Source organism: Camelus bactrianus, chromosome X, assembly GCF_048773025.1.
Source record: "Camelus bactrianus isolate YW-2024 breed Bactrian camel chromosome X, ASM4877302v1, whole genome shotgun sequence".
Classification (NCBI taxonomy): Eukaryota; Metazoa; Chordata; class Mammalia; order Artiodactyla; family Camelidae; genus Camelus; species Camelus bactrianus.
In genome coordinates this window covers 36,445,880-36,734,237 of record NC_133575.1, presented here as the reverse complement: position 1 = coordinate 36,734,237, position 288,358 = coordinate 36,445,880, and the positions used below count along the sequence as shown (strand labels likewise).

Here is a 288,358-nt window from a genome sequence, read left to right as displayed (position 1 = left end):
GGATATTTTTGCTGATCATGGAATTCAGATTTGACTATTCTTTTCTTTCATCATTTGAAAAATGTATCACTTCCTTCCAGCCTTTATAATTTCAGATGAGAAATTCACTGTCATATGAATCAGTGTTCTTCAACAGGTAAAGCATTTTTTTTCTCTCTAGCTGCTTTCAAGATTTTTTTCTTTATCTTTAGTTTTCAGAAGTTATTTATGATGTGACTTGGTGCGAATATTTTTTAGTTTTCCTGTCTTGGCTTCACTGAGCTTCTTGAATTTGTAAGTTTATGTCTTGTGCCAAATTTGGGACAGTTTCAGCCATTATTTCTTTGAATTCATTTTCAGTTCCATTCTCACTTCTCCTTCAATGACTTCAGTGATATGAATATTAACTTTTTTTAACATTTTTTATTGATTTATAATCATTTTACAATGTTGTGTCAAATTCCAGTGTTCAGCACAATTTTTCAGGTATACATGAACATGTATATATATTCATTGTCACATTTTTTTTCTCTGTGAGCTACCATAAGATCTTGTGTATATTTCCCTGTGCTGTACAGTATAATCTTGTTTATCTGTTCTACAATTTTGAAATCTCGTCTATCCCTTCCCACCCCCCGCCCCCTTGGCAGCCACAAGTTTGTATTCTATGTCTATGAGTCTATTTCTGTATTGTATTTACGCTTTGTTTTTTTTTGTTTTTGTTTTTGTTTTTTAGATTCCACATATGAGCGATCTCATATGGTATTTTTCTTTCTCTTTCTGGCTTACTTCACTTAGAATGACATTCTCCAGGAGCATCCATGTTGCTGCAAATGAATATTAACATTTTTATTGTTATTGTCCAACAGGTCCCTGAGACTGGGGTTTTTCCCCCCTCATCTATTTTCTCTCTTTTGTTCAGATTGGAGAAATTCTATTGTTCTGTCCTCAAGTTCACTAATTCTATCCTCTGTCATCTTCATGCTACTATTGAACCCATCCAGTGAGTTTTTTATTTTGATTATTGTATTTTTCACTTCTCCACTTTCTGTTTTGGTTTTTTTTTTTTTTTGAAACTTCTATTTCTTTGCTGAGACTTTATGTATTTCCCCATCTGTAATTGCTCATTGAAGCATTTTTTTTATGATGGCTGCTCTAAAGTCTGTGTAAGATAATTCCAACATCTGATTCATCTTAGTGGTATATTTGTTAATTGTCTTTCCCCATTCAGGTTGTGATTTTACTAGTTCTGGGTATAATGAGTGTGTTTCCATTGTCTCCTGGATATTTTGGATTTTAGGAGACTCTAGATCCTACTTGAATCTTTTATTTTAGCAGGCAGTTACCCTATTTAGGTTTAGTGCACAGGTCTTAGCCTACTTTTGTGGGCTGTGGTTCCAATGACACTTTAGTTTTTAGAACTAAATATCACTGTGAGAGTGATATTCTGGTATGCTTTGTTTGTGTGCTATTTGAAGCCCCCTTGAGAGCTCAGGTGCTATTCCCCATTGTAGTTCAGTTCTTAGATCTTCAGGCATGTTGATTTAGTCAGTTTTATCTTTGGGTCAGGTGTCTTTTCAGGACTTCCTATGAAGATTTAAAGAAACCCTTTTTCCAGCAACCTCCTCTCTGAGCTCCTTTCTTCACTCTCTAATTGAGAGAATGAGGGGCACCAGTTGCTACTGGCAGATGAGAGTGAAAGTCTGGACCCCTCATTCTGTCTCTACTGACATGGCAGCACTGAATAGGGGAGCACCTCTCTAGATCCTCTCCTTATGCTAGGTGGGAGAGGAGTGGCAGACGTCCAGCTCCCATCCCATGCTGGAAGTGCTAACCCTGGCTACCTGGTGCTGCTGGTGGGCCATAGCAGTGTAGATTCTTTGCTGGGTATCTGTTAATGTCACTAGGCAAGCATAGCACCAACCCTCCCTCTCCTTGCGGCTCCAACTCGCTCTCCCTGGCTGGGGGGTGGGGGTGGGAGTGGAAGGCGGAGGAAAGTCCTTCCCCAGGCCACCTGATGCCATTGGGACTCCCCCTCAGTCTCAGCTTGTGCTATTTCAGGGACGGGAAAGCATTTCCCCTAGCTGCCTGCAGCTACTGAATGGGGGACCTAAGTCTAGTGTCCCTACTCAGAAGTTGCCTGCACCACAGGCTGGGGTCAGGTGGGTGTTGTCAAAAAGGTTTCTCTCCTACTGAACTGGGTTTCTCTCCTTTCCAGGTGCTTTGGCCAGAAAGAACAGGTATTTCTTTGGCTTTGTTGTTTTTTGTTTATTTGTTGTTTTGGTCTGCTCTGCTTGGAGATTCTAGGTTGCGGGCTTCACCAGCACCCAGTCTGGAATATTGAGAAAAGGGGGGAGTCTACCTCCATATTTCCTCAAGTCCTGAGGTCTCTAGCCAGCCCACATTCCTCCTTCCACCACCAGAGTCTCTTTATTATAGATTTTTGTATTATTTCCAGGGATTTTAGTTCTACTTAGCAGGGAGGAGCAAGGAGAAATAAGTCTATGCCATCTTGTCTGGAACCTGAAGTTACGTCATATTTTAAAAGACACTAACAAAGCGGGGAAGGTATAGCTCAAGTGGTAGAGTGTGTCCCGGGTTCAATCACCAGTACCTCCTCTAAGAAAATAAATAAATAAACCTCCCTCTACAAAAAAAGAGAAATTAATGAAACAATTAATGAAGAGATGTCTGTTTCAATTGGAAAACAGAAAGAGTTTGCCATCAGGAGTCATGAGATGACTTTAAAGCCCAAACTATTCCCCCTTCTTCCTTCCTTCCTTCCTTCTGTCCTTCCTTCCTTTGATTTGTAAAATAGAACTGTTAATGCTTGGACTTCAGTGGAGAGATACTTTCAGAAGGCCTAGGGGACTGTGTATCTCTCTTTGTTAAGCCACTCGTTGATGAAACTGGATGCAGGATCTTTAGACTGCCTGTGTTATTGTGCAGACACTATGGTGGTGTAACTTGGCCAGAAATGGGCTCAGGGGACCAAAAGTGAAAAGGCCAAAGAAATATAGAGAAGTGAACTATCACTCTTGGCAAGACCGCCCTTCTTTTTTCTCGCCCATCTCTCTCTTACCCATCACACCAATTTCACATGTGATAAAAATCAATAATAGGCCCCATTTTCCTTAGACAATTAAAATAGGTACTCTCCACACAAGTTCATCTGTCTGTGCACTATAATATATATGTAAATCCATAGACAAATAGTCTGGGAGAATACAGACCAAATTGATCATGGTAGTTACCAGTGGGGAGTAGCGACCAAGTATGATTTTAGATTTATCTCCATTTTTTTCAGGGAAAATAAAATGGTATTGTTTGTGTAATTAGCAATTAGTAATGAAACAAAACCACCCGTGCATCTGCCAAGCCACATGAGAGGGATTGATAAGGAAAATAATTTAAGATATGCTCCCTTTTCCTCAGTCAAAAATTATTTCAAACTCGTGAAATCTGGTGACACCTAACCTTTGTTGAGAACCTTACCACTAGGACTCACTGGAACATTTTCAGATAAAATTTAGAAAACTGCTAATTTTTCAAACAAAAAAAGCAATTGTAAACACACGGGGATTTTATCTGCACTCATGGTTGAAATGATGACATGTAAAATGGTCTTCATATGCACATAAGTAAATACAAAGCAAAATTCAGTGAGAGAGTAGAGTCAATGGTGATATATTCAGGAGCACTGGTAAACTCAGTGATTATTTGCTTGATTATTTACTATGTGTTGATACTCAAAATAATGCTATCAAGTACAGACAGTCTGTAGAAAATATTGGAGAGAACTTTGAATTCACAAGATTTCACTTGTGAAGGCTATATTCATGGAAGAAGACAGAACATCAATTTGTGTGGAGAATCGACTGTGTTCTAAGTGTTTAACTCATATTTTTTCATCATGTTCTCCGAAATCCTCACGATGGTAATCATTATCCCCATCTCACAGGTAAACAAACTGAGGCTCAGAGAGAAAATAACTTCCCCCACATCATTAGTAGACAGTAGGTATGCTTCAAACAGAATGCTTTCTACCCTTGTGTAGGTATCACTGTTTAAAGCATTCACCATTTTTACACCAAGGGAGAGTAGAAATAGTTGACTAATCTAGCCCAGTTTTCATTGAATATTTATGGTATGAGGAAATGATTTACACATGAAGAAGTACACATCTATTCCTTGAAATACTTCCTTCCTTTTTAGGTGTTAACTTCAACTGAATTGGAGAACTGATTTTCTTACCAATAAACTGAAAACAGTTTAGTGGAGTCAGGCAATAGCATACACCCAATGGATGAGCTATAATCAATGAAGCTTCCTTTTACCAGGTGGTTAATGACATTTCCAGACCAAATATGGATTAATGCTGATGCCACAGATTGATAATATTGGCTCTCTCTCTTCCTGGAAGCCCGTCTGGGCTTGTGATTTATTTTCACAAAGAACAAAATGTTCACTGATGGAAATTAAAAACAAAATGAAACACCAACCAACACCATTAGTATTACAGAGCTATGCCATAGTTCCCAGATCTAGATGGGGACTAACCTAGATGGGGAAGGTGTTTTGTAGATATGATTTACGTCTATAATCAATTGGCTTTAAGTAAGGAAGAGTATCCTAGATAATCTGGGTGGGCCTGATTCAATCAGTTGAAGGCCTTCAGAGCAGAACTGGGGCTTCACTGAAGAAATCCCACTCCTGGACGGCAGCATCAGCTTGTGCCTAAGAGCTCCATCCTGACTATCCTGACACCCAACTCTCTACAGAGTCCAGATTTTCAACTTGCCTAGCCAGCCCCTACAATCACCTAAGCCAATTCACTGGGACTGTTTCTCTGGCAGAATCTTGAGTGATTCAATCACCATCTTTACTTTTATATATAAATCCAGAATCTCTATGTACTTAAGACAAAAATGAACTTTCCCTGAACTCTGCCCTCTCTGCTTAGATTGGATTTTTTGAAATCAGAAACTTCAAAAGGAAATGAACTGTCTGATTGTGGAGACTTCTCATCTTGAGAGACCAAGCATTATTTTCTGTATTAGAAGTAAACTGCAAAGGGAGGGTGTAGCTCAGTGGTAAAGTGTGTGCTTAGCATGCATGGGGGCCTGGGTTCAATCCCCAGTACCTTCATTAAAAATAAATAAATAAACCTAAGTACCTCCCCCTAAAAAACCCTAAAAATAAAATAAATTTTTTTTTAAAAAAAACTTAAAAAAAAGATGTAAACTGCACCAGATGTGTGGCTTAGGAAAGAGTGATTCCTATTGGAAACCATCTTCTGAGTTCTCAGAAATCTCTATATCTGGCTTTCTGAAGATATAAGGACCAGCATCTTATGAGATCGAAGCCCCTAAAAACTGCTCCAGGCCTTCTACGCTCTATTCAAGTCCATCCGTAAATCCTGTATGTCTGATGGGATACAAGAACTAGTTGGGTTTTTGTTTGTATAGTTTTCATCACAACAGCAATAATTTTGTTCCTGAAGTTCTTCAGAAATCTCTTGGGAATTTTTGACTTTTCTGGGAGATCTTCCCCAAATGATCTCCCATTCTTTATCCCTCTGAAGAAGCTTTTGGGTTATTTTTGGAAATGTTCTTAAACTTTTCCCCTCCCATCTGTTTATAATGTATTCAAAACTATGCAGATTGTAAGTTTCATGAGAGTTGCTTACCCCACATCCGTCCTTTTCATCTTACTGTTAGAACCTCAATTTTTCATGGAGATGAGGTGCCCAGTAAGAATACTCACCTCCCCGAAATCTCTAGAAGGTTAGAAAGGCCATGGGATCCAGCTCTGGCAAATGAGATGGAAGAAGTCTACTGAGTGTGACTTCTGGGAAAGTTATTATTTTCCTGCTGGAAAGGTACAGACTTAGCTGACCTTTTGCTATTCACCTTCTCCATTCTTTCTACCCTTAATGTGGTCACCATACTTAGAGGTATGAATGCTGTGTTACTGGCATAAAGAAAAAGTGACATGCTTAGGATGGCGGAGCAGGAAGAGCCTAGGACCTTAAAGACATTGTGGAGTTGTTGGGCTGCCCAGCTACCTAACTCAAGACTTTGTTACCAAAGACCCATCACCTCACTTCTTAAGTTCCATACTCATAGGTATTCAGTCAGAGTAGAGTGGAGTCCCTTAAACGTGTTTATATTCGTATTCATCCAACCAGTATTTATTTGCCACAGGCAGTAAATTTGGCTACCTGAGGCCAACAGAGGGCAGCGACGGAAGTCTTGGTGTCTGTCCACAGTGAGTTTTGTGTCATTTGAGAAAAATAAGACACAAGAAACACAGTACTTCAGGGTTTTGTATGATTACAAAGTGCTAACACTGAGATTAGAACTTTTACTTACTTTGTTCCACAGAATACTCCAAATCAGGCATAAATCTCATTTAACAGAGGAGGAAACTAAAGACCTGACAGTTTGTGGAGCTCTACACAGGTAGTACGTAGCAGAATGTAAGTGAAACAGAGGTCTGACCCTTCACAAATCCACACTTGTTCTTTGCAACTCTGACATGACTAGTCCAAATGATCAGGGGTCAGGGGCTTAATGGAGGAGATAGAAAGTGGGTCAGTCCTGAAGGAATGGCAGAATTTGAAGATTTGGGGTAAGCTGGAGAGGAAAAGGGGAGTGTGATCAAGGGATGGCAGGCATGGAGAGGAATGTAAGCCAAGACTGGTTGTCATTGATCACGACTATTTGAAAATCAAGAGATCAAACAGCTGAAGTGGAGAACTGAGTTCTTCAAACAAGTAAGTATCATCTGTTGATTTATCTCAATATCCTGTGATAGATGCTGTGGGCTAGACCAAGGTTAATTTTGTGAAAGTACCTGGCATGTGTCGCTGCTCAGTTTTTGATGTTTTCGTTCTTTAAGAAAGTGGTTCCATTTTAGATACAGTAGTTTGTAGCTGCTAATCCCAAACTCCTAATTTATCCCTTCCCTCCCTTTCCCCTTTGGTAACCAAACGTTTGTTTCCTATGTCTGTGAGTCTCTTTCCGTTTTGTATATAGATTCATTTGTATCATTTTTTTTAGATTCCACATAGAAGTGATATCATATCTTTGTCTGACTTCACTTCAATTAAAAAAAAAAGAAAGTGGTCCCAGACTTGAAAATGAAGGCACGCATCATTTGGATTACTCCAAAAGCTGACAATCTAGCTTGGGAGAGAATGAAATCATTCAAGAGTTCAACAATAGGTGGGGGAAGGTATAGCTCAGTGGTAGAGCACGTGCTTAGCATGCACGAGGTGCTGAGTTCAATCCCCAGAACCTCCACTAAAATAAATGAATTAAATAAAAACCTAATTACCTCTCCCACCTCTCAAAAACAGACTGATTAAAAAATAAATTAAAAATAAATTTAAAAAAGAGTTCCACAAAAGAAAGTGTCACAAGATGACATCATATCAGACTAATGATAACAAAACCAGCCCCAGAGGTTATGCTCTTAACTACTATGCTTTTTGCCTTGCAGTGTATGGGATGCGTGGGAGGAAGCAAGCAGAGATCTTAAGTAGGGGGTCCTCGTGAGGAGGCTGATGTAGCAACCATGGGGTCAATGGCACACGTTAGGTGGAGGATGGGCATGAAGAAGGAGAGGATGGAGAAGAGAAACATTTCAACAACAGGGCTAGTTAAGAGATGCCTAGTGGGGGGTGGGATTGGGGGGTGAGCATTCTAAGACGATCCCCAAATGTCAATGGTATAACTAAGATAAGTGCATGTCATCAATGGATCCGAGAAGGCCAAGACAGGGAGGCCATCTGGGAAGGAGAAATATGATGAGTTCAGTTTAGTACGTGGTGAGACCAGGAGAACTATTAAAATTTAACTACTCAAGTGAACATATTGGGTAGAGTTGAAGATTGAGCAACAGCAGTCAGATGAACGGCTCTGCTTAGTGATGCTGGTGGAGGCTGGGAGAAAAGTTCACGGAGCTAAAGGAAGGGACACAGAGATCAAAGCAGAGGGCTCACGACTGAACTTTGGACCATGATGATAGCTGAGGTGGAAGAAAAAAAGGGCAGAAAAAAAATGAAAAGAGGAGATAACCAAACAGACTAAGTATTAAAGAAGTAGGAAAAATTGTGGGGAGGGTATAGCTCAGTGGTAGAGCACATGCTTAGCATGCACGAGATCCTGGGTTCAATTCCCAGTACCTCTGTTAAAAAAATAAAGAAGGAACAATTGAGTCTAGTGCAGTGCCTAGCCCAAAAAGCAGTACTCAGTGAATTCGTGGATAGTGGATAACTGTGTCTCAGATCTTGACAAGGAGATTTAGAGGCATTCTTCTGAAATATAAGTGGCATTGACACTCTCAGTATAAAGGGGGAGTGATGCACAGCAATAGAAGATGTGCCACTGACTTGATAGTTCCTCTTTGGGGGGGGGCAGAGGTAATCAAGTTTATATTTGTTTATTTTAATGGAGGTACTGGGGATTGAACCCAGGACCTCGTGCATGCTAAGCATGTGCTCTACCACTGAACTATACCCTCCCCACACATGTTCTATTGATGATGATGGCCCAGCTCATCCCTTCTTCTTGAGAAGATGTCAAGAAATAAAGAGGGAGGATAACATCTGAGAGGGACTAAGTGATTAACTTTCCCCACAAGCCCAAAGCAAGTAGTAGACTACTGTTTTATTTGAACTCAGCCTGAGCATCAACAAATCACCACTTTGGCTTTCAGGCAACGTGTTTCCTCATTGAATAAAACAAACTTGAATATGAAAACACATCAGAAGACAATTTAAGACAGAAACTGCTGTGCTTTCCTTTTTTTTTTTTTTCAAATGGAGGTAGGTACTGGGGATAGAACCCAGGATTTGTGCATGCTAAGCTTGCTCTCTACCACTGAGTTATACCCTCCCCCTCCCCCGCTGCGCTCTTATCTCTGTTTCCAAATGCATACCACTGATGTTCTTAAAGCTCCCCAGGAGCCTCAGTGAGCAGAGACCAGGGTTACTATTTCAACACAAAGCAGGGGAGAAAAAAAAGTAAATATTGTAGAATGTTTTTATTCCAAAGTCAATCAAGGAGAGTGCATGAAGAGAAGAATTACAGAAAAGACTAAAATCTGATAGAGTAGAATGAAGCACTGGATGATGTCATTCAGACAAAAATATTTATTACAGATAGATCACATTACTAAGCTACTCTCTAGAATACAGAGATCTAAGCCTTGATTTGAGGAACTAACAGTCTAGGACAAAGCTTCTCCAACTTCAAGGTGCGTATGAATCTCCTGAACATTTTGTTAAAAGGTAGAAGCCTGCAGACAAAAAATGTTGCCTGCCATTTCAGTCGACAAAGAATGCTGCCCACCATCAAGCCATCAGTCACTGCAGCCGCTCCCCCAACCCCCACGGTGCACCCTGAGGGGAACTAAAGATGGAGAAAAACAGGATACTGGCCCTAGAGAGTTAAGATGCATATCTCAGGGATAATTTCAATGAGCCCAGACTCTTGCGTCTTCCCATATATAGAAAAGCACTAAAATCATTAACTTGAGATGTCTGAGTTTTTTCGTGATTAGCAGTAACCTTTTGATGTTTGCCTGTATATATATATATTTTTTTTTTTTTCCAGCAAAACCTCTTATATATCCTGACTCCACCCTTACCTCTTTGGAGCAGTTCCGTAGAGCTATCTGAGAGGCTGTCTCCCGTGCGATAGTCCTCAATAAGGTCCCCAAAGAAAACATAACTCGTTACTTTTAGGCTGTAAGTTTTTCTTCAGTTGACAGGCTTATTCAACAGATCTGGAGTGGGGCCTGAGAGTCTAACGAGTTCTAGATGGTGCTGATACTCATGGTCCACAAGCCACACTTTGAGTAGCAAGGGAGGCACGGATAAAGAGATGAAGTAGGGGGGAGGGTATATATAGCTCAGTGGTAGAGCGCATGCTTAGCATGCACGAGGTCCTGGGTTCAATCCCCAGTATCTGCATTTAAATAAATAAATAAACAACATCTAGTTACCCCCCAATTAAAAAAATTTTTTGAATGGAGTAAAGAGTCACAGGAAATCTAGACAGAGTGACTGTGTGAGCACCAAAGAGGGACTGTGCCTTTCTGAGAGTTAGAAAAGGCTTCATATAGAAGGAGCCTCATGAGCTCAGCCTTGTTCTCTGGGTGATCACAGGGGGAAAGTCAGAAGGCTCACACTGTAGTGTGGTGATTATGGTTTGAGTTGGACAGGCCATCTAAATTTTCTGACCCTCAATTTTCTCATCTGTAAAATGAGGAATTGAAAATATTCAGATGCTTCACAGCCCTAAAACTAGATGACTCTAATGAGATACATTTTAAAATCACTTAATATATGCTCTGTTTAGAAGTTAGGGTGAAACAGTATGAAAGGTTCTATGAAGGAGCCTAACAAACAGACCTCCATTTGACAAATGAAAGTACATTAATCAATAAGAAAACAGCACTTAAGTCTTAACAGCCTCTTATAGGTGTTTGCTCCTATTCAGTTGCCTCTTTGTAGGTGGGTGTATGTCTTTGCAACTGAACTACTTTAAAAGAACACCATACTCACTTTGCTTGGCATGATAATACTTAACATCCATAAAGCCCCTTTCATTTTCAAGGCACTTTACAAACATCCATTAATTACTGGCCAAGTTACTTTTCATTAGTCCAATTATGAGTGGACAGATTAAACTGAACTGGGGAAGGCAGGCCCCAGAGGGAGGATCAGAGCTGAGAGGAGGATGCTGGGCTCTCAGCTACCTGTGCGCCTGCTCCCTCAACATCTATTTGTAGGTGAGAACCTGCCCAGACCAGGAAAGCACCAAAACACTTTAGAAAAGGAAAAAATCCTGCTGTTTCTGGACATCTTGCTGGAATTTGCCACTAAAAGCCAAAATGGCAAAAATGTCAAAGGAGAGAGATGAAGTAGAATACAGGTTTATTGCCTCCCCAGTTGAGTAGGACTGATTGCCATGCTCCTCAAACACGCTACCCAAAAAAGCAAACCAAGTCAATAGTGAATGACTCCATTTTTTGCAAAAAAGTTTTCATTATTAAAATTCAAATGCAATTTGGCTTTTTTAGTGTTACACGTTTAAAGGATGAAATATTTTCTAAGATGGAGTTTGAAGGAATAATCATACCCTAATTATGATATCTTCTCTTCCTATGAAAAGCAGTTAAGTATGTCCCTTTTAAATGAGAAAAACAAATTTTAACACTCAGCACAGCAAGAATTATCCAATAAGTAGGAAGTAATTTTTGCTACTGTCTTTCTTGTGCAGTTCTGTTTTTTCCCCAAATGCTTTAAATGTACATGTAGAAGCTTTATACATAGAAATAATGATAATATATGTTATTTTAAAAACCAACCAATCTGCAGTTTCTCTGATTTATGGGCTAGGAGAGGGAGAGGTTGGGTACAAAGGCTGGTAAATTTGGTAGTAATTTAAAAATAAGGTCCATTTGTATAAACCTGAAAGAAAGTATATTCCAAACAATTCACTATTTTCTTAAATATGGGAGAAAACATGCCTAATCTTAGTAAGAATTCAATCATAATAAAATGTATCTTTTAACAAAGAGAGTATTATAACGGAAACTCCTTAGATTAGAATAGATTTTCTACTTCCTTTGCATTTCTCCAGTGTTTGTACACACATACATACACACACAAGGCATACAGTTCATTTCTCATTAACATGAGCCAGAGATCAGACTACTGTATTTTACTTTCATCATTAAAAAATTTGTGTCACGATCAAATTTTGGTACATGTATGAGTAAATATATGTTATAGAAGTGCGCTTCAAAAATTAGCGTTGAGCTATTTTCATTTTAACAATATTTATTACAAATCACGTTTTATAAACACTAGATAAATTACATACAAAAGCTAGACATAAATATATAGAAGCAAAAACAGCAGTACTATTAACACAAGAGAAATAAGCTAATATAATGTCTAATAAACGTGTAACTTAATCAAATTGCTAAATTTTCATTGCTAATACTTTTTCATGAATTCAAAGGCTATTCAGAAATGAAATGCAGAATACAATCAAGGTTTAGAATGACAGAAACACGGTAGCGCTACTTATTCGAAAAAAAAATCCTTACAAACATTCAGAAGCCAAAGAACTGTCCTAAAAGACAAATTAAACTTGGGTAAAAGCTCTTAACCTAACTGAAGAGTATAAAATTTTAGGCTTTGGTTAATAGATACTAAACTTAGTGGACATTTTAAAATTAGCATCTCCCTTATATGTAATATTCCTGAGTTTTTGCTAAAATACCATAGATAAAATAAAGAACTCAATTTACAATATTGCATAATTTTGTACTATATTTCTGAAAAACAAAAAGTATTGAGATTTTTTTAAACTGTGAACAATGGGATTTAATGTAATTATGATCAGAAAGAATGTTTAATTTAGCTTAACTATGAGAAAAATTAATGCCCTCTCACCACTACTTGACAAAGCTCATTTGTAAATTATGATCAAAATTATATTAAATCTGTCACCAATTTTTACTTGCATCTCATGAAATCATTTTTGATTTAAAGGAGAGGTTGATTATGTAGTCTAGAATGCTCTTGTAAAAGGCTGAAATGATACAATGCTAATACAAGGTGAGGCACAGGTTAGGTGGGCAATATTACTTACTAATTTAAAGTGAAAAGTCTTTGAATGTATTATTTCTGAACATCAACACACAATTCAATGTAGTTATAAATTGATCTGAAAATATCCAAAAACAGTTGAGACATGAAAATACATTTTTAGTAACAGTCCTAAGAGGAATTTTCACAAGTGACTATTTTCAGCCTTAGTTTTATCAAAATAGAATTAAATTTAAGGTTCCTTTTAAAAATAGACCTATGAAAGCTAATTTCCTATTAGCTGCTGTGTGTGGTGTATGGAGATAACAGATTCAGTCCCTTCTCACAAGATCAACCTATCAACATCTTCTGACCTGATTACTTTACATTACAACCCACCCCTTAAAACAGAATTTCCCCTGGACACTCTATCAGTGCACCTAAGGATTGGGTCCAAGCATGTGGAGTTTTAAGCAAGTAGCTCTCCCCTGCCTCCTGGTAAATTATTACAGTCAGGTTGATTTGGAAAATCATGCTTTAAAGCAACCAAAATAATTTGATTATACTTGAACGTTGCTTGATATGAGTGGCATATCTAATGAAAATCAAATTTATCTAGCTTTTTAATAATCTGCATAGCTTATCATCATGCTTAAGTATTTCCTACCTAAATGTTGCAAGGTTTTGTTCTAATTTTAATAGCTCATTAAGAGCCAATATAACAATGATCACCTTTGTGGGTAGGCTTCTACAGTTTTAGTGTTTCATATACCTTTTCTTACCAGGAAGCAGAAGTCGTCTATAGCAGCTGTATTCAAAAACTAAACAATGTGGAATTTATTCAAATGATTATACTACTCACAAAGTAGTCTTTAAACAGCTATACCAACATCAGTTAGTAGAGTTACTTGCAAAACTGGTTAGCAAATACCTATTCATTAAAAAAAATTCAATTTACAAAGTATTACACCAAGTCTGTATACAAAATCTCATTTGCTATATTATGTGACTAGGAGGCTAATATTCAACTGGATATGTATACACGAAAAAAAAAATGCCCATAGGTTCATTCTAGTTGATCAACCAGTAATGAATCGTTCTAAATTAAAAAAGAAAAGAAGCAATGGAATGTATTCTTGAACAAATATGGTGTACTGAGGAAAGGGTAAATTAGAGATCTGAAAGAACGTTTAATTAGGATTAAAATCATGAACTGTTAGCCACTTCTATTTTCTAATAACAGTATCACATGCAGAGAAACATAACTACAAGCTCACTGAACTGGGTTAAACAGTTTTGAAGCTGATTAAAAGTACTTAATTGAAAATGAACTCTTTTTGAACCACGAGTAAATGATGCTGTATTCAGCAATTGATTTTTAAAATGACTTTAACAATTTAAGCATCAGTGAAAAACCATTGCTAACACACAAATTGAAAAGGGCTTAATACCAAGTCCTTGGTTCCATACTGAACTTCATATTCCCATCTGTATATCGGCAAAGTTGTAGAAGCTGTCTACATCCCCAGGCGCCGTCTCCTTGCTTTCTGATACAAACATCTATGTTAAATACAAAAGAAACAAAAAAAGTAAATACTAGTAACCCCCAAATTCCAAAGCCCACATTCTCCACAGAAGTCACAAGCCTGCTATTTAAAAGAAATTCAAGTACATCATTTCTAACATTTAATCTGTAGATTTTCTGTAGAGTTCATGCAATAATAGTTTCAATAGCTATGATGTAAATTGAGCTCTTTTAAAAGCACTTATGATTTAATTAAGGTCTTTGCTTTCATAATCCTTCAGTTGTATTTTTATTACACTTGGAATTTCAGTTTTTAAAATACACAACAGTTAATATTATGAAAGCTACTGAATAAAGAGGTTTATTTAAAGAACTCTTAAGTTTCTTGTATTTTCTAAGAATCTCAATAGGCCGAGAAGCAAAACTGGAGATTAGCTATTTTAAAAGCTCCTAAAGATATATTACTAATTTTAAACGAACTGTTTTCCAAACATCAACAAAGCAGTACTCAATAGAACCCTTCAAAAATAACTTTTACAGATGTCAGCCGGAAATTAGAAGAGACCTGGGTTCTACTTAGCTTTATCATAAACTAGCTATATGGGGCTGACAATTTAATAAGCCTCTCTGGGCTCAGTTTCCACATCTGTAAAATGACAAAGTTGAATTAGATCATCTTTAGCTCATTCAGATCTAAAAACTCCAAATCATATAACCATTTTCTCTCTGTTTCCTTTTCTATCCAACCTGATTATATATGCCCTCTCCCTTAGTACTGTTGTGATAACAGAATGAGACAAAAGACAAAGTACTTTGAATTATGCAAATTCAAGGGACCATAAGCCCGATCAGACTACAAAACCAAACATTTTCTCTCAGATATTTATCAAAAACCCACAATTATATATACTCATTTAATCCTCTTATATATTTGGTTTTTAAGCTATATTAATTTATTTGAGTCTGAAATTCTTAGATACAGCAATCTCATCAACCATATCTAGAAAATAACCTACATGTAGTGATTTCTAGATATAGGGTCAAGGTCAAGTTTTGATGAAGTATTACTGAAGCAAATAAAAATCAACACTGAGCAATAGGATCATCCATCTAAAGTATACAATCTTAGAAATACAACATTTTCAACATATCACTATCTTTTAAAAAGGAAGGACTTGAAGAGACATTTGGTGAGACTTTTTACTTGAGAAACTTACATATTATTGAAGGTTTTTAATAAGTAGATTATCATTTTGTAAATTCTTAAGCTATTAAAATTTTAGTTTGGCAAAGAAAAACCAAAACTTAGTTCTCAATTGTTTACTATAAGTTTTAAAAATCATGATCTGCTGAAAGTACCATTTAATTGTAAGGAAAAGGAAAAGAAATGAAAGGTTTTTTTTTAATTGAAGTATAGTCAGTTTACAATGTTGTGTTAATTTCTGATGTACAGCATAGTAATTCAGTTATACATATACATATATATATTTGTTTTCATATTCTTATTCACTGTAAGTTACTATAAGATATTGAATATAGTTCCCTGTGCTATACAGTAGAAACTTGTTGTTTATCTATTTTATATATAGTAGGTAGTGCTTCCTACTGGATCTTAATATCAACTGACACAATTCTCAAAATTGTTATTTTTCACACTATTTTTATAACAAATACAATAATCTGGACAATATTTTTAAAGCCACCTGAAAAGAGACAGCCAAAAATCTATTGCAACCTTGTGTTCTAACAAAAATAGACCACACTGTATTGTACTGACTTAACATCTCCCTCCTCCTTCATGTAACTAAGCTATGGGTGTCTTTTCAGGATATTGACCCCTTTTGTGTTTCATGATTGCTAAAGAATAAACTATTACACTGCACAAACCATTAAAATTTATTGGACAATGTACTGGATACTGTTCAAGGTGACTTACATGTATTAATCCACTGAAACCTAATAACTGAATGTTGTGGGTCCCATTACTATCCTCATTTTACAGATGAGGAAATCTGAATCCCAGAAAGTTCAAGGGTGACATTTTGTTGAACTGGACCCCTACTTCTGACCAACCAGCACTGGGTTTACAGTTGGCCCATGAACACCATAGGTTTGAACTGTGTAGGTCCACTTATACAGGGTTCTTTCTTTTCAATAACTGTTACAGTACTACACCATCCATGGTTGGTTGAATTTGCAGATGCAGAACCACAGATACGGAGGACCAATTATGGGATTTGAGCACTCGTGGATTTTGGTATCCACGGCAGGTCCTGGGACTAATCCCCCACGGACACTAAGGAACAACTGTATTTCCAAGTTCCTTTTTTTGCCATAAAGGATATGATCAATGCCTTTCCCATTCACCTTGATCCTCCCTGGACAGAACCCTGCCCCTCATCCCACCATTCAGCTTCCAAAGAAACACGATGGGAAGAAATCAGAGGAGAGTCAGGGGTCCCAGGGAGATTTACTGTCTCACTGCCTGAATTGGTTTTTTTTGTTGTTGTTTTTACAATATTCATGTTAAAATTTCAAAAATTATTTAAAAAAACCTTATTCATATACAGCTATATATAAGATACTAGATAAAACAACCTAATGAGGGTGGTCATAAGTAAGAATTAGCCATTAATGCATAGAAAGAGTTCATATTCTTTTTCACTATAGGCTTTTATAAGATATTGAATATAGTTCCCTGTGCTATACAGTAGGACCTTGTTGTTTATTTATTTTAGGAAGTAGAAGGTTTGATTGAAATATAAATAGTCAATAAAGTCTTGTACCTTGGTCCCATTGAATGTCTCGTTGACAATAAGTTGACATCCTTCTACAGCACCATCTCCATTGAACTCCAAGGCAATTACAGGACCTATAAGCAAACCCATGAAGAGTCTTATCATGAATACAAATCTATTCTAAAATTAATCTTTTTATTCTTCCCTGAAAAATCTCCAGCCTCTTCTTTGGGAGGAAAGAGTAAAGAAAGAAGGAAGTAGACAGACGGGACACTCCCTTCAGCTACTTCTTCCTACTCTAATCATAAAAGAAATTAATACAGAGTCTCATCACATGACAAGTAGCTTCAGTTCTATTATAGGGCTAGTGTCACAAAAATTTTTAAGTGTTGTAAATAGTCTGACTTTTCTGATTTTCATCCTTCAACAAAACCCATAAAAAGTCCACCCATTTAGCAGTACAAAGAATAGTTGACAAAATGACAAATAAGATCAAAAGCTATTCAAGTCATTTTGCCAGGCAGCCAGTCTTGTTTCCAATTCTTCTACTTACCAGCCAAGTTCAGGGCCACCAGTAATGATACTAAGCCAAGTAAGAATTCAGGTCAGGTACCAAAGGTAATGACCATCTGAAAGTATTTTTCTTGAGTGTGCTATATTCTAGAACCAATGACCAAGTTTTTATTTTTTAATTCTCTGGAGAGAGCATTTGTGCCTCCTTTCCCATACTTAATTTGAATACTTTTATTTATTTGTTTGTTTTTTCAACGTGTGTGTGTGTATATATATATTTTTTATTGAAGTATAGTCAGTTTACAATGTTGTGTCAATTTCTGGTGTACATCACAATGCTTCAGTCATACATGAACATACATATATTTGTTTTCATATTCTTTTTCACCATTAGTTACTACAAGATATCATTAATTTGATTACTTTTAAAACCACCTGTACTTTAAATTCTGGTGTAAAGATTTAGTTTGGCCTGGATTTAATTGTGGCATTGGCACTACTGGTTTCAAATTGTTGGCAAACACGGTCATAAATCAGCCAAACAAAATAAGCCTTTCAATCCAATTAAAAGGTATTCCACTATCACTTTATCCCTAATAGATTTGCTTTTTATCTCCTTCAGTAATGGAGAAGTCCTAACATCCAGGAAATTACAAATTTCTTGAAAAAAGACATGAATTCATTAAACAACATAGAATACAAGGGAATAATGAAATATTAAGGAATGAAACATGAAGGTGAATGTAGTCATGTGCCACAGAACAAGGCACAAGGAGAGAAAAGGTCTTGTGATTTAATACAGACAACAAATACAGAAAAGGCAAGATACATCAGTCAACTGTACAACCAGATACAGAGAACAAATTAAAGTATGAGTTTTTCAGCATTACCATATATATAGAGCAAAACAGCTGTTGAGTAAAGAAAAGAAGGTAGCTGAGGAATATTTTCTCAGGAAAATGGATGATTCTATGTCTGGGGCAATGAATGCATACAATCAGCCTCGAACATCTTGTTGAGCCAAAAAGCAATGAAGCTATTAAAGGCCAATAGGGTTGTATCATAAGGACCCAGGAGCTAGCCTGAAGAGGCTCCTAAGGGCCAACGATGAGACATGGGGAGATCAGAGGGAATGATGACTGCAATTTATTAAAACATACTAAATATATAGTCTTGAGCTCACAACGATATTTAGAAAAGACAGAAACAAAATGTACTGGACACCACTGTAGGTTGCTAGGGCACCAATTTATTACTCTAAAAATCGATACTTAATTATTTTTCCTTTATTCTGCTTTTCTAGTATGAAGCAAATTTCAAGTTAACCAAACAGTTCGGTGTACAAGGCGAAGTTCTGTTAACATCCATTAATAAATGCAGAGGAAGTGACACAATTAGAAAATGATCATTTTTGAAATTCCTAATTATTTTACTGGATTAGGCAACAATCAGCAATGGCTTTCGCATCCCACAAGGAAGATAGACAGGAAACTATAATAAGACTGTCACTACCTGAGCCTAACAATCTTAGGATCACTAAAAGTGCAACGATCAAACATTATGTACCCTCTAGTTACAGGAAATAATACCACCTATGAAATATTCTGACGAAAAAACCCCCCAAACCAAAAAACAACAAAACTGAACCTGAGTGTAAACAAGGCTTAGATTTAACTTCTAATCTACAAGAACTATAGAGGAAGAAATTCAACAAACCCATGCATACTATGGGACAACTGACAAGGTTTCTTTTACAAAACAAAGGCATGACACAAATACGGGAGGGGTAACACCTGTTTCTGGTTAAAAGCGATGTAAGATACAAAACAGCCACATCCAGTGAGTGAGTGGGCCAATTTTAGACCTGGATCAAATTAACCGTAAAAATACATAAAGGATGTTTTTAGATTAATTAAGGAAATTTGAATATGAACTAGGTAGTAGATGACATTAAGGAACTGTTAATCATGTTATACATGATAATATATTGTGGTTACTTAAGAAAACATTTGTGTAGCTGTCAAATTGTTAAGGTATAAATCTTATAGTATATAAAATATATCTTAATAAAACTTATTAAAAAAGGAAAAAGGAAAACATTTGTTTTTAATTTCATTTTGTTTAAGGCATATTGAAATGTTTAGGGATGAAATGATGGGACATATCAAAATTTGATTAAAATACTTCAGCAAAAAAAGGGAGTATAGATTCTTTTTTTAAGTATGGCAAAAAGCTGATAAAACTGGGGGATGGGTACACATGGGGGTCACTGTACTCTACTTTTGAGTCGAAACAGTACATTTGGAAATTTGCAAAAAAAGAGTTTACAAAGCATTTTAAACCAAATAAATATTGAACTAAAAGGGAAAAGTTAATAATGTAGGGTTTCCAGGTTTGCAGAGAACAGAAAGTTTGAAGTAAGGTAGAAGAGAATATGCTTTTATTCAGGATCTCTAAAGGAAATACAGTAGATATATTTTTAAAGTCAGAATTTGTTACTGAAAGTTCCTATAGTCTACAAAGACAATATAATCTGGAATTCAGAAATACAATTTTGGTAGAATCACCCAAGTATGTAACTTGGTTGATATCCTTGGAATAGATGAGGAACTTCCAATAAGTGACTTAATTTGCCAACAAAGAAACATCAACAAAAAAGGTGGACAAGTGCACTGGTTTTGATTAACAGGTGTGGATTATTCTAAATTAACAAAAACTACAACATTGACAATGCACTTCTTAAGCAGTTCTGTTTGATTCTCTAATGATGATGACTACAATTACTGTAAAATTTCCAAACTGAACTATGAGGTCAACGAGGATCACTGCTCATGTTTTTAGTGTTTTAATGTGAACTTCTTATCAAATAGTTTGCAGGAGCTTTAAATCTTAATATTTGAACTGTCATGAAAAATTGTGAGACTTTGAGGTAAATAAAGAAAGATTTCTGGATGTCCTATCTAACAAACTCTTCTGTGTTATTTAATATGACCTTGGAACAAGCCACTATCACACCTCAATTAGATTACAGCAACAGCTTCCCAGCTGGTCTCTGCTTCTTCCTTAGAGTAACCAGAATGATAAAAGCTGTATTTTAAAAGGCCCATGGGCCCATGGCATTCTTCTGCTCCAAAACCTCCAGTAAAGTATATTATTTTTATTTTTAATTCTTCTAAAAATAACTGACAGTTTAAAGTAATAATATGAACAATGCATTAGGTGTTTGTAGCATATGTAATAGTAAAATATATAACAATGACACAAGGGTGGGAAGAAAGATTTGAGGATATAATGTTATTATGTCCTTATATACTACAGGTGACATGGTATAATATTATTATAAGGCGGACTCAAGTTATTTAAATGTGTTTACTGTAAAACCAAAGGTGACCATGCTATAAGATTTACGAAAAGTGGTATAAATAAGTCAATAGAGGAGATAAAATGGAGTCATAATACCCAATTAAACAGAAAAAGAGGTAACAAGAAACAAAGAACAAATGGAACGGAAAGCAGCTAGCAAGATGGTAGATGCTGATCCAACTACAGCAACACCTTTCAATTTGAATGGTGTAAACACACCAGTAAAAAGACAGAGAGTGTCAGATTGGATTGAAAAGCAAGAACCAACTATATGCTGTCTACAAAAAGTTCACTTTAGATACACAGACTTTTGATAAGTTAGAAGAAAAGGGATAAAGATATATGATGAAACACTAATAATCAAACGAAAGCTGAAGTAGCTGTATTTCAAAGCACATTTCAGACAAAGAAGATTATCAGAGACCAAGAGGGGAATTACATAATGATAAAGAATTCTTCAAGAAGACATAATCCTAAATGTGTATGCAATTAATAACAGAGTTTCAAAATTCACAAGGCAAAGCCTGACAGGATCTGAAAAGAGGAATAGACAAATCCACAATTATAGTGGAAGACTCTGATACTCTTCTTTCTTTAATTCATAGAACACTTAGATAGAAAATCAGTTAGGATACAGATGACCTGAATAGCACTATCAACCAAACTGACCTAGTGGACATTTATAGAACATTCCACAAAACAAAAGCAGAATATACATTCTTCTCACATGCACATAGGCTATTCACCATGATAGACTATATTCTGTTCCACAAAACAAACCTTAACTTAGTAAAGAAAACAGAAATCATACAATGTGCATTTTTAAACCATAACAGCATTAATCTAGAAATCAGTAATAGAAACACACCTGGACAATCTCACAAATGTTTGGAAATTAAATATTATACTTCCAAATAATTCATGGATCTGGTGAAAAGTCTCAAGGCAAACTAAAAAATAATCTGAACTACATCAGGGATCAGCATACTTTTTCTGTAAAGGGCCAGATGGGAAATATTTTAGGCTTAGTGAGTCATACCACGTCTGTCGCAACTAATCATTTCTGCTGTTAGACTGCAGTAACAGCAAAACATAATAGATAAAAGAACAAGTGTGGCTGTGCTCCGATAACACTTCATTTACAAAACATAGTGTAGGTCATACTTTGCCAAATCCTGAATTAAATGAAAATACATCATATCAAAATTGGCAGGATGCAGCTAAAGCAGTGCTGAAAGGAAAATTTCTACCACAAGATACATATACAGTCAATCCTCATTATTTGTGGATTCCTTATTTGCCAATTGCCTACTTGATAAAGTTTATTTTATCAAATAGGCAAAATATTTGACCCAAAATCAATCCTTGAAGTTTTTTCGTGGTCACTTATGGATACAAAGTGGTGAAAAATATGATTTGCCTGACATGCATGTTCCCAGGTGAAGCCGAACAAGGTGATGCTCTGCCTTCTTGTTTCAGCATTCTTTCTGCGAACAAGTGCCCTCTTTGTAGTCTATTCAGTGCCACATCTTCCACATTTTTGTGCCTTTTGTTGGTAATATTGCTGTTTAAAATGGCCTCCAAATATCGTGCTCAAGTATAGTCTAATGTTCCTAAGCTTAGGAAAGCTGTGATGTGCCTTACAGACGAAATATCTAGTAGACAAGCTTCATTCAGGCACATGTTATAATGCTGTTGGCTGTGAGTTCAAATGTTAATGAATCAATAACATATACTAAATGAGGTGTCTTTAAACAGAAACGTCTATACAATAAGGTTATGTTTTGATTAGTTGATAAAAATGTTGTGACCAGAGACTTGCAGAAACCTAGCCCTCCATTTCTCCTAGGAGCAGCTGTTCAGTACTCACTGATTCAGGGTTCACAGCAACTTTATAGAACAGAACTACTGTGAAAAATGAGAATCATTCTGTTAGAAAAGAAGAAATATCTAAGATTAGTAACCCAAGCTTAAACCTTAAGGAACTAGAGAAAGAAGAGCAAACCAAACCTAAAGCAAGTGAAAGGAAGGAAAAAATAAATATTGGAGTGGAAACCAATGAAACTGAACAGAGAAAAATCAATAAGACAAAAAGAAGTTTCTTTGAAATTATCAATAAAGTGATAAACCTTTATCAAGGCTGATGGGAGAGGAAGAGGCCTCAAATTACCAACAGAAGGAATATGAGGGACATCACTAATGACCCCGCATACATTAATAAGAATAAGGAAATGCTATAAACTCTACATCTATAAATTTGGTAACCCAGATGAAATGAAACAATTCTCTGAAAGACAAAAACTACCAAAATTCACTTGAGAAGAAAAATATATCCTGAAGAGCTCTCTATATAACAAATAAATAAAATTCATAGCTAAAAATCTTCCCCACAAATCTCCAGGCCAAGATGGTTTCACTAGCAAATTCTACCAGACATTTATTGAAGAAATGATACTAATTCTTTTTCTCTTCAAGATCATAGAAGAGGAAGGGTACTTCTCAACTCATTTTATGAGGCCAGCATTACCCTAATATCAAAGCCAGACAAAGATACAACAAGAAAAGAAGAGTATAGACCAATATGCCTCATGAACAAAGATGTAAAAATCTTCAATTAAATATTAGCAAATCAAATCCAGCAATATATTTAAGGAGTAAAACATCATGATCAAGGGTGGGGAGTGCATCTCAGAAATACAAGGCTGGTTTGACATTCAAAATCAACAAATGTCACTCACCAGATGAAACGACTCATTAATTTAAAAAAACATGATCATCTCAATAAATGCAGCAAAAGCATTCAACAAAATTCAACGTGCATGTGTGATAAAAACTCAACAAACTAGGAATAGATAGGAATTCCCTTAGTCTAATAAAAGGTACATATGAAAAACCACAACTAACATCATTCTTAATGGTGAGACCGAACACTTTCACCTTGAAATAAGTAACAGGACAAGGATGTTCTCTTCTCAATATTGTACATAACATCACAGTGGCAGTCCTAGCCAGCATCATAATGCAAGAAAACGAAATAAAAGGCATGTCAAAGAGACAGAGGAATTAACCTAAAAGAGCTCTCAAAGGCTAAACCTGGAACAATTTGATGGTACTGGATTATAACCTAAAGGATAATTTATGAGTCCCTACTGATAGACAGAAATGACTGAAGAAATAAATGGGAGAGAAGGGACAAATCTTTCTCACAGAATTCCAAATAATGTTTGTAATACTCCCCTCTGTAGGAGGTGGAGCTTAATTCCCCTCCCCTTTAATGTAGACTGGTCTTAGTGACTCAGCTTCCAAAGAATATAAAAAGAACTTCAAAAGAGTTTACAAAGAGGAAAACAGAACTTTACAGGCTTCTAGAAACCTGGCAGATACTACCTGAACCAAGTCACTAAGGTCAACATCATCGGCATTAAGTCATGTTGCTATCGTGTGCCCTCTGATGTGATCTGATGAGAAGGGTACTTTATCTCTTCTCCAAAACCCATAACCTCAGTCTAACCAGAGAAAACACCAAACAAATGTAAACTGAGGGACAGTCTACAAAATAACTTACCAGTACTGTTCAAATATTTACGGTTACAAAAAACAAGGAAAGACTAAGGAGAGATTAAGGAGACAAGATGACTAAATGCAATGTGGGATCTTGGTTTGAATTCTGGAACAGAAAAAGGACATAAGTGAAAAAAACAGGTGAAATTTGAATAAAGTTTATAGTTTAAATGAATAGCATTTTGCCAATGTTAAGTTTCTTAGTTTTGACAAATGTACCATGCTTATGTTAACATAAGAAGCTGCGTGAAGTGTGTATTAAAACTCTCTGTACCACCTTTGCAATTTTTTTTGTAAATCTAAAATTATTCTTATGTAAAGAGTTTATTTTAAAAAAAACAAATAAAAATGTCTAGTAGCTTCTCACCTCATTCAGACTAGAAGCCAAATTCTCTACAGTGGCCTACAAGGCCCTATATTATCTGATTCCTCCTTTACCATTTCTCAGATCTCATCTACTATGTTTGTTGAATAAATCAATGAATGACCCTCTAAAACAAAGGAACCCAAGTCTAACTAATCATCAGAACCATCTGGAAAACTTAAAAAATGCAGATTCCAATGGTATATCTCAGAAATATCTGAATCAGTCTTTCTGGGGTGGGAGTTGGAAATTTAAATCTTTAAAAGTACCCTAGACGGTTCTGATTTGGAAGAGTCTCAAGATCAAAAACACAACGAATTCTCTCATTAAGCTGTCAAACAGCTTCACTAACTCAAAGTAAATAATCAGGACTACTTTAACCAAAGAGGAAAATTTAGAGACTAAAGTACAGACTATTTGAAGTAAAAGTGAATTTTCAAAAAGAATAAGTCCACCCTCAGCTCAGAACACTGGTTTGCAGTTGGGAGCAATTTTGCCCCCCAGGGGGCTTTAACAATGTCTGGAACCATTTTCGGTTGTCATAACTGGGGCAGTGTGCCATTGGCACCTAGTCAGTAGAGGCCAGAGATGCTGCTAAATATTCGATAATGTTCAGTACAGCCCGCCACAACAAAGAATTATCTAAAATGTTAGTGGTGCTGAGTTTGAGAAACCTTCCATAGAAAGACTGATGGTCACTTTAGATAAGGACCCAATCCATCCAACACTTGCCGGAATATCTCCACAGACAGCCTGTTCATCATTCCACATCAATCAGTGCACCACTGGGCAGCTTAAAAAAATTTTCCCAGCTTTTATTTTGAAAAATTCCCAACATTATAGAAAAGTTGAAAGAATAACATAAACGTCCATTTGTTCTTTGTCTACACTCATCAAGTGTTAACATTTGGCCACATTTGCTTGCCACACACTATACACACACACGCACGCACGCACATGTATACAAACACACATACTTTGTTTTTGTTTTCCTGAGCCATTTGAAAATAACAGACATCATGACACTTCAGCAAGCATCTCCTACATAACCACAATACCATTATCAAACTTAAGGATACAACAATAATTCCATAATATCATCTTCAAACTTCCCCAGTTGTCCCCAAAATATCTTTAACAGATTTATAGCTTACAGCTTACCCCACTCTAATCCAAAATGTAATTAAGATTCATTCCTTGCATTTAGTTATGTTTTTCCTAATTAATTAATTTTAAAAAATTAAAGTATAGTCAGTTTCCAATGTTATGTCAATTTCTGGTGTACAGCATATGTTTATTTTAATCCAGAACAGCCCTCCATCATTTTTCTTTGTTTTCCAGGACACTGTATGAAAGAGTTCTCTCCAGTTATCTTGTAGGATGTCTTCTATTTTGGATTTGTCTCACTGTTTCCTCATGGTGTCATTTAACACGTCTCTAAATTTCCTTTCTTTCCTATAAACTAGAAGCTAAGTCTTGGCTCATTTAGATTCAGGTGAAATATTTTTGGCAAGAATACTTCATAGATGATGTTGTGTATTTCTCACTGCATCGCATCAGGAGAAATACATCAGGCTGCCCTGCCATCAGTGACGCTAAGTCTGACCACTGGGTTAATGTGATGATCAGCAAATCTCTGCTGCAAAGGTACACTTCCCATTTGAATTAGAATGTACAAATATCCTACTTCTTATCAACTTTTACCCCGATAGTTTCAGTATCCAGTGATAACCTTTGCCTAAATTATTACATTTGGGGGTTGGAACGTAGTGATTTCCAAAGTCTATCATTCCTTCTACGTTTATTAGCTCATAGTATTCTGTAAAGTGCAGACGAGCTTCCCTTTATTCCCTCTGCCCAACTTTTTTTTATTATCACTATGGATGTGTGAATTTCTGCTGTTGTTAAATCATTTCCCTTCACTATTCTTTCTGATGCTCAAATTGTCCCAAATTTGGCCAGTGGAAACTCCTTGAAATTTCTTCAAGCTGGCTCTTGTGACCGTTTGACATGATCTCATTAGCCTTTGACTACTTCCTCTGGGCATCTCTGGTTTTAAAAGATGTTTATATGATGTTTATTTGCTGAAATTCCTATAATACCTGCCCGATGGTTTTAGTTCTACTTTTTGCAGGAACAGAACATTTAAAAATTTTTATTTATTTATTTATAATTCTTATTTCTTTTTTTTAACCTTTTTTATTGATTTATAATCATTTTACAATGTTGTGTCAAATTCCAGTGTTCAGCACAATTTTTCAGTCATTCATGGACATATACACACTCGTCACATTTTTTTCTCTGTGAGTTATCATAAGATTTTGTGTATATTTCCCTGTGCTATACAGTATAATCTTGTTTATCTTATAATTCTTATTTCTTATTCAAGAGGATCAGAATATTTTACCTCTTCCATGTAGAATGCTGTGTAACTTAAAACATAAATATGGTTGGGCTGGAGCAATTCGTTTTTTGTTTTTTTTTTTTTAGTTTTTTTTTTTTGAGGGGGGAGAGGTAATTAGGTTTATTTATTTTACTTATTTTTAGAGGAGGTACTGGGGATTGAACCCAGAACCTCCTGCATGTTAAGCATGTGCTCTACCACTTGAGCTATACCCTCCCCCGGTTGGAGCAATTCTAAGAAACCATTTCACTAACAGTACATGAGTATATAAATCATTAATTTAGGCCTACTCATGCTCATTTCATCCCTGATCCTCACACTTTAGGATGTTAATTACATTTATTACTTGATTCAATTTCTGAGAGCTGCTGAGAGTTTGAAGATTTGCTTTCAAGGTTTCATCAGAATGTTCCCATATCAAAATGGCAGTATCAAAGGAGCCAGGTCATAATTTCCTATATATAGTCTGGGATAGATTCATACACTGGGTTGGAGTCAGCCCTTGGCACTACTAGAGTAACCGCAAAGGAGTATGAAATACCATATTAATACTTAAGGGCTGAGTCACATCCTGCATTAGTTATTAAAACTATCCTAAAAATCCTCTAATATGTTCATACAGGGTTTTGCAGTTTATTGCAACATGCGTGTAAATGCAGAAATGCCCTCTTTCGAGGGTATATCCGATCAGCAGTACATATTACTATGCATATTTGCTCAGGCCAGTCGAGAAAAGCCTGGTGAGCCTTGAGCAAACAATGTTCCTGCTCTGAGAGATGAACAGTACTCTGTCTTCTAGAATCAGCTCACCTTCAAATACATGGAGACAGACAGTAACACTTCAGGAGGGCACACGGACTCTAGTTCCTCCGTTTACAGACATATTTCCAGTATCTGAGATTTATTAGTAGCATTCGCCCACTGGTGAAAACAATTCTAATTACGTGTGGGAAGTTTAATCAATCATATTAAATATACAGAATAATATATGTTTTACTTATATTTCTTACTTCTTTTCCAGTATGGTCAAAGCACATGAAGGTAGAAAGAATCCTTATCAAGTGCTTTGTAAATCTGGGCAGGGAGAAGGAAATGGTCGCTCACTATAGTACAATAATATGACAATAATAAAATAATAATTAAAAATAATCAAATACATAATAATAAAACGTGATTTTCAAGAACTAAGGTAATAGAATAGGGGAGGAAAAACCCTAATTTCTAGTTAGTTATATGTGGCTTTTTGAATGATGTGAAATTTTGACATTTCTGAATAGTAACAGGAAAAAAACATAAAAAAAAATGAGAAACACAAGACAATGTAAGAGAATAAAACAAACGAGAAAGAGAAGACAATATAAGAGAAATACTAAAGGCAAGAGTAAATTGGGGGCGGAGGGAGGGCATAGCTCAGTGCTTAGCATGCATGAGGTCCTGGGTTCAATCCCCAGTACCTCCTATTTAAAAATTTTTTTAAAATAAATAAATAAACCTAATTATACCCTCGCAAAGCAAACAAACAAAAAACAAGCAAACCAGAAAAAAAAAAAAAAGAAAAAAGGAAAAAAGAGTAAATCAAATCAGCAGGTCAAGAGAATAACCAGAAAAGTATACCAAATCATCCAGAAGGTACCTTTGCTCAGAAGAGGAAGGAAGTCAGGTGCTTTGTCCCGAAAAACCCTTTGCGCATCCTCCGCTTTCATTGACACCTCCTTTGTCTGAACTAGGAAAAAGCCTTTACCAACCATCTGTGGGAAATAAAATTTCATTTAAATTTTAAAATGACCTTGTGAAATTAAAACAATATTTCCCTATTCTAGAATTTTTCTGTATAAAATGCAACACAATGCTCTGATTTTTGTTTTAGTTATGACTCTAATTTAGGGTGTTTGCTGTAACAAATTTTCACAGACACAAGATTCTTTTCTCCAGATGGGTGGTTCTGGTTAAGAATTAGTACTGCATGGCTTCCTGTTAACATTAAGGATCAAATAAATGTGAATTAGCCTTCCAAATTTTAAACATTACTTAAAAAAATTTTTTTTGACTGAAGCTAACAGATGGAAGCTTTAGTTTGGTGATACTGCAAATGTCAGATGAGAGGAGAATGGTTAGGTGAATTATGGTACATTCACATGATAAAATACCATAGTTCATTAAGTAAAACAAATAATAAAAGGGGGCAAGGCTTATGTAATAATGTTAATTTTAAAAAGCATGATTCAAGTTTTATATAGTAGAGCACAATAACGAAAGAGCACATTTATGGAGTATTTACTATGTTCCAGGCAGTTTTATGCATTCTACATATACATAGTATATGTAAATATACTTAAATAAAATATTCTATGTATAGCACGTTTAACCCTCTCATGAGGCAGGTCCTATTATTTCCCTCATTTTACAGATGAGAAACTAAGGCACAGAGTGGTTAAGAAATCTGCCCAAGGTCACACAACTATTACATAATAGAGCTGTGATTTGAACCCAATTAACCTGATTACAGATTTGATAAATTAAAAATTATTCCTAAAAAGGGGGAGGGTATAGCTCAGTGATAGAGTGCATGCCTAGCATGCACAAGGTCCTGGGTTTAACCCCCAATACCTCCATTATAAGCAAACAAAGAAAGAAACAAACCTAATTACTCCCATCAGAAAAAATTATCCCTAAAAAGACTATTCACTCTACAATGAGTACACATTAATTTTTAAAATAATTATGAAAGTAGTTTTTAAAATTGAAGTCAGTCAACCAAGGAAGCCTTTTGAGTTTTTAATTATAAAAGTAACATACATGCTCAATACAGAACATTTGAAAAATAAAAAACAGAGACAAAGGATTATCAACCAAGGTGCTGCAACTCAAAGATGCTACTGCCAAATAGGTACACTTCCTTTTACGCTCCTGGTTTTCTTTCTCCCCTGTTACAGAAATAATACATGTTCTATGTAAAATCCATAGAAGTACAAAGAAGAAAAGAAAACTCTGCTCATAATCCACTTCCTAAGAAGAACCACAACTGTTAACATTTTAGTATATATCACTTTCCAGATTTACCTTCTTAAAAAAATCCGATACTTACGTGATGTTCTACAAATTTTCACTTACTTGATTGTGAACATTTCCCAACTATTCTACTATAAAATCAGTTTCAATGGTTGATAGTATTTCATTCTATGGCTACATTATTCCTTATCATTTCATCAAATTGGATTCCAAGTCGAATCCTTTTTCAGAGCCCTCAATGCTGCCTCAGAAAAAAACATACATAAAAAAGTAGCAGAAAATTATATAAACATCACTGCCAGATGATGACTGCAAAGTTACTTAAAATATCAGCAAAAATCCTACATCTGTTTCTAATTTTCTAGACTGCTCATTACCTCTCATTTTATAGTCAGACATATAAACTGACAAAAGTAAGATTGATTCAAAATACCATTACCTAAAAACAAATACTGAACTATGAAACTAGTATATCTATTTTGATATTTCATTGCAGATAGGTGAAGAAACTCATGAAAATTCTTCTACTTTTAAAGACTTGAAAATAGTGGTAACTACCTAACTAATTACATAATATTTTACTTCCAAATGACACAAGCTGCTCTTACTCTAATTTATTCTGTGCGTATCTGTGATGTAGTTAAGAGCTAGCAAGAAATCTGATTTTTAGGTAAGAAAACTGAGGCTCAGTAACTTCTTTTCACTCCTATGGAAACTACTTTCTGCTTTACTCAGTAGCTTTTCTGGACCTTCCTACCCTCTCAAGTTTTATACTTCCTACCTCAGAAAACCATTATGATATGTTTAATTTCTACAAATGCTATGAAACAAAATTCTGTGATACTCTTAGGGTTTAACAAAACCAGAGCTAGCAAGTACAGTTCCAGTAAAACCTGTCTTAAGACATTTGTGTTATGATACGAGGAAAAGACTCAAGTTTTATTTTTTCCATCTCAGAATTAATTAGCTTCTACACCTATTTTCCTGGGAACTTGAGCTTCATTTAAAAAAAATACGTCATCTCTCTCTTAATATGTAAGTCACTGATCGTTCAGCATGTTGTGATAACCTCTTCACATATAATTGGCATTTTCTTCTTTTTGTTCTCTTGTCTTCATTCCATGATCTCAGGATTATTTACTTATTTTTTTATTTTAGGGGGAAGGTAACTAGGTAGGTCGGTTGGTCTGTCTGTCTGTCTGTCTGTCTGTCTGTCTATCTATCTATTTAAATGGAGGTACTGGGGATTGAGCCCAGGACCTCATGCATGCTAAGCATGCACTTACCACTGAGCTATACCCTTCCCCTGATTTCAGGATTAGATAGGATAACTCTAGCCAAAAAGTCCCAGGGTTTTTTCCAAGGCCTAGACTGCCTTGACTCCACACACTTTTGGTCACACTCCTGCTCCACCAGGCATTTATCAACTTTCCTTTACCACTGAGGCAGCATTGTAGCATCATGCTTAAGGGTTAAGACTATGGCCTACAAAGCCGAACTGCTTGGATTTAAATCATGGCTCTGCTCCTTACCTGTGAGCGACCTTTTCCAAGTTACTCACCTTCTCTGTGGCTCATTTTCCTCATCTGTATAAAGGGGAATAATGGCACCTGTTTCATAGTTTATTCTCAGTTAAGTGGGTTAACTCATTTAAATCTCATACAACGGTGCCTGACACAGACTAAACACTGTATAAGTGTTAGCTGTTAGCTATTATTATTATTGTCATCATTGTTGTTATAGTTATTGTTGGATTTTTATTTGTTTTAAAGTATTTTGTAATCCAGAATGACATCTAAAGAACATCACTCTTCCTGGTCATGTTGCTCTCAAGTGCACACAACACTGCCATTTCACACATCAGATGTTAAAAGTTAAAAGGTTAAGGACATCTGATGACTCATGATGACTCATGACAGTGTTTGTTTTGATGACTTTTTCTTTAAACATGCTATATATTCTTTATGTCCACTCCTCATTATCTACCAAAAAGGAGTTTAACCTGAATAGTTAACTCTTTTGAAAACTGTATGTAGATTTTTTTAAAGTCACCATACAGAAAACGTTTACCTCTCTGATGTTGGATTTACATGTGATTAGACAGCTCAAAGACATAGCTTCTATATCTTACCAGATCCATATCATGTTTTTTCTCAGATTAGCAAAATCAAAAAAGAAAATATCAGAGTCTTATGATTATACTTTGGCTTCTGTTGTTTTGCAAACTAGACCTCAGATATACTTTGCAGATTTCACTCTTTTTTTAAAAAAATATTTTTGAGGGGGAGGCAATTAGGTTTGTTTATTTATTTTTTTAATGGAGGTACTGGGGATTGAACCCAGGACCTCATGCATTCTAAGCACACGCGCTACCACTGGGCCATACCCTCCCCCCACTTTGTAGATTTCAGACACAGGTTTTCTACATTGTAGAATGTATAACCTACAGAGAGGTAGCCATTTTTAGTTGATTTTTTGTTTCTAAAAATCATTCCTTTTTTCTTTTTCTTTTATCTTCTTCGTTGGTGGGGGGAGGTAATGAGGTTGGTTGGTTTGTTTATTTTTAATGGAAGTGCTGGGGATTGAACCCAGGACCTCTTGCGTGCTAAGCTCACACTCCACCACTGAGCTACACCCTGCCGCCCTCTACAAAAAAAAAAAAAAAAATCATTCCTTTTAACAGAACTGTTACAACTTTTAAAAAAAAATCCACTCAGAAAGAGACTTGATGAGTTTTCCATTCACTCCTCCACTTCTGGAAGTTGGATTTTTAATTCAAACAGACTCCTCCTGAAGAGAGCCTGATTAAATGGATCATTAAATCACCAGACTGCTGCCTCCCACTGGATCACCCGCCCAACGCAGACACTGCTGCTTCCGGAGCCCCTTACCTCCACGCCCCCATTTCTTTTTCAAGTGAAAGCTGCTACCCAAAGAACCCTTCTCTACTCCTGAGCGCACTAAGGAGCCCCTGCTCACGAGCCCACAGCCTCTGCTATACCAGCTCCCACCTCATTCTTTCCCATCAACTTCCTCTTTGTGGCCCCGGGGCATAGGGAAGTAAGGAAAGTGGTGCGGAGGTTGCTCTCACAGTCACCATGGGGGGGTCCAAAAGCTGTATTCCTACATGTCTTTCCCACACTCTAACTGACGAAAACGCCAAATAAATTTCCCCACTAAAGCATTATAAAAAGTCACCCTTTACTTTGCAGTATTACTTTTGTCAGCTTCCATAGAAATCATTTATTATCAAGAATGGAAGTTCTCTGAGGGTGGAGAATTTTTATGTATCTCCACTCCCAGCACGTATTATATTTCATTAGCTCTAAGCTGCCATCAATTGCAGGATGCATTTCAGACAAGCAAAACTGTGGAAAACACAGGTACATCCTATAATCAATGAAACATGGTAACAGAGTAACTTGCACATATTGAGTGCTTAATAAATGCTTCCTGAATTGAATTTCATTTTTATTTACTTTTTTTTTTAAGTTTAGTTCACATTTTTATTTTTTATTGTTTTTGTTTTGTTGCGGGGGAGGTAATTAGGTTTATTTATTTATAATGGAGGTACTGGGGATTGAACCCAGGACCTCGTGCATGCTAAGTATGCACTCTACCACTAAGCTATACCCTCCCTTAAATTTCATTTTTAAAAAGCTTCCTTAGGAAAGCACTTGAGGCCTAAGCAACCAGCTTACAGATAAATCTGTAGGGGGCAGAAGACTATCATTTAAGGATTGCCCATATTTCTCATAGCCAAGTTGAAAAGCATGGATGCTTTCCAGAAAGTGGTGTGCTTCTATGTAGGTGTGTGTCTGTTTCTCTTCTCTCTCTCTCCTTACCTCATCAATTAGTTTCCTGGCATTTGCGATAGTATAATCACCAGCAAATAATACCACTAAACATGATTCATCACTGCTCTTCTGTCTCTGACCCCGGGATACTGGAACGATACTTCTATTGGCTTCTGTGGAAACGCGGACAGTTTTGAGCTCTTCGGTAGTAGGTAGAGGAATATGGTCCTGGACGACCGTATCTTCTGAAAGAAGGCTCCAGTTGAGTTCTCCTGACACGGGTGTAAAGTCATGAATGTTACTCCAGGTGTTATTGAAGATACTTAGCCCTGCATCTTTGAACTGGAAAGCTAATTCAGGGTAGTACCACTGAAAACAGGCGAACTTGATATTTGTGGAAGACTCAATAATGGGCTGCGTGGCACAGCACAAAAAGACCTCCAGCTTTCTGCAGTCCCGCACACGGAACTGTTGGCAGGCTAACGCACACTTGCAATCTCTGCAATTCCGGAAAAACACACTGCCTTTCACGGGTCCCAGAAAAATGACACAGTTAGTACAGTCATCGATAGTAACGGTAGCAGAGTGATCAAAAATATAGATGCTACAGTTCTCACAGTCTTGGATGAGAAACTGTTGTCCTGCCACTTTCCCAGGTAAGCGACCTACTGTTTCATCTTTCAGTCCACTGAACATGTAGTCTTTCGGATCAACCTGCAGGAACAAAACACAGACACTGAGCATCATTAACATTATCCAGCAAACATTCATTGTCTATTGGCTGCCAGGCACAATTCTTAAGGCTAAAATAATATGTTCGGACTCTTCCTGACTTGCAACATAGTAAGAAAAATGAACAGGACAAAAAAAATTTTTTTACAAATAAATAAAAGACATGAAGGGAAAAAAGGGAGAGGAAACTTACAGATAAAGACTCAAAGAGATATCAACCAAACGATGTGTGGACCATTGTTCGATACTGTTTCAATATACCAACTTTTTGGAAACAGTTGGGGAAATTCTCATATATCCATACAGCATACTGGATGACATTCAGGGATATTTCAGCTTTGACCCTTTTCTTCTTCTGATGCTTCAGTTTTAAAATGACTTCTGCTTCTTTAAAAACTTTTGAAATTGGAAATACACCCAGATTGAAATATATTTCTCTATCCTTCCATTGAATTGATGCTTGGGTCTTAGTTGCTAAACCCCAACTGATCTGTGCAATCTGCTACAGAAAATGGAAGAAACTAAAGGCACAGGAATCACTATAGGTCAGAATCTACATCTATAGATTTGATTGAGACATTTATTGAGCTACTCCTACAATGTGATTTTTCAAATTTCACCATTTCCATCTTTAGATATTCTAAACTAAAGCTCACGCAATCGTTTTTTCGTAGAAGTATAGTCGATTTGCAACATTGTGTTAATTTCACATACTCTTTTAAACAGTGTGCCTGGACTCTGTCACATTATTGTTTAAATTTTAGCTGACCTCTCAAAATATAGTCACTAAAAGGCCATTTTGACTTTTCCAAGTTATCTTTAAATCTATTTGCACTGTTTGCCTCTTTGTGAATATTAAATTTCATGCAAAACTATTCATGTATCAGAAACAGGCTCCCACAGGTACAATATGTAAAAATTCGATTACTTATGAAGGATAATTTAATCATCTTAATCATTAGCAAATTAGCTTAAAGTGACTTATTCAGTATTGTACAATAAACGTTGTACTTATCTAGTTTTACACAATGTACTAGAAGAAGCATTGGTCTGTACCATGAGGCAATAAAAGAGGCACTTGTATTTTTGTCTCAGTTTTGTCCCCTAAGAGGAACATGAATGAAAAAGGCACTTTTAACTTTCCAGATCTTCAGTCATTCAACCAACATTTGAACATCCAACATGAGCCAGACATCGTTTTAAGCACCAAAAATGAGTATGACCAGCTCTTTCCATAAAAGACGCAAACACTAACCTAAACAGATGATTTAAAGACAACCTGGCTGTGTAATGGGAGATGCTCAGAATAAATATTCTGGAAACACAGAGTAGGGACATCTGGGGCGGGGCCCGTAGGGGTGTAAGACTTCCTGTACAAGCTGAGAAATGAACAAGCTGAAGTTCACCAGATGAAAGCGGTGGGAAGTAAAGGATCCTCCCTTCCCACGCCAGGCAAAAACTGAAAGTGGTCTGGCGCCACCAGTGATCCAGCAACGGAAGCAAATGAAGGTAGAGAGGTGGGCAGGGGCTCTATTATAAAGCTCGAAAGTTATCCATGGGCAATACGGCACTACAGAAGGATTTAAATAAGCAAAATTTACATTTCAGGAAGATGATTTAACAAGGACAAGCGGAGTGTGGATTGAAGAGGCTGTTGCAGACGTCCAGAAAGGGCTGCAACTAGACCAATGCTTAGCAAGGAAGGGGAAGCTGGCATGGATTTTGAGAAACACTGAGGAAGTAGAATCAGCAGATTTGGTAATTCAATGGCTGTAGGAGGTAAGGCAGAAGGATGGGTCAAAAATGATTCCTATAAAAGTGGAAAGAAGAAAATTTCTAAGCTTATCCACACCATCTCAAATTATGCTTTTAGATGATATAACAATGAAAAAAAATCTGTTCTGTATAAAAGTTGTATCTTCACCTTTCTGGTAACCTTTATTATATGCCAGAAATTAAAATTCATATTCAGATATTTATGTTAAAAATGATTCATAGTTCTCTCATCCAGTATTTTTCCATTTTTTGACCATAATCCACATTATTACATTCTCCACCACAGCCCAGTACACGTTCTTATGAATATTTATACATGTACCCATACCAATGAAATCAAAGTTTCGCAGAATAATACTCTTATTTTGTGTTGAACCCGCTAATACTTTGTATTATTCCACCCACAGGTATGAAAAAAACCACTGCTTTGGTTTATGTGATTGGATGTTGGTAGTGCCACTCACCAAAAATAAATAAATAAATAAATAAAATGGAAAACACAGGAGGCAGCACACAGGTTTAATGTGGGAAGAGGTTTCCGAGCAATTCCATTTGAAGGATTTTACGGGTGACGGACATATATTAAGGTACAGCGTTCCAGTTTGGTCTCTACCAAGATTATGCACTAGCGTAGCTGCTGGCTCTCCAGTGCCCAAGAGCAAGCCCAAATGGACCAAGCAAGGAAAACATCAGGAAAAGGGGAAACTATGAGAAACACCTGTGGTGGGCGTGGGAGGAGAAAAGAGAAGAAGGAACCTCTGAGATTTTTGCTCTTGCTTCTCCCCCTCCCAAATCATGAGATAACAATCCTCCCCTTCTACCTGCTGGGACTCAGTAGGAAGATCAGATAATTATACACAAAGCTATGCAGAGGCACTCCTTTTAATGCCCGTCCTGGGTCTCTCCATTTTACATTCTCTTCTGTCCCTACCTGCAGTACAAGGAAGCTGGGGCTGCCTTTCACTTGGAGGAGCCAGTGGAAGGGGCTGGGAATGTGGTCATGGAGGAGGCTAATGGGATCTTGAGCCAGTCCAGGCTTTAAGAGGGAAAAAGGAACATGCAAGTGTGGTTCAAGTCAGTTCTGCTTTCGGCCTTAAGGAGGTTAAAAGCATTCTCTGGTCATCTTCAGCTTGTCTTCCTGGCACCAATCTACCTCCCACGGTGGCTGTGAGAGTACCACCAATAGGTTTTTGTTTGTTTGTTTGTTTGTTTTTTGAAAGGGAGCAAAGGAGTTGGCCTGTCTCTACCAATGCCTCAAAGTCAATGAGCAAGAGGAATCTTCAAGCTTCAGTTTATAGTATCTCTCTCTCTCACTATACCATAAACTCCTTAAAACTGTTGTGTAAAATTTTGTGTGCATTTTCCTGGGGAGTTGATTTGGGCTTTAAGACTCTAGGCAATTTATCTTTGCCTAAGACACAGACAGCAAGTTCAAAAGTTTGCAAGCACATTTATCTGAGAATGAAGTAAGAAACAAACCAATGTTTGGATAAAGATTAAAAAATAAAACAGTTAATTCTTGTTACTTAAAGGAATTTAGTTATTTTTTTTTTGCACAGGAGATGATATATAAAATGTACAGTACTTAACAGAAATTTCAACTCTGTTAATATGTTATCATTAGAACTATATTAGTACTTGTTGCAAATACAGAAAGAAAATCTATTCTTAACTTTAAAATTACTGAGCTGCTCTTTTAGTTGGCCTGGGCTGTATTATGAAGTGAATGTTTTGTGTCCTCTCAAAATTCATACGCTGAAGCCCTAACACTCCAATGTGATGGTATTTGGAGGTGAGGACTTTTGGAAGTGATCAGGTTTATATGAGGTCGTGACGGAGGGGCCCTTATGATGGGATTAGTGCCCTTAGAAGAAGAAGAGATCGCTCTCTCTTGCTCTCTCCCCCCTCCACCTCTCTCCACGCGCAAGCAGGCGCTGAGGAAAGGCCATGTGAGCACACAGCAAGAAGGTGGCTTGACTGTAAGCAGGAAGTGGGTTTCCACCAGCGAGAACCACAGAACTGTTGGCACACTGCAACTCCGTCCAAATCCCCGTGCTAAGAGACTTGATCAAACTCTAGCATGGCTTCTAGCAGCACGAGGCTGTGTCCCTAGAATGATCTCAGGTCCCCATTAAAATGCCTGTCTGAGAAAGCTCAACCTGGCCAGGAAAATGTACTATGTGTTCTAGCCAACACCTGATGCTAGGCCCCTGACCTCCGTTTCTTAGAACATTTACTAAAAAGGGCTTATAATTGTGACTGTATCTCTTACAACTAAGTGTCTCAAGGACCCAAGAGCCATTCACTTGAAATATAATTATTAGGAAGGATAGGGCCTCTGTCTACCAGGCTCTGTGGGAGGATAGGATTCTAACTTCCATAACTGCCAGCTAACAAACACGACTGGCCTAATCTCACTAACAGGGACCAACTTGGTAATTTTTCACTTCTCTGACAATACTGCTCTCCTCCTTCCCTTATTCTCCCTTAAATGGCTCACATCACCTCTGCACAAATAAGAATGGAGCTCAGCTCTTTCTCCTGTCAGTAGTTACTGAACAAAATCTGTTTGCACTGCTTTAATGTCCAGCTGTATTTATCTCTGACACCAGACGGTGGGTCTGCTGGCACCTTGATCTTGGACTTTGCAGCCTCTGGAACTAGGAGAAATACATTTCTGTTGTTTAAGCCACTCAGTCTATGGCATCTTGTTATAGAGGCTTGAGCAGACTAAGGCTGGCTGCCATAACCAAATAACACAGACTGGGTGGCTTAAACAACAGAACTGTATGTCTCCTAGTTCCAGAGGCTGCAAAGTCCAAGATCAAGGTGCCAGCAGGGTTGGTTCCTGGTGAGACCTTTCTTCCTGGCTTGCAGATGGCTGCCTTCTCGCATTATCCTCACATGGTCTTTCCTGGGTGGATGCAGGGCAAGTTTTCTGGTGTCTCTTCTTATAAGGACACTAATCCTATCAGATCAGGGCCCCACTGTTGTGACCTCATTTAATCTTAATTATTTCCATCAAGGCTCCATCTCCAAATACAACCACACTGGGAATTGAGGGCTTCAACATATGAATTTGGGGCAGGGACACAAACATTCAGTCCATAACAGCTACCAATGCTGAGGAGTTAAATGTAATGTACTGCTCTTTTAAGTATTTTCTCTGGACACCTCAGTTCTCATAGTTCATTGGGGGAAATTAATCCAGGAGAAATTAATCCTATAGTTAACGAGTTCTATAGTATAAAATTATCTGGGCTATCAATATGATCTACAAAGGGGAAATTTAGGATTTATGTTGCTTTCTCAACAATTTCTGAAAGCTCTTCAAAACAAAAGGTGATACTAAACAATCTGGAGCTTAGCACCATAACAATTTTGCAAAAGTTACTAGTTCTCAAAGTGCCCCAGATCACAAACATGAAAGGTCAAGTTTTAAACTACTTTTTCACAAGAATCCCTTATGAAGTGAGCTTAGTTTAGGCTGTATTTCTTTCTGTAATCCTTGAAAGGTAGTGGATATACTTTCAAAATCAAAGAAACATTTCAAGAGTTGGAATTCACCTGATAACAGCTACTAAACTAAATTAGGAATTTTTTTCCTAACAGAAAACAAAAGTAAACATCTTATTCTTTTACTGAGTAGTTACGTAAATATTTCATTAAAATTCACCCCCACAGATAAACATCCATAATGATAATCTGAGATGAAATAATGGAATTTATTAATTTTAATGGAAATTTGGTCTGGGTAGAAGTTCAAAATCAGACCGAGGAGCATAAGAAGCACTACATAGGTACCAGGCACCATTCTAAGTGCTTTGTTCATTCAGTCCTCATAAAAACCCCTCTGAGAGTTGTGTACTATAATTATCTCTGTTTTAAAGATGAGAGAATTGAGGCACTCAGAGGTTAAATAACTTGCCCAAGGTCACACAATTAGTATGTGCTTGAGCTGAGTCTCAGACTTAGACAGTTTGGCCCCTAAATATATTCTCTTGGCTGCTCCAAACAGAAACCAATGTTTACTAGGTGAATAAATTAATGAAATAGAACAGAATTCAAAAATAGACTTATGTATATATTGACAAAGGTGCAGAGGCAATTCAATAGAGAAAGGATAGTCTTTTCAACAAATGGTGCTGGAACAATTGAACATCTACATGTTAAAAAAAATTGAAAAAGGAATCTCCATACCTTGTACCATATTTAACAATTAGCTCAAAATGGATCATAGAACCTAAATATAAAACCAAACACTCTAAGTCTTCTAGAAGAAAACAGAGGAGAAAATCATTGTAATCTTGGGTTGGCAAAGATTTCCTAGATGTGAAACCAAAAACACAACCCATAAAAGAGAAAATTGGACTTTTATCAAAATTGTAAACTTTTCTTCTTCAAAAGACACTGTTAAGAGAAGACAAGACATTATTTGGGGGAAAAAATTTGCAAGACACACATGACAAGGGACTGATAGCCAAGATATATAAAAACTCCCAAAACTCAAGAAAATAAATAACCCAGTAAAAAAAAATGGGCATAAGATTTTAATAAACACTTCACCAAAGAAAATATATGGATGGTAAATAAGTACATGGAAAAATGTTCAACATAATTAGTCATTAGGGAAATGCAAATTAAACCACAATGAAATACCACTACACTCCTATTAGAATGGCTAAGATTTTTAAAAAACTGACCATACCAAGTGCTGGTGAGGACGCAGAGAAACTGCATCTCTTATAGACTGCTGGAGGGAATGCAAAATAGCACAGCCACTTTGGAAAAGAGTTTGGCAATTTCTTATAAAGTTTAATACACAATCGGCAATCCTATTCCTAGCTATTCACGCAAGTGAAAGGAAAGCTTATGTTTATTCAAAAACTTGTATGCATATGTTTATGGTAGCTTTATTCACAATTACCAGAATTTATAAGCAACCTAAATGTCCTTCAACTGGTGAATGGATAAACAAATGGGGTACATCCATATAATGGACTACTTACTATTCAGCAATAAAAAGGAACTCCTAATGCGTGCAATCACATGGTTGAATCTTAAATGTATCATGCTAAGTGAAAGAAGCCAGACTCAAAAGGTTACCAACTATGTGATTCCATTTATATGACATTCTCAAAAAGACAAAACTATACGGATAAGAAACTGATCAGAGGCTGGAGGCAGGGTTGACTGCAAAGGAGAATGACGAAATTTGGGGGGATGATGGTATTGTTTCACATCTTGATTGTGGTGATAGTTACATGACTGTATTTGCCTATCAAAATTCATAGAACTGTACACTTAAAAAGGATAAATTTTACTTTAGGGAAATTATACTTCAATGTAAAATAAACAAATGACTTAAAATTTAAACATTGTTAAGTCCGTTTCAGGGCAACATACCTATGTAGCTGCAAGGTAATTTCATGAATGAAAATGGCAGTGGCACCTAATTATAAAAATAGTAAACACCAGTACTTTGATCTTATATACACTGATGATAAGAGAAGGTGAAGTATTATATTTATATTAGCACATCATGTTGCTAAAAATGTAACCACAAAATAGAATTATGAAATTTTAGGCTTGGAAAGGATTTTTCATATCATCTAATCTGTTCTTAATCTAATTTGACATCCTATCAGATTCCCTCTGTTCAATCAGATTTACCTGAATGCTTTTCACCTCCCCTCATGAGATGCTCAAAGAATCAGAGAACTGGAAAGGATCAGAGAACTGGAAAGGATCTTAGGAAATTGAGGACGGGAAAATCTAAATGACCTGACCAGTGAGATGTAGTGCAGGGCAGAATGCAAATGAAGACCCCAGTCCCATACGTGCTTTCCCCTTTTCTCACCTTATGTGAGTAAAGACAGTGGAAGCCTCATACACTGCTGGCAAAAATGTAAAATGGTACAGACACTTTGAAAAACAGTTTGGCAGATTCTCAAAAAGTTAAACATAGAGTTACTATATGACCCAGGAATTCCACTCCTAAGTATATATTCAAGAAAAAAAAATGTATGACTGAAGCATTGTTCTGTACATCAGAAACTGACACAACATTGTAAACTGACTATATGTCAATAAATATATATACAAAACAAAAACAAAAACATGCATTTCTGTACAAAAGCTTGTATGTGAACATTCATAGTAGCATTATTTGTAATGGCCAAAAAGTAGAAATAACCCGAAGGTCCATCAACTGATGAATGGATAAACAAATAAAACAGATAAAAAATAAAATGTACCTATAAATAAAATGAAATAAAATATCTATTCTGTTATGTTATTCGGCAATAAAAAGGAATAAACCACTGATAGATGCTGCAGTATGGATGAATTTCAAAAACATACTAAGTGAAAGAAACAAGTAACAAAAGATGACATATTCTATGATTCCATTGATAAAAGTCCTAAATAGGCAGATCTATAGACATAGAAAGTAAAATTGTGGTTTCTAGGGGCTGGGGGAGTGAGGAGTAGCTATTAATGGGTGGGTTTCTTTTGTGAGGGATGAAAATGTTCTACAAATTAGATCATAGTGATGGTAACATAACCCTGTGAACTTGTTACAACTATTGAATTGTATACTTTAAATGAGTAAGTTGTATGGCATATGAATTCTATGTCAATAAAGCTACGTTTAAATGAATTCTATCTCAATAAAGCTATTTTTAAACGAATAAACAAAGAACTAGTTATTCCCTTTTAAGCAACAACTTTACGTAAAGGATTTAAAACATGTTGACAAGTTCTCTGATGCTTCTCCCATCAAGAGGTCCCCTCCCCTTGGACGTGGGTGGACATCTGTGACTGCCTGAACCAACAAAATAGGGCAGAAGTCATGCTACCTCACTTAAGAGGCTAGTTAGAAAAAGCCATGCAGCTTCTGCCGGTTTCTTAGGACACTCGCCCTTGGAACCCAGCCATCACGCTGTGTGGAAGGAAGCCTGGGCTACAGAAGGAAGCCCCTGGCCCTCAGCCCCAGCTGAGCTTCCAGCCAAAGCCAGCACCAACTTGCCAGCCAGCTCTGTGATTAAGTCATACTGAAAGCAGATCCTCCAGCCCCCCGGTCAAGCTGCTGCAGCTGATGCCACACAGAGCAGAGAGCCAACCCTGCTAAGCCCTACACAAATGGGAGAGCTGGGAGCAAAATAAGTACGTGCCATTATCCTCTGCCCTTAAGTCTTGGGGGTGGTTTGGTAGGCAACAATGGGTAACTTGAATACCTTACATACCTAAAAGGCTAAGAACAGTGTCTAGCCCCCTACACAACATAGACACTTCTTTCTAGTAGGTAGCCATCCAACCTCTGTCTAAATGTCTTGACTAACATGGAAATCAGTTCTTCACAAAGCCACCCCGTCCACTGATGAGTAACTCTGGGCATTACGATCTGCCTTATATTACGACTGGTTCTGTCCTGCCCAACCTCTGGTTCAAGTTCTATCCTCAGAGGTGACCATTACTGTCTAACCCCTCTTACCTAGGGCAGGCCTCTACCTTCTTAAATAGTAGAGAAATCTTTACCACTGTTTCACTGTAGAGCTGAGGAACCTGAATGGATACAAGATGAGCTGTCCATACTCAAAGCCACAATTTTCAACACCTATGCCACCATTTCTGTCATCTAAAAGAATAATGTTATGAATAATTAGAGAATGAAAACTACTTTTCTGTACCACTCATCTTCCTTTTGTTTGTACTTAAATATTTCCTGGTTTAAGTCCAAAAAGCCAGTCCAGCTCTTCCAGGGCAAGGAAAATAATTCTTATAATTTTGCATCTTCCTTGGTGTTTGAGTACATATACATTGAATAACTTGCTAAGGTATGAGAGGCAGAAGAGAGAGAAGGATAAAAGCATTTCTTTCCAAATGATTTAAACACGGATGTTACAATCCACAAATATTTTTCATCATGTCAATGTAGGAATTGTACGGTAAGCTTTTCCTTTTTCAAGGTCAGCAATAGAAAATGAGCTTCTTACACTGTTGATTACAGTATATCGGTTGCCATGACAACACTTAGTCCCCAAACATTCTTTCTAATTGAGACAATTTCTCCTAGCTTCGGTCCCCTAAGACTGACCCAATTACAGAACTCAAAACCCAAAACCCAGAGGGTGCCTCTCAATAAAGATACTCTGATTACACAACCTAAGGAAAAATTTAAACACCACTTTTCCAAGATGCAAGGAAACTTTTCAGGCAATGCACTTTGTTTTTTTACAGCTAAGTCTTAGAAACTGAGTGGTAACTGTCTGATATAAATTTAAAATTGTTTGCTATGCTCCATGATCACATTACAGAGACCTAAATTCCTAATACAAACCATTTTGTTCATATACATGCAACGTATTTCATTTATGTGTTCTGGGCTGTATTTGCATTCTATTCCTTTTAAGTGGTACAATTAAAATCTTGGAGCAAGCAAGACCACGCTGAACTCAGTAAAAGTTGGAGTAATACACTACCCATATTTGCACACTACCCATATTGGTCTCATAATAGGTGAGGTGCTAGAAAAAAAACTTTAACATCACATAAAATTTAGCAGGCTATCATAAATGAGGTGCCCAAGAGTGAATTCCTAGTAATTCCAAAAGAAAAAGAAAACAATTCCAAAAAGCAATGTCGAGAAATGTGGTATCTTCACTGTCTCTAAATGCAAGCTGGTAATCCTCTAATAGCCCCAAAGATTTTCAAACGGGGTTGTTCGCTTATTTAGTAAGAAAAATTTTGATTAGCTGAGTTGATCAAGATTTTGTTATACACAATCCGGAAGCATATTCTATGCAACCCAGCTTATTTTTCATACCCAGTGACATCTCTTACACCTCTACAACTATAGTACTTAGTAGGGCTCCCCCAAAATGTTCCCTGTAAGCTCAAAGCAATGTCTACATTTCAAAGTTTACTATACACTCATTTGGGAGGAAAAGCTTAGATGTTGGTGTCCGCTATTCTTTTTCAATGCATTTACTTAGCCACAGAGCAGAAGAAAAAAAAAAAATCACAGAACACACCCATTTATCTAAAAGGAGAAAGACACGTGAGATTCCAACTAGCCCAAACATTATCTTAATAAAGGTAGCTGTAAGACAATTTATCATGAAGTAAGGAGTCAGAGGGCAACCAAACTACTCTAAATAAAAAAATAAAAGTATGTTAGTTTTAGCCTATGATTTCAAAACCAAAAGTTAAAATAAAAATAAAATTCACAACCTTCTCTATGGCAGACAGTTCAAGCTTAAAGAGCATTGTTAGGAATACTAAGGCCAAGGAAATGAATCTTTTAAAAACTGCCCACCAAATAACTTTAAACGATACGTGCAATCTTCATGTAAGACAGGAAGTACAGTACTTTCCACTCCTACATTATAAAATGCTGCTATCAAGTATGAATAAGAGAGAATTAATAAACAGATCATGCAACCCTGCAAAACACGGGCAGAAAGATGGGGCTGAGACGTCTGTAAAAAGCGTACAATTTCTTAACTTCTGACACTTGGAGATCCAAATTTGCCATGATTAAATTCTGCTGGGGATTGGAAATCACGCAGGCTGGCCTATGAAATCAAAACTTTAATAAGAAATTTACTATAAAGTATTCATGAATAGAGATACGTTGCATTAAGCAAGGAGTTAACTGTTCCTAATACTCATTTAAAATTTTTTCTCATCTTGTTTGGAAGAGAAAAATAACTGATAAATCTATCAAAGTGTTTTACTAAATACAAATGGAGAACTATGTAGAAAGAGGAAGCATTATGAAATTTATGACTAAGTGTATTTTGTGCAAGACTAAGTGGACGTGTTCAAAGCTTTTTCGTTTCTGGCTATATAGAAAACTAAAAATATGGGCATTTTCATTCATTAAAGCAGCAGTAAAATACTGCCTGGCTTATGCTGGTTATTTTCACCTTAGAGTCTTAACACACATCCCAAGACTGATTCGATTTTCATTATTCCTTTCGGGTAACTGGAAGAGGAGGAAAGGCAAAGCTGTATGTCAAACGGTTCACTTCGTCATCGAGAAAATTTAGCAGTGGAATATATCAGGAGGCACCAAAGAGATTTACTGCCTAGGGCAGACAAAAAAGAAAACAGCCACACGAAGAACATAAGCCGCGAAAGAGATGAGAATCAGTCCCATGCGTAACTCGAGGACTGGACAAAACCCCGCTCGACGCTGCGAGGGAAAAAGAGTAGATGTGAGATTTGGGGCATTCTGGGTTCTCCTTCCTTCCCTCGAGTCCGTCCTCAGACAGGAGGTCGGGATGCAGACAGGAAGGAAAGCTCCCAGGGTCCATCTACCTGGACGATCAGCGCTAAGGTCCCCGCCAGCGCTGCAAAGCCCTCCGCGGTGCCCTCTCCAGCGCTCGATTTCGCGGCTCCCCCCGAAGTCATTCACTAGGACTTCAACTACTCGCGGGAGAGCGCGCGCGCGCAAGAGCGGCTGCTGCCGGGTCGGCCCCCTCGGCGCTGCCGAGCGGCTCGGGAGGGCTGAGACCAGCGCCTACGGGACTTTGGTTACCTTCTCGCGCTGGTCCCAGCTGTACTGCTTCGGCCGCTCCTCCTCGCCCTCGGGCTGCGACTCCTTCTCAGCCTTCCGCCTCTTGGAGAAGAAGCAGCCCATGGTCCCGGCCCGCGGGGTCTCACTGGCCGCTGCTCCTCGCCGGCTCGCTGGCTCAGGCACCTCCCGGAGCTGTGGCGTGCACCCCGGGCGCCCGGGCCCCGCAGCTCCCCGGACACTGCCCCGCGGAACCGCCCAGCTGCCCTCAGCGCAGGTTCGCCCGCGAGGCCCAGCACCCCTTCTCTTTTCCCTTTCAGTCGCCCAGACGACCCGCCGCAGCCAATGACCGCTCGGCGCCCGGGGAGCCAATCAAAGCCCCGCGAGCGGCTGTCGACGTATGCACACAACCAATTCACACCCGGCTCCTGCGCCAGCCCCCCAAGGGCGGGCCCGGCCGGCTCGGCTCCGGCGCAAGCCCGGCTGATCGTCACCCCCACCCGCCAACCAACCAGCCCTGCCCCGCCCCTTCTAGGATTGAGTGGGGCTGTGGAGCTGCCGGGAGTGCCGGCCCGGCAAGCCTGTCTTCTTGCTCTTGCTTCTCAGTTTCCAAGTTTTAGGCGCGGGAGGGCTCCCTAGTTGAACGCTAGACTTCAGCTTTGTGATGCAGTTGGTGAGGAAACAGGAATTCCTGCTGACGCAGGAAGAGCTCTGAAACTCTCATTCCTCACTCCTCTTATCGCCTCATCACCCATCCATCACCTGTCCCCTGCTTCCAAGTCGTCTGGCCAGTGTCATGCACTCGGGAAATTTCCCCACCAACCTTCCCGACCCTCCTTGCCCTCTCTTCTGTGCTCTCTTAGTACTTCCACGTATCACTCTAAAATTGAACAAGAACTTAGTAAAATAACTATTTGTGTATCGTCTCCCTATTGGAATTGTGAATTTCTTGAGACCAAACGGCTGGTCTTTTTTTTTTAACCCCTCAGGCCTGGCCCAACTCCACATTAGTTGCTCAATAAAATGTTTGTGGAAAGAATGCTTGCATGCTAGTGAAGGACACATTTACAACCTTTCCCTATTCCTTCGTAAAGAAAGTGACCAGAGTGTGTGTGGGTGGGGTTCTCCTCTTGGAGATTATAGCCCAGGGGAGGACGTAAGCACTGCCATATAAACTATCAGATCTGTTCTAAGCAACTTGTTGGTTAAATTCTCTGGGCACAGTATTTGGGCATTTGATAGGACATCAAATGCAGATGAGTTTAGGTTCAAACTTGGTTATCTTTTTACTTTCTCACACTTACATCTACTGTATATGCTAAATGAGCCTCTGACTTAACTTGAGCATTAAGAATGTTCTCTTTTTCACTTCCTGCCTTCCTGCCTTTTATTGCACAATCAGGAAGAAAAGTACATGTGCTCAAGTATTAGAAATGATTGTAAACGTAAGTTCCAGATCTTAGGCAATAGGGTCTTTACCCGGTGCACACTTTTTCTTCTTCTGAGTGAGATGAAAAGTCTGTGTGAGGATGTTTTGGATAAGACCCTCAGATGTTTTATATTCATAGAAGGTTAAAACTGTGACCACTGTGTAGTGCAGTGGAGGTAACAGAGGGCCACAGAGGTGAAGGGACTAACCACTGTGTGGTCACAATGAGAGTGGGTGAGCAGGGACTAGGAAAACCCAGAACCTGTGTTGTCCAGTGCTCCCTCTGCCTAAATTTGTTCCTCTCTGATTCATCTGAAACAAAGAAGTAAAGAAGTATCTGCTTAGACCTTCTGATGCCTGTGGGAGCTCTGAGCCACAGTGATGCTGTTCCTCTTAATGAACAAACAAAACTAATTTTAGAGAAACAATGCCTAAAATAGTTTTGAAGTATTCATTAATGAGAAACTGAAACCTAAAACAAACTCTATATTCAACAGTGATCTTTTCAGGGACCCTTAAAAGTGACAATAAAGTCCCCTTTCCGTTAAATCCCATCCCACCAGCACCCCTGACCAACATTAAGGAAAATTAAATTATTTAAACTGGGGACTGGAAACCAATGAACAAAGCTATGCTAGAGTTTTCATGCTTTCTCTTTTTCTTATTTTTTCTTCCTTTTCTCCTCCTCTCTCCTCCCCAGTGGATTCTCACCACCACTTTTCTCTGCAAACCAGCTCTCTTTATTTACTCATCAGCATATACATGGCTGAGAACAGTCATCCCACCCTGATTTGTCATGGCCTTTCTGTCCAAGAGCATGCTACCATCTTCTTATATCTTAGTTCAGATTCTCCAGGGAAATAACTAGATAAATTGCTGGCCAATCAAAAATAGAATGGCTACCCATCGGACAAGTGTACACCCCTGGTCTACTTGCTGCAGCCGCAAGGATGAGTTCCATATTACAAACACGAGTGGGGAGCAGGTCCAGAAAAGGGCACAGGTGCGGGCAGTCCTAACTGCACAGAGTCCAGACAGAAATTGGTGGCTCCTTCTGCCTATACTTCTCCTGCTCTTTATATTCCTATGGCTTCTTTTCTATAGAAAGCTGCCCTTCATTTTCAGCTGAATAGACATAGGTTCATCTGTACTAAAAAGTTGGATTGTGGGTTTGCACCTGGCCACGGGCTCCAGAGATGGTCTGGGTCCCCTGTGTGTCTTGACCACAGAAGTGACATAGTTACCTCTCAGAAGACAAATCTTCACAACATGAATAAGCCAATTACCCCAGCAACAATGGCTGGAAATGTCCCTATTCTTGAGTTGACCTGACACATGCTGGCTTACTGTGTAAGCACCTAAGGAAACACTTTATAAGTGAAGGAGAAGGGAGCGGAGAAGTGTTTCCATTACCTATTGTTGCGTAACAAACCACTTGAAACTTAATGGCTTATGACAATGATCATTTATTTTCCTTATGAATCTGCAATTTAGGCAGGGCTCAGTGGGGACAGCTCAACTCTGTTCTATTCTGTGCCCAGAGCCTCATCTGGAGCTGGGATGACTCGCTGGGGGACTAGTCAGGAATCTTTTATTTATTTACTTATGAAAGTATAGTCAGTTACAATGTGTCAATTTCTGGTGTACAGCATAATGTTTCAGTCATACATATACATACATATATTTGTTTTCATATTCTTTTTCATTATAGGTTACTACAAGATATTGAATACAGTTGCTCATGCTGTACAGAAGAAACTTGTTATCTGTTTTACATATACTAGTTAATATTTGCAAATCTCAAACTCCCAATTTATGCCGTCCTACCCCTTTTCCTCCTGGGAACCATAAGATTGTTTATTATGTCTGTGAGTCTGTTTCTGCTTTGTAGATAAGTTCATTAATGTCTTCTTTTTTCTTTTTTTAGATTCCACATATGAGTGATATCATATGGTATTTTTCTTTCTCTTTCTGGCTTACTTCACTTAGAATGATGATCTCTAGGCCCATCCATGTTGCTGCAAATGGCATTATTTTCTTCTTTTTTATGGCTGAGTAGTACTCCATTGTATAAATATACCACAGCTTCTTTATCCAGTCATCCGTCCATGGACATTTAGGTTGTTTCCATGTCTTGGCTATTGTAAATAGTGCTGCTATGAACATTGGGGTGCATGTCTCTTTTCAAATTAGAGTTCCCTCCAGATATATGCCCAGGAGTGGGATTGCTGGATCATACGGTAAGCCTATTTTTAGTTTTTTGAGGAATCTCCATACTGTCCTCCATGATGGCTGCACCAAACTACATTCCCACTAACATAGGAGGCTTCCCTTTTCTCCACACCCTCTCCAGCATTTATCACTTGTGGACTTTTGAATGATGGCCATTCTGATTGGTGTGAGGTTATAGCCAGGAATTGTTTTAAATGAAATCTCAGGACCTCTCCTTGTGATCTCTCCAGCAAGATGGCCTTAAGGTAGTCAGGGCTTTAGGAATAAGTATTCCATGAGACCAAGGCAGAAGCAGCAGCGCTTCTTATAATATAACTTCAGAAATCATACATCACTTCCACTGGAATCTACTAATCACAAAGGGCTGGCCCTGATTCACTAAAGGAAGGGACTAAACAAACAAATGAATACTGGAAGGTGCAGGTCTTTGGGGTGTCATCTCAGAGGCTGGCTACCATAGCGGGAGTTAATTCTGTCAACAGTATTACATATACACTGAAGAAGAGGATTGGAAGGTTTTTAAAAATTGTACAAGCAGATACTTTGTTTTCTTTTAATAGATTTTTGACCCAACATCTCTTGTCATACTTTAACTTTTAGGTAGTCTTCACCAATTTTCTTTTACCATCATATTAATCAGTTCTAATTATTTTCAAAAGCATCAACAATTGTATGTAATCAGGTTATAAAGACTATGTATTTTTCTGACTGTTCTTAGCATCGAGTATCTTGTTCACTGTTGCTGGTAAAATTCTTAATGCAAGCTCAGTAAAAAAATATTTGGAAGTTAGTATAGAAAAGGAATAACAGAGCAAACAGGCTTTTAACTCAGATGGGGTGGGGAGGGTGGAAAAGTCAAGAAAGGTGTCTCAGAAGTGAATGCCTTTAGCAGCATAAAATAAAAATCATTCCTGTAACTGTTACAGCAAAGCAGTTCCAATGGAAACTATTTAAAAAATATTTTCTGGACTGAAAAAAAATTTTTTTTCTAGTGGAATTTCCATTTTCCAAACCTTCATTTCAATACTTTTCAGGAAAGGGATGAACTGTGATCAAACTAAAACCATAGAGATAATCAAAGTGTGCTAGTTCATAAAATTTGTCTTTATCCTGGGGATTTTATTAATAAAAGAGTTACTTCCCATTTCACCCAAGCTGGAGATTATATTTCCTAGTTTCCTCTACGCACATAGACCAAAAATAAGCTCCCCATGATTGTTACTTGTCGACAGTTGTGTAGTATACAATTCCAAAACAGTCAATAAGAAAGATTGGGGTCCTTGTAATGGCCTATAATGAAAAAGAAAATGAAAAGAAATACGTATATATATGAATCACTATGCTGTAGACCAGAAATTAACACAACATTGTAAATTGACCATTAAAATTTTTTTAAAAAGAAAGATTTGGGCAGGAAAACTGAGGGTCTAGGCCAAAATTTTAGTAAAAGAATATTTAATAACGTTTCCTAAATTTTACACTAGGAAATGGCTAATAATCATGTAGATGGCCAACACTTAAGCAGGCCTGAATGTCCCTGGGAACTTTAAGAGTAAGATTTTTTTCCTGCTCGCACTTCTCCTTCTCCCATAGTTCCTGACAAAATCAGGGCTCATTCTTGACAAAATCTTCCCTAAGAGCCACTCTGCTAGGGTTTGTACAATTCCCCTCGCCTCACCTCCCAGCCACGAATACCCAGCTGCACAGTACATTCTAAGACCAGGATGAGAAAGTGAATCAGCGAGGAAAACATCTCTTCAGCACTTCTTTTATTCATTTACTAATTCTTGGGGTGCTAAGAATGGCACCAAATAAACAACAGCTCACTCTGAGAAATCTAGGATGTGTAGAGTTCGCAGTTTATACAATTTGAGTTGGGTCCTTGCTAAGAAAAATAATACAAATTAAGAATACAAAATTACCTGAGGTGTGTACAGGACCCATGCAAATGGAGGACCCTAAAGTTTGCGTTCCATTTGTTATACCATGAGCCATTTGTCAAAAGGTATTGGTGAGGCGGGGGGTGGATCAGTATGGCTCAGTGGTAGAGCACATGCTTAGCATGCAGGAGGTCCTGGGTTCAATACCTAGCAGAACGATATTAGAGCTATTACCTCTTGGGAAGCCAGGATCTAAATTCACACATAATACACATTTTTCATATACTAATTTGCTTTAGAATATATACATACAGCATATTATACAGACAAAGGACTAAGAAGACCATATTTTCCCGGCAATATTGCAGATCTGCCACAATTTATGAAAAACCTCAATGGGAACAGAGAACCCATAGGTATAGGCTGGTGATAGCCAATCAGCTACTGGAGCCAGATATGCAAAGAAGAGAATTCCCCATGCAAATTTACTGACTGGTTCACAATTCACAGAGACAACTACGTAACCAGACGTTTGAACGACTAGAGGTGCAAATTTGGTCAAATTTTTAAAAAAAAATTTCCTATGACTCAATATCGCTATTAGAGAAATGCAGATCAAAACTGCAATGAGAAAAAAAAACCAGAAATACAAAACAGAAATAGACTCATAGACAGAATACAAACTTGTGGTTGCCAAGGTGGAGGAAGGTGGGAAGGGATAGACTGGGAGTTCAAAATTTGTAGGTACTGACAGGCATATGTAGAATAGATAAACAAGATTATATTGTATAGCACAGGGAAATATATACAAGATCTTGTGGTAGCTCACAGCAAAAAAAATGTGACAATGAATATATGTATGTTCATGTATAACTGAAAAATTGTGCTCTACACTGGAATTTGACACAACATTGTAAAATGACTATAACTCAATACATTACAAGAATTAAAAAAAAAAACTCAATAAAAAAAGTTTAAAAAAACTGCAATGAGGTATCACTTCATGCCAGTCAAGAATGGCCGTTGTTAAAAAGTCTGCAAATAATAAATGCTGGGGAGGGAGTGGAGAACAAGGAACCCTCCTACACTGTTGGGAATGTAAATTGGTACAGCTACTATGGAAGAAAGTATGGAGGCTCCTTAAAAAACTAACATGATCCAGCAATCCTACTCCTGGGCATATATCCAGAGAAAACTCTAATTTGAAAAGTTACATGCACCCCAATGTTCATAGCAACACTATTTACAATAGCCAAGACATGGAAACAACCTAAACGTCCATCGACAGATAAAGACGTGAGATATAAATACACACACACACACACACACACACACACACACACACACACACAATGGAATATTACTCAGCCATAAAAAAGAATGAAATAATGCCATTTGCAGCAATGTGGATGGACCTAGAGATTACCATATTAAGTGAAGTAAGTCAGACAAAGACAAATATCATGTGATGTCACTTATATGTGTAATCTGAAAAAAAGATACAAATTTTATTTACAAATCAAAAATAGACTCTCAGATATAGAAAACATACTATAGTTATCAAAGGGGAAAGGGCAGGGGAAGGATAAATTAGGAGCTTGGGATTAACAGATGCACAATGCTATATATAAAATAGATAAACAGCAAAGACCTATTGTATAGCACAGGAAACTATATTCAATTTCCTGTAATAGCATACAATGGAAAAGAACCTGAAAAGAAAAAATATATATGTATGCATAACTGAATTGCTTTGCTGTACACCTGAAACTAACACTGTAAATCAACTACATTTCAATAAGAATAAAATAAAATTAAAAAACTATCCTATGAGAGAGATAAGTTAAGATCTTGAAATTTACATGCTGACCCGGTATTTTTTTCAATTTTAAATTAGCATGACTGCAAATTTTTCTTTTTCTCAAACTGTTTAGAAAACTGATGCTTATACTTCCTGTTGAGACAGTGTAAGTTCTTACCAAACCTGTCATATCATTCCTCCTTGCTAGCAGAAATAAACTCCTGTACCTCTTGTCCAGCTTTTTATTTTAACAATGACAACATTGTTTTTTATAGTTACTTACCCTATTGCCTCCTAGTTGATAACCTTTGCTTGAAACGGGTACTACCAAAGTATAATTTTCAAAAGAGTAAAAACAGAATTCTGATACAAAATTGACAGTAAGCCGGTATCCAATATTGATTTAATTCACTGATAAGGAAGCCAAAAGTTCAACCAGCTGATTCAAAGAGGATATGAAAAGCGGGGCTTTTTATAGTTAACGGAGAAAAAGGAATGCTGGAATAAGATTGCTACCATGGATACAAAACTGGTTAATGTCCTAAGGAGCAGTAAAACCATATGCTTTGAGATCTTTTCTATTGAGCAGAAAAGAAAACCATCACACTGTACGAGTTTTCTATAAATTAACCTCTAACTTTATAGACTTAAAAATATCTGGGTCCTAATCAACAGTAAATTGTATGTCAATCAAGGTACATTCCCTTTCAGAATCAGCTGAACCTTAGTTGGGCCTATTGGACAGTGTTCCAGAACAGCATTAAAAGGCCATGCAATTATCTTGCTTGTTAACACGTTCTGTCTATTTCTTCATACATATATGTGTATATATATATAATTTATTTATTATTGTATTATTTAATTATTTTGTTTTGGCAAGGGGGGAGGTAATTAGGTTTATTTATTCATTTATTTTTAGAGGAGGCACTGGGGATTGAACCCAGGACCTCATGCATGCTAAGCATGCGCTCTACCACTTGAGCTATACCCTCCTCACTGTCTAATTCTTCTTAACACTACTCCAGGGCAATGTAATTGCTGCTATTTTCCGGTAATCTACAGCTGAATCGTAAGGCTTGAACTTTGGCATTCGTGTGCACCTCAAGAATTTCGGTCTGGAATTTGAAGCCTTGATGGTTCTCATCTCTGGGTTTCAGAGTTTTAAAAAAAATGTTACGTCATGATTCGTTCTGATTTCTTGAGCTGAGAGTGTACTGCCAAATTAGCCACACTGAGCAATGCTTCTGGGTCACAGAACAAGCAGGAAAATCTTAGGCTATGTTATGGGTTGAATTGTGTTCCCTCAAAACTCATATGTTGAAGTCCTAACCCCCAGTACCTCAGATTGTGACCTTATTTGGAGACAGGGTCTTGTCGGAGGTTATCGAGTTAAAGTGAGGTCATTAGGGTGCGTGCTAATCCAATATGACCCATGTCCTGATAGGAAGAGGAAATTGGGACACAGACAGGCACAGAGGGAAGACCATGTGAAGAGACACAGGGAGCGGACAGTCATCTACAAGTCAAGGAGAGGCCTGGACAGATCCTTCACTTACAAGGAATTAGCACTACATACACCTCGACCTGAGACTTCCAGACTCTAGAACTGTGAGACGTTTCTGTTGTTTAAGCCCCCCAGTCTGATATTTTATTACAGCAGCCCTAGCAAACTAACACAGGCTGTGTATGGAAGTTTCCTTCCTGAAATCATATGGAAGGATGATTAGTTTCGTTCAGGCTTACGATCAGAAAGCAACATCTCCCCGTGTGAGAGGTTTAGGACACAGTTATTAACAGAGTCAACAGAGTAAGCCAGAAGGAGAAAGAAAAACACCATATGATATCACTTAGATGTGGAATCTGAAAAAAAAATGACACAAAAAAACTTATTCACAAAACAGAAACAGACTCACAGACATAGAAAACAAACTTATGGTTACCATCGGGTGGAAGAGGGTGGGAATGGATAAACTGGGGGTTCAGGATTTGCAGATATTAACTACTATATATAAAATAGATAAACAAGAAGCTTCTACTGTAGAGCACAGGGAACTATATTCAATATCTTGTAATAACCTACAATGAAAAATAACATGAAAAGGAATATAAGAATGTATATGTATGACTGAAACATTATTCCATATACCAGAAACTGACACAACATTGTAAACTGACTATACTTCAATTAAAAAAAAAGCCAGAGTCAACGGGACTTTTTAGACTGGCCTGCTGGCTTTAAAGAATTTCCCAAAGGACAAGAAACATATTTTAACACTGGCTTTTAGTTCTGAAGAAACAGGACAATCAAAAAAACCCTCTCTGAGTAAGGATTGTACTTCAACTTCTGAAGTCGTCTTTCACTCCGTTGATAATGAAAAATGTTTCAGTTAGCACATAAGCCACTCTAGTCTATATGTGCCATCCCCCTTCAAGATAAGTCCTAACGTCCTCAATGCACACTAAGATCCAGGAACATTTCTGAGGATAGCAGCGGCCCTTCTGAAGTCAACGAATACGATGCAGTAATCTTGGAGTGGCTCCACGCACCTGCTTTCTGGGTCATATTATGGTCATATTATCAAAGACACAGAAGGATATGAGGAGCGTATAATGTTAACTAGATTCAGTAGCTGCCCATCCACAACACTTAGGCTCTCTCTGGCAAGAAAATGATTGCTGTAGGTGCAAGTTTTTCATTGATCTTCCTGTACGTGGTGAAGACAGTGGTCTGGTTGAAACTAATGAAGTTTTCTGAAAACCCTGTAAGTTGAAAAAATGTCTAGATGGAATTCTGAGACTCCTTCCCTGAGCACTGTAAAGGAGTGGCTCCACCCCCATTGCCCTGGTAACCAAGCACATCTCCACATAGGCTAAGGAGACAAGGCTTGTCCCACAGCTGGATCTAAGTCTTGATAGAATGCCTCTGAGAGCATGGGAAACTTGTGAGGACTTGCTTTTGAAGCCTTTTCCCCACTCACCTCCATGTCTTCCCTGGGAGATACCAGTTTGGAAGAGTGTCATCCAATAGTTTCTTTTCTTAAGGAAATCTATTTGATATATAATATCGCGTAAATTTATCAAGTCAACATGCTAATTTGATACATTTATATATTGTAATATGATTGCCATTGTAGCGATAATTAGCATTTCTGTCACATTACTTAATAATTTCCTTTTAGTGGCTGGAATAGTTACGTTCTAGTCTCTTAGCAAGTATGATGATTATGGTACAATATTGTTGTGTATATTCACTATACGATGCATTTGATCTCTAGGACTTATTCACTACTCGTTGCAAGTTTGTCCACTTAAACAACATCTCGCCTATCTCCCACCCTCATCCCCGTAACCACCATTTCACTCTCTGTTTTTATGAGTTCAGCTTTTTTAGATTCCACATATAAGTGATACTATACAGTATTTGTCTTCCTCTGACTTAACTCATTTAGCATAATGCCCTCAAGGTCTAACCAAGTTGTGGAAGCAACCTAAGTGCCCATCAACAGATGAATGGATATTCATGGATGTGTGTATATATATGTGTGTGTACACATATATATAACACACATATGTACACACACATATATATACACACACTTATATATAATGGATTTGATATATGTATATACATACACACACAATGGAATATTACTCAACCACGAGGAAGAAGGACATCCTTCCATTTGGGATAACATAGGTTTCTTATCGCTTCCTGGGTCCTGATAGGTAAGAGGCTTCCTGGCTCGCCCCTGTAGGGCCCAGCTGCAGGCAATGAAACCACTTGACTGTAGTCTAGAACTGGCTTCTCAGCAATGGACATCCTATCATTTGTGTTGAAGTCATTTGGCCCCTTTTGTCTTAGTGTTGCCCTGCTCAGGGGTCACAGGGAGCCAGCACCTTTGGCTGCCCTTCCTCCTTTCACTGTTTTTGTGAGTAATAAACGAATCTAAAAAGGGTTTGTTGTTTCATTACCAATAGAATCTGTCAGGTCTGCCTTTGCCTTGAGTTTGACACACATTTCACCTGCTATCCAGCCAGACACAGAGGCTAAGTTGTTCGGGGAAGATGGAGATGTGGGAAAAGCTTACCTGGGGCAAATCAGAGTGTGTCTTTCAACTCCCAGAATCACAGCATCCTCATTTTCTTTCCCAAATTCCCACTCGCATTCCTTTAATATTTTCATATAGGTGGCATTTGATTACAATGAGCAGCAAATAAATGGGCGCAATCATGGAAATGCAATCATCTATTAGATATTGAAAACATTTAAATTTCGTTAGTAATGAAAATATGAAGGTTAAAACAATGTTAAATTTAGCAAAGTGCTGACAAGAGTATGGATTGTGGCAAGGAGGTATCATCTTTCTGGAAAACAAATTGGCAATCTGTAAAAAGGAGCTTTTAATATGCCTACTCCCTTTGATCCAGTAACTTCATTTCTAGGACTCTGACTTGAGGAAATAACCAGAAATGGCGATAGAGATCTATGAACAAATATTTTAAGTGATAATTGAAAATGGAGCACTAAATATTCATTAGCTTGAGATCACTCAGAATATGGACACATTTTATGGAATACTATACAGGCATTTAAAATTATGCTGACAACATTTTTTTAATGTGTGAAATACTTTTATATGATATGGTGTAAAACAGAACACAAATTGCATATTGATGTGGAAAAAATCAATGTAAAATTTATATGGGTTTTGAAAATGTGCAAGGAATTATACTAAAATATTAACTGGTTTTCTGTGGATGGTAGGAATGTAGTGACTATTATTTTATTATTTGTATTTTCCAAATCAAAATGGGCATGTATTATAGGTTTAACTTGCTTCACCAAATTAAGTAAAAAAAAAATCACATCTTTAAAAATTTTTCCAGTTATTCTCTTGAACTTTCCTCTGTCCTTATAAGCAGGCAATTCAATATTTCCCCCCATAAATCTCCCCATTCTAGCTCCCAACCTTTGAAGAATCCTGAGGCTTACTCTGGTCAAAGAGCACCAGTTCTGTGTGCAAAAACCGAGGCAAAATAATAACAATTTTGAAACCAGGTATAGAAATAATAAGAACTTATTATCTATTGAACATTTAATGTGCCAAACACAGTCCCAAGTTATTAAATCATTTAATCCTCCTAAAGACTCTATAAGGAGGGACTTTTATTATCCCCATTTTACAGATGAGGAAAATGAAGCACAGGGAATAACTTGCCCAAAGTTACATAGTAAGTGGCTGAGGTGGGCTTTGAACCCTGGCAGGACGTCTCTGAGGTTGCTCTAAACCATTACTTAGGATGCGTCCAGAAAGAACTGGAAAGTGGGGTCAATTCCCTGCTGCTTGCTTCCAAAGCCCCCCAGAGTAGCTTTTGAAGTCTGGTCCTGCCCAGTCACGTGGTTTTTCATCCTCTCTGCAACGATGCTCAAGTTTGTATGAGTCATCATACAGGCCTCGATGATGTCCTCCCGTGTGCTCAAAAGTTATGGCTCTGTGGTTCCCGTTCACATGTGAGCAACTCTCCCCAGCGGAACACAACACCAGTGAGCCTCAGCCTCACCAACTCCTAGTGCTGGGCCTGGGTTTCATGCCAATTTCTCCTTTCTTCCCAGTGAGCTCCTTCTGGGGCTCACTGTGTCCTTTCCCACAAGCAATTCTTAATCTGAGTCACCCAGATCCAGAGTGATAAGGTCCTCTAACCATCCATCTCAGGGAGCCAAATCTGAACTTTTTTTATCCAGTCTGAGCTTTCTTTTTTTCTGTTTTTATTTTTTTTTATTGAAGTATAGTTGATTTACAATATTGTGTTAGTTTCAGGTGTACAGCAAAGTGATTCCATTATATATATAATGGAATATATATATATATTCTTTTTCAGATTCTTTTCCATTATAGGTTATTACAACACATTGAATATAGTTCCCTGGTCTATACAGTAGGTCCTTGTTGTTTATCTACTTTATACATAGTAGTGTGTATCTGCTAATCCCAAATTCCTAATTTATCCCTCTCCCCACCCCTTTCCCCTTTGGTAACCATAGTTTGTTTTCTATGTATGTGAGTCTATTTCTGATTTGTAAATAAGTTCATTTGTATCTTTTTTTAGATTCCACATATAAATGATATCATATGATATTTGTCTTTCTCTGTCTGACTTCCTTCCATTAATATGATAATTTCTAGATCCATCCATGTTGCTGCAAATAGCATTATTTTATTCTTTTTTATGGCTGAATAGTATTCGTGTGTGTGTGTGTGTGTGTGTGTTTACAAAATATCTTCTTTATCCATTCATCTGTTGATGGACATTTAGGTTGCTTCCAAGTCTTGAGCCAAAGCTGAACTTGATCCACATACCAAGAAGTATTAGGGGGTTCTGACTTTGACAAGCCACAAAAAGATCCTTCATACCCTTTCCTCAGGGTAATGCGTAGCTGCTATGACTTTCCAAATTTTGGCATACTGTTGGGAGGTTGCTGGTCTCATCAAGAAGAGGATAACAGGAGGCTTTTGACATCCTCTTTTATAAAATAAATACTCTTGCAAGGTGTTATGGAATGAATTGTGACCCCCCTCCTCAAAAATCACATATTGAAGTCCTAACCTCTACTACCTCACAATTTGACTGGATTTAGAGACAGGGCCTGTGAATAGGTAATTAAGGTAAAATGAGGTCATCTGAGTGGGCCCTAATCCAATCTGACTGGTGTCTGTATAAGAATAGGAGATCACACAGACATGCTCCTGCAGAGAGGGAAGATCACGTGAGGGCCCAGTGAGAAGGCGGCCATCAGCAAGCCCAGGAGAGAGGCCCCAGAAGGAACCCAACACCTTGACCTTGGACTTCCAGCCTCCAGAACTGTGAGAAAATAGATTTCTATTGTTTAAGCCACCCAGTCTGTGGTAGTCTGTGGTTGTGACAACCCTAGCAAACTAACGTACAAAGGAAAAGAATAGATAATCAGATCGCAGACAGATGGCATTCTCTCCTGAGGGGCATTGTGGGTAGGGGTAGGAAGAAGGCACTGGAGCTGGGCAGCCTATGCCTGTTTTGCCTCAGAAGCTTTCTTTTCTCCAGGTTCCTGCTCTCCTGTCCTGGGTCTCAGAAGCGGGAGAGGCAATGGGAGGCCTGTGTCAGCTACCTCAATCCGAGTTACCCCACAGACACCTTTCACTCACAGTAGTTTTAATGATGTGTGTGTGTGTGTGCGCGCACACACACACACGCGTGTGTCTATACTTACCAAAAGTACCATCTTACCTCTACCTCTGCCTTTCCAGGTTTAGAGAACCCTAAGTTTCTGGAGTATGTAGATCAATAAGTCATTTCTATTTCATACTATTGCATCATTCTCTAGTCGATAAAAAGTGGAGAATTTTGTTTCGCTCAGTTTTTCTAAGCTGAGGTCTGAAAACGAGATTGAACTGTTAAACCTTAGTAGATTTATTTTTAACATTGACGAAAGGCAGACTATGTTATTCAGAGTGGCAAGACCCAGACGGCTTGGGTGGACCAGCCCCAGGATTCATCACTGATTAATAGCCACACCTGTCTCAACTTCTCTTAGGCTTTTGCAAAAGGAGGAAGGTTTGAGGGAAGAGGAACCGAGTCAGCATATCCCTGCCCAGGTTCTGTGAATCAGTCTTCCACGCACTCAGTGTCTCTTCTTGGCGATTGGCATTGTGGTTATGATGGTAGCCAGAGTTCTCTCACGGGGTGGCTAGGAAAATTCTCATAAAATCTAGGAAAGGAGTGTATTTTCTTCCTTTGTAGTTCTGTGGGGGTGTTGCCATTTTAAGAGTCAGTAAAAGGGAAGAACACAAAGTAAACACAATTACCTCTAATCAAAATAATCTCAACCTTAAACAAAATCCTTATCTCAACCTTAAACAAGGTCCTACTGTAGAGCACAGGGAACCATATTCAACAGCTTGTAATAATCTATAATGAAAAAGAATATGTATGTATGTATAACTGAATCACTATGCTGTACACCAGAAACTAACAAAACATTGTAAATCAACGATAATTCAATAAAAAAAATCTAAACTTAATCTTCATCCCATATTTCTCTTTGTTGGTTTGAAGTTTAGAGGTCCAATCTTACTTACACTTCCTTTCCTTACTCCTGGGAAATATCAAGAGGATACCTTTTTTTTTTTCTCTGCTTATGGTTCTTATCAGGGTTGGAAAATAAGCAGAAAAGATGACTGGATTAAATATTATGGTCATAATAATGAAAAAGTTCCTTCATGCATTATTTATGAACATAGAAAGAGCCCCTTGCAAACACAGTAGTGGAGAATTTGCCTTGGGCATCTACTGGGGAGCCAAGTAGGAGGAATCTAAGGTGGTAGGAGGGACAGCAGGAGATTCTGGCCACTCATCTTTGTGTTCTGATCTTATTATTATGAGCTTAAGCTACTCTCTGTATGTCTGACTACCAGTTGGCCTCCTCAATCTATATCTTTTCAGTATCTTGTAGCTTTTTTAATTCATAATTTCTATTCGCTCGTAATTTCTCCTTACACATGGCTCATCGTCGCCACCAATTATTTTGGTCTTTCCCAGTTAAATTCCTCAGACTGGAATATCACCTAGCTAACCTTCTCTTAGCAGGTGAAATCCTAGATTACTGGCCTGTCTATAGATTTGTTGCCCCTGGGTCACATGAGTACCTGACCTTCAGTCTAAACATGTGGCCAGCAGGACATCACAGGACTGAACACTGCATGTCTAAGGGCTGCCCCTTGAATGGGAGCTGTGGGAGGTACCCACAGTACATTTGGTACATGGATATGAAGTCCCATGCCTCCCTGCACTCAGTTAACTGGCTGACTCGCTGTCTCCCTACTGTCACCTATATATTATATATCTATCCTCTTTCCTTGGCTTTAATTAAGTGTCTTAGAAATTGTGGGACCTCTTGAAGAGTTAGGAATGAGTAGTTACTATAACTGGCTTATCTTCTAGGCCAGGAAGTGTTCCTTTTGATTTTGGACGTGACTTTGCTAAGAGGAGGCTTACCTAACAATCATATAACATCCTTAAGCTTTGGCATGGACAGCAGTGTGCCTCCTTCCAGGTCCATGGACCTCTCAGGACTCCACTTCTGCTCTTCTAGGGTATACGGTGTGTTTTCACCACAAGTAAAATTTGTAAACATCACTCTGTGTTGTGAGTTTATAATTAAAGATATATAGTAAAATGCTGGACCAGGTATCAGTAGAGCTTGACTATTATAGCGATAGCGATTCAGGTTTTCTGCACTTGATCTTAGCCAAAAGGCCGAGAAGCAATGATTCAGGTTTTCTGGAGTAAGGAATCTCCTAATTTTACCTCTTAAACAGAATTTATTAACAAAATAATTATTGAGTGCCTACTATGTGTCAGATACTGTTCTGGGCACTGGGGATATAATAGTGAACTAAACAGACAATGTCTTGCTCTCATGAAGCTTACATCCTAGTGGTATAAACAAATATGAATAATGCCAAGTGGTGATAAGTGCTGTGGTAAATCATCTTCAAAGCTAGCCATGGCCATCATCAATTCCTTCCCTCCCTGTATAATGCATGCTGTTCTTCCCACCAAGTGGTGGGGTCTATTTTCTCTCTCCTTCTATCTGGGCTGGCCTTGTTTCTTTCCTTCATCAAGAGTACATTGCAGACTATTTACCATAGCCAAGACATGAAAACAACCTAAATGTCCATCGACAGGTGACTGGATAAAGAAGCTGTGGTATATTTATACAATGGAATACTACTCAGCCATAAAAAGCATAAAATAATGTCATTTGCAGCAACATGGATGGACCTGGAGATCGTCAGTCCAAGTGAAATAAGCCAGAAAGGGGAAGAAAAATGCCATATGAGATCACTCATATGTGGAATCTAAAAAAAATTAAAGATGCAAATGAATTTATTTATAAAACAGAAACATACACACAGACATAGAAAACAAACTCATGGTTACTAGGGGGGAAGGGATACATTGGGAGTTTGGGATTTGCAGGGACTAACTCTTATAAACAAAATAGATATACGACAAGTTTCTTCTGTATAACAGAGGGAATTATATTCAATATCTTGTAGTAACCTATAATAAAAAAATGGAAACGTATATATGTATGACTGAAACATTATGCTGTACACCAGAAATTGACACAACATTGTAAACTGACTATACTTCAATTAAAAAAAAGAGTATGTTGCAGAGATAAACAACAAGGTCCTACTGTATAGCACAGGGAACTATATTCAATATCTTATAATAACCTATAATGAGAAAGAATATATATATAACTGAATCACTGTGCTGTACTCCAGAAACTAACACAACATTGCAAATCAACTATACTTCAATTAAAAAAAATATATATTTATATATGAATATGTTGCAAAAGTGTTGCCATATTAGTTCTGGGTCTAGCTTTTAAAAAGCCTGGCAATTTCCACTTCATTTAAGGGAAAAGCCAGCCACCATGTAAGAAATCCAATCACCCTGAGACCATCTCTTGGTGAAGAATCCCAAGCTAGCCATGTGAAGAGTTCATCGTGGAGGAGAACTAAGGAATCCAGATAACAGCAAGAAGTGAGGCTGTATACATATGAGGCCAGCTCCCAGCCATTAAATCTATCCCAGCTGAGGCTCCAGAATGCCTGAATTTCTATCCCCCCAAATTGTGAGTAAATAAAACAGTTGTCATTTTAAGCCACTAAGCTGTGGGGGTAGTTTATTACTCAATTATAGATACCTGAGACAAATGCTTGGGAGAAAAGTTAATCAGGGCAAAGAGACAGAGAGGCAGGGGTACTGTTTTAGAGAGGATGGGCAGGGAGGAGACATTTTAACAGAAACCTGAGGGCAGTGAGGGACCAGATCACTTGGCTATCTGGAACAAGGGCATCCCAGACAGAGGAAACAGCAAATGCTGGCACTAAAAGGCAGGAAATGTTTGGCAAGTTCTAAGAACAGTACAAAGGCCAGTGTGATAGAGCCAGAGAGCAAGGAGATTGGTAGGAAACCTAGGCAAGAAGAGAGGCAGCACCATATCAGGTAGGGGCATGACTGGAACTCTGAGTTTGACATGATCTGGTTTACATGTAAAAAGGGTTACAGTAGAGTGGAGAACAAAATGTAGGGAAGGCAAGAATGGAATCAGGGGAACCAGTTAGAAGGCTATTCCAACAATCCTGGTAAGAGGTGATATTGGGTTGGATCAAGAAGGTAGCTGTGCAAATGATGAGTTGGAATTTGGTTTTATTTTGAAGGTAGAGCTGATAAGACACATCGATGGGCTGAACTGCAGTAGAGAAAAAGAGAAGAATCAAAGATGATCTAAGCACCTGGCAGAAGAAGGTTGCTATTTACTGAGATGGAGAAGAATGAAGAAGGATCAAGTTTAGACAGAAAAAATCATGAATTTGGTTTTGGAAGCGTTTAGTTTGAGGTGTCCATCAGACATCTAAAGTAACTGAATATGTGAGTCTGGGATTGAGGAGAGTGATCGCAGCTGAAGATATTTGTTTGAGAGCTAGTTATTATGGTAATTAAAGTCAAAGTATTTGATGAGATCAGCTAGGGATGAATGTAGCTAGAGAAGAAAAGATGTATAGAGATGGAGACTTGGGGACTATGAGGAAGAACCAGCAACAAAAACTGATAATGGGCTTTCTGTTCCAGACGAGATGGAGTAAGCACTTTTCACTCTACTCAACCCATTAATTTAAAAAACCAGGACAAAATTGATAAAGCAGATAAGCAATAAGGACCTACTCTATAGCACAGGGAACTGTGTTCAATTTCTTGTAATAACATAACAGAAAAGAATCTGAAAAGAAAACATACATGGATGTATATGTATAACTGAATCGCTTTGCTGTACACCTGAAACTAACATTGTAAATTAACTACACTTTAATAAAAATTTTTTAAAATTGATAAAGCAATAATTAGCAGACTTTGAAAGGTGGAGAAAAGGTGGACTGACTGGGGACCTCAGGACTTAAGGAAAAACCCAGTGGTTTAAAATTTTTTTTAAATCTCCTATATATCATTGCCCGGGTACCAGACAGGCCCACAATCCAGAAATATCAATGAGCACAAACAAAAATGTCCCCCCAAAGCCCACTCTGTCTTACCAAAGGATGAGGGAAAGGGGGGCTCAGCAGGACAGAAACACTTTAATTACACTTGCTTGATTCCAGGTGAACACCACATAAAGCCACACTCCTTTCCTTCCCAACTAGAAAGTGGAAGGAGGATTACTGAGAGAGGGGAGCTAGGAAAATGATTTTTATTACTTTTTTAAAAATTGAGGTGGGAAGGTATAGCTCAGTGGTAAAGTGTGTGCTTAGCATGCACGAGGTCCTGTGTTCAATCCCCAGTACCTCCATTTAAAAATAAATAAACCTAAAAATTTGAGATGTAACTGATGTACAATATTATATAGGTTACAAGTGTACAACATAGTGATTCACAATTTTTAAAGATTATACTCAGATTGACCTCTGAGTAGCACACACATGAGCAGATCAAAACAGTACTACGGAGGCTATGAAACTAAATGAATATTTGAACCACAGCCCACAAAAGCAGGCCAAGATGTGTGTTCTTAACCTAAACAAATTTACTCCTTGCTACAATAGAAGATTTGAATAGGTACTAGAATCTCATAAATAACACTCAAAATGTCTGAGATACAATAAAAATTACTCATCATACCAAGAAACACAAAAATCTCAACTTGAATGAGGAAACACCATCAACAGTTGCCAAGATTGAGATAATACAGATGTTGGAATTGTTTGACAACAAATTTAAAGCAGCTGTCATAACGGTGCTCTAACAAGCAATCAAGAACATTCTTGAAACAAATAAGAAATTAGCAAGTCTCAGAAATAAAAGATACAAAAATGAACCAAATGGAATGATTAGAACTGTAAAATACAATAAGTGAAAAACATTCACTTGATGGGCTCACTAGCAGAACAGGGATGCTAGAGAAAATGAGCCAGTGAAGTTACAGACATATCCAAAGAAATTATCCAATATGAACAAGAGAGAGAAAATAGATTAAAAAATAATGAAGAGAGCCTTAGTGATCTGTAGGCAATAACAAAATTTACTTAAAGACATAAACCTAAAAATTCAAGAAGCTGAGCAAATCCTAACAGGATAAACCCAAAGAAATCCACAATGATGCATCATAATCAAATTACCAAAAACTTAAGACAAAGAAAAAAAATCTTGAAAGGGACCAGAGAGAAATGATGTATTACCTACAGATAATGTTCATAGCAGTTTTATTTATACTTGCCAAAAACTCTAAACAAGCCAAATGTTCTTTAATGGGCAAACAGATAAACACACTGTGGCATATCAATTCAACGGACTACTACTCAGCCAAAAGAAGGAATGTACTCTTAATATGCATAACAACTTGAATTGTTTTTTTCTCATGTTATAATGGCATTATGGTGAGTGAAAAAAAAAAAGCCAAGCTCACAAGATCTCATTTATATAATACTCTTGAAATGACAAGATTTTAGTGATGAGAAATGATTAGTGGCTGCCAGGGGCTAGGGCTAGGGTATGGCTAAAGGGGGCATGTTTCTTTGTGGTGATGAAATAGTCTGTGTCCTTATTGTGATGGTGAATACATGATCGAGACTACACACTCCCCCTCATGATATGCGCATGAAAAACTGGTGAAGTCCAAGTAAGGCCCATAGTTTCATCGTACCAATGTCACTTTCTTGGTTTTGATTATATACTCTGGGTGTGTCAGATGCTATCTTTGGTGAAAGCTGGTTGAAGGGTACACAGGTCCTCTCTATAGTATTTTTACAACTTCTTGTGAATCCTCAATTACTTCAAAATTAAAACAAAGCTAATAAGAAATAACCAGTGAGGTAGGAGAGGCCAGAGGCCAGAGGCAAAAAATTCTTTCATGTAGAAAGAAGAGACCATGGGATTTGGTTACATGGAGGTCACCAGGGACTTAGACAAGAGCAGTTTTGGTACAGAAGTAGGGACAAGAGCCTAGCCTAACTGGAGTGTGTTTGAGAGAGACTGGACAGAGAGGAAGTGGGAAAAATGAGCATAGTGTAGAAAACGTTAAGATTCTTTTTGTAAAAACATGAACAAAACAAACAAACAAAACAAACAAAAACCAAACTCAGTAATTTCTATCTGCTATGAAAAAACCCTATGGTTTTTTTTTTTCTTGTTACATAATAAGTTGTAAGTCACCATTAGATTGTCATAAAAGACCTGATTATTTCATTTTATAAGTAGGCTCTGGTGTTATAAAGGATATGATATTTTCCTGCCTTGTTTGGTAGTTCTGTTTTTAAAAGCACACTTATGTCACTGTGAGGGCCTCTGAGGGATAAATTATATTAGTTGTTAATAACCAGGGTAGCAAGGGACTGGGTATGAAGAGAATATGGAAAAATAATGCAGCAGGTTAATTAATAATGTGACACATCTGACTGTTTTCAGCTCTCAGACTGCAGTAACGATCCTATCTCCTTGACTACCAGCGGTTGTCCATGCTTGTCGTCAAAAACAAAAACGAAGAGCCTTGCAGATGCTTAAAGTGGAAATGGTAAATAGAAAATTGCCTTTCCTCTGCAAAAAAACAAACCCCAAGCCCCACTGAATTCCTTTCCTCCAATCACAAGACAATTTGTTGTAAGCCGATAAATGACACACGTTAAAAACAGAGCCCTTACAAATGACAAAAGTAAGAGACTTCTATGGCCCTTTCAGAAGAAGAATTAACTGAGAGCCCAACTATGGCATTTATGTTGGAAGAAAACAGTCAAAATAAAAAAACTGTAATCAAAGAATCAGGGTCAACACTGATTCTGCCTGATCAGGATCCTGAGACATTTTCATCACATTTTTGTAATAAGTGGAACTAACAAATGCCTGAAGTGCTGCTTTTTCTTTTCTTTTTTTTCCAGCTTTATTGAGATATCTCAATATTAACATATTGATATTGACATGTGATATTGACATACAATATCATGTAAGTTGAAGCAGTACAATGTGTTGATTTAATACAATTACGTATTGCAAAGCAATGACCTCTGTCGACTTAGCTACCACCTGAAGCTTTGTTCTTAAGGAATAAGAGGTCGACAGCAATCCACTGTTAGCAATCCTATTCATTTATGTTGCATCACACACAAATTTGCTTACTTACTGTCTTGCAGATTCATTTATACATTCATGTATTCAACGATTATTTATTGGCACTAGGGATATAAGAATTGACAAAATATGTCTCTGCTGTCCTCACAGAGCTTACAGTCTAGAGGGGAAAACAAATAGACTTCAAGACAATGTAGTTATTATTATTATCATCATCATCACTAACATTGACTGTGTGCTATGTATGTGCTGGATGCTATCCTAAATGCTCCTCATGCATCATCTTGGTGAATTCATCCAACAGTCTTATACCTTGTGAGGTAAGTGCTATTATTGTTCCTATTTCAAAGATGAGAACAATAAAACCAAGAGATTTTCCGTGACTTAACCAAAGTCGTACAGTTTGGACAACCCCAGGCCAATCTTACTCCAAAGTCACAAGCACAGTGAAACAGTGTCTGGAGCCTAGGGGCTTAGATAAACTTTGCTAGACTGGGGAGGGTTAGCAAGAGATGAGGTTAGAGAGATGATCAGGGGTCAGGTCATCCCAGGCCATTCAAGCTCTCTAAGGATTTAGGACTTTATCCTGAAAGTAAGGTAGTAATATTTGTTTTAATTATCTATGACTGTAACAATCCACTCCAAAATTTCGGAGCTTAAAACAAGTACTGTTTCATTGCTCATAGTTCTGTTGGTTAGGAATTTGGTCAACGTTTACCAAAAGCAGCTAGACTCCTCTCTGTGTGATGTCAGCTTGGATGGCTCCACGGAGGCTGAAGGATCCTAGACAGCCTCACTCATAGCTCTGGGACCTTGGTGGAGGCTGTTGGCTGGGCGCCTCAGTTCTCCTCCACATAGTTTCCAAAAGGACCAAGATGGAGGCTGCAAGGCCATTTAAGGCCTCAGCCTGGAACTGGCACAGCATCACTTCCATCACATTCTATTAGTCCAAGCAAGTTACAAAACCAGACAAGATTCAAGGGGAGAAAATCAGTCTCCCCCTCTTGACAGGAGGAGGCAAAAAAAAAATCACATTGCAAAAGGCATCCAGGATGGAAGGGATGGTGGTGGCAATCTTTGGAAGCAATCCACCACAACACTGCAACGTTTTAAGAAGGGTATGGTGTTCAGGAAGGAGGAAGGAGGCTGCTGCTGTGGATACCTGGGTGAGAAGCTGGGTGGCCTGAATTCAAGCATTGTTCTAAACCTGGTTAATGATGAGAATTCCCCAGGGGAGCATCTTAAAAATACAGATTCCCAGAGTCGATCACAGACCTACTGAATCAGAATCCCTAGGAGTGAAGCCTGAAAATATACATTTTAATGCTCTTTCTTTCAACAGGTAAATTATGTTATCTCTTTATTTTTTATTGAAGTATAGTTGGTTTACAATGTTGTGTTAATTTCTGGTATATAGCAGAGTGATTCAGTTATACATATATCTATATACATATATTCCTTTTCCATACTTTTTTAAATTATAGGCTATTATAAGATATTGAATATAGTTCCCTGTGCTGTACATTAGGACCTTGTTGTTTATCTATTTTATGTATAGTAGTTAGTATCTACAAGTCCTGAACTCCCAATTTATCCCTCCCCACCTTCTTTCCCCCTGGTAACCATAAGTTTGATTTCTATGACTGTGAGTCTGTTTCTGTTTTGTAAATAAGTTCATTTGTGTCATTTTTTAAGATTTCACGTATAAATGTTATCAAATGGTATTTTTCTTTCTCTTTGTGGCTTCACTTAGAATGACAATCTCCAGGTCCATCCATGTTGATATAAATGACATTATTTCAGTCTTTTTTATGACTGAGTAGTATTCCATTGTATAAATATACCATAACTTCTTTATCTAGTCACCTGTTGATGGACATTTAGGTTGCTTCCATGTCTTGGCTATTGTAAACAGTGCTGCTGTGAACACTGGGGTGCATATGTCTTTTCAAATGAGAGTTTCCTCTGGACATATACCCAGGAGTGGGATTGCTGGATCATATGGTAAGTCTATTTTTAGCTTTTTAAGGAACCTCCGTACTGTCTTCCACAATGGCTGCACCAAAATACATTCCCAGCAACAGTGTAAGAGGGTTCCTCTTTCTCCTTCTCCACACCCTCTTCAGCATTTACCATTTGTGGACTTTTTTTTTTTTTTTTTTTAAGTTTGTGTGTGTGTGTGTCTGTGTGAAGGCAATTAGGTTTATTTATTTAGTTTAAGGAGGTACTGGGGATTGAATCCAGGACCTCATGCACACTAAGCATGTACTCTACCACTCAGCTATACCCTCCCCCAATTTGTGGACTTTTGAATGATGTCCATTCTGACTGAGGTGATACATCATTATAGTTTTGATTTGCATTTCTCTCATAATTAGTGATATTGAGCATTTTTTCATGCACCTATTGGCCATTTGTATTCAACAGATATTTTATCAAACACCTTCTCTGTATTAGGCACCATTCTGTGCTCTGGGGATAAGATGGTGAATGAAATAGACAAAGGTCCTGTTCTTTCCTGGGGGCAGAGAGTGAGGGGACAGGGACAGACAAAAACCAAATGAGCAATTAAATAAACAAATGAGTGTCTTTTTGGATTTTTGTATCAAAATCATTCTTTTCAAAAGAAACAAAATGAAATGTTGTGAAGTCATAATACATAATTAAAAAAACAGGTGGGGATGGTGGGAATGGACACATTTAAAAGTTATTTATTATAGCGTTGCTTGTAAGAGCAATAGATTTGTTAAAAGCAATTTTAATGGGGTGTAATTTAGGTAGAATAAGCTGCACCCATCTTAAGTATACAAGTCAATGAATTTTGACAGATGTCCCATCCCCCCAGCTCCATCTCCAATCCCCAAGCAACCACTGATCTGCTTGCTGTCACCATAGATTAGCTTGCAATATTTAGAATTTCATGCAAATGGAATCATGCAGTGTATAATAGCGCTAGATCTTTAAACAACTTATATGAACAGCAACAGTGGTACTTTGTGATACATTTATTCAATGAAATACTATGTAGCCATAGGAAGGGGGAATAAATTTGTTATGTACTAATTTAGAATGACTTCCTAAAAATATTGTTAGGTGGAAAAGGCATGGTGCAGAACAGAGCATAAAGTGTGCTACCATTTATATAAAAAGAGAATATAGAAAAATCTATCCATATATTTGCTTGTATTGGCATAGACTATCTGAAAAAAAGCCGGCAACATAGATTGTCTCAAGAGAGGAAAACTGGGTGTCTGGGAGACAGCGGTGGGAAGGAGATTTTTCACTTTAAACCCTTTTGTTCCTTTTGAATTTTGTACCAACAGAGTTTACCACTTATTCAAAGAACAACTAAAATTTGAAATTTAAAAATCATAATAAATGAGTAATTTCCCCCAATCTTGGCAGATGACTTTGTAATGTCAAGTAAAACTCTATAAGCTTCAAATATTCTAATTCAAACTTGATTAAAATATAGTTAAAGCCAGAAGCCACAAGTCTCCATTATCAGCTATAGAGAAAACCTTAAGAAAAAAAAAACTGTAAATAAAGGAGTTGAGGACTGGAACTAAACAAGCTGATCCTGAAATTCATATGGAGAAAAATAGTCAGAAAAATTTGAAAAAAAAAAAAAGAATAATGATAGGGGACCAGAATGATCGGATAACAAAACATATTATAAAACCTTAAGAGTAGAACTAGCATATGAATAGAGAGACATATAGAATAAAAGAGAAAATTCAGAAATGGAAATTGACATGTAATAAAAGTGGTATCTAGAAACAGTAGGAAAAAAGATGAACTCTGGGGTACCAAGTGAGGAGGTGGGATAGTGGGAGTGGGTCATCTCAGGTACAAGCAATAGGGGGTTCACTGTCAGAGAATTTAAAACAATAGCAAGACTCAATCAGCTTGATTTTTATCATCATCAAGCATCACTGATTGTAAACAATGATAAGGTGATAAAGTTCTCTTCTCACTCCTGCAACTGGGTGGACTGCTTCCACCTGCCCCTTCTTTGGAATACTGCAGAGTGGAATCTTTAATATTTTGTTCGGACAACGGGATAGTGTCAAAGACAAAAAAATGACTCAGCTAGAGGATAAAGGCTTTATCCCAGCTGATGCACATCAGAGAGCACAGCAAATTTACATAAGGCGCTGAGCCAAAGCAGCACTGGAGTTGTCATCCAGCAAGGACAAGACAATGAGACAAGACTATGGTCCTGTGCCAGGCTGCAGTTTTCTTTCTGTGTAACTGCTGCGAAGTTTTCAGTTGGAAGGGTCCATATAGGTTCAGTTTTTCAGCTCTTTCTAAGAATGGGTGATGCAAGGTGCAATCTCATTTTGACAGCTGTCAATGTGTGTGTAAGTAACAAAGGCAGAGACTGAGAGAGGCTGGGGAGAGAGAGAGAGGATGTTTTTAATCAAACCAAATAATAAATGTTCTCTACTTGACAACTTTTGAGCCAGTTTGGGTCACAAACCCACCTCTGGAGCAATAACAGTTTCCTGGAGGAAACGCGGGATTGATTGATTTAAGCCTGGGATTTCCCATCCCTGGTGAGGGCAAAGGAATTAGCACAACTGGCTTAGACTTCTCAGGACCCACACTTCAGGTTGAATCACCTTCACCCAAATTACATGGGCTTAGCATAAAGAGGCAGATACTTAAGTAAGATTGGGTTCCTTCAAGAAGCAGGATAGGGGATGGATGCTGGGTAGGTAACCAATGATGTCACCATGAATGCTTATGCCAAAGTGAGGTGCACATGCAGACATTTTATCATGATGAACTTTTACAGCACCTTTACAGTTTGATAACTAAACATAGGGGCCTCAGAAGGCAAAGCAGCACTGTGTTTAAGAGCATGAGCTCTGAAGTTTGACTGCTGGAGTTTGGATCCCAGGAACCTTGTCAACAGGAATGTTAATTTCCTGAACTTCACTTTCCCGATGCTGCTGCTGCTGCTGCTATGATGCTACGCTACAGAGTTCATAGGATTGTTGTGAGGATTAAATAAAACAATGTATGCTAAAGCAGAGGACGTATACAACTTAATAAGTGCTCAAAATCACTGAGTTATTGACCAGGGATTGACACTTTTTTGTGGTATTGAACTTGATCAATAATTGTTCTTATTGTATTAGGATTTGACAGTATTTCTCCAGTTGTCTCATGCTGATTTCAGCTACTAGCATATTTTCCCCTGGTGGCATCAACAGATTCCTGTGTGAAGTGCAAGTTCACCTGACGATGTGTGGGCTGAGCCCCCTGGCCCCTCCACCTGAAAGTATCAACTCCGTTATGGCATTTTCACAATAACATTTACCAAAGACCTTCTCCTTTTTATCTTAAAACAACTTTATTGTGGTATAATTTCAGTACAGTAAACTACACATATTTCAGATGTACAATTTGATGAATTTTTGATAGATGTGTACACCTATGAAACCACCACCACAATCAAGATAGCTAACATTGCCATCACTCCCCAAGAGGTGCAAATTCCAAATACCCAATTTATCCCTTCTCACCCACTTCCCCCCTCGTAACCATAAGTTTGTTTTTTATGTCTGTGAGTCTGTTTCTGTTTTGTAAATAAGTTCTTTTGTGTCTTTTTTTTTTAAGATTCCACATACAAATGATATCATATGGTATTTTTCTTTCTCTTTCTGGCTTACTTCACTTAGAATGATGATCTCCAGGCCCATCCATGTTGCTGCAAATGAAATTATTTTATTCTTTTTTATGGCTGAGTAGTATTCCATTATATATATACCACTACTCCTTTATCCAGTCATCTGTTGATGGACATTTAGGTTGTTTTCATGTCTTGGCTATTTTAAACAATGCTGCTGTGAATACTGGGGTGCATATGTCTTTTCAAATTATATTTTCCTCTGGATATATGCCCAGGAGTGTGATTGCTGGATCATATGGTAAGTTTGTTTTTAGCTTTTTAAGGAACCTCCATACTGTCCTCAAAGACCTTCTTTTCTCACCTTGCAGAGCAACATCTACAGGTTGACTCCCCACTCACAATCCTTCTTTTCAATTCTTATTTTTTATTGAAGTGTAGTCAATTTACAATGTTAGTTTCACGTGTACAGCAAAGCTATTCAATTATACATACACATACATACATATATATTTTTTCAGTTTCTTTTCCATTATGGCTCATTACAAGAAATTGAATATAGCTCCCTGTGCTATACAGTAGGTCCTTGTTGTTTATCTATTTTATGTATAGTACTGTGTATCTGTTAATCCCAAACTCCTAATCTATCCCTGCCCCCACTTTCCTCCCTGATAACAAGTTTGTTTTCTATGTCCTCCCACCCACAATCTTGGTATGGCTCCAGAGTCCCAGGAGAGCGCTAAGGCTTCAGCCAACACAAGTTTTATGTCATTTTAATGTATTTCTTTAGCTCAGCCTAGCTAGAAGGGGAATATCCACACACCCAGGGATGTTTCACTGACCTCTTGCTTGGAACTGAGTTCAATTTCTCACCTTTACTTCTGACCAGAGCAGCACAGACCAACAATGTTGCTCTCCATTCTAGTAAACAACAAATGTTGCCCACAGTCAGCCACAGCAGCTACCCCTCTTTCTCTGCCCGACAGTGCACACTGCGGGGACTTCAGGATGGAAAAAACCTGGATACTGGCCCTAGATAGTTAAGATGCATCTCTACGGAATAATTTTAATGACCCAGACTCTTGCATCTTCTTGTGTGTAGAAAAGCGCTAAATTCATTAACTTGAGATGTCTTTTTTTGTGTGTGGCTAACAATAATCTTTTCATATTAGACTACATTTTTTTTTTCAACACATCTATATATACTGGCTTCTCCTTTACCTCTTTGGAGCAGTTCTGCAGAGCTATCTGAGAGGCTGTCTCCTGGGCTATAGTTCCCAGCAAGGTCCCCGAATAACACATAACTTACAACTCTTAGATTGTGCATTTTTCTTCAGTCGACAGTACAGTGCAGCAGAATACAGTGACCAGTGGAGGAACTGAAGCCCCCTCCTTTAACCTCATCAGTTCCTCCTATTTTTTTTTTTTTGGAATGATGATCAACATTTTCTCAATTTTATACAAATGGCTAGACAAATTCAGCTCTACACTGGAATCCTAGAAGACCTTCCTTCACTACAGATTGCCACTCTAGCTCCCTCCTATCAAAACAAATTCTGAAGCCTTCACTAACTGGAATCTGGCTCCTTCCCTTCCTGCTCCTTAGATTAGACTGTAATCTAATTCTTTTTCCCTCGCCACAAGAAAACCACCATCTTTCCCAAGGCTGAATTCTCGGAACATTACCTGGACTCTACCATCAACTCTTAATACCCACCTCTCACCTCAACCCTTACACCATCCTTAAAAAATATATCCAGTGCCACTGACCACACCTGTCATGACAGGATGTCCTAACACGATAGACACCTATCACGTGCAGGTGCTGGAGACAATAAGTCCAACATGAAGTGGGGAGGTAAAGCAGGAAGCAGGGAGAAGGTGAAATAAACATTTTATAATGTATAAAGGTATCGTCAGCAACACAGTTTTATTTGTTTTTTTCAAACATTTATTTACTTATTTATTTTTACTTTTTTTTTTTTTTGCTAGTGGAGGTACTGGGGATTGAACCCAGGACCTCATGCATGCTAAGCATGCGCTCTACCACTGAGCTATACCCTCTCTCCAGCAACACAGTTTTAATCCCTTACCCCCAACACCTGGGCTTGAGCCTTTATGTGTTTTCAGTTTTGCCCATTCAAAAATTAGTTTCGTCCATAAACAGAAGATCTACCCTCCATTCTTGGCTCACCTTATTTCAAAAAGTCCAAGAGTCTACAAAGTAATTCTTGTTGTATTTCTATAGGTTTCATTCTTATGTCTGTGTTAACAATAAACTACCTTGTTTTATTTTGAAATGTTTTCAGAAGATTTCGGAAACATTTTATGAGTTTCAGAGAAAAGTTGGTATTTGGTATTTGGTATTTTACGTATTTACCCATAATTCAACTTGCTTGAATATAATATAACTGCTTCCAGAGAAATAAGGAGAACTGATATACACTTTGGGAATTTTCTCTGTCCCTTTGCAAAATGAAGTGCCCAAATACAGAAGGGAGATTTTTTTCCTCTATATTTGGACAAGGCTATTGAGACTGTGTGTAACCTGCACCTGGATTTTCTAAAGGGTCTTTCTTTTAAAAACAGGACAGGGTGAATACACTGAAGGGGAAAAAATTAAAGTATTGGGATGTTTTATCCCGTGACGGAGGACGGGATGGGAAGGGCTAACCCCTAGAGCAGGAAATAGGCTCATAGATGCGTTGATGACTACAGCCAGCAGGTGGCAGCAGGAGGCCACATTAGGAGAAGTCAGGCCCTGGAAAGGCCTTAGCTGGACCTTTCGGCCTAGGAACCAGCAGCTTTGGGGAACTGGTAGAGACTATGATGTGTTTCTCAGCAGAAAAAGGAACAGTGACAGAGTCTTCCAGGAGCCCAAGGTTAGAGTCTGGTGTTTAAAAGGAAAGGCTCACACAGTATAGAAATTCTAGGCAACAATACCGTATTATAAACTTCAAAGTTGCTGAGAATGGAGTATCGTTGATTTCCAATATTATGTTAGTTTCAGGTGTATAATATGGTGATTCAAAATTTTTACAGATGATACTCTATTTCAAGTTATTATAAAATATTGGCGATATTTCCTGTGCTGTGCAATATATCCTTATAGCTTATTTATTCTATACATACCAGTTTGTGTCTCTTAATTTCCTACCCCTATCCTGCCCCTCTGCGCTTCCCTCTCCCCACTGGTAACCACTAGTTTGTTCTCTATTATCTGTGAATCTGCTTCTGTTTTGTTACATTCATTTGTTTGCTTTATTTTTCAGATTCCACATAGAAGGGCTAACATACAGTATTTGTCTTTCTCTGCCTGACTTATTTCACTAAGCATAATATCCTCCGGGTTCATCTATGTTGTTGTAAATGTCAAAATTTTATTCTTTTTATGGCTGAGTAGTGTTCCGTTATATACACCACATCTTTATTCATTCATCTGTCGATGGACATTTAGTTTGCTTCCGTATCTTGGCTATTGTAAATAGCCAATGTTACTGTTTAGTAAATGTTGCTATGATCATTGGGGTGCATGTATCTTCTCAAATTAGTGTTTTCGTCTTCTCTGGATATATACCCAGCAGTGGAATTGCTGGATCAAATAAAAATCCATTTTTAGCTTTTTGAGGAACCTCCAATACTGTTTTCCATCATGGCTGTACCAATTTACATTCCCACCAACAGTGTACAAGTGTTCCTTTTAAGAGACTACATCTTAATTGTTTTCACCACAAAAAAGAAATGAAAATTATGTGATATGATAGAGGTGTTTGCTAATGCTACAGGGATAATCATATTGCTATATATAAATGTACCAAATCAACATGTCACCTTTAATTTACACAATGTTATATGCCAGTTATATCTCAATTAAACATTTAAAAAATGAAAGACAGGGAGCAAGGATGCATGCTGAGGGAGGAAGGGAGACACAGCAGTGAGGGCCTAGGAGAAAGAGTGGGAGGAGGGTCAGCCTCTGACACGCAGATGACAGTGCAGAGTAGGAAGCAGGTCAAAAAGGGTGGGCGTTCTTTCATTTTGCGTGAGCTGGTGATGTCACTGACTTTAAAAAGCTGTAAAAATAAGTGGAAGCAGCCTAAATGTCCATCAGTGAATGAATGAATACACAAAATTCAGTATATCCATACAATGGAGTATTATTTAGCCTTAAAAAAGGAAGGATATTCCAACACATGTTACAACACGGCTGAACCTCGAGGACATTATGCTAAGTGAAACAGGCCAGTCACAAAAAGATGAATACTGTATGTATGTTAGATGAGAGATCTAGAGTTGTCAAATTCATAGACAGAAGGTCGAATGGTGGCCACCAGACTGAGGGGAAGTGGGCATGGGGAGTTGTTGTTTGGTTTTGCAAGATGAAAAAGTCCTGGAGGTTGGTTGAACGGTACACTTAAAAATATTAAGATGGTAAATAAGGTCCCATCTCTTCTGATCCTTAAGGAGTCGTAGGCCATTCCAGGCAGGGTGGTAGGACAGGATGTGACATCAAGTTAGTATAAAAAGTAATACTATTTAATGTAAATTAAATATTATGAAATGCCTCACATTTAAGTGGCATTTTGCAATTGACACATCTTCCTAACAACTAGTATGGTGTGGGGTGGGTCTCTGTGTTAAAAGTAAGTGGGTAGGTGACATGAAGTATGAATAGAGAAGCAGGGAGTGAATGGGTTAACAGGGAGGCTGGGGACAAATGCTAGAACTGATGGGCTGAAACAGGTGGAAGAAATAAAAGAGAAAGAGACAAAGCCACCAGCTCATGACTTCTTGATTGCTGTTTTTCCTTGGATGTGATAGGTGGTAACCCCAGGGTCGACTAAAAAAAAAAAAAAAAAAAGCACGACCTAAAAGTTGAGAATGATGTTTTATTTGGCGGACTTACCGAGGACAGAAGCCCAGGAGACAGCCTCTCAGATAGCTCTGAGGAACTGTTCTGAAGAGGTCAGGGAACAGCCAGGATACATAGGAGTTTTTGCAACAAAAACCAGATAGTCAGAACATCAAAAGATAACTGTTAATTAAAGAAAAAACCCCAAACACTTCAAGTTAATGAATTTGGCACTTTTCTGTGTATGGGAAGATGTAAGAGTCTGGGCTCATTGAAATCATTCCTTTGATATGCATCTTAACTCTCCAGGGCCAGTATCCTGTTTTTCTCCATCCTGAGTCCCCTCAGGGTGCACAGTGGGGGTGGCTTGATGGTCACAACATCCTTTATTTACTGATATGGCAAATGACCTTCTTCGTCCACACGAGTCTTATGTTATTCAACCATTTTCTATTCTTTCTAGGCTCCATTTTTTTTCATAAGCTCTGTTCCAAGAAGTGGTACTGTTTCATCATTAAAGTTGCCTGTGTTCAGTTTGGCCCTGGCCCTTCCCGGTTACATGATCTCGGGCAGGTTATTTCTCTCTCTTGACTTTAGTTTTCTCTCTGATAATCACAGTTCCTGCCACCTCCAGGCTTTCAATGCATATTTTCTCTTTTCATTTTTTCAGCCCTGTGACCTCAGGAGCAAATGGTGCCCACCTAGTGAGTGATAGGGAAGACCATCTTTAAGGATTTTCTTCTTTTGGCTTGTCTTGGCACAGTATTCTTGAGAATATCGCCAACATCATCAAGGAGGAAAAGAAATCATTTGCAATACATGGGTTTCATGTTTAGTAAAACTGGATGACTTCAAAGGTTTAGAAGAAAACAGTTGACCTGAGTGTGTGGAATTGGCTATCCCGCAAAGCTTTTCAGAGATTCGGTGCAAACGTTGAGGGATGTTTCTGGCAAATGATCTCCAATTTCCCTAACGTATCTGATTACAGCAGTTGAGGTGACCTTCTGGATAATAAGGTACATATTTTCATTCATTCAGCCCGTAGAATTTCAACCATATTGAGCACCGGGAAAACTTGGGTCTGAAAGTTCAAGAAGCGTTGCTTGTTACATTGGTTACATTCTGATCTGTTGATGATGGTGGTTTTGAATTCCTTCCATTCAATGCGTCCTTACATTCTAATCAAAATCTAAAGTAGAATTCCTCACTTCTTCTGTTTGTTAGCAAGATAAATTATCCTAGCTGCTATGAAGATAAAATAACTTCTTTCATTTGGATTTCTCAAACACTGATATGCACTGCTCATTCGAGGGTGTCTGGAAACATTAACTAAAAGAGATTATCTTCCACACAGAGAAAATTCTTAGCTTTAAAACTATTTAACTAAGATCAGTTGATGTATTTTATGACTAACACAACTGGACCAACCTGTATTTTATGTTTAGTCGATGAGAAAAATAAACAAAAACCTAATGCCAACCAGATTACATTGTAAAATATTCACATAGTATTTAGGATCCGGAACAAAACCTGTGTGGTCAGTGACCGATGTCCCTCCTTGTCTCAGACATCTTCGCTCTTGGACTTTTTTATTAGGATGACCTGAATTCTTTTGTCATATACTTGCCTCTTGAGGCAAAAAGCACATAGTGATCTCCTAAAAATGATGCTTTTAATCCAGAAATTCTCCTTTCTAATTCTCCAAAAGGGAGAATTTCTCTAGGTCATTTCCAGGTTCTTGCAGAGTCAAAAGATACATGAGAGCATATTCTGTAAGCGTGCAGGGACAGATCTGAGAATTCATCACAAGAACCTTTATATCCCATGTGTTCTTGTTACCATTGCTCAGTAACAAATTACCCCCAAAGGTAATGACTTACAATAACCATTTTATTCTGCCCACTAATTCTGTGGGTCAGGAATTCCAACGGAGCACAGTGGAAGTCATTTGTCTCTGTTCCACCATTTTCTGGGGCCCCAGCTGGGCAGGCTAGGCTGGAGTAAATCAAAGTCGGGAGACTAGAGTCCTAGGAAGGCATCTCCATTCACGTACCTGCTGACCGCTGCTGGCTGTTGGCTGGGTCCTCAGCTCGGGATGTTGACAGAACTCTACCTTGTGACCTTTCCAGGTGGCCTCAGGATAGTTGGACCTTTTACATGGTGAGTCAGGGCCTTAATGTTAGTGTCCCAGGGAGCAAGGCAGAAGCTGCATCGCCATTTCTCACCTGGCTTCACAAACGCCCTGCACCACTGTTGCCTCATTCTGTTGATTACAAGTCAATCACAAACCTACCCCAGTTCAAGGAAAGGAGACAGAGGCCATACTTCTCGATGGAAGGAGAATCAAAGAATTTGTGGACATGCGTGATGGTTAATTTTATGTGTCAACTTGCCTGGACCATGGGGTGCTCAGATATTTGCCTAAACATTATTTCTGAGTGTGTCTGTGAGGATGTTTCCATATGAAGTTGGAAGGAGGAAGGGAGAATTCCATCATTCCTGCCTGATTCCTTGAGCTGGGCATCAACCTTCTCCACCCTTTTTGCTCCTGGGTCTTGCGCTTTTGGAGTTGGACTGAATTATACCAACAGCTGCCCTGGGTCTCCAGCTTACAGAGAGTAGACTGTGGGGCTTCTCAGTGTCCAGAATTGTGTGAGCCAATACCGTATAATGAATCTTTTCATGTGTGTGTGTGTGTGTGTGTGTGTGTGTGTGTGTGTGTGTTTGTGTGTGTGTGTACATATAGCTATCCTATTGGTTCTGTTTCTCTAGAGAACACTAATACAACGTTTTTTTTACATTTTTTATTGACGTATAGTCAATTTACAACACTGTGTCAATTTCTGCTGTACAGCATAATGCTTTAGTCATACATGATCACACATATATTCACTTTCATATTCTTTTTCATTATAAGTTGCTACAGGATATTGAATACAGTTCCCTGTGCTCTACAGAAGAAACTTGTTTATCTCTTTTATATATGATAGTTAGTATCTGCAAATCTCGAACTCAGCATGTTTAAAATTGCCACAATGTGTTAAACTTTCTGTGTTTATCTCTGAAGGATTATATCATGATTCTCAAACAACACATCAGATTGGACAAAAATGATGGGGGAAAAAAAAAGAACTGTCATCTCAGAGATGAATGAAAGGAAGATGGTAGAATTGCCATCAGATACTGAGTGCAGGGGCCCCGCATTTAAGGTTGACTTAGGGAAACTTTCAGGATCAGTGACTTAACACCTCTTAAAGGAACCTGGGATCTGTGAATGGCTGTCTCTGGCAGACACTGTCATGTGCCTCCCAGATCTTCTCCCAGGGAAGAACTTGTTGGCCCATTTGCTAGGTGAGCTGTGAGTAGACAGCCTTCAGTGGTCGGCCTTCCCAGAGATTGCTTCGGTTGTAGAGATGCCTTGCTCAAGGCTCGCTTCCAATGATGGATGCAAGAGTACATGGCTTGGCCATTTTGGCCCAGCCTAAGACAACTCTGAGGGGCCATTTTATCTCCATCACACTCCATAGGGTTGGAAGAGGTTGTTGAGTCTATTTTGAAGCTTGACTTCTTTCTCTGCCCAATTCTTCCTTCCATTTTTGTTCCAGGTATTGTTTGCAGGGACACTCTTTGATAATATCTTGCATGCTGAACTTTATCTCAGAGTCTGCTTTTAGGAAACCCAATGTGCAATATTATCTGGACTCCTGAACTTTACCTCCATGTTATTTCCTGTCAACTTTGCCCCAAGTCTGGGAGTCTCATGCATTCCCTGCTTAGTCATGGTATCTCTCTGTGGTAAGCCAAGTTTGACCCAGATTTAATCTCCACTCGGCTTTTATTTCATGGATTGAGTTTGGAGCCCTGCCCCACCATCCAACTCCCAATATGGTTTTGATATATATTTTGGGTGCTCAGCCTGGAACACAGTGCTTACCAACATTAAGTATTTACTGAAGGCAATGTCATTAGTTGAAGGTAGACTGGCATGGGAAGAAGACAACCATAGTGTTTTAGACCACTTTCAGAATCACATATTCATAGCATTGAGGAAAGTCAAAAATTTGGTTCAGATGAAAAGAGAGAACACACAGTTGTTGACTGATCTAAAGAACACAAAAAGATCACAGACATAGAAAACAGACTTGTGGTTACCAGAGGGAGAAGGAAGATCGGAAGGGATAAATGAGGAGTTCGAGATTTGCAGATGCTAACTACTATATATAAAATAAATAACAAATTTCTTCTGTATAGCACAGGGAACTATATTCAATATCTTGTAGTAACCTTTAATGAAAAAGAATGTGAAAAGGGATATATGTATGTATATGTATGACTGGAGCATTATGTTGTACACCAGAAATTGACACAACATTGTAAACTGACTATGCTTCAATAAAAAAAGAATGAAATAAAAAACACAAAAAGAAGTCAGCATAGTAAATACACAGCTAGAAACCAGTAGTATATTTCAATGACACAGGAAGGTGTTTGGTTCCAGATCCCCAAAAGAACCTCACCAGTGGACACACAGTGATAAATAGTAAGTCTGAGAGAAGTAATTTCACATTCAAGCTTCTGGAAGCTCAGCCATATGGTGACAGAGTACAGTTTAGATCAGAATGCTCAGACATGTGTACAGCCCTTATTTCTCACTCTCATCTCAACTAGACCAACCCAGCCTGGGCCAACTGCTTTTCAGAGCTTAGAGCTGTGAGAATGGAATGAAAGTCAGTGGCCCAGACATTCTAGGGGTCTTAGACCAGCTCTAGAGCCAATCCTGAAGGAATGTGTTAGAAGGAGCAATCATAGTGTAAAAATGATGTCCAAGCGTGATGACAGAGGTCACAAATGGATTGAGGCCAGGGTGGGTACCAAAGGTGAGAGTCTATGTATTCAATATCTTATAATAACCTTTAATGAAAAAGAATATGAAAACAAATATAAGTATATATATGCATGACTGAGATATTATGCTGTATACCAGAAATTGACACATTGTAAATGACTATACTTAAAAAAAAAAAAGATAACAGTCTGACACCATTGTTTTAGTAGATTATTTGCATTAATGGCCCCGCCCAGTAGCCATCCCCTTTGACATATAACTTTGAGGCTACTCTCATTGTGGAGACTGAATGTACTTTTGTGCCTCTAGATTCTGAGTTTAGCTGCGTGACTTTCTTTAGCCAGTGGCATGGTGGCAGATGTGAGGCATGCAGTGGCATTAAAAAGCATTTGCATGTATCTGCTTCTGCTTTTGCTCCTCTGCCTTCACCATGAGAACGTCCCTAGGCTAGCCTGCTGGAGGATGAAATACATGTGAGGCAGAGTCAAGTCAGCCCAGTACCAGCAGAGGCTATCTGAGACAAACCGGCAGCTAACCTATCCCCAGACAGTAGAGCGATCCCAGTGAAAAATAGGGGAACCCCACCCCACCCCCCACCACAGACAATCTGAACCAGTCTAAATTGCTGAGCCACATATTTGAGCTAAATACATGATTATTATTTTCAAGCCACTGAGTTTCAGGGAAATTTGTTACGCGGTGATGTTGTGGAGATAGATAAACTTAGCACTCAAGACTGAACACGTTCTGAGGAAGTGTAGGGAAATGAAGATTGGGTAAGCAAAAGCAGAGGTAAGAGTCAGAGTAATATCCATGAGGCAGAAAAGGGGACAGTGCTTCCCTTGGTGGGTGGAGCAGATGGTTGGGCAGAGGCTGCCCTTTGCTCACATTCCATCTCCAAGGCTGTCCTCTCCACTCCTTTTTTTCAATAGCGCCATGTAGCATACACATCCTGTATGTGTTTTGTCAGATTTATACACAAGTGTTTAATATTTTGGAGATATTGTGAATAATACTCTTTTTCTCCCCAGCTTTTAGAGGTATAATTGACATATAAAGTTGTGTAACTTTAAGGTGTGCAATGTGTTGATTTGATACATTTATAAGTTGCAAGATGATTACTACCATAACATGAGCTACCACCTCCATCCTATCACATAATTACCATTTCCTCTTTGTGGTTAGAACATTTAAGAGCTACTTTCTCAGCAACTTTCCAGTATATAGTACAGTTTTATTAGCCATAATCACCATGCTGTACATTAGATCCCCAGAACTTGTTCATCTTATAACTAGAAGTTTCTATCCTTTGACTAGTATCTCCCCATTTCCCCCCACCTCCCACCCACTGGCAACAACCATTCTACTCTCTGTGTCTCTGAGTTTGACTTTTTTAGATTCCAAATAGTATTTGTCTTTCTCTGTCTGATTTATTTCACTTAGCATAATGTCCTCAAGGTCCATCTGTATTGTTGCAAATGGCAGGACTTCCTTCTTTCTTATGGTTGAACAATATTCCACTATGTGTGTGTATGTGTATATCTCACGTCTTCTTTATCCATTCATCTGTTGATGGACACTTAGGTTATTTCCATGTCTTGGCTATTGTAAATAAAGCTGCTATAAACATTGGGGTGCATGTATCTTTTCCAGTTAGTGTTTTTGTTTCTTTCGGATATATACCCAGGACGTAGAATTGCTAGGTCATATGGTAGTTCTATTTTTAGTTTTTTGAGACACCTGCATACTGTTTTCCACAGTGGCTGCACAAATTTACACTTTCACCAACAGTTTACTAGGATTCCCTTTTCTCTACACCCTCACCAAAAGCTGTTATCGCTTGTCTCTTTTGATGATATCCATTCTAATCGGTGTGAGGTGATATCTCATTGTGGTTTTGATTTGCATTTTGTTGATGATTAGTGATGTTGAGCATCTTTTCATGTACCTGTTGGCCAATTGTATATTTTCTTTGGGAAACTCTCTCTTTAGTTCCTCTGCCCATTTTTTAATTGGGTTGTCAGTTTTTTTTTTTTTTTTTTGCTATTAAGTTGTATAAGTTCTTTATGTATTTTGGATATTAACCCCTTGTCAGACATATAATTTGCAAATATTTTCTCTCATTCCATAGGTTACCTTTTCTTTCTTCCTTCTTTTTTTTTTTTTTTTGATTGTTTCTTTTCCTGTGAAGAAGCTTTTTAGTGTGATGTATGTTAATTTTTGCTTTTGTTGCCTGTGTGTTTGCTGTCACATCCAGGAAATCACTGCTGAGAGCAATGTCGAAGAGATTTTCCCCTGTGCCTTCTTCTAGGAATTTTATGATTTCAGGTCTTAAATTTAAGTCTTTAATCCATTTTGAGTTAAGTTTTGTGAGTGGTATAAGGTGGAAGTCCAATTTCATTCTTCTGCATGTGGTTATCCAGTTTTCCCAGCACTGTATCTTGAAGACACTCTCCTTTCCACATTGGGTATTTTTGGCTTTCTTGTCAAATATTAACTGACTATATATTTGTAGGTTTATTACTGGGCCCTTAATTCTGTTCCATTGGTCTGTGTGTCTCTTTTCATAATAGAACTGTGCTGTTTTGTTCACTATAAAACTTTGTAGAATAGTTTGAAATCTGGTGCCTCCAGCTTTGTTCTTTCTCAGGGTTGCTTTGGCTATTTGGGGTCTTTTATGGTTCCATACACATTTTAGGCTTTTTTTTTTCTATTTCTGTGAAAAATGCCATTGGAATTTTGATAGGGATTGCATTGAATCTATAGGTTACTTTGAATAATATGGACATTTTAACAATATTAATTCTTCTGATCCACGACCACAGGGTATTTTGTCATTTGTTGTGTCTTCTTCAATTTCTTTCATCAGGGTCTTGTAGTTTTCAATGTATAGATGGATCTTTTACCTCCTTGGATAGATTTATTCCTAAGTATTTTATTGTTTTTGATGCTCTTGTGAATGGGATAGTCTTCTTTATTTCTTTTTCAGATGCTTTATTGTTTGTATATAGAAACACAGTTGTTTTCTGCATTGTTGCTTTTGTATCCTGCAAGTTGACTGAAATTGTTAATTAGTTCTAGCAGTTTTTTGGTGAAGTCTTTAGGATTTTCTATATGTAAGATGGTGTCATCTGCAAAGAAAGACAATTTTACTCCTCCCTTTCCTATTTGGTTGCCTTTTATTTATTTTTCTTGCCTGATTGCTTTGGCTAGAATTTTCAGTACTGTGTTGAATAGAAATGGTGAGAGTGGGCATCTTTTTCTTATTCCTGATCTTAGAGGAAAAGCTTTCAAAATTTCATCATTGAGTATGATGTCGTCTGTGGGTTTGTCACATGTGACCTTTATGGTGTTGAGATGTGTTCCTTCTACAGGCAATTCTTAAGTATTTTTATCATGAAAGAATGTTGCACTCTGTCAAATGCTTTTTCCGCATCTATTGAGATGATCGTATAATTTTTATCTTTCATTTTATTTATGTGGTGTGTCATATTATTCATTTGTGTATGTTCAACCATCTTTGCATCTCAGGGATAAATCCCTCTTGATCATGTTGAATGATGAATGGTACTGTTTTTAACTTCTATTTGTAACTTTCAATTACTAGTATCTAAAAATAGAATTGATCTTGATGTGTTGGCTTTGTATTCAGTGACCCTGCTACTTTTACCTATTCGTTATAAGTCATTTTGTGGATTCTTTGGGATTTTCTATGCAGACAACTATCTTGTTATCTATAAATAGGAACTGTTTTCTTCTCTTTCTTTCCAATCTGTATCCTTTTCTGTATTTGCCTTGCTTATTGCATTGAGTAGAACTTCTTGTACTATCCCTATTTGTAGATAACATGATGAAAAATTCACCATAACCACATGGGATTTATCCTGGGAATGCAAGGCTGTTTCAATATTCAAAATCAGTCAATGAGTACATCATACTAAAAGGAGAAAAATCACATGATCATGTCAATTTATACAGAAAAGAACTTGACAGAATTCAACATATGTTCATGAAAAAAGAAAAAGCAAACAAACTCTCAGCAAACTGGGAGTACCAGAATCTTCCACAATCTAATAAAAGGCATACACACATGAAACCCTATAGCTAACATCACACTTAATGGAGAAAGTCTAAATGCTTTTTCCTAAGTTCGGGAACAAGGTAAGAATGCCCACTCTCCCCCTCACCACTTAGAATCAATATGTTTAAAATTTTAAGTGGAATGCAGAAACATTGTTACTGCTACCACGGGATTACTTTCAGCCTTGGTTCAGGAGAATAGTAAAAGAAAGAAAGAAAAAGAAAAGAAAAGAAAAGAAAAGAAAAGAAAAGAAAAGAAAAGAAAAGAAAAGAAAAGAAAAGAAAAACGTAACTGAGGATTTCCATACTTTGAGTTTTGGAAGATTCCTTTTCTACTCCTCAAGCCTGAACTAGAGGATTGGAGGGGTCTGTCTGTCAATACTAAATCCCACTTATGGGTTTGGGTGCATTGAGAATTCAGGCCAGAGGATGCCAGAGGGAGAGAAAAGAGAGGTAAACTTACCACTGATTCAGTGGTACTTTGAGTTCTGCTCTTTTTCCTAGTGTGCCTAATCTCATTTACTTTCAGAGTCCTGAGGTAACTTCTCCAGGTGTTATAGCTGCATTCAGTGAGTGAGACAGGTTGAGTGTGTTTACTCCATCTTATCTAGAACTGGAAATCTGGCATTACTTAATGAAACTGAAGCAACATAGTTTTACTCCTAGGTATACTTCCAACAGAAAGACATGTGAATGTGTACTACAATATGTATACAAAAATGTTCATAGCAGCACTAATGCTCGTCAACAGTAAAATGTATAAAAATTACAGCATAGCCATACGATGGAATACTATACAGCAATAAAAATGGACAAACTATTTCTATACATAACAACATGAATGAATCTCACATATCATTGAGCATCAAAGCAATCCACAGAATATTGCATACAATATGATTCCATTTATATGAATATTTTTTAAAAACAGAAAAAAGCACACTATATATATTTTGGGGGGGGTGACTTAACAGATTTTTAATTGACCAAGTTAAAAAAAATACTGGTTATTAATTTGAAAGTTTTTCAATGATGAAGGTCTTACCTAATGATCCATTTGCATGATTAAGGGGATCAATTAGTTTTAAATAATAACCATATAATTTTACCCTTGTTAATTTTGTATATGGGAAACATTATTTGACAATTCTTTTTTAAAATGTCATTTAAAGCATTTTATTGTCTGGTATACTCTTTCATCAGAATATGGTCCTAGGAACTATATTCAAGCTATACAAAATAATCCATAGCAACTGACATTGCTAGAGTGAGAAGAAACTTATCTATTAGTATCTTTTTAGTTGAAAAGATTTGACCTTTAAAATCACATTTTTAAGTAACATTATTAAGTAAATTTAATTTTTCTTCTAAAAAATGTACCTTCATTTTACAATTCCAAGAAAGCACACTATACTTTTAGGGCTGTATTCTTAGATGGTAAAACCATGAAGAAAAGCAAGAGATGATTAGCATAAAAGTCAGGGTAGCCGTACCTCTGTGATGTCCTGTTTCCTGACCTGAGTAGTGGTTACACAGACATTTACCTTTTTAAAAATTTTGATAGACTTTAGTTTTTAGAGCAGTTTTAGGTTCACAGCAAAATGGAGCAGAAATACAGAGAGTTCCCATATACCCTCTAACCGTCCACTATCAAAATCCCTCATTAGATTGTACATTTGTTATAATCAATGAATCGATGACATTGACACTTGATAATCACCCAAAGCCCATAGGTTATACTAGGGTTCACTCTTGGTCTTGTACATTCTATGGGCTTAGGCAAATGAATAATGACATGCACCCACCATTACAGGATCATACAAAATTGTTTTGCTGCCCTAAAAATTCTCTGTACTCAACCTATTCCTCCCTTTTTCCCTGATAATTCTTGGCAACCACTTTTTTTTTTTTTTTTTTTTTTTTTTTTACTGTCTCCATAGTTTTGCCTTTTATAGAATGTCACGTAATTGGAATCACACAGTATGCAGCCTTTTCAGATTGGCTTCTTTCACTTAGCGATAAGCATTTAAGGTTCCTCCCTGTCTTTTCAGACTTGACAGCTCATTTCTTTTTATCACAGAATAATATCCTATTGCCTGGATGTACCACAGCTTATTTATCCACTCACAAACTGAAGGACATCTGGATTGATTCCAAGTTTTTGTAATTATATATAAAGCTTCTAAAAACATCTGTGTGCAAGTTTTTGTGTGATGCAGTTTACTTTTTAACCATTTAGTAAAATGTGCCTATAACTTGTATTTTTTTGTTTGCTCTTTTTTTTAACATTTTTTATTGATTTATAATCATTTTACAATGTTGTGTCAAATTCCAGTGTAGAGCACAATTTTTCAGTTATACGTGAACATATATATTCATTGTCACATTTTTTTCTCTGTGAGCTACCATAAGATCTTGTATATATTTCCCTGTGCTATACAGTATAATCTTGTTTATCTATTCTACAATTTTGAAATCCCAGTCTATCTCTTCCCACCCCCTGCCCCCTTGGCAACCACAAGTTTATATTCTATGTCTGTGAGTCTATTTCTGTTTCGTATTTATGCTTTTTTTTTTTTTTGGATTCCACATATGAGCGATCTCATATGGTATTTTTCTTTCTCTTTCTGGCTTACTTCACTTAGAATGACATTCTCCAGGAGCATCCATGTTGCTGCAAATGGCGTTATGTTGTCGTTTTTATGGCTGAGTAGTATTCCATTGTATAAATATACCACCACTTCTTTATCCAGTCATCTGTTGATGGACATTTAGGCTGTTTCCATGTCTTGGCTATTATAAATAATGCTGCTATGAACATTGGGGTGCAGGTGTCATCTTGAAGTAGGGTTCCTTCTGGATATATGCCCAGGAGAGGGATTCCTGGGTCATATGGTAAGTCTATTCCTAGTCTTTTGAGGAATCTCCATACTGTTTTCCACAGGGGCTGCACCAAACTGCATTCCCACCAGCAGTGTAGGAGGGTTCCCTTTTCTCCACAGCCTCTCCAGCATTTGTCATTTGTGGATTTTTGAGTGATGGCCATTCTGACTGGTGTGAGGTGATACCTCATTGTAGTTTTCATTTGCATTTCTCTGATAATTAGTGATATTGAGCAGTTTTTCACGTGCCTATTAATCATTTGTATGTCTTCCTTGGAGAATTGCTTGTTTAGGTCTTCTGCCCATTTTTTGTATTGGGTTGTTTATTTTTTTCTTATTGAATTGTATGAGTTGCTTATATATTCTGGAGATCAAGCCTTTGTCAGTTTCATTTGCAACTATTTTCTCCCATTCCGTAGGTTGTCTTTTTGTTTTACTTATGGTTTCCTTTGCTGTGCAGAAGCTTGTAAGTTTCATTAGGTCCCATTTGTTTATTCTTGCTTTTATTTCTATTGCTTGAGTAGACTGTTCTAGGAGAAAATTTTTGAGATGTATGTCAGATAACGTTTTGCCTTTATTTTCCTCTAGGAGGTTTATTGTATGTTGTCTTATGTTTAAGTCTTTGATCAATTTTGAGTTTATTTTTGTGTGTGGTGTAAGGGAGTGTTCTAGCTTCATTGTTTTACTTGCTGCTGTCCAGTTTTCCCAACACCATTTGCTGAAGAGACTGTCTTTATTCCATTGTATATTCTTGCCTCCTTTGTTGAAGATTAGTTGACCAAAAGTTTGTGGGTTCATTTCTGGGCTCTCTATTCTGTTCCATTGGTCTATATGTCTGTTTTTGTACCAATACCATGCTGTCTTGATGACTGTAGCTCTGTAGTATTGTCTGAAATCTGGGATATATTTTTTTGTATGTTTCACAGTGAAACATATTTGAAAATGAGAGAGTACATGTAAAGCACAGTGTTTGGCACATGATTAATGCTTAATGATATTGTGTGTTATGATTAAGTGATTTGCATTCATCTCCCTCAAAAAAAGAATTTGAGTACCATTTAAATCAAGGGGTCTGACCAAAGCCAAATGTAGCAAATGTGGGCTTTTTCACGTAATGTTTCTGTTAGCAATATATTTCTGCTTATTCTGAAGGAGACTCGATTATGGCACAAAGGCCTCACTGTGCTTCATCAAGTATTACCTTAAATGTACTTCCCTTTGCATGTGTTCCTAGTCCCCTCTTTTGTCCTAAAGTGTTAACAGTGCAAACATTTTAATGTAATCAGCAAGCTTATTGAGTATTCTCTCAAACACAATTTTTAGATTACTGATAAGAATACTCATTCAGACACTGAAGTCAACTATTTCAGGCCAGGCCTGGACTCACCCTTCTCCCCCAGACCTGTGCCCTACTGGGATTGAGCACATGAGAGTATATATGTGTTGGGGATATGGGGTGACAGCTCAGAAATGAAGGTCTGACTCAGAAAAATACAAATATCATATGATGTCACTTATATGTGGAATCTAATAAAAAAAGATACAAATTTTACTTACAAACCAGAAATAGACTCACAGACATAGAAAACAAACTGTGGTTACCAAGGGGGGAAGCGGCGGGGAGAGATAGATTAGGAGTTCAGGATTAATAGATACACATTACTATATATAAAATAGATAAACAACATGGACCTACTGTATAGCACAGGGAACTACATTCAATAGCTTGTAATGAGCTGTGATGGAAAAAAATCTGAAAAAAATGTGTGTATATGTATAGCTCAATTGCTTTGCTATACCCCTGAAACTAATATTGTAAATTGGCTATACGTCAATAAAAGATAAGAATTTTTTTTTAAAAAAAAGGAGGGTCTATTTGACTTGGGTTTGACTGCTGCTATTGCGTGCAAATATCTCCAGCCTTTCCTAGCATCACTCCACGATGCTCCAGTCCTTCATAGAGTGCTTTGTATGCTTTAATCTCAGTTTGCCCCATTTCCAAGCTGATGCCCAATCTCAAGGCCAAGGATGGAAGACATCTAATGAGGGCTGTGTTTTCACCAAGGTCCTCCCGTGTGGTCCAGTGATGTCTTGTTTACTCAAGTAAATAAGCTTCCTGGGGAAAGAGCTGTTCTGCATAAAGGAAATTTCCATGTAGCTCAACAATCCCCTTTTAGTGCCAAATTGTTTTCTTTCAAATTTAACACTCTTAATAGAACACTTCTTAAAATAGATTGTAGTATGATCTGACTTCTTTCAAAATGTATTAAATATAATTTAACCTTTCTTTTGTGTCCTATGGTTCCATGGCTACCAAGATGTGTAGGACTGTTTGCCCTGTGGCTCACCTCAGTGTGCTTCTCTAGTTCTACCAGCTGGGGTTTTAAAGTAACATTGGCTTTCCCCCTCATATAAAAGCATTTCCTCTTTATTACAGAAAATTTGAAAACAGAAAAAAGTAGAAAGAAAAGTACTCTTTTAGACTTAGAAAACTTTAAGTGTATTTCCTCCTGGTCTCTTCTTTTTTAAAAAAAAAATTTCTTTGAGACGCGTTTCTATTTATTGAACTTAGTTACAATCTCTTACAGCTTCCACAAATGGTTCTGTGTTGGGAGGCAGAGATATTGAATAATGTCCCCCTAATTGAAACGCAGTGGGCAACTCCATAAAGCGCAATGATGAAATTTATTGTGGGTAACTTACATACAGGCAGGACTGGGCGGATGGACGACGACTGTCCAGAGGCAGTCCCAGCTGCATTCCAAACCGATGAAAGGGGTACAGGGGAATTTAAAGGGGCCAAAGCTAAAGATAGAATCTTGCTACCACCTGAGAAGTACCAGCTGCATCATGGGAACTGGGGTTTTTTCCTCCCCCGGGGGGTCTCCTGACTCCTAACCATCTGCGTCAGCAAAAGGCGTTCTTCCAGTTTTCATATCAGATGAAGGCAAAGGTTCCCAGATAGGAAGCTTATCTGGCTTGGACTAAAGCTCGGACATGCAGAAAGGGGAGGCGGGTAGGACTGTGGGCCCAAGATGGAACGGACAAAATGGAGTCAGTGTGGTTCAGTCATATATTCTGTCTCCCCTCTTTATCTCTCTTAGCCTGTTAGTCATCCCTTCTTACTGCCTCTAGAGTCACACTGCCCACCCTTCCTCCTTTCATAATCTGTGACTTCTAATAATATGTGAGCTGGGCCAAGAGTTTACCGTGATTATTATAATTGTAGGTAAAAGTAGCAATGGATAAGCTTCTCAGGAAAGCCTGCAGCTCACATCACCATAGTCAGGTATGCGGGATTTGAAATGGCTACTCCACCCAATCAGCAGATTTCTTGGTTTTCCTGCTCCATTCTACCTGTATCAGGTTTCAAGAAAGTCTACCCTTACCTTAAAGGTGCTGATACTATTCTGCAAGTACCTCTCATCATAGATTGAGTATATAGTGAATTAAATTTTACATACCTTGAGGGTAGGGACTATCTTCTCACAATACCTTGTATTACGCTCTACAAGTTAGGTACTCCAGAAATGCTTTTTGTGAATAACGTTCAATTGAGATATTCCCAGTCTCAGTCCAGGCTCAATTTTACTGATATCCTTTATCTTTCTCAAAATTTAGATTTTTACCAAGTTTTAACCTGAATAAGATTAAGGATGTCTCAAGGAACTAACACAATGTTGTAAATCAACTATACTTCAATTAAAAAAAACCCCAATGTCTCAAGGAGTGATTGTGGGGGCCATCTCTGAGTATCCTTTCACCCAATCTCTGGCTACATCCTATGGCTTTCATATGACAGATTATTCCTCTCTCATCCTAACTCCCTGGGTGTGAATCATGTGACCTGGGCCTAGACCAATCAGCATCACCTTCTCCCAGCCACGGTGATTGGTTCAGAGTTGGGTACTTGACCCAGCTCGACCTAGTTAGTATGAACTTCGGGACTTCTGGGAATGCTGGGATAAACAAAGATGCTTGCTTCTTTTTGCTGGATGTGAAATTGGAAGGATATCCCAGGAGTTCCTGGCTGCCACCTTCCAGTGATGACGTTGCCTTTTATGAATGGGTGAACATACGGACGTGAGCAGAACTGCGCTGAGAGATAGACCACAGGGCTTGAGTTAATCTTCGAGCCTCTGGATTCCTGTGTGTGGCCATGCCTGGAGCCAAACTGACCACTGGTCAGTTAAATTTCTGTTTCAGTTCGGGTTCTCTAAAAGCAGACATTGAGACGCAATTTGGGGAACAAGATGTTTATAAGGGGTCAACACCTGTGAAAAGAGGAGGAGGCAGGCCTGGGCAGAGTGACAGGGAAGCAGGCCTAACAAAGCCTCCAACAAAGGCAGGGATCGCCGCAGCAAGGATTTCCTGGCACAGTTCGAGTCTCAAGGTGGGCTTTTGATCCTCTGCCTTGCTCTGTCATTGGATGTGCGCTCTGAAGGGTGTGACTTGGAGGGAGGTGGCTCTTTGCGCCTGAGGCAGCCCTGGAAGGAGCTGACAACTGGAGGCTGCCACGGCTTTGCCGCGAGTCCTCTAAGGGAGACCTGGGGAGGTGCATCTCTGTGTCAAGCACACTTATATAAGCATCATTATCATTATTGTTGTTATTACTATTATGCTAAACTAGTTTGAACTGAATTTTCTGCCACTTGCAGCCAAGACTTCAAACTCCTTTACTTTTTATTTTTTTAGTTTTTCTTTTGGCAGGGGAGGTGATTAAGTGTATCTATCTATCTATCTATCTATCTATCTATCTATCTATCTATCTATTTAATGAAGATACTGGGGATTGAACCTAGGACCTCGTGCATGCTAAGCATACGCTCTACCACTTGAGCTACAGCCTCCCCCTTAAAGACTTCAAATTAATACAGTGATTATTTCGATAAAGCCCCGCTGTGATTGACTTATTTTTATTTATTTATATTTTTATTTTTTTTCAACAGAGGTGCTGGGGAGTGAACCCAAGACTTTCTGCATGTTAAGCACGTGCTCTACCACTGAGCTATAGCCTCCCCCATCGCACTATGATTTGACAGAGGCAGTTCTTTCAGACCCAAATGGTACTTGGATTTAAGTATCTCGGTTTGAGATGCTGGACAGACATCAGCACTGAAGCTCCATCTGGCAATAGGATTCGGGGACTGATAAAGTTGCTCTTGCTTAAATGGTCCCCATGCATCCTTCTCTTAGCTTCAATGCCCACACTTGGTCTCAGAAAGTAGGAGGCAGGTCACTCTGTCAATAGTCTTGATGACTTGGAACAGAGGCTGTGCCCTCCACAAAAATAAGGGATCTTTTCCTACAGTGAAATAATCACTCATTCAAGGACCTAAATAATCTGATCGTTGGGACCTATGGTATGTTAAAGATGGCCGCAAATTCTTTACCAATCCTCGCATCAAGCGCCGGAATCTGGCTTCCTACACCTTGAATCTAGACTGATCTCGTGATTTACTCTGACCAATGGAACAAGGTGAAAATGATGTTACGGGATTTCTGAGCCCAGGCGTTAAGAGAGAATGATAACTTCTGCTTTCTTCCTCTTGGAGCCCAGCCGCCACGCCATAAGGTGGTCCAGGCTAGAGGGCTGAATGATTAGATGCCAAGTGGAGAGAGATCCTGGAAGTCTGAGAGGCTATCTTAGAGGTTCCATTCCCAGCCCCTCGAGAGGTGAAAGGTCCCAGCTAAACACAACTGCATAAGAGATCCCAAGCAAGACCAGCATAACCACCCAGCTGAATTCCAGCCATCCCACAGAACTGTGAGAAATAATAAACAATAATTATAATAATTATCTTTTTATTTTTAATTGTGGTTAAAAAAAACCCCACAAACATATCATGTACCATCTTAAACTGTATACTCCAGTAGTGTTAAGTATATTCACCTTGTTGTGCAACCAACCTCCAGAACGCTTTCATTTTGAAAACTGAAACTCTACCGATTAAACAACTCCCCTTTTCCCCTTCCTCCCAGCCTCTGTCAACCATCATTCCATTTCTTGTTTCTATGAATTTGACTACTTTGGATACATCAGGTGGGTGGAATCATAACAGCTTTTGTCTTTTTGTAACTAGTTTATTTCATTTAGCAGAATGTCCGCAAAGTTTATCGATATTGAATAAATAATTATCTTAAGCCACTAACTTTTGGAGTGGCTTGTTACACCACAATAGATAAGCTGATACAAGCCTATCTGACAAAGTTTGTTTCTCAAAAGGAATAAATAGTTTTATTTTATTCATTGAAGGGGTTGGGCCTCTAGGAGAATAAAGAAAATCAACTCATCTGCTGATAGTTTGTAGCATATTTCTTCCGTTTGTTTTTGTTTGTTTTGCAGAGGGAGATAACTAGGTTTATTTATTTACTTACTTAATGGAGGTATCGAGGATTGAACCCATGACCTCATGCATGTTAGGCATGGACCCTACCACTGAGCTATACCCTCCCCAGATGTATTTCTTTTTTTTTTTTTTAATTGAATTGCATGATAGCACTTTGATTAGGAATCACTTTTTTCCTTTCAGTTTTATTGAGATATAATTGACATTTAATGTTGTGTAATTTTAAGGGATACAGCATGATGATTTGATACGTGTATATATTGTAAACTGGTTACCACAATATGGTTAGTTAACATCTCCATCATCTCACATAGTTATCACTTTTTCTACTCTCTTAGCAACATTCATATATATATAATAAAAGTATTGTTAACTGTACTCACCATGCTGTACATTAGGTCCCAGAACTTGTTCATTTTCTAACTGGAAGTTTGTACCCTTTGATCAATATCTCCCCATTCCCCCCACCCTCAGTCCCTGGCAACAGCCATCTTACTCTCTGTTTCTTTGAGTTCAGCTTTTTTAGATTCCACATATAAGTGAGATCATACAGTATTTGCCTTTATCTATCTAACTTATTTAGCATAGCATAATTCCCTCAAGTTCAATTCATGTTGTTGCAAATGGCAGGATTTCCTTCTTTCTCATGGCTGAATAATATTCCATTGTGGATCTGTCTATCTATCAATCTATCTATCTATCACATCTTCTTTATTCATTTATCCAGACACTTAGGACAGACACTTAGGTTGTTTCCATATCTTGGCTATTTGTGAATAACGCTGCAATAAACATGGGAGTGCAGATATGTTGACAAGATCCTGATTTCCTTTGGTTACCCAGAATTGAAATTGCTGGATTGTGTGGTAGTTCTATTTTTAATTTTTTGAGGAGCTTCCATATTGTTTTTCATAGCAGCTGCACCAATGTGCATTCCCACCAACAGTACACAAGTTCCCTTTTCTCCAAATCCTCACCAACACTTGTTATTTCCTGTTTTTTTGGTAAAAGCCATTCTAATAGGTGTGAGATGATATCTTGCATTTCCTTGATGATTCGAGACGCTGAGCATCTTTCAGGTACCTGTTGTCCATTGGTATGTCTTCTTTGGGACAATGTCTATTCAAGTTCTCTGCCTATTTTTTTCTTTTTTTTTAATTGAAGTCTAGTCAGTTTACAATGTTGTGTCAATTTCTGGTGTACAGCATAATGCTCAGTCGTTCATATACATACATATATTCATTTTCATATTCTTTTTCATTATCGGTTACTACTCTGCCTATTTTTTAATTGGATTGTTCGTTTCTTTTGTTATTGACTTGTATGCATTCTTTATATATTTTGGATATTAATCCCATATCGGATATGTGATTTGCAAATCTTTTCTCCCATCCCATGAGTTGTCTTTTCACTTTGTTGATTGTTTCTTTTGCTGTGCAGAAGCTTTTTAGTTTGATGTAGTCCCACTTAGTTAGTTTTGCTTTTGTTGCTTGTACTTTTGGTATCTTATCGAATGTAGCATATTTCAAAAACACAGCTTTAACTTGTTCAAACATTTGGCTTGATAGTGTAGTCAAATTCTCAGAGCTTTGATTTTCACCGCTCGGCTCAAACAGGCTATCTGTATAAAGAAACAGAAGCTAATGTTAACATTCATTTCAGATGGCCATGCTTTTATTTACTGACTCATAGGCCTGGGAGGGAGCTTGATAGAGTATTTAGTTAGCCCCTGTCTCCAAGCAGACTTATACTAGACAAATGAATAGCAAGCCTTTTAAAGGAACTAGCAGAATTAAAGAAGCTATGGCATAGTGGTTAAGAGCCCAGACTTGGCTTTAAATGCGGGCTCCACCATGAATTAATTGAACTTTTGTAAAGTGGGCATAATAATAGCGCTTACCTCACTATCTCAGTCTGGTAACAAAAACTAAATGAATGAACGCATACAGAGGACATAGTAAACACTCAGTAAACACTTACTATATTAATGAATCGCTCCAGTGTTTAATCACATCTTCAATATCGAAAGGTTCCCTATACTTTTCAAGGTGTGTTTCTCAACTCATATTAAAGCAAATTAACAAAACAGAGCACCTGAGGAAGAGTATCATTTGTGTTTCACCTCCAGCCATACTGATGATGGTCTGTTTTCATTCAACAAATATGTATCGAGCGTATTTGTTGAGCCAGGCTCTGTGTGGGGTAAAGAAGACGAGATTCTCGGTCTCAGATCTTGCATTTTTGAGTAATGGGTGAGCCAAAACACATAAATAAGCCAAAACCAAGATAGCAATAGATTGGGAAAATTGATGAGAAAGAATTAAACAGGACATTGTAATAGAAAGTAACTGGCGTTTCGATAGTGTCGTCAGGAAAGTTCTCTTTGTGAGGATGATATACGAAGTGAAACTTGGAGGATGAGAAGAAACTAGACAGCAAGGGCAGGCAAATAAATGAGTGGTAAGGCATTTCAAGGAAAGGGAACAGCATGTGCAAAGTCCTAGACGCAAGCCCTGAAACAGGGAAAACATTGCCTCTACTTTATTTCTCTGCTACTTAACATGGTCAAAGTTATCTCTTGCTGGAGTGACAGAAAACTGCTACCCAGAGGCATCCTTTCCACTAACTCTTTTATTTTATTTTATTTTATTTTTTATTGAAGTGTAATTGATTTACAATGTTAGTTTCAGGTGCACAGCAAAGTGATTCAGTTATACATATACATACATATATATATATATATTCTTTTCAGATTCTTTTCTGTTATGTTATTACAAGAAATTGAATATAGTCCCCTTCACTAACTCTTATTTCATTCATGAGCAAATAACCATGTTTCAGGATTACAGCAAACTGTAAAGACTGTGCATGCAACAGCAAGCGTTTAGAACTCTAACAGAGCTTCATCAGGACACGTTTAACGATATGATCTGGTCAAATTGACCATCAGAACCTCCAATCTCTTCACTGCCCAAGTCAGATCCAGAGGACCCATTCAGTCACCAAGTCTGGTCACATCTCTCAAGCCAGTCTCATCCAACCCCATTGTCATTTATTTGGTTTGGTTCTTATCATTTATTTCCTTCCGAATTACAAAAAGTTATCTGCTACCTGGGGTGGTGGTGGATTGCAGAAATGGTCACAAGAATTGCAGCTCCTTCCATCAAGGGATGGACTCTCTTTCTCCAGTCCTTGACTCTGGGCTGGCCTTGACACTTGCTTTGCAGTTGAAGCAACATTGTGTGAATTTCAAGTATGAGGCTCAAGGGACCTTGTATTCTTCCACTCTTGCTCTGGGAACCTCTTCCACCACTACCACGTGGGCAAACCCAGAATAGCCTGCCGGAAGATGAGAGACCGTGTGGAGCAAAGATGAGCCATCCCATCTCAGCTCTCCTGGACCAGCCAGTCCTCAGGTGACCCAGCCCCTGGCAACAAATACATGAGGACAGCCAAGTTCAGCCAAGCTAAGCCCAGATCAGCAGAACTGCCCATCTGAGCCCAGCCCCAAAATGCCAAAGCACAAAATAGTAAGATAAATAAATGTTTTTTTTTAAAGCCATTAAGTTTGAGCTTAAGTTTCTACCGCAGTAAAAAGCTAACTGATACAACTCATTTCCTGGCTTCTGTTTTTTTTTTTTTTTTTTTGTCCCACGACAATCAGTGGTCTTTCAAAAACGTGACCCAATCATCATGCTCCCCCACATTTTCCCATCACCTTCGTGTAAAACCCAAACTTCTCAATTGTGCCTCATCTTTCACCACTCAACCACAGGCTGTACCAATTTCCTGTGATTGCCCAAGCATACAATGTATCCTTTCACCTCCGTGCCTGTGGGATAATAAATGTCTGTTTAAGCCATCCAGTCTGCGGTGTTCTGTTACAGGAGCCCTAGTGAATTAGTACAATGCTATTCCTTCTACCAGGAAGTTCCTTCAAACCTCAGTACACCCACACCTGCTACTTCCTCACCTGGCTAAGTCTGACTTGTCCTTCTCACAGAGCCCACCACCTTGGGGGGAAGCCTTCCCTAATTGCCTTCAGGCTGGTTAAGTGACCCTAATCTGTGACTCCTTCCCCATAGAGAGCACTTATCCTGGTGTATTAAAATTCTTTTGTGTGTGGTAAGAATACTTAACATGAGATCTACCCTCTTAACAAAATTTTAAGTGTACAATATAGTGATTTTTTAACTAGAGGTACTATGTTGTAAAGCAAATCTCTAGAACAAAGTCATCTTGCACTACTGAAACTGTATACCCATTGAACAGCAACTCCCCATTTCTCCCTTCCCCCCAGCCCCTGGCAATCACCATGCTACTCTTTGTTTCTATGTGTTTGACTACTTTAGACACCTCATGTAAGTGTTATCATTCAGTATCTGTCTTTCTGTTACTGGCTTTTTTTTTTCCACTTAGCTTAATGTCCACCAGGTTCATCCATCTTGTCACATATGGCAGGATTTAATTATTTTTTTTTAAGGCTGAATAATATTACGTTGTAAGTTTGCATGGCATTTTCTTTATCCATTAATCTGTCCACGGACATTTAGGTAGTTTCCACATCTTAGCGCTTGTCAATAATACTGCAATCAATGTGGGAGTGCAGATATCTGTTCGAGATCCTAATTTCAATTCTTTTGGATATGTACCCAGAACAGGTATTGCTGGATCATATGGTAGTTCTATTTTTAATTTTTCGAGGAACCTCCTTACTATTTTCCATAGTGGCTGCAAGATTTTACATTCGCACCAGCAGGGCCCAAGTGTTCCAGTTTCTCCACATCCTTGCCGTATTTGTTATCTTTTTGTTGTTGTTCCTAGCCATCCTAACAGGTATGAGATAGCTCATTGTGATTTTGATTTGTTTTCCGTGATGATTTTGAGCATCTTTTCATATACTTGTTAGTTGTTTGTATGTCTTTTTTTTTTTTTTTTTTGGAGAAATGTCTATTTAAGTCCCTTGCCCATTTTTAAATCGGGTTACTTGTTATTTTGCTGTTGAGTTGAAGGAGTTCTTTATACATTTTCGATATTAACTCAGATAGATAGTTTGAAAATGTTTTCTCCCCCCACCCCATAAGTTACCTTTTCAGTTTGTTGATGTTTTCTTTTGCTGTGTGGAAGCTTTTTAATTCGATGTGGTCTCTGCCCACTAGACTGTGAACGCCTAAGGGCAAAGAGTCTGCCTTTCATGTCTTAGTCTCCAGTGCTGAACGGAATGCCTGGCACACAGCATATGTTTAATAAATGCTTGTTGGAATAAAATCCTGTCATTTCCTGCCTCCACATTTTCCCAACTCTTTGTATTTATTTTTCTCATGTTGCCCCCTCACTTGTAATGCTCCTCGCCACATCTTCCCAAGTCCAAATCATACCGTCCTATAAGATTCATCTTAAAAATCATTTTTTGGAGAAAATTTTTTCTGATTGCACCAGCTAGAAGTGATCCTTCCTTTTTTTTTTTTTTGGAATGCCCATTGTTCTTTATATGTAGCTCACTTAATGGATTTTTGGTTGTTACGTTGCCCTGTATCTGAACCCTCCATCTCTCTTGCTCATCCTATACATTTTTGACAGCTCCCACCTTCCACTACAAAATCTGGAAAGCTGTTGCTTGCTTTGCCTGCCTTCCTTACAGCTAGGGGGCTGGCACATGATCTAGGCTGAGCCAGTGAAACACATCTGCCTGGTACTTTGCATTGAAAGAGGGAGAGGTAAGGAATTAACAACAGTGAGGAACCTGTCTGGTGGTGGTGGCGATGGCAGCAGCAACACTCAGTCTCCAGGGCAGCAGTGCCAATGAGATGCCAGGACTCCAGTCTAAGCTCCAGCCTCCAAGAATCACAGGAAGCAGCAGGGTGCTCCTGCTGGCATGGTTTTGGGGCAAAGTTTGCCCTGTTCTTCTGGCCGCCTTGCTTACCTTGGTCTCTGCTCATTTTCCGAGTGTGGTATTCCAGCATTTCCAATGGCTCTATGAAAAGCTTACATCTGTGGCTGGAGCAGAAGAGCTTTGATTTGTAAAGAATGGTGAGGTCTTTGGGGCTTACCTCAGAGGTAAGGGCTCTGACTTCGTGAATTCACTAACTGGGTTGCAGAGCTTTGTACACAGGAGAAATTCATTAAATATTTCATGAGTCAATGAAAAAATAGTGATTATTACATATAGGGAAATCATTGTTTATAGCTTTCTTTTCCATTTGTTAGCTTCTGGCATTTTTCACCAATATCATTTTTCCTTGATATATAGACATTTATCTTCAACATACTTCATATTTAGAGAAAAGACTTAAATTACTGAAGTTGATTCCATTAAGCTATAATAGCCAACTATAAATTATAGTGCATATATGTGATTGACCCCAGATATTTCACTATTTGATGAAATGAAGGGTTGTGAGAAGTACTTTAATAACAGTTCTATCATCTGTGTGGCTGAAAATGGGGAAGGAGGAAGCTTGGACAGAAGACATGCGTATTTGGCTCATGTATGTTATCTTTTTGTGTTATTGTTAATAGCCATCCTAACAGGTGAGGTGAATGTGTTGCCAGAAAATAGGTTCTTGTCTTGTGCGGGAAAGAATTCGAGAGCAAGCCATAGTAAAGTGAAAGTAAATTTATTCAGACAGATACACACTCCATAGAGTGTGGGGTGTCTCAGAAGGCAAGAGAGGTGGCCCAAGGTGCGCAGGTGGTTAGTTTTTATGGGCTGGGTAATACATATGCTAATGAGTGGGAGGATTATTCCAACTGTGCTGGGGAAGGGGCAAGGATTTCTGGGAATTGGGCCCCCACCCACTTTTTGGCCTTTTATGGTCAGCCTGGGAACTGTCATGGTGCTTGGTGGATGTGTCATTTAACATACTAATGTATTGCAATGAGACTATACTGAGGCTCAAGGTCTACTGGCAGTCTAATCTTCCACCATCTTGGGCCTAGTTGGTTCTAACCAGTTTATTCTGTGCCCTCAATTGCTATGTCATTCTTTTAATGGTTGTGCCCTGCCCCCTTCCCTCCTGTCTCAAATGTTCACCCATGCATAGACAAGTAGAAGGCTACACATGAAGAAGTGATGTTGTATGTGAACCTGTGTGCCTACATTTGATTGCAAACATGGCTTTGTTCCACCCAGAGAATATACATTGATTTTCAAGGCACAGATAGTAGAAGAGGAAGTTTATCTCAGTCAATTTAAACAAAACTGAAAGAAGAAAAGATTCAAACAGATATTCACTTGGCTATGAGATTTTCTGTTTTGTTCTCGATTTTATTTATTGACTTTTACAATTTTGTAATAAGAAAAAAACATTTAGATGAGACCCATAAAAATGCAAAGCTACAGCAGTTAATCATGTTAGTCTATGCCTATTATGCAGAAACCCCTTTGAAGCGTCTAAGCTATGAAAATTCTCCTCCAGTTACCTGGCTTCACCTGAAATCCAGTGGGTCTGAAAGCCCATTACATACCATACAAGAATGATTATTAGAAAACGGAATAGAGATCATCTCTGTTTCACTCTGGCTCATTCTTTTCTGTTTTTAACTTGCATCTCTACGTTTCCCTCTTTCCAGGTCTGGCTATTGCTTCAAATCACTGCAGAAACATGTTTTTCCCCTGGCTTTGAGAGATCATGGAATATGATTGGTTTGGGAAAATTCAACACAGTTTTATTCTCATTGTTTGTTTTTGGCAAAAAGAGGGACCAAATAAAATCCTGTAGCTTCAATTTTAGCCAGAAAGAAAATCTAGCCCTTGTAGGGAAGTGCACATGATTTTGCCTTTGGAGGATTATTTAAAAACCACGTCTTCCTTTTCTGAGCTCCTTTCAAAATATACTGTATCCATTAGGGATGATTTAGATCAGCACTGTTAAGTAGAGTTTTCTTGATGATTAAAATGTTCTAAAATCCTGGCTCTTCAATACATTAGCCACTAGTTACATGTAGCTATTGAAGACTTGAAATTTGGCATGTGGTTGAGGGACTGAACTTTCAATTTTATTGACTTTTAATTAATTAAAATTTAAATTGAAATAGTCACTTGTGGCTACTACATCATATAACTAGTAGCCAGCCCAGGACTGATAAGAGCATCTGGTAGTATCATCAAGATGTGTCTTTCTCATATTTCTGTCCTGGTATCCTTAGCATGCAGGCGTCCATCCTTATGCTCCTTGCCTTGTGGCTGCAAATGAATGCTGTACCTCTGACCAGCATATCTGCATTCCAGTAGGAAAAAGGAGGAGGAGGAAGAAGAGAAACTAGAAATCATCTGTACTTTCTACATGACGTAACTGTAATGGAGGTTGGGAAATGGAATTTTTAGTTGTTTTAGCCTCTATAGCAGAAGTAGACGAAGAGAAAAAAAGAGTTTGGGTCAAGCAGTCTATAATGTCTGTCTGAACACCAAAACTTATTAGACCCTCATGGATTACTGAGAAAATAAACACATGCTTAAAGAAAAATAACTGATTTGGTAGCTGCCTGGCAAGGGGGCAGGCAGATAGCTGGTAGCTACCTAAGTAATTCTGGTGTAAAAATAATTATGCTCATTTTCAGTTGATGAAATCCAAGAGACTTAAGTGCAGAAAAGTTAAGTGATCTAAGATAATACGGATACTACCTTAAAGAGTAGAAATTCTCAACCTTGGTTGAGGAGTGGAATTGCCTGGGGAGGTTTTAAAAATCCAAATGCCCAGTCTGTGCTCCTGACCAATTCATTCATTCTCAAGGGGTAGGGGGTGTTTGGAGAGTAGCTAAGCTTGAAGATTGTATTGTGGTTACCTATCACTGCATAACGTGGTACCCCAAGACTTTATGCCTTAAAGCAACAATCATTTTCTTACGGTTTATTGTGGTGATTCTTCTTTTCCACGTGGTGTTGACAGCAATCACTCCATGATGTTCAGTGAGTAGATGAGCTGGTCTGGAGGGTCTAAGATGGATCCACCCATGTGCCTGGTACCTTGATGGAAATCATTCTTCAGAGGCTGGGCTTGACTGGAACTGTTGACAAGAGCATCCACATGTGGTCTGTCTAGCATTGGGGCTTCAAGATATGGACTTCTGATATGGCTGCTCAGGGCTCTAAGACAGACTATTACAGTGAATAAGGTAGAATATGACCTAGCCTTGGAAATCGTACGGTGTCACTTGTGTCATACTCTATTGGTCAAAGCAGTCATCAGCTCACCCAGCATCAGTGGGAGGAACATAGATCCCTCCTATCTGAGTCTGTTCAGGCTGTTATAACAAAATATCACAGATTATGTAGCTTCTAAGTAGAAGAAAATTTTATTTCTTACAGTTCTGAAGACTGGGAAGTCTAAGACCAAAGCACCAGCATAGTCACATTCTGGTAAGGGCCTGCTTCCTGGTTCACAGCTGGCACCTTCTGTAGTGTCCTCACATGGTGGAAGGGGTGAGGGTCCCTGGGGTGTCTTCTATAAGGGCACTAATCCCATTCATGAGGGCTCCACCCTCGACTTCAGTACCTCCCAAAGGCCATATCTCCTAATACCATCATTTTGGGGAATTAGGATTTCAACATTTGAGATTTAGGGGGATGGACACAAACATTCAGACCATAGCACCCCCCCCCAACTCTCAATGAGAGGAAAGTCAAATAATCTGTGGCCATATTTTAAAACCAATGCCGACTGTTACAGAGTAGTGTTTCTCAAACTTAATATGCATTTGAATTATCTGGGATTCCTGTTGAAATGCACATTCTGATTCAGATCTGGGTTAGAGCCCAAGATTCCATAGGGGCATCTAATGTTGCTGGTCCTAGGACCACAGTTTGAGTAGCAAGGATATAAGAGAATTGAAACCTCAGGCTGGTCCACTGTGTCTTTCTGATTGCCCCACACCAAGCACAGTCACTCAGAACCCAACCTTTGCTGTCTTGGTGAGCATGTGTGTAATAAGTAATAAGAGTTGTTAGAAAGGAATCTCTTGCCCCCTTCAATAGAAGTCTCAAAATATCAGATCATGCTCAAGTGGTGGTCAAGGAAACAGCAACCGAGTTTTCAGCAAGAACCTCCAGTTTTCTTAAGCAGAATCTGTCATTTAGCTGAATGCTTTTCCTGGCCAGCCTGGGACCTGGATCGCACAGTGAGACCTGAGTTCTAATTCTTTAGACTTTGCCACCAATTACCTGTACAAACACAGGTAAATAACCTTTATCCCTCAGTTTTCTTATCTGTACAATTAGGTAAATACAGATCATCCCTAAGGTCTCTTCTAGCTCAAACTAGCTCCACAACCCAGTTTCAGAGAGTGGTTACACTTAGTTCACTGAAAATGTAAGTTTGTCTCAAAAAATGTTTACCAAAGATACAAAGTAGCATATTCTGAGGGAATTTGGCCTGGTTTGCCCTCCTGTTCCAGGCGTGCCCTTTGCCTCAACCGTAGATCCACATAATGCAGTCTAAAAATTGCTCCGCTGCTAAGCAGAATACAGAGGAATGAGCAGGAACACAATACTGAGAAGACCCCATGCTGCCCTTCCAGGGGCCGCCTGGGGCTGTGGCTAGAATTACAGAGTACTCATAGAAAGAGGGCATTTATTCATCTCAGAATTATTTTTGAGAGCCTCCAGAGTGGCTGCTACTCCACAAGGAACCTCAGTGTGAATTACAAAAAAAAAAAAATCCTCACCTTCTGGGCCGGTGTAGATCTTCTCACTCAGCTTGGGGAGTCCAGGGGACCTTTGTGCATGTTAGAAAAGCCCTCACTTTCCCAAATGGAAGCAGCCCCCACCAGGGTGAAGGTTTGGTGAGCAAGGAAGGCTGGCTTCGAGTCCTGGCTAATGTGCTGTCCGCTTGGCACGCCCCCTAGAAAACAACTTGCAAAAGCATACACGAAGCCCTTAGGTGACAGCTCTGGGTCAAGTCCTGTGTGCTAGGTGCTGGGGAGATGGGGAGACTGTGGTGAGGAAAGCAGACATGATTTCTGGCCTCAAAGAAGTTAAATTCAAGTGGGACCAACTTGTGTTCCAGACTTGAACGATCTATTCAGCAGCAACTGGGAAATAAGAGTAGTTAGAAATCTGGACACGTAGTTGATATGTGAACTGCCTGCAGTTGATCAAGACAGACTGAAAATCTTTGAAGTCCAGATACAAGAAAGCACTGACTCTGACACTGGTGGAATTGAAGTCCAACAGGACCAAGACAGAAATGCTCCCCTAATCACATCCTAAGGCTTTTTCTTAATGGAGAGAAATTAGAAATGAACATTGGAGCCACGGGGTATATTATGTATTGTCTGTTATTGAAGCAGTCAGACTTCAGTTCATTGTTAGTGAACATTTCAAGCTGAGACATTCTTGACTCATTCTCGCCACTTCCTTTATTTCTTCAGTACCAAGTGGAAAGACTCATTTGCAGGGAGAGTTCTCATGAACGCCTTCAGGAGTCCAGTAGGCTCTGTACGCATGGGCAGCAGTCAGTCTGAGAAAATACAGAGAGGGGGGATTGTGGGAAACTGGAGAGTGCATGCCCCCTAACCGTATTCAAGTGTAACAAACAAATAATAAAAATAATAACAGCGTTAGTAATACAAGAAACAAATGTGATGAGCAAACAAAATGTGCTTATGGAATGAGTTTGGCCAAACTGTGACCTCTGAGGTATATTGGTATAAATGCACAATTAGTGGACTTATCAGACAGACCAACCAGGTAAGTGGCAGCAGAATGTGTTATAGGACAGGATACATGGCCCTGTGGGCAGGTTCATTCTTACCTTGGAGTGGAATACATCACTTATGCTCTGGGCTGTACTATCTTAAATAAATCAGAGAATGAAGAATCGTCTGAAGGAGGTTATGCTGCTGCATCATTTACAATTAAGTTTGCTTGTGAGCACCAACCCCCTCTCCCTATCAAATAATAAGGTAGAACTTTCTCTTCTATTTCTCTCCGGTAAAGGAAATCTGGAAGTAGGCTGTCCATGAATGATATAGTATCTTCTGGCTGTCACTGGGGACTCAGGCCCTCCTCTTTCTGCCCTACCGTACTCAGAACACACGTTCCATCTTCAAGGTCACCTCATGGGCCAAGTTGGCAGGTGGCACTTCAGCCATTAAGTCTGTTTTGCAGGCTGGAAGGCAGAAAAAAAAAAAAAAAGAGAGAGAGAGAGAGATAAGGCAAAGGGTCATATATTGTTAAGGATCTGACCTGGAAGACCCACCCAATGGTTCCATATGCATTTCACTGAACAGAACTTAATCCCATGGCCGTACCTTGCTGCAAGGGAAGCTGAGATATTATAGTTTTCTGTGTTTGCTTTTTAGCTGGGCACGTTTGACTAGGTTTCAGTTACTAAGGAAGCAAAGGATAGAAGAAGGGGATATGGAAGGCTGGCTAGTTATCTCTGCCTCAGTTACAAACAAATGGCTCTTATTGAAACCATTACCACCAAGATGAGTTTGTAGAAGCTGATGAATAAATATTGTACAAAGATTATTTGCATAAAGCTGGCCTTAATTTTTTCAGCAGAAAGCAAGAGAATATCCTTTTTTATTGAGTTAAACTCATATAACATAAAATTAACCACTTTAAAGTGAACAATTCAGTGGCATTTAGTGCATTCACAGTGTTGTGCAAGCAGCACCTCTCTAGTTCCAACACATTCACATCACCCCAAGGGAACTTGAACCAAGTAAGCAGTTGCTTCCATTTTCCCCTTTCCCTCAGCTCCTGGTAACCACCAACCTTCATTCAGTCTCTATGGATTTACCTATTCTGTATATTTCATATGAATGGAATCATACAATATGTGACTTTTTGTGCCTGGCTTCCTTCACTTAGCATAACATCTTCAAAGTTCACACATGTTGTAACACATGTCAGTACTTTGTTTCTTTTTTATGGCTGAACACAGGAGGAAAATCCTCTTAGCAGATACAGTACATGCCTCCCTCCATGCCACATTCTAAACAAAGGATCTAGCAAAAATCAGTTGCCTTTTAATTCTGTATAATATTCCTGAATAGTCTTACTAAAGCAGACATTGAATAAGTCCTGAGACCTTGTTCTAAGTACCCTCTTCATAGCAAATAGATCCTTGATTTTCTATAAAGCAACAGGTTCACAGCTGCACTAAACCAATTGTGACAAACCTGTAGCTTGTTTTCTCAGCCTCTCTTGCAGCTGGAGGTGTCAACTTAAGCTCTGAGCAATGAGACCCAAGCTGAAGTTTGCTGGGCCTCAAGGAGATAGGTCTGGAGAAGCTTTGCTCTTGATCAAAGGCAAGAGGCTGCAGGGACCTTCCCCCATCTTCCTGCTCTGAACCTAGACCTGATGATTGGAGCTGTGTTACTGACCCGAACTTGGGTCCATTCACCCACTGTGCAGGAAAGCCAATTTACTGACACTGGATTGTGGTGAAGGAAAGTATAGCATTTATTGCAGGGTGCCAAGCAAGGAGAATGGCAGCTCATGCTCAAAAGGCCCAAACTCCCCAGTGGCTTTTAGGGAAGGGGTTTTAAAGGCAACATTTAGGGTGAGGTTTGAAGCTTGTGGACTTTCTTCTGATTGTTTGGTGGTGTTTCAAAGTGATGTTTCAGGAATCTTAATCATCAACCTTCTGGATCCAACCAGTCTGGGGTGTACATGTTTGTGCTCAGTGAGAAGTCACCATCCTCCATCTGGGTTGGGGGGCAGTCTTAGTTCCTTTAGAACAACTCAGAGATAAATATCAGATTGTTATCTATATTCCTTGAGGACTCTGTTTTATCACCAAACTATTGTTTAAGCTATCATTACTTTTCTCGCTTAACTACTTTTCCTTTGTTTCTGTGTCCCCTCACTTCCCTAACTAGTATCTGCTTGTGCCTGCTCTTTGGAACTTGGGGAAGACCTAGGAGACTAAAGACATTTTCTACAAGCAAGAATTGGTGGACACAGAGTGGCTTTAGGGTCCTGCTTGGTTTCACCCCCCCTTTTTCTTTGAAGAGTATCCTCAATCCTGAGGGCAACAGGGGCATGACAAGGAAGGGGACAAAGTTTTGGATAGAGAGGTAAATCATAAACTCAGCAGAGGAACCCAGTAATAGAGGGACTCAGTTTCAACGGCAGTATTTGTCTCTCAATCAGAAAACCTTGGCTATGTGAACATGCGGTCCTTACATCCTTGAGGCATTGAACCTGTATGAGCAGCTTCCTACAGAGAGAACCCCTGTTATATGATTAAGATGAACTCCTATTTGCTTCAGCCATTGGGAGACAGGTTTTCCTCCTACTTACAGCAAAAGTATTTCTAATAAACCTGCTGAGTTCCTTTTAATTTTTTTTTACATTTTTATTGAGTTATAGTCATTTTACAATATTGTGTCAGATTCCAGTGTAGAGCACAATTTTTTCAGTTATACATGAACATACATATATTCATTGTCACATCTGTTTTTTCACTGTGAGCTACCACAAGATCTTGTACATATTTCCCTGTGCTATACAATATAATCTTGTTTATCTATTCTGCATATACCTGTCAGTATCTACAAATTTTGAAATCCCAGTCTGTCCCTTCCCACCACCCACCCCCTTGGCAACCACAAGTTTGTGTTCTATGTCTATGAGTCTGTTTCTGTTTTGTATTTATGTTCATTTTATTTTTTTAGATTCCACATATAAGTGATCTCATATGGTATTTTTCTTTCTCTTTCTGGCTTACTTCACTTAGAATGACATTCTCCAGGGACATCCATGTTGCTGCAAAGGGTGTTATGTTGTCCTTTTTATGGCTGAGTAGTATTCCATTGTATAAATATACCACATCTTCTTTATCCAGTCATCTGTTGATGGACATTTAGGTTGCTTGCATGTCTTGGCTATTGTAAATAGTGCTGCTATGAACATAGGGGTGCAGAGTTCCTTTTAATTGATGAGTTTTCCCATACATGTCAGAGGCAAAAGTTTACAGCCACTATGAAGTCTGTGGAGGGGTCTCCTAAGATATATTGTGGCTAACCTCTGAGTAGAGTCTGAAGCAGCACTTTTCTTACATGGCTACTGAATCATAAACATATAGTCTGTGAGGTTTTGTATAGGCATGAAGGCAGTGGTACCTGGATCTTCCCCGTGTCCTTCTGCCCATTTGCATTGAGAAAAGGATCATCTATTTATACCTGTGGCAGTCAACACATCCACGGAAGTTCCCCATGGGCTGTCTGACCTTAGCTGTCATCAACTCATAGAGTGGTGCCCTGCAGCCACCCTTGGATGGAAGCCCAAATTTGGAGGATGCTAAAAGGAGCTTAAAAAGTGCAATACCTACATTTTGCTTAATGTCGTGAGACAGGAGCAGGCAGATAGAAGGGACAAACCTGAACTGTTAACAAAAGGTTTAAGACATATCTCCAGTTCATAATAGGCTCTTTTTAAATTTTAAAACATCTTGATAATAAGGGCATTCTCTCCAGCATTTGCTTAACTATTTTCAGATTACTTTAAGATAATTAAAAAGGAATCTGGAGGTTTCCCAAGGCTTTGCTTAGATGCCTCACATTTAGAGGAATCTCAATGAGTTTAATGAGAAACAGAAAAATATGAGTGCCTAGAAATGACTTCGCTTTTTTTTCTAGAGAATCTGAACTGAGAGTGAATTTGAATTGGGAGGGATTTTTGGCCTTTGGAAATAGAGTAAAGAATGAAGCACTGTGATTTGGGGATGATGAAATTGCTGGGGGGAAAAAAAGCCCAAACCTTTTCTTTTATATTTAAAAGTACTTTTATTTAATTTGGAACATGTTATAAGGGTATTATAACATTAAATTTATGAAAGATATTTAAATCCTTTCAGTTCCCCAAGACTGCACACATTTACTGACACAGATCAAAAGGCTCTTGCCAGTTGATAGTCCATAGAAACAAATCAACAAAAGTAAGAAGGGGACAGAAAATATATTACACAAAAGCAAATGATAACTAAAAAGATATGAATTCTAAATAAAGTAGATGATCCAAAATCCACATGGGGTACCTTGGGAAAATATAGAATTCACAAAATGACTTCCAATTAAATTGCATACATGTATATGGCTAAACATTTTTAAAAAACATAGCCTCTGCTTTATTTATATATGTTTAATCCTTTATTCAGCAAATGTTTTTGAACATCGATGATGTTCAAAAAATTAGATAATTTGATACAATATGGAAAGGGTCCTATTACAAGTAACCACAAGGTGTTATGGGAAAATATAGGAAGTAGACCTTAGCCAAGTTAAGGAGGCTTCTTGGAGTAGGTAGCAGCTGAACTGGGCAGCAGGTGTTGTGTCAAAATGAATAGTAAGGCAAAAAGAGGAGCATATTCAGTAGCCAGAGGAGCACGATTTCTTGATGCTCTTAGGGAAGAGTGAGAGAGTAGGGGCCATGGCTAGAGATGAATCTAGAGAGGTGGGCAGGGGACAAATCACAAATGAATTAGTCAGGATAGGCTAGATTGTACTGTGGTAATGTTACCAAATGCAAGTTCGTGTGCTCAACGCCCAGTGGGGCCCCAAAACCCCAAAACGTTGGAGTTTGGAGCAGAGAAAGTTCTTTTTGCAGGTCCAAGCAAGGAGAAGAGGTGGCTCATGCTTAAAACCCCCTGAAGTCCCTGATAGTTTTCAGGGAGAAGTTTTTATAGTCAAATCTCGGGGTGAGGGCTGCAAGGTGTGTGACTTTCTTCTGATTGGTTGATGGGGAGGTAAGGGGGTGGTGCTCCAGGAATCTTGTGCCCTGCCTGAAGTTGCCATCCTCTACCTTGGCTTTGTGCAGGAAAGAATTCAAGAGTGAGCCTTAGAACAGTGAAAGCAAGTTTATTTAGAGAGATACACATTCCATAGATAGACTGTGGCCTGTCTCAGAAGGGAGAGTGGCCCCGGGGTGTCAGGTGGTTAGTTTTTATGGGCTGGGTAATTTCATATGCTAACAAGTGGAAGGATTATTCCAATTGTTTTGGAGAAGGGGCAGGGATTTCCAGGAATTGGGCCCCCACCTACTTTTTGGCCTTTTATGGTCAGCCTGGGAACTGTCATGACACATGTGGGTGTGTCATTTAGCATGCTAATGTATTTCAATGAGTTTATAATGAGGCTCAAGGTCTACTGGAAGTCAAATCTTCCACCATCTTGGGTCTAGTTGGTTCTAACTAGTATCTGTCCTGTCGTCAATGGCTGTGTCATTCTTTTAATGGTTGTGCCCTTCCTGCTTCCCTCCTGTCTCAATTTCATTGGCCCAGGTGAGTCCTAACGCCACCACAAACTTCACAGAGGTGAAAACTGCAAACCTCTCAGTGTTCAGAAGGAGAAGGGAGTCAGACATATTGGGGACCACGAGCAAAGTCTACCATAGGCCTTATGTACCATGCTTAGGAATTCTGAATTTATCCTCAAATGCAGGCACAATTCCAAGCAGAGGCAAAACAAATACGAGGGACTCAGGATCAGCTGTACCACTGATTGCCCTCTGATTTTATAGTGTGTCTCCAGAGTCAGGATCCAGTCTGGAAAACAGAACCAGTGGCCGTTTCAACAGCAGAGCTGTGATATAGGGAATTGTCCGCATAGGTATGGGAGAATGAGAGAGTAAAGAGGCGATTATGAGGTAACCCAGACAGAATAACTCCAGGCAGCGGCCACTATCCCCGGGATTGGGAGTACAACAGGGAAAAGATGGCGTTAATGGAACCTGGGGGTTCAGAGAAGATACCCTGCGGAATTGATATTTGGGCCTCCTGGGAGGCCTGGTTGCTGCTGCCGAGGCTGGTTGTGGAAGCTCTGAAGGGAGCTGGAGTCTGGAGCAACTGCTGCCTCTGGGGCAGAGCCATCAGGAACAGAAGGAATCAGGAAGGAAGCCCCACGCCCCTCTCGCTGCCGTCCCATGAAGGCTTCCCATTGGCAGAAGCTAAAAAGATAGCCTGCCGTGGTCCCAGCTTCTCTCACAGGCCCCTGAACCAACCCCCCACCCCACACCCCAGTCATCTCTCAAACTCCCTTCTTCCTTATCTCTCCATCCTTGGAGTCTGCCACTTGCTACTCTCTAGGGGTACATCATGTTCCCTAATTGGTGTCCCAGCTTTTTGATCCTTTCTATCACCAATTAACTCCATCAAATTTCCTCTGTTGAACAAAGGTCCTACTGTAGAGCACAAGGAACTATATTCGATAGCTTGTAACAACCTATAATGGAAAAGAACATGAAAAACAATATATATATATATATAAAACTGAATCACTATGCACCACACCAGAAACTAACAAACATCGTAAACTGGCTATACCTTAATTAAAAAAAAATTCCTCTGTTGAAAACCCTCTAAGTCCTTTTTGTTTTTCTTATTAAATCCTCAATAAATTAGTAACTTCCAGCATCTTTGTGAAAACCTATCATAAAGTTAATTTTGGACACGTAATTTCCAGTTCTAGAAAAACAGGCCCTTCACCACGATGCTAAGGTTTATACCCTTAGACTTCATAGTACCCTGTGGGTGTGCCTGGACTTAAGGGTTCAGCTTCCCTTCTCTGCCACATCCTGCCACATTTCAGGGTAACTGAACTTAGAATATATCTCTTGGGGACTTTTTTTTTTTCAAATCTTGGTTTTTTTTTTTTTCCAGTTTTGTTGAGATCTAATTGACATACAGCACTGTATGAGTTTCAGGTGTACAGCATAAAGGTTTGATTTATATTGTGAAGTGTTTGGGGAACTTCTTGAGGTCTTGACCACCTCCTAAAAACTAATATAAAATTGAAGAATGTCCAAAAGTAACAAAAGAGCTTGTTAACACATGATGGGGAGGAATTATTTAAATTAACACACAGAAAAATGTGTTTTTCATGTACACTTGTATTAATTTAACATGTGTACAGATTCACGTAACTTTTCGCAATCAGGATACAGAACAATTCCATCACTGCCCAAACGTCCCTTGTGCTATCCCTTTATAATTACAGCCTCCCTCGCCCAGTAACTCCTGGCAACTACTGATCTGTTCTTCTTAACTATAGTTTTGTCATTTCAAGAATGTCCTAAAAACTAGATGATGGGGTGGAAGTGGTAGCTAACACTATGATGATAATCATTTTATAATTTATAAATGTATCAAATCAACACATTATACACCTCAACTTACACAATGTTATGTGTTGATTATATCTCAATAAAGCTGGGGGAAAAAGACAATGTCATAAAAATAGATTCATCCAGTATGCAGACTTTGAGACTGGTTTCCACTCAGCACAATGCCTTTGAGATTCATTCAGGCTGTTAGGTGTATCAATTGTGCAGTCCCTTTTTTATTGCTGAGTAGTATTCCATTGTATGATGCACTAAAGTTTGTTAATCCATTCACCCACTGAAGGACATTTGGGTTGTTTCCAGTATGGGGAGGTATTATAAATAAAGCTTTGATTAACTTTATATACAGGTTTTTGTATGAACATAAATTTCATTCCTCTTGAATATATGCCTAGGAGTGGGACTGCTTGCTCTTATGGGTAAATACATGTTAATTTTAAAAGGAACTGCCAAACTGTTTTCCAGAGTGGTTGTACCAGTTTGCATTCCCACCAGCAGTGGGCAGAGTTCCAGGTACTCCGTATTCTCGCCTTCTCTTGGTATTGACAGCGTTTTTTATTTAAGCCATTCAAACAGGTGGTAATCATGGTATTCATTTTCATTTTGCTAATCGCTCATGATGTTAAATGTTTTTTCATGTCATTATTTGTTATCTACATGACCTCTTTGGTGAAGTGTCCGTTGAAGTCTTTTACCCATTTTTAAACTGAGTTTATTTTTTAGGCCCAATTAATTCATACCATTTGTTGAAAAGAATGTGCTTTCTCTATTGAATTGCTGCTGTACTTTTGTCAAAAGTCAACTGACCATATTTTGTCTGTAGGCCTATTTCTGGACTCTGTTCTATTTCATTGATCTGTATATCTATTCCTTCACCAACAATACCTTGCATTGATTGCTTTATGCCTTATTACTTAAAACAGTAGCTTTATAAGTCTTAAACTGGGTAGTATGTAGTCTCCAGTTTTAGTCTTCTTTTTAAAATTTATTTTGACTCTTCTAGTTACTTTGACTTTCTTATTAATTTTAGATTTTCCTTGTCTATATTTACGAAAAAATTCTGCATGGATTTTAGCTGGAACTTCATTCAATCTGTACATCAGTTTGAGGGGAATTAACATCTTTGCTAGGTTTAGTCTTCGAATACATGAACATGGTATGTCTCTCCATTTATTGAGGCCTTCTTTGATTTCTTTCATCCGTATTTTGTAGTTTTCAGCATATAGATCCTGAACATGTTTTATTAAATTTATATCGAACTATTTTTTTATTTTCTCTTATTGTGAATGATATATTAAATTTTTTTTCATTTCAACGTACACATCCTGCCTCTTTTTGAGTTTCTTTGAACATTTTTTAGTATTCCATTTATCTATTGCATTTTACTTTTATCTCTTTGTATATTCTAGGGAATATAACATACACACTTAAGTGTTTACAACCTCTACCTAGAATCAGTATTTTAACAATTCAAGTGGAATATAGAAACCATACTAACACATAGGTCCCTTTATGTTATGGTTGTTTGTGTATTACACCTACATACCCTGAAAATCCCATTAGACCATGTTACAATTTTTGTTTTCAATCAAAGAGCCAGTTTTAAAGAACTGGTGAAGAGAAGAACTTCTGTTAGGCATCCTTTTATAGCAGGCCTGCTGGCAATGGATCCTCTCAGTTTTCCTTCTTTGGAGAATGTCTTTATTTCACTGCTATTTTTGCGGGATACATTCTTTTGGGTTGGCCATTCTTAGAGCACTTTAAAAAGGTTGCGCCCTTCCTTATGACCTCCTTGGTTTCTGATGAGAAATCCATAGTCATTTGAATTTTCCTTATTCTAAATGTAATGTGCTATTTTTCTCTTTCTGATATAAATACATTTTGTCTTTCTATTCAGTTTGAATATAATTTGTGTGGGCGTTGATTCTTTTGAGTTTGTCCTGTTTGGAGTTTTCCGAGGTTCTTGAATCTGCAGGTTTATTTCTTTTGCTAACTTTGGAATGTTTTTTGTTATTATGTGTTTACATTCTTTTTTCCGTATCACATCCTGTCTTGGGACTCCAAACACATGAATGTTAGACCTTTTGTTATTACCCTTCAGGTTCTTGTGGCTATGTTAATTTATTTCTCATTTTTTCCTCTCTGTTGTTCAAGTTGGATAATTTCTATTGATCTATCTTCAAATTTTCTGATTTTTCCAGCTTCATTTTGCTACTGAGCCCATTTAGTCACGTTTTAAATTTCAGTTATTGTATTTTTCAGTTATAACATTCCAGTTTGATTCTTCTTTTATCTTTTAATCCTTTGCTGAGATTTTCTGTCTTTATATTCATTTCAAGATTGATTGTTTTAAATTGTTGGAGCATTTTTTATAATAGCTGCTTTAAAGTCTGTTTTAGATAAGTCCAACATCTGTGTCATGGTTCATCTCACGTTGGTGTCTATTTTGATTGCCTTTTCAATAGGCAATCAGTCATTGAGATTTTCATGGTTTTTTGGGTGCTAAATAATTTTGGGCTGCAGTCTGGATGTTTTAAATATTATGTTGTAGGGCCTTGTATCTTATTTTAATCCTACGGAGGAATGTTCATATTTTTGTTTTAGCTTGTAGTCCACATGGTTGGGTTCAGATTATAAGTTCTGACCTGCCTTTTGTGGATCATGGCTCCAAAGTCAATTCAATTTTCAAAACTTTCGCAGTGCTATTTAGAGCTTTCTCACATGTGTTTTAGCCCGTGGCTAGTCTAGGATCTGGGTGGTGATCGGTTTCTTACTTCAGTTACCACAGTCTTTGGTATGCTATTTAGCATCAGATCCACATGCAGGTTGGGGTGAATCCAGGAGCTCATAAAACAATATTATAGGGTTGTTTTCCCAAGCTCCTCCCTCTCCACAGTCTCCCTGGTACTTTGCAGTTCCTTGGAGTTCCCATTTTTGATTCTTTGGAAAGAAATCTGAGTCTTTATTTATTCCTCTCTGCTGTGCACTTCCTGCAACTTTGCCCATGTCTGGGGCCAAGTAGTAGGAAGGCAAGAGAGAGAAAAAAATATATAGAAGGTTACCCCCACTGTCTTGGGACTGAAGCTGCTCCAATCAGAGAGGAAAGATCCCCTTTCCCTCATCATTTGAGGCACTTGAGAGCACTGCTCCCTCCATTGTCACGGTTGACTCAGCTGTCATGGAGGGGTTGCCTATTGGCTAGGGTGCAAGAGAATGGAAAAAAGAAAAAATAATTTACTTTCCCATTTTCTCTGAACATTATGAGATCTATTTCCTGCTCTTCCTTGTGTGCTTTCTGTCCATGTCAATGTCCCCTGCTGGATTTCAGGCTGCCTTGAGTCCAGGCTAGTGGTTACTGGAGGGAAGAAAAAAAATGGTAAAATCACTGCCAGTTGTTTGCCTTCAAATTCTGATGTTTTTTTCTTAACTTATCTGGTACAATGTATTTTTTTAGAGTCCTCAGGTAGCACGCATTCTGTTCAGGTTTTATAGCTGCATTCAGTGGGGTCAGAGAACGGGGTTGAGTGTGATTATTCCGTGTTAACTGGAATCAGAACCCTTGAACCGTATATGTTAGTTTTCATATATAGATATGTTATAGATAATGGAGTGTTTTCTTTGGTGTATATTTATGAATAAGTGGGATTAATCTTTTCATACGCTACCTGAGGAAACCATTTTATACTATAAATACTCTTCTGGTTATTTATTGCTCTGGAAGAAATCACCCTCAAATTTAGTAGCTTAAAAATAACATAAGTCATTGTATTATTATGTCCTAGACTCAAGCAGTGACTGGGCTCAGTTAGGTGGTTCTTCCTTCTGTGGGGGGGAGTCCACTCATATGTTTAACAGTAAAATGGTGGCTGGGAATGAAATAATCTGAAAGATTCAGATTCATTCCGTCATGTGTGTGGCATTTGGTCTGGGAACATTCAAAAAGCTGGGGTTTCTGTGGTATCTGTCTCTACTGCTCTGTGGTCTCTCCATGGTTTCTCCAGCATGGAAACTTAAAGGTAGATAGACTTCTTTTCTGATTTTTCCAGATATGATTAACATATAACACTGTGTAAGTTTAACGAATACAATGTGTTGATTTGATACATTTATATGTTACAATATCATTACCACCATAGCCTTAGCTCATACCTCCATCATGTCACATAATTATCTTTTTTTTTGTGTGTGGTGAGAACCCTTAAGCTCTACTCTCTTAGCAACTTTCAAATGTATAGTACGGTATTATTATCTTTAATCACCATGCTGTATATTAGATCCTCAAAACTTGTTCATTTTATAATTGGAGGTTTGTACTCCTTGACCAATCTCTCTCCATCTTCCCCCGCCCCCTGCCACTGGTAACCACCATTCTGCTCTCTGTTTCTATGAATTTGGCTTTCTTTATTTTAAAATTTTATTTATTTATTTATTTTTCCTTTCTTTTTTTTTATTGAAGTATAGATGATTTACAATGTTGTGTTAGTTTCTGGTGTACAGCATAGTGATTCAGTTTATATATATATATATATATATATATATATTTTTTTTTTCATTATAGGTTATCACAAGCTATTGAATATAGTTCCCTGTGCTATATAGTAGGACCTTGTTGTTTATCTGTTTTGTATATAGTAGTTTGTATTTCCTAATCCCAAACTCCTAATTTATCTCTCCCCTGACCAAATTTGGCTTTTTAAGAGTCCACATATAAGTAAGATCATAAGTATTTGTTTTTCTCTGTCTGACTAATTTCACTTAGCATAATGCTCTCAAGGTCCATCCATGTTGTTGCAAATGGCAGGATTTCCTTCTTTCTCATGGCTGAATACTATTCCATTGAATAATATTCCATTCCACACACACATACATACGTATACCACATGCATGTACATATATACACACACACCCCCACAACTTCTTTATCCATTCGTATGTTGACAGACAACTTAGGTTGTTTTCATATCTTTGCTCTTGTGACTAATGCTACAAAGAACAGGGAAGTGCAGCTATCTCACCGAGATCCTGATTTCAATTCCTTTGGACATATGCCCAAGAATGGGATTGCTGGATCATATGGTAGTCTCATTTTCAGTTTTTTGAGGAACCGCCATACCGTTTTCCATGGCGGGTGCACCAATTTACATTCCCACAGTGCACAAGGTGCGGTGCCAACTGGTGCCTGCCGAGGCCCTGTGACTCCCATTCCTGGACTCTCAGATGTCTGCAATCCCTCAAAAAACCCAAGTCCACTCTTTCCTAACAGTGTCTGCCTTAGCAGAATTAACAGCCCTGGGAAATGACTAGCCTCACCGTAGCTCAGGCAGACTTGTCTCAGCCCATATCTTCTCCTTATTGGAATCATAAATTCCATTACCTTGCTTGTGTCAGCCAATGTCTCTTACTGGAGTCATAAATCCACTATCCTCCAGTATACCAAAGCCCCTTACCTCACTTACAGCCAATCAGAAATCTGTTCTCCTATCCCTTTGTGTTCACAGCGCCTTCCTCTATAAAAGACCCTGCACATTCACAAGTGGTGTAAACGCAAGCTCCTCTTGCCTGAACGGCCTGCTGTTGCCTGTAGCAGCGAACCTATGAAACTTTCCTTTATTCTTAAACTTTTCCTTGACTTTAGTAAACTCTTTTTACCACCGCAGACACCAGTCCTTCCGTGTGTCCCCCAACACAAGGGTTCCCTTTTCTCTACATCCTCACCAGCATTTGTTCTCTCTTGCCTTTTTGATGATAGCCACTCTGACAGCTGTGAGATGATATCTCATTATGGTCTAGATCTCTTACAAGGAAGTTCAGGGCTCCAAAGTGAGTGGAGAGCAAGAGTGTAGAGTGAGCCAGGCAGGAACCAGGTTGCCTTTTATGACCTAGCTTCACAAGTTGCCATATTCTATTCTCTGAGGCAGTCTTAAGGGTCCACCGAAGTTCAAGGGAGAGGGATCATAGATGCCACCTCTTGATGGAGGACTGGCAAGGTTCTGGATGAACATGTGGGATTGGAAACATGGTTTTGGGCAACTTTGGAAAATACAACCTGCCCTAAATCCTAAAAAAATCTGTACTTTTACTTTTAAGGTAGCACCTGAGTTGTCCTCTGTGTGAGCTACAGAGAAAATCTCTTTCCTTGACTTCTGGGAATTCATGACGCTGTAATATTCAATACTATGCTCAATATGGACAATTTTCAGCAAGCATGGCTTTTAGTGAGTCTCCAGAAATTAGATCAAGTTGTCCCATTGCTTTTTGAAACTTTCTCTGTCACTAACCATGTTTTTAGTGTTTGCAATTTCATTGGGAACTTGCATGGAACTTCAAAGTGTATGGATTTTTGTAGTGGCTGGATGACAGCCTGCAGGAACAGGGAAAGATGCTAGCTAAAATCTAGATGAAGAGATTCTCTGGCTGCCAAGAAAGTACTAAGCAGGCTTGGCAGAGTGGTCTGCTAGACGGGAACCAAGAAGGCTACAGTGCTCCAAATATCTTTCTTTCCTAATGCCATCTCTACTCTATTATTACTCCTTTTAGTTAAGCGTTGCTTTCTTCAATGATTCCTCTTAAAATTGCAAACTCCTCTGGGAGAGAAAACACTGACAGTTGGTGCAAATTTCAGAGGAGTTCAATAAACACGTGTGAGCACAGTGCTAGGCACTGGGAATTCAGTGATGAATAATTTGATCTCTTTTCTTCCTTGACCAGAGGAATGAGGTAGATTGAAAATTCTAGTTCCTGAGGATTTGTTCCAAAGAGGCTTTATCATCCAGAGTCCACTTTATAGTTTTTAAAATTTTCCCAGAGCTGGGCCTGGTCTTAAGAATCACCAAAAACTCCTTGGGCTCCCAGAAGATCAACATCAAAGGACCACCAGGGTAATCCCTCCCCCCACCCACCTGCTGCTCATCTGCCTGGAACAGCAGGTGTTCCAATTCCTTTTGGTTCAACCCGCTTCCCACTGAGTTAGTTACACAGTCCAGAATAAGAAAGTCAGTCTACTCGCCAAGTGGTGAAGGAGCTATTTTGACGCTCTTCCCTCATTTGAACCCTTTATCGGTCCCCGCTTTGGATCCGACTAAAGCAGATGGTTTGAATGAAGCCTGGCAGATTCTGGGAAGCCCGGGATGCTGCAAGGCACTCTGAGAGATGTGGGAGCGAGATGTAGGGGGTCACGTGGCTTCGAGGCTCCTCGGCTCCTCCCGGAGCTCCCACTTGACTGGGCCCAGGGCGGCTACACACTGGCCGGAGATCAAACACTTGGCGTGGCCCCAGAGGCAGGACTGGAGACGGCGGCACAGCGCGCGAATCCAAGCGGATGCTCCTGCCAGGCACGGGCGCCCTCTTGCGTCTCGTTTAGGAAGCGCGGCGGCGAGTGCTCAGGAAGCGGCCCCAGGAGCCCAGACGGCCTGGCCAGGTACGCCGGGACGCGGCGAGGAGCGCGAGGAGGCGAGGGGCCGGCGGCCCCGCCCGCGGGCGGGAGGGCGACCGGAGACCGCTGCCGGGTGGCGGGGCGGACGCCCGGCGCGGCGGGGGGCCGGACAGGTGCGCGGGCGGGGGGCGGTGCTTGGGGATCCTGCGCACTGCGCGCGCCCCTCCCCCAGCGCGGCTCCCCGGCGCGGCCCCGGCCCACAGAGCGAGCGGGAGGAGGAGCTGCGGCGGCGGCGGCGGCGGCGGCGGCGGCCACTCGGGCAGGTTGGCAGCGCCGCGAGAAGCCGCCGACGGCGCGGGCTGCTGGTCCCCACGCGCAGGAGGCGCGGGCGGCGCCGAGGCAATGGAGCCTGGTGACGCGGCGCGCCTCGGCCCGGGGCGGGCGGCCCGGGCGCTGCCACCGCGGTTGCTGCTGCTGCTGCTGCTGCCGCTGCTGCTGGGTCGGGGGCTGCGCGCGGCGGCCGCGGCCTCCTCCTCTGGGGCGGCGGCCGAGGACAGCAGCGCCATGGAGGAGCTCGCCACGGAGAAGGAGGCGGAGGAGAGCCACCGGCAGGACAGCGTGAGCTTGCTCACCTTCATCCTGCTGCTCACGCTCACCATCCTCACCATCTGGCTCTTTAAGCACCGCCGGGTGCGCTTCCTGCACGAGACCGGGCTGGCCATGATCTACGGTGAGCACCCCCCCACCCGCGCCCACCTCTCCGACTCCCCTCGGGCGGCCGGGCCGTTGCACTCCCCCCGCCCCTCGCGCCGCCCGGTGCTCCCCCTTCACTCGCCGACGTGTTTCGTTTCTTTTCCGTTTCCCGCTGCGACGGCCTCGGTTCCCAAGGTCAACTGTCTGCATTTTCGGGCTCCCTATTACCATGAAAAAGGATCCCACCCCATTTCGACGTTTCTTCCAGGAGAATCCGGAAAAGGAAGGGCATCGAGGTGGTCCGATTCTGTCCAGCCGGTTCCGTCTCGGCTTCGCCCCCACGCCATGCGCCCCCACCCCGCTCAGCTCTGCGGGGTGTGTGCGCGGTGACAGGGGTTGAGTGACTTCCCGGGGACCGCGCCACCCCCGGAGGCAGGCCACCGGGAGGGTCGGGGCGAGGGCTGAGCGTTCTTCAGCTTGGGTATGGGTTGACGGGGCCTGATGGATGCCACCACGTCCATGGTCTAGCTGGGTGGGCGCCCACTTCTGAGATCGACGTTCCAGGGTCCCTGGTTAATCGAGTCAGAGCATGAAGCCCTGTGAAAAGCGAGCGTGGTCCAGCACCCAGAGTGGTGCACCGCCTTGGCGGGCCTACTCGGGGAGATGGGCACGCCTCCCACCCTTATGTCCAGGTGGGAAGTTGTACCCAGTTACTTGCCTTCTCTAAGCGAAGAGCTTTTGTATTCCTCAGATTGTAATGAGGACGGGAAGATACATTTAAGGGTGTATGAAGAGGAAAAGTAGTGGTTTTGATTCCGGAGTCAACCTTCTTTTGTTGTGAAAGGTGGGCTAATGCCACCATCCTTTTCTGGAGTTCATGGCACACGGTGTATTACATGCGTAGTGGGCAGCACACATCTTCCCTTACTACGTGGATGTCGGTTAGCCAGGATCTGAATCATCCCTGTTCCCCTGCCCCCCCCCAACTCCGCCCCCACCACACCCACCATGACCTATCTCCAAACTGGAACCAAGTATTCTCTTTTTGAATTAATTCAGTGGATTTAAGGCCCGGGTTGGCATCCTCATGTGAAATAAATGAGCCCACTTCATGACTGTTCCCAGTAGGGAACATTTTACTTCATGACTTAAACAGGAGGGATTTCTCCTGTTTCTTTTCTTTTTTTTTTTTTTTTTCCATTCAGGGTTCCCTGATAGAGAATGGAAAGCAGACACCTGAATCTTTAATGTGACAGTTACCCCTGGCCCTGGGCCCTGCTTCTCATGGTTGTTGATTAGTTGTTGACAGCCTGGGCTCGTGGCCACCAAGGTTATGAAATGCTTGCCGGGAGCCCTCTTGTTTTAAAGGGGTAGTGGCCTAAACAGATCTTGAATTGAAACAGGACCAGGTCTAAAACCTAGTTTGGTTATTGCAGATTACAAGTGTGAATATGAACTTTAGCCTCCATACTTGGCCATTCTTGAGCTTTGTGGTTTGTGTCAGTCGGTGACAAATGACTGATGCCAGGGCTGCAGGTAAGCTAGGTTTCCTGAGCAGATAGCAGAGTGGGGAGTTGAAAGATGTTGTCATTTCAGGCGATTGACTCTGAGCCCTAATGCAAATGAACGTTGCCTTTATATCTATGTAGATAGCCACGAAAATATTTTTACTGTATAGCTGTTAGATCCAGTTCATTAAAGTACAATGTGAAATACTTTTAGAGGTAGATTTGACAGGCTCATAAATGCATGCTTAAGCGCATGGAAAATGGGATTTAAAAATATATTTTCTGAGGAGTACTCCGTGTTCTTAGGAGCTCAGTCACCTTTATCTTACAGCTTGAGAACAACAGTGGAATTTTCCTTGGCTGATGTGTGCTTTTAAAACTCATCTCAATCTTTTAGTCATTGGGATTGTGCTACCAGTGTACTGTTTCATTTTGTGTTATGAAAATCTGGTCTAATTGATGATAATGTTCCGAAAAGGCAACATCTGTGCATAGCATTCCCTGTAATTTTGTTCTGTGACTTTGAAATGCATTAAGAAATTTTTTGTCAATATGTGATGTCCTGGGTTCTCCCAAATATTAATATTTTGATGCAGATTGCCTGTAATTGTGAGAAAATATTTCTCTGTCTCTCAGGGATATTTGGTCTTCTGTTTCAAGTCCCCTCCCCCGGTCTGAATTCTAATGTCATTTGATTAGCTAACTATCCATTATATACTTAAGACTATTGGGTTAGGGATTCTGATAAAAAAAAATTCAGTATGAAAATCTTTTAACACTTAAGTGAATGCAGTACAGATTTCAGGACTTCTCTTTCTTGACAGTAAGAAATCAGATTTCATTTCTTGATATCAGTAGAGGAAGTGAGTAACTGTCCTGTTGCCTCTGAGTAATAAAGGACAGAAAGACCTAAGGAAACATTTAAGTCTCTGCTGTGTGCCCAACTCAATTTATGGAGGTAACCAATTTAACTTTTAAATGTCGGTACGTTTTTATGAGTGAAAGAGTTCAACTGCAAATTTCAAAACTCTTTACTTTGAAATAAAAAAAAATCTAATTCCTGCCACTTTAAAAGTATTTAAGTGGTACTTTGAAAGGGAAGGCTTTAATATTTAAAATAAATGGATATATATATATATATATATATAACACAATGTATTAATATATAATAGCATTAAAAGAAATTGTGACAACGTATGTATTTGCTGGTATAGTCATAAAATATCTCCGGAAGGACGTACAATAGACTAGTAACATTGATTTCCTTGTGGAGGGAGGAACGAGGTGGGTGGGACGTAGGGATGGGAAGGAGACATCACTGTATACCCTTCTGTGCTTTTCGTTTTTTGAACTTTGGAAGTGGAATCACCTAAGAGCACATCCCTGCTTCCATTCTGTAGCATTTGTGACGGCATTTTAAGATGCTCCTTAAATCATCCAGTTTGGTACCCACTTCTCCCTAGTTAAATCACATTATCAATTTTCTGTGACCTTTTGCTTGTTAACTGTACCCACGGAACTTCTGGAGCCCTGTGCCTGGAATGGAGACAAAACAGGGAAAGGGGAAGAGATTTCCCCTCCCTTTCCTCTCTCCTTTTATCTCATTATCCCCAAAGAATAGTTGATGAGTGGTGTGCAGAAATGGATCCCAAGGGACTCAAGAACAATAAGAGACGCACTGTGAATGCTTAGCATTTAAATCGAAAGGAATTCCCCCACCTACCCAGGGACCGTAAGAAGCATGCCTTCCTGACCACTGACCCAGGAGTTATTAGGGAAGTTGCCCTTAGACTAGACTCTCCAGGGATGTTGAAAGCAGCCCCCAGACCCTGCGATGGGATCTGCAGGGCAGCTGGTAAGGCACTCGCCTGGCACCAGTCTGACCTGTTTTGTCAGGGCAGGGAGCTCCCAGCTGTCCAGTTCGGTAGGTGATTAAGTGCCATCCTAAAGTTACTGAGCCCTGCGTGTCTGTGCAGCAGAAATAGCAAGTGTTGGAGGCAGAGAAAGTTGGTATTAACAGACTGTGTCCGTTAACTGTGGTTCTCTCTCATGTGTACAGTAGTTCCACTTCCCCCATAATGTTTTTGTGACAACTGATACGGGTCCAAAATATCTGACTTTGCCGCACTAGCCTACCACCTGCTTCTCGCGTCCCCCTCCCCCATGCCTGTCAAATTTTCAAGTACACGTTGGCCAGCCCCTCTAGGTTCTGTGGACCGTGGGCTCACTGTTGCTGTGTTGGAGCTGGATTGCTAAGCACAGGCTGAGAGTCGGTTCATGGGCAAAGTCTGAAAGGGGAAAATAACGACTTTTTGTAGTAGCATGAAATTAACATTTGAGCCTGTGAGCAAACATTTCAGAACCACCCTCTTCCTGGTTAAGCAGGAACCTTTTTTTTTTTTTTCTTTTAAGAGCCCTTCACTTTGGCCTTAGTTTGGGGAAGCTCTGGATAGTCTTGGTTTGGTACCAGATCCCCTGGGTTCAAATGCTGGCCCTGTTGCTTATAACACTGGGAAAGCTCTCTGAGCCTCAGTTTCCTCTTTTCAAAAATGGAGACAGTGTCACTCACCTTACAGAATTTTTGTATTACTGAGATATTGTAAAGGTCAAGTGCAGTGTCTAGTACTTACACACTTGGTAAATAGTAGGTTTCATTCTCACTTTAGGCTTGTGATTCTTTGGGCAGCATTGCTACTTGAGGTTCGTTCAGTAGAGAACTGCTGTCATTTTAAAATGCATTAGGGTACAGTTAGTGGAGGTGATGAGAATTGTAATTTTTTTGTGGGGATATTTGCTAATACCTAGAAAAAATTTACAATGTAGCTGTTTCACTCTTTTATCCAGCAGTCTCCATTCTTGGATTTATCTTCCAGAAATACTTGCACAAGCATGTTACATTATATGGATGGCAATATTAGCTGCAGCAGTAACAAGTTGCAATACTCATTAAGAAGGAACTGGTTAAATTACAGCACATCCCCACTAAGGAATACTAGGCAGCTGGTAAAAAGAGGTGTTTTGAGATGTCCTTTTAAGACAGCTATGCACACATAGTGTTGTGGAAAAGAACAAGGCACAGAGCAGCACATATGGTATTATCTCATTTATTAAAAAATTATGGGATGTGTGTATATACATTTATGTATGACGTGTGCTTCTCTGGAAGGATGTACAAACTTAGCAGTAGTTATCCTTTGATGGGGGACCAGGTGTTGGAAGAGAGGGAGGGGCAGTGTTACTTTTCCCTTTATTCTCTTCTGAGGTTGTTGGGGAACATGGTAGTTGCATGGTTCTGAGTATCACCCCACAGAATACTTACCTATCACAAAGGAAAGAAGGTCCCTTTTCAGTGGAGAGGTCTGGCAGTCACCATCTTATAACCATGTCATCAAATTTTTTTGTATATTTTTTTTTATTGAAGTATAGTCAGTTTACAATGTTGTGTAAATTTCTGGTGTACAGCATAATGCTTCAGTCATCCATGAACGTTCATATATTTGTTTTCATATTCTTTTTCACCATAAGTTACTACAAGATATTGAATATAGTTCCCTGTGCTATATAATAGAAACTTGTTCACATCATCAAATTTATCCTTGGTGCTTATGGAACTATCTGGTATTATGTGCGTCCTGATGTGTTGCAAGAGGAAGCATACAGCTTTACCTATGGAATATTCGTCCTCTAAATGTTTCATCTGAATCGAATTGAGATTTTAGGCACATTTTGCAGTTTATGGGAAATATAGGGGATGGAGAAGTAAGTTATAAAATACCAGGTGAAAACAGACATACCAAAATATGGGTCAATCTATGAGACAACTGTCCTGGTTTCTTCAAAAAGTCAGTGCCAAGGGAGACAAAAAGTCAGTGTAAGTGACTGGATTGTGCCCTCTCAGAATTCATATGTTGAAATCCCAATTCCGGATGTGATGACCTGTGGAGGTGGGGCATTTGGGAGGAAATTAGGTTTAGATGGGGTCATGAGATGGGGTCTCCATGATGGAGTGCCCTCAGTGCCCTCCTAAGAAGAGGAAGAGACTGGAACTCCCTTTCTCTCCTACCATGTGAGGACACAGAAGAAGGCAGCCATCTACAAGCCAGGAAGAGGGTCCTAACCAGACCCTGAATCTGCCAGCACCTTGATCTTGCACTTCCCAGCCTCCAGAACTGTGAGAAATAAATGCTGTTGGGAGGGGGAGGGTATAGCTTAGTGGTAGAGTGTGTATTTAGCGTGCACGAGGTCCTGGGTTAAATCCCCAATACCTTCATTAAAAATAAATAAACTTAAGCACCCCCTCCCCAAAAGAAAGAAATGCTGCTTAAACCACCCAGCTATGATATTTTTGTTTTAGCATTCTGAGCAGACTAAAACAGTGTTTGCAGTTAATGGAGCCCAAAGAGACATAACCAAAGGCAGCACAGGGTACTTGATTGGCCCCTGGCTTATAAAAATGAGCTCTAAAATTGTTTGGGGGACAACTGGCGATATTTGAACGTGAACTTGGTGTTAGATGCTATTAGGAAATTACTCTTATTTTTCTTAGGTGTGATAATGGAGGTTATTCACATAGGAGGATGTGCTTATTTGGAGATATAGGCTGAGGTGTTTAGGAGTAAAGTGTATGAGTCCTAACGTATGCAACGTTCAAACAGTTCAGTTAAAAAAACACCCCCCCCACATGTGTAGAGAAAAAAAATATGGCAAAATACTAGCAATTGTTAAATCTAGGTGGTGGATGAAAGGGTGTGCTTTATATTCTTCGAGCTTTTTGTACATCATGAAATTTTCATTAAAATGGAACATTGGGGAAGATGTTCACCTTCCTGTTAACTTGTGAGCTGGCTAACGTGTTAACCTGCCTGCTTCAAATGTCGTCCAGGTGAGACTGCATACAGCCTGGCCATCCATTACTCTCATTAAACTCTTTCTGATGCTGTGTAGCACTGACATTCATTGACAGGAGATGATGATAGGCTTACATGATTTGAGAATCAGTAACTTCTTTTTCATTTTGAGTTTTGGGTTTGATTTTCAGGTTCCCATATCTTTTGAAGAATGGCCTCTGTTTCACTTAGAAGAGAATATATGTTAGGAGATCTTTTGGTTAAAGCATGCTACCTCTGTTTTGATCAATGTGGATGTTGGCATTAGGGTGATGCTAGCTGTTGTAACAGACCAACCCTACATTTCAGCGGCGTAATGTAAGAAAAGTTCATTTTTTCTACTTGTGTAATGGGCCCATGCCAAGGGTCTTGCAGGTAGCTCTCCATGTGGTGATTAAGGGACCAGGTGCCTTCCATCCTCTGGCTTCCCCATCCCTTGGGGGACCTTGGAATTCTCTCCTTGCAGCCAATGAATGAGGGAAGAGAAAGAGAATCATATGAGGACACTTCACGTGCTACACCTGGAAGTGTTGCCCATTGTTTTGCTGCTTCTGTTGGACAGAATTTGGTCATGAGGCCACATCTTCCTGGAAGGGAGCTAGGGAAATGTAGGCTAGCTGGAATAAGAGGACTAGGTTTGAAAAGCAGCTGGCCAATCTCTGATGAAGTCTTTGATGACTACTTTGTCATACATAATCCAGAAAAGAGACGTAGTAGGATTTGCATGAATTTTTGGGTGCTGTTCTTGGTTATTGATAAACTAAATTTTGTTTTAATTTTAAGTAATCTGATTTGAAAAAAAGGCATTCGTCTTGAGTTTATGAAGTTGTTTCAATAGATCTGTCAACATTATCTGGGAGCTGGTTACAGCTAGCAGGTCTGGCCCCAGACTGACTTACAATGTCTCAGTGAGGCCCAGAAATCTGCGACTTGATACATTATCGGGGTTTTTTTTTTTTCTTTTAAATGCTGCAGTTTGAAACTCACTGCTATAGAATATTTCAGTTTTCACCCTTTAAATACATTCACTGTGTTGCTTGTAATTAAGTAATTGCAGGAAAAAAAATAGCAACTGTATTTTGAGCAGCTGCTGTAGTAGCCAGGCACTGTGGTGAGTATTTTGCAGACTTTAAGCCATCTAACCTTCACATCAAATATACGAAGACGTCATACAAACGTATGAAGAATTACTGGCCCCATCTTGCCAGATGAAGAAATTGAAAGTTAGGTCTACTACCTCATTTGCTTAGGGTTCCCCTGATTGAGGTTGGTAAGTGGGGGTCTATTAAAGGCTGAGAGCAGTAGGTGGGGATGTGTTTGGCCTGGATAGAGCAGAACCTGAATCCTGCCCTGATTACCGGGTCCCAAGAGGTCTCTGAGGGGAATCTATGCCCAGAGTATAAAACAAAGCAAAGTGACTCTTTATCATCAGCTGCAGCTCTGGCTTCAAACTCCAGTGTACCACTGCACGGGGGGAAGCTGGCCAGTTTGGAAAAATCAATTTTCCTGTCCTAGATCAGCCTGGAGCCCATGATTCCAGTGGAGCCAAAATACCTGCTCATTTGTACCCCAAAGGCCACATTCCAGATGTTACTCCACTGATGTGTTTTATGCACTGAATCTTTGTGTCCTCTCAAGCCATCTGTTGAAATCCTCGTCCTGAGGGTGATGATGGTATTGAGGGGGGTGTGTGGCCTTTGGGAAGTAATTAGGTTATGAAGATGAAGCCCTCCTGAATGGGATTCATACCCTTATAAGAGACCCCGGAGAGCTCTCCACCAGGTGAGGATACAATGAGAAGTCAGCAGTGTGCAGCGCAGAAGAGGATTCACACCAGACCCTGACCGTGCTGGTGCCCTGATCTTGGTCTCCCAGCCCCTAGAACTGGGAGAAAAAAAAAAATTTCTCTGGTTCATATGCCACCCAGTCTCTGGTACTTTGTTATAGCAGCCCGAACTGACGAAGACCGTGTGACCGAAGGCTCCCAGAGTTACCAGGGAAAAATCAGCAAGCGATGTTCAGAGTAGATGAGTAAGGTCTTCTCAGGTGGGAGCAGCTGCTTCAAAGTTTTCTCATCTCTAGACATCACTATTACGGAGTGGGGGAGGCCGGTAGCGCCGGGTCTGTCAAGCTCTTAGATCTTTCTGCTCTTACTGTGCTGGTTGTCACAAGCATATCATAGTCTCCCGGAGAGATTTTCCAAAATACATTAGAAAGTAAGGCCAGTGCAGGCAGGAGTGTCTGTCTTTTGTTTGCTGCTGTCTCTCTGCCCCTAGAACAGTGCCTAACACATAGTAGGTGCTATGGAAATATTTGTTTCATGGATTCTACTTTGTCTAACAAAAAATAAGTGCTGTAACACTGCTTAGCATCAAAGGTCCTTCCTTCAAGTTCTTGTGCTTCCCTGAGATTCACACCGAGAGTGACATTTCTGAGAAGGAAACCTTTGTGTGTGAAGACATCTGCTTGAATCACAGCGAACTGTTTAAAGAAGGATGAAGGGATAGGCGAGTATATGTTTGCAGAAGATTATATATTTAGCTGATAAGCCACATGGTGGTGTTATTTTTTCCTTTTTTATTGTGACACAATATATGTAGCATAAAATTTGTCATTTTAATTATTTTAACTGTATAATTCACTAGCATTAATAACATTCATAAAATGGTGTGACCGTCGCCACGGTTTCCCCAAATTTTCATCACCCCATACAGAAACCTTGTACCCATTAAGCAAATATGCCCTGTTCCTCCCTCTCCCTAGCCCCTGATTGCCTCTCATCTACTTTCTGTCTCTACGAATTTGCCTATTCTAGATATTTCATAAGTGTATTCATACAATATTTGATCTGATTGATTTCACTTAGAATAATATTTTCAGGGTTCACCCATGTCGTAGCATGTATATGAACTGCATTCCTTTCTGTGGCCGGATAACATTCCATTGTGTGTGTAACACTACATTTTGTTTATCCGTCTATCAGTTCACAGACCCGTTTTCACCTTTTGGCGATTGGTGGTATAATGCTGATATGGACATTTGCATACAAGTATCTGTTTGAGTCCCTGTTTTCAATTCTTTTGAGGATCTACCTAGAAGTGGAATTGCTGGGTCGTAGGGTAATTCTATGTTTGACTTGTTGAGTACCCACCAAACTGTTCTCCAAAGTGGCTGCAATATTTTACATTCCCCCTATGATGCGCAAGGGTTCCAGTATCTTCACATCCTCTCCAATGCTTGTTAGTTTCTGTTTTTCCAAAAATAATCACTCTAGTAGTTGTGAAGTGGTAGTTTATTACGGGTTTGATTCACACTCCCCTAGAGACTGATGATGTTAAGTATCTTTTCATGGGCTTATTGGCCCTTTGTGCATCTTCTTTGGAGAAATGTTCCTTCAAGCCTCTGCCTGTTTTAAAAATTGGATTATTTTCCATTGTTGAATTGTAGGAGTTCTCTATATATTCTGGATATTATTCTTTCATCAGATATGTGATTTGTCAATATTTTCTCTTATTCCATGGGTTGCCTTTTTGCTGTATGATAGTGTCCTTTGTTGTGCAAAAGATTTTAATTTTGATGAAGTTCAATTTCTCTGTTATTCTCTTTCATTGCTTGTGCTTTTGGTATCACATCCAAGAAGAAATCATTGCCAAATCCAATGCCATGGAGCTTTTCTTCTAAGAGTTTTAGCTTTTTAATTTAGATCCTTGATGCGTTTTGAGTTAATTTTTGTATATGGTGTTGGTTTCTTAATTTCCTTTTTGGGTTGTTCATTACTAGTATATTAGAAGTATGGCTGATTTTTTGGTGTTGATTTTATATCTTGCAGCTTTGTTGAATTTATTTCTTATATTTCACAGTTGTGTGTGCACGTGTGTGTGTTTTCTTTAGGGCTTTATATGTGTAAGATCTTGTCATCTGCCAGTTTTACTTCTTCCTTTGCAGTATGAATGCCTTTTATTTCCCTTTCTCACCTAATTGCTCTGATTAGAACTTACAGTACTATGTTGAAGAGAAGTGGTGAAAGCAGGCATCTTTGTCTTGTTCCTGATCTTCAGGGAAAAGATTTCAGTCTTTTATCATTGACTATGATGTTAAATGTGGGTTTTTCACATATGACCTTTATCATGTTGATGAAGTTCCTTTTTATTTCTAGTTTTTTGGGTCTTTTATACTGAAAAGGTGTTAGATTTGTCAAACATTTTTTCTACATCAATTGGTTTTTGTTTTCATATTCTTTTTCATTATAGGTTACTATAAGATATTGAATATAGTTCCCTGTGGTATACAGTAGAAACTTATTTCTTAATTCATTTTTAAAATATTTTTATTGATGTATATAGTCAGTTTACAATGTTGCGTCAATTTCTGGTGTACAGCATAATGTCTCAGTCATACATATATATGTGCATATTTGTTTTCATATTCTTTTTCACCATAAGTTACTACAAAGTATTGAATATAGTTCCCTGTGCTATATAGAAGAAACTTGTTGTTTATCTATTTAATATGTATTAGTTAGTGTCTGCAAATCTTGAACTCCCGATTTATCTCTTCCCAGCACCTTTCCCCCCTGGTAACCATGTTTGTTTTCTATGTCTGTGAATCTGTTTCTGTTTTGTAAATAAGTTCATTTGTCTTTTTTTTTTTTTTTTTAGATTCCACATGTAAGTGATATGATACGGTATTTTTCTTTCTCTTTCTGGCTTACTTCACTTAGAATGACATTCTCCAGAGACATCCATGTTGCTGCAAATGGCATTATGTTGTCATTTTTATGGCCGAATAGTATTCCATTGTATAAATAAACCACAACTTCTTTATCCAGTCACCTGTCAATGGACATTTAAGTTGTTTCCATGTCTTGGCTATTGTAAATAGTGCTGCTATGAACGTTGGGGTGAGGGTGTCTTTTTGAATTAGGGCTCCTTCTGGATATATGCCCAGGAGTGGGATTGCTGGATCATATGGTAAGTCTATTCCTAGTCTTTTGAGGAATCTCCATACTGTTTTCCACAGTGGCTGCATGAAATTGCATTCCCACCAGCAGTGTTGGAAGGTTCCCTTTTCTCCACAGCCTCTCCAGCATCTGTCATTTGTGGACTTTTGAATGATGGCCATTCTGACTGGTGTGAGGTGATACCTCATTGTAGTTTTGATTTGCGTTTCTCTGATAATTAGTGATACTGAGCATTTTTTCATGTGCCTGTCGGTCATTTGAAAATCATTACTTTTTTAGATCTAATAATTTTATTTTTAAAATGATCACAAGTAACATCAACTTTTGATGTAATTTTATGAATTTTAACACATGTATAGATATGTGTAACCACCACCACAATCAAGATGAACACTAGTTACCCGAAAAACCTCTCTCATGCTGCCACCCCACTCTGACAATCACTGATCTGTTCTCCATCACTATAGGTTTATCTTTTCAAATATCAACATAAATAGAGTCTTTCAACATGCAACGTTTTAGGAGTAGCTCTTTCACTCAGCATAAGGCCTTTGAGATTCATCCATGTGGTTGCATGTGTCTACAGTTAGTTCATTTTTTTGCTGAGCTGGTTCCCATTTTATGTTTAATACCATGGTCTGTTTATTCGTTTGCCAGTAGAAGGACATTTGAGTTTTTTCTAGTTTTTTATTTTGTGATTATGAATAGAACTGCTATCAGCATTAGCATACAGGTTTTTGTGTGAATGTAAGCTTCTATGTTTCTCCACTAAATACTCAGGACTGGGACTGCTGGGTCATAGGGTAAGCATATGTTTAACTTTATAAGGAAACCGCCAAACTGTTTGCTAGATCAGCTGTACATTCCAGCTAGCAATGTGTAAGCATTCCGGTTTCTCCACATTCTCTTCAGTACTTAGTATTCTTAATATTTTTATTTTTAGCCATTCTAGTAGATGTGTAGTGATATCTCATTGTAAAAAGGTTTTAATTTGCATTTTTCCTAATGCTGGACATCTTCTCATGTGCTTATTTGCCATTAATATATCCTTTTTGGTGAAGTGATTGTTGATGTTTTCTGCCCATTTTCTAATTGTATTGTTTGTTTTCTTTGAATTTTGAGATTTCTGTATATTCTGGATGTAAGTCTTTTGTTAGATACGTAATATGAAAATATTCTCTCCCAATTTGTAGCTTGTTTTTTTTTTTCCATTATCTTACAGTGTCTTTTTCAGAGCAAAAGTTTACATTTTTGATGCAATCCAATTTATCAACTTTTCCTTTTTTTTGATTGTGATGTCTTTTGATGTCATGTCTAAAACTTCTTCCCTTTAACCCCGGGTCAAGAAGGGTTTCTCCTATGTTTTCTTCTAAAAGTTTTATGGTTTTGCATTTTACATTTAGATGTGTGATTTATTTTGAGTTTGTTTTTGTATAAGGTATGAGGTTTAGTTTGAGGGTTCATTTTTTTTTTACATATGTATGTTTAATTGTTCCAATGTTTTTGTTGAAAAGGTGATCTTTTCTTCATTGAATTACTTTTGCAACTTTGTCCAAAATCAATTGCCCATACTTGTATGGGTATATTTCTGGACTTCCTCTTGTGTTCCACCAGTCTCTGTATCTAGCTTTTTGCCAATACCACACAGTATTGCTTAATGCAGCTTTGTAGCGGATCTTCAAATTGGGTAGTGTGAGTCCTCCGTCTTTATTCTTTTTCTAAATTGTTTTAGCTGTTCTAGTTCAAATTTTTATTTTTAATGATTTTCTATGTAGTTCTATCAATTATTCATCACAATTTTAGAACATTTTTTAATGGCCCTCTCCCAAAAGAAACCCTGTATCCAATAATTGTTTCCAGTTATTCTTTGCCCTCGTATGCACACACTGATCTCTTCTGAGTACCTGAGGGAGAGACCCCCCTGTGTCTCTCCAGACTTCTCTCTCTATTCAAATCTCCTTTCTGGTCCTCAGTCCTATGAACTTCAGCTGCCTTTGTATCCAGAATTCCAGCTTTGTCAATTTTGGGAGTCACCTAGACTTCATCCTCTGTCTTGTGGCTTGGAAACTCTCTCCAGACAATAAGCTGGAGCAATCAGGGCTCACCTCATTTCCTCCTGTCTCTTTAGGGGTCGCTCTTGTTCACTGCCTGATGTCCAGTGTCTTGAGAACCATTATCTCCTGTACTTAACGTTTGTTTGCTTTTGTTTCAGGCATGAAGATAGTGCCAGTCCCTCCTTCTCTGTCTTGTCTGGAAGTGGAAGCCTTAATTCCATAAAGGAGTTTTGGTCTTTTATTATTATTTTTTGGTCATCATAACCCCCATACACACACACTCTTTTTGTTTTATTTTTCTCAAACTGTGGACTCTTTGCATGTGTTTATGCAGTTATGCATTTTTATATACACACCAACACCCATTTAAAACAAGCCTCCCGTGGGCTACCTTATTCCAGTCTAGGGATCTGTTGGCTACTGGACATTTTTGCTGCTGAGAGAATTGGGGAATGAAACAATTGCATTCATTAACAGAGTAGGCTATGAATGAGCCAGAGTGATTCTCTTCAGTGGTATGAATGAGAGGATTGTCTATTTTCAATGGCAGTGTTGTGCAGAGTGTTTATGATGTGGCACTGGGGAGAGACGCAGACAAGATGGTAATACTGTCGTGTCGACTGAAAGAAAAACACAACGCGAAACTTGTGAGTTAAGTTTTATTTGAGGACCTTAACCTGGAGACAGCCTCTCTGAACGGCTCCTGAAAGGTAAGGGAGGAACCAATAGATAGATATGAACTGGTGGGTGACTGCAGTGGCTAATGGCTTGATCTTTGTAGAACTAGAATGCCAGGCAACATTTTTTTTCCTACAGTAGTGGTTTTTATTCACTGTGGGGAAATCTGATCAAGGGTGGAGCTCTGATGTGTTACACGAAGTCCTCATCTCAGTCCACTCAGGAAAAAAGAGGCAAGTAGTTGAGTGGGAAACTCCTGTGAACCAAGGCTTGGGGAGAGCTGACCAACCATGGGGACAACTAACCAGGGTGCATTGAAGCAACGTAGAAATAAGCGACGGCTGTCAACCCCTCTAGGCTCTCACCAGTGCCACCCATCGGATGAATCGAACTGGTAGCCTCTGGGAAGGGGTCTGGAAATGTAGTTTACAGGAGTTGCCCCTCTTTTCCAGCTCCCTGCACCACGTGGCAGAGCAGCAAAGGGCAGGAAATGGATCCGAGGACACATGAGCCCAGGACTTCCTCAAATTGAATGCCCGTTCTGATGTGCAGTATATCCCATACCTAGATACGGTCTAGAGGGGAGGAGAAAAGCTGTGTGGTCGGGGTCAAAGCAGCCAATAGTCCTGTGAGCAGATGGGGGGAAGGGAAACTAGGTGTTGAGGCACAAGCTGGATTTGCTGTGATAATATGTGCCCAAAGGATGGGGTGACGTAAGTATGATAAATGGTGTTTCACATTTGAAACATTAAGTATATGCGTTAACAAGCCCCACATCAACTATTTTGTAAGCTTATCTACCAATGCCGTTTTACTGAGTTAAATAGTATTTAGGGAGAGGAAGTGGTGGTAGGTATGAGGAGTGAAGGAGGGACCCTTTTAATAGTGTAACTAACGTTATAATTTAAGGGACATATTAATCTTTGTAAGCAAAATGGTACGTATTTCTGTAACAATGTCTTTTTCGCAGGGCCACCTTAACAGTGATATCCGAGCCAGGCAAACTGTGCCTGTGGAGGGTACTAATCTCTCTGAATCCACGTTGTTTAGTTTCTTAGTGATATTGCTTCAATTTCTACAGTTCAGGCAGTGTTTGGAACATTCCTAATTTGAGTTGGGGTTCTGTCGAAGAGGACTTCTCTGGGGGCGGGTAGGTCAGCTTAGCACCTGCTCTGTTCTCAGTCTCCTCCACTGGTGTGGAGGGCCTGGTTGGGCCAATGACACAAGGTCAAAGGTGTGATGCAGGCTTGAGTTTATTCGACCTCAAAAGGCCAAATGGACATCAAGCATTTGTGTGTTACAAGAACATATAAGTTAATGAAAATACGTTCTTTCTTTAATTGAAATTGTAGCAACCTAGGCAAGGGTATCAGTTATTTCAAACTGATCAGAATCCTTGATTAGCTAAGAGTACTATAGCAATATTCAATCTTTCTGTGGTTGTTGGATCAGCAAAATGTTCAGCAAATTGGTACTTAGTACACTGTAACTTGCTTGGCACAGTGTTTCAATGTTTCAAATATCTAGACTGTGGGAAAAGGCTGCATTATAAGATCTAAGTACACGTGAACAACTAGTAAACAGCCTTCTGGTTTTAGCTCAGGGAGGTGGACTGTAGAGTTCGCATCCTTATAACAACAAAAAAACTGAACATATTACAAGTTGATGACTTTTTTCTTGAATCCAACAGAAAACTGGGGTCTCGGGGCACATGACTGACCCCGGATCAGGAGAGATACAGGCGCCACTGCGGGGAGAAGCAGTACGGGAGCTTTGCTCACCGGGGACAGACACTGCTGAATGTCACAGAAGCCAGTATCATGGAACTAGACATTGTTCATGAATTGCTAAAGGATAGGGGCCCTGAGTCTAAAAGGTTCTCCCTCTCCTGCTGATGTTTCCTTCAGGACCTTTACCTTGTGCTCACAGAGAGGCTCAGGGAGACCCTGAGAGTGTCTCTCGTGTGCTGGCTGTGATGGGGACAACAGCCACTGCCCAGATCTGTCCGGACATGTCTCCTCATCTCCCAAAGGAACAGAGGTCTTACTCTGTAGGAAGAAGGGAACAGAAACTGGTGGAAACCTACCGCAGCTGGGAAAGAACAGGAGAAACGAGCTCTCCTCTTAGGGGAGGACAGGAATGCTATGATTCTGGCCCCAAATTTTGTTCGGAAGAGGATCAAGAATGCTTATGAAGGCCACAACCCCAAGACCTAGGGTCACAAAGCCTATCTAGTATTGGCGATTGATCACAACAGAAAAGACTGCCCCCCCACCACCTCCCTACTACTAAGCAGAAGCATCAAGTAAAAAATAGCAGGTAGGACCGATAAAATAGAGTCATAAAAAATACTTACTAAAACCTAGAGAGAGCAGAAAAAGATGAATGGAACAACAACAAAAAAACAGCTACCGAGGTAGCAGATTTTAATCCTACCATATCAGTAGTCACTTTAAATGTGAAAATGTGAATTGTCTAAAAGACAGAGATCGTCAGATTGGATTAAAGAAAAAAAAAAAGGAAGCTACAACTGTATGCTGTTTAGAAGAAACCCACTTTAAATATAAAGATGTAGATAAATTAAAAGTAGAAGGAAGGATAAAGATTCACCATGCAAATGCGAAACAAAAGAAAACTGGAGTAGCTATATTAATTTCAAATGAAATAGATTCATAACAAGGAAGATTAGCGACTTTCTATCTAGCAAAATCTATCTAGCAAAATCATTTCACGTTGGTCACATAATGTGATGTAATTACAGGAATGATTTCCCATCACCTTTGCCGTATTCTTTTGGTTAGAAGTAAGTTAGAAGTCCCACCCACCCAAAATATAGGTAGTCCTCACTTTGCAGTGGTCTGATAAGTATGACTTTCAGTTACCATGGTTTAGTTAAATAACACCAGTGCCCTAACAATAAGAGTTCAAATTTCTTGTACCATGGGATATTAACTGTAATTGCACAAAATTCGTCCTTTCCTGCTAGGTCTTAGCATTACACAAATAATGAATGGACATAAAGATCAGTGAGCAATCATGCCTTTTCTTTCAAAGCCTGTCCGTGATGGTCACCATCCATCTGTTGTTCAGGTCACACACAGACAGCAAAGCGTGGAGTTGGGTTGCCTCCTTGTCTCCCAGGGATAAACCCATGTGACATTTTACAAAAATGGGTAACTTGAGAGAGGGAATCGGCCAACAAAGGTGCAAGTGCAGCAAAGAAATGAAGTGATAGCACTGGAAGAGAAATTGGTATCAAACATAAATGGAATTATAGAAGAATGAGCTGATAGCGGAAACGTTGACGCTGCTACCATTTGAGATACTAGATACACAGCCAGAAGAACTTAACGAAGGGGAACTTGTTGACGGAAACAAGCAAAGTGGTTGTGATGCAAAGGATGAAGATCCAGAGGAAGTGATGCCAGCAAAAAAAAACTTCAGATCGAAGGAGCTGTTGGAGTTATATCAAGACATGGAAAGTGCTAAGGATGTAATGTGGCAGGAGATTCTAACCTAGAAAGGAGTATGACAATTCACTAAGGCATAGAGAAGATGCTCGCTCTGTATCGGAACTTATACAATGAGAAAAAGAAAGCAAGCACTGTTCTAACTATTCTTGATAAGTTTTTTACAAAGATAAAAAAAACTCCTTTAATTCTCAGTATTTCCAGTGTTTTAAATTACAGTGTACTAAATAAATATTACTTTTACTGTCTTCATTTCCCTTTACATTTATAGCCAGGAGTAAGAGTCTTTAATTTTTTTTATTATTAATGAATAAAATCGGTTTACAATGTTGTGTTAATTTCTGGTGTACAGCATAGTGATTAAGTTATATGTGTATTCCTTTTCATATTCTTTTTCATTAGAGGCTATTACAAGGTATTGAATATAGTTCCCTGTGCTCTACAGCAGAACCTTGCTATTTATCTGTTTTACAAATAGTAGCGTGTATCTGCAAATCCTGAACTCCCAATTCATCCCTCCACACCACCCCGCTGGTAACCACAATTTTGTTTTCTGTATCTGTAAATCTGTTCCTGTTTTGTAAATAAGTTCATTTGTCTCATTTTTATACATTCCACATATAAGTGATATCATTAATGTTTTTTCAAACACCTATTTATTGTATTAAATATAAGCCTGAAATGTTAAGTAGATATTACGGATTCCAAGAAAATTATATTTCATATTCCCAAAATGTCCTGCTGGTACTTTGACAACTAAAACAATGCTTTAGAGGGTTTTTTTTTTTATTCATAAAAAAGCAACACTTAAGGGATATAAAATACATAAAATCCCAAACTTAGAAGTTTATTCAAAATTCTTCTGAATCCCTCAGACGGCTGTAAACAAGTTTCTTTTCACATGTTCGTGGCTTAGAGGAATGTGACTTTCACAGTTTATGTGGATTTCTGCCTAGGAAGCTCACGAGCTCTACGTGGTAGTTCTGTTTCCATAATCCAGTCCTAACATTGCCTGTGCTGTCAGTACCCAGCAAGGGTCCATCCTGTCCGTTGCTTTTGATTGGTCTGTTCTGAATGGCCAAGTTGAGGCAATAAGACTTCTCCTGACCTTCCAGTTCAACCACAATTGGCTTCCTTAATCCATCTTTTTTTTTTTTTTTTTTTTTTTACTACTGGTTGAAACAGGCTTTTCAAAATTCCTGCCGCTTTTGGGAAGTCTGCTACAGGCATCACTGCCATCTTGTTGGGGTGGGTCATACTGCTTCTCTCTGTAGGCTGAGTAAGCCCTTCGACTCCGAGAGTGTCCTTCACTACCACCCAGCTAGCCATTCTGCACGCTGCCTTCCACGCTCGCGGGGACATTGTAGGCATACTCTCAGGACCGTCAGTCTGCTGGTCCAGTGCACTTTACTTCTGTTTTTGTGGTGGCAGCTTGGGTGCAAGTCTTTAATGTTTTGACAACATTTTTTGATAACATTTTAGAAAGATCATGGAACAATTAGATTTTTCCCGTTGATTATTAAAATTGCTTTTCTTGCTTTCAGCTTACACATTTTTGTAGCCAGTGCTACCATGCAAGACTGTTTATACTATTTGGTGATTAAGAAGAATGAAGTACTGACTCATGCTAAAGCATGAATGAACCTCAAAAACATTATGCTAAGTGAAAGAAGTCATGCACAAGAGGTCGCCTACCGTGTGAATCCATTTATATGAAGTGTTTAGAAAAGGCAAATGTATAGAAACAGAAAGTAGGTTAGTGGTTGCCTGGAGCTGGGGGTGGGAAAACAGGTATTAACTGTAAGCTGGTACCAGGGATCTTATAGAGGTAATGGTGGTGATGGTTGTATAACTTGGTAAATTTACTAAAAATGGTTGAATTGTACACTTAAATTGGGTGAATTTTATGGGATGTAAATTATAACCCAGTAAAGTTTTTTCTTAAAAATGAAGGTGAAATAATGATATTCCCTGATAAACAAAGACTGAAAGAACTTCTAGCAGGTCTACCTTATGAGAAAACTAAAGGAAGTCTTTTAGGCTAAAAGGAAATGACGCTGCACAATAACGCAGATCCACATAAGGAAATAAAGACTATTGGACTTGGCATAATTTAGTTCTTTGGTGGTGGACAATAGGGCTGTTTCCGGTCTTACTGTAATCAAACAGTACTGCACTGGATAACCCTGAGTATCTTTTACACGTGTGGTTGTTATCTGTGGAATAGGTTCCTAGAAGTAGGATCGTTGGCTTAAAAGGTAAATACATTTTCAATTTTGTTTGATATTGTCAGATTCTTCTCATTAGAAGTTGTAGGAATTTTTCACTCTTAACCGGCAATGAAAGTGGCTGTTTTCCCAGTCTTGCCAAGTGGGTGTTGTCAAACTTTTGGATTTTTTTTCAGTTTGAGAGATAAGAATGGTGTCTCAGTATTGTTTAATTTGCTCTTACAAATAATGATGGATATCTTTTCAAAAGCTTAAGAGCCATTTATATTTTTTCCTGTGAATTGCCTTTTTATATTCTTTGCTTATTTTTTTCCTGCGGACTTGTCTTTCTCTTTGTTTCTAGTAGTTTTTTATACATTAGGGAGATCAGCCCCTTTTACTCAGGGATGCATTGTTATTGCAGTTGTATTAAAAATGTTAGTAGTCATATTTTCTTTTTAAACTTTTAAAAAATCCTGTTTCTTTTTTTTAATTGAAGTATAGTCATTTTACAATGTTGTGTCAATTTCTGGCGTACAGCATAATGTAAACTATTTTTTGTTAATTTCTTTTTGTTGTTTTTTTGGGGGGGGGAGATAATTAGATTTATTTATTTATCTTTTAATGGAGGTGCTGGGGATTGAACCCAGGATCTCATGCATGCTAGGCCTGCCCTCTGCCACTGAGCTACACCCTCCCCCACCATTGTCATATTTTAAAAGTTTGACATTACAGAGAGTAATTTCTCATCACTATCAGCTGCTAGATTGCATGGGAGTTCGTTAGGTCATATGCATGTGATACCAACGAGATAACTAGAAATTAAATACAACTCTACAAGTTTGTTTTATAATGTTAATGTACCAAAGATTAGAATTATGTTATAATCTAGTATCTATTATTCTGTCTTGTATTGTTACTTAAAGTTTTAGATATTTGTTCACTTAACCAGGCACATTGTTTTTCCTTAAGTTACTTAGCAATTGCACTGTTCATTCATTAATTCATTCAAATATTCACTGCTTACCTAATTTATTTCTTAACATCTGCCTTTTTAAAAGCCAGGTCTATTGAGTTATGATTTACATACAATAAAATTCATTCCTCTTACATATACAGTTCAGTGAATTTTCCCACATGTGTACACTTGTGTGACCACCACCAAAATCAATCTATCATCTTTTTCCACCCAAAGTCCTACGCACCTTCGCAGACCACGCCCTCCACCTACCCGAGCCCTCAGCAACTACTGATCTGTTTTCTGTCCCTATAGTTTTGTCTTTTCTAGAACTTCAAGTGAATGAAATCATATATTAGGTAATCTTTTGCATCTGGTTTCTTTTACTTAGCATGAGATTCCTGCAATTCATCCATGTCGTTGCGGGCATCCGTAATCTGTTCCTGTGTTATTATTGAGCACTGTTCTATTGTATGGCTGCATCACGATTTGCTTGCACATTCACCATTCGTTGAACATTTGGGTTGTTTTCAGTTTGGGGTATTATAAATAAAGCTGCTATGAACATTTGCCTACACGTCTTTGTGTGGGCATGTGTTTTCATTTCTGTTGGATAAATACCCAAGAGTGAGATTTCTGGTTGTATGGTAAGTGTATGTTTAACTTTAGAAAAACCTGGCAACCTTTTCCAAAGGGACTGAACATTTTGCATTCTCAGCAGCAGTGTGGAAGATTGCTCCACATCCTTACCAATTTTTGTCATTTAGGAATTTTAAAACTTATCCATCCTAGTGTGAAGTGGTATCTTGTTATCGTAATTTGCATCTCCCTAATGACTAATGATGTGGGACATCTTTTCTCATGCTTATTTGCATCCATTTACCTTGTTTGGTGCTATGTTCATATTTTTGGCCCATTTTTAATCTTTTTTTTTCTCTTCTTATGCTCTCCTTATTGAGTTAAGCTTTTATATTTTCTGGATAAAAACTCTGTCAGATAAGTGGTTTGCAATATTTTCTCCCTGTCTGTGGCTTGTCTTTTCATTTCCTTAGCAGTGTCCTTTGGAGAGCAGAAGTTTTGGATTGTGATAAAACCCAACTTATCAATTTTTCCCTTTATGGTTTGTACTTTGTATGTCCATCTTAATACATCCTTCATAAGTTAACTGTTTTGTATATAAAATCAGCAGCTCTCACAGTTGTTGATCAGCATTTATTCTTACAGTAATAAAGATGAACATCTCACTTAACAGACTGATAGAATTTCTCCATGTTAAACACATAAGGCCATCTGCACTCCAAGTTACAAATAGACTGAATAATAAATACAAATAGCATGCCTTATTTCTATTACTCATGTTGATATGCTGGTCACCATGTGATGACAGTCTATGCTATCACATGGCCGTTGGTCAGTAACAGTTAAGGAATACCAAAAATGACGTTGTGGGAGATGTCCAGTTACTTCTGAAGACCGAAGCTGATTTTTGCTTAAGTCAAACTTTGGGACAGCCCTCATTTATACGGATTAGTTCCTTGTGTTTGTTTTGCTGTGTCATTAGTTACAAATTAATTACAGATTTCAGTCTTTCCACAAAGGGACTCAAGTAAGCCTAGTCATGATTTTCACAGAATTAAGTCATTCGTTGAATACCCAAGCATCTGTGGCTACTTATCGTACAGGAACGCAGACCCTGCTCACCAGGACTGCTGTGGGAATGCTGTGTGGGAGGGGTTATTAAGAAATTAGCTTTATGATCCCTTTGGAACTGCTTCGTCCTCCTCTGGGAATCGAGAAAGTTGTTTGGATTAGGCTTGTGGTCTTTAACATTTCATATGTGTCCTCACTGCTGTCCAGGCACCGAGACTTTCAAAATTCTGTAGCATTCCTTCAGTATAGCAGAATAATTGTGACCCTGCTTTATGAGTTGCTTAAACACAGTTACTGTTTTGCTGAGTTTTTCGTGTTTAAGAGAGTCTGCTGGGGAAATAAAGAGGAAATAAAGAAGTTGGCACTGAGTGGAACACAACTAACTGCCTCTGGTGCACGGGAAGCCAGGTCAAGCTGTGTGGCCGAGGTTAGGACTGGTGCAGATCACTGGAGGACGTCATACAGGGAGAGAACACGGCATTGAGGGAACAGATCGTGGGCCTCCATTGCCCACCTAGAGGTCTGAGGCTCCGTTCTGTTAAGAGACGGGTTGGCATTTGTGAGTGAAGGCTTGGGTTGATTTAGACCTGCCTGAAGAATGAGCTTGGTTTCGCATACTCTGCATCTTTGAAAACAGTAGAGTTAAGATAATTGGGGGATACTGTGTTCGCCTTGGTTGTTCTGTGGAGCTGCCCCTGGCTTGGGGAGTGGTCACTTGGCGTGTGGCCTTTGGCCTGCAGAGGATGATGTAAAAGACCGATGGGAAAAGGGGCTGTGGCTTCTCAACGAGACTCACAGGCATCTAGGCTCCCACCGTGGCTGTCATTACACCAGCAGTGTGGGTGAGAGGATGGACGGAAGAACCTTGTACTTGGGTGCCTTCTGGGTCTTCCATGGAGGTGAAGCTGCTGTCCCTGATGTATTTCCTGACCCGTATCCTTCTCTAAAGTGAAGTAAATGTGTTAACTGAAAACCTTTTTGGGGCTGGGGAGTCTGATTGCCAGCCTGAACCCATCACTGTGGCTGCACCGCCGCCTGGGGGTGAAAGGTTAGCGGTACGAGCTGGGGAGATGCCTTTCAAGCAGTTGTGCTGGGGACGAGGAGGGCCTGAATCAGGGTTATAGCAACAAGAAGATGAGAGTCGTGAATATCAGTACTCATGGTGGGTGCCGAGACTCCTGTCAGCAGTTCTGGCGAGTGGTCTGGGGTGGAAGGGAACGCAGAACTCCCAGCTGCAGCTCTGATGGGAGGTCTGAATGGGGTCAGGGGCTCTAACTAGTTGTGTCAACAATTTAATTTCTTTTATTTCAATATTTAAAATTTTAATAAATAGTGCTTTAGATGTGCCAAGTACTGTTCTTGGCACTTTATAAACATTAACTCATTGAATCCCTCATAACAACACAATATGACTTACCATTTACCAATAGGAAAACCGAGGGACAAGGAAGTAAAGTAACTCACCTGAGACCATCCAGCTTAGTAAATGGCGAAGCTGAGCTTTGAACCCAGGCAGTCTGGCTCCAGAATCACTGCTCTGAACTCTTTCTAGCTTCTCTTCTGCATCTGTCCTCATAGGAGATGAATGGAATTTGTATTTTTAAAAAGTATCATCGCTGATGACTCAGTTGGAACCCTCGTGCAGATTACAGCTGCGCACGGGTTTATGTCGCTGGGCGGTTTCCGGGGAGCAGGGATTCCTCACCTGGGGCCTGGGTGAGGACAGCGCCTACCCTTGTACCCCTGCCCTGCTACCAGGAAAGGCCTGTGCTACAGTGGAGGGGCCTCACTTCACATATGTTGACCCTCTTTGCTATTGAGACAGCCCCTTCCTCAAAATTCCTCTTGGCATCCTTTGCAGGGCCCACAGCTGTGATGCCCCTGCGGGCTCCTGCTTCGCCGCTTCACATGGGAGAAGAGGGTGTGTGCTTTGAGAGGAAACCCGGGCAAGGTCTGAGGAACGGGTGTGCACTTGGAGCTCGCTCAGGGGTTCACACATTGCTCCGTTGAGGGTTTTTTTTTTTTTTCTGCCTTTTCTTGCAAGAAATCTCATTGTTAAATACATGCGCTGCCCTACTCAGGCCCTTTCGTCATAGCAAAGAAAGCAAATCATTCTCTTCCCAAGATGAACCTTATACTACGTGAATTTTTATTTCACCTCTCACATCAAGTCCACTAATTACATGTGCTAGTGATTTATGTATTTTATTCATCTGTCTTTTGCTAGGTGGGTAGATTGACTGTGGCTTTTTCAGCATGATTTTTAGTCTTTGCTACAAAGCAGTGATTTGGTTTCTAGGTCGACAGCCTGATGTTTCATCACAGCACTCCCACTTCCTCTCGCTGCTGGCTGAGCAGGGGCTGCTGAAACATATTGTCGACTGGAAAAAAAAAAAAAACCACACAACCTAAACTTTTTTAGTTACTTTCTATTCGGGGTCTTACTGATAGCTCTGAGGGACTGTTGCACAGAGGTAAGGGAAGAGCCAGGATATATAGGAGTTTTGCTGAAAAAAAAAACCCAAATAAACATGTAGCCGAGCATCAAAAAATTACTGCTAATCACACACACACACACACATCTCAAAGTAGTGATTTTCGTGCTTTTCTGTGTATGGGAAGATGCAAGAGTCTGGGCTCACTGATAACATCAAATTATTCCTTTGCTGTGCATCGTAACCATCTGGGCCAGTATTTTGCTTTTCCTCCCCCCTAAGTCCCCTCAGGGCTCACTTTCAGAGATGGCTGCGGTGGCTGATGGCTTGATGGCCGGCCGCATTTGGAGACTGGAATGGCAGGCAACACTCTTGGTTTACTGAAATGGCAGGTGACTTTTTTTTTTTTGTCCACAATATTGATCAAGTTGCTGGTATTTTCATTGTCATATTTTGTATGGAATGAAGCATGACACGTCCCACTCTCTGACTGAATCTGTGAGTGACATTTGTTCCTGTGTGGTGGCCTAAAATGACAGGTTACTGCTCACTATGGAAAAATCTTCTGGAGGTTACCCCTACACCTCTGCTTTGAGCACCCAGCAGAACTTGGGTATGGCATCCGGTAAATTGCAGTCCCATTGTTACAATGTCCTGCATGCACAAATGGGGAATAACTTTGTCAGAAAGTTTTGGAGCGCTCACATCACCTATGTAATGCCATTTTTAGAGGTTTTCTTGGTATACTTGCCTCTGAAAAGACTGTGAACAGCATCCATCTCTTATTTGACTATTTTCTTTAATATCCACTTCTTTTTATGTAATGCTTACATTAAATTCCTAATGGGGTTGATAAAACTCTTTTGTTGCCTCGCTGAATTTTAGTTTTTACAGATAATCTTAGAATAATTCAGGTAACTAAAGATTTGGGGGAGGAAACAGTCCTTACTTGTACGTGAAAAACTATTACTCCCTATAATGTTCCATTTTTTGCTGCAAATAACTCTGATTAGCTAGATCAACAAGCATCGCAGAGACAAAGTATTTTTTTTAAAGTCACAGATCATTGCATTTATATTTACAAAAGCCATAAACAAACAGGCATTTCTCCCTTATTAGGAGGACTTACTCAGATGTTTAAACATTAAGGCAGTGATGATTCTAAAACATAATTAAACTCTAAGTTAAGGCTTTACGCTTGTTTTGAAACCATTTTCATAGGCTACTCTTGTGGTACCCAGTCACCCACCCCTCCACGAAAAACCAGAGGCAAATTTTCCAGAGCAGAGGATCATCAAAATAGACTTTTGGGTTATCAACCCTTAGACTAGCGTAGGAAATCCATGTTTATTTTGTGGTTTCCACAGTTAATAGTCCACACCGTAAAGTTATATGTTGATTGAAAATGTAGGAAGCAAAATGGAAAAAAAAAATGCCCCTTGCTGGTGAATGTCACCAACTACCTTCACTAATTGCCCTCACCACAGTACATACTCATCACTTCTTGTTGTTTACCTTTTTATTGGCTATGCCTCCCTACCCACACTAGATGGCAAGGTCCATAAAGGCAAGGCTCTTGGTTGCCTTGTTCATGGTGGCCTGGTACTGGCTGCCTGAGAGTCTCCATGGTCTTCGGTGGGTTGGATGGTGATGAGTGGAGGGGAGGGTCTTTTCTCAATCCTGGCCCTTCACTTTGGAAGCCAAGCTGCACTGTGACACTTATAATAATTTAAACCTGTGAAGCATCTGAAGCTGACTGTACAGGAAATTGAATTTTGAAGCAACCTTATTTATTTCTTGGAAGCTTAATGGATGAATATAAAGAAAGAGAACAATTTGCTTCCAGCTTTGGAAGCCAGAGAAACCAGAGGCTGAAGGATGTGCTTTTTTCCCCCTCAGTCCCCTGTTCTCTTGCAGCTCTGATTTCTATCCAGGGTAACATGACCGAGGTGAACTGTTTTCATCTTTGAAAATTCCACTCTTCTGCTGGCTGCTTAGAGTGGTAAAATGGAAACACATCTTGTGTGTTCTCTGTCATTCTGGAGAATTATTAATAAAGTCTCTTTCTGGCAGTGCTCATTAAGTGATTTAATTTTAGAAGTGAAAAGAGCGTTATCTGTTGGAGCATTGGAATCTAAGCAGGCTATTATATTAAACCCTCTTAAGGCTAAAAATTATTTCCTAGAATTTTTTTAAGATCAACTCAAAGTTAAATCAAATTATATCTTTAAATAGGATCAGTAAGATAATCAACACAGTTAGAAAATATATTTTAAAACCATTATTAATATCATTGTATGTATTTGGACCAGAGCTGATCATCTTGTGGGAATGCGATTTGAAGTCCTTTGTTCAATCTATTGTTCTTAAGTTTGGGTTTCCTTGTACCAGGAGACCTCACCTTTAATATCCACTCATTTGATGCTTTATCATTTTTTTGAGAGATTATACTCCGGGAATTCAAGACATAGTCTTGGCAGTCTGAATGTAGGGGTTTTGCTTTATGCATCATCTCAGAGATCCCCGGGGTTTATTTGGATGATGGGCCACGTTCGCTGAGATTCCCTTCTTTTCTTTTTTTCTTGTCTTCTCCCACCCCCTTTTTTACCTTTTTCTTTTCTCTTCCAATACTGAGAGGGAAGTCTTGGAGGACAATATTGCCAGGATGATAGCAAATTTTAAGCATGGCTGTGGCATGACTAGCCTTATTTGTGATTCAGAGAAATTAGTCAGGTGGTGATTGGAGAATGGATGATTAGGGAACCAGATGAGAAGCGGAGAGGAAAGTTATGAAATTATTGTGGAAAGTTTCGGCAGGAGACTTGAACCAAAGTCCTGTTAGTAAGTTGAACTACTAACTCATTACGGTGAGCAGAAAAAGGGAGTGTGCAAGAAGCCGCGTCGGCAGGACTGGGAAAGGACAGGATGCGGAGGTGACGGGGTGCCCCTCTGTGGTACCAAGCTTTTGTGCTTGAATCAGAGTTGCTTTCTGAGGAAAATCTTGCGCTTTTAAAACCTCTCTTTCGCGGGCAGGAAGATACAAATCAAGATTTTCTTTAAGTAACAAATATCTTTATAAGAGACACACTTGGAAATATAGAGCTTTTAAATAACCAGCTATTGAGGCCTAGAGTAATGACCTTAGTCATCTTGGTCATTCATCCTGCTTATGTCAGAAGCCTGCTGAAAATTTTGGGATTTGAGAAAGGAATGTTCTTAAGGAATGTACTACTTACTAATTCTTCAAAACATAATTTAAGCCCCAAACATCAGGAAATAAAGGATTGGACCAAAGATTATCTTGCCCTCCAGTATTCTACCCCCAGAATCGCCCTTGTAGAATCAAACTAACATTATATCTTTACTCTTCTCTGAGGGCTACTTACATGTGGAATGCCTTTGCATTTTGGAGAAAAATGTTATTAAAGCTATTTTATCTTAGTGGCCTTCTTCCTTTCAATTTCCACAAAAGCCCTGAGACAGATTCTTCATAGTGCACAGGATCAACAGAGTAACTTCTTGATTTATCAGCTCTTAGACCAGTATAGGAAGCTCCCGTTTATTCTCATGTTTTCCACTTTTCTCTTGTCAGCAAAAAGCATGAAATTTTAAGCTTATTTCCTATGGTTTTCCTCAGACAACTTTTTTTGTTTTTCAATTCTGGCTTGTTTTCTGTCCTTTTATTGTATTTATTAATGTTTTAACTTGATTTGTGTTTTTACTTTAAATCATTTTAATCAATTAGATGTTTAAAGTATGTTTCTAAGGAGGATGAAGATTTTGGATGACTCTACATCAGTATTTATTAGGATATTTAAGAAGAGGACTGCTTACAGGATGCCCATCATTAAAAAGTCCATAAACAATAAATGTTGGAGAGGGTGTGGAGAAGAGGGAACCCTCCCACACCTTTGGTGGGAGTGTAATTTGATGCAGTCATTGTGGAAAACAGTATGGAGATTCCTTAAAAAACTAAAAATCGAGTTCCTGTATGATCCAGCAATCCCACTCCTGGGCGTATATCCAGAGGAAACTAATTTGAAAAGATACATGCACCCCAGTGTTCATAGCAGCACTATTTACAATAGCCAAGACATGGAAACAACCGAAATGTCCGTCGACAGATGACTGGATAAAGAAGCTGTGGTATATGTATACAATGGAATATTACTCAGCCATAAAAAGAATAAAATAATGCCATTTGCAGCAATGTGGATGGACCTGGAAATTGCCATACTAAGTGAAGTAAGCCGGAGAGAGAAAAAAAGTACCATTTGATACCATTTATATGTGAAATCTTAAAAAAAAAAGAAGAACTTATTTACAAAGCAGAAACAGACTCACAGACATAGAAAACAAAATTATGATTACTGGTGGGGAAGAGGGGAGTGGAGGGACAAATTGGGAGTTCGGGATTTGCAGATACTAACTACTATACATAAACTAGATAAACATCAAGGACCTACTGTATAGCACAGGGAACTATGTTTAATATCTTGTAATAGCCTATAATGAAAAAGAATATGAAAAGGAATATATATACATGTATAACGGAATCACTGTGCTGTACACCAGAAATTAACACAGCATTGTAAACCGACTATACGTCAATAAAACATATATTTATATGAAAAAGAAGAGGACTGCTTAGACTTACTTGAACAATATTTTTTTTTCTTAATAGCTTTAAAGTAACACTTTATTACTCAAACATAATAAAAGTTAACAAGAGAAATCTTAGGGCAATTTTTGTGGTACTAAGTGGGACTTCTAGTCACTTGACCCCTTGTATAATTAATATCTGAAATATATATGTCCATTTTATAGGACTTGGAGCACCATTTGAGTATTTTCCAGGAACACAGACTGCAGTTGCAAATTGATTTTTATCACGTAGCTCCTGACTGCAGCGCTCAAGAATGTGATACCCCTTCCCAATTATTTCATTACTTCTTTGGGAAAATGCAGTTAGATTATTCTAGTGACTGCATTTTGGCATAACTCAAGTGACCAAATGTCCAGGATGGAGAACCAGGGCTAGTTTTTTTTTTAAGTTATCATTTGTTTATTTTATAATTACATAAAGAGTTAAATATTATATCCATGTATCTTTAATGTTTATTTTTTATGCTTTAAGCTCTTTCTTTTTATCTTCTGGTTTTATTGAGATATAATTGACATACAACACTGTATAAGTTTAAAGTATACATGATGACTTATATACATCATGAAATGATTGGTGAACATTCATCATCTCATGTAGATACAAAATTAAAGAAATAGAAAAAAATTTTTTCCTTGTGATGAGAAGAGAACTCTTAGAATTTACTCTCTTAATAACTTTCATATGTAACATACAGCAGTGTTAATTATATTAATAATGATTGTACATTACATCCCTAGTATTTATTTATCTTACAACTGGAAGTAAATTTTGATCACTTTCATCCAATTCTTCCTCCTCCCCACAGCCCCCGCCCACCTCTGGTAACCACAGATCTGATCTCATTTTCTATGAGCTTGTTTGTTTTTGAAGTATATTTGACCTATAACACTGTTAGTTCTTGTTAACACTATGTAGTGATTTGAGATATATATATATATGTGTGTGTGTGTATATATATATATAGTTTAATGGTAAATATATAAGTAATTTTTATTGAAATATAGTTAATTTACAATATTGTGTTAGTTTCAGGTGTACAGCAAAGTGATTCAGTTTTGCATACATATATAAACATATACATTCTTTTTCAGATTCTTTTCCATTATAGGTTATTACAAGATATTGAATATAGTTTCCTGTGCTACACAGTAGGTCCCTGTTGTTTATCTATTTTGTATATAGTAATGTGTGTATTTGTTAATCCCAAACTTCTAATTTATCCCTTCCCCCTCTTCCCACTTTGGTAGGCATAACCACATCTTCTTTATCCAGTCATCTGTCAATGGACATTTTGGTTGCTTCCATGTCTTGGCTACTGTAAATACAGGTGCTGTGAATATTGGGGTGCATGTATATTTTCATTAGAGTTCCCATCTTTTCCGGATATATGTCCAAGAGTGGGATTGCTGGATTATATGGTAAGTCTGTTTTTAGTTTTTTAAGGAAGCTCCATACTGTTTTCCATAGTGGCTGCACCAATTTACATTCCCACTAATAGTGTAGGAGGGTTCGCTTTGCTCCACACCCTCTCCAGCATTTATTATTTGTAGACTCTTTGATGATGGCCATTCTGACTGGTGTGGGGTGATACCTCATTGTAGTTTTGACTTGCGCTTCTTTAGTAATTCGCAATGTTAAGCATTTTTTCATGTGCCTGTTGGCCATCTGTATGTCTTTGGAGAAATATCTACTTAAGTCTTCTGCCCATTTTTTGATTGTGGTGTTTGTTTGTTTGTTTGTTTTGATGCTGAGCTCTATGAACTGTTTTGTACATTTTGGAAGTTAATCCCTTGTCAGTCGCATTGTTTGCAAATATTTTCTCCCATTCCATAGGCTGTCTTTTTGTTTTCTTTATGGTTTCCTTTGCTGTGCAAAAGCTTTTAAGTTTAATTGGATCCCATTTGTTTATTTTTGCTTTTATTTCCATTACTCTAGGAAATAGATCCAAAAAAATATTGCTGCGATTTATGTTGAAAAGTGTTCTGCCTATGTTTTCCTCAAGGGGTTTTAGAGTATCTGGTCTTACATTTAGGTCTTTAAACCATTTTGAGTTTGTTTGTGTATGGTGTTAGAGAATGTTCTAATTTCATTTCTTTACAGATAGCTGTCCAGTTTTCCCAGCACCATTTATTGAAAAGACTGTCTTTTCTCCATTGTATATTCTTACCTCCTTTGTCATAAATTAATTGACCGTAAGTGAGTGGGTTTATTCCTGGCCTTTCTATCCTGTTCCATTGATCTATGTGTCTGTTTTTGTGCCAGTACTATACTGTTTTGATTACTCTAGCTTTTTAGTATAGTCTAAAGTCAGGAAGTGTGATTACTCCAGCTCCGTTCTTCTTTCTCAAGATTGATTGGGCTATTCGGGGTCTTCTGTGTTTCCATACAAATTATAAAAACTTTCTGTTCTAGTTCTGTGAAAAATGCCATTGGTAGTTTGATGGGGATTGTATTGAATCCATATATTGCCTTGGGTAGTACGATCATTTTAACAATATTGATTCTTCCAATCCAAGAACACAGTGTATGTTTCCATCTGTTTGTGTTCACTTCAGTTTCTTTCATCAGTGTCTTACAGTTTTCGGACAAGAGGTCATTTGTCTCCTTGGGTAAGTTTATTCCTAGGTATTTTACTCTTTTTGATGTGATAGTAAATAGGATTGTTTCTTTAATTTCTCTTTCTGATAGTTTGTTGTTAGTGTATAGAAATGCAGCAGATTTCTGTATTAATTTTGTATCCTGCAACTTGAATTCACTGATGAGCTCTAGTAGTTTTCTGGTAGCCTCTTTAGGGTTTTTCTATATATAGTATCATGTCATCTACAAACAGAGTTTTCTTTCTTCCTTTCCAATCTGGATTCTTTTTATTTCTTTTTCTTCTCTGATTGTTATGGCTAAGGGTTCCAAAACTGTATTGAATAAAAGTGCAAGAGTGGGCATCCTTGTCTTGTTCCTGATCTTAGAGGGAATGCTTTCAGCTTTTAATGTATTTTTATACATTTCAAAATGATCACCATAATAAGTCTAGTTGCCATCTGTCACCATACAAAGATATTATATAATTATTGATGGATAAAGAAGATGTCGTGTGTGTTTGTACACACACACACAGTGGAATACTACTCAGCCGTAAAAGAATGGTGTCTTGCCATTTGCAACAACGTGGATGAACCTAGAGGGTATTATGCTAAGTAAAATAAGTCAAAGAAAGACATACTGAGTGATTTCACTTAAATTTGGAATCTAAAAAACAAAACAAATGAACAAACAGAACATAACATAACAGAGCCATAGGTACAGAGAGCAAATAGGTGACTGCCAGAAGGGAGGGGGGTGAGGGGAAGAGAGAAATAGGTGAGGGAGAAAGAGGTACCAATTTCCAGTTGCAAAATAGATGAACCACAGATATGAAATGTACAGTATGGGGAATCCAGGCCTAGGGTTTTGTTGTTGTTGTTCTGGGCAGCCCTTATCTTTCTGGTCAGACTTCTGGCTTTATCTGGAAGCCAACTGACTTCAGGACAGGGTGGTTCTCCCTTCCCCAAACAGCAAAGAACTGGCATAAGAAACAGAAAACAAAAAGAAAAAGAAATTAAGAAAAACTGAAGTATGATCAAAACAGCTTCCAATAGGGTCGGAAAGTCATTTGGGAATGACTGATACCAGAGTCCTCCCTTCCTGTTTGGGTATAAATCAGTTAGACCTTCAGTTTGCTGTTGCTGGGTATTTTGAATGAGAAGAATTAGTGCCTTCACTGTAGGGTTAGATCCCTTACAGTTCTGTAGTTCAAGTGTTTTTCAGGGCGAGTCAGTGGAGGGTTTGAGAGCATATTTGGGCAAGGGAATTACTTCCCCTCCTCTGTGCATCCTTAGCACTCGCCTCTCCTGCAGCACTCCTGCTCTGTGCTGGAGCTTCTTGTCTTAGCAGATTCCTGCCTTAGTCATCTCAGGGTTCTCAGAATCTAGTGGCTGAATCTTGCAGTCAACAGGGAGTCCTTTTTGGCTGATTTCCATTTGTTATGAGCTTAGGGACTCTAAAAATGACCAGATGTTGCCGGACAGCAGAGCCCTCCAAGGCCCTGCAAATGTTCACTTCACCAGTTACCAACTTGAAGATGTATTGTGCATCCAGTTCTATGGGTATGAGCACTAGCTTAGGAGTCAGAAGTCTTGAGTCTGAGTCATTGCTTCACTCTTCAGTACTTGAGCAGACCACTTCCTATCTCTAGATTCCAGCATCTTGATGTACAGAAGGAAGCTAATCTGTGCAGCTGCCAACCTTAGAGGGCTTTTGCCAGGAATAATATTAAGTAATGTATGTGTAAAGACTTCTCAAGACTGAAAAATACACTTCATGTGACATTTGTCATTCTTTGTTAACCAAGGATGATGGCACCTTCACAAAAATTTGATTAGATCTGGAACTTAACCTTATATCACTGGACTCGTATTTTAATTTTAGGATCACTGAATCACAATGTAGTTACTAACAGTATTGTTCCCATTTCCAGGAGTTAACTGCACTTGAGCCATCATAGAGAATAAGCTGCTCAAATTGGTGGTGGTTGTTGTTGTTGTTGTTGTTGTTGTTGTTGTTGTTGTTGTTGTTGTTGTTGTTATATCCTCACATGGTGGCAGGGGCTAGGGGTCTCTCTGGAACCTCTTTTAGAAAGTGCTAATCCAATTCATGAGGGTTCCATCCTTATGACCTAAGCACCTTCCAAAGTCTTTATCCTGTTTACCACCACCTTTGGGGGGTGGGTAGGATTTCAACATATAAATCGCAGGGGCGGGAGGAGAGGGACACAAACATTCAGACCATAGAAATCAGTGTTGTAAAATCTAATTTAGCAATGTTTTTGCAACATTCTTTCTTTCTTTGACTGTATGTACCGATCTTTCCTTGCCTCCTTGAAATCAGTGTTCTACCATTCTGCTTGTTCCCTGATTAAGCAGTTTAATATTTTTAACATTGGCGTGCTATTTATTTTAATGGGAATCTTGCTTTTTACTCTGAAATTCATACTTGGACAAAAATGAGAATCTAGAAATGTTGTATACTGCAGTTAATCCCCACCCACTCCCCAAATAGATTTAGTCCATGATGTAGCTGGTATAATATACAATTAAACATTAGGACATTAGGCTGTTGTAATCACAGCAATTTAAATATCATATTAAGGAATTTCGTATTAAGTGACATTTTGATGACAGGTAGGTTTGATTAGAGACTGAAAAGAAAGCAGAGATAGCAAGGGGCATTCATAGTGAACTATTTGATAGGACATTTTACATGAGCTCAGTACTTTTAGGTATTTGACCCCATTGGTTCTTTATTGTCCACACTTACCTCAGAGCCTCTGGTGTTTGTTTCCTTGATATGAGTGCGTTCTGAGCTTGCTTCTTATTTTTTTCCGTCACAGGCAGTGTCCTTGGTGACAAATAGTAACTCTACATTATCAGGCAGATACTCTGATGAACACATCTGCTTTCCAAGTGAGGAAACCAAGGTATGATAAGTAATTTACCCACAGCCATCACATTTGTAATTGAGAAGCAGAGATTTGAACTTAGGTGGGTTGAGGCCAGAATTCACCTACTTAACCTTACTCAAGCAAATAGAGCTCACTTAACCTTGGCTACCAAGTAGGGGGAAACTGAGGTCCAGGAGGTTTCAAGCAATTTGCCCAAGGTTAACTAGCTAATTAGTAGTGATTGGACAGTTAAGTGTTTATTGAATAAGCCTACTGTATGCCATGGAACTATGCTGTTCCATGTTGGAGATGTGAAAGAAATCTGATCTATACACCTAGACCTTAAGGAGTTTATAGTCTAGTTAGGGATATGGAGTAATTTAAGAACTGGGCTGATCTGTGCTACAAATAAATATTTATTACTTAAAAATGATGAGTATGGTAGTTGTTTAGAGAAATGAAACATCTTCTTCATTTGGGTAAGCTTTAGAAAGTCGAGGTTAAACCTGGGAATATCATCCAAGTGAAAAGAAATTTTGTGAAGGTACGAAGGTGGAGTAATTGCATCTAGCACAATGTCTAATATATAGTAGATATTCAATCAATATTAATTTGCTTGACGAGTGGATCACGTTCAACATGTTTATCTTCCAGTTTGCCAATTCTCTTCCACTGTGTCTAGTCTGCTATTGAACTTGAAAACGAAATACACAATTCTAAGATCATGTTTTTCTAGAGTGTCTATTGGTTCTTTCTAAAATTGTAACCTTCCACTCCACACAACTCTCCTTAACCCTCTCTCTGCAATATTTTTTGCCATAGCACTTAACCACGTTCTTTACTTACATAATTTATTTATTTTGTTTCTTGTGTTTCTCCCCCTGCTAGGATGTAAAGTTCCATGAAAGCAGGGATTTCTATTCGTTTTGTTCACTGATCTATACCCCCAAAGACTAGAACAGTCCATGGGACATAGTAGAAACTCAAAAAAATATTTGTTGAATGAATGTGTGGTGTGTAAATGTGAAGGCAATGATGAAACCCATCAGGTCAGACTGAGGGAAGGAGGTCTTTGTAGAGCATGGTAGGAAATGAGATGCATGGGGCACATTCATTATGGCCAGATTATGGAGAGTAGCTTGTGTTGAGGGGAGGTTTCGTGGTTCAATAAAATAGACAATACATTATTTATAAAGCTGAGCAAAAATTTGCCTGTAATTCGCTTGTCATCTGGGAGGCATCAGGAAATAGAAAGGACTCTGGCTTTGGAATTGAAATATATGTTTGAATCCTAGCTTTATAGTTTTTGTGACTAGACAAGCTGTGTGACCTTAGGTGAATTATTTACTCTTGAAGATCTAGTTTTCTTAACTGTGAAGTCATGTTAATAATCCCTACCTCATAAAGTTATGGTGAAAATTAAGAGGTAATGTTGTAAGTAAAACCCTTAGTACAAAGTGGGTATTCATTAGGTATTTCTTATCTTGCACTGATTGTTATCTCTTAACATATGAAAGCATACTTTTTCTATTTGAGGCAAATTATTAAGAGTAATGAGAAGAAGCAAACAACATTGGGGTAGTGTATTGTAACTGTGGTATAGAAATATGAGCAAAAATGAAAAGGAAGATACTATATTTGGGTGTTTTTACAATCATGGAAAAAAAAAAAAACCAGACAGAAATAACCAGTATCTTTTCACTTCTCCAAAACGGTTTGAAATCTTGAGCAAATTGCAGGAGACAGGAAAATCCCCTAATTATACCAGAGTCACTAACAGTATGATCTCCAAAAGTACCAAACCATAGGGAAGCCACCCAGTTCTGGGGGGAGAACTGGAGTGGCCAGGTCCTCGTGGATGTCCCCTTCCAGGCAGGAATCTCATGTTGAACCTGGGTTACTACCATGACCCTGTGGAGAAAATTTTTAATATTAAGTCTTCTGTTTGTTAAGGGTCAACCAAAGAAACATTCTCCTGGAGAAGCCTTGTGCATTTTCTGCATAACTGGTTGTTAAAAGACATTATCCTTTCTTGCTATTTGAGCCTTGGATAGGGGCTCTTGTGACAGATTTGTTTTAGAATTTGGATTAAGCAAACATTTACTTCACTTAACTGGGTTATTTCCTTTTATCAGATGATGCAAATCAAAGGGAACATAAGTTTCCTTTTTGTTTCAGTTCTCAAGAAACCCAGAAACCATACGATGCTTGACCACAGTAACAGAAAGATGATATATTTCATTCCTTCTTCTATATACAGTGTAGTTAATAGTATCAGTTTCTATTTTATTTGTCTTGCTGCAGGATGCCTTAAAGGCTTTATGGAACAACCAGACTGTACTTGAAACTGATCCCCATATAGTTTAGCATTTAACTAATTTAACATCCAAACACTTTCTAATTTGTGTGTTTAAAAGACTCAGGTGTCTAGCCTGGTTTAATAAATGTCATGTATTCATTCATACACCACATTTAGAATTTAGATCCTAAATGCTAAAGCAGATCTGTCACATGAGCCTTTATAAGGTGCACAGCATACAACTGAACAGCAATGAACATACACGAACTTGTGTGTTTCGAACATGGGTAACTCTCAGAAATGTAATATTGGATGAAAGAAGGGAGAAGCAACAGAATCCATCCAGAAAATGCTACTTGTCCCCCAGGATCTGCCTTCTGTTTCTTCGTAGTGATGGGGAGAAATGGCTTCCCAGAAATAAGACTTTCTTTTCTAGCCTCTCCTGCAGCCAGGTGTGACCACATGACCAAGTCCTGGCCTGTGGGGTGTGAGTGAAAGTAGTGTGTGCAGTTCAAAGGCTGTCCCCGAAAAAAGAAAAGGGAGAGCCTTCCCTTGTCCTGTTCTCGTTTCTCTCTCTCTGATGGTGAGGGCTGCACCCCGTGGAAGATAGAACATAAGACAGGGGAGCCACCATTTCACCCCAGGAATATTTATGCTCTGGCTCTTAGGTGAGAGAAAAATAAACTCCTGCCTCAAGAGAGCCACTATTATTGTCATCTTTGTTCCAGCAGCTGAAAGTGTTTCCCAATTCTATAGGAGACTATATAAAAGAAGCAAAAGAATATTATGTATTTATGGATATTTCATAAACCTCAGACTGGATATAAACTAAGATGAGTGATGGTTGTCTTGGCATCAGAAGGGAGAGAATGGGACTCGGTCGGGGGAGGGGAGACGGCAGCTGCTTTCTGTGTACACTGAGCCGTAAGGGTTCTCTCTCTGTGTGCACTGCTCAGTCAGCCACGTTGGAGCAGGACAGTTAATTCAGTAATGAAGGATGAAGCGTCTGTGTGTTTGAGATTTCTGTGATTGCTTTATGCCAGGCTGTTTTCCAGTGGCTTGTAACAGCGACTTTGACCCCTGTGTGCAGCGACTGGATCAGCAGAAAATAATGGTATTATCCCATCCCCGTGAACACAGACACGGAGCACACAGCCATCACTGTCATTAGAGGGGGCGACCGGCGAAATAGAACTGGGAAAACAGGCGCTTTTGCAGTTTGATGCCAAGTAGCATGTACCCTGGCCCAGACTCTAGACAGTGATGTTGCCTGCTCAAAAGCTGAAATTGTCAGCAACCTGAGTGACTGTGTCTCTCAGGGCCAGGCTCGCGTTAGTTGGGCTCAGAGAAGCCTGCACCTAAATCAGAGTGCCAGTTTATTTATTTACGATAAGGGACTTGACTGTTCAGCAGAGCGGAATGTACGTTCGGGCAAAGCAAGCATTTTTTCTGTGTAGACAAGCAGCAGAGGACCCTGGGCTGTTGGCAGAAGGTTGCTGGGGACAGAATAAGAACAGAGGCAATTGGTCACGATATGCTTACAGATAGACTGGAAAAGCGTGCCGAGCCCACCTCCTTGGTAGGGATCGCCTTGTCCCATCCCCCTGCTGGTCCAGGGCAGGCACCGTGTCCTTTCCGTCTGCCAGTGGTTGCCTGGATGCTCTCACCATCTGACTTTGGGAGGTTTGCTTTTCTTCCTCGTTTTTTTTTTCCACAGTGTTTTTCCAAACTGGCTACCACACGATGGACTGGATTTCCCCCAAATGAATCTCAGGTGCATCCCAGGTGTGGCCCCTTGTGGTCTGGGGATTCCCAGGCTCTTCGGGGCATAAGAACAGCTCATCTCCTGCTTTCCTCCCACAGTCTGCCGGTCACGTCCAACATTTGGCAACTTTGCTGGCTAACCCTGAGGAAAGCTTTCATTCTCTTACCTTTAAATCCACGGGGCCCCTCACTTCTGCTCCCCTATTCCAGGTACATTTCGCAATGCATTTAGTCATATTTTTGAATAAGGTTCTTCCTGTCCTACAGGCCAGTCCTCTGTCTGTCTCACTGTCCCTGCTTTCAGTCTGTTTGCCTAAGTGTGGAGGTACGCAAGGGCCAGGCCTTGTTCTGATAACTTTCTTTCACTCTCTGATCTGTGGCTTCAGATAGCATTCTTGCATAGCTGCCTTGCAGGTCCTTGTATTCAGTCCTGTGTGTAATTCCTACAATATAGTCCTGAAACTCACCCCTTTTAATTTTTTTAATTTTTAATTTTTTCAGGGGAGGTCCTGGGGATTGAACCCAGGACCTCCTGCATGCTAAGCATGCACTCTACCACTTTGAGCTATACCCTCACCCTGAAACTCACCCCTTAAAATTTTTTTTGATAAGATAATATATATCATGGTACAAAATTCAAAAGTTCCAAGAGAAAACAACTGAAAAATAGTACCCGCCCACCCTTGTCACTGGACAGAAAGTTATCCCATTCTCTTCCTTGGAGGTAAAGCGCTCTTATCATATGGGCCATTTCCCCCTGAACGCGCCAGGCTCTGAAATCAGTGTATGTGATGACAGTGTCGACACCTCCGTTTTTAATACCAGCTTTCCACTGGACGGTCTCACTTGTAAATGCTGTCCACATCTTTCCAACCACCTAAGCTCAAAGCCTTGGTGTTTTCTTTTACTTCTCTCATCCTTTTGCCTCCTTCATATCTTCCTAATCGCCGTGGTCCATCGACTTTACTCTTCACGCTGTATTTTGCAGTAGACCTTTCCTTTCTGTTACACTCGACTGCCATCAGCACCCCACTACACAGTGAGGTGGCCTCCCTTCCACGCGATATTCAACCTCCTTGTGATTCTTCTGAGCACCATGAGCTGGAGTCTCTGTCCACTGAGCTCTCTCTCTTTTTTTTTTTTTTTCTTTTCTACAATTTGCCTGAATTGGATTGTGGACCCTCAGAGGGCAGGAATCATCGTGAACTACTCCTGGTGTCTCCCCTTTAGTGCTTTACACGGTCTTACACACGGCGTGGGCTCTCGGTTACATTTGTCAAATGCTGAGATGAACACTGTCTTTTGTTTAAGTAGTTAAGAAGTGGGCACTTGGGTTTTAAAGACATGGGAAAAAATCATTGACAGAGTATATAATGGCAAGAAGGTGAGCAGATAACCTGCCGTATTCATGATGTTTTATCGCCCCTGCTTTTCATTCCAGCTTTCTCTTCCCTTGCTCTGTACTATCGCATCGCTGTTACCCAGGGCCTCCCGTACCACCACGTGCCTTCTTCCTGCCTTTATTTCTACTTTAGTACTTACGGTGTACAATTCACCATATTTTCTTATTTTGAAAACATTCTTTCCCCTGGTAGAATGTAAGCCTGATGAGGGCAGGACTCTCGTGACTCTTGTTGACTGCAGTACTCCCAGGGCCCGGCCTGCAGTAAGCTGCTCAATAAATATTTGTCAAGTGTATAACCTGGAGGGGTACCAGTTGTGTGTGTTGTCATTCAGTTGATCCCCGTCATCAATCCTAGATTTCACTCTGTTCTGTTCAGTGTTACTTCGTATCAGTGCTTTGAGGCCAGGGAGACATTTTTCATCTCTCTGCAGGCAAAAGCTATAGTTTGGGGCTGAGTGACTGAGAGGCACGTGGAAAGAAGAAATAGACAATGTAGTTGATGGTCCTGGAAAAAGATATCTTGGGCTCTGCTCTCCATTGGCTGGCATATTCTCCAAACACTCCACACTTGCATTTCGCTAACCTGTTTTGAGTACTTTTAATAAAGGTGGCTCATATGCCTGTTTGTTACTCTTACCATAGAGTATGTCCTTTTTCGTGGCTTAATTTCTCCCGTTTATGGTGAATATCTGGATTCCTTTGCTTGGGGGCTGTCACTCTGATATTGAGGAGGACAGTTGATTGGGTTTGAGTTTGAGCCTTAAAGAGATTATTTAGTCCTACAGAGAAAAATTCTGTTTTGTGGCCACATTTTGCCCATCCAGTCAGCCAGCTGCTGTTAATATGTGAGCCTTGTGTCCCATCTCTTGTGGGGGCAGTCATGGGGCCTTGGCACGAATACAGAACTGGGGGGATGCTGGCCAAATAGTGATACTGGCTTTCCAGTAAAGACTGCCTCGCCACCCCGCCTCAGGAGGTCCCTTACTGTGACCGTGGGTGTCAGATGTGAATTGGCTGTGCCACTCACTAGTCAGACGATTAGCTCTAAAATGGGCTTCGTGTCCTTTGAGAGACTTAGATTCACCAAGATAGTACCAGCAAAACCTTCAGGACTTTATAAACACAAAGACATCAACAGAGTGTGCTTTGCTCAGGAGTGGAGGCTTTTGTCCCAGAGATGGTGAGGAGCTATTGGAAGACTCGAAGCTCGGCAGAGATGTTGATTTTAGAATTGCTCTCCTTGCAGTGGTTTTGAGGTGAACTGCCGAGGAGCATGAGATGGGTGCAGGGAGGCTGGGAGGTTGTCAAAAAACCAGTTAATGTGAGAAGAATTGTTGCAACCTGTGCAGAACGAGATGACTGCTTTGTGAATGAAGGAGACGAGGATGACTTGCAGGTGTCTGGTCTCGCAGGGACAGGGAATGGGACGACAAGCAATGTTTATAGGGAGGAGTGAGACCTGCTGAGTTATAGATGTTAAGGAGATGTCAGCAGAAATTTGGATGTAAGGTTCTCGAGCACGGGGGAAAAGATTCTCTTGGAACAGTCATTACTAGAATCACTGCTGTAAAGCTTCATGGTGGATGAATGACTTAAAATTTTTTATTGTGGAAATTTTCAAAAATGTTGACACATAAATGTCGACAAGAAATCACAGTATGACAAAAATTATGATATTATGATTTATAATGAGAAATATATATTTGGTCTCTTTATTTCTGGTACTAAGCTCCTGAAAGGCTTGGAATTTCCCAAGTAATAAGAGCTAGAAACGGCATCTTGATATTCATAACAAACCCCTTTCAACCACACCTGAGTACATGTTAATGAGGTGACTTTTGGAAAGCACCTTCGGATGGGGGCTGGTTGCCAAGGAAACCAACTATGTGATTAGAGCGTTGGGGCTTTCAGTCTCACCCCACACCCTCTACCCGACCTCTGGGGAGGGGGAGAGGGGCTGGAGACTGAGTTCAATCACCAATGGCCAATGATTTAGTCAATCACATTTATGTGATGAAGCCTCCACAAAAACCCAAAAGGATGGGTTGGTGAACACGTGGAGATGCTGAGAGGGTGTTGTGCTCAGGGCATGGAAGCTCTGCAGCCTTTCGCACATACCTTGCCCTAAGTATCCCTTCCATGAGGCTATTTCTGAGTTATATCCTTTTATAATAAACCAGTAATTTTGTAAGTAAAATGTTTCTCTGAGTTCTGTGAGCCATTCTAGCAAATTAATCAAACCCAAAGAGGATGTTGTGGGGACTCCTGATCTATAGCCATTTGGTTAGAAGCGCGAGTGACAACCTGGACTTGTGATTCGCATCTGAAGGGTGGGGGGCAGTCTCATGGGATGGAACCCTCAACCTGTGGGACCTGATACTGTCTCTAGGTAGATAGTGTCAGAATTGAGTTGAGTTGTAGGACACCAAGCTGGAACTGGAGAATTGCTTGGTGGTGTGTAAAACACACACATGCACAGAAGTGTAATAAAACCAAACCCCATGTACCCATTACCCAGCATTGTTAATTACCACTCATGGTCAATCGCATTTTATCTCTACCCCCCCCACACAGCTACCCCTCCCCACGTCATTGACATAAAATTCCAAATTTCAATTGTAAACATTTCAGTATCCATCTCCAAAAGATAAGGAATCTTTTAAAAATATAGCTACAATTCATGATCACCCCTCAAAAATGACAGTAATTTCATAATATTTGCCAAGAATCCAGTGAATTCACATTTCCCCAGTTGATTCTTTTTTTTCAGTTTGATTTAAGATGCACAAAATGTCCCTACAATGCATTTGGTTCATATGTCTCTATAGCTCATACATCTGTTTTAATCTGTAGTTTTGGGGGAGTGACTTTTCAGAGCATTCTGGGTCCTGTTTGTGTGAACCCAAATTATAACCCGTGTCTGAACAAAAGAAAGAGGTAGAGGAATATGGACTAAAGTAAGGATCTTCTTAATTGAAGGAATGATGTTGATTTTTTTCCCCTGGGAGGGATGATGTTTTTTTAGGAAAGCCTGATGAAGTTCTTGTCCTTGTAGCCTCTCTCTCTGGCAGTTAATTCACTGGGCTGCTGCTACGGGATCTTCCCAAAGTCAGGCCTGATCCTGCCCCTTCTTAGCCCAGAAGTCTCTGTGGCCCTTGTTTCCTGTGGGATAACGTCTGCCCTTGTGAGCTCAGCTTGAGGAAAGGGCTCTCCTGACTCCTTGACACTCAGCCTCCACCCTCCCCTCCTCCCCAGCCTTGCTGCTCCATCACTGTTCACCTTCCCGCCCCATGCTCAGGCCTTTCTCTGCAGTACGGCTCACACCCCCTCTTCTTTCCTCAGTAAGAAGTCTGACTCATCTTGAAAGGCCCAACTGAGAAGTCACCTTTTCTGGGACGTTGTCCTCAACTACTTTTTCATCTGAAAGAATTATTCATTCCGTTCCTCACGATGCCACCTTTTTGTCATGCCTCTGTTTTGTGGTGCTTGTTACAGTTTGACTTCATTGTTAATTAAGTGTTCCATGGGGCAGTCAGGGGTGTGTATGGGGGGGTGCTGGGGAGCTATTGCGGGCAGCTGCTGTGTCCTGGCCAGCTCACCGTCTCCTCAGCGCTCAGCTCCTGAGCCGCCCCCTCAACCCCCACCATTGGATTTTTGTTTTGTTTTGTTTTGCGGGGGTGGGGGGGGAGGTTTATTTATTTATTTATTTATTTAATGGAGGTACCAGGGATTGAACCCAGGATTTCGTGCATGCTAAGCACACACTCTACCACTGAGCTATACCCTCCCCCTCAGAGCCCTCCCCTCTTGGAATGCAGAGTGTATCTGTTTGGTACCAACTCTTAGAAGGATGAACAACAGATTTTCCATTAGAGCTTCTCCGCTTTGTATTTTGTTTGAAAATAATTTTATCACGTAGGGTGTTAAAGATGATAGCGTTTTGAGCTGGACTGAACTGAAACCAGTGAGTAATTACATTTCATTCCGCCCTCATGAACAGAAAGGATTTTGTTGGCTATATGGTGTGAAGTGTTTCTTGTTGTGTCCTTAATGTTGACTCTGGTGGTTGACTTTGGACACTGCCCAGACACCAATTTCATGACTCAAGAAACTGCAACAAAAATAACAAACCTCTAATCTTTCCAGATACTGTTTTGTTGCCTGCCAAAACCCAGGCATAAATTGCAGAGGAAAAAGGCGTTCTCTTCATAATTTAGGGAACTGATTCTTCCATAGGTATATAATCGGTTCATATTATTTGTACTCAAATTATAGTTTTTGATTTTCATTATTTCATTCTTTCAGCTAACATTTATTGAGTGGTAACCATGTTCCACACTTTGTGAGGGGGCCACAATTTATTTAGCCAGGACTCCTGGAAGGAGACCTTCAAGCCTTTTATAATAATGTGTTCCTCTCCATTCCAGGAAGTAGATGGAATACGTGAGCTGCAGCTACAGGGTGCAGAGCTGAGGGTTATAAACACGATTTTCAACTTTTAGTCCAGATTCTGTTCACAAACAAAAAGTCAGGCGTATTTGGTAAGGAACCAAATAGAATTTTAAGAAATTAAAAATAGCAATTGAAACTATAATCCCAGTTGATAAGGTAGAGAACTGAAGGTGGAATTGGCACAGAGAGGCAGAAGGAAAAGATATCCACATGCTGAATAGACACAGCAGTGAGGCCACGTGAACCAGAGCCACGTGTCAATACGATGATGCTTTCAAGCATATTGTGGGGTGGAAAAAGCAAGTTACAGAATAATTCATACCATACATAATTTAAACACATGCAAAATTAAACAACATATATCTGCAATTTAAGCTCTAAGGGCATAATAAACACCAAATTGAGGCTAGCGGTTTCCAGGGAGTGGGGTGGAAGTGGTCGGCTTGATTGGGAAGGGTACAAAGGAGTCCTAGCTCTTTTGGTCATGCATTGTTGATTAAGCTGAGTGATAGCCATGCAAGTGACTGGTAGACCATTCTTGTCCTAACAAATTCTTGTGAAATATAGTAAATATATGAAATGGTATATATAACTTATATACAGATAAAAATAGAAGAAATACCTGTATTTACTGTCCAGCATGAGAAACAGAAAATTACCAGGACCTTTGAACCCCCTTGTATATTCCTTCCCAATTATATTATTCTTTATCCCTTATATATCCTATACCTATACTTTTAGGTATCTGATTTAATTCATAATAAAAAATTTTAAAAGGATGTCCTATAGTCTTCTTTCAGTTATCTTACTAGTATATGTAATAATCAATTTGAACTTAAATCTTTTTTTTTAATTTTATTTATTAAAGTATAGTCAGTTATAATGTGTCAGTTTCTGGTGTACAGCATAACGTCCCAGTCATGCATATGCATACATATATTCATTTTCATATTCTTTTTCATTAAGGGTTATTACAAGATATTGAATATAATTCTCTGTGCTAGACAGGAGAAATTTTTTTTATCTATTTTTAATCTATTTTTATATATACTGGTTAACATTTACAAATCTCAAACTCCCAAATTTATCCCTTCCCATCCCCTTTCCCCTGGTAACCATAAGATTGTTTACTATCTCTATGAGTCTGTTTCTGTTTTGTAGATGAGTTCGTTAGTGGCCTCTTTTCTCTTTTTCTTTTTTCTTTTTTTTTAGATTCCACATATGCGTGATATATGGTATTTTTCTTTCTCTTTCTGGCTTACTTCACTTAGAATGACAGTCTCCAGATCCAGCCATGTTGCTGCAAATGGCATTATTTTATTCTTTTTTATTACTGAGTAGTATTCCATTGTATAAATACACCACAGCTTCTTTATCCAGTCATCTGTTGATGGAAATTTAGGTTGCTTCCATGTCTTGGCTATTGTAAATAGTGCTGCTGTGAACATTGGGGTGCATGTATCTTTTCAAATTAGAGTTCCCTCTGGATATATGCCCAGGAGTGGGATTGCTGGATCATATGGTAAGTCTATTTTTAGTTTTTAGAGGAATCGCCATACTGTTTTCTATAATGGCTGCACCAAACTACATTCCCACCAACAGTGTAGGAGGGTTCCCTTTTCTCCACACCGTCTTCAGCATTTATTGTTTGTGAACTTTTGAATGATGTCCATTCTGACTGGTGTGAGGTGATACCTCATTGTAGTTTTGATTTGCATTTCTCTGATAATTAGTGATACTGAGCATTTTTTCATGTGCCTATTGGCTATTCATATGTCTTCATTGGAGAATTGCTTGTTTAGGTCTTCTGCCCATTTTTGGGTTGGGTTGTTTGTTTTTGTTATTAAGTTGTATGAGCTGTTTATATATTCTGGAAATTAAACATTTGTCACTCACATCATTAGCAAATGTTTTCTCCCATTCTGTAGGTTGTCATTTTGTTTTACTAATGATTTCTTTTGCTGTGCAAAAGCTTGTAAGTTTAATTAGGTCCCATTTGTTTATTTTTGTTTTTATTTCTATTGCCTGGGTAGACTGCCCTAGGAGAACATTGCTAAGATATATGTATGAACTTAAATCTTTGCCCCCCTTTTTTGCATAGTTGTATTGATCAGCTAAATAAAAAAGTATATTTTGTGTGCCATGAGTAAATTTCTAAACACAATATATTTTCAACATCTTCCCAAGGATATGATGTTTTAAAAGCATTAATGAAAATTAAACTTGGGTCTCACCCTATCAGGTTTGATTGGGGAGAACAGACGTATGGTAATTGCTTGGTTAGTGCCATAGGATAATACTTTCTCAGAAGTGGGACTTCATGCCAGGAAGTCAATATGGTGGAAGTCTCCTTTGGAACATTAAGAAAACTCATTGTGATGGTGGTATGGGAAAAGGAAAAACAAAAATGCAAGAAGCATCTCTGGAGTAGGGTTTAGGAACCTTGTGTTGCAGCAGTGGGATCTTAACTTCTCATCTGTAAAAGACATGTTTCCTAGTTGGGAGGTGGGATGTGAATTGGCTGTAGAGATATTGCTGATGGTCCAGAGAAGCCACCTGCAGTTCCTCAAAAAGATGGTGTATTAGTCAGGTTGGGCTGCCATCACCAAATACCACAGGCTGGGTGGCTTAAACACAGAAATGGATTTTTTCACAGTCCTGGACGCTGGAAGTCTGAGATCAGGCGCCAGCAGGGTTGAGTTCTGGTGAGGCCTTTCTTCCTAGCTTGTGGATAAGCCACCTTTTCACTGTGTGCTCACATGGCCTTTCCTCTGTGCATGTGCACACAGAGAGAAATCTCTCTTCATTTTCCTATAAGGCCACTAATTCTGTTGGACTAAGACCTCACCCTTATGGCCTCATCTGACCCTACTTACCTCCTAAAAGCCTGATCTCCAAATAAAAGTCACTTTGAGGGGTTAGGGCTTCAACATACGGAGTTTGAGAAGACACAGTCAGTCCATTGCAGATCCTTTATTTTGGTTGATAGTCTTTGAATTCAGGTGAATTCTTATATAGATTTTTTTAATTAAAAAAATACCATCATAAATTAAAATTGGTGATTACGTACAAGCTCTGCTTTGTTCATTTTACCGTGTGTTCTCAAAACCCTCCCTTTTCACTTGTGTGTTATCTATATATTTGCATTTATTTCAGTTTAAGACTCAAGCATCCCTTAGTTGGGGTAACTAGAGCAGCAAATCCAGTTGTTGTGTGTTCCAGTTTCATCGCTCTCTAAGATAACTCTGATTAGTGCATTTGTTTCTTTTCAATGCTGCTTAAATTCAGGGCATCTAGGAAGTAGATTTTGTAATATGCCTCATAAAGCCATTGGAAGTTTTTTAACCTATGAAAATACTTGAATTTTATTCTTTAATTTGAGCCAAATTATAAAGGCTGATTAAAGGTGGGTATCCTTGGGTTTAATGGCAGGTAAGAGTTTGAAGAGAAGTAGTTGCTTCCTTAGGGGTCAGAACTAAGACTCTTTTCCTGTAACTCAAATGGAATAATTCCTTATTAGCAGATGGCTACTGGCTAATGTCTCCATAGTCTAGAGTCATTTATTGAGTGGCTGTGGTGGGTCAGATGCAGGGATGGGTGGCGAGTCCTCACTGAGCATTGCCTTCAGGAAAATTAGCCCTGGGGGTGAGGGACGGGCACTTAAATGGCAGTCACAGTGCAGTGCAGTCACTGTTCTGAGAACACAGTCATTATCAGAGACTGTTCTGGAAATGCGTGATGAGCTGGTCCACCACATATGGTTGTGTATGCGGTGCCCTGAACAGTTCCAGGGAGCCTCTTTCCTGTTGAAGTCTGTGAGAACGGCCCTGATTGTGGAGAATCCAACCCAGTCCTGAGATATCAGGAAGTGCTACCCTGCCTGGAAGAAGTGGTATCTACATTGTGACTTGAAGGATGAGTAGGAGTTGAGTCGGTGAAGGCCGTTAGGGAGCAGAGAGTGGGAAGACAGTTCCAGGCAGAGGCTCAGAGGAAAGATTGATTAATTTATTTCAAAGTGTAGCTGATGTTTAGCTGAAAGTCTTGTCCTGGACCCTTGAAGAGTGGCAAACACGTCAGGAGAGTGTGTGATAATCTGTTGTAGTAACATTTGTAGTCTAGTCTTTTGGCAGTTGACTTGAATTTGATTAATGTGTTTTAATTAAAGGAGAAATACACAAAACAGCAATTAAAATGTGTCAAGTGATGACTCAGCCACAGGTGCACTGTCCTTGATTTTGGGAAATGTCATAGTATGAGGCAGAAGCAAATAAATATTCATATACCTGATCTAAAATAGAAAACTGATGGTAGGATTTGAAAGGTCCTTAGACCTAATCCAAGAATCCGCTGGCCTCCCATCAGCTTCTCAAACATATCTATAAATTTTATTTTAAAAGCATTTTAAGGAAAAAATGTTTAAGAATTTCAGTGGTCATCCCATGTTGTTTGGGGTTTCAGGGGTTGAATTAGTGATGCTCTCTCTGCTATCAAAATTTGGAAACCATTGGGAGCTAAAGGAGCTAGGTGGATGGAGTTTAGAGAACATGGTTTAGGTGTGTGGGAACAATGATTTCCTGAGGCTGTAGTCCTGGATTAGATGGAAATAATCTCTCCAGGCCCTGGAGATGTTGAGCCAGCAGAGGCCCTGACTAGAATGAGGCAAGTGAAATCAACTTACACTTGGGTACCATATTGGTCTCCTCTAGTTAGAAGTTCAGTCATTGAGCCCAAGTCTGCCTCCTTGGTTCCTAGTTTTCAATGAAAGACTCTCCCACTCTTCCATTATATATTAGAATGGGCATCTTCATTTTGTAAAGACTGTCAGAAGGCATGTGGTATCTGGTCATCCATAGAGAAATGCTGTGCAGCACAGCAGTGATGGGAAGATGTTCCTGGTGTCTCGGCCAAGAACTTCATGGGACAATATAGTGACTTTCCCGTGTCTAGTTTTCCAAGTAGATATTTAAGACCTAAAGTCATTTTCTTCCTTTTATTCTTAACGATGACATTCCATATTTGGGGAAACACTTAGAATTGATGGTGTGTTTAAATCATATAAATTTGTTCCATGTTGGGTTTGATTAAATCTTTGGAATTTCAGCTGTTGAAGAAGAGGGGTGTTGGATTGGAGGTTGAACTCTTGGCTGATGGGCCCTGATTTTCACTATTTTAGTGTCTCATATACTGATGGAAACAAGACAGAACTTTTGTCTTGAAGAGCTACAGACTCAGTTTCTTTCTTTAATTAAAGTCAGTCTTTATCAGAGCAGCATCACTCCCAGGCCAGCTGATAGGTGATTCACACATTTTCTGTTGTATTGTCAAGAGTTATCAGAATCAGAGCAACTAGAACTCTTATACATTGCTTGGGGGTGGGGGGATTGTTGCAAAAATGGTTCTAGTAACTGGGAAATGCTTGGCCGGTTCTTATAAAATTGAACATAAACTTGCCCAATGACTGAGCAGTCCCATTCTGGGTATTTGCCCTAGAGAAATGAAAACATGTTCGCATAAAACCCTCCTCATGGATGTTCATAACGGCCTTATTTGTGAGAGCCAAAAGCTGAAAACAAGCCAAATGTCCCTCAACAAGTGAATGGATAAACAAACTAGTATATTCATGCAATAGGATGCTACTCAACAGTGAAAAGGAATGAAGTGTTAACTCCCACACTACTTGGGTGAATCTCAAAGGTGCTAGGCTGAGAGAAGCCAGTCTCAAAAGGTCCCATACTATATGGTCACACACAAAACTCTTGTTATGGGAAACAAATCAGTGACTGCTGGCGTTACAGATAGGGTGAAGCTGTAACTCTCAAGGGATATAGTACAAGGGAGTTTTCTTGGGAGTGACAGAACTGTGTGATATCCTGATGGGGGTGGTGCTTACATGAATCTATGCTGTCGTGTATACAGAAGTAGAAATATAACGTTGTACACCTGAAACTTACATGTTATAAACCAATGTTACCTCAATAAAAAATCAAATGTAAAAATTCATGGAACTGTACACCCAAGGGAAAAAGTCCATTTTACTTAAAAAGATAAAAAAAAAAATTTAAGAAGACAGCATCAAGAAAGTTTAAAAAAAAAGACAGAGAAGTAAAAACAAGCCACAGACTGGGAGAAAATATTTTCAAATCATATATTAATAAAGAACTTGTATCAGAATACATCAAGATCTTTTACAGTTCACTAAGACAGTCAGGTTTAAACATGGCAAAGGATTTGAATCAATGGACATTTCACCAAAGAAGATATACAAGTGGCCCGTAAGCACATTAAAATATACTTGACCTCATTAGGCATTAGGGAAATGCAAATTAAAACCACAGTGAGATATCACTAAACAGTCTCTAAAGTAGATAAAATCAAAAGACAAAAACAAGTGTTGCGGAGCATATAAACAAGCTGTAACTCTCATACTTTGCTGACGGGGATAAAAACCGAATAAAATGGTATACAGTTTCCTAAAACGGTTGGAAAACAGTTTGGCAGTTTCTTAAAATAGTAAACATGGATTTACCATGTGATACAGCAGCTCCACTCCTAGGTCTCTACCCTACAGAAATGAAAACATATGTCCACACAGACTTGGATGCAAATGCTCACAGCAGCATTATTTATAATAGCAAAAAAGTGGAACCAACGCAAATGCTCAACTGGTGAATAGATAAACAAAATACGGTATATCCATACAGTGGAATACTGTTCAGCAGTAAAAAGTGATGAAGTACTGATAGCTTCTTGGCACATGGGTGAACCTTGAAAACATAATGGCATGAAAGACTACATATTGTATGATTCCATTTGTATGAAATGTCTTGAAAAGGCAAATCTGTAGAGACAGAAAAATAGATCAGTAGTTGCCTGGGGCTGGGAGTGGGAAACAGAGAGTGACTGCAAAAGGAAATGTTCCAAACTTAGATTGTGGTAGTTGCACAACTCTATGAATATACTCAAAATCATGGAATTGTACACTTAAAATTTGGGGCAAATTTTATGGTATGTCAATTACACCTCAATAAAATTGGTTTTTAAAAGTGAGTATTTCAGTCCGTGTTCAAGTGACAATCATATTTTCAATGAATTCTCCTTGAAACTATACTGGTGAGTGGCACAGCTGCATAATATGTAATAGAACAAGTAGACAAGGATATTGGAAAGGCTGTAACACCTTCTCAAAACCGGAGTCCCTTACATGACCCCCAAACCTGAAAAGTCATTGCCCCTGCTCTCTCTTTGTTCACTCAATTAGAAATAGTTATCACTATCCTCAGACACTCTGTGTGGCTGGATGTGGAATGGGACGCTTTCTTTTCTCTGAATTTCAGACGAAGCTTTCGAACTCAGAACAACTCCTACAGTGCTGTAAATATCCTCAGAGTAGTGCCCCAACTGAGCTCCCAGTAGCTCCCATAAAGGAAGGTGAAGTCCCATTAGAGAACAGTACATCAAGGCTCCTGCTCCCCAACTCCTTAACAAAGGCTTATAAATAGAGACATTGAACTATTGCAGCAGGTGGATGGCTGTCTAGAATTACAGCTGAGTGTCGATTTGTTCAACAGTCCTCCCAACAATCTCATGGAAACTGGCACCAGACTCATGGGGGCTAGTTTCTTTAATGGCCTTATAGAATTTTTGAGCCACGCTTTGTCCATCATTAAATTCCTTCCTGATACCACCAATTTTGGGATGGGCACATGCATAAACTGTATATAGGAGGTTTGGTGGGGGAGAGTCATGTCTTTTTTAAACATTAGAAATGTTTGCAGTTGTATACCATCAGCACAATATGCAAACACAGGAGTTTTTTTTTTTCATACAAGTTGAAAGTCTTGAAATTTTTTTCCTGAAAAAGTTTTGAATTTTTGCACCTTTGGAGTTCCTCATGTTGCTTTAAGCCACATCAGATACCAAAGGAATTTCCTTCATGTTTGCTTTCTGTAAAAGTTGAGAATTAAAGTTTTCCTGGCATTAGTCATATACCTATGAAATCAGTGAGTCTGTTTTCACCAGCTGACGTCTTCCGTGCTGTGTTTCTGGCCCACGTGCATTGTCGGTTATTGCTCTTTGTCGTCTGGAACGCTGTGCTGTTGATCCAGTAAAACCATTAATGCCTCTGTCGCTCTCCATCATTTTTTTTTTGTGAGTACTGAACTTTCTGAGCTTTGAAAAAAAAATCTGATGTCACATTCTAATTCCTTGGGGGTTATGACATTTTTATAGTTGCAGATTTTATCCTGTCCAAGGATGGCTTCCATATCTAAAAGATGAAAATATGCCATTCGTGTTTTTTCCAAGTCTTTATTATATTTTCACTAAAATACCCCTTCTACAGTCCTAATTTCTTATTCTTCCTTGAAGTGGAAGACGCCACATGTGCACTTCGTATAGCAATGACTCTGTTCTTTGTGCCATGGACTATGATGGTTATAAACATAAATCTAAATGTTTGAGAAGCTACTCAAACTCTACCTTGAATTAGCAGCATATCTTGTTACTTGGTACATTTTATTTTATTGAGTTATAGTTAGTTTACAATGTTGTGTCAAATTCCAGTGTAGAGCACAATTTTTCAGTTATACATGAACATATATGTATTCATTGTCACATTCTTTTTCGCTATGAGCTACCACAAGACCTTGTATGTATTTCCCTGTGTTATACAGTATAATCTTGTTTATCTATTCTATATATGCCTGTCAGTATCTACAGGTTTTGAAATCCCGGTCTGTCCCTTCCCACCCCCCGCTCCCTTGGCAACCGCAAGTTTGTATTCTATGTCTATGAGTCTGTTTCTGTTTAGTATTTATGTTTTTTTTTAATTCCACATATGAGTGATCTCATATGGTATTTTTCTTTCTCTTTCTGGCTTACTTCACTTCGAATGACATTCTCCAGGAGCATCCATGTTGCTGCAAATGGCGTTATGTTGTCGGTTTTTATGGCTGAGTAGTACATTTTTGATCAAAAGTTTCGGGACGGTTTTAACCTTTGTCTTTGCTGTGGTGCTTTTTGTTGTCATATTTTAACACAAGGGGGCAGCACCATCACCTTCGCTGTCTCCATAACATCTTTAATGTGGGCACGTTGGACCCAGGTAGGGAGGGAAAGATTTTTTAAGTTTATAAAAACAATATTCATCATCTAATAACTCTTCTAGGAATGATGGTGATGATTACTGAGAGAAAGTGTGAGGGCATTTCCTGTAGTTGAGGAATTTGTCTGCAAACATAAACCTCCTGCAAGGAACAAATCTGTTTCCCTTCTGCTCTCTGCTAGACACTTCTGTGGCCACATGTGGGAGTTTTCTCACACCAAGCAATTCTCCAGCTCTCTAGGAGATACCGCTGGGTATCACACAATTTAGCTCAATTGTGACACTATCTACCTGGAAACAGCGTCAGATCCCACGGGCCTCACAAGACCCCTGCCCCTCTCATTTCAATGGTCAGTCACAAGTCCAGGTTGTCACCCGAACTTCTGACCAACTGGCTATAAATCAGAGGCTCCCATGTTCCTCTCCTTGGGTTGGATCACTTGCTAGAAGACCTCAAAGAACTCAGGAAATCCATTTACTTACTATATTACTGGTTGATTATAAAAGGATATAACTCAGGAACAGCCAGATGGAAGAGATGCATAAGACAAGTTGTGTGGGAGCTTCCATGCCCCCTTCGGGTAAGGTAGGCTCCCCGGCCCTCCATGTGTTCGACAACCCAGAAGCTCTCTGAACCTGTGTACTTTGGGGATTTTTAGAGAGGTATCGTTACATAGGTGCAATTAATTAAATCATTAGCCACTCGTGATTAACTCAACCCCCAGCTCCTCTTCCCTGCCCGGAGGTCAGGAGGTGGGGTGGAATTAAAGTTCCAACTCTCTTAATCACAGGGTTGGTTCCCCTGGCAACCAGCCCCCATTCTGAGGCTAATCGAGGAGCCCCAGCCATCAGTCATCTCATTAGCGTACAAAAGGACACATCACTTCTGAGATTCCGAGGGTTTTAGAAGCTGTGTACCGGGAAACTGTGATGAAGACCAAATACTTATTTTTTTTTATTATAAATCACAATCTCACACCGCCTCTTTTGTTAGACTAGCAGTCATTGTGAGGACTCTGCTGTATTATTAGTTAGCTCTGCTAATAATGTGGCTAGTTCAGTAAAGAAACAGTGAGTTCTGTGAAACAGATATTGATTTGGGAGAAGGATAGCTTTCTGTAAATGACTTATTTTGGTTTCCTGATGAAGACATTGTCGACTGAAGAAAAAAGGCATAACCTAAAAGCTGTAAGTTATGTTTTATTCGGGGACCTTACTGAGGACTGTCCAGCCCAGGAGATGGTCTCTCAGCTCTGAGAAATTGTTCCAAAGAGGTAAGAGAGGACCCTGGATTTATAGGAGTTTTTGCTGGGGAAAAAAACCCAGTCATGTAGTCAAACATCAGAAGATTACTGCTAATCACAGAAACCAGACCTCTCAAGTTAAGGAATTTGGTGCTTTTCTACGTTTGTGAAGATAGGAGAGTCCGGGCTATTTGAAATTATTCCTTTGATGTACGACTCTCTAGATGCAGACTCTGTTTTTCTCCATCTGAATTTTCCCAATAGCGCACCTTGGGGATGTGTGCGGCTACTTTGGCAGCTGATGGCCTGCAATGTTCCGTTTACTGGAAAGGCAGGCAACATTTTCTTTGGTCCATAGCGCCTCCTCTTGGTCACAAATTAGACCAAGGCTTGGGAGGCATTCCATGACCAATTTGTCCCTCGGTGCTAGGAAGGCTCATTCATGGATCAGACAAGGATTGTGTTGACAGGCCACTCAGTGTGCTAATTTTAGGTTAAGCCCTGTTGATAACCTAAAATTCTCTGGATCTTACTATTGTATCTTCCTGATCTATTATGATTCAGGAAATGTTTTCCCTTGTTGCTTTTACCCATATCTAGTGTTGAATTATTACAGTTATTTTATGTGGAGTTAAATGTATGATGGATTGCCTCAAGATGTTTAGCCATTATTAATTTTGTCAGAAGCCTGGTGACCCATTGGGTAAAAATTGGATTACAATTAGGTAAAACAGATGTATATATATTTAACTGGGGTAAATAGAGCGGGCTTGTTTGGGTCCCTTTAATGTTGGGTACCAATTGGGGGTCCCTTTGGCCCATCCAGCCTTAGGTAGTGTTGTGTCAAAACCTTTTGCTTTAATCTCATTAACGTCTGTTTTTATTTGTCCCATTTCTTAACAACCATCTTAAGATTTTGACCCTTTTGGGATGAGTCCCTTTAAAATTTCTACCTTGCTGGAAAGAAATCTAGACTTTCTCTCAGCTTCTTCTTATTTTTGTTAATCAACCTAATTAACAATTAATCTAGTGATCATTAGCATCTGTAAGACCCATTGAAGGGAAGTTGAGACCACAAATAAGGCTTCCGAAACCATGTTTTTTTGTTTGTTTTAAACTAAGGGAGTTCTTAGTAATACAGGAGAAATAAATGTGGAGCGTGAGGAGGGCCATGTCCCAGATCTCGACTGAGTCCCTGGGAGGAGCCCCGCCAAGTGTGGGTCCTTGGCTTCACACAGGAACAAATTCAAGAGCGAGCCACAGTTGAGTAAAGGTAGATTTATTTAGAGAGATACATACTGCATAGCGTGTAGGCTGTTTCAGAAGGAGAGAGAAAGGCCACGAGGTGTGGGGGTTGAGTGCTCAGGTTAAAGTAAAAGGAGGTACATATTCCATAGACAGAGTGCGGGCCATCCCTGAAGAGGAGGGAGCAAGAGAGGCGGCCACGAGGCGTGGTGTTGCCAGTTTTTATGGGCTCGGTAGCTTCATATCTTAACGAGTGGAAGGACCAGTCTAACTACCCTGGGGAAGGGACCAGGGTTCCCAGGAATTGGGCCACTGCCCACTCTTTGACCTTTTATGGTCAGCCTCGAAGCTGTCATGGTCCCTGTGGGAGTGTCACTTACCATGTTAATATTACAATGAGCGTATAATGAAGCTCAAGGTCTACTAGAAGTCAAAGCTCCCACCATCTTGAGCCTCAAGGCCTACTGGGGGTTGAATCTTCCACCATTTTGGTGTTAATTGCTGTGTCATTCTTCGAATGGCTGTGCCCTGCCCCCTTCTTTTCTGTTTCATTAGGTTGGCATATACATATATATAATATATATGTATTTTATTCACCTCCTAATTTGATTTTTTCATAAGTACCAATAAAACAGCTGTTAATAATGAGAGCTCTCTGAAAATGTACCAATTTGGAAGTTTCTCCAATTTAAAGGACCCATTGTCTGGCCATTGATGAGCTGTATCTCATTAGTGACTCAAAGAATGAGATGCAGGAGGCATCCCCACAGGAGAGTGCAAAGGATGCTGCCTTCACAAGATGTGGAACATTTACTCCCCAAAATAGTCTGAGAAAATAAAGAGCCTTCGTTGTACAGGCAGATGCAACAAAGGTGAAGATGACAGAGGTCCTTTAGGGGCTGGGACCACTTATGACAAACTTCCCTGAGAGTTGGCACAGCCAAGCCAGACTGCTCGGAATCCCAGTCTATTCGACTGGCTGCCAAATGTACACCACATATATAGCTTCCAGATGGCAGAGACCAAGCTCTCAAGTTGCAATGATTAAGAACCTCATTTTTAATTTGCAGTGAAATTTTACAACTTTATTTTTTCACAAAACTCAACATAGTTTAAAGTATGTTAGCACAAGTCTTTGATAATAATAATAATAATAATGCAATATAGACAAAGTTTGGCTTAAAGAACTGTATTTAGAAAAATAATATATAAAAGCTAGAAGGATTTTATATATTATTTGTTCTTCAACAATGTCTTGTTAGTTCTCATATGTCTTGGTGATATTGTAGAACGTTATACATAGACTACCGCAAACATTGTTCTTTTACTCATATAACTTTCTCCATTAATGGCAAAATGGGAGGGGCGAGCATTTTACCATTCTGTCTTTCAGTACTGCTAACAAAGAACCGAACAAAGAAGTCTGAAATTTTCCCCCTAAGAGAGAATTGTAGAGTCTGGTGGTTATTTATGTGTTTTTTGTTTTTTGGTTTTTTTTTTTTACATTTCACTCACTTTTACTTGGGCACGTGTGACTCACGTCCAGGACCAGGGGAGCGACCCTCCCTCCTCACTCATGGAATTGAAAGCTTACACATCGTTTTGCTGTTTTTTTTTTCCTAAAGGGAAAACACTACTAAGAATGGAATGAAATGTTAAGACTTGCAGCTGATGATGCTAGCTGTATCAATGCCACAGTCCCCCAGCAGCCAGCTCTACAGTCCTTGAATCATGACTGTGAAAATTTGCACTGTGGTATTTAGCTCCCTAGGGGATATAATTATTTTTCTCCATGATACCCAGTACTTGAAATGACCTAAGCAAAGGCATTTCTTTTTTCTTTTTCTTTTTTCCCTTCCCCTGGTGTGCGGCAAAACAAGTTGCATCTGTAGCAACTAGAAATCCCCATGGCCTTGCCATCGCTGGTGGATGGTGGCAGGACTGGCCCGAGGGAAGCTGCTGGTGCAAATCGAAGAGCTCAGCAGTTCTGCCGTGTGCTGTGCTGGGCAGAAAAAAACTTGGCCTCTTGTTGCTAGAGAGCAAGTTCGTGCTTCACTCAGGAAAGAATTCAAGAGCGAGGCATAGTAAAGTAAAAGCAAGTTTATTTAGAGAGATACACATTCCATAGACAGAGTGTGGGCCGTCTCAGAAGACAAGAGAGAGAGCCACCATGAGGGTGTGTGGAATTGTTAGTTTTTATGGGCTTGGTAATTTCATGTGCTTAAGAGTAGGATGATTATTCCAACTATGTTGGGGAAGGGGCGGGGATTCCCAGGAATTGGGCCCCGCCCACTTTGGGACCTTTTATGGTCAGCCTTGGAGCTGTCATGACACCTGTGGGTGCCCCATGGGGTTCAAGGTCTACTGGAAGTCAAATCTTCCGCCATCTTGGTTCTAATCAGTTTGTCCTGTCCTCAGTTGCTGTCATTCCGTCAGTGGTTGTGCCCTTCCCCGTTCCCTCCTGTCTCACTCTGATCACTCCATCCTCCTCCGCCAAAAGCCTGAGAAATGAGACATGATCAGTGGTTAAAATTACTTAGAGTCCCATCCTAACTGTGAAAGGTACGGTCCTACCTCGTCCTCCTGGGGGCTGCAGGACTCACCCTGGAATAGATAGAAGCTTAACCCCTCTGAAGGACTGTGTAGTTGTTCCTGAAATGCACACTCTCTGCCTGGTCTCTAAGATTCCTTCTGAGTTTCTTAGTCTGTGCCATTACTTCCACGCTCTCTCTGTCCTCCCACAGGCCTGACGTTTTCTTCCACTCTGTTTCAGGGCTCATCGTTGGGGTGATCCTGAGGTACGGCACCCCTGCCACCAGTGGTCATGACAAGTCACTCAGCTGCACTCAGGAAGATAGGGCCTTCAGCACCTTATTAGTGAATGTCAGCGGGAAGTTCTTCGAATACACCCTGAAAGGAGAGATCAGCCCCGGCAAGATCAACAGCGTGGAGCAGAATGACATGCTGAGGAAGGTGAGCTCGGACCGTGTGCCAGCTGCTGTCCTGACATGGTCTTGGATTTTTCCGATTCTGTCTCGACCTTGTGGAGGGAAATCCTTTCAAACTCTTGGAATGTCGGTAACATGCCTGGCTCCCAGTTTGGCCAGGAAGCTTGTGGACTGTGATGGGGAGAAGAAAGAACCAGATTTGAACTTGAGCCTTTTAACTTTGTCAGACTGATGTGGACCACTGGTGATGCAATGGGTTTGTCCGTCCCCACTCAGCTCCTCTCTCCACCTCCCATCTCTTTGACTATGTCTCTTATCCTTGTCCTGGTTCAAGGGTGAGATTATGTCTTTCTCAAAATAAGATTAGTTTCTTATTTTTCTTTTAGCTTGTGTATTCAGTGTCCACAAGTGTTCTTAGTTCTTCATGGGTCTACAAACATTGATTGGGTTTCCCACTCTCATTGGTGATTGATGCCAAATGCTTACTGAATCTTCCAAGGAAAAATGTCTTGTTGTCTTAGAATTTGAGTCCAACTGTTGTTTGCCATTTGATGCTGGGGATAGCTAAAATACTCCACGAATCAAGGGGTTCTATATCTCTTCATTTGGGTGATTTCCAGGATAAGCATGAGATCTGTATTTATCCACATATATTCTATTACCTTATAGACCTGGGCGTATCAGCAGGAAGACTTCTGTGTAAGGGATCCAAGTTGTGGGAGCCCCTTGTAATATCTGAAGGCTTGCAGTCAAAGAGTGTAGACTGTGCTCCAGAATTAAATTGTTGCTGTTCTCGGGATCTACCACAATCTTTAAAGAAAATTATTCTCAACCTGGAGCATTAAACACGCCCATCTCTCAGTCCCTAACGGCAGTCCTAGCAAGCTCTTTGCGCTCAACCCTTCATAAGAACGCATGGGATTTCTGTAAACATTTGTGAAATTAAATGTGACTGAGAAAGGTACCCAGTATAAATACCACACTGAGGGCTGTTTCGAAATGGCCACTGGCATCCTTCATACTCAGTAGGATCGGGGGAAAAAGGAAAGGCGTCAGCCCATTTTCATCTTTTCGTTCATAATAGAAGATGAAGTTGACTTTTACCCTCTTATCTTTAGAAAAAGTGTTAATTCAATTCCTTTCTTTTTCAACTTCTGCCACACAAAGCAAAGGTGGGAGGACAAATGAGGCTGAGATGATTGTTGTTAATTGAGGGGAGAAGAGACATGTTGAGGCGGCTTGGTTGATGCAGAGAGTCTTGAAGTGGGTGTCAGAGAACTGTGCTGATTCAAACAAGACTTCCAGCAGGTCCCTCTCTCCTGGGCCCTAGTGTCCTCATACTGGAGAGGTGTGTGTCCAAGGCCCCTTCTCATTGGGCCGTTCTCTGTTTTTCAGACTACTTTTATCTTCAGCAAGAAGAAAGAATAAAACATAATTTGAATTAAAACATACTTTTAATTAGGGCGGTCAACATTTCCAGTTTCTAAAGAGAAAATGCTAACTTTACTTTTAATCATTCAAACGGAGATTTAAAGTAATTAATTGAAATCAGAGCCAGTTAATCTCCCAATGTGAACAAATTCTTTAAAAAGGTTAGGAGGCTTAGAGAATGCTTAATTCTTTTCTGGATGTGATAAGATTTTGCTGTCTAATAGTTTCAGAGTGATTTCCCTAATTGCCTACAGGTAATTCTAGTCCCCTCAGAATTGATGAATTTACGTTGGCATCAGTGGAGACTTTGATCTAGGCCACATCACACATCACAGAAGACTGGTCACTCAGAAGAGGCTTAAATTCGTTACAATGATGGCTATAAATCATTCTGTGGGGAGGACCCAGAACATTAATAAAGGATCATGACTGCATCTTTTATTGCAGTTGAACCTTTATAAAGGTTTAATAAGAGAGTTTGATTTCTTGTGTAAGAACATTGACCAGAAGCTTTCTGTGAGTTCTCAAAGTTGCACTGAATACATATTAAACAACATGCCAAAAAAAAAAACCACCCAAACAAAACAAAACAAAACATAAAAACAACATGGCAAGAGCAGAAGGCAGAAGTGCTTTGTGGAGAAGGACATGCTCATGCTTGTGGCTTCTCTCCTGTGATGAGTCTGTGACTTTTCCCATTTATGTCACTTGTTTTAAATATTCAAACTTTAGTCTGTGGCTTAAAATATTAAGCAAATATTATGGCATCGGTTGGTATTAAACTAAAAATTGGCTTTTTTTTTCTTTTTAAACCTTTAGGTAACATTTGATCCAGAGGTCTTTTTCAACATTCTCCTGCCTCCAATTATCTTCCATGCTGGATACAGTTTAAAGAAGGTAAGAGATTTTTGCCAGTATTTCTTGAAGCTTGGGAATCTCTGTGTTAATTTACCTGCATAATTTCCTAGTTTTTTTTCCTTCTCCCACATGGCTTATTACTGTGTTAGGCACCCACTCAGAGACTACAGTTGACTCACCATCAGTGACTCATTTCTGTTTGAAAAATCTGAATCTCTCATGCGTTGCTGGTGGGGATGTGAAATGGTACAGCCACTCTGGAAAATATTTTCGCAGTTTCTTATAAAACTAACTTTGAAATTAACCATATGACCCAGCAGTTTTATTCCTGAGGATTTAGCCCCAAGAAGTGAAAAACTTCTGTTTACACAAAAACCTGTACATGATTGTTTATAGCAACTTTATCTGTAATAGCCCCAATCTGGAAGCCAGCAAAATGTCCTACAATAGGCGAGTGGTTTAACAGACATCCGTACCATGAGATACTACTCAGCAATAAGATGGAACAGACTGCTGATACACAGAACAGCCTGGATGGAGCTCAAAGGCATTATGCTGAGTGGAAAAAAAATCCAATCTCAAAAGACCACATACTATGTGATTTCATTTATATAGCATTCTAGAAATGACAAAATTATAGGGATGGAGAACAAATTAGTGGTTTGCCAGAGGTTAAGGAGGGTGGGGATGAGAGGGGGGTGGGTGTGCCTATAAAGCGGGTAGCATGAGGGAAATCTTCGTGGCAGTGGAACAGTTCTGTATCTTGATTGCAGTGGTGGTTACAAGAATCTACACATGTGATCAGATGACATAGAAGTCTGCACACACATGGTTGCCTGTGACAGTTTCCTGGTTTTGATATTGTACTACAGTTATGCAAGATATAACCAGTGGAGAAAAACGTGTCAAGGTACACGGGACCTCTCTGTATTATTTTTTTTTATAACTTCTGTGAATCTATAAATACTCCAAAATAGAAAGTTTAAAACAATCCATCCTTATTATTGAGAGAGGGTCATTGTGCTCAGTAGCATGGTTGGACCTAAGCCTCTCATTATTCAAAATATCAAATACCTTTACAGATAGCATGAGTGGTTCCCTTCCTCCCCTATTGTGGGAACGTTCTGTGAAAATTTAGCTTCCACAAAGGCCTCTTTCAGGTAATAGCTGAGGAACTTGTTTTAGCTGTCTTTCTGAGTGGGGACTAAAAGAAACCTTTTCAGTGAGCCTAGAGAAGAGAGATCTTGGTTGCCAATAAAACTCAACAACACTCTTAGGAAACAGAGAATGTCTTCCAAGTTGGTAAACCTCTGAATAGATCGATGAAGCAAAAAAAAAAAAAAAAAAGGAAAGAAACAAATTACTTTATCATGGATGAAAGAGGGGACATCACTATAGACCCTTCATACATTAAAAGGACAATAAGAGAATAATATGAACAACTTTGTGCCAGTAAACTTGACGACCCAGGTGAAATGGGCAAATTTCTTGAAAAGTACAAATTACCAAAAGTGACTGGAGAAGAGATGGAAAACCTGAACAGCTCTCTGTTAATGAAATAAATTGAGTTGATAGTTAAAAACCTTTATACAAGCCCAGAAAACTTCACTGGTGAATTCTATTTAGCATTTAAGGAAGAAATACCAGTCCTACACAAAATCTTTCAGAACATAGAGGAGGGAACAGTCCCAACTCATTTTATGAGAGGGTGCCTGTCCATGAGTCTGGTTCTTCTGTCAAAACAACGGCCATTTTCAGGTTTTTAAGCTATTTCCAACCAACGTAAATATAGTTACTTATGAAGGATCTGGTATGTATTAGGAGCTTTGTGCATATCCTTTATTTCTGTTTTTACATACATTATTTCTAATCATCACAGAAACTCTGTAGGAATGTGAGGGTGGTGGGTAGCTCATACCCCTTCTTCTCAGGTTTCCAACTCATTTATAAATAGACACAAGGAGCTAACTGGCAATTGAATGATCAATTTATGACCCAGAGTCCCTGGTAACATATGATGGAGGATGTAGTTTAGCCCTTGGTAATGTGGCTACTTACTACTTACATCATGAGTTGAAGATGGATACCCTTTAGCCACCAGGTGGGTCACCATCACAGGTAGGGGGGCGGAAATGGAGAGATCCTAGAAATTGCTGGGACTGCCTCTTTTGCTCATAACCTGGAGGCTATAGGAGCAAGAGCAACCCCCCACTTTTCACAGGAGGATCAAGGCTACAAGTCAAGGTCAAGTCAGTCTCCCCCTTCAGAGATCAAATGGCCCCTCCTTACCGCATCACCTTCGAGGGAGGGAGGGAACTGAAGTCCCCCTATCCCACAGTGGATGCTTGAGGTGCAGGAGGCTGTGTTGCTGCACACCAGCCCAACACACATTTGTGCACTCACAGACGTGTACAGAATGCCCTGCGTTTCACTGCTAATGAAGCCGAACTCACAATGATGAAGTGACACGTGTGAGGTTACGTAGGGGGTACAGGGCTGAGCCAAGATTATGACTTGTCTGTCTGACTGGAGGGCTTAGGGTTGGTCCTCTGTGTTATATTCCCTCCAGACTTAGGTTTTCTGTACAAAAAAAAAAGTATCCTTTTTCTGACTAATTTATGGGGTTGCCAAAGTAATCCGAATCCATATGTCAGCAATTGACATGTAACAAATAGGAGATGATTTTATGGGTATAAATAATATTATTCTTTTTCTAAATGAAGAATTTGGGAACTGCTCTTCAGATCAAATGGGTGAGGAAAAATTTGGTATTTTAACTAACTAATCTTAATGTATAATCAAGGTCGGGGTTGCTTTAAAATGAAACCAAATCGTTGGTCCTGAAAGCCACTGTGATGGCTGAAAAACACCTTACTGTTTGCATAGCCTTCCCTTTGTCAGATTCACTTTCTCCGAAGAAAAACAAATAACAGGCTTTGCCAGTTACGAATTTAAGTTGTTTTTGAAATGCTAGTCCTTAAGGTTATTATTGGCTATTAGTTTAGTCTCTTTTGTTTTTAATATGGCACCAAAATAGTTGGTTCTTCTGTGGTTGCCATCTCTGATTAAATCTGTTTCCAGCTGAACGTGTAATAAATGTTTCACCATTTACCTGCTGGGATGTAAACAGATATACTCACACTCTTTGACCTATGTACATGCAGTTGTCATTCAGACATGGACCTTCTTTGTCGTCTTCTTTTCTTAAGAATTTCTTAAAAAAATTTTTTTCCTTCCAGTTTTATTGAGATATAATTGACATACAGCACTGTATACATTTGGGGGGGGGATATGGGAGAGGTAATTAGGTTTTATTTAATTAATTAATAATTAATGGAGGTACTAGGAATTGAACCCAGGACCTTGTGCATGGTAGGCAGGCACTCTGCCACTCAGCTATACCCTCCCCCACTGGACCTTCTTTTTCTAACTTGAAAAAAGTACCATTGGAATTAGCTTTGATTTTTGTGCGACAACTAACAGTTCGCTTCCAGGGCATTGGCAGGGAACGAATTCACCTATAGAAGCCTTCATGTTTTGTGAATTTCCCCAAGCAAACATGCACGCGCGCACACACACACACACACACACACCCATGGGAGATGATGGGTTTCCCAAGGAGTAGGAATGTAAGGCTTAGAATGGCACAACTAAGAATCGGGCTGCTCGGTGGATTTTCACTGAAAGCAAACCTTCTCATCCTGCTATGATTTAGGCTTGTATTCTTGAAGGCTTTTTGCCAGGCTGTGTCATCTCCTTTTGCCTCTTTTTGCCATTCTGTAAGAGAAGGGAAAAGTAAGTGAGAGGCTGAACCAGTCATGGCCATGTGACCCACACATGACTGTGAACTGTTATGACCAAATAGGAAAAGGACAAAAGATGGAGGATTCCACTAGACACCTCCTGTCCTTCTTCCCTAAAGGGATGTGGTGGGAATCAAGAAGGGTATCTTGTGCAGTGAGAATGCAGTGCCCTGGGGTCAGAAGACCTGCTTTCCAGTTCCTGTGCTGCAGCTTGCCAGACATGTGATTTCGGGCAGCTCACATCACACTTTTGAGCCTTAGATGTCTCTCATATAAAAGGGTCCAAAGAACACCTTCATGATGAGGTTGTTGGTGAGAATTGGATGGGCTAATATATATGTGAAAGTACTTTGTAAGCTATGAAGTATATAGTTAAGTATTAGGTGTAATAAATACACGTGTAAGCGGCATGTTCTACCTTTTCAAGGTACAGGAGAACTCCAGTTCATATCAGCAGATAGGAATGGGGATGGGTAATTTATGTGCATGTGTGTGTGTGATTTGAGAATAGATCATGAATGCATTTTTGTGGTGGATTTACGTTTCTAATTATTTTGCTTTGGCTAATATATCATGAATATTAATTTACTTAATATATTCAAACCAACCACAGGAATGGTTACCCAGAAGAAAGTTGAGTGGCCAGGGCAAGCGCATCCAGGGTTCCAGTTTCGCTCCTGGCTACTTGGCATGGGTTTCATTGGTCTCATGTCTTGCCCTTGATCCGCTCCTAGCCTGCCCTGGTTTAAGCACTTGATGGAGCTTTTCAAGGCAAGGAGGCGCACAGTTGTTGATTTTTTTGAAATCGATTTTTTTCAAAACATCGGAAGATAAATGCATTAGCATTAAAAAAAAAAGACCGGGGACAACGGTTTTAGGAGGCAAACATAATATGTTCGTAATATGTCCAAGCAGTTTCTTTATTTGTGATGGTCGGTGTGGAAATCTCTTGAAGGATTCGCTTCTGAGCAGGTGGTTTAGGGGCACTAGGGATTTCTTGCCACCTTCTTCACAGTCTCAGAGAGGAGCAGGCATTGGGGAAGGCTGAAGCCAAGGCCTTAGGTCCTCCGTCTGGAATGCAGGCCGGGGGCCACCCACAGCCCTTTGTCCAGTCAGACTTCGTGGTGGCTGCTTGATGCAGGCTGAGTTCTTCCTGGGTCCTGTCTTTCTCTGATGTTGCTCAGCTCACAGGCTGGGGCCCGCCTGCCTTGTGCAATTTTTAGGTAGCACTAGCTCCTCTTTAATTAGGGCGTTTGGGGGATTTTGTTTGTTTTTGTTGAAATAGTCCTGATTGTCCAATGAGAACAGCTTTAGGCCTTGAGAGGTAAGAATCATGGTTCGGGTTCCCAGAACAGAGATTTTCCCCATCAGAATATCCACAGGCCCAATGATTTATGAGAAGTGAATCCTTGTGTGTGTGTGTGTGTTGTTTTTTATGGTAACCGATGAATGAATGTGCAGAAGCATTGGGATGATTGCAGCTTTGCCACCTTTTCCTGAATAATTGCTAGGTCTTCTGTTGGTATAAGTATATAAACATGTATATGTATTTATATGTTGTGTATATACGTGTGTGTGTGCACACACTTATAAATTTGCCCGTCTTAAATGGAGCTGCCCGTTTCTCATTTCTCCACATCTCTCTCTATTGTCCCTCTTTCCTACACTCCAAAGATTAAATCAGATGAGTATCAGGAGACGCCTCAGATGTCGTGAGCAGATAGTTAGGACACTCTGTTTTCTGATGCTGAATTAAGCAGAAGGCTCCTTAGATAGCACTTTCCTACTTTATTAGTTGCAAACTTGTATCTGTAATGTTCTTCTAAGGTACCACCAAAACTGGAAGTGACTATTTGAGTCACTAGGGTAAAATGGTTTGGATTAAATCTGTGAGAATGATTTGTCTACTTATACATACATTTGTGCATGCATGCAACACACACACACACACACTCTCACACTCACACTCTTAATGTAATTCAGTATAATCAGCCAGAGTAGGTTTTTTTCTGGAATTTGCTAAGCCCTTGCTTGCTTGTCAGTGATCGGTAACACAAACAATATGTTAAAACCATGATGTTCTAAGGCTAAATAGCATTATTCTGGTAACTTCAGTTATTAACTTGATACAATGGAAGCATAAGTGAAGTTCGACCTTTTTAGAGCCTTGTAGTGTTTCTAATGTTCCCTGTCAAAATTCACAGTGTGATTCCTGCTTCTTTGTTTTATTTAGAGACACTTTTTCAGAAATCTTGGGTCTATTCTGGCTTATGCCTTCTTGGGGACTGCCGTTTCCTGCTTCATTATTGGGTAAGTGGCTCTTTGCCATAGAACCAAATCACTACACTTTCCAAAGAGATGAGGTCCACGTGGGTCCACAGAGTCCAGTATTTTCCCCCAGCTTTATTGAAATAGAATTGACACATAGCATCATGTAAGTTTAAGGTTTACAGTGTGTTGATTTGACACATTTATAAATTGCAAAATGATTACTGCCATAGTGTTAGCTACCACCTTCATCCTGTCACATGGTTACCATTTCTGTTTTGTGGTGAGACCATGTTAGGAACATTCAAGTATATGATACAGTTATCATTAGCTATAATCACTACATTGTACATTAGATCCCCACACTTATTAATCTTATATGGAAGGTTGGTACCCTTTGAGCAGCATCTTCCCATTTTCCCCACCCCCTACCCCTGGCAACTACCAGGGTCCAGTATTTTGATGTTTATGAGGATTATAATTAAGATCCAGAGCTACATTGTCCAGTGTGGTAGCTATTAGCCACATGTGGCTATTTAAATTTAAATTAACATGTGGCTATTTAAACTTAAATTAAGATTAATTGACATGAAATAAAATGACACGTAGTTCTCAGATCTTGGTTTCCAGTATCATTCTTTGATGAAAAGAACCAGGGCCCCTTGTAGAAACGGCTGGTTCTAGGGCTAGGGCGACAAATATGCTGGATAACAATGGAGCATCTTGTAGTGCCAGGAAGTAAGGAAGTGCTCAGAAAACAAACAAACGGATGTGAAGCATGTCAAAAGGACACAGAGCCAACCCGAAAGCTCCCCTAATGGCCAGAGACAACAAAAATAATGACACTGTTTTAGATTATCACCCAAAGTATAAAACAAGTATCTCTGAGTCTATAATGATATAAGTAAATGATTGGATGAAGGAATAAATGGCGGAGAAGTGACAAATCTGTGCAGAAGAATCCCAAATAATTTATGCAGATCCATTCCCCTTCAAGTAGATGACACTTAGCCTTCCCCCCTTTTGATTGTGGGCGGTGCATAGTGACTTCCTTCCAAAGAGGACAGCATGGAAAGGAAGAAGAGTCACTTCACTGTGGAGAAACCTGACAAATACTGCCTCAGCCAGGTGAGCAGGATTAACACCAGAAATGTGGTAGATCACGTTGATCCTCCGTACCCTCAACATTTGTGATGCGAACGGCACTTTACCTCCGTGTCTTCCTCCCAGAAACCTCAGTCTAATCATGAGGGAAAAAAAAAAATCAGACAAGTCCCACATTCTTCAAAATACCCAAGCAGTCCTGCTCACAACTGCCAAGGTCATCAAAAACAAGCAGAGTCGGAGAATCTGTCACAGCCAAGAGGAGATGAATAAATGTAACGCAGGATCCTGGGTGGATCCTGGAACAGAAAAGGGATGTGAGGTAGGAACTGAGGGAATCAGAATGAAATATGGACTTTAGTTAGTTAAAAAAAAATTAGCCAGAAAGATGGAGATGAAAGCAGGAGGCTTTGATGCCATCAAAAAGAGGAGGGGCTTGGACTCTGTCCTTTAAGAGAGACGAGCCATGGAAGAGGGACCAGTTGGACAACTGGTACTGGCGGCGGTGGGAGGCAAGATGGGGAGAACGCTGCCAGGGAGAAGTCTGTTGCCCAGGTCTAAGCTTATGATGAAAGGAAATGGAGAGGAAGGTCTAGTTTCAATGAATATTTAAAAGGTAGATGAGAGAAGCCTTTGATAAGCAACAAAGAGCAAATCAAATCTGTATCACAGAGTTAGTGCTTTGAAATAGAACTGTTTAAGTGTACTCAGCACACAGTAGGTCGCCATTAAGTCATAGCTGTTTATTCTCAAAAGGATTTAATTCTGCAAATCGTTCCTGAACTCCTAGGTTAGTCAGTCCACTGTTCTAGACGCCCAGGGGATAAAGATGAGCAGTCGCATGGTCTTGACCACCATCAAGAATCTTATTCTTGGGGGTTGGCCGTAGGGTCCAGTGAGTCTATTCTGCAGCTGTTTATTTAACATTTTGGTGAAATTTATTCTTCAGGATTTTATTCTCTTTGGTGCTGTTGTAAATGGGATTCTTTTCTTAATTTCTCTTCATTCTGTGGTTATTTTTATTCCCCTAATCCCTACAGCTGCTGCCAACACACACACCCACACCCACCCACCCACACACCCTTAATAACACGTACTAGGCCTTTTAACACTTCTCACTCTTCCCAGTTTGTCAGCTGTCTTGTGGAAATATGCTCTGGCCAAGATGAAATATTTAACTTAGCGGTCCTTCTTGGGCCGTATCACATTCTGTACGGCGTAAGGACTGCTGCTGGCCTGCCTGGCTCATGCAAAGAGTGAGAAGCCAGATGGGCCAGTGGGTAATGCTGATATTTTAATGGGATGTTCAGAGAGTTTTGCCTCCTTTCCCTTCTTTGAAATCATTCTTGGCAGAGAAGGTTGACCAGTTGGATCTTTGTGGCCAATCCTTTTTTTTTTTTTTTTTTTTTTTCCTCTCCAGCTTCATCTTGTCCCTTCATTTCCATGACTTGAAATGTACTGTCTTTGAATCCTGGGAATTTTGTAACAATTCATTATACATTATGCAGGGTTCTTTGTCTTCTCCCCTATTACCCAGTTGCTTAAAATGCCCTAATTTTGTTGCTAATTGACGCCTATACTTTATATTTGTAAGTAAGCACAATTTTAAAAGATGGAATGTTCCAGTGTTTCAGCAAGATGACGTTAACTGCAAACCCTTGCTTGGTGCCAGAATCGTACTTGCACATGCTCCTGGTGAGCATCCAACCACCGCGGCTGCCCGATGTTTTCACAGACCCCTCTTGGAGATGGTATTCTAGTATTCCGCTGCTTGCGTATTTGCAAGCAAGTTTCTTTTTTTTCCCTTCTGGCATAATTTATCTTTCCTTCTTACAGAAATCTCATGTACGGTGTGGTGAAGCTCATGAAGATCGTGGGGCAGCTCTCGGATAAATTTTACTACACGGATTGTCTCTTTTTCGGAGCAATTATCTCTGCCACTGACCCAGGTATTTGCAAATTTGGCCTTCACGTTATGATATTCCACTATTTAAATCTTAAAAAGTTCAGAGCAATCATTAACTTGCGTTACATTAGGGAGACTGCAGTATCAACATGGAACGGTGGAGACAGAGACCAGGAAGCGGTCTAACAGATTTAGATGGCTTTTCTAAGAAGGGCCTGCATTTCCCTTTTTTTATTATTATTATTATTATTATTATTATTATTATTATTATTATTATTATTATTATTATTATTATTATTATTATTATTATTGTAAAAAACACATAACATAAAAGTTACCATCTTAATCATTCTTAGATGTATAGTTCAGCAATACTAAGTATATTCACATTGTCGTGCAATCAATCTCCAGAATTTTTTCATCTTCCAAAATTGAAAATCTATGCCCATTAAACAGCATCTCATGTTCCCCTCCCCTCAGTCCCGGTCAACCACCATGCTATTTTCTATCTCTATGAGTTTGACTACTGTAGCTATCACGTAGAAGTGGAATCATACAGTGTTTTTCTTTTTGTGTGTGGCTTATTTCATTATTTCGTTATAATGTCCTCAAGATTCATCCATCTTGGAACATGTGTCAGAATTTCCTTCCTTTTAAATCTGAATAACATTCCATCGTATGAATATCCCGCATTTTATTTATCTATCCATTTGCCAACGAGCACTTGAGTTGCTTCCACCTGTATTACCCTTCTGTCTTGCATTTCAGAATGTCTAATTTGCTCATACTTTTTCCACTTAGACTGTCTTTTTTCTCAGTGTTGCACTTTTGCCTTCTTTCAGGAAACATATCATTTGGTTTAAATAATACCTTTGCTAAGTAGAAATATGCACCAGCGCCTGCAGTGGATGTAATTTAATTTGTAAAGTCCTTTTGTGTCATGTTCCTGCATACTGTGATGTGGTTCCTATTTGTAAATCTCTTACCTTGTATTTTTCAAGTGTTAGTTGAACCAATTCTTAAAAGTGGAATTATTATGTAACCTTCCTCCCCTGCAGCTCCAAAACAAACAAACCAAAAAGCTCTCCTCTCCAAGTTGGAACCTGTAATTAAATCAGTTCACATAAAAGAGTTACAGCTCTTCTTTTCTGTAATGCCAGCTATTGCAAGTGCATTGTAGGGAAAGGATTTATGGAGAAAGGGCTGATTCCCTGTCTTCGTGGTGCAGATGGAAAGGTCTTTTCAATGTCTCTGATGTCCTCTAAAATTCTGGGCAGTGATGATCTCTAACATAATAAGATTCCCAGCTCCCTCACTTCACAGTGCCTCTTGGGGGTCCTGTGGAGCAGTGCTACCCGGTAGACCTTCTGTGATGTTAGGTATGTCTCATAATCTGCCCAGGACTTCATGGTAGCCAGTAGGCACATGTGGCTCTTGAGCACTTGAAATGTGGGGTAGTGCAACTGAAGAACTGAATTTTAAATTTCATTTTGTGTTAAATAGTTTAAATTTCAATAGCTACTTGTGACTAGTGACCACCACATTGGATGGCACAGCTCTAGACAGTTGATGGCTCTGAAAAACGTCAATATTTCAAAAACCATTGCCCTCTCTTACCCTTGTATTTTCTTTCTTTCTTTCTTTCTTTTTTAATTCTCCCTTTTCTTTTTATTACCCTTTGACCAATATCTTCCTGTTTCATCCTCCCCCTAACCCCTGGCAACCACCATTTCACTCTCTGCTTCCGTGATTTGGACTATTTTATTTTTATTTTTGAATTTTGGGAGGAGGGGTAATTAGGTTTGTTTTTTTGTTTGTTTATGATGGAGGTACTGGGGATTGAACCCAGGACTTTGTGCATACTAAGCATGCACTCTACCACTGAGCTACACCCTCCCCCCATCCTCGTATTTTCTTTTTCTTTTTTTTTTAAACATGGATATACTATTTTATTCACATTCAAATCTCACCATCGAACACTGAGCTCAAGTATATGCTGGCCCTATGTTCAGATTTTTGAAATAAAGTTAAATGGACAGACAGCTTTAAAGGCTCAATGTATTAAATGCTGCACAATGTATTCCACGGTTAGGATAAATCCAGTTGGTGGGCTATACCTGTGTACATTTAGTAGCACAAGTATAGGGACAAGCCCTGCAATTTGAGGAAAAACCTGTTCAGAACAGAGGCCCTTGGTTGCTGAGAGAATCTCCCCTTCCCTTCAGACTGGAGACAAACCAAGGAGTCTGTCAGCATACAAACCCCACTGAATTCAGAAAAGTAGCAACAGGATCAATATTAAAGAATTAGCTCTTGCCAGTTGAAGCGCGCAGGGCTAGCTGGAGGCAGGAAGCGCTGCAGCTCAAGGCCAGGATCTGCAGATGAGAACAGCAGTCTGGAGTCAGGGTGGTTCGTACTTTCTTCAAAAGTCCCCAGTTTTCCAAACAAGTTCCTAAGATGCTTTCCCCAAACAGGGCCTCCATATTTTCTTACATGCACTCTCAGTAAGTTGCTATTGAAGACTTAGCTGGTTGGAGCACCCTGGTTTGTGAAAAGAATGTGGGCTGTGGAGTTGCAGGTGGAAGTTTGAGTTCTAGCCCCACCAGTCACTGACTAGGGGTCCGGGACACAACGTATCTCCTGTGTGGCCGTTTCCTCATTTATAAAGTAGGAAGAACGGTACCTATTTCTTAGGGCTTTTGTGAAGATTACATCAGGTAACGCACGTAAAGCCCTGAGTGTAGCATCTGCTAATTATGTCGGTCCCTCTCCACATCTGATTCAGGCAGAGATTTCTCTGTTTTCCCTGTGTGTTTTTTTTTTTAAATAAAGAAGAAGTCATCACTTAACCTAGGTATGTTTGTAAAGAGCACTTGGAAAAATAGCTTTATTATTGTAATATTATGATGTCTGTGATACCTCCAAATGTGTGTGTGTTGAGAAATGATTCTTCGTAAGTCTAAGAGAGGTGGTTAGTCTCTCTGAAAATACGTTACTAACAGTTCTCCTCTGTAACTTTATTTCTGACTTGTCACTAGTACCATCCATAAGCCAAGGGAGGTTCATGCAACATAACGATCACTGATACTGTTCTCTGAGCTATTAGTGTTGCTTCATTTAATTGGCTAGAAAAGCTTATTTTTCCAGATTATCTTTGCAACTGTTCACTTCACTGTAATGTGTCTGTGCCGCGGTAGAAGATAATGGAAGGCATTACCGTGACACCCCCTTTTTTATTTGGCCTGTGCAGATCGGCACAGTAAGGGTTTTACAGAAAAGAAAGTTCTAGAAAATGGAAACTTTACACTCCTTAAACATCAGAACATGAACTGCTTTTTCATGGAAATCTTTCTGAAATGTAGACTTGTTTTTGTAAATTAGACGTGTTTTTAACCAGCTTTTCCTAAAAAAAAAAAAAAAATCCGTTGTTTGGAAACTTGGGCCATAAAAGAAAAAACTTAAGTGCAGGGTTAGAGGGGACCAGAAGGCTGCATTGAGTTCTTGTGCCGGGTGCATCAGACACCAACTCTGGTATCAGGACATGCGGTGATACTGATGGATATGGAAGAGTAAGAGTCCTTGTCCCTGGTGACACTGTACTTGGCTCCACTCTTTGGTCTTCCCGTCGAAGGGGACACCATGTGCGTGGGGTGGTGCAGGCTGCTCTGTGACCAGGCACCCTCTTCATTTCGTGGCTATGTGTCATGGGTGCCACGTGCCATCTTTGTGGACTGCTACTTAAGTGGATCCCCAATTCGGGAGACAAGATATGTTTCCGCCCGCAGTACATTTCTGAGCAGCTACCCGGGAAAAGGAGTGGGATTCCTGCCTAAGAACCATCATGCAGCGATTCCTCTGGTTGTAATCCTGTCACTTTTACACCCCTCGAATCCCGCAGGCTAGTCACACCTTTCAAAATCTGTGATCTGTGTTACAGGGAATTCTCCTGTCGCACCACCCAGGCAGTCAGTCTTTTGCTTAGCCTTTGAGACTGAGTTCAGACCCGCCACCTGCCTAGTGATTCTTCCTTGACTGTTCCAGTTACTTGGCCCCACAGCTGTTGAGTCAGATCTGTCTCGTACATAAACATTAGTCACCGCTTAGTACCAAGTGTTCGCAAGTGCTAAGTACTCTTCTGCGCACAGATGAAGTGCTCAGGAAAAGTTAGCTGAATGAACAAATTCAGGTTCTTGATTTTGCCTGCTTCCTCTTTCGGCTGTTCTTTTAATTTTTCCCACTGCTTTTTTGACACCTGTACTGGCAGTCTTCAGTCAGTTAATTGTAATTTCCCAGTCTATGTTCAGTTGGAAACAGCTGTTGTGACCCTGATCTCTCTGATTGCAGGGGTCCAGCTGGGGGGTGGGCAGTCTGTTTACTCCCCGCCTTCAGAAGCCACTCACCCAGTCTGTCATCCCCTGTCCATCCGCTCCCCGCCCCCCTGCCCCCATCATCTTCTGCTCATCAGCACTCATCTTGCTCAGGAAGGGCATGGCAGACTGCTTGTGTGCAAGACTTCAAAGATTCTTTTCCTTCCACTTTCCCATTGGATTTGTACACAGGGGCATGCCAGTAGGAGACTGGAAGGAGGGTAGCTGGGCAGGGTCTCTGTGGGCTGACTGTGTCCCTTGATCACAGGTCGCAGCTCCTGTTGGACGACCCTCACCACACAGCACCTGGTTCTGGTGATCACTCCTTCCCTGGACCCTTTGGGCCGAGGGACAGTATGAAAGCTCCCTGTTTTCAGCCTCAAGTACTGCCTTCTCCCCTGTAGCTTTCCCATCCTCTGTGCACACTTCTGTAAATAATCCATTTATAAATGCTTCTCATGTTGCTCAGTTTGAGGGTGCTTTTTGTTTCCTGCCAGCACCCTTGCTGATAAAGTCCTGGGACCAGGTCTCCTGGGCTGCCAGCCCTGTTCTCTGTTCATTGAGGCTAGCCTCCACCAGTCTTGAGTCCCTGAGTGACGAATGTGAACAGAGGCCTCTGGTGCCAACCCCAGGGGACACAGTCTATGAGTAATAGATAAAACTCCTCTTAGGTTCAACCACTGAGATTTGGGGAAGTGTGATACTGCAGCAGAAAGCAGCCCGTTATACAGGGCCTGACTTCTCATCTCTAACTTGGGGGTGTGGCCATACTGCTCACCTAAGGCCTTTTATGAGGACTGAACGAGATTGTAAAATGTTTAGCATAGCGCCTGCTTTGTGGTAAGACCTTAAGAGTTGTTATCGTCATTGTTCATTTTTCTTCAACATTGGGTTCAAAACAAAACAGTTCTTATGTTGTATAATGATAAACTAGGGTAAAGGTTTCGTGTTAGTTGGGGTTCTTCAAAGAAACAGAACAAATGGGAGACATAGATATCTGTGTGTATATACATGGTGAGATGGGGAGGGAAAGAGAGATTGATTGATTGATTGATTGATTGATTATAAGGAGTTGGCTCATACAATTATGGAAGGTAAGAAATCCCAAGATCTGCAGTCCGAAGGCTTGAGAACCAGTAGAGCCAATGCTGTAGTTCCGAAGGCAGGCAGGCAGGCAGAGAAAGTGAATGAATTCTTCCTTACTCCACCTTTTTGTTCTAGTGAAACCTTCAACAGACTAGATGAGGCCCTTCACCGGGGAGGGGCAGCTGCTTTAGTCAGTTTCCTGATTCTAATGTGAATTTCATCCAGAACCCCACAGACACATCCACAATAATGATCGATCCAATATCTGGGCACCCCATGGCCCAGTCAGTTTGACAAGTAAAATCAACCATCATGGGTTTTATGTAAGGAGCTGCACATATCGTTCATGTAATAAATAACAGAAAATAAGAACTTTTTTTTAGCCTAATCCCCAAAGATTGTTCCTGTCATGTAACTTGATAAACGGTTTTTAAGGGTGGAAGAAAGAGATTGACCTTGTGCTTGTTACAAAGATGACCTGTTTGTCCTTTAGAAAGTACATCTGCTGGGGATGCCCCCTGTTGATGCCTGCTTAGCATCTGAGTGCTTGGAGGAGTGACTTTATTGCCTAGATTCATAATGATCTGGGGCAACCTCATGATACAGTTGCCATTTTCCAACACCATATTATTCTTTGTTTATTCTCAATAAATGAGTTAAACTTTTTGAAAAGGAAGGCGTGATGGGGGGTAGTTTTGGAATCCCCCTTAATCCCTAACATAAATAGAGAAAGCAGGATGGCAAAAGAGAAAACAGAGACTCAGCTAGCTGACAGAGGATCCCCCTGAATGCCCAGGCATCACCTGGTGGGCTCAGTCAACTAGCAGCAGTGAGACTTGGGGGTACAAGCAGCAGCTGTGCTGGAGGAAGCACAGGGAGGAGGGGCTGCTGATCATTTAGATGGTTGGGGAGCCCAGGCACTTCCCACCAGTGTTCACACTCAGAAGGAGGGGTCCCCACTGGGAGTAAAGAATTTTATGGGCATATCAGGCAACAACAGTTCATACTGGGAGGGGGTTTGACAGGCTCCAATTTGTGGCTGAGGGCAAGGAAATTGGAGGAGATGTGAGGCTGCTGGAGTGACCTGGGCCTTCAGGACTCTCAGGAAATCCCTTGCGGAAGATCTCTCTGCAAGGACAGAGCCATTCCCTAAAAATGACCTGCTAGGACCACAGACCTTGATCGGCGGGGCATTAAAAGAGAAAGAAAGCTCGAATACTGCTGGTGGTGGAGACCAGAGGGAGTAGACCTCAGAGAGGACTGGAGAGGTGGCTACACCCAGAGGCCGTATTTGTAATACTTTAATGGGAAACCAGAAGAGGGAGCTCTAGAGCCATGAAACCAGGCAAGCTCTTGTGGGTCTACCCCCTTATCCACTTCACTTCATGTGAACAGCAGAAGTGCACTGAGGTTGAACTTCACGTAAATATAAGAAAAAAATGGGGATAACGCCTCTGAATAATAAAGTTACAGATAATGGAGTCATAGTGGAAGAAGAGGGTCCCAAAGCAGAAGAAACTTCATTAAACTACAGTAGAAGCTAAAGGAAGTTAAGTCAGTGATAGAGGTTATGAAAGAACTGTCTACATCAGGATTGGAAAATTCAGAAATGAAAGGACTAAATAATAGGGTGCTATGAAAAGAGAGCTGACAGAAAGGCATGGAAAGGGTAAACCATGGAGTAAAAGAGGTATAAAGCATTAGAAAAAAATTTTAAATGGATAAAAGCAAAATGATAGTGTCAAGGAGTATACATTGGGTGATCAAACTATAAGGAAATGCAAGGAAATGATTGCTATAACATCAGGTTACTGGTTCCTTTTGAGTGAAGGAGGGGGCTTGACATTGGGATGGAATACATGGTGGGGGGTGGCTTCTGCGGGGAGCTGGCCAAGTTCCATTTCTTGAACTGGATGATGGTTACAAGAGTGGCTGACTTATAGTAACTTACTAAGCTAAGTATTTGTTTGGTTTTGTTTTCTAATTGTATCTGTTAGTAATGCCTTTGGCTGCAAATAACAGAAAAATCTGGCTAATACTAGCTTAAACAGATAGCTGTGTATCTTGGCTGACTGCCCCGAGCTGGTGCCGTCACTCCCACTGCGTACACTGAGGCATCCAGGCACTTGGTCTTTCTCGTGCCCTTCCCCTGGGTTTCAGACACACCTTAGTTGCCCCACAGAGAGGGCAACTAAGGGCACCGCGTCCAGTCTCTGCCCTCTTCCAGGCAGGAAGACATGGCACCTGCTGCACAGGAAGCTGGGGAAGTGAGTTTAGTTTTTCAAGTCCTTTTGGCAGAAACTACCAAAGCAGAAGGTAGTTGGGTGTGAGCGTTGAGAGAGAGCCCTGGCTGCATGTATGCAGCTAGAGCATGGTTCTTAACTGGGGGTGATTTTTCTTCCCCAGCAGACATTTGGCAATGTCTGGAGACATCTGTGGTTGTCAGAACCTGGCAGGGGAGAGTGTGCAGTGCTCCTGGTATCATGTGGGATGCTTCCAGGATGCTATTGATCTTACAGTGCGCAGGACAGCCCCCACGGCGAAGAGTTATCTGGCCCCCAAATGTCAGTAGAACCCAAGTAGAGAAACTCCAAAACCCTTTCAGGGGGTCCAGAGAGTCAAGACTGATTGAATCACTATAGTAATACACTATTGGTCTTTTTCACCTTCATTCTTTCGCAAGTGTACAGTGGAGTGGCGTTTTCCAGGGGCTACATGACATGCGATATTGACTCTCTGTTGAGCGAATGCAGAAACAGATCTGAGAACCATCTGTCTTCTATTACTTCAGATGGTAAAGAGATTTGAGAAAATGTAAAACAATGGTTCTCTTCTCACTAATTTTTTTTGTTTGTTTTGGAAAATATAATTATTTCTCATTAAAAATACGTTAACATATAATGGGTTTAGTAGTAGTTTTAAATGAAGAAATCTTTACATTTTTGTTTTATTCCATACAGTAAATATTGATAGCTGTAGCCCATAAAACCAAAGCTTTATGGAGGGCATTGAAATTTTTTACAGGTGTAAAGGAGTTGAGACCCAAAGTATGACCACTGGTCTGGAGAATAGCTGATTTTTTAAATGTCTATGAAATATGAAAACTGTGAGAAGTGTAATTATGTATAGTCTGTCATAAGTGAAGGGCTTCCGTTATTTCACAAACCTTTATTGAAACCTTCTCTCTGCCCCAACTCTATGCTGGGATCTGGGGGCACAGTGATCAATAAAATAGAGTTTCTGTCTTCAAGGAGATGTCAAGTCACATTAATTGTGATTACTTTTTAAGTTCTGTAATAGGGGTATTTTCAAAGTGTGATGGGATTACAGTGGAAAGCACAGTGTTAACAGAATTGAACATCATGTTACACCTTGTTCAGATGAGAAAGATGGCCGTTTTCATTTCTGCCATAGACGGACAGCCCATTTTTGACTCCCTGAGTGTCTCCCAAACCCCTCGTCCCGCCAAAGATAAGAAGTGCTTCTATAAATTTGTCATCAGTGGCTTGAAGTCAGAAACTGCAACTAATTTCTATGCTTTTGGCCCCTGTTGTAGTGACCGTACTGGCGATATTCAATGAACTGCATGCAGACGTGGACCTTTACGCTCTTCTGTTTGGAGAAAGCGTCCTAAATGATGCTGTTGCCATTGTGCTGTCCTCGTAAGTGACAATCTCTCTGCCTGGGGAAAGAGCCTGTGGCCTCCTGGATGCTCTGGGCGAAAATCAGAGACCCATCTTAAAAGCGTTGAATTTTGAATGGGGTGTTTTTCTGAATGAGGTTGATTGACTTTGTTGGAAAGTTACGTTGCTTTGTCTAGTCGGCCGCGATCTGAAAGCTGAAACCAGCATAACATGGTGACTGCAGATCCAGTGAAATGAATATACCTTGGAGAGCGCTCGGCAGAGTGTAGATACCTATGTTTGTTGGTGTATTTAGGTACCGTGGTGTAAAACTGGCCCAGCATCTTTTAACTCTCTCTTTTTAAACTCCAGGTCTATTGTTGCCTACCAGCCAGCTGGGCTGAACACTCACGCCTTTGATGCTGCTGCCTTTTTTAAGTCAGTTGGCATTTTCCTGGGTATATTTAGTGGTTCTTTCACCATGGGAGCTGTGACTGGTGTTGTGACTGCTCTAATATCCTTTTTGAGGCTTCCACCCCTGCCCGAGTATGCTGATGTGGCATTACACTTGTGGAAAGAAAGTTCTCAATTCTTCCTTTCAGAAGTGAATCTTATGTTAATTGTTCCACTGGGGGTGGGGAGCTCCTGAAATGTCACCCTCTGGTGGGACATGACCGTCGATGACCTAGCTAAGAGACTGAGAAAATGTTTGAGAGTGTAACTCTCAGCTATGTCCTCACCTTTGGATTTTCTCTCCTTCCTTCTATGAACCAGTTGGAGATGGGAGCTCAGGGGGAGCATCTGTTTTAAGGGGTAAGGGAGGGCAAAGAGAGTGGAAGAGCCAGGAGGAGGCTGGGAATCCGGGACCACCTCTCAGCGGGCTGGGAGGAAGCAGGCTGTGAAGTACTTTAACCCCAGCCTTGCTACAGCTGTCCGCTGTTCTGGGCCATCCGGGGCTACCATGGCCGTAACTAGCCGCGGACCATCTGTAGGAGTTACAGCAAGGTGGCCTTCTTTAAGTGAAGGACTGTACAATATTTAGTTAAAAACCAACCAACCAACCAACATAAAAGCAAAGTGTGGAGTGAGCAGGCAACCCTTCCACAGGTGTGCTGAGTGCTTCATCTGATCTTTTTGCAGTGGCCTTTAGATCACCGCTGTCCAAAACAGATGTAGTTCGAGACCCAGATAGGAGCCACAGCATTTCAGCCTGCAATCAATATACAAATTATTAACAAAGCTTATTATACAAATTATTAATGAGATGCTGTGCATTCAGTTTTGGTCCTAAATCTTTGAAACGTGGTGTGTCTTTTGCTCTCATAGCACGTCTCAGTTCAGACTAGCCACATTAGCAGTGTTCGGTAGCCACGTGTGGCTAGCTGCTACCATGCCGAACTACACAGATTTAGACTGCTTTCTTCATAAAGGCCCTTGTGATGCCCTGGGGAGTCATATTGCTGAGTGAAACCGCTCATGAGGTGATTCCATGCTGGCCCACCGTGGAATGGCAGTGTTAGGATGGGTCCCAAAGGTGACACCGGCACCTTGTAGTTGCCCTTTGGTTGCGCATTTCTTCCTTCCCTCCTTTCTTTCTCATGCATTCATTAGGCACCTGCTGTGGACTCAGGCCTTAGTAGCGTGCAGGGGTCAGAGTCTTACCGCCTGGACTTCCCGGGCCTGCCCGAGGCGCTCCCAGTGCTGCCAGAGTTAACCTGCCAATCACACCTTCGGCCTCGACTGTGCCTCTCAGGCCTGTGGGCGCCGCAGGGAGCACAGAAAGCCCACTCCCAATTGCTTTAGGAAGCTGAATTTTCAAAACCAGCTGTGTTGAGGCAAAATTCACACACCGTACAATTCACCCATTTGCAGTATACAATTCAATGGTTTTTGGTATATTACATTATTATTTTTTTTAATTGTGGTAAAATATCTATAACGTAAAATTTGCCATTTTAACCATTCTAAGTGCACAATTCAGTGGCACTGGGTACATTCACAGTGTTGTGTAACCATCCGCACTGTCTAGTTCCAGGGCCTTTTTCATCATCCCCAACAGAAGCTATGTTCTCCTGCCTCACGCCTCCTCCCCATCCTTGGTAACCTCTGTTCTACCAGAAAGCTTCATTTTCTTTGCTTTAAAAACCCAGCAGCGGCCTTTGGGGCCGCAGAGGAAGAGGCGAGGGGAAAGCCCGAGGGCGGGGGTCCCGGGCTCACAGAGCGGGGTTCTCCGCTCGAGCCTGATGCTTGTTGCTGGAGCCAGTTCCTTGACGGGGCGGACGTGACCAAATTCACCAAGCTGCACTGCTTCCCCCTGCTGGAGACCGCGCTCTTCTTCCTGATGTCCTGGAGCACGTTCCTCTTGGCAGAAGCCTGTGGGTTTACAGGTGCGTTTCCCCACACTGTGTGGGAGCTGCGAGGTGGGAAGGGGGAGCTCTGGAGGGCAGGGAAGAATTCTTAAACAGCAGCTGCCCTGAGTTGATCAACCGCTCACAGAGGGTCCACAGCGAGGACTGCTGAGCAAGGCTGGTGTCCTGTCTTATGAATTACTGAGTTTCCCAAAGCTCCATCTTTTCCGAGGCTAAACTTGATTGTTTGAAACTCAGTTATATCTGTGAGTTCTCATCCTAACTATAAGTAGATGTTCCGCTGCGGAAGTCACTGAATACATTAATACCTTGTTTGCATCCTTCCCTGGATTGCTGCATTGTTTTACAAACAGTAGCAATAGCAAGCAAAACGTGTATCCTTTTAAAGGTAATTTGGCATCTACTCAGATGAGTGTGAGCACGATTTTTTCCTTCTTTTGTCTCCGGTCTGTTTAATCATTGCTTTTCAAGACCATGTTTTTAATGGTCCCAGCTTCATAGATGGTTAGTGTGAGGGATCATGTGGCTTTAGTTCTTCATATTCTCTCATTTTAAAAAAAATAGCTGATTTTTTTCCATTAGAAAACTCAAGTACAATTACTGTCCATAATCCAGGTGATTAGGAAGTCCTTTGATCATCTTTTCAGAATACTGCAGCATATTTTTGTATGCAGCATTAGAAAATGTCCCACCTCGTTTACAACTTGATAATTATCTGTAGATATATAGGAAAAGTCCCAAGTGTATTAACTGTCTTGCAGAGCAAAATAGTCACCATTAAGAGCAGAAATCTAGACGACCAGGGCTTGGATGAGTGGACTAGCACTCTGGATCCATTTTGTCTGAAGCCCTGGACCAAGCCCAAACATAAAGCATTGGTCTGAAATTAAATTCAATCATTCAGTGGACAGAGGAATATGACAAAAGTGTGTGACGGGCATACACTGCACAACTCTGGGAGAATGAACACCAAATGCCACATAGAGACGGTCAGTTCAGTTGGAATTTAAAAGAGGGGAGAGAATTGCCCTTAAAACTGGAGCAAGGCGGGAAATCTGGGGCCTTGGCTTTGAAGGAGGGCAGGGTTGGGAGGAAGGAAAGGTTAACATGAGAAGTGGAGGCAGAGGGAACTTTCAGTGATAGGAAAGTTTCAAAAATATTCGGGAAGTTGGCTCTGCTGGGCTTGCCTACCTGAACTTTGTGTTTCGGGGGAGATTTTTCCTGCAGCTTTTTCTCTCCCATGGATTTTTGTTTTTAAACTCTTCCTGCCAGGCGTGGTAGCTGTGCTTTTCTGTGGAATCACACAGGCTCATTACACCTACAACAATCTGTCGGTGGAATCAAGAAGTCGAACAAAGCAGGTGAGCGAGCGCCCTGGCCCCTCACAAGGGACCTGCAGATACAAGGGAGGGACCTGCGGGGTTGACAGCTTCCTCTTCCCTTTCTGTACAGCTCTTTGAGGTGCTACACTTCCTGGCAGAGAACTTCATCTTCTCCTACATGGGCCTGGCGCTGTTTACCTTCCAGAAGCACGTTTTCAGCCCTGTTTTCATCATTGGAGCTTTTGTATCCTTTTCTGGTCCCACTACTTTCTGCACGGGAAGACGACCGCGGCTGGGGAAGCTACAACAGTAATTCCTGGTCTGGCGGGGAGGTGACTGAGCCAGCGCTGGTTCCTGGGGGTTTTATGCCGAGAAAAAAGAAAGGCTTCAGTGGTCAGTGTATAAAGCTGAACGTCTTTGATTTCAAGGACGGGTGTTGATTCTCAGGCTGCCCTTTCCGCATTTTGTGTGTCAGGCGGCCTTTCTGTTACACCGGTGGTTGGCAGGTGGTAGTTTGTTTTGGAAAGCCCCCTTCCTGGCAGATCTGAAAATCGGCGACCCGTGACAGTCCCCAGAAGTGTTTTGTTTCTCACTGTCAGTCCAGGAGGCTCCCCATCTGGCAGAACTGAGTCGTGTCCCTCAGGGAAGGAAGGGAAGATACAACGGAAAAATACATGGTTCCTTGATTTAGTCCCATCATGAGCACAGTTTTGGAAAGAGAGGCCCAGAGAACTCTTCTGAGCCGTGGAACTCAGTTCCGCTCAGCCTGGGTGTCCAAATCCTGAGCAGGAGTCCACTCTGGCTGGCTGGTCCCTCGTGCCTTCTCTTCTTTCGTTTATTGTGTAGGGGTAACTGACACCCACTGAACAGCTAGAGAGGGTAGCAGGCCCCACCAGAATCCTGCCAATTTGAGTGCTCTCTGCTTCACCTGGGTCTCATTTTTTTAGATTTACACACGCTACAGACTGAGAGCTCAAGATCTGGGAGATCAGTGTTTTTATTCTTAGGGGAGACCTGGCGTGTCATTTGATTGGCATCCTGAGCACGGCATCCTCTGAGAGGTAGTGAGCGCGCAGCCCTCGGGTACAGCTGCGGGCCTCGTTCAGGGCTGAGCCGGGGCCTCTGTGAGTCCTGAAGGCTGCTTCCAACTTGAGGACTTTTGCATGGCTCCTGGGATAGGAGGTTATAAGCATGACCTGTTTCCTGCTATTAAGAGCAAAACAAAACAACAGACAAAAAAAAAGAGAGAGAGAGAGACAGAGATTAAAGAAGAAAAGTAGGATTTTATCCTGGAGAAGGCAAGAGGAGAGCCCCTCCCTCGCTTCTGTCTGGAACAGCTGCAGCTCCGGCAGCTGGTGCTTTGCTGAAACGGAAGCTCCCTGTTCCTCTGGCTCCCACGCTGGTTTCCTCTGTGAGCAGGGCAGTGTGCATCTCTCTGCGGGGCTCTGTTCTAAACTCAGCAAGTGACGAATGACCCGTTTCCCTGAATTCTTTGCTTTCCACAGCAAGAGTTCCTCTTCCACACTCCTCCTCTTCCATCTTCTCCAAAACACACGTTAGCCTCTTAGGTAGAGAAATCTCCCCAGGTTGGTTCTTGCGAGGAATATGAATGTGTCTTTGTGGAATGAAGACTGTAACTTTCCTCGCCTCTTTGTGGGATCTTCCTGGTCATTCAAACCCCCTGGTGTTTACTTCCAGCCGAAGCTTACGAGCTTACCCAGCAAACTCTCTCTTTTTAGTTTGACTCGGGTTAGTGATTTTTTTTCTTCTTGTGATATTTTTTTTTCCTTCCAATAGAGCCCAACATGCTCTTTGCTCACCTTAACTCCCCACCCCAGCCATGGTACCTTAGCTTATCTCTGGACTCATTTTTAGCCAGATTGGAGACCTGGTCCATATCAGTTTGATCCAATGAAGAAGTTACAACAATGTGTTTAATAGGCTAGACATGATCTCTGTGAGCCAGGATGCTGGGCAAGGTGGCCAGTTGAATCCCTCTTGCTGTTGAGACTTGTGTGGAGGGAAATGAGACAGCCTGCCTTCCCTGAGCAACTCTCCCGATCCTAACAGGGCGCCGTTCCTCAAAGTCTCTGCTAGGAGGTTGTGTGAAAGTGCCATTCTGGAAACCCGTTGGGCCCTTAACCTCCACCCGGTGGCCAGGTTGCCATCTTCCTGGGCAGAGCTGCACATATCTACCCGCTCTCCTTCTTCCTCAACTTGGGCAGAAGGCATAAGATTGGCTGGAATTTTCAACACATGATGATGTTTTCAGGTAAAAAAAAAAAAATTAATGTAAATAAAATGAATTTTTTTTCAGCAGCCAGTGTAAGTACGATTAAAATATAATCGATGAGGTTCACAGAAAGACAGAAATTCAAATTTCTGGTTATTTGGTATCCCCTGCAGTGCAGAGGAGACAGATAGACATGTTAAGTGAAGTCAATGTTGATTTTGCAAACCATACTTCAAAATGTGAACATTTTCCCCAAAATAGTTGCATCTTTGTTTTTTTCTCTACCACCCAAGGGACCTGGAGGTATATAAGTATTTAAAGTGCTTGATTGTTTTCTAGTAGATGTTCATAACGTTTAATCTTCCAGAAGGGCCTCAGATCTAAAATTAGAAGGAAGATAGGTCATTAATGAGAAAGAGCAGAGGCCAAGTGCTTAAACACCTCCCAGCTTCAATAGCCTCTCCTAAAATAATGAAATGGGAATAATTAATTGAGGCCCCCTCCTAGCTGTAGCTTTCTCTGGAGTACAAGAAATAAATTATACTCACATTAGCAAGATGAACCCCAAAGCAGAAGATAACAGCTGTGATAGTTCTGCTTGATTTACACCGTCTCCCAGATGCTCCCTCTTCACCACATTGCTGAGAAGTGTGGAGAAGCCACCGAGGGGATAAGGGACAATAAAGAAATATGTGGAGGTAAAGAAAGGAGAGAGCACTTGGTGTGAATAGATGGTGCAGTGAGGGTGGTAGCCGTCAGACTTTATAGATGAGACCGAAGTAAGAGCATCTCTGCAGAGCAGGGGGAGGAGATGGTGGGGCGAAAGGCCACTGTGACCCTTAAAGGTGCCTCTGCCCTGTGAGGGGGAGGGGGCGGGGCTGTACAAGAGACAGTGAGTAGCAGCCCTTTGCTGCCACAAAGTAGTTCTTGGAGGCCTCAGAGAGTCATAGTGAAATCACACCAACAGTCACTGCTCAGCAAAGCCGTTGCTTTGGCTGGTACTCGCGTCTGCTCTGAAGCCCACTGCCTGCCCAAATGATTTCCTTTCGCTCTGACACACGATTGTGGAGTGTCTCCTTTATAGAAGCCACACTTCTAGGTTGTGGAGGATACAGAAACCAGCCTCCTTCAAGGAACTCACAGTCCGCTGCTGGGAGGCAGGTGTACAAAGAGGGTGGTGAGTTGCACAAAAGAGTTGAGGCATAAGCGTGGAGGAGATGAGAACCCCGGGCCGTCTTGGCCGAGGGGGAAGCCTTCGAACTGGGCTTGCATGCAGTGGCGTTTCAGGATGCAGCAGGTTGCAAGGGCAGGACAACGTGCAGAGCAAGGGTTAGGTTGGAAAGGGAAATCGCCTGTGGACGGGTGCGAACCTTCAGGTTGCACCTGAATCACCTGTTGGGCAGATTGCTGGGCCCCACCTCCGGAGTGTGATTCTGAGGGTCCAGGGTGGACCCTGAGAATTGGCATCTCTAGGGTGTTCTTGGCAGCAGCCGCTGCTGCTGGTCATGGTGGTTTGAGGACCGCACGTTGAGATCTAGACCACGGAGACGCTCCAATACCAGGCCAAAGAGTTTGGGCTTTTACTGAAGAGCAGCTGGGAAACATTAGAGGTTTCTGAGGAGGGCAGTGACAGATGAGATCTCTCCTGCATATTAGGGAAATGCCAAAGAAAAAGAGAACGTTGAATTGGAGAGAACTCAGCCACCTAGATAAACTTAGTGTGTTCATTACCTTCTGTACTAAAAGACCAAGAAGTAGGCAGTGCTGTTAAGAGACACTTCCCATCAAAATTATTGTCTGCTGGGAGAAATCCGGCTATCGAAAGGAACTCATTCTTCAAGGCTATGAAAGAAATACCTGAAGTTTCATTTTCATGTTGCTTACAGTGTTTAATGTTTACCTAATAAAAATGCAGCACACATTGTCTCTCTCCGACCCTCAAGTTTTCTTCTTTGAGACAACGTCCATTTAAAGGCTTAACTATTAAGTGATGACACAGCTGTCTGTAGGGTAACCTAGATGTGAATCAGCACTTCACTCAGACAAATTAATAGAGAACATTAACTTTGCTGTTTTTTAATGTAACTGTTGTTGAGCCACTCTTCTTTAGTGAATTGTAGTGAAGTTCTGAGATTAGTGGAACTGTGAAATTGTTGGGAAAGGTGGGAAAATATACAGATACTGGGTATAATTTTCCATTCTCCTAATATACACACTCAGTCTTATCCAGGGTGAATAGGAATTGACACTAGATAGCTTTTAAAGACCATGGATTCAGCCTTTACTATTTTCTTCTTTTTTTATTGAAGTACTGTCAGTTACAGTGTGTCAATTACAGTGTGTCACTTTCTGGTGTACAGCACAATGTCCCAGTCATGCATATACATACATATATTCATTTTCATTTTTTTTAAATTAAAGGTTGTTAAAAGATATTGAACATAGTTCCCTGTGCTATACAGAAGAAACTTCTGAAATTTATTTTTATATATAGTGGCTAACAATTGTAAGGGATACATTTGGGAGTTTGAGATTTACATATGTCAGCCTTTACTATTGAACAAATTATGAGCATGGTACTGAGAAAGAACAAAAGAGCTTACAAAGAGAAACTCGAAAACATAAAAATGGGGGTGCTTAATCTTAACACCCATTAACATAGGTCAGGGGTCAGCAAATACAGCTCCTGGGCCAAATTTGGTTGCCTGTTTTCATCCACCCCATGGGCTAAGAATGGCTTTTACAGATGAATATTTTACAATCTAGTTGGTGACAGGGGACACTAACTTTGGAGCCCAGTTAACTGAAATATCCCACCACCAGACTTCCATTCTCTTCACTAGTAGACCTGAATTGCAACAAATTGAACTCATTACTGATTATTATAACTATTTGTTACACTTCTATATAGTATTATAATAGGTGCTAATCAATTAAATTATAGTACTTATACTCTTGCTTTTGGTCAATCAAATTTTGTGGAAATTTGATTTCTCTCTTTGACGCAAGTACCAACATAATATCCTTGATTTTTTCCTCTTGGCCCACAGAGCCTAAATATTTAGTGTCTGACCCTTTATGGAAAACATCACCAAGCCCTGACATAGATCAGGTTATATTGTTGCTTCTCTGCCTGGGTTTGCTAAGGAAACGCTGAGCTGTTTTGTGGTTCATGATGCATGAACCACAAATGTGCATTTGACATATTATACTTAGCCTATTTCTTAAGTTTCTAATGACTGTATAATACTTGGGTAGTGTTTGCATCTCTTCTTATTGATATTTCTTATTTCATGTGACTAGCGGGAGAATTATTTCAGTAATAAAAGAGCATTACTAGTCTGAAATGCGCTGTACAGAGCAGTGCAGTGTTTTCCTTGTTGCATTTGGGCATTCTGCAAAAGGAATCTTCAAATGGGAGGAAACCCCATTCCTGAAAGTTCTTCTTTCTGAATAAAGCAACTCGACTCTCAAGGCAGAAGCAGATACAGTTTATCAGCCCTGAGAGGCAGCAAGAGGATTTGAGGACACCTTGTCATTTGTCCTTATGACAGGAGATCTTCCTCTCTGGTCCCCGCAGGCCTCAGGGGAGCGATGGCATTTGCCCTGGCCATCCGAGACACGGCATCCTACGCGCGCCAAATGATGTTCACGACCACCCTCCTCATCGTCTTCTTCACTGTCTGGATCATTGGTGGAGGCACGACGCCCATGCTGTCATGGCTTGACATAAGGTCGGTTTGAAACCCAGCCCAGTTTTGTGTCTAACTATGCTCTCCGTCCATGCAGGGGGAGCTACGTACAGCTTAGTGCATGGAGGGCTTTTATAGTTTATTGTTCTGTTTGGGGAGGGATTAAAAATAAAAAAAACAATAAATAAAAATTCAGAGGATGGAATTTTCCACGAGGAAAAAATGTCATTAAAATGTTTGTTGGTACAAAAACACAAGGAGTTAGAAACACCTGGACCTCACTAGAGCAGCGACTTTGGGGGCAAGAATTCCAAACGTCTTAGAAGCTGCAGGAGAGAGAGTAAATATAGCTGCTGGCAACATCTGGCATTTCATTTCACATTCCTTTGAAATCAAAGCTAAGGACTTCCAGAATAAGCTCATCAGCCAGAAATAAAGGGAGACAGAGTTTTGGTTTAGGAGGAAACTGTTTGCTGTGTCTTCTGTGCTGGGGTGCACAGAAGAGGTGACATTTCCTGCATAACCCTCATTTCTTGCAGCCTCACGGACGTCTCCTGCCTGTGGTTTTGCAGCTGTGTCAGGATGGAGGGGCATTGACTTGAGTTTGAATTTTTTTTTAAAGCATTTGAATTCCAAACTGTGCTTGGGAGCCCCAGCACCTTACAGTAAAGGGGACATTGGAACAGGACCCACAGCCTAAGTCTGACCCTGATTTAAGACAAGCTCCTGGTGTCTTTGAGCCTCAGTACCCCTCCACATTGAATGAAAGCGTGCGGTCAGATTTCCTCCAGGTCCCTGCAGCTCTAAGTGTGTGCTCTGCATTGCTGGAAGCACTCTCACCACCCGCTCAGTTTCAGATCTGCAGAGGGTGAACGTGATGGGAATGAGAAGGCACTGGGGTGGCGCAGAGGTGTGAAGAATTCTCAGAAAAGCCACAAGATGGCAGTGTTTTTTTCTTTCTCTGCTGGCTGTTAGTTTGTATTCCCTTCTCTAGAATATAGGATGCGCGGGGCTGACAGCAGCAGAGCACACCCAGCTTGGAGGAAAGCAAACCTGCAAGGATCTCACAGTCATCCTCAGGGTCAGGGAGGAAACTGGGATTTGAGAACATAGTCTCCTCGCTCTGGAACTCTTGTATGGATGGAAGGCAGGGATTCCTGGGTGTGGCCACTGCCAGCCGCACCATTTCAGGTCTAGTGTGTCTCAGATCTGGGTGGGTCTGCAGAACTGGTCAGTAACAGTCATATGAGAGCTAACATTTGTGCTACAGACGTTGCTTGAGATGCCAACGTGTATATTAAGAAACTCCTCACGGCATTCCTCGAAGGGAACTACTAAATCTTCATTTTAGAGTTGAGGAAACTGAGGCACAGAGGAATAACTTGCCCAAGGTCACAAAACTTTAAGCAGATGAGCTGGGATTTGAATCCAGGCAGTCTTGCCAAAGAGTCCACACCCTTAGCTACTGTGCTGTGCTTGCCCATAGAAAGGCTTGCTGTGTTAGGGATTGTTTCGATGTTGTAAAATTTGGGATGATTAAAATTTCAGTTTCCTGGCCCAAATCTCAAGAGTCGTATTAAGGAAAATAACTCATCTGTGGAAATAGAAACCTGAAAAAGAAAATTGACAAAGTTCGGCTTTAAACTTGAGACCTAAGATGGTATCATCTGTGTTGGCTGTAGCAGAATAAGAGCAAGAAAGGAGGTTTACCCTGCACCCAGTTGAGAATCCCTACCTTTGCTACCCTCTCTGAGATGCCTGCCTAATCTTACTGGGTCTGATCACCCTAGATGCCCAAAGCCTGGTTAAATCATGTTTGTTCCTCATGCTATTTCCTAAGCCCTTGCCTGACACCTCTCAACATATACGGGACCAAATGACTTTCCACCAAGAGTGGAGAGTTGACTTGTGACATTTTGCACTTCTCACAACACTTTTCAGAAAGTGGGCCATCGAATAGTCCTACCTGGAGTTGAGAGCATGGGCCGCTTTCCCTGATACATACAAGCTGTATATGTACAAATATGATACTTGGGTTGTTGTGAAAATGTGAATGTAACATACAGACAGCACTTAGAACATAATAGCGCGTACCGAGGGGGTCAGGAAATAATTGATCCAGTTCCTCCACCTCCTTGTCAGCATTTGGTGTTGTCACTTTTTTCTTTTAGCCATTCTGATAGGTATGTGGAGAGACCTCACTGTGGTCTGAATTTACATTCTTCTCATGGCTAATGATGTTGAACATTGCTTCATGTACTTATTTGCCATTCATGTATCTTCTTCGGTGAAATATCTGTTCAAGTCTTTGTCCATTTTCTAATTGGTTGATTGTTTTTCAGTTGAGTTTTGAAAGTTCTGTATTTGTTCTAGACACCAGTGTGTTGTCAGGTTTGTGGTTTGTAAATATTTTCTCCTCGTCTGTAGCTCGTCTTTTAGTTCTTTTAACAGACTCTGTCATAGAGTAGAAGTTTTCACTTTGATGAAGTGCAATTTCTTTTTTTGTTTTTAACGCATCATGCTTTTTGGTGTCACGTCTAAGAACTCTTCATCAAGCCTAGGTCCCAAAGATTTTCTTCTATGTTATCTTCTAAATTTTTTTTTCAGTTTTTTTTTTTTGCTTTACATTTAAATCTGTCATCTATTTTGAGTTAATTTTTGTATTAGACATGCAGTTTAGGTCAAGGTTTTATTTTACTTGTCTTTAGCTATCCAGTTGTTTCAGCATAATTTGTTAGAAAGGCTATCCTTATTCTATCGAATTACTTTTGCTCTTTTGCCAGAAATCAGTTGGCTGTATGCGTGCGGGTCTGTTTCTGTTCTGCTCCACTGATTTATGTGTCTGTCCCTCCACCAGTACCATTACTGGTTTGACAGCTGCAGTTGTATAATAACCCTTAGCATCGGGGGGGGCAGCTCCTCCCACTTTCTTCTTCTTTTTCAAAATTGTCATAGCTATCTAGTTCCTTTCCATATATATTTTAGGATAAGCTTGTCTACATATTTTTTTTAAAAAACCGTAATGGGATTATTGTAGGAATTGTGTTAAACCTGTGTATCAGTTTGGGGAGAATTGACATCTTTACCCGGTTGAATTTTCCAGTTCATAAACACGGCATGTTTCTCCATTTGTTTAGATCTCCTTTGATTTATCAGTATTTTATAGTTATCAGCATACACTGCCTGTACCTGTTTTGTGAGATTTACATCTAACTATTTCTTCTTTTTGAGCAATTTTAAATGTTATCCTATCTTCAGTTTCAGTTTCCATGTAGTCATTGCTAGGGTATAGAAATACAGTTGGTTTTTGTATATTGGTTTTTTATCCTGCGACCTTGCCAAATTCACTTCTTAGTTCTAGGAAGGTTTGTTTTTTTGGTTTTGTTTTTATATAGTCTTTTGAGATTTTCTATGTAGACCATCAAGTCATTTGCAAATAGACACTGTTTTATTTTTTTCCTTTCCAACCAGTGTGACTTTTATTTGATTTTCTTGGCTCTGGCCGGGAGTATCAGTGCTATGTTGAATAAGAGTGATGTGAACAGATATCCTTGCTTTGTTCCTGATCTTAAGGGAAAAGCATTCAGTCCTTCACCAATAAGTGTGTTGTCAGCTGTAGGGTTTTTGTAGATGTTCATCATCAAGTTGAGGAAGTTCCCATCTATTGCTAGTTTTCTGAGAGTTTTTATCACAAACAGATGTTGAATTTTAGCAAATGCTTTTTCTGCATCAATGGATAGGATCATAGGATTTTTCTTGTTTGGCCTGTTAATATGGTAGATTATACTGATTAATTTTCAAATAGTGAACCAGCCTTGTTCATCTAAAATAAACCCCACTTGGTAGTGGTGTGTAACTTTTTTTATATATATTGCTGAATACTATTAGCTAATATTTTGTTCAGGATTTTTGTGTCCAGGTTCATGAAGGATATTGGTCTGTAGTTTTCTTTGTTCATACTGCCTCTGTCTGATTGGGCATCAGGGTCATCTGGCCTCACAAAATGAGTTGGGACATGTTCCCTACTCTTCTGTTTTCTGAAGGAGATTGTGTAGAATTGGTATTAATTCTTTTTGAAGGTTATATGGAATTCTCCAGTGAAACCATCTGGTCCTGAGACTTCTTTCCCACGAGTTTTATTATAAAAATTATGAAGCCAATTTCTTTAATAATTAGAGAGCTATTAAGATGATCTATTTCATGTTGGTGACTTGTGACAGTTTGTGAAATCGGTCCATTTCACCTTAGTTGTCTAGTTTATGTTTGTAGCATAACCTTATTACTCTTTTCATATCTGTGAGATCTTTAGTGATGGCCCATGTTTCATTCATGAAATTGGTAATTTACGTCTCTATTTTTTTCAGTCTTACTAGAAGTTCATCAATTTTATTGATCTTTTCAAAAAACTGGCTTTTTATTTCATTGATTTCTGCTCTTATCTTTATTAGTTCTTTCTTTCTGTTCAAGTCTACCCAGACAGCATAATGAAGCAAAGTGTCATTGGTCAAAAAATACATATGGTGTCAGTTCATTGCATTTTTCCAGATGTGCATAAATAGTGATTATGTAAGAGGTAGAAACTGACATTTAGAGAGATGGCATCAAAAGAAATTCCCTTAGAAATAAGGTAATGAGACTGATGGGTTTTTCTGGCTTGTGGCTTGTGGTGTTGCTTAATGGCCACAAATCATTTATGTGAACCAGGGTTTTATTCTAAAATGATTCAGAAACACCCTGAAGTTCAGTGTGATATTTTGACCTCTGCGATCTCAGTGAGATCTATATCTGGTTGTTTCTTACTTCTTTAGGCTGCTGACAGAGGGCCCAAGAAGCTGCTAAGCGGCTGCTCAAAAGTCAGAAACCCAGGGTAGGACTTGGAGTTCTACCATAAATAATTAGGAGTTAGCTGTGCTTTTGAACCATGGCTGATTTCTCGTCTGTGTGTAAAATAAAATGAATATAACCACAAATCCAAAGCCAGGCCACTGCTTTCCAGAACTCCAACTTATCTTTTTAAATTGGAATTTGTGATTGCCATTTTAAAACATAATGACAAAACACTCAAATTGTTTTTTTTGGTAATATAGAAACTGCATAATATTTTTCTTAGTCTCTTGAGCAAGTGTTGTCATTCACAAAGGTGGTAATTTTGGCAACCTTAAAAAAAAAACCCATCACGGGATTATTTCAGCAGATGAGCCTTATACGTGTCCTGAGCAGATTTTGGCGGCATGGTGGCTGTCCTCTTGAAGGGCCCAGCTTCAAGTGACACAGCCATGAAGTGGTGGTGATGGTAGGGGGTTAATGGCGTGCAGCCGGGCGGCCAAATGAACAGGTAACCTTCATACCCTGGAGTGCAGCGATACAATCCCTCAAGGGCAAGTAAGGGCACTGCTCCGTATAATCCTGTCTCACTGAGAGTTTAAGATAAAGCTCTTGGTAAGATAATGTAAGGAATAAAGGCAAGGAGAAGCCCTGAGCTCTTTATGTAATAGCATTTGTAACTGGATAGTATTAAAGAGTTTAAAGTCGCCATCTTGCAGTTGAAGGCAGTATCCTGTAGGTCTGAGGCTCTAACTGCCTCAGTTGCCATCTCGATTCCAGCCTGTTCTACTTTTTTGACCTTGGGCAACTTATTTTACCTCTCGGTTTCCATGCTGATTAAACGGGGATGACAAGAGTGTGAGGATGAAATGTGATACTAAATAAATGTGATAAAGAATTCTCCTCTTTAAAGTACCATCTAGCACAAGGTAAGCACTTAGGATATTTTAGCTGTGATGTTATCATGGCGAATCATAGCTTTAGTACTGCTGCTAATACTATTATTATTACATTTTGCTATTACTGTTATTATCAGTGAATCTTACATCAGTGGGATCCAGCTTGCTTTTCTCTCTGGAATTTGTTATAATTTCTCAGTACTTTGGTTTAAGTCACATTCCAAGCACGTGCCTAATTAAAAGTATCACCTTAAGAAGCATCATGTCCTCACCTGCATGTCTCAGGGGATATTAGTAAGATGAGAATTTGGGCATTCTCTTGCCTGGTACTTCTCAACCTTGGTTTGTTTTTTTTTTCATCATTGGTCCTCTAAGGAACCTTTAAAAATGTTCTTTTTATTTACTGCTTCCATTGAAATCTTAATAATGCAGATCTATATATCTGTTTATGTGTGGTGCTTTAGAGGGCCACAAACCACTGTAGTATCTAAACATTTTTTTTTTGTCCCATAAGAACCAGTTTTCACACGCCTGGGGTCTACATGCCATCCCCCATTGAGAATGCAAGATTCAGTGCAGGGTTTCTCAGCTGCGGGCAATTTTGTCCCCCCGGGGGGCGTTTGGCAGTGTCCGGAGACATTGTTGGTGGCTTCAGCTGGAGGGGGCACTACTGGCATCTTGCAGGTCGAGGCCAGGGCCCAAAATGTCAGTAGTGCTGAGGCTGTGAAACCCTGCTCTTAGTGTGATGGTGAGATTCAAGTGGACTCTGAATAATCCAGCACTTACTAAGGAAGGTGAAAATGGACAGTGTCAACCGTTGAGGCCACAAGGTAGAGAGAACAGCAGAAATTGGGTTTGTGGCGTTCAGCTTGAACCCATGGACAACGTGATGCACTTGTCCAGGAAAAAAAAGGCCACTTCATCCTCTGTTGTGGCTTTTTTCAGTGATAATGTTCTTTGTTCTTTCTGTCAAATGTGTGTAAAAATGTATGTAAACACTTCAAATATATGTTTAATAACAGCTCTGTTTTCTATTTTTTGTATGGATGTGTCTTGCTTTGTGAAACAGACGAATTTCTGAAAGAACTGTGTAAAGCCATTTTCTGGGAGTTGCATTTATGCCTCAGATTTCATTACATTCTGTTGCGAGAGGCTTGTCTTCATTCCCAGCGACTCCTCATTTTGACCTGGCTCCTAACATCGCTGCTTTCGATGTAAAGTTAGCAGCCTCCCTGCATTTTCGAGAATGGGGACAGTTTAAGAGAGGGTACGGATTTATGTTCAAAGTGAGACAGCCCTGTTCTCTGATAGGCGTGGCCCAGGTCACATGCCCAGAGCTCCCGGCGCCCCTGTGGTCCCCATCACACTCACGTTCCCTTCTTCTGCTGCCCAGAGTTGGCGTCGAGGAGCCCTCCGAAGAGGACCAGAACGAGCACCGCTGGCAGTACTTCAGGTGATACAGGGCATCCTCAGAAACAAAGTAACCGGGCCTGGCTTTGCTCCTCTTTCTAACCCGAGACATTTCTCTTTACGCTGTTTGTCTCTTGCTTCCTTCCTGTGTGCGCCACCCCGCTGCCCCTAGAAAACGGACAAGAGGTCCAGTCAAGTGTAATCATTCTCTCCCCTTCTCTGGGCTGATGAATGTGTCGGGCTTCCTGAGAGTCTGGCCCCTTTCCCCCCATTTTGGACAGCGTGTGTCTGCACCAAAGCCGGAGCTGGCGAGTGTCTCCTTTTATGACGGAGTTTAGTGTTAAAAGCCACAGACACTTTTCCCCACAAAATCCTGCTTGTGATCTAGTAAACAAAGCTTTTAACTCAGAGAGAGAACTAGAATTTTATATGTCAGCTGTGACTGGGGTATGGTTTATACCATCATAATTAAGCACCAATTTCATTTTAGTTTTTTAAGTATGTATTTATGCACTTGTATCTTATCGTGGTGAATCAGATGATACAAAAATTTTTTTTTAAACCAGAAGATAATGAAAGACTATTCTAATGTAATTTGTTTCTCAGCGTCCACCCAAGTTTATGATTTAATTGTGCGTAAGTGTGCCGGTGTTGGGCAGAGTAAAGACTTTTAACGTTTCTTCTTTCCTTTCTGTATCTTTACTGCATCTGTAACTGGCATGCTTTCTTCCTGATCTGGTTCTGGGTGCTAGTGGATAAATCAGATGCAAAATAGGTTTGAACTCTGTTCTTCTCGTTGTGAAAGTGTTTCACTCTCTGAGGACATTGTTAAAAGAAGCAATACCCGTCATGGGGCATCAATCTTGGGATGTTGCCAGGTCCCGGGTATAAACTATAATAATATGCATGCAGTTAACTGAAGCATTTAAGTTTCCAGGATTCACACTTTTTTCTACTGTTTAAAATCTACACACAGACACACAAGTTCACGTTCGGAGACGGACTGTAGGTACCAGTGAAATTGCAGAGGAAACCCTTTCCTTTGAAGTATCCAACCTTCAAGAAGGAAGGTCCTTCAGGCATAGTGCAAGTTACTGCATTTGGGATATGAGAGAATTCGAATTCTGCTCTGTTGTTCAAGGTTATATATGAATGTGTGTGTCTCACAGTCCCCAAATTATTTAGGACCTCAGCCATTCAAATAAAAAAAAAACTATTGATTAAAGTAGAATGCTTCTAAAATTTCTGAGATTTCCTGGCATTTTATTTGGTGGTTAATTAGAGTGTACGTATTATACCAAAAGGGACATGATTCATTTTCTGTATTTATTCATTCCAGAAGGAGCGCATCAGTGTGACTGCTTTATTTTCTCATTTGGAATGGGATTACCACATGTGTCTCATTCTTAATGAAAATAAGGATAATTCAGTTCATTCCGGAAGAAAAGGCTGTTGTCTGTGCTCTGATGAGCTCAGCCCTAGTGTATCAGGGGAATGCTAAAATATGATATAATAAAACAGCACAAAAATTTTAGATTGATACAGTGACTTATATCAAAACCATTATAACAGGTCAAGAAGGAAATACATATTGTGGACAGTGGTCTGAAACTAGGAATTTCAGAAAGCTAGGGAACCCCAAGTCTTCTGAGTCGTTATACTTAAAATACTGTACATGGTCTTTCTTGTCTCTGTGCTTTCTTGCTGCCCAGCACACCACTGAACGCCCTGCCCCAAGGCTGAGGCCCTTTGTAGAGGTCCAGCATCATCCTTGGGGATTGGTCCATGGGGCCCTCAACCCTGCCAGAATGAAACTGTCCTGAAATAAACAGCCTTGAATGGGGAAAGAAATCGCAGAACACCATCTGTGTCACAAGGCCCCTCATCTGTTTTCTTTTGGCATTTACAACACGGTAGCAAGCTGGGAAGCAAGTCTCTGTTTCCTTTCTCAGAAATCTCCTAGTTAGCACTTTGATCGGTAGGGACCTCTGAGACCTTCCAAGGGGTCCTCCCACGTTCCTCTGTCTGTGGGAGGGCCCTGGAGGGGGAGGTCATTCAGGTTTATTTATTTACTTTTTTAACGGAGGCACTGGGGATCAAACCCAGGACCTCATGCATGCCAAGCATGTGCTCTACCACCAAGCTATACCCTCCCCCTTCTCTTTGCCCTCACTTTAAGAAGGACAACCTCGACAAAACATTCCAGGATTTGTCTGGGGGAAAAAAACCCCATGTAATTACTAGACTCTACATCTACCTATTACCTATAATTACCTCCAATAGCACACCCTGTGTCCGTGAATCTCTACGACTTGTGGTTTTCAGACCCTGGAATAAAATTAGATCCTGAATCATCATTATTAGTAAGTTAGATTAAATTAGAGGGATGGGAAAACGTGCTCACGTATTTGTGAAACATTTTCACCAAGGATATAATTAAGTATCCTTTTGAAATTGTGGAAAAGTTTAAATCTGCAAAAAATGCTGAAGGAATAGAACAGTGAATATCCGAGTTCTAACCTGGATACACCCACCAATTGCTAACATTTTGTCATATATTTTGGGGTCATTTTTACTCTGTGTGTGTGTCTCTCTCTCTAATCATTTCGAAGTACTTCAGAGTACATTGTAAACATCATGACTGTCTACCCCTCAGCACTTGAGCATGTATCTCCTTGGAACCCAGTCTCCTACGTGATCACAGTACCTTTACTGCAACTGAGAAAAGTAACATGAATTTTATACACACACACACACACACACACCCTGGATCCAGGATCTAATCAAAGTTTAGGTCCTGGTTGTTGTTATCTCTTTGGTTATTATATCTTTAGTCTCTTTTAATCTAGTACAATCCTCCCCTACTCCCTTTTGCCTCTTATGACATTGATGGGTTTTTGGTTTTGTTTTTTTTTTTTTAAGTATTCAGGAAAATTGTCTTGCAGAATGCCCTGCAATCTGGATTTTCCTGATTCGTTTTTTTCCTCTTGATTAGAGATAGTCATTCTTTCTTGCCAAAAATACTGTAAAAGTGATGTTACGTATTTCTTGTTGCATCGTATCCGGTGATGCACGTTGTCAGGCCCTCCCTTTATTAGTGATGTTAAGTTTGATCCCTTTACACTCTCTAATGTAAAAGCACTGTTTTCCCTTTGTAACTAAAAAGTAACCTATAGTGTGATGCTTTAACATCATGTGAATAGCCAGATTCCCAACAACCTTTTACCCACTGGTATAATGATCCTCTGATGACCCTTGCTTGAAACATTTATTACACTGTGAGTAGAAAATGGTGATTTTCAATTCTGTCATTCCTTTCACGTTTATGACAATTATCTGTACAGAAGAGCTTTCAGAGAGTTTTAAATCTTATTTTCTATACTGATGAAGTGAGAAATCTAGCCATTGTCTAAGTGATCAATTCAAGCAAAATTTTACATAATATTTAAGGGACGAAAGAGTTGGGTCTCCACAGGATCCCAGCAGGAATCTCGGGTGTTATCACTGAGAAGGCAGAAGGCAGCAGACAGTTGTCCCAGCAGAGAGAAAAGTGATGCTAGAGAGACATGGCTGGAATGAGTACTTTCTGGAATCTGTACTGTCCAGTTCGGTAGCTACTAGCCACATGTGGCTATTCAAATTTAAATTTTAACTCATTAAAATGGAGTAAAACTGAAGTTGCAGTTCCTCAGTCATATTAACCACATTTCAAGTGCCCGGTGGCCACATATGGCTGGTGGCTACCATATTGGATAGCCCAGATCTAGAAAAGTACCATCACGGCGGAAAGTTCTTTTGGACGATATGGATCTAGAGCCAGTCTCAATTTCCCTCACGTTCCCCTAAACAAAATGTCAAACAAGTCTGGGATGAGGCTGGGGGCGACCCGAAATTTTGTGAGTTGATCAGGTTATTCCAGTGTTCTGTGCTCTGTTGTTCTGCATTCTGGCCTGGGCACGTGGGCCTGGGGTAAATAGGTGAGTTCCCCTGATGTTGCCAGGACTTGAATGAAAGCAGTCGAAACCTGGTCTTTATAAGCAGTTTTTGGGAATTGGAATTTATGTTAATTCTTGTTAAACAGTTCTGTTCTCCGAGCAGAGGTTAGTTGAAAGGGCAGAGGGGACTAGATTGCCTTCGGCCGCCTTTATTATGTTTGACTTTATTTTCTTCGCTGTGGTACAAGGCACGCTTAAGCCTTTTCTCCTACCCATAGGCTTCGTGTTTCATCTGGGCCCAGAAAATCAATCTGTTTGAGCTTTCCTGACATGGAAGCCGCTTCTTACAAAGGCGAATACATACACCTGTTTCACAGTTCACTGTACAGAAAGGAGAGATTATTCGTGGCAGATCTGAACCGCTGTGCTCTGGGCCACACTGCACGTCACACCCCTCAGATCACACGGTCTGGGCGCCTCTGCCCCGCCAGTAGCCCCTCTGTGGTTAGGTAGGAGGGTGCCGTTCACCTGGCGTTCCGGTAGGCTGTCTGGGAGACAAACTGGTAACCAGTGCTCTGCCCCCCTGAGTCTTTGCTGGGGAGATCACCCAAGTGAATCAGTCTGCCATGAAATGGCTTCGTGCTGTTGTCGAATCCACAGAACGGGGCCTAATACTGGATTCGTAGCTTTTGATCCTATAGGTGTTGACACCATATAGAGGACTTTTCTCTGCATAACGTACATTAAGAGGGCATATAGTGAATTCTGAGTAGTATTTAATATGTGCCCTCTCCTCTACCACTCTTGGTACATTTCTACACTTCGGGTGTACTGAGGCTCTGGGGTGTCCTTTGTGGGTAGCCCCGGGGCCCCGGAATTGGGTGGATTTCATGGCAGAAAAAAAAGAAATCTCTGTGAAATGTGTTGCTCAAAAGTCCCCAAATAATGTCCAGTTGTGAGGATAAGCCTCCAGCCCTCAGAAACCCCTGCCAGAAAGTGGCCTCTGGACCTAGCAAAGTCCATCTGGTTCATCACGAAGACCCCATCAAACCTCAGGCCCACGGGGAGGAAATCTGGTACCAGGTATGCTATGGGTTTTAACTAAGTGGTCAGAAAGGGACCGGGCATAGTGGGTACTCATGGATACATGGATACATGAATTCATCTTGTGGTTTTAAACTTTGCCTTCAGCAAAATATGGGGTAACTGTTCCCTTTCCTTCTGTATCCTCCCGCCCCCATGCAGGGGCCACACACAAGTTAGTGCCCAACAAGTCTGCAGTAAGACAGAGTAGAGGGGGGGCTTTAAGAGAGGGGTACCTCTGTGTGGTCTTCTGTTTCCCCTTTATCAATGTCATTGATGTCCTAGTTCTCTGCCTTACAGTGAGGAAGGTTCAGGGATAAAGAATTAACAAATACATAGAGCAACTTGGTATGTTGCCAAGCCAAGCCAACTACCCCAGTGCTTTCCTGGAATTCCTTATAAGTGGATTTTGTCACCATGCTATTCTCTCTGTTGTCTGTTGTTGCTCCCACACATGTGAGTTCTCCGGTCATCTCTACCGCCAGAGGATGCAAGGCCACCAGGATGTAAAGTTAATGATGTGCATGGTGAGATGGTTCGGGGAAGTGTACTGATGTCTGCAACTTTATTTGAATTTATCCAAAAAATAAGATGGATGACAGACGGATAAGTATGTAATAAAGAAAACACAGCAAAATGTGATGGTAGAATCTAGGTGGAAGGCATACAGGTGTTCGCTTTAAATTCTTTTAAAATGTCCCTGGATATACGAAAAATTCCATAACAGAAGGTTTGGGAACTAAAAGCAAGTCAGGTGGCAGTGAGGAAGCAGCAGTGAGGAACAGGCTGCCCGGGACTGTCTGGGGCGGGAAGGCAGCCGGACAGCTGCCAGCGGGTGCCGTTCCCAGAGGCCTTGCTTAAGGTGTAAGCACACAGGAGTTATTGCCCACCCTCCCCCTCCTCCCTGGGATCTGAGGTGGCGTGTGACCTCTTTCTCATGACTTTTGCATGACAGCCTCCCTCTTCTTGTAGCTAACCACTCCTTCCACTTCGGGAAGATGCTCAGCTTCTTGGCTGCTTTCAGCCAGCATGGCCGCCACGGTCCAAGCTAACGGTCTCTGTTTTTTCTCCTTGTCTTTCTCCCCGGTGCCTGACAGAGTTGGCGTTGACCCAGATCAAGACCCACCACCCAACAATGACAGCTTCCAAGTCCTTCAAGGGGTAAGTCACAAGAGATGCTTCTTCCCAGGAAGATGTTATCTAAAAATGGCTAAAATTTATTGAGCACTTACTACATTCCAGGCACTTTCGATAAATTCCCTTGTGATCCTGACAACCACCTTATGACGTAGGAAGCATCATCCCCCATTTCCAGATTAGAAGCTAAAGTTTGAGAGTTGAAGGGAGTCATCTAAGTTCAGAGAATCAGAAAGTGATGGAGCCAGGGTTTGATCCCAGAGCCTCTGTTCTTAAACAACATATTAAGGGGGCGGGCTGGTCCGAAAGAGTGTCTAAGCGGACTCCCTCCCTTCCAAGGATGGATATATTGGAGGCGTCGGTGATTGGCTCACAGTAACTGGTTCTGAGCCTCGCCAGTGCATGGGCAAGGGAAGGAGAGGGATGTGACCCAACTCTCTAGCCCAGGGAGTTGGAGGAAGGGAGGAGGGATGCTGGGTGACTGCAGGCCCTCCTGTGCCTCCAGTTTAGGCTTGGGCAGGGCGGCGGTGGCTGCGCCAGCCTAGAGCAGAGCATCAGGGAGGGGACTGGAGGAGCAATGAGTGGAATAGCCCTAGGGCCCCCTCCTGTGCCACCGCGGGGAGGGAGGAGTTCCTGTTGCCGCAGGGAATCCTGATGGAGCCTGTGGGGGGAGGGGCGTGCTGGCGCTCGGTTTTGCCCTCTGCTCCAGTCACTCTTGCAGCATAACGAGCTGCCCCCACCACAGGAAAGGGGGCGACAACTTTGTATCCATGTGCATTCTCCAGGTCAGGAATTTGGAAAGGGCACAGTAGGGACAGCTTGCCTTTGCTCCATGAAGAAAGCTGGGAGTAGGGGGTAACTCAGCAGCTAGGGGCTGGAATCATCAAAGGGTTCATTGGCTCATTGGTCTGGGGCCTGGGCTGGGAGGACTCACGCTAAGACTGGTGGCCGGAATGCCTCGGAAGGCTTCTCCGTGGCCTCCGGGTATTGGACTTCTTACGTGAGGGCTCAGGCTTCCAAGAGCCGATGTCCCAGCAAGCAAGGTGGCGGCCACATGGCCTTTTCTGACCTAACACACACAGCATCACTTCCGTGACTTCCTGTTGGTTGCAATGAGTTGCTGGGGCCAGTCCAGATTCAACGGGAGGAGACAGAGACCATAAACTCTGGACGGGAAGGGTATCAGTGAAGTGGCATCTGTATTTTAAAGCTGCCCTGTCACCCCCATTGTAGGATGGTGGGGTGATCCTGCCTCCAGGTTTTGCTCCTTCGCCAGGCTGGCATTTCCTGGGCTGGCAAAGCCAGGGAAAGGAGAGTCATGATAGGAGCAGAAATCTTATTATTTGGCTTTGGGAGTGAAGAACCATTTTGTTTAGCATAGAAGATCCAGTGCTGAGCTCAGTGCCTGGCTAGTGGTGGGGCTTGCCTGGCATTTGACGGGAAGACAGGGGAGCCGCACAGGGCATGGGAAGCTGCAGTGACGCATGCGTGTGTTGTCTGCGAACCCACATTGAGTGTTTCTTTTTCTTCCAATCAGCTTTGAATTGCACTCATCATTGGGCTCAATCCTAAATCCAGTCTGCCTGTGTCAGATTCCCCGGGACCTTCTAAATGACTCCATCTGCCAAACCTGCTTTAACGAGTCTCGAGAAATGTGGTGCTTCGTGGGGACAGGGGTGCCGCCATGGCTTCCTCTGAGGTCTCTGTGAGGGTGCTCACAGCCTGATAAGGCAGTCTTGAGTTGATACCCCTTAAGGGACACAAAGCCGTGACCTCTGAAAGTTCTAGGCATTTTGGAAAGAGCGTTTAGTGAGCTTCACTGGAGATTTGGTGCCCACTTTATTTATTTTTGTTTTGAATGTGTGTTTTATTTTATTTTGGGGTTTTTTTGGGGGGGAGTAATTAGGTTTATTTATTTATTTATTTGTTTATCTTAATGGAGGTACTGGGGATTGAACCCAGGACCTTGTGAATGCTAAGCATGTGCTCTACCTCTGAGCTATACCCTCCCCGCTTGGTGCCCACTTAAATGGTGCTTTTGATGATGTTTGAATTGGCTGTTGTGCCAGTTGGGAACCTGGGGTTCCAATGAGAGATTCTTTTTGAAAAATGGCTGTTCAACTTGAGCTTTGATTAAGGACGTTAGAAAACAGGGGTTCAGGAGCTGTGCACCCAGCGGCTAATTTAGCATATAATGGATTGGGTTTCCCCAAACTGGAGAGGTGTGGAAACCTGGGTGAAACTTCTGATGGACATCTTCATTGCCCTGAAAGGCAAGTAAGTCACGGCTCTGGTAGGACATGTGTCTTCCACAGACCTGCGTTCAGTCAGGGCGAATTTTGTAAAGAAAATAGGTCACGACCAGCTGGGTAGCCAGGGTTTGGAGTGATTTCATCTGGACAGTTCCAGACCTGTCAACTCCCAGCCCCAGCCCTTCTGCTCTTTTCCATTGCTCCTGCCTGTGGACTCAAGTATCTGTGAAAGGAAATCCGTGAAATGGGTTGGTTGGTTTCATGTATCTGAACTTACTGGACGTCTCAGGAGAACTGCACATGGAGACACTGCGCTTGTAACTAGACTTAGTAATAAATGTGCTGTCCCCTTTCCGTGGAAATGTCTGAAAAGCGGTGGGTCCTAAGTGCTAAGGACTCTGGCAGTAGTGCCTTTAGTCCGCGCACTGATAGCTGAGGTCAGACCCCCCAACCCCAGGCAGGGTGAGCCTTGGAAACTGCCCTTTGGGCCAATTTTGACCCCAGATTGGGGGCAGGTGTCAGCCACTTCCACTGTGCTCCCAATGGTGCGGGTTGGCCAGCCCTAGCCAGGAGCCCTCCTTCCAAGCTTCATACATGGTCGTGCAGAGGGCCCTCAAAGGCGGCTTTGTTTGCATTGTGAAAGTCTTTCAAGATTGCTGTCAGACTGGGGGGAGAAAAAAGGCGAACTTTAAGCCCGGTTCCCTAGGACATCTTCTGAAAAATGACTCATGCCCTCGTGCCGGAAGAGCCTGGTTTCTCCGAACCCTCCTCCCCTGACCTCCGTGGTCCTGCAAGCCATCAAGAACAGGGCTGGAGCACTGAGCGGTCATGAGAGCCCAGCAAAACAGAGAAAGAAATGGGCTTCCCATTTTGGGGTGAAACCCTGGGTTCTTGCAGCTTCCCCTGAAATGGGTCCAGGTCACATGCTCAGTGTTGTCATGAAACTGCAGTCAGAGGTGGGGAAAGTCCAGATGTTTGTTCCCCATTAGAAAAGAAAGGGCCTTTCTCTTTACCTCATTTTCTAAACTGATCTCCCTAAACACAAACGAACAAACAAGTGACACTGGCCGGGAAAGCCCTTTTTTTTTTTAGACCGAGCCCGATTTTCTCCATTGGTCCTGGAAGCCCGAGGAGGTCATAACCAGAGCCCCAGCGACAGAGCCGCAGAATATTAGTTCATGTGGGCGAAGGAAAGGAGCAGTTGGCTAGAACTCCTGGCTCTGTGTGAAGGAAGCGTAAGGATCTTGTGGACAGACTTCAGCTTCACGTCCCTGGCAAGTTTGACTCATTCGAACAAAAACAAAAGACTTAGTTGCTTTGTTTCTCTGGAGGTCCTGGTGACTTTGCAACCAAAACAAAAACAAAGCCCAGCTGGAGGCAAGCTGCCCGGGCCTGGGGGTGGCCTCCCAACCCGTTGCGGAGGGGGGGGGTGCGGGGGGTGGATTTTTCATGCCAGACACAGCTGAGATTTACGTTGGCCGGACACGCAGACACATCATTCACTTCCTTCCCCCAGTAGCGACCAGCACGACTCGGAATGTATCGCGCCCCTGTCATCTCTGCAGGACAAGGTCACAAGCAGGATATTCGTGGAATGTGGAGGAAGGGAAACCGCTGGGCTTGTGGTGCTTGCATATGTGTGCGTGCACGGGAAAACTGCAGAAAGTCAGCCGCTTAGAGTCGCTTTGACATGCGCCTTTCTGGGCCACTCCGGATTTGTTTGTTTCTGGGTCCTCCCCACGTTTCCCGCCAGGCTGGAATCTGATCCCCAGTCCCTTAAATCTGTAACTTCAAACAGTTGCTGAAGTGCATTTCCTGATATTCCTGCTCTCTGACCACACCCCCCCCACCACACTTTCTTGTTTTTTTTTTCTGATGGCCTCCTGTGGCCCCTCAGGTTTCCTTTTCTGCTATTCTTTTTTTTTTTTCTTAGAAGTTCAAAATTAACATGAACTTATTTGCCCATTTGACAAGTATTTATTGACCCCCCTGTTTTATTTCAGGCAATCTTTCTGGCTCTGGGGATGCATCTACAAACAAGATAGATGAATCTCCGTCCTTAAGGGCTTGATGACAGTGTGACAGAGCAGAAGGGTGTCCACTTCTCAGGGCCCATGTGATTATATTGGGCCCACTTGCAAAACCTGAAGTCCACCCACAAAGCCACTTTTGCCGTGTAACGTTACATACTCAGGCTGCAGGGCTTCGGACGTAGAAATCTTTGGCGGGGGGAGTGGAGTAGGGGGAAGCAGTATTCTACTCCGTCTTTTAAAAAAATGAACTGTTCTCGTTATTGTAATAACCTTAACATAAAAAAAAATCTTTTAACAATAAGAATAGAAAGAAATAGAACTCTACCCAGAAATCATTACTCGTTATTTCTAGAAAAATTATTTCAAAGTAGGACCTGTTGCCACTCCTCAGGTCCTCAATCTGCTTTCTTTTTCTTCATGACATTTGTCACAATATCCATGTCTGTCTGTCTCCCCCATCTGGAAGTGTGCTCCTCAAGTGGCAGGAGCAGATCTCATTTCTCTCCGTGTTTCCAGCACCCGGCACGGTGCCTGGCACACAGCAGGTGCTTAAAGAATGCAGGAGAAATAGACACTCATTGTTTTATGCTCAAAATTTGGTGATAAGAAGAGCTGGTGGTATTTATTTTCTTGAAGGGGTTTCTCTATTAAAGTCAGTAAAAAGTTTTAAAATCCCTTGTGTAATTCATAAAAACAGAGTAGAATGCTGGTTACCAGGGGCTGGGGGCTGAGGGGTGGATTTGGGCAGATGTTTAAGGATACAGACTTGTAACTAGTGGATAAATTAAGTTCTGGAGATCCAATGCACAGCAGAGTGAATATAGTCAACAATACTGAATTATAAACTATAAAGTTGCTAAGAGACTAGATCTTAATTGTTCTCACCACAAAATAGAAACAGTAATTAAGTAACAGGATAGAGGCGTTAGCTCACCTAGCTGGCAGTCATATTGCAATATATAAATGTGTCAAAGCAAACTGTTGTGCACGTTGAACCCACACAACGTTATATGTCAGTTGTGTCTCAATTTAAACTTGCCTGGAGTCACGCAGCCAGGTAAAGACACAGTCAGGAATAGAGCAAGGATTTGGACCCAGCGAGTCTGTTGAGAAAGCCTCTGATGGCTACACCTTCGCCTCTTGGAGCGCTCTGTTGCCTTTGTGACATTTCTCAGAGATGCCGACCTTGTGCACAGCCTTGAAAGGTGAATAGGGATCGGCCAGGTAGGTGTTGTGGGTGGGAAAAGGTGAGCGTTCGTAGAGGTGTTCCAAATTCTAGAAGCAGCCTGAACTAAAGCCATGGGGCTGTGAACCCTCCTGGTGGGGATGGAGGTGTGGAGGAGGGCGTGGTCGGGGAGCGGGTCCCCGCTTCTGTGGGTGGCACTTGAATGGAAAGCCAAGGGTCTGCACGTGTGGCCTGGGCAGGCGGCCTGCCTGTCGTAGGATCGCCGGCAGCCCCAGTGACCCCTGCTCGGGGCCCACGGGAAGGGCTGGCTGGCTTGGCCGTGATAGCCCCCAGACTGTGCCAGGAAGCAGTTGCTGGCTGTCTTCTGGGTCAGCTTAAAAAAATCAGTCCTGTTCCACCTACCCTCCCTGATTTCCCCAAAGCCACTAATATGTGGACTTATCCACGATCTTCCTGTACCTAATCAGGCTTCTGGCCCCATCTCTTGGAGTAAGAAGTTGTTTACCAGCCCTGTGACAGAGCTGCACTTTTTATTTGCCCTGAACTTGTAACCTTTCAGGTTGGGCTGCTAGGGTCTTAACATTTCTGAGGTCCCTGTATCCTGTTTGTGGACTGCAGGCATATCTCTCTGTAGCCTGAGAAGACCTTGCCTTAATTTGCCTTCAAAAAGAAGCCTTTCTCCTGTTTTACTCATTTTAAATGTCCCTCTTGGGGCTCATACAAGCCAATCTGCTGTCGCTTCCTCGCGGTGAGATGGCGAGAACTTCGGTGTTCCCAGTGATGACAATGCATTGTGCTTTGCCACTGCAGAGGCTGGGGTGACAGAATGGGGGTTTGCCGTGGTCATTGTTGTTTTAGTGCAGGAGCAGACGGCACTGACTTTGGGGAACCTGTCTTGCGCCGGATGGTTTATAGTATCATCTTGCTTGTTTTTTCTTTAGTAAGATTCTACAGGCACTTAGACCCCAGAGCTTAAGAGCTTATCACTTTATAAAGAATCATTTAAGGTTTTCATAAAGATATTTGCCTCTCAAACCTGTCAGTCATCTACCACTTTTCCATGCAGTCGTTTTGGCATTTTGAAATCTCAGAGTTGTCTTTGGGTTAGCAATTAATTACCTGAATGAATGATTGTTCTCTGCAAATGGAGACATTTCTGTGCCCCCTTTTGTCCACATGATTTAGAAAAATGTGCAATAAAGTTGGTCTCTGGGATCTTTCTTCTTTATTTCCTCCTCCACAGAAGGACCCGTTTAACTAAGCCATTTCCATATATGTCACTAGACATTCCTCAGATACCACGGGAGACTCTGTTTTTAAAAATCATCTTTGCCGTTAGAAACGTTAGGAATTTAAATAGCACTTGCTAATTTCCCTCCCTCTACTTGTCTATATCTGACTTTCTCAGAGATTTCTGCCTCATCCTTGGTATCTCTATTACAGGTAGAATTTACACCCACCAAGATTTAGAGCCACATACTTGCAGTTGTGCCTCAACTTTTACTTGGTTATTGTTGATCGTCCCTCACCTGTAGAGTTGCCTTTCCCTATAACATTCAAGAGGATGATGATAACAATGATGGTGCTTCACAGGCAGTCTGTACTTTCAGAGGGTGTCATCCAGCAACGTAGAACCCCAGCGCTACCACCAAATTGCTGCCGTCAGTCCACTTTTTAATATTAATTCTGCAGCTTCTAATACCTGCACAGATATCCTAAACCTCAAATGAATGGTTGATTTTGCAAGTTGTTTTGAAAATGAAATGATGGGGATGTTTGAGTTGGAAAGGCATGAGAGAAGTGTTAAAAGAACTTACCACTTGAGGGCAGAGACAATAACAGAGATGCCAGCCCCGGCTCCCTTTCCCCTGCCCACCACCCTCACCTCCCTAAGGCTGGCAGAGTGAGTTACTACACTGCCTGGAACAGGATGCAGGTGCCTGGGTAAGGACCACCCAGAACCCTTGGCTGGTACGTCAGGAAACTCAACCAAGTGTGCTTTCCCTGAGCCGGCTGTAAGGGGGCCTGGAAAGTTGGTTTTACAGCAGCTTTCTTTAATATTCCCTATAAATCAATTTTGGCTGGTTAAGATCGAGACTACTTTAGGGTAATTAACCTGCTCAGAGGCACTTTGAGGAAAATTACAGTCAAAATGCCAAAAGAAATTTTGGACCGCTCTGAGTTGATCTACCCACAGACATAACCAAGCCTTTTCCTTTGGGGGATTCATTGGTCTGCCTTTTGGATGTATTCAATTTCTTTTAAAATATTACCTCCCAATATATCTTTGAAACTTTGGTGATAACAGGACGTTTGACTCTGAGCTCAAAATCTCTCTAAACGTTATGGTTAAAAGGGAAGCTTTCCCCTCTTATTTCAAACCCCCTTCTGCAACTAAGTATCTGTCCTCTTGTTTGTTCTTAGGATGGTCCAGAGGCTGCGGGAGGAAACCGGACGAAGCAGGAGAGCGCGTGGCTGTTCAGGCTGTGGTACAGCTTTGACCACAAGTATCCTTTTAAGTGGCTTCCCTGTCTTTGTGAAACGTCGATGATGGAATCCTCTTGCTGAGCTGTCAGTGAATGACTTCTGATGAGGAAGGAAAGATGTGTGCTTGCTGCAGGTGTAGTCGGTCCTCTCTGGGGACACGTGCAATGATCATTCAACCACAGGTAGCTGTGACGAGCAGCTCTCTGGCCGAGAGGAAAGATTGCACATCATTAGGGCAGCCAGCCCACAGCCTGGGAGACTCATGTGGCTCTTCAGAGCTTTGTATCCAAGGGAAATATGCCTATGGAGGTGAATTAGTTAAAAAGACACTTGAACCAAGCTGTGGTCAGGAAGGGAAGTGGAGCTTGGCCAGTTCATCCATGTGGGGAGAATAATTCTTATTGGCTAAACCAAGTCTGGCTAAGTCTGATCCTGGCCTTAACTGGACCACATGCACGCCAGACCCGGTTCCAGTAGATTCGCTTGGTCCCAGGTGAAAATTAAAAACGAAAAAGCTAACCGTTCATGGTTTCTTAAATTGACATAGTGATCAAATGGGCAGGTAGCTTATATATGGTCTTTGGAGACTTCGAAAATGTTTAAAAATTGTTATTGAAGTATAAAATACACATAGGAAAGTACATAGATCATGAGTGCTCATAAGTGCTCGGCACTCATTATTTCAAAATAGCTACACTCATTTAATACCAAACAGGTCATGAAACACAAAATTACCAGTTCCCCCTCATGCCACAGCCCAGTTACTACCTCTTTCTCCTTCCCAAACGTAACCACTCTCCTACCTCCCAGCAACACTGAATAATTTTACCTGTTTTTGAACTTTGTATAAATGGGATTATAGAGTATATATAATTTAGCGTCTGGTTTGCCTGGCTTGACATCATTTGTGGTGTGATTCATCCATGTTGTCACGTGTGGCTCTAGTTCATCTGTCTTCATGGCTGTATAGTATTTCACGATATTCATAATTTATCATCCTGTTGTTGAACGTGGACATTGTTTCTAATTAGGAGCTACTATGGAAAATAGTGCTGTGAACATTCTTATATATGTCTTTTGTTGCCTGTTTACATATATTTTTGTTGGGAATATAGCCAGGAATGAAATTGCTGGATCACAGGACATGAAAGGTTCAACTTTAGAAGATGGTGTTAAATAGCTTTTACAAAATGATGGGACCACTTTTCACGCTCGCCTCTAGCGTATGAGAGTTCCATTTGCTCCCCATCCTCACTGGCTGTTGGTATTGTCAGCCTTGTTAACTTTAGCCATTCTGGTGGATTTATAGTGGTATTTCATTGTGGTTTTTATAAATTGAAGTGTAGCTGATTTACATATCATGTTAGTTTTAGGGTATGACATAGCGAGTCAATATTTTTATAGATCATACTCCATTTCATTGTGGTTTTAATTTGCATTTACCTAGTGACTAATAAGGTTGAGCACCTTACCATATATTTACTGGCCCTTTGGTATGTTCTTTATGAAGTGCCTATTCAAGTCTCTTGCCCATTTTTTATTTGGGTCATGGGCCTTTCTTATTACTTATTTTAAGAGTTTCTTATGTATTCTGGATATGAGTATTTTGCTAGTTCTATGTGATAAAAATATCTTCTCTACTTGTGACTTGCCTTTTCCCTTTTAAATAGAATCTTGATGAACAAAAGGTCTAATCCCACTTATTGATCTTTTCTGTTCTGGTTATCATTTTTGTGTCCTGTCTTAGAAATCTTTGTCTACTGCCAAGTCATGAAGCCAGTTTCCTATGTTACGTTCTAGGAGCTTTGTTGTTTACCTTCTGTGCATCTGCTTTTTCACAGAGTGACAGACATGAGCAATGAAAACATATAGAGATCATTTGAGATGCTCTAGATGAAGTTATCATCCTTCAGAGATGATTTACCTTACGTCTGGTCAGTGGCTAGGTTGGAGCATTCGTACTCCAGATCACTTTAATCCAATCGGGAATAAAGGTGATTTGAAGCTGGGCTTCAGTTCCTGTGAGGGTTAGTCTGTTTTCTGTTTGCCTTTTTTTCCAGAGTTCCAACCTAGAGCCTAGATTGTTTACACAGACTTCCTCAAAAGGCCCTGGACTCCAGTTTTTGTCAGATTCACTCTATCTTTGTGAGTCTGCCAGATGCTCTTCTTAGCTTCTCAGGTGCTTTTAGGGAAAATGTGGCTCACCAAGTGCCAGGCTCACTTCTTGGATTTCCTTTTCCAGATTCTGGCCCTCTTCGCTGACATGGTAGCTTTCCGATGCCATTAAACAGAAGATTTTGTTGTGTTCTATCTTGTTTTCTTTTTTATTTTCTTGCCCAACTTTTCTAGTTATTCTCAGTGGAAAAGATGGTTCAGTTTTCCTTGTTTGCTATCAACCTAAATAGAATCCCCAGGGATTTTTTAAAGCCATATGAACTTTGTCTGCTTTGTAATTTAGAATGCATGTTACTCACTAGGCCTGGAAAGGATGTAGGGAAAATTGGAGAGAGTTCACAGGAAAGTGACAAAATACTAAAATGAAAAGAGGTGGATTCTTTCTTGCATTCAGCATTCCACTTTCAGCAGTGGATAGATCATTTGGACAGGAAATCAATAAGGAAACGTTGGGCTTGAATTACATTTTAGACTAAATGGACCTAACATGCATATACAGAACATCCCATCCACCAGCAGAATATACATTCCTAAGTGCACATGGAATGCTCTCCATGATAGATCACATGTTGGGTCACAAAACAAGTCTTAGCAAATTTTAAAGGACTGAAATTGTATCGAGTATCTTTTCTGACCACAGTGGTATGAAACTAGGAGTCAATAACAGGAGAAAAACTGGAAAGTTCACAAATATGTGGACATTAAGTAACACACTCCTGAACAACCAATGGGTCAATGAGGAAATCAGAAGAGAAATTTTGAAATTATCTTGAGACAAATGAATATGGAAACACAACACATCAAAACTTACAGGTCGCAAAAGCAGTTATGAGAGGATAGTTCATAGTGATAAATGACTACATTAAGAAGGCAGAAAGATCTCAACAACCTAACTGTACACTTCAAGGAACTAGAAAAAGAAGAGCAAACAAAGCTCAAAAATAGCAGAAGGAAGGAAATAACAAAGGTCAGAGCAAGAATAATTAGAGACTAGAAGAACAATGTAAAAGATCAACGAAACTAAGAATTGGTTGTTTAAAAAGATGAACAAAATTAATAAAGCTTTAGTTAGACTAAGAAAAAAGACAACTCAAATAAATAAAATCAAAAATGAAAGAGGAGACATTATAACTGATACCACAGAAATACACAGAACCATAAGAGACCACTGTGAACAGTTATACACCCACAATTGGATAACCTAGAAGAAATGGATAAATTCCTAGAAACATACAACTTACCAAGACTGGATCATGAAGAAATAAAAAAAAAAATCTGAACTAACCAATATAAATAAGGAGATTGAATCAGTTATCAAAAACCTCCCAACAAAGAAAAGCCCATACGGCTTCACTGGTGGAGTCTACCAAACATTTAAAGAAGAATTAATCCTTTTCAAACTTCCAAAAAATTGAAGAGGAAGGAATACTCCCAGACTCAGTTTTTATCCGTAGACCACTTTGGGTAGTACGGACATTTTAACAATATTAATTCCTCCAATCCATGAACACAGATATCTCCCATTTACTTGTGTTTTCTTCAATTTCTTTCATCAATGTTCTTTAGCTTTCAGTATAGAGATTTTCACCTCCTTGGTTCAATTTATTCCTAAGTGTTTTTCCTTTCTTGTAGTGTCCTTGTTGGGCTTTGCTATCAGGGCAATGCTGGCCTCAAAAAACTAATTAGCTTGATTGTGGTAATCATCTCACCATGTATACTTAGATCAAAACATCTTGAACACTTAAAATATGTATACTTCTTGTCGATCACATTTCAGTAAAGCTGGAGGTGGGCGGAGAAATTGATTTTTTTTTTTATTTTTGTGGGGGAGGCAATTCGGGGAATAGAACCCAGGACCTGCTGCACGCTAAGCATGTGCTCTACCACTTGAGCTGTACCCTCCCCTGAGAAATTGACTTTTGAAGAGTAACAGGAGTGATCTCTAAAGTCTTATGTGACTTTTGTGACTTTAGGAGTTTCACTTTTTTTTTTTTTTTTGGAGGAGAGACTGGTTCATTCTATAGCTCTGTAGATCATCAAACAGGAAAAAGTGGGCTTTGGCTGCATCACAGCAGAGACCCCCGCAGGCCAGCAAGAGGGAGGGTGGTGCTCCCTGCCATGAAAAAGCCTGGAAATGGAATAGGGGGGCTTCCAGCTTAAAATGAGAGGCTCAGCACACACATACCTTCTTACTGTCGCCTCAGAGCTCACTGAAATCACAGAAGAGAGATTTTTTGACTACTTGGAAGAGCAAAGGTGGAGGGAATTGTAGCAGAGAAAACTGTAGTCCAAGACAGAAGTACGTCTTGGGCCAGTTTGTCCAGGTGACTTATTAAGGAATGTTGAGAGGATTAGCTGCAACAGGTACTTCCTGTGTCAACAGATCAGCCCGGAGCTGTTCGTTTTCTCTTCTGGCCATAGCTCTCTAAAGAAAGTACACACTGCCTGGGGAGGGTTTGGGAGAGAAACAGGGCTTGAGGCCATCAAAGATATTTTTCCCCAGAGCAAACACAGCCCCCCCCCCAGCCACTTGTCTCCAGAGTACAAGCCCCGCCCCCTTCCCGGGGTGTGACTAGGATGAATGGACACCTTGTACATTCCACAACCACAGGAGGAAAAGCAGGACTCTTCAAGGCTTCTAAAGAGAAAAACTGGCAGCCTCCCAGAGGCAAGACTCAGATGTGGCATAAACAACACTGGATATTAGAGTACCATCGAGCATCCTCAGAGTTCTAGGATGAAAAAATTTTTCTGAGCTTAGAATTCTACACCCAAACTGTTCATCAAAAATGAGCAAAAAAAAAAAGGGGTAAAAAAAAAACCTATAACATAAGGATCAAACAAAATAAAATTCACCTAAGGAGACAACATTGAATAAGCAGTGATTTGTTACAACCCGGAAGAAGTGAACAAGATCAAAAAGAAATTAAAAGAAGATCCTTTTCTTCTTGCAAGACACTCAAATGTTCTCTTCTGATAAAGTTTAAATGGCATTGTATTCCACGTCCTTTAATAGTGTTCCAACCACTCTTCTTGGTTACAGGAAATGACATTCATATAATAACTTTATTACAAGTGCTGCCTATTGACCTTAACATTAGGCTCAACCCATAGACCAAGCAGAGATTTACTTATTAGTTATAGAATGCAAGTGTTATATTTCTATAGTGTAAAATTATCGTTAAAAAACTAGAAAAAAATTGAAAAGAGGCAGGAACGTAAGTGAATTCAGTTTAGCATCCTTCATAAGAGAGCGTGAAAAGCTTCTGACTAAGTCATAAATCAGGAAATAGGGGAAAAAAATGTATTCTCTAAGGTTGTAATGGTAATTACCAGAACAGCTGAGTGGGAGAGAGGCTTGATATTTCATTTTTGTGTTCCCAACAAGTTGAATATTTAAAATCTCTATGTAAATATTTTTTTCTCTTTTAAGGAAGTTGTTAGAGGGCCTTCTGTACTGGGGAAGAAGGCATCTTTGAACTGCCCGAGACGGGGAACTGAAAGATAGCCTCTGGGTTCCCCGAACTCTTTTGTATTAGTCATTCTGCGAACCCAGCCTCTGCCACTTCTGAGCTAAAGACACCAGATCACTGATAGGCTTGTAGGAGCTGCTTCTAGGAACGTGGTTAGAGGACAGTGGTGAGAGGGGGCCTGTTCTGTTTATAAAGAGTCCTGGCAGAGCCCACCATCCTCCTCTGTTGAGTAATTCCCAGCCAGCAGTATCCCCCAGGGTACCCCCTCCATCTCCTCCTGTAGGGGAGCTTTTTCACGCTCGACCTGCTCTGAACAAAGATGGGAAGTGATGGTGCTGGGAGCGGTCATCCTCTGGGATACAGACCGCTGTGACTCCTTGTCACCTTCCTTTAAAGTCTCTTGACCATTCTTGCATTTGAGGTGGCCCTGTAGGTCTCCACCTTCTCCACATCGCTTAGGCAGCAGGTATCAGAAATGGTCCCAGCTCCATCGTCACGTGACACGTGCTTCCCGATGCTTCTAACCCAGGGCTGTGCACTTAACCTCACAGATATCTAGAGATTGGCAAACCCTGAGCTGGTCTTCACAGAATAGGTGACTTTCAGATTAGAGCAGGGGTCTCGCCGAGGGCGAGTTTGCTTCTCCGGGGACGATGAGCAATGTCTGGAGATACTGTTGTCACACCCGAGGGAGGGGTTGGGGTTGCTGCTGGCATCTCGTGGATAGAGGCCAGAGACGCTGCTAGACCTCCTCCAATGCAGGACAGTCCCCTACAACAGAGGATGACCTAGCCCACGATGTCAGTAGTGTTGAGGCGGAGAAACTGTTGGAGAGTCTGGGAGAGAGGCAGCAGGCAGAGGGAAGAAGAGTCCTGTGTGGGAAGGTGGCAGATTTAGGTCTGAATGGCCTTAGTGAAACCACTTCTCGCCAAGTGTGTTTCCTCCTTTCTAGGAGGTTACCTCTAAGGTCCTGACCGCCTCAGACATCTCCACCATGTGACCTCCGGGCAGGGGCTGCAACATCTCCACTCAAGATCCACGATCTCCCGTTTCCCAAACATGAGCCAGTTGTGTGTCGAAAGCTGGAATGCTGATGGAGACCCAAATCCTCATTCAGCACAAAAGGGAGAAGGCTGTTCTAATTAACCAGATAATCTTTTTAACTGGAAATTGGGACTCACCAACCTGAAAGTTAACAGCGAACACTCAAGGCCGATGGAGCACAGTTTAATCTTTGACTCAGACTGTTGACAACTCCCAGTGGTTTCTGTACTGGATGTGTAAAAGAGGGCAAAGAGGCCTTTTGTGGGTAGAATGCCAGCTGAGTTTCTCCTTGGGATTTCTAAACGCATTTTGTTGGACTTGTGTTTTCTATTTCCTTAATTCTCTTTTTCAAGTTACTTGAAGCCCATCCTCACACACAGTGGCCCCCCACTGACCACCACCCTCCCGGCCTGGTGCGGCTTGCTGGCTCGGTGTCTGACCAGTCCCCAGGTGTACGACGTAAGTACAGTGTGGCCGGGTTGCCCGGGGAACCCTGCCTCGGCCTCCTCTTTGAATTTCCCCCAAACGTGACAGAGAACAGCATCTCTGTCTCCTTCTCTTAAAGATAGTGGAACCTTCCAGCCTCCCCAGCCCCTCCCTGTATAAAAACGAAATTCCCGCGCCACCTCTGGTAAACTGTTTTTCAATTACAAACAGTGGGTAGGATGCTGAGAACACCATTTCCCCAGCACCGCTTCCAGTTTTATAAAGTGATTTTTAGTGCTGGTGGTGAGTTTTTAACGTATTGAGAGCCTAGATAATAATGCTAATTACCTTTTACGTTGGAAGGATACAGAAGACCAATAGATTAAAAAGTTAGCTTTATAATTTGCCATCCCGTTTTATTTAATATCTGCCCTTTTTTGAATGGCTGAGGAGTTTGCTCAGTTTGGAGCTCTGTCTAAAGTGACAGTGTGGGCCATGTGGATGTGTTTTGTCATCAGAGACAAAGGATAGTGACCCGACATCGTCACTTCTCCCACCAAAGAAACTCCAGCTGCTTCTGCCATTTGGTTTTGTTTCTCTGGGCTTACACGCTTCTCTGCCATCTAGCTCTAGTCTCTTCTGAGCAATTTCTCTAGCCTTCCTTCTTAATTAGTTTTACAAGAGTCACTTTTCATGGCTCTATACTAGTAAAATGACTCACCCACTGTTGAAACTGTATAAAAACCTGATCTCATCAGAAGCTCGCGGACTGTTCCCCTGCACGCGCATCAGTTAGGGGGTATCTGGCCTACTTTGAACTCAGCATAAACTCAGTATCCTTCCAGGCACTGAAATTGAAAGTGCCTCCCTCCCCAGTTCCGGAGACGTCTCAGGGTTTGCTTCCTGGGGAAGCGTTGGGGCCGTGGACTCCCCACAGCCAGGCCAAGATGGGGTGACCTGGGCTACAGGCCAGAACCACCCTCCATACTGCCGCTCCTGCCTTGGGCTGGGTTCCTGAGCAGCCTCCCGGGCAGCTCTGGATGCAGAGAAGCCTGCTGCTGAGAGGGTGAGAGCAGAGAGTCTTTGGAAAATTAATTGAGGGACCCAAAGGTGAGAGAGTGGAGGGGCCTCCCTGGGGAGTCTGGTGCCGGGTGGGGGCCTCAGGCCGAGCCATCTTCGTGGCTGTTGGACACACTGGGCTGTGGCTCTCCCCTTTCATCCGTAGGGTGTTTTATATTCCACCAAGTTTATTTGGGAGATATGGAAGATGTTTATTATTCATTATTTACACTAAGCCTAAACAAAACTTAGGTTTGATATCTGCCTAGAAAACAGTGTTCTTCCACTTAATGACAGTGACCCGTGGTTATTTAAAATGTGCACGTTCCCACAACACTCCTGCTGGTAGCACGTGTTTGCAGGGTTCTGTCACTGAATTTTCACAGCAGCCCTCACTGGACAGTTAGTTATGTAATGATACAAACCTCCAGCTTCACAAAACTTTTGCTGATCCTGTCATCTGAAATTAGAGGGAGGGGGGTGGTTTTGTCATCTGCATAGAACCTTCCTTAGGCTTTGATCTGGAAATCGCTCTCCACTGGGTTTTCCTACGTCCCTGTTTCTGAGCGCCCTCTCCCTGGGCACTCTTGTCCGGGCCTGTGAGATTCATCACGGAGGGGTCAGCATCCAGGCTGGTTTCCTCCTGTCGGTGAACTTCGGCCCTGCTCCCCACCAGGAGGGGTCAGAGCGGCCTCGCCAGGGCTCCTCTCCGGGCTGCTTCTGTGCTGCTGGGGGCGGGGAGTTGGCTCCATCAGCAGAAATCCCCTCACAGGCAGCTGTTCTGGTTTCTTCTCTGTTCCTGTGTGGCTCCAAACCTTGAAACAGCAAAATATGTGCCAGGATAGTCTCATCCTGAAAACGGGGAGCTAAGGAGCCCTGGGAGGGAGATTTTGACAGAGACGAACAACAAAAGAACTTAGCACACATCTGAATGGGGGAGGTGGACGAGCTGCCACGGGGAACATGATGTCATCTGTTGTTAAGAAAACGAGATCAGAGCAGGTTGAGCTTCAGGACTTTCTGAACGCGAACGGAGAGTTGGAAACTGGGGAGTTTGGGGTGAGTTCAGAATTTCGAATTACGCTCTGCCTGAGTCGGGGGTTTTGATTTAACTGTGTGTTTGCACTGTGCCTCCTTCCAGTGAGGACTGGCAGCAGCAGGCAGGAGGGCTGGCAAGCCGATCTGTTAGAACAGCCAGGCCCCTGGTTCAGTAGAGTCACATCGTGGCGCGTGGAGAAGCCGACATCAGTGAGAAACAGTGCCGAAAACAAGCATGTGCTTGTCCCTGCAACGTGCCCAGAGATGGGCTGGGATAGGAGAAGCCAGTCAGGCAGAGCCCACGGGCCCTTCCTCGGTCGCTGCATTTAACAGGCATTCATCCAGCACCTCCTGTGAGTTAAGCATGTCAAGGAAGGGGGCCAGGACCAGGAGAAGTGGGCTGCTGCCCTTCCGTGGTGTCTCATCTGATGGGGGTTCCAGACCCCTCCATGGGAGGACCCGCCGCGGCCTCGGGCGGCGTGACTGAGTCGGGGCCCCGTGGCTGTCAGGGAGCAGGTTCTGTGTCCCGCACCAAGGACACCCATCATTTCGAGGCCATAGGACCTCAGATGCGCTCTGAAGGTAGATGAGAAATAGGAGAGAGAGAACAATTTACCCAGAGCGGCTGAGAACCATTATGTTTGCCATTCAAGGAAGAAGTTCCCAGCATTTGACAGGCGTCCCTTCTTTGCTTGTTAAACCCGTCAGAGGGTGAAGGGTTGTGTCTGACCTCACGCTGCTTCCTGACACCCTCCCCGCCGTCTCGTAGTCTTGAAAGGCTGCCACTTGGCTAACTTAGCTGTGCTAACACCCCTGCTTCGCATGAGATGCCCCGCCAGTCCTCCTTCTGACCGGGTGATTTTGCACATCATTCATGAGGGTAAAACCAGCCAAGGGGCAGTGTAAGTCCTCACTCTGCTTCCTGGTGGCTGGACCACCTCAGACAAATGTCATGGGCTCTCTTAGGTCAGGTTTTGTTCTCTGTGACCTGAGTGTGTGCGCCCTTCACAGGGGAGGGACGAAGATCAAAGGAGAGCGTCTGTGATCTTCCTGGCAGGCAGGTAACAGATACTGACTAGGACAAAGAGTAGCTCAAATGAAAGCCAGGTGGGTTTAGGATGGTGTGCATAGGGCAGGAGGCCCACCCAGAAGACCTTTCCGAAGAAGAGAGGACCAAAAACCTATTTGCAGGTTTGCCCAGGGACCGTACCCCTCTTTCCTCATGGATTGGAGCTGAAAATCCAGGTGGTCAGGCGTTTAAAATCAGAACTGTTTTCTGGTGTTCAAAGTCCTAGTCCAGCAACAGCCTTACATTGACCAGCACTCTACAGTTTGCATCCAGTTATCACGCTGGAGGCTCCAGGCAGGCATGTTTTATGATCCCCACTTGCAGATGAGGAGCTGGGGTTTGGGTGGGCTCCAGCCCGGGAAGGTACTGGTCTCCCATTTGCTGTGATGTTGTTGTTTGCTGCACTTTCCAGAACCAAGAGCCTCTGAGAGAGGAAGACTCTGATTTCATCCTGACCGAGGGTGACCTCACCTTGACCTACGGGGACAGCAGGGTGACTGCGAACGGCTCCTCAGGCTCCCACCCGGCCTCCACGAGCCTCGAGGGCGGTCGGAGAACGAAGAGCAGCTCCGAGGAGGTGCTGGAGCGAGACCTGGGGATGGGAGACCAGAAGGTCTCCAGCCGGGGCACCCGCCTGGTGTTTCCCCTGGAGGATAACGCGTGACTCCGCCCCGAGCCCCGAGTGACGGGGCGGGGCCCTGGCGGGGTGAGGATGGCCGCCAGCCCCAGTGCCGGAGGGGCGGGGCCCTGACTGAATGGAACTAACACTTCTATTTGATGGGGGTCGGAAGCTATCTTAACATTTAAAATTTCACCCCAGACGCAGCTGGTGGGGCTAAAGTGTCTCTGAACCACGACAAATGCAGACCTGTTCCCACTTTTTCACACAGTAGTGCGCTGTTCAGCGTTAACAAACAAATAGCATGCTTTAATGGTCTCTTCATTCATTCACCTGCGGATCTAAACAAGGTGTGGCAGGTGCTGGGGGTCCCTCCCAGGAGAGGCTTCGGATCCAGACACAGTGGGGCCAGTCTAGCTGGCTGGGGCGGGGGGAGAGCAGGTTACGGGGAGAACAGGCGTAAAAAAAGATCATGAAGGAAGGCAGTTGAGACTGGACCTCCCAGGACGATGGGAAGCCGGAATCAGCTGGGACAGAAAACATGAAACAGCAGTCTGGGAATGGAGGCTCCAGCATCAGGGCTGCGTGACGTGCAACCTCCTAGCAAGACTCCTGCCGGTTTTTGTTTTGTTTTGTTTTTTTTGCTCCCTGTGATTCCTTTAAACTGAAGATTGGAAAATATGTCCATGAACATTTCAACACGGGGGAACGAATTCTAGTCCCTTCTCTGGAACTCTCCATAAAGAAGGTCCTGAAATCTTTAAAAACCAAAGGTAAAATAGTGCTATACTGTTGTTTTAAATGAAATCGGAGGACAGGAGAAACTGTAGAAACTGATGGTGACGTCACTGCAAAACTCAAGTCAGTTCTCGAGGGCTCCCGTATGAGCTGACTGCCTGGGACAGGAATAGGACTAGATACCTACTATGGGTTTAGGAATAACACCAAAATGTGTGGGGTGCTGTGTTATCTAGGGAAGAGAAGGCAGCAAGAAGAAGCATAAGAGGCAATAGGCTAGTATTCAGAGGGAAGAAATCTCACTGCAAAGAAAATACACGACTGAGTAGCGTTCCAAACTTGGAGCTAAAAAATGCCTGGGATTTCAGCGGCCACATGAGGAACCTGAGGCAAGTCAATGGATGGTTAAGCACTGTTCAGCCTGGCGGAGGGTTCTGTCTGCTATAAGGTTAAGAATCCACATGTCTTGACCTTGAACGCCATGTAGAGAAGGGTCACTTTCGTGGTACTGGGGAAGCTTATACCAGCTTAATGTGTAAGTGTGATTTAAAATTTAGGTTTTCAGTTTGGGTTTTGTCATGGGTGGGCTCTCCTACCTGCCCACACCCGTAATTGGTGAAATACTGAGAAAACTCTTGGAAACCAAGCGTATGATTCTCCCCCCGTCTCTATGCTTCAGTGCTAGTATATTTGAAAACCCAATTTCTAAAAACTGCTTTCATAAAATGTGGGCATTTTTCTTCTCATGGCAGACAAAATAGTGGCCCAGCCTAGGACACCCATAATGAAATCAGCCATTTAATGTTCTTAACTCCCTTTTTAATGGTTAATTTTTAAATAAGACGTTGCTTCACATTTTGCTTTTGAATTGGTAATTTGTGCAAACCAGGAAAAACGTATTACTAGGTTGAGCCATATGAAATTGCTGATATTCAACCATTAAAAAATGCAGAAATGGCAGCATCATATGGCTGAATGTAATATAATTGAATGATTTTTCTTCCCCTCTTTTCTTTCTGTCTACACGGAAGTCCATGTTGGTTTAGTGGTCACTCATGGGCTTTGTAGTCGTCACTGCAAACATTTTATTCTCACCCACTTAAATGTAAGTAAATGGAGATTTGCTAAGACCAACACTTAGCTGGGTTGGTAGTTATTTGGGGGGATTTTTTTTTCCCTTCAGTAGATCAGAGTAAGTCATTGATCTATGGTCCTACTTTTTGTCTGCAAGATGTGGAGATTAATCCTGACCTTACCAAAGGTCCTGGGAAGTGAGTTCACTCATCAGCATGCGTCCACCTCTTAGAAGCATCATGCCTGTGCCGAGCCGTGAGGATTTGGGTGCCACAAAGGCCAGACACCATCTAACCCAAGGCCAGTCTGGGAGAAATCAGATTGAAACTGCTACGTAATGGTACATCCAGCTAAAGAAAGTTCCTCTGAGAGAGCAGTCCCAAGTCATCTTATAAACATACTTGTTCTGGGTTGGTGGGGATGACGGTTCAGTAGTCAAATGTTCTAGAGCACAGGTTCTCAACCCTGGCTGCACATTAGGATTACCTGGCTAGTTGTTTTTTTTTTTTTTTTAAGTATTGCTATGAGGGCCCTCCCCTCCAAGATTCAGATTCAGTAGGTTGGGAGTGGGGCCGGGCTGCCATGCTTTGTTCTGGATCCTCAAGGATTCTGCTGTACGGCTCTGGTTGAGAGCCTTTAGCCTTGAACTTGCAGTGAAGCCTATTTGGAGCCTTCAAGAATGGCCTAGCAAAGTACATTTTATTTTCATTGTTAGTTGCGTGGAAAAAACTGAATGTTGATGGATAATAGACTGGGCAGCTGTGAGAGTTCTGTGCCAATAACCTTTGCAGAACACTTTGAGGAATGTACTTCGTGAAGGAAAGGAGGGTGACTTGGGCGTATGTATGGGGGGATTAAAAAGTTGTCATCTTTGCCCCATTTGTGGAGAAAAGGGGGTTTTTGTCTTAACTGAGCTGCTGACTCCTCAGACGTGAAGGTTTCCGAGAAGCTGTCTTTGCCATTTCCCCTGAGGTTATCTGAACAGCCCCATTTGCAGTCAGGTGCGCTCTCCCTCCTCACCCTTTGCTTGTCCCCCGTGCCCGCATCCACGCTGGGCTCCTCAGAACGAGGCTGGGCCGCGTGAAGTGGAAAAGTGTGGTCACTTTGCTGTCGCGTGGCAGTGGTGTCGGTAGCAGGTAAATAGGAGATGTGATCTTGTGTACAGCACCGGCAGAGGGATGCCAGCAAAGCCTGCCATTCCTTCTAATACCCTCCTGCGGGGGCTACAAGGAGAAGTGAACTTTCTCTCCTAAAGAAGGAAATTTGGAATTTAAGGTTAAGTCTGCATTTCTTCCAAGGAAACAGGTATAGGAAGGGCATATTGTGATTAAATGGACTCTGAGCATCACTGGGGTGGGGTCACTGAGGTAACCACACAAATAAGTACTGATGCCCTGCAGCCAGAAATCCCACCGGGACATCAAATCTTTCATCAAGCAAATAGCAACGAGCTCTTTAGGCTGTGTTCTGTAGACCTGAAAACATCCTCCACGGTCCGGTTGACAAACAACATCTCTTTAGGAAATGTGAAAAATGTTCTCTCAGCTATTCGTGAGCATTTCAGTCTCGGGCAAAGAAGTTCTTTCCAAAACAGAAGTCTGTTTCACACACACTCCCCCACCCCGCCCCACCCTCCATCATCTCTCTCCCTTTCTCTGTCCGCAGTGGAAGTTAGTGTTATCATGTCAGCTATTTACGTGAACAGAATGATTTCTAAATGTTGAAACAGCACCGATGCACCGAGGGGAGATTGCTAATAGGGCAAACAAGGAACTCATCGGAGGGGGAGACCATCCAGTTGGAAACCTACCTTGGTACCCACTGCAAGTCTTAAGAGACGTATCCGAAAGCTGATTTTACCATCCATAAAATGTAATCTAGAATGCTTGCTGATTCAGTAAGTATATGACTTCTTATTCCACTTCAAAAATGGGGAACTTGACAGGTTTCGTGCTTGCCCTTTGACGTTAATTCTGTAGGTGAGTCAGTGTAGGAGCTAGTCTGTCAAGTACAGTAGACCGGTCTCACTGAATTCTGATCTCTTCTGTTGTTTTCTGAGTGAGGATCTGGCTGGCCAGCGTCAGTGGCTGCCTCCTGATACAGTAAGTTGAGGGAATCCAGTGGCCAAGAGTTAAGAATTTAGGAATAACCCATCTGAATGCTGCTTCCTCCATTTTGATATCGGAAAAGACCTTCCCTCTTTCTAAAACCTAATAAGGACAATCTACAGAGAAATAGTCTAGTAACCAATGCCAGTGTCTAATGAGGAAAAGCAAGTAGGCTCTTTGACAATCCTTTCAAAATGAAACCTAGAAAGAAACCATTTTTTCCAGTTTCCAGTTTCATAAGCAGAGTTTTTGTAAATTACCAAACATATCTTGTCACCCAGTGCTAGCAGAAATTGCAAAGAGCAAAACCAAAGTTTTTGATGTTTTATTTTTGTAAGCAGGGTATACTATAACCACGGCCCCCGTGGAGCACCCAGGCAGCCAGTTTACTGCTACTTGCGCCTCGGAAAAGATGAGAAGGAAGGGCTGCCTGTTCTGCGGTCCTTTGAAAAGGTCTGAAACTGACACGGGAGCACGCGAGAGAGGTCTTCTCATCCCGATGGCCACCTTTTCAAAAGGGGTCACAGAATGGCCAAGGGTCGCGGTCAGCTCAATTCTTGGCTAGTGGAAGATTATCTGGGCCTGTATGTGTTGGAGGAACTCAGCTAGAAAAAGATGTGTCAAGCAGCATGAAGAACTCTACATCTGCTGTCTAGAGCACTTCAAAAAGTTAAGGTCCCAGTGTTCCTGGGTGACTGTCTTAACTGCATGGACATTTGGGGGTTGACTTCAGCTGTGATTATTCCAGCTGCGGGCTCTGGAGAATGAGTTTCAGTCACGGAAGTGTTAAGTCTGTGGATTTGGAATTTGTCACTGAGATCACTCAAAGTATGACTTCATGGTAGGGTCACCTCCTAGGTTTTTATTTTTTACATAAAATACATCTGGTACATCTTACTTAGGAAGTTTTACAATGTCCATTAAAATGATTAAATGGGAAGGCCACCAAGATTGATTTACTAGCTGAAAAGCAGTTTTTTAAATAGAATAGGATGCATTTACTATGATGTGACCTCCTGGGGAATTTTTTTTATAGAGAGCTTACATACTGTAACTCGGGCAATTTTTGTCTTCTACTTCCATTCAACAGTAGCAAACTGGTGGTTTTATAAAAGTAACATTAGAGTATGTTCTATAAACATGTTATAGAAAATAATATTAAAGTTATGTCTAACTGTGAAAAAGTGACGACTTGGCGTTATCAGCAACCTTTATGTGCAATAAGGAAAACTGCAGTTAGGACCCCAAAGTGCTCCCTTTCCTAGCCTTTTCCTTAATGTTCGCCTTCGTGTAGCAGTTGAGATTGATGTTGTAAAGCTAGCTACATGTTTTCCTGCCCTTTACTGATATACTGATATTTAACACATTTTTCTCAAAGCTTCTTTTTTTTTTTTTTTAACAAAACTCAAAATAAAAAGATTAACTGGCTGAGCTCCTCTTGTTTTGAATTTGAAAAGTCCGTCAGGAGGGGTGCCGTTCTGGGTGGAAGCTGGTCCTCTGCAGCTTCATGGAGACCAGAGACTACTAAATCAGGCGGCCCCTGGACCAAATCCAGCCGACTGCTTGTTTCGGTAAATAAAGTTGTATTGGCATCCACACCGCTCGCGTATTTGCATATGGTCTGTGGCTGCTTCTGTGCGGAGCTGAGGCGCTGCTCACAGCAGTGAGCTGCTGGGAAAGCTGGAACTACTTGCTATCTGTCTGATTCCCGACAGAAAGGGTTTTTGACGACTCCTAATTTAGGTGCTTGAAAAAATGTAGTTTTAAAATCAGATCGGAAAAAAATCACAGCACCAGATTTTTTTTTTTTTTTAGATTTTAAAAATGTGCCTTTGGGTTAAAAAAGAAACACTTGGTCTCTGCCTGTGACCTCTCCTGGCCTGCAACCATCTTTAACAGGCTTTGAGCGTTAGCTAATGGCTCAGATGCTTTCCTTTTCTTTGTAGTCATTCCTCTGTAGGTGGACTGCTCCCTAAACCATGCAATTGAACTACATCATAAAATCTGCTTCCTAGCAAAACAAATCTTGTCATTAACAGTGATTCCAGAGTCATCTAATAGTATAATTACAAAAATACCAGATGATGATAGGAAAATTTAAAAGCCAAGATCTGTTTCAGTTCATTAGGGTTCTCCCACCCCAGGGACAGAAATTACCCTTTTAAAATCCATTTAGGGTGGGGGCGAGGGGAGCTATTTGAGGAAGAACTGGATGAGTCAAAGATTTCTTAAAAATACCACCCAGACCTTTTATTTAATACTGAGTAATTTAATCAAGCTACACAGGACTGCACTTGGCCCTTATTCACATTGATGACTGGTCCGGACACTTGCTGATGGGAAATGGTACCAAATCCACATCTCTTCTTTGTTCTGAGAACGCCTTGTTGACATGGCTCCAGCAGAGGCAGGGTCAGGCTGGGAACTAAACAGCTTGTCCTGTTTTACTGCCATAATTAACCGCATCGCACTGTCACTTCCTTACTGAAGACTTCGTTTCGAGCAATGTGTCAGTCATTATTTAACAGCTCAAGATAGTCCTACTTGTAGAATTGCACAGCAGCTGGTACCAAGTCCAGTCCCAGTCTCTGACAGCGTGATAGACTGCCTCCACAGCGTGGCTCCTCCAGTGCTGGGACGACGTGCTGAGTGCCCTGGTTCGTGGGGACTGACCTGGAAGGGAAGGAACAAAAGATGCCTGAACTTCAGAACACAGAAATCCACAGACGGAAAAGCCTGCTGAACTCTGATGATGGAAGACCTCTTAAATATGAAACTTCTAATCTTCCTTCCCTAAGCTGCATTATGCAATGCTGTTAAGTCCATGCCGAATCAGCCTATCATCTCCGCTTGTGACCCAAGAGGTGTTCGGTGAGGATAAGGATGGGGGCACCTCCCTTGGTGTGAGTGTGCTTTCTGCAGCTGCTGCTGGTAGGTGCCTGTTGAGCAGAACAGAACTTTCCGAGACCTGCTGGGTAGAGTGGGGCTAAGGGCTGGGACTGAAGCTGTACCTTTAGGCACCAACCGTGTTACCATCCATCTTTCACTTGTGTACCGGTTCGTACGTGCAAAATAAATCATGCCAACGATGATCAGCTGTTCGGTAAAACTGAGGCTGTGTGTATGTAAGTAATGAGTCCAGCTTCCTACCTTTGTGGGATCTGGGCTTCTCCCTTCTTTCATTAAAATACACTTCTGTCTCACTGTACGGGAGCAGCAAAGGGCTGGCTGACTCAGTATGTCCGTTCGTGCTAGTTCTGCCACCAGCTTCTGGCTGTCGTGTGATCCTGGATGTGTGCCAAACTGGACATTATTTTCTAATGTGGCGAAACTGTCCATCAGCTTAACAGAACTACTGAGGCAGAGTTTGCATAAGAAGCACTTTCAAGATGATTAAAAATGTGCAATAAAGATTCCCGTTAAGCATTAAGAAAAAGCTAATTTCGTAAATGCCTTGAGGCCTGTCTAGTGACCTTTAGCAATCTGTTAGTACAGGTTTTTTACATAAAGAAAGAGCCGCCACGTCAAACTGCAATATAATTTAGTTTAATAAGAGCCAGTTTCCAGATGGGCTGACTGCGCTTCCAGGTAAGATGGAATAGATGCATTTCTCCTTATTCCTCTCACAGAGTGTAACTAAAATTTCCAAACATGACATATAAAACAAAGATAGAGAAAAGAAGGTGGACTGACTAGGGGCCTTGGGAATTGAGGAACAACACAGCCGTGAGTTGTCCGGGTTTTCTTTTTGCCTCTATAACCTAGAATGGGTGCTGAAGAAGCCAGCGGCCAGAAATAGCAATGGCCATATGCCGTAAAAGCCCCGAGAAAAGCCTGTTATCTCCAGCCAAAGGAAAGGGAAGGGGTCAGCTTAGAAAGACAGAAACCAAGCACCTCAGAAGAACTCTCTCCTCCTATCAGCAGAGGCCTAGTGGGAAGCCAGGCCTTCAGGACCACCACCCCCACCTGGCAGTAACCAGGTGATGCACTCCTTCTGCCACCAGTGCAGTATAAGTGGAGGCCTGCTAAAATAGAAGATTTAAATAAAATGGAGAGATTCATAACATATGTTCGAGTGTATCCCACACGTTCAAGACACAATAAAAATAAATCACTTGTCAAACCAAGAAGCAGGGAAATTTCAACTTGAACGAGAAAAGACCTCTGACAGATGGCAACACAGAAGTGACAGACACTGAAATTATCCAAAAAGGATTTTAAGCCACTATCATAAAAATGATTATCAATTAAGAACACACTTGATGCAAATAGATAGAAATTCCTGGCAAAGAAATATGACACGAAAAAGAAAAAAGAACCAAATGGAAAATGTAGAACTGTAATATACAATAACCCAAATTTTAAAAGCTCACTAGATGGGCCTGATCGCAGAATAGAGATGACAGAGTAAACAGTGAGTCTGGAAACAGAACTATGGCAATTACCCAATCTGAACAACAGAGAGAAAATAGATTGGAAAAAGATGAACAGAGCCCCAGGGACTTAATGGTACTACAATAAATGATATACTGTTCACTTCATCAGAGTTCCAGGAAGAAAGGGAAAAGAGACTGAGGGTGAAAAAGTAATTGAATAAATATGGCTAAAAATTTCCCAAATTTGGCAAAAGACATAAACCTGCAGATTCAAGAAGTTGAGTGAACCCCAATAAAACCCCAAAGAAATCTACACTAAGATACAGCACAATCAAACGTCAGGAAATTAAAGACAAAGAAAAATCATGAAAGCTACTAGAGAGAAATGATGCGTTACTTATGGAAACAATGATTTGAATGTCAGTGGATTTCATATCAGAAACCATGGAGGCCAGAAGGAAGTGGCACATTTTTCAAGTGCTGAAAGAAACTGTCAACTCAGACTTCTATATTCCATGATAATATCCTTCAGGAATGATGGTGAAAGAAAGAAACAAACTAAGAATTTGTCTCCAACAGAACTGCTGTAACAGAACTGCTAAAGGAAATTCTTCCAACAGAAAGGAAATGATGAAAGAAGGAAACCCGAAGCATCATGAATGAAGAAAGAACAGAAAGGATAAAATACAAGTCAATTTAATAGACTATTTTCTTGAGTTTAAAAAATTATGTTTGATAATTGAGGCAAAAATTATAACCCTGCAGGATGTGGTTCTCAATTTACAGAGAAAATACTGTAAGAGACACATAAAGGGGAAAGGAACCTAAATGTACATAAAGCTTCTCCATGAGACAGTATCATGTTGAGACCAGTAGGTTATGATTAGTTAACACATGGATAATCTAAAGAAGCCACTAAAACAAGTATACAAAGATAGACACTTAAAAGCACACCAGGAGGGGCTTCAATATGGCAGAATAGAAGGATGCGGAGCTCACCTCCTCCCACAAATATATTCAAAAATACATTTACATGTGGAACAGTTCTCACAGAATACCTACTGAACTCTGGCAGAAGACCTTATATAAGCACAGCTTAAAAAAACAACTCTCCATGTAGCGGAAGGAAGAGAAAAAAAAAAAGTGGGATGGGACCTGTGCCGCTGGGAGAAAGAGGTGAAACAGGAAAGGCTCCCTCACCCTGGGAAGCCCCTTCCCCAGCGGGGGGATCAGCCAGGGCAGAAAGGGAGCTTCAGAGACTCGGAGGTGAGCCAGCAGCCACTCCCCGGCAGACAGAAGAGAGACAGCCCCGCACCGAGGGTCCCTGCCACCTTGCGGCAGTCCCCAGGCTGAGATGTGAGCCTGCTGGCGTGTGCAGGGACCGGGCACTGAAACGCGGGCTTCAGAGGACAGACCCAGGTAGAGGACTGAGGCTGGCTACACGGAGACACCCTGGTGGGGATGGAGTGTGGTACAGGCTGAGACTGGAGGTGTGTGCAGCGGAGCCCCAGTCCCCACAAACAGCCTCACTGTTCGCTTGTGCAAAGGGAGGGGCAGGAGCCCACCACGGCAGCCTCTTTCTCAGCACACTCACAGGGCACGGCCCCGCCATAGAAGCCCCATTGTTAACACAGGCGCGCGAAGGGCTGAAATCAGTCTGTCCCAGGCGGCTTTGGTGGGTTTACACCACTGGAGCCTTTATGAGCTCAGCGCACGCAGGGCATCTGAGCAAAACACTGGTGTGCAGCTGGGGCAGCTCTGGCATTAACAGCAGGCAATGCAGAGGCTGGGCTGACCGTGTAGCCCATGGCGGATCCAAGTGCACCACGATGCACGACTGTGGTGGTGCTGGTGCCGCACTACAGTGGATCTGCCCTGATGGCCTTGTCAGCCCAGCCTCTGAGGGACAGCAGGACAGACTGCCTGCATTCCCATGGCTGAGGCATGAAAGAGGAGAAAGAACAACCGATACCACAGATACACAAAAAAACCCATAAGCGAATACTATGGACAGTTATATGCCAACAAACTGGACAACTTACAAGTTATGGACAAGTTTCTAGAAACATACACTCCACCAAAACGGAATCAAGAAGAAATAGATACTTTGAATAGACCAATCACGAGAAGTGAAATAGAATCTGTAAAAACAAACAAACAAAAACAAAACAAAACACAAAAACTCCCTGCAAACAAAAGTCCAGGACCAAATGGCTTCACTGGGGAATTCTACCAAACACACAAAGAACTTACACTGATCCTTTTCAAACTCTTCCAAAAGACTGAAGAGAAGGGAACACTCCCAAAGTCATTCTATGAAGCCACCATCATCCTGATACCAAAGTCAGACAAAGACACTACCAAAAAAAGAGAATTACAGGCCAGTATCTTTGGTGAATATAGATGCAGAAATTCTCAACAAAATATTAGCAAACTGAATCCAACAACACATAAGAAAGAAAGCTCATATACCACAACCAAGTTGGATTCATCCCAGAGTCACAAGGCTGGATCAAAATACACCAATCTATCAACGTGATACATGACATCAACAAAAGAAAGGCAAGAAACCACATGATCTTCTCAACAGATGCAAAAAAGCATTTGATAAAATTAAACATCCATTCATGATTAAAAAAAACCACTCTTACCAAAGTGGGTATAGAGGAAACATATCCTAACCTAATAAAAGCTGTTTATGACAAACCCATAGCCAACATAATACTCAATGGTTTTTTTAAAAAAAAGAAATGTAGAAAAGAAGAAATACTAAAAAAAAAAAAAAAAAAAAACCACCTCGGTGATGAAAAGTTGAAAGCCTTCCCACTAAAATCTGGATCAAGACAAGGGTGCTCACTCTCACCACTGCTATTCAACATAATATTGGAAGTCCTAGCCACAGCAATTAGATAAGAAAAAGAAATAAAACATATCCAAATTGGAAGGGAAGAGGTGAAATTGTCCCTTTACGCAGTTGACATATATAAAACACTAAAGACCACACACAAACTACTAGAGCTGATAAACAAATCCAGCAAGGTAGCAGGATACAAGATTAACTTAAAGAAATCTGTTGCATTTCTTTACACTACAATGAAATATCAGAAAAGGAAAGTAAAAAAAAAAAAATCTTTAAAAATTGCAACCAAAAATTAAAATACTTAGGAATAAACCTGACCAAGGAAGCAAAAGAATTATATGCTGAGAACTATAAAACATTGATAAAGGAAATTAAAGATGATTTAAAGAAATGGAAAGATACCCCATGCTTTTGGATTGGAAGAATTAATATTGTTAAAATGGCCATACTACCCAAACTACAGATTTAATGCGATCCCTATCAAATTACCTATGACATTTTTCACAGAAAAAATATTCCTAAAATTGATACGGAATCACAAAAGATCCAGTATTGCCAAAGCAATACTGAAGAAAAAGAACAAAGCTGGAGGCGTAACCCTCCAGACTTCAGACAATACTACAAAGCTACAGTAATCAAAACAGTGTGACACTGGCACACATACAAAAAAAGACATGGATCAACGGAACAGAATAAAGAGCCTAGAAATAAACCCACACACCTACAATCAATTAATCTTTGACAAAGGAGGCAACATCCAATGGAAAAAAGACAATCTCTAGGGCAAGTGGTTTTGGGAAAGCTGGATAGCTGCATGTAAATCAATGAAGTCAGAACACTCTCTCACATCATTCACAAAAATAAACTTAAAATGCCTCAAAGACTTAAATGTAAGACAGGACACCATAACTCTCCTAGAAAAGAACATAGGCAAAACATTCTCTGACATAAATCATAGTGATGTTTTCCTAGGGCAGTCTACCAAGGCAATAGAAATAAAAGCAAAAATAAACAAATGGGACCTAATTAAACTTACAAGCTTTTGCACAGCAAAGGAAACCATAGCAAAACAAAAAGGCAACCTACAGAATGGGAGAAAATATTTGCAAATGATGTGACTGACAGGAGCTTAATTTCTGGAATATACAAACATCTCATACAACTTAATAATAACAACAGAAAAAAAAACCCCAAACAACCCAATCAAAAAATGGGCAGAAGACCTAAACAGACATTTCTCCAAAGAAAACAGACAGATGGGCAAATAGGCGCATGAAAAGATGCTCAATGTTGCTAATTATTAGAGAAATGCAAATCAAGACTACAATGAGGTATCATCTCACACTGGTCAGAATGGCCATCATTCAAAAGTCCACAAATGACACATGCTGGAAAGGGTGTGGAGAAAAAGGAACCCTCCTAAACTGTTGGTGGGAATGTAATTTGGTGCAGCCACTGTGGAAAACAGTATGGAGATTCCTTAAAAAACTATTAAAAATAGAGTTGCCATATGATCTGGCAATCCCACTCCTGGGCACATATCCAGAGAAAACTCGAATTCAAAAAGATACATGCACCCTAATGTTCACAGCAGCAGTATTTACAATAGCCAAGAGATGGAAGCAACCTAAATGTTTATCGACAGATGAATGGATAAAGAAGATGTGAGAGATATATGTGCATGTATATATATGCATATATACAATGGGAATATTTGTCATAAGGAGTGAAATAATGCCATTTGCAGTAACATGGATGAACCTAGAGATTATCCTACTAAGTGAAGTAAGTCAGATGGAGAAAGACAAATATCATATGATATCACTTATATTTGGAACCGAAAAAAAATGATAAATGAACTTACTTTCAAAACAAAAACAAACTCACAGACATCGAAAACAAACTTATGGTTACCAAAGGGGAAAGGTGTGGGAGGGATAAATTAGGAGTTTGGGATTTGTAGATACAAACTACTATATATAAAATAGATGAACAACAAGGTCCTACTGAATAGTACAGGGAACTAGATTCAGTATCTTGTAATAACTTATAATGAAAAAGAATATATATACACATATAAATGTATTACTGAATCACTATGCTGTATACCAGAAACTAACACAACATTGTAAATCAACAATGCTTCAATTTAAAAAACCCACTGCAATAAATCAAAATGAAATTCTAAAAAATGTTCAAGTAATGCACAGGAAAGCATTAAAAGGGAAATAGGAGGACAAAAAACAGAAAGGAGAATCAGAAATCAAGTTTTCAAACTGGCAAACCTAAGCCCTATTATACTATCAACAATTACATTAAATATAATTGATCTAAATACACAAATTTAGTATACAAAAAGAGACCAGCAGAATGGTTTTAAAAATATGACCCATCTATATGCTGATATAAAATATATAAAAATTTCATTTCAAATATGATATAGGTAGGTTGGATGTAAACGGATGAAAAAGATCACCATACAAATATTAATCAAAAGAAAGGAACAGTAGTTATATTAATAGATTAAATTAGATTTTGGAGCAAAGAAAATTACCGGGGACATCAAGGGACAGTACGTAATGGTAAAAGGTTCAACCCACCAACAAGACAATAGCAATCCTAAATGTGTACGTGTACAGCAAACAGCAGAACTTAAAATTCCTTGAAGCAAAAATAAAGAATACAAAGGAGAAATAATAGACATTCTATATTTATAGCTAGAAACTTCAATACCTCCCTCAACAATTGATAGAATTACTAGACAAAATCAACAATGATAAAGAAGAACAACACCATCAACCAAACAACTGAATTGACATTTCTATACCATTCCACCTAATAACAGTTGAAACGTATTCTTTTTAAGCATACATGGAACATTCCCAACATAAACAGTATCCTGGTTCAAAAAATAAATTTTTTTAATTGCAGAGCACATTGTTTAACCCTGATAGAATCAAACTAGAAATCTATAACAGAAAGATAGTAGGAAATTCTCCAGACTCTTGGAAATTAAAGAAGATTACTTCTAAATAATCCATAGAAAGTTAAAAACTACAACAATATATTGAATGAAAACAAAAAGTCAGCATATCAAAATTTGTGACACATGGCCAAAGCAGTACTGAGAGGGAAATTTACAGTATTAGATGCTTATATATTAGAAGAGAAAGGTCTCAAATCAATTATCTAAGCAACCTCCTCAAGAAGTTGACAGAATTTAACAAATAAATCAAATTTAACACTCATTCATGATAAAAATTCTCAGCAACTAGGGATAGGATAACTTTCCCAACTTAATTAGAAAAATCTACATAAACCTACATCTAACCTTATTCTTTATGATGAAACACTGAATGCTTTCCTCTTAAGTTGGGAAGAATACAAAGGTATCTGCACTCACCATTCTTATTCAACATAGTGTTGGATGTCCTAGCTAATGAAATAAGGCAAGAAAAGGAAATGAAAGCCATACTTCTTGAAAAAGAAGAAATAAAACTGTCCCTATCTGTGATTATATAATTATGTACATAGAAAAATCCCAAGGAATGTACAAAACAAACTCCTAGAACTAATAAGTGAATTCAGCAAGTTTGCAGGCTACAAGATCAATATTGAAAAATCAATTCTATTTCTATATACTGGAAACCAACATCTTGAAACCAAATTTTAAAACTCATACTACTTATAATCACTCTAATTAAATACTTACATATAAACCTAACAAAACAAGTAAAGGACTTGTATGCTAAAACCTAGAAAACACCAACAAAAGAAATCACAATCTAAACCTATAGAGAGACATAACTATGTTCATGAATTGGAAGACTCAAGTAAAGATGTCATCTTTCCCCAGTTGATCTATAGGTTTAATAAAATTCCTGTCAAATTCTATCAATGCCTTTTATAAGTATAGACAAGCTTATTCTAAAATTTACATGGAAAGGCAAAGAAACCAGAATAGTTAAAACCTTTTTGGAAAAGAAGTAGGAATAATCTCTCTGTTCAATGTTAAGCTACATCTAACTACATTAATCAAAGCAGTGTGATACTGGCGAGGAACAGACATAGCTCAACGAGGGGGGGAAAAGCCCAGAAAGAGATACACACGTGGATAGCTAACTAATTTTTGACAAAAGTACAAAAGGAACTCACTGGAGAAAGGATTGTCTTTTCAACAAATGGTGATAGAGCAGTTAGACATCCCCAGGCAAAAAACAAAAACAAAAACAAAAAACCTTGACCCAAACCTAATACTTTATACAAAAATTAAGTCAAAATGAATCATAGAATTCGATGTAGATACAGATAAGTGTATCCTAAAACTTATTTTAAAAAGGCAAAATTTTAAAAAACTATAAAAATTTTACAAGAAAACAGGAAAAATCTTCAGGACCCTAAGGCTAGGCAAAGAGTTCTTAGACATGACATCAAATGCACAATTCACAAAAGGAAAAAATGACAAATTGGATTTCATCATTTTTAAAGTTTTGCTTTGTAAAAGATCTTAAGAGGATGAAAAGACAAGCTACATACAGTCTGAGTGAGAATATTTGCAGCTACGTATCTGACAAAGGGCTTTTTTCTATACTATACAAATAACTCTCAAAATTCAACAGTAAGAAACAACCCAATTAGTAAATGGGCAAAACACCTGAACCAACATTTCACCAGAGGAGATACGGATGGCGAACTAAGCACATGAAAAGATGTTCAACATCACTAGCCACCAGGAAAATGCAAATGAAAACTTCGATGACATACCACTACATACCCATACCCATTAGAACAGCTAAAATACAATGTGATGACAATACCAAATGCTGGTGAGGCTGCATAGAAATTTCTCTTATACAGTGCTGGTGGGAATGGAACATGGTACAGCCACCCTGAAAAAGTTTGATAGTTTCTTATAAAACTAAACATGCATATACCACATGAGCCAGTAGTTCCACACCTGGGCATTCATCTCATATTATGTCCACACAAAAACCTATACACACATATTCAGAGCAGCTTTATTTGTAATAGTCAAAAACCAGAAATGATCCAAATGTCCTTCAATGGGTTAATGGTTAAACAAATTGTGATATATCCATGCCATGGAATACTACTCAGCAAAGAAAAGGAATGAACTATTGATACCCACAACAACCTGGATGGAACTCCAGAGAATTATGCTGAATGAAAACAGACAACCTCAAAGGGTTTTACAGTATATGATTCCATATATACAACAATCTTGAAATAACAGTTATAGAGATGGGGAACAGATTAGTGTTTGCTAGGGAAAGGGGTGGGATAAGGTGGGCTATGTGACTATAAAGGGGTAGCGTAAGAGAGTTTCTTTTTACTGATGGAACAGAGCTGTATCTTGATTGTGGTGGTGTTTACATGTATCCATATAGGATAAAACTACATAGATCTAAACACACACATGCACACAAAATGTGTGTATGTAAGAACAGTTGCAAACTGAATTAGGCCTGTAGATTGTACCAATGTCAATTTCCTAGTGCTGATATTGATTTATGTATAAGATGTTATCTTCAGGAAAAGCTGGGTGAAGGGTACACTGGACCTTGCTGTACTGTTTTTGCAATTTCCCATGAGTCTATAATTATTTCCAAATAAAAAGTTTTCCTCTGTGACTGTTTCTTTGTGCAATGTGTTCAACTCTCCACTGGGGTCATTTTAAAGACTCAAGAACAACTTGGCAGTAACTCAGGGTGGCTTTCCATCAATTACTAACCAAGTGCTAAATGTTTCCTGGTCAGATCCCACGTCCCGACAAACGTTTATGGAGATACTATAACCTCTGGACCCAATCTCTAGCCCCATAAGCACTCTTTAAATCTTTTTATTAAAAATCTTCTTAATCCTCTCTCACAGGCATCCAGGAGCTCAGATAAATGAGTTTCTACTGTATAGCACAGGGAACTATATTCAATATCTTGTAACCTATAATGAAAAAGAATATGAAAATGAATATATATGTATGACTGAAACATGATGCTGTACACCAGAAACTGACAAAATGTAAACTGACTACAGTTCAATAAAGAAAACTTCTTAAAAATTTTTTAATCTACCTGAAAAGCTGCTTTTCATAAGTTCAAATTTTTTTTTTATCAAATCATCCAGCAGTACAAGGTGGGGAGGAGAGGAGAGACAGGTGCTCTGAAAGATTATTATATTATTACTGCCCCTAGGGTATTTGAAGAACAGTTCTGACATCCTGCTAAGCAGGCTGGGCACCCCACAGTGCACAGGCAGCAACCTCACAAGGCCCTTTCTCCACACTCTAAATGGATTCCCATCCTCCTGGTTTGGTCTCCATTCTTGAATGTCACTGACCAGGCAAGGATGCTCAATTGCCTTCCTTCCAGTTTTGACTTAACCTCCAAGGAGATCCTAAAAAACTATCAGTTAATTTCCTACCATTTTCCCTTATTTTTTTGGTTGTCTTTAAAACATAAACTTGTCCATGAATTCTTAATGTGATGTTCCCTCAAATTCTTAAGCCCTTTAGATACAGGATTAAGAATTTAACTCCAGACCCCACTCTTCTTAATACTTATGGGGCCCTATTCACTTGGAGCTATAAAGTATTCAAATTTGCATGCATATTTTAAAACTGAACTCTTAGTTTATCAGCCAGCTACAGTCACCAAATAGCTAGCTTTGCCCCTTTTTCCAGTTGCTAGATGTCTGACCATGCAGACTTAAAGTTTAAGCTACTAAACTCCTTGATTAAGACAATTTCCACTTGCCCAGAGTCTGGGGAGAATGAAAAGGTTTGCTACTGCTTGCACCATCTGAAATGGTGTAGACTCTCCTGGTCATTCCTAAGTCAAAACTATATAAAGACCTATCCTGAACCCTCTTACACTGTTGGTGGGAATGTAATTTGGTGCAGCCACTATAGAGGACAGTACTGAGGTTCCTTTAAAAACTAAAAACAGATTTACCATATGACCCAGCAATCCCACTCTTGGGCATATATCCAGAGAAAACACGAATTCAAAAAGATACATGCACCCCATGTTCATAGCAGCACTATTTACAATAGCCAAGACATGGAAGCAACCTAAATGTCCATCAACAGATAAATGGATAAAGAAGAGGTGGTATATATATTTATATATACAATGGAATACTACTCAGCCATAAAAAGAATAATGCCATTTGCAGCAACATGGATGGATCTAGAGATCATCACATTAAGTGAATTAAGTCAGACAAAGAAAGACAAATATCTGAATGTATATGGATCAGGGGGATAAATCTTGAAAACAATGTTGAGTGAAAAAACAGCAGATACCAAAAATATGCTAAAAATGGTGTAATTTATCTGAAATGTAAAAGCACATATGGTAACACAGGTAGTTTATGGCTACACACACAAATGTTGGGATATTTGGGAAATAAGATGGGGATAAAAGCTTCTATTATGTTTGTAAAATTTGTTTCTTATAAAGGAAAAATGATCTAAAAAAGACAACTATCATGTGATATCACATGTATGTGGAATCTAAAAAAAAATGTTACAAATGAAGTAATTTACAAACCAGAAACAGACTCACAGACGTGGAAAACAAACTATAGTGACTGAAGGGGAATGGGGTAGGGGAAGGGATAAATTAGGAGTTTGAGTTTAACACATACACAGTACTATATATAAAATAGATGAACAGCAAGGACCTACTGTATACCACAGGGAACAATATTCAATATCTTGTAATGACCTATAATAAAAAAATCTGACAAAGAATATATATATGTATATGTATAAATAAATCACTATGCTGTACACCAGAAACTAACGTAACATTGTAAATCTACTTTACTTCAATAAAAAGACCTATCCTGTATAATAAGACAGCAGATAGTTTTTAAAAACTTAGTGTATTTAATTTTTAGAATTATAGAGATTTCTGTATATTGTTTTGTGAAGCATATGTAAAAGGTTTTTAAAACATGTGGCAATGAAATGTGAAGTCATTCCTTAAAACTCAAATGATTCACAAATTAACTTGCACTTTTAAAAAAAACGGCTTGTTTAACTTAGATTCAAAGTCATACTCCCACGAGTTGGGTGTATTTTATCTACTTTGCTACAGTTCCCCTGGGTATTTAAATAACCAGTCGGGGCCCTAAATGCAGCTGGCCGACTTACTAATAGCCTCACTGCCATCAAAGGGAAACTTCATTCCAGGCTGTGATTGCCTGCAGTTGGCTTGGCTGAGGCTCCCCCGGCTATGGTGGCGGAATAATTCAGGAAGACACACTCTCAGCATTTTAATCATACTTTTTTCAACCTTCGAAGCTGGGATGGGGGAGGAGGAGGAAGAATCAACTTCCTACCAGTTTTCAAGTTTGAGATCAGAAGGGTTAACCAGATGAACTTGCAGGTCTGCCTCTGTCAGTGGCCTCCCTGGCCCATTCCAAGTCAGATATTGAGCCCTGGACCCCCCCAGGTGGCTCTGTGACCCTGCACGGGCACCTCACTCCCCTCCTCGAATTGCACTTGTAGATTTCCGCCCGCCCTTCTTTCCTTCTGGTTTGTCTCGGTGTCGCCTGTCCCTGCCCACACATTGTGCCAGGTGAGGCACCCCGGCTTCACCACCTGAAGCTGCTTCACAGATGCTAAAAGTTGGTGCCAGGACTTGGCACTTGGGCTGCGGGGGTGAGGTTTCCGGGTATTCAGCCAGCCCCGTTATCACGGGGGAATTACTTTGCAGCCTATTGTAACAGCCTTCCTCCCTGACCCACTGCAGAACAAATGGGCTGAGGACAGGCATTACGCTCCTTTTCAAGGGCGATGTATTCTTGTGAGGTCTTCTGCCACCATCCTACCCTGGAACCGCCCTCTGTGGGTGATGTTCCCACCCAAGCTTATCTGTTAACCCCGGTAAAGCTTTCTTCACCTTCCTGTTTTCACCTCAAATCAGTGAAATGCAGTGCCAAGGAAAACGGAAATGATTGACAATGTTTGCGACAACAGAGCCATTAAGTTGTCTTTTTTTTTTTTCTTAAGGGAGCTGCGGAGGGATAATGGATAATGGATAATGTTAAAATAATACTCGAAATACCAGAAATGTCAAAATGCAAGCATTCTCTCATTGTGACTCTGAAGCAAATTGTAATAGGGAACACTGAGTTTGCTAACACAACTGCACCCCCAAATAGCCTAGAAATGTTCTTTAAGCAGCATAAATGTTATAAATTGTTTCCAGTTCCAGACTTTTAAGCTGAAAAATTAAGTGCCAGTGGCACGGGGCACCGGGATATTTGCACTAATCAATAATAGTTTCAGTACTATTTAATACATGAAACAACCCTCGCTTCAAGTGAAAACAGAGACTGAGTTAAAACACACAAACACACACACACACACACACACACACACACACACACACACACACACACACACACACACACACACACACACACACACACACCTCTTGCCTGGGGAGGAGAATCTAGGGGGGGAGAAGCTGCTTGCCTGGCCCTGGGCAGCCCGTGTCCAGAGCTGAGCCGCACCCCCGCCCCTCCCTGCCCCCAGTGGGAGAAGAGGACTCACTTCTTGTTCCGGAATTCAGAGTCAAACCTCATTCCATGTGACTCATCAGTCAAGCCCCAGAGTCAGCCAGTGCAAAAACGCAATGGCCATTCCATTTCCCCAACAGAATAGAGTAAAGTCACAGTGTTTCCAATCTTACCATTCCCACCCCCAGCTAAAAATTTCCCAGGTTTCTGAGCTCCCTTCAGAATAAAATGAATGCGCTCCAAACCAGTATTCATAGAACTTAGAAAGAGGCGAGTTTCCCTAGTTGACTTTTGGTTTTCCTTTTCATTGAGCTGTTCACAGATACAACTTTAATTGGCAAACATGATTGCTTTTGTGAGTAAAGTCGTCCTGAACTCAAATAAAGCAATGGAGTTAGTATTTGACAATATGTATTTGACTGTCCACTCGCAGATGTTTGCCACCTACCAAATGGGGGTGGCAGGGGTTAGTGAGAACAGGGAGCTGTAGAAGTGACTGGAGCTTGGACCTGCCATTCAGGTGGTCCTTTGGCCCCACCGGGGCTCTGCATCAATGGAGTGGCTGAAGGTGGGGTGGCGGGCACTGGGGCCGCCCCTCCCCACCAGCTCTAGGATTCACAGGTCAGGATGGCTAGTCAGGGTACAGTCTATGCGTCAGCCTGAGTCTAGCCTGTCACTTCAGGTCCTCCCTCCCTGCAGAGCGAGCCACTCTGTCCGTTTTACCCTTTCCTAGCCCCATCCACATGCCAGTGGGGACAAAATGGCCCTACGGCCAAGAGCAGTTTCACGTTCACGCAGGACATTGGAGCGAGTACACCAGCCCTCTCCTGGGCCCATAGGATTGCCAGAGATTGCTATATTTAGGACCAGGACATGGATTTTCCCTGAGCTCAAAAGCAATTTCTTTTCCCCTTTGACTGTTGAGAAATTAAACTAAACTAAATCTAAAAGGCATTCCATAGTTCCATAATTGTTGTGCTTTGGGAGGGTCTACGTATGTTTATTTTCAGCCAACCATCTCCAAAATGCAAAATCATCCCCTCTGCCCTCCCCAGCTGGGGGGACGGGGTGAGGGGTGGAGTGCACAGAAAGGTATCGGAGTTTAACTTTTTTGTTTGCAGAACCTGCAAAATGTATTGTTTTCCCTTCTCCCATTCATGCCAGTGACATCCTTTATTCAAGGAAGAGACAGCATCTATTTTATTGCTTCTAAAATCTGTGTATTTAGCACAGGTCAGCCCTAGGCTGTTTGAAAGGAAGTCCTATTTTTAAAACATTATCTTGACGAATATTTTTGGCTTACTGTTCCCAGAATCTCTCTGAGGCAGTTTTTGGTAAAGTCTGGTCTCCGTCATGGGGAAAAGGACCCTCAAGGCCCTGGGACGTTTGTCCTTGCTGTTCACTTGATCTGTATGTAGGTCAGGACAGCTTCAGTTAGCCTCCCTGTTCATGCTGGGGGCTGCTCATAGCTTTCCCCAGCTCATCACCTTTACAAAAGAACTGTCTCACACCCCGACCCACTCCTCAGACCTTACAAATGTTTCTGTAATGGTCTGTTTCAGCCTTTCAGTTAGGCTGGCTTCTCTGCTTCCAGCCTACTGGTAACCACGACCAAACGATCTTAATCAAACAATATTCATCTCTCCAAGCCGGCCTTCTAGGCATTTGGATTTCAGGCCAGATTTGAGGCTCCTTGCTGGCAGGACCTAGAGATTGCCCCCTGCCCAACCCCATCCTCATGACTCTCCGCGTGCCTTCTGGGGCTCCTTCTAACACCTCTGCCTGAAGGTAACACTTAACAGAAAGGGCTCCCATGAGTAAAATCGAGTCTATCTTGAGTCTGGAGAGGTGATAAGGCAGGCTAACTGACCCTGGCTGATTAACAAGGGAAAGAAAGTGTCAGGCTGTTTTAAAAAAACAAAAAAACAAGTTGTTTCTTTTATCCCGAAGCTGGCTCCTCGGTCCCAAGGACATACCCCAGTTATCTCTTAGTTCTCTTTCTTCCCTGTTGAAGTTTGTTTTAGAGCTGAGCTCCACAGGCATCACCCGAATGAAGATAACAAAGGCAGAGCCTTCCAATAAAAGATCCTGCGGTGGGATCGTGGGTGGAGCTGTCTCCACCAGCTACCTGACTGACGGCTCCCTGTTTTCAGTGTTCTTTTTTTCCTTCTCTCTCTGAGCAGTAAAGCAGCTTTTTTTTTTTTTCTACTTTGTCCCTCTGCCTCTACTGAGAATTCTTTCTCAAATCAGCAGGCAAGGACCCACACTTTCAGGGGGAACCTGTCCACCCATTTAGTGAGCTTTCCAATCTGGGGTCTCTTTATCCGCTAACAGGGCTATTTTTGGAATGCGACTCTCCAGGAAAGTTCCCTTCCACTGGGCATCCACCTCGGGGGAGGGGAGTCTGTTCACATCCAACACTGTCATCACTGAAGTCAAACGTGGTGGTCCTCTTCCACAGCCTCTTAACACCCTAATTTCAAAACACTTGACTATCAGCTGCTGTTCCAATTTCTTCTCAGCATCCAGCATGACAGCCTTTCATGTGAGACCAAAGGCCAGCTGCCCCAAACTTCCAGACCCGGCTGCTGGCTCGGTGCCCGTGGGCCGGGAGCAGAGCTGAAGGCTTCCCGGCCCATGTTCCCATGAAGCCATCACTGAGCTCAGCAATTTTGCTCCCACTGAAACTGCTTCCTGCTCAGCTCCTGAAGAGTTCTCCACTTCCCTGCGTTCTTGAACTTGGGCCAGAGCCGTTTCTTAGTCCATGCTGTTCTTTTGGGGGGGGGGCGGGTAACTAAATTTATTTTTTTTATTGGAAGTACTGGGGATTTAACCCAGGACCTTGTGCATGCTAAGCATGTGCTCTACCACTGAGCTATACCCTCCCCCCTCTTTTTTTTTTCCTGCTGTTCTTATTCTACACTGCACCTGAGCAGAAGTGGTTCTTTCAACAGAGCCAAGTTCCTGGGGTTCCACAATGAAGCAAGAGGATGAGGGGCCAGGAGACCTCCACAGAGACAAAAGTTCATTTCTCAGTTACCTTGTTCAACTGGACACAAAAAAAGTAAGGCCCGTTGAGCTTTTTTTAGTTCCAGTCTTTTCTATGCTGGTTATACTGAGAGCAGGCTGAGAGAAGGCATCCTGGGGAATTTTAAGCCAGCTGCTTATAAATGTTTTTTAAAAGCATCACTCCAAACTATTTATATTACATTTGTATTCATGGGGAGCAAATCTCTGCCCAGACTCAAAAAACCTCTTTGAAAACCCTCTGAATCCTGCCTGGACAAATGCAAATGGGCACTTCTGCCCTCCATCCCCTCCTCCAAAACAGAAGAGGGTTCTCAGGAATATAGAGAAAATGTATAAAGAGTTCAACCTTATTTAAAATTGGCTTAAGTTCCCCAATGATTGTGTCCTGAAATAGCAGAAGTTCAAGTTACTAAGTACAACCCACTGCAGCAGTACCAGGAGAAGGCCATCTCTTTTTTTAACTGAAGTAGAGTTGATTTACAATGTTGTGTTAGTTTCTGGTGTACAGCATAGTGATTCAGTTATACATCTAAATATATATTTCTTTTCATACTCTTTTTCATTATAGGTTATTACAAGCTATTGAATATAGTTCCCTGTGCTCTACAGTAGGACCTCGTTGTTCATTATTTTACACATAATGATTAGTATCTGCCAATCTCAAACTCTTAATTTATCTCTCCCCTCCCTTTGGTAACCCTAAGTTTGTTTTCTATGTCTGTGAGTTTGTTTCTGTTTTGTAAATAAGTTTATTTATATGATTTTTTTAGATTTCACATATAAGTGATAGCATATGATATTTGTCTTTCTCTGTCTGACTTACCTCACTTAATATGATCATCTCTAGGTCCATCCATGTTGCTGCAAATGGCATTATTTCATTCTTTTTTTTTTTTTTTTTGGATGAGCAGTATTCCGTTGTGTATGTATACCACATCTTCTTTATCCAGTTATCTGTTGATGGACATTTAGGTTGCTTCCATGTCATGGCTATTGTAAATAGTGCTACTATGAACATTGTGGTGCATGTACTTTTTCAAGTTAAGAGTTTTTTCTGGACATATGCCCAGGAGTGGGATTGCTGGATCATACGGTAACTCTATTTTTAGTTTTTTAAGGAATCTCCGTACTGTTTTCCACAGTGGCTGCACCAAATTACATTCCCACCAACAGTGTAGGCGGTCCCCTCAGGAGAAGGACATCTTAATAAGAAGCTTGCTACAACCTGATGTCATGTGGAAGTGTGGTTTTACAAAGGGGTGATAATTTTTATTTCAAAATGTGTCCAGTCCTTCAAAAGTATCACAGAAACGAAACTTTGCAAATCCAGGTGCATCGAAGAAGGGCTAAGAAGTGGATTTCATCTCAGCATCTGGTTACCACAACCTGAGGTGTGAGGCAATCATTCACTGGCTGAGATGAACTGTAGGGTCAGAGAGAGCCAGGGTGCTAGGAGGACGGATGCTCCACCCATCACACTGGTCACGTTGGAAACAAAATAGATAAAATACACATTGCTGAAAGCCTAGGACACAGATAATCCAAGAAACATTTGGTAGGAGTGAACACTGGCACGACCTTGAACAACTTAACCTCTCAGAAAGTAAAAAAGCCTAAACTCTTTGCGACATAAGGTCACCCTACTTTAGAAATTTTTCTTACATGTATGCAAAAGATGCTATTCAAAATGTAACAACGAAATGTTGGAACTAGGGATTAATTAAATACGCTACAATACAGTCCTACAATGAAACACTAACTAGATAGCCACTAAAATGAAGATATGGGAAGATTTTTTTTTTTAGGTTTCATTAGTTTTATTTCTGTAACCTTTCAATCATACCTCACAAATTAATTTTGTCACAACTGAAGAGAAAGCAGAGGAATCAAGTTCACTATTTTCTGAAACACCGACACAAAAAGAAAAGAAGAATTACTTAGCAAAGATGATTCACAAAAGAACACGAGAAAAATCCCTAAACAAAAGCTAAAGGATTCATCACTAAGTTTAATTCTAATTGGTAAAGGATTTTAAATCAACTAGCTGGCATTGAGTTTCTTGTTTAAGTCCACAAATCTTCCCCTAAATATTACTGATCCTTTGCAAAGAGATATATGGTTGAACTCCATGGCACCTTATGACATAGCTAACCGCTGGAACATTCCTTAGAAAAACAGAAAATAATTTTGCCAGAACACGATGGCAACCATCAGCAGCCAATATTCTCAGAGTTTCTAATTACCATAAGCATCTACAATTTGAGTCTAGAGAAATAAGTCAATTTTATAAAATGAAGCTTTTAGATCAAAAAGCATCCCCCTTTCACAGGCACAAAGATACTGAAAAATAGTCCCTAAAAAATCTCACTAAACAATTTATAGAAAGTAAAACATGCCCTTACAGTTATTAAATGCAGTTGGTCCTGGATTCTTCAAAAACAGGTGATACATGTGCCCTCAGCTGCTGGCCAGGGACCGGTGGATGGGTGACTGAGAGCAGTGAATGTGCCTCACGGCCACGTTCTCTCCATCACCCAACTTCCAGTATTTGTCCAAGACAGTGATTACCTCATCATTTAGAATCTGGAACTGGCTGATTCACATTCTCTCCACCATCTTCTTCAAAGGCACTTTTTTTTTTTTTTTATAATCTCATCTTTGCCATCATGTCTCCGGACTCTAGGTAGATGACAGCAGAAATCCAGTACAGCAAAGCGCCCTCCCTGTTGCCCAAGAATGGTGGGAATGTGAACTGGTGCAGCCACTATGGAAAATGGGATGGAGGCTCCTCGAAAACTCAAACATAGAACTACCATTATGATCCAGCAATTCTACTTCTGGTACTTACCCAAAAGAAATGAAAATGCTAATTCGAAAAGATATCTGTACCCCTATGTTCACTGCAGCATCATTTACAACAGCCGAGCCATGGAAACAACCCATGTGTTCATCAATGGATGAATGGATAAAGCAAATATGATATATATGTATGCAAGGGAAGGTTATTCAGCCACAAAAAAGAAGGCAAACTTGCCATCTACGACAACATGGATGGACCTTGAGGGCATTACACTAAATGAAATAAGTCAGACAAATACTGCATGAGCTCATTGATATGTAGAATCCAGCTCCTCCTCCCCCAATCCCCATGAAGTTGTAGATACAAAGAACAGACTGGTGGTTGCCAGAGGCAGAGGGTGGGTGAAATGGGTGAAGGGGCGGGTCAAAAGGTACAAACTTCCAGTTATAAAATAAATAAGTCATGGGGATGTAATGTACAGTATGGTGACTACAGTTAATAATACTGTATTGTATATTTTAAAGGTGTTAAGAAAGTGGATCGTAAACGTTCTCATCACAAAAAAAATTGTACCTATGTGTGGTGATGGATGGTTTTACAGTATATATACATATTGAACCATTATGTTATACACCTGAAACTAATATGTTATCTGTCAATTATATCTCAATTTAAAATTTTTAAGGAATTAAAGACAGAAAGCTTTAACTACAGAAAAGGCTACAGATTCCTGTTTGCATTTGAGTAAAACATTGCTAGACATATCACAAGAAATGTGGTGGTTACTGCTGGGAAGTGAGACTGTCCACCTGTACTGTTGAACTCCTTTTCTTCCATATGCTTCTATTAGTTCTAAAACGTTTTTACACACTAGTTTCAAAATAGAGAGCACCTGATTTTAATCCTCTGGCTGTGTCATCCATGACAATTACTCAACCTCTCTGAGCTTGTTTCACCATCCATAAAATGGGGTTACTATTGACCTCATAAAGCTAAGATGAGCACGAACTCAGACAGCAGGCATTAAGCAGGCAACACAGTGCACAAAATAGGCACTTAATAATTGTCACACTCACGCCCTTACTGGCAAGAAACCTTGGAAATCCTCTTAATTCAACCTCCACTTCTTATTGGTAAGAACACTAAAAGCCAAAAAGGTCAATTTGCAGTAACCAGGAGAGCCAGGTTCTGATGCCTGGGTTCTCGTATCCTAAAATAAAAACTGATTTCATATGAGCCAAGGAATGACTTGTTCCTATCTTACGGCCACACCTCACCTTGCAGGACCAACATCCTCTCCTGCCTCACCCGCCAGACTCGATGAGTCTTCATTTTTCCTAAACACCAAATCCACCATCAGCTGAGGGGGGGTCCTGCGTAGGAAGGCAGCCGCAGGGGGGAGCTCCAAGAATGTCTTGATCAAAGGCAGCACTAACCTCACAAGGGGGCAGTAAGAATTTGGATGTGGATGTGTTTTAGGAATTTGAACAAAATTTGTTGACCGAAAAATTCTATGCAGGAACAAAGTTTAACAAATGCCTGGTTTTAGCAGTACAGACTGCTGTTTAAACAAGAGGTTACCTTTTCAGTGATTGTTATACATAAGCCATTTGGGACACAGCGTCCTGATTAAAATGGAATGACTTTCAAAACGCTTTGGGATTTGGTGGTGGCTAGCCATTTCTTTGTTTGTTTGTTTGGATGATTTCCTTAGAAAGAAAGCTTTCTGATTGTTGGGGTTTAGGTTACAGTGCGTTTAACTCGTTTCCTAATTTCACTCAGAGGGTCCATCTATCTTGTTAGGAACAAAGGCCAAGGTGTCTTAAATGCCTACAGGAATGAAATTTTTGTCCACAGTCACTATAATGATATATCCACAATGCCTAACTCAATGCATGGTCCCTGGGGATCCAGGCCCTTCCCTTCTCTGGAGTAGAGGTGTGACAGACTTTTGGAAACTCATCAGTTGGTCAGTTACATTATCTTTCTAGGAACCAGGAATACAAGCATTTCATTAAATCCACTGGTTGGTGGTGACACCGTAAGCGCTGGGTAATTCCAGCAGAAATGTAGGAGGAAGGGCTCAGCCACTACAGTATGAAAGAGCCTAAAGCTTGTCCCCTGCAACCTTGCAAAGGAAGCCCCATCGGCTCTTCCAAAACAGCAGCCCCATAGTCACTGTCACCCATACAGAATCTAACTTCCTACCGGATGAAGACTGTGTCCTCTTAACCCTCCTCTCTATTCAGTTTCTTACCTCACCCCTGTCAGTGCTCAATAAATGTTAGTAAAAATGAAAACAAAAGTAAAAGTCTCTGAGAGATTGTCAGTTCTTAAAGCCATAAAATGCTGCAGCAATCTGTCCCGAAGAGGCATTCCCTCAGACCCGTGAAGGAGGGCTGGGGACCATCATGTTACTTACATCTGTAAATACAGGATTAGCAGACGAGAGGATGTTTTTGTTGAAATGTGACAAGTCACCCTGTGCCTTACCTTCCTCCATTCTGGAAATCAGGAAAGAACACAGACTTCCTAAGCAATTACAGAAACTTGATTGCTGGGAGAAAAATCAGTCAGCTTCCTAAATCACTCTGAAATCCTGGCTCTATTAACAACAACAAAATCCATCTTCATTAACATCTTCAACTTTGTCCTCAGAGCTTCATCCCAGAGGAATACTGAATTACACTATAAACTAATGAATGGAAACTTAAGTCACTTCCGCCCACCCGGCACTGCTTTTCCTCCTCTGGACTGCACAGTGCAGAAGGCTGCACCCTTCCAACTCACACAATGTCGGGGGGAAACGCATTCCCAAGCCACTAACTAGACTGGTGAGGTCAGCATCATGCAGAACAAACTCTTCCCTCAGCCCAACCAACGGGTCATGGACTGATCCAGACAGTGAACACATTTCCAGATCATTTAAGCCCCATTTTGGCATTTTAGGCTATTAGGATATATACTTTACAGATAAAGAACAAACAAACAAAAAACTAACCAAATGGACAGAGGTGATGTCTTTACACAAAGCTCCTTCTGCAGTCACAATCAAAACTGCTACTGCCAATCCAAGGTTCCATCTCTCAAGCGGATGGGGCAGAGTGAGGGAAGCCCAGCCCTGATGTCCTATATGCACCAGAGGAAGCAAACCAGGCAGCTTTTGTGATTTGATGTGAAGGGGATATGGTCAAGTATCCTGCAAGTGCCTGCCACTGGGGGTGGGGGGAGCCACCTCACAAGCCAGGGGAAAGCAAAGTCCGTTGACGCCAATATACCAGAGCCTGAGACACACACATGTGCAAAAACTGTTGCAATAGAGGCCTGGCTATGCCTATATGCTTGGCAAATCCGAAGGAAAGCCTTGGAGTCTGCACATCAGAGAGGCAGAGGCAGAAAAGTGTTTAAACAGATTAGGGGTAGGTAGAATAAAAGTCAGTACTTTCCGCCTGAATCCTGCTTTTGGCTTTCTCGGTGCCTGCAAACACTGCTGCAAATGGCTTCTCCGCGGGACAGACTGGCATCGAGATAAAGTCATCATCATCCACCTCAAAAGGTCCCCGAAATCCTGTATTTTTTATGTCAATTTCCAGTCTGAAGATTGGATTATGACTTTCAAACCTTCTCTACTCTGCTCAGACCCCTGGTACCCCTCTTCCCTCTCCCACCCCCTCATTCTCAACAGAGGATCCTACGTCTTACTTCATAGAGGGGACTGGGAGTGCGGAGACCTGGGTTCCGCCTCCGCCATCTTTAACCTCTCGTTTCTCAGGGTCTTCCTCTGAAGAGGCAGGTGGCTAAGCTAAAATTCCCGAAGACTCTCTCCAAATTCTCCCAGCTGGGCTTCCTCTCCCGCTCGGATCTGTTTTGACAGGGTGAGATCCCAAGACGGCATCCCTCCCCTTTCCCTGCAGGCTGATCCAAACTCCCCAAAGACCCTCTCTTGCCCCACCCTGCCCCGAGGCCACCTTACCGGGATCCGTTCCCGGGGGCGTGGGTCGGGGGCTACGTGGCGCCGTCGGCCTCCGTCTCCAGCGGCGTCTCCTCGTCCACGGAGGGCTGGTCGTCACCGTCTTCTCCGCTGCGAGGGTAAGCCAGCAGGCGCATGGCTGGGGCGCAGGCGGCCTCCACCTGACGCACCTGCTCTCGGCTCAGGCGCTCGCGCCAGGCGTGCACGGCCTCGCGGGCGTCGCGCGCCGACAGGTGGAAGGGCCGGTCGGCGCCGTAGGCCGCGCCGCGCGTCATGTTGAGCGCGAATGCGTCGAGCGCGGCAAGCGCGCGGAGCCCGGCGAAGCGCTGAAGGCGCCGCAGCTGGGCGCGCGGCTGCCGCACCAGGTCCTCGTAGCGCAGCCTTAGGTAGCGGCGCCGCAGCCAGGCGGGCGCGCCGCGCGCGAAGAGCAGGTCGCGCAGCCAGGCTTCGCAGATCACCTCGAGCGCGCCGGTCAGGAAAAAGTCGGCGCGCGGCGCGGCGGGCAGGGCGCGGGACTGGCCCCCCGGGCGAGCGCCCACGCCGTGCGCCAGCAGCACGCGGTGGAAGCGGTCACCCCTCTGGCGGGTGCGCAGCACCTGGATGCTCTCGCGCAGCAGCCCCTGCCGAGACTTGAGTCGCGAGTTGTGCACGGCCCGCGGGTCGCGGAAGAGCTGCACCACCTTCAGGTTGAGGCCGGGGTCGCGCAGCAAGGGCACCAGCACGCCCAGGTCGAGGAGGCGCACGTCCTTGATGACCACCACTGGATACTTACGGCACTCGGCCTCCAGGGCGCGGAGGGCCACGGGGGGGCAGCTGCGCTCGCAGGCGGTGTCCTCGACGAGACCGACCTCGGCGCGGGCCCGGGGCGCTCCGGGGCACAGCGGCGGTGAGCAGATGACCTTGTTGGTCCGCCAGCGGAAGAGGGCGGCCGTGGTGAGGTTGGCCGCGTCCGGAGCGCGCGCGGCGGGGTCCCCCGGCGGCGCGTACAGCCGCAGCACGGAGAAGTCGCAGCGGAAGAGCGAGCGCAGCATGTCGCGCAGCGCGCCCTGCAGGCTCTCGGCGTCGCCCGGATACAGTGCCTGCCACAGATGCCACATGGGCTCATACAAGTAGAAAACGTCCGGGTGCTGGTTAAAGAGCTCGCCCAGGAACGACGAGCCGGTGCGCCAGGTGGCGTGCACATAGATGTGCTGCTTTCCGTGAGACGCCGCCTCCCCGACGGCGCCGCTGAGGTTGCCCGGGGACCTGGGGGACCGGCCCGCGTCTCCCTCAGCGGCGGGCCGCGCCTCCGCGCCCCGCTCGCGCTCGCCCGCCGCCGCCGCCTCCAGGCTCCACACTCCCAGGCTGCGCTGCAGGCCCGGGCAGTGCCCGGCGCCCTTGTCCCCGTCGCGGCCGCCGTCCCGAACGGAGGGGACGAGCAGAAGCACCAGCGTGTAGAGCACCAACAGTAGCGCGAACTTGCAGTACTCCCGGCGGCGCCGCCGCCGGCTCTTCATCGTTCACCGAACCCCTCCAGAGCGGGTGGGGCACCCTTCCTCTCCCTTTCCTCTGAAATCCCGTTCCGAGTCCGCTCCTGCGGCCTCTTGGGGCTCCTCTGTGCCGGGAAGAGCGGAGGCACCCGGGCTGTGCATCCAGAAAGGAAACTTGGAAGGCAGTGGTGCTATAGCGGCGGCGCCCCTGCCCTCTCCCGGCTCGGCGATGGAGAGCCGCCTATTGGCCGGCTTGGCAGCCGCCCGCCCCGCCTTCAACCGGCAGCTTCTCCCCGCCTCCCTACCCGCCCGGGTTCGCCCGGGGCTCTGCCAGATCTGGGCGGGGTTGCCGAGGGGTGGGGTCGCCAGCTGGGGCGCACAGAGCCAGACCCCACCTTTCCCCAACCCCTCCGTCATGAAGTCAAGTCTTCATGAATTGATTTCAGGCAAGGGAGGGGCTCGTGTGTACAGAATGTACCCAGTGACAGGACGTGGACCCCACCCGGAGAACTCCACTGCCTCTCCTGTTTTATGTCCCCTGCCTGGCCATCTCTTTCGTCAGCCGAGTCGCTTCCACGCTATTTAGAATGGGGCCCCTGGTCACTGTCTACATCCAGCGCCCCCGTCAGCCCCGGGATGGGTGTTAACTAAGTTCTGGATGGGAGCACCTCTCCACTAGGATAAAAACTGAGATTGCATAATGCATTGTGGTCCAGAGGAATTGGAAGCACTATCACGCAGCGCATTTAATTGTTAAAGTGTAGCGTTTGTGAAAATTTGTGCTGTGTTCCCTAGGGTTTTGCCCGCTGAAGGCCATCCCCTCAGACACCCTGAAGATCAGTTTACTCATTTGTAAAACTCGGATGGTTTTTAGTGCCTCCGTACCTCCTGGCAAAAGATTTTGGGGTCCTTTGTTAGTACAGCACAACCTAGCCTATTATGACTCATCTGAGCAAAAGACAAACAGAATCAGAGTGGTAGAATAGTGGTATTTCTCAGGAGCTCATAAGGAGGAACATGTACTCAAGGGTGGATGAAAAAGTAACAGGAAGTTCAAGAGGCAGATTAAGCTGAAATGCCTGAAATCCGAAAGAGAACTAAAAGGGCCAATTTTTGCTCTGTTTCGGGAAGATAATGGACATCCCCTTGGGGAGGGTATTGTAAGGTTAATGAGACTAGAAAGCAAATCTCATCTCCACCCAGGGAAGGTGTTCAAACTGGAAAAATGAGAACATCTCCAAAGATCTTCTCTGGTCTTTTTCATCAGAGAAACGACTCCACCTCTGAAATCACTAGCTCAAGCATCTCATTTTTGTCCACAGTATCTTCTCCTTTCAGCCACTAGTTCAAATCATTTTCCAGCCTCATTGACACTACCCCCACTTTCTTCTCGGTTTTTCATATTCAGCTAAAAGACCCCAGATCATTATTTTTAATAATGCCTCTAACCTAAACTCCCTGGCCCTCTGTTTTTTCATTACTCACTTAGTAACATCCCCCAAACCCCGCTTTTGGCTTTCTCTGTGCCTGCAAACACTAGTGCAAAAAGTTTCCCCGCAGGACAGATTGACATCAAGATAAAGTCAACATCAACTCAAATGGTCCCCGAAATCCTATGCTTTTCATGTCAATTCTCAGTCTCAAGTTCAATTATGACTATTTCAAACCTTCTCTGAGGAGAGGTCTACTCTGTTACCCCTCTTTGCCCTCCACCCTCTCCCCACCCCATTCTCAATAGATGACCTTAACCTCCTACTTCACAGAGAAAATGAATTTGTCAGACAATCTCACTTATCCACCACCAGACCCATTTATCCACTTACTTCTGTACCCATCTTCTCCTTTGTGGCAAGGATATTATTTTCCAGTATTAAACTGTAACTTTTTCCTTCCTTATGTTTTCCCTTCTCTCCTTTTTAAAGCAAGTAGGTGGCTCTGCGCTCACCTGCAGGGAGGTAATGTGGCTGGGCAGCATGCAAAAGGTTGCTGGTGTTTCTTTCCAAAAGCCTAAATTCCAGTAGTAGAGAGTGTGGTAGGTTTCGAAAAAAAATAACCGCAGAGTTTCCCCCTCCTCTCTCCATGTCCTTTGGCAGTGCCTTCCCACAATTGACTCTGGGATGGCCTTGTGACTTGCATTGGCCAATGGGACAGGAGCAAATATGACACAAGCAGAGACTTGGAAAAAAAACCCACTGTGGGGTTTGCCCCCTTGCTGCTCTTGGGAACCCTGAGCAAGCCTGGGCTAACCACATGGATCAGAGAATAAGCCACCCCAGCTGAACAAGCCTGGGCTAGCCACATGGATCAGAGAATAAGCCACCCCAGCTGAGGCCCCCAGACCAACCAGCCTGCCAACTGCCACACAAATGAGGCAGGCTATCTTAGACCAGTGCTTCTCAAACTTTAGCTGGGGATCCTGCCCAAATGCAGAAAGTGATTCATTAGGCCCCAGGTGGAGATAGAGAGTCTACATATCTAATAAGCTCCTGGCTGCTGCTGGTCTGAGGAGCGTGATTTGAAAAGATGCTACGCCCTCCAGCCCCAATCGAATTGACCCAAACAAGGAGAACCACTTAGCTGACCCACAGAGTTGTGAGAAATAATAGATGTGGGCTGTAAGATACTAAGTTTTAGGGGGTTGTTATGCAGCAAAAGCTAGCTGATACAGAGGCAGTCTGAGGGCTTCGAGAAAATATCTTGGAGAAGCAGAGGAAAGAGCAGCATCCCACTGGCCCCTCCCCTAGGCTGGGGGTGGGAGAAGGGAAAGAGAAAAGTCTGCTGCTGCACAACAGACAGCACCTGAGCTCTTCCTTGAGCGCTTCCTGGCTACGGGTCAAGGAAGAGTAGGACTCGAGGAGGGGGCGCCTGTATGGTTCATTGTAACAGATGGAAGGCAGCAGAAAGGTCACAGAGACAGTGATGCTGACATCTCAGGGGCAACTCTGTGGACCAAAACCTAATGATCCTAAGACCCCAGATCAATTGTACAGCCCTGAGGGTAGAGATACCCTAGAAATCATTGAGATCACTTGTCTGTCACCCCAGAAGACAGACAATTAACAAAAGCTACTTTCTACAAAGTGATTTTTATCACACCTAAGATAGTGAACCCGCCACCCCTTTTTCCTTCTTTCTGATATAATAGACACCAGCCCCCCATCAATCACCACTTCTCCTGCCTGTTAGTTCAACCACACTCTTCAACCAGATTATTCTCACCTGAGATGATTCTCATCTGAGCATTAAACATACTTAAATGTCTCCTTTTTTAAATTGGAGTATAGTGAATTTACAATGTTGTGTTAATTTCTGGTGTACAGAATGGTGATTCAGTTATATATATGTATATATTCCTTTTCATATTCTTTTTCATTATAGGCCATTACAAGGTGTTGGATATAGTTCCCTGTGCTATAAAGCAGGTCCTTGATGTTTATCTGTTTTATATATAGTAGTGTGTATCTGCAGATCTGCAGCATGCTCTTTCTTTTTTGGAGGAGGGGGGAGTAGTAATTAGGCTTATTTATTTATTTAATGGAGGTACTGGGGATTGAACCCAGGACCTTATGTATGCTAGGCATGCACCCTGCCACTGAGCTATACCCTCCCCACTCTCCTTTATTAAAAGCCCCATTGAGTCGCATTCTCCTCTAGCACAGCTGCTGCTAATACATACAACACCTTTATGGGAATCAGAAGGTGTCCTCTCTGGGCAGATGAACTGCGGAAAGGGGGATGACCACATGGGAAAAACACGCCTTCCTTCAGACCACAGCCCCAGCACAAACTTCACCACTGCAATATGCAGAGCCTAGCCGGATTCCAGCCTGAACCGGTACCTTCCTGCCAGGCTTCCTCCCCACACCCTCGTCCTGCTGCCACCGGTTTCTCTGCCTGCTCCTCATAGCCCAACTTCTTGGTGGAGTTGTGTATACTTGTTCTCTCCCCGCTGTCATCACCTCCTCCTTCTCAGCACCGTTCAATCTGGATTCTGACCCCGTATTTCTACATCAACGGCTCTTTCTAAGTTTATTGATGGCTTCCATGCTATTAAATCCAGGGAACATTTTCACGTTTTGCCTATTTGACCTTTCAATAGCATTTACACTGTTTTGGTTTTTGTTATTGTTGGGGGGGGGGGACTAGATTGACTGATTGATTAATAGAGGTACTTGGCGATTGAACCCCGGACCTCGTGCATGCTAAGCACTCTGCCACTTAGCTATACCCTCCCCCCATAATAGCATGTATACTCTTCACAGCTCCTGAACTCACTCTCTTCTTTCAACTTTGATGACAACACTGTTGCCCGGCTTTCCTCCCGTTTCCTAGCTGCACCTTCAGAGCACAGCCCTTGGGAGACTGGGCTCTGCAAAACAGGGACCTTAATAGTACCTACCGTACAGAGTTATTGTAAGAATTAAGTTTTATAATCTCGGTAGTTAGATATGGATGGAGCCCAAGTGTGTGACATGGAGTAAGCTTAAAGCATTACAAGTTACTGTCATTGTTGTTGTCATAGGAGGCTCACCATCCTCTGCCTGGTCAGTGTTAGAATTCCTTCAGGCTCAGCCCTAGGCTCTTTTTCTTCTCTATGGTTTCTTTAGTAACCCCACATTGACATTTCTGGCCTAGATTTCTCCTTGGAGCTCCAGACCTAGAAATCCAGTTGCCTTCATTGACATTCCCTTTTGGTTGCCTCAAGTTTAATATGTGAATGGGAAAACCATCTATTCTATTATGCAATCAGAAAATTAGGATTGGTCTCGGCACCTACCCCTTCCTTAGCCCCCTTTCTTCAATCCAATCCATCATCGAGTCAGGTTGATTTTACCTCCTTATAGCCCTTTACTTTATTTTTATTTGGGGGGGGTAATTAGGTTTATTTGTTTATTTACTTTTAATGGAGGTACTAGGGATTGAACCCAGGACCTGGTGCATGCTAAGAATGTACTCTACCACTGAACTATACCCTCTCCCCTCTCCCTATATCTCTTTAATCCACTTACTTCTCTTCATTGCCCCTACCATCAGCCTAGCCCTGTCCCCTAGAGCACTATAAAAACTGCCTCGCTGATCTGTTTCCACCCTGCTCTCCTTGGATTTGAAATCAGTGATTTAATTCCAGTCATGTCTCTCCTTTGCTTGGAGTCAGTCATGGCTTCCAGTTGGTCTTTGAGTAAAGACTCAAACCATTAATGTTTGTAAATTGTGTGGTTAAGGGGTCTTGAATGCCACAGCTGATTATGATGTCAAGCATGTAGTAGATGCTCATTTAAGTATCTGTTGTCTGATTGACTTTACATTTGGTCTCTGAAAGCAAAACCACTGACTGTTTTTACTGAGGGAGTACTATTAGCAGAAATGACTTTCCACAAATAGTCTTGCTGGTGTCCAGTGGATTGAGATGGAGGCAGGAAGATGTTTTGGGACAGAAGGGGAAGAGAATTTCAAGTAGATGGCAGTAGGAAAGGAAGTGCTGGAGAGAGACTAAGGAGGCAGAATCTGCAGGCCTGACTGAGGGAAAAATGAGACCAACAGTTGGGCTGGAAAAATAAAAAAATGATTCCTTTTGATCCATTTATTCTGCTATCTTTTCTCTTTTTTGTGAAGTTTCAAACATTATAAGCAGGGGTGCTAAAATTACATCTTTAATACTTTAAAAATGCTGGGCGTGAAGACCAAACTTCCTCAAAAATGGCGGGACCTTTCCTTTGTATTTTTTTCATATCTTGATATTTATTCAAAAATATTTATCAGATGCAGCCATGTGCCTGAGTTGTGCTGGGCTGAGGAGATACATGGTGAGGAAAAACAGATCCTGTCCCTGCTCTCATGATCTTTTCAGCCTAGGAGAGGAGATCAGCTTTAACCAAATAAATCCCCCAGTGTGTGAATAACCCCAAACTGAGCCAAGTGCTGTGAAGGAGAGGAACACAGTTTTGTGAGAGTATATAACAAAAATGATGCCTTGACTGTGTGTGCGTGTGTGCGTGTGTGTACTAAAGACTTCCCAGAAGGGACTCTGTTTTTTTCAATTGAAGTATAGTCAGTTACAATGTGTCAATTTCTGGTGTGCAGCATAACGTTCTAGTCATGCATACATATACATATATTTGTTTTCATATTCTTTTCCAGAAGGGACTCTTGAGCTGAGATCTGAACGTGGAGGGGTCCATTAAATAAGGTAGGACTGGAGTAGCAGAAGAGAACTTGGCCAGTTCAAGAAACTTAGACATTTTAGCTATTCTGGCAAATTTATTTTTCCATATAAACTTTAGTGTCAGCTTCTCTAGGTCCAGAATAAAAACTTATTGGTATTTTTATTGGGAGTGTGGTAAATTTTTCAAATAAGTTAGGGAGGAGAATTATCTTTATGATGTTAGCTTGTCCTATCCAAGATAAAGGACTGTCTTTCCATTTGTTTAAGACTACTTTTTGTGTCTTTTAGGACTGTTTTAAAATTTTCATTGTATATATTAGCATATTTCATGTTCAGTTTATTCTTAAGTATTTTATTTTCTTTGTTGCTATTGTAAATGGATTTTTCTCTACAATTATATCTGCTAACTGGTTACTGTATATATGAAACAGTTGATTCCTTTATGTTAATTTTGTATCTTGCTAATTTACTGAATTCTTTCATTGTTTGACTTAGTTTTTATTACTGACTCTGTAGGGGTCTCCAGGTTTATTATCATGTCATCTGCAAATAATAGAAATAGTTTAACTTCTGTTTTTCAAACTCTTAGGCATCTAATTAATTTTTCTTGTCTAATTCTATTGGCTAATTGCTTTAGTTTAGTGTTAAATAGTCATGGAGATAATGGGTATCCTTATCTTGTTCTCTGTCTTAGCAGAAATTCCTCTTGTGCTTCTCATGAAGTAAGATGCTGGGTTTAGGATTAAGGTGTATACACTCAGATACACTCCCACATATACTTTATCATGTAAAGAAAGTATCCACAAATTTCTATTTTCTTGAGTGTTTTTAAAATTAGGAAATAAAGTTAACTTTTGTGGAAGGCTTTTTCTCATCAGTGGAGATAATCATATGATTTTTCTCCTCAGATGTATTAATATGGTATATTTTATTAATGATTTTCATGATATTGAACTTACCTTTCATTTCAGGAGTAAATCCCAATTAGACATGGAGTATTATTTACCAATGTCATGTTGGATTCTATTTGCTTATTTTTTATTTAGTATTTCTGCAGTATTCATAAGTGATTTAATTTGGAATTTTTTGTGCTGTCTTTTCAAGGTTTAGGTATCAAGATTATACTTGCTTCATAAAAAGAAAGTAAAGCTTTTCCTTCATTTTCCATGCTATGGAATAATTTACATAGTATTTGAACAATCTTGTCTGTGAATGTTTGGGAAAATTCTCCTCTTGAACCATGTGGACCAATTACTTTTTTGTGGGATAGTTCTTTTATAACTTTAAAGAGTTGATTGGTTTAAGCTTTGTCTCTCTAATGCGGTCAATTTTAGCAAATGTATTTTCCTAGGAAATTATCTATTTCATCTATGTCTTTAAATTTATTTGCATAGGGGTTTATAAAAGTTCTTGTGATTAAAAAAAATTCTTCTGTTTCAATGGTTATTTCCCACATGTCATCTCTAATTATGTATATGTCTACCACTCTTTTTTTTTCCTTGAAACACTAGAGAAATTTCTGCTAAGATGAGAAACAAGGTGAGGATACCCATTATCTCCACAAATTTTTAACATTAAACTGGAGCTATGAGTCAATACAATAGTGGTTTGTCTATTTTACTAATTTATTCAGGAAAACAGGATTTTGATTTACTAATTACATGTAAAAATAGTTTTTCTAATTTTTATCTCAGTAATTTCTTTTTTCATCTTTATTCTTTCCTCCATATGTTTTTATTTTGTTTACTTTGTTCTTTCTGGTGTTTTGAGTTGGGAATTTAGTTCATACATCTTAATTTTTTAATTTTATTGGTATGAACATTATTCATTCGTTGATATTTATTGATATTGTTTAAGGGTATGGAGTTTCCTCCAATCATTTCTTTAATTATATCCAATAATTTTTTATATGTAGTGTTTTCATTAGCATAATTTAAAAATTAATTCCATTATTTCATTTTTTAAAATTTCCCTTCCTCTCAAGAATTATTTAATAGAAGATGTCTAAATTTCCAGGTAGAATTTCTGGTTAATAAAACCAGAGAATGTTGTTTATAATAGTCCTATTTTATGGAACTTACTGATGATAACTCCCTTTGTGACTTAATATATGATCAATGTCTGTGACAGTTTCATGTGCACTTGAGAAGAAGGTATATTTCCAATTATCATGGAGTAATAGAGCTTAATAAATCCATAATTATGTACCTCATTAATTGGTCCTTTAGATTTTCTATATTCTTACTTTCTGTCCATTTGATCTGTCTTGTATTGAAAGTGGTATGTTAAAAGCTTCTATCATTAGTGAATTTATTATATCCATTTCACATTGCATTTCCTGTAATTTTTGCTTTGTCGCTGTGGTTACTTTTTAAAGAATGTGGTGGATATAATAAGCCACTCAGATCTCCCTTTAGGCCACTTTTTACTTCAGCTGCTAGGAGTGCCTTGGGCCAACAGCCTTCAGCTACCTGTCCCCTTTGGGATCTCCTTAACTGAAGACACCTGTCTTGCCTGAAGTCCTGCCTCTACCGGGTGGGGCCCACATCCAATGACTGATCAGTGAGGGATTATAAGACCCCAGCCCTCTCACATCAACTTCAGACAGCTCTAAATGGCCATGCCATCTCCAGAGCTCCCCTTAGGATCAGCTGAGGCATCCACTGAGATTGCATCATAGCTCCACCTATCTCTTGGCTCAATTCTGCTTCCCTCCCACCCCTTTCCTTCTGCAGGTGTTGACCCTAAGAGCCCTCCTTCATAAAACTCCTGCAGGATAATATCCATTTCAGAGTCTGCCAGATGACAATCTGCAGTGAAGTGTCCAAAGGACTAATAGTGTGTAGAATTATCACAGCATTTGTCCCCACATCACTGCTTTTAGAAATTAAATGCTCATGCTAGTGCTCAACCCTTAGAGCAGTTGTCCCAGGCAAATTATCTTATTATTGCCAAAGACCACAGCAGAGCGTGGCTGTTTGCACTGTGTCTTGCCTCACTCTTGGGAAGATGGTTTCCTCATACAGATCATGAAGTCCAGTGCCCCTGTTGTCTGACAATGGTGAGGGAATCCTCATGATTTTTTTTCCTCTCTTTTTTCTTGCACCAAAGAGAGAAGGCAACCCCAATCATGTGGAACTGCTGGACAACGCAAGAGGATAAAACTCTGAGATAACCCCATCTTCTGGGGGACCCATGAGAGCCTGAGAGTGTGGGAGAAATCCCAAAGAGAAGAAAGCTGAAGAAAGGAATCTCCTAATTCTGTTTATAAACCACGTAAGTCCTAGGTTCACTCCCAAGCTGCACACACATGAAACAGACCAAAAAAAGCATGGCAAAGACATTGAAAACTCAGCCGGGAGTGGAGCCACCACCCACAAATAGCAAGACATATGCCCCCTGGCGGCTCGAGGG

General features: G+C 40.8%; 3 protein-coding genes and 1 non-coding gene across 5 annotated transcripts; 1 reads left to right on the top strand and 3 right to left on the bottom strand.

The window, feature by feature from the left end:
• Positions 1-11,818: 11,818 nt before the first annotated feature.
• RP2 (RP2 activator of ARL3 GTPase) lies at positions 11,819-47,259 on the bottom strand. Its single transcript, XM_010968062.2, has 5 exons — positions 46,921-47,259; positions 33,915-34,580; positions 28,694-28,808; positions 16,904-16,989; positions 11,819-14,152 (listed from the first exon to the last, which is right to left on the bottom strand). Exons 1-5 carry the CDS (start codon positions 47,020-47,022, stop codon positions 14,069-14,071), a joined length of 1,053 nt encoding a protein of 350 aa, XP_010966364.1. The 5' UTR covers positions 47,023-47,259; the 3' UTR covers positions 11,819-14,068.
• TRNAS-AGA (transfer RNA serine (anticodon AGA)) lies at positions 32,388-32,460 on the bottom strand. Its single transcript has one exon. It is a non-coding gene; the product is annotated as a tRNA-Ser (tRNA).
• A 77,330-nt stretch (positions 47,260-124,589) lies between the features above and the next one.
• SLC9A7 (solute carrier family 9 member A7) lies at positions 124,590-252,155 on the top strand. 2 transcript variants are annotated; one of them, XM_045505129.2, is made up of 17 exons: positions 124,596-125,225; positions 184,419-184,618; positions 186,844-186,921; positions 192,919-192,995; positions 195,894-196,006; positions 204,973-205,078; positions 205,412-205,553; positions 207,321-207,426; positions 208,681-208,769; positions 208,861-208,974; positions 210,891-211,002; positions 214,544-214,697; positions 221,772-221,831; positions 227,904-227,967; positions 235,839-235,921; positions 242,947-243,052; positions 246,598-252,155. In XM_045505129.2, the coding sequence occupies exons 1-17, from the start codon at positions 124,898-124,900 to the stop codon at positions 246,847-246,849; spliced, it is 2,184 nt and encodes a 727-aa protein (XP_045361085.2). In that variant the 5' UTR covers positions 124,596-124,897; the 3' UTR covers positions 246,850-252,155. The 2 variants fall into 2 exon arrangements, with proteins under 2 accessions (XP_010966363.2, XP_045361085.2); XM_010968061.3 differs by lacking the exon at positions 221,772-221,831 and having other exon boundaries at positions 124,590-125,225.
• On the bottom strand, positions 251,567-279,104 carry CHST7 (carbohydrate sulfotransferase 7). The gene is made up of 2 exons (XM_074359594.1): positions 277,316-279,104; positions 251,567-253,397 (listed from the first exon to the last, which is right to left on the bottom strand). Exon 1 carries the CDS (start codon positions 278,806-278,808, stop codon positions 277,348-277,350), a length of 1,461 nt encoding a protein of 486 aa, XP_074215695.1. The 5' UTR covers positions 278,809-279,104; the 3' UTR covers positions 251,567-253,397; positions 277,316-277,347.
• Between the last annotated feature and the right edge of the window lie 9,254 nt (positions 279,105-288,358).

Coding starts and splice junctions, on each gene's coding strand:
- RP2 (XM_010968062.2), bottom strand. CDS start 47,022: ATGGGCTGCTTCTTCTCCAAGAGGCGGAAGGCTGAGAAGGAGTCGCAG. Junction 28,809..33,914: donor CCAGGAAACTAATTGATGAG/GTAAGGAGAGAG, acceptor TATTTCCCACAG/ATGGTTGGTAAAGGCTTTTT. Junction 14,153..16,903: donor AGACATTCAATGGGACCAAG/GTACAAGACTTT, acceptor TATTTAACATAG/ATGTTTGTATCAGAAAGCAA.
- SLC9A7 (XM_045505129.2), top strand. CDS start 124,898: ATGGAGCCTGGTGACGCGGCGCGCCTCGGCCCGGGGCGGGCGGCCCGG. Junction 235,922..242,946: donor TGGTACAGCTTTGACCACAA/GTATCCTTTTAA, acceptor CTCTTTTTCAAG/TTACTTGAAGCCCATCCTCA. Junction 243,053..246,597: donor CCAGTCCCCAGGTGTACGAC/GTAAGTACAGTG, acceptor TGCACTTTCCAG/AACCAAGAGCCTCTGAGAGA.
- CHST7 (XM_074359594.1), bottom strand. CDS start 278,808: ATGAAGAGCCGGCGGCGGCGCCGCCGGGAGTACTGCAAGTTCGCGCTA.